Here is a 288,358-nt window from a genome sequence, read left to right as displayed (position 1 = left end):
GCCAAGACAACTGAATTCAAGAAGACTCCATTGTATCTGTGAGCTAAATATTGGAAATCACAAAGCCACTGCAATTGCCACTAAATCTTGATACCCAGAAAGCTGAAAAACCGACACTGGAGGTTGTGCTGCAGAAAAAATTCTCTGCTTTTTATAATGCATTTACCAGTAGAAAGCAGCCAGAGGGTAAGATGGCCTTTGCCTCATTTCCTCTCTCCAGATTTCATTTGGGTAACTGGCAGAACCAAATTAGCAGACCCAACTTAGCCCCCAGAACTCTAGCAGGAAGGAGCCTAAGAAATAGTAAGTTTTAGCTTCCCAGCCTTGGAAGTATAGAAATGAATACTAGAAAGGTGAAATGGAAATTGAGCAAGCCAATTAATAGTATCTGTGGCAGAGACTGCTGTGTTTTCATCAAACCTATTTCATTTTCTTCTCGGACATACAATTAAATTTCCCATTCTCCCATGATGTTAGTAGTGCCACGTGATAGACTCTAGCAAGTATACAGAAGTGATATGCTACTCACAGGCCTGGCTCCTGAAACTTGCCATGTGATCATGTTCTCTGTCCTCTCCCAGCTGCTGGCTGCATGTTGGTGAACCTTGGGAGTCATGCATTAAAGATGGTGGGGCCTCTGTTAGCTTAGTCTCTGCTTGACTGAAGGGAGCAGAGTTCCCTCTCGCCACCCCACCCCCCTACATTGGACAGTAGAGTGGGAACTGAACTTTATGTGTGTATTGTGTTAAGCCACTGAGATCTGGAGATTGTTTTTATACAACTAGCACTACTATTATGACTAAAACCACAAATGGGACCTTGAAGTAGGTTGCTCCTAAAACAAAAACCTAAAATAGATGCCACTGGCTTAGCATACCAGTTGTGGGAAGAAAGGAAACTAATGCCAGAGGCAGAAAAGGCGGCAATCCATGCTATGCAGCAGTAAAACATTTGGCAAAAATTCTCGCTTATAGTAACTTAATAGACAGGCCATATGTTTACTAATGTCAGCTCCAAGAGAAGCAGTTGGAAAGAACCAAACTGTTAGTGTGTATTGGCTACTACTAGCTGGCCAGTATAGGCAGTGTACAAAGAGAAATGAAAGAAAATAAGAAAATTACATAAATTTGGAGTCTTAAAGTAGACTACTACTTCTAGATCCCAAATAGAAGGAAATAAGATTGGGCAAACTCTGAGAAACCAAGGTCTGCTAGGCCACTGCCTTAGGGCAAAGATCACATTAAAGTTGTGGCCTTCCCACTCGATCCTAACAGAATCAAGGTGGCTGCCAATAGGTAGGCTGTCTCTTGGGAAAGGCATGGGAAAAAAGACATAAAGAAGATGAAGAGCTATGTCAGGAAAGTATTTGGGATGTTGTTTGTGGCACAGGATGTCTAGAAAGAAGTCATTGAGAAGCCTGTTAAGTTTCTGAGGAAATTTTATTTCCAAAGAAAACATAAGTCTGGGACAAAGAATAGTCAGGGCATAAAACAACCACCACCCTTGGGCTCTCAGCTTTCCATGAGAAGGAAGCTGACTCCAAAACCTACATATCCCATAGATAGCTTACTCCCTATCACCCACTACTGATATCACCACAGAGGATAATGGCAATGAAGAGAATTCCCAAAGAGTGGAGCCAGGGATCACAGAAAAATGGGCAGAATAACTTCTGCCATAGAACAGAAACAGTCCAAGTAAATTTCCTGATGCTTCTTGGTCAAGGAAACTTCACAATGCCTACCAGACTGCTCTAGACAAGTGATGGCTTTGTGTCTTTGATCTTTCCCCTTTCCAAATGAGACACTGCAGTTCTTTGTCTCTGCTTACCATTGTATATTTGGTGATGGGAAAGGAGCAGGAGGTAGAAAGCTCTTCTTTTTAGTTTATAAATTACTCAACCAGAAAGAACCACATCTATACCAGATGGACATGTGTCCCAGGGCTTTTAGCTGAACACAACAACTGGGAATAATCTCCAGGGGAGTTTGGTGGGGGAGTATACTCTATTTATGAGAGGAAGAATAAAATAATAATTTATTGACCAAAAGGGCAAGCTGTGGTAGAGACTGGCCATATGTTTTCCAAAATCATTTCTTTTCCCTCCTAGGCACTTGAACTACATTTCTCAGCCTCTCCTACAATTAAGGACCATGTGATTGAGTTCTGGCCAATTAGATGTGGGAAAGGTTGATGTATGATACTTCCAGACCTGGTCCCAAAAACATCCCACACAATCCCCTATGCTCTCTTTTGCTCCTCATCTGCTAGCTAGATGTCAACACATAAGGTCCCTAAATAACTGCATGGTGCAGAAACCCTCAGCTGACCACACTGAACAGTTTGTGAGCAACTAATAAATCTCTTACTATATTAATTTAACATGAAAAATTATACAAGAGAAAATGGCCAGCTAAATACTTATTTAAGATTCCAGATCTATAAATGTCTTATTTCAGCTATTAGATGATTGCAGGTCAGCCTATTTGAAAAATACATTTTCATTTTCTAACAGTTGCATTTCTGACACAAATATACCCACTTATATTAGAATAATGGATGTCATATCTAAATGTGCCTAAGGGTTAGACCAGAAAGGGATGCCAAGTGAAGTGGTTAAAGCCTTAAAACTATTTTCAGGTATGTTCCTAGGTTTAATCTTGATATTTGGATCTGTGGCTCCACCCAAATCTCATATGGAATTGTAATCCCCAATGTTGGAGGTGGGGCCTGGTGGGAGGTGATTGGATCATGGAGGTGGATCCATCATGAATGGTTTAGCACCATCACCTTGGTGTTGCGGTCATGATAGTGAGTTCTCACAATAGCTGGTTGTTTGAAAGTGTGTAGCACCTTCCCCTTCTCTCTCTCTTCCTCGTTTTCTGGCCATGTGAAGTGCTGGCTCTCCCTTCACCTTCTGCCATGACTAAGTTCCCTGAGGCTTCCCCAGAAGCTGATGCCACCGTGCTTCCTGTACAGCCTGTGAAACCATGAATCAGTTAAACCTCTTTTCTTTATAAATTACTCAGTCTCAGGTATTTCTTTATAGCAGTGTGAGAACAGACTAATAAACATCCTGAGTCAACATTATAAATGGTCTGTCACTCAAGGTCCAGCCAGGAAAACAGAAACCACCCTGGGTATTCAGGGGACAGGGAATGTGATGTAGGAAGAAGCAGACAAGCTAATTAGATGACAGCAACCCAGACATTAGCAACAGCAGGAAGCTGTTGGTCTGGCAAGGCAAGGGGTAAAGGTGATATAATCAGAGCCCAGGAGTTAGGAAGGCAGAGTCAGAGCAGACATGTCCTGTAGGTGCTAGAGACTCCAGAAGAGGGGCAGCAGCTGTTGGAGATGCTGTCCAAAGCAGTGAGGGAAGGAGAGAAAAACTTTGCTGTTCTCTCACCAATGCTATTCTCTCACTGGCTAACACCAACTGGAAGACAGCTGGCACTGGACCTTGAGAAACACAGCCTGCAAGAGTCAGCTCTCCTTCCTTACAGAGCAGGGTACAACAAGGACGGGCAAAGGGTCTGAGCACACATCAGCTTAGGACCAGCAGAAACTGGTAAAGACAGTAAGACATTCTATTAAGTAATATCAAAGCTCAAGTATTAGAGCAACTTAAAAGAGTATTACAATCAAAAGTGGGGTATTTTACATTTTTCTTGCATTTTAGAAGTCCTGTTCTAGTTTGGAGATTTAAGTTATCACTTTTTTTCATTTTTATTCTAGGCCATGGAAGAGCCAGCATGTGGGGAAACTTCTTTATTCTGCTATCCAAATAGAAAATCTATACAGCAGTAGCTCCTTTGTCCCTTAACCTTAGTAAGCAAATTTGATTAAGCATTTGAACGCTATAGAGGTGCAAGGTGGGAGAAATTCTGCCTCTCCTACTTGGCAGCTCTATGATATTGGGCAAGCCATTCACACCACGCTTATATTCCTTATATCCAAAATGGATGTAATAATACCTTCTTACTTATCTCACTGGGTTATTAGAATGATCATAGTGTTTAGTTGGTTGGTTGTTTCAAGGAGGTAATAATGTATGTGAAAATAATTGGCATATGGAAAAGCATTAAATAATAGTGCTGAAACATTATACATATTAACATGCCTTTAAATCTGTCTCCCTACCATTCCATCATTTATTTTTGGGGTCAGTTTTACTGAGGTATAATTAATATATTAATATAAGTGTACAGCTTAATGAGTTTTGACAAATGTATACAGATATATGACTACTACCACAATCATGATATAGAATATATCAATGGCCCCCCAAATTTCCTCATGCCCCTTTGCATTTTTATACTTTAAAAGTCAATATATACCCGAGTAATTAAAACATACCTTCCCAAAAACTTGTGCATAAATATTCTTAGTAGCATTATGTATGATAGCCCCAAAGTGGAAACAACCCAAGTAGCCATCAACTGATAAATGGATAAATAAAATATATATTCATGCAGTGGAATATAATTTAGCCACGAAAGGAATGAAGTACCAATGTCTGCTACAACATGGATGAACCTTGAAAACACTATGTTAAGTAAAAGAAGCCAGTCACAAAAGACCACACATTGTATGACTCCATTTTTATGAAAGGTCTAGAATAGGCAAATCTATAGAGACAGAAAGTAGTGTTTGCCCCACACTGGGGGCTAGGGAATAATGATGAATGACTGCTGATGGATGTGGAATTTCTTTTGGGGGCAATGAAAATATTCTAAGATTGATTGTGGTGATGGTTGCAAAACTCTGTGAATATAATAAAAAACCATTGAGTTAATACCATTTAAATGTGTGAATTGTATGTTACATGGATTATATCTCCATTAAGCTGTTAATTTAAAAAGTTAAATAATTAAAGAAAATCTAAAACAAAGGCAAAATTTCAAACACAATATTTCATTGTAATTTTGCTATACTAGTTTTCTCTTCAAAGTTATAAGATATAGTCATGAAGATTTTTATCTACAATCTTCATATCCTAAGAATCAAATTATTTTGATTATTTTTTGTCCCTTCCTCACCTCATCTTTGAATATATTCACTTGGTTTGTAGTCATAATGGTGCAAACATGATTAGGGTGCTTTCATCAGTTAACATTAGATCATGAACATTTTCCCATAGTGTTATGAAGCCTTTATAATAATCTTTTTAGAGATCATATGACATTCCCTCTAACTTACCACTTTCCTCCATCTGCTCAGTCACCCAAGCCAGAAACCTGAGTTATGCCTGTTTCTCCTGCCACTGATTTAGTTCAGAACAACATACTCTCTCACCTAGATTACTGCAAATGTTTCCTTACTGGTGCCCTTGCTTTTTGGTGGTCAAACAGCATGCAGCAGCTACACATCATATAGTAGCCAGGCCTAAAACATGTTTCTTCAATGACTCCCAACCAACTACCCATTAGAGGCCAAACCGCTTCTAATGGTTCACACAGTCCTTTGGATATGGGCTCTTGCCTACACTTTCAGTCTCATCACTGTCCTCCGCATTCCCTCCCCAGTGCATATTTCTTGTGTTCCCTGAAAAGCACACAGTGTAGTGTATTCTCTGCTCTCCCACTCCTCCTTCTGCTATTTAGTTGGCAAACTCTTACTCACCCTTTAACATTTGGTGTAAACATCACCTCCTATGGGAAGCATCTCCTCTCCTCCACAGAAAAAGGGAGGTGCTCCCACATCCACACTCCTAGATACCTTTGTACATGTCTCCATTTTGTTCTGTACTTCCCATGCATGCTCCATGCTTATCTTTCTCACCAGAGTAGAAATTATGGTCTATTCAACTTGTTATTTCCAGCACTTCAGCATGTGGCACATAGTAGGTCCCAGCAAATGTTATTTCAATAATTTAATAACTACCACTAATTCAGCATTGTTTTCCAGCCACTGTTCACATGCTTTTCACAGATTATCTCACTTAGTCTTCTAAACAATCCCATAAGGTAGATACTGTTATCATCACTATTTTAAAGACGAGGAAACTGAGGCACAGGTTAGGTAACTTGCCCCAAATCATCGCACAGCTAGGAAGTGACTGGCACAACCAGGATGTGAACTCATGCAGTGTGATTCTAACTCTGGAGTTCATGTTCATAATCACTACCCTACATAAAAAAACTTGAATGTATAACCCATTATCTTATTGCCTAATACATAAGCTACTTGTACTCTCTCTCTCTCTTTCTCTCTCTCTCTCCTCCCAACCACCCCACCTTTCTTCTTTTGATTTTTTTTGAATTTGGCTTAAGATAAATTCCCAGGAGTAGAGCTTAAAGATGTATTTACAAGATGAGGACATTTTTCTGGATCTTCATAGGTCCAATGAGAACTTTACTTAACAAAATGTAGTGCATGCCAAAGAAGTGAAAGTTTCAAGGCCATCACCCATCCCAGGCTGATATGGTATGATCGGGCAAGTTGGATCAAGAACTCTGAAGACAGCTGCAGAACTATTGCAAGAAGATACAGACTGCTGTGAACTAGGCTTGGCCAGCAGTTGGCCTAGCTTCACAATATAGCTTTTAATCTAATTTTAGGATGAAAGAATGGAAAGCCCTTCTATGTTGCTGCTTCTTAAAAATGCCCAAATATTAATTTAGTGGCTAAACTGCAGCACTAGTTTTCACAGTAACATTTTTTATGCCATAAAATGGGTTAATCTAAACAGTATGACTATACATTTTTGAAGCCTGCCACCATGTAATTCTGGCTATCCTGAAATTGCTATGCTACGAGGAAGCCCAGGCTACCTGAGCAGAGATACCATGTGGAGAGAATGATGACCAGTTAGCCTAAGCTGCCCAGCCATTTCAACCTAGATGCCAGGCATGGAAATCATGAAGCCACCTTGTACATTTCAGCTTCAGTAGCTATGATGTGAAGAAAACTGAAACCTAACTGATTGCCAGAATTAAGGCCTCAGTATTTGCCTTAGGTCATTCAGAGTGCGGTAACAAAATACCATAGATTGGGTGGCTTAAAAGCTCACAGTTCCAGAGGCTGAAAGTCGAAGATCAGGTTGCCAGCATAATCAGGTTTTGATGAGAGCCCTCTTCTTTCTAAGCTGCAGATTGCTGACTTCTCCCTGTGTCCTCACATGGTGGAAGGAGCAGGATCTCTCTGGGGTTTCTTTTATAAGGACACTAATCCTATTCACAAGGGCTCCACCCTTATGACCTAATCACCTCCCAAATGCTCCATATCCTAATACCATTACGTTGGGGGTTAGGATTTCAACATGAGAATTTTGGGGGGCACATTCAAACCATAGCAGATATGTGGTCCCAGTTAAACCATTCCAACCATTTATATCCTTCTGAGCCATCTCAGTCATCCCAGTCATCATAGAACAGACATGAGCTATTCCTTCTGAGCCCTGTTTGAATTCCAGACCCATAAAGTAGGGAGTGTAATAAATGTTGTTTAATGCCACTAAAAAATAAAATAAGTTCTTCTCCTACCCTAGCAACATAATTTGTTACTATGTTACAAAACAGTTGCTCACCAGTGGCATTGACTTTGATCCAGTCACGTGTATGACCTCTCCAGAGCCGCAGCAAGGATGGCAGCTGAAGGCTTATCCTGGCAGAGTTTTCTTCAGCTGCTTCAACCCAGAGGACCACGAGTGATCTATGAAAGCTGGTGTTTCTCCAATTGCCAGAGGGTGCTCTAGCCATTCAGGATATTTGCCTGATACCCCCAACTACCAGCCTGTCTGGGATGGTGATGAGAGCTCTGGCTCTAATAGTAGCTTAATCTGGGTTCAAATCCCAGCTCTACCACCTAATTAGTTGCATGATTCCAGGCAGCTTAGTGAACTTGGGGTACCTGAATTTCGTCATCTTTAAAATGAGGATAACAACATCTAACATTGTAAGTTTGTAATTAGGATTAAATGAGCCTTACTTAGCATTTTAAAATAATGATAGAATGCCTGTAGTCCCAGCCACTTGACATACTGAGGCAGGAGGATCTCTTGGGCCCAGGAGTTCGAGGCTGCAATGGCACCACTGCACCCCAGTGTGAGCAACAGAGTGAGACCCTGTCTCTATAAAAAAATAAAAATAATGATAGCTAATGTTTACTGAGTATCTCATGAATGACTTTATATTCCTTATCACTATCATCAATACAATATTATGCTGATGGTTTCCAAATGTATACTGACTGTTCAGGCCTCTCATTATCTCCAGTTTCACATAATTAATTGTCTAATTGACACAGTCACTGGGATATCCAATTGACACTTGATGGTTACCTTTTCTATTTTGTTGCTAAAACCTGAAAACAAGAAATCATCCTTGACTTTTCTGTTTTCTTAATCTTCCACGTTCATTTAATAATTTGTTAATTTTACTTCCAAAATAGATTTCAAAACTGTTCACTTCTGTCCATGTCCCATCATCTCTCCTCTGAATAGCTGCCTCCTCTCTGGTCTCTCTATGCTTTCCCTTTAGCCCCTGCCCCAGTCCATTCTCTATGGAGCAGCCAGAGTTATTTTTCTAAACATAAATAAATCACTTCCTGTCATCTGTCTACTTCATAACTGTCAGCAGTTTCTTGTAATGCTTTGGAAAAAATCCAAACTGCTTACCATGGACCACAATGTCCCAAGCCTTCAAGCCTCTGCCTATGCCTTAACCTGATCTCACCGCACTCATCTTCCTCATGATGCTCCAGTCACATGGGCCTTCTGCACGTTCCCAATTCCTTCCTATCCCTTTTGACTGTGGTGTCATCTAGCTTGCTCTTCACCTCAATAGCTCCTTTTCATATTTTGGATCTTAGCTGTATCAGGTATGAACAGCCTTACCTGCAAATAAACCCCATCTAAGAGTGGCTTAAACACAGGAAAGTTTGTCTGTCTCATAAAATTTCCAGAAGTAGGCATCCTAGGGCTGGCACAGAAGCTCCATGAGACCATAGGGACTTAGCTTCTTCCCACCTTTCAGTTCTATCATCCTTCAGGTATTGACCTCATGTCGTAGTCTGTTTTCTGCTGGTATAACAGACTACCACAGGCTGGGTAATTTATAAAATAAGGAAATTTATTTCTCACAGTTCCAGAGGCTAGGAATTCCAAGAGCATACACCAGCATCTGGTGAGGGCCTTTGTGCTGTGTCATAACATGGCAGAAGGGCAAATGAGCACATGAGACAGAGCACAAGGGATGGACTCCCTTTTATGACAACCCTCTGTCATAACTAAGCTACTCCCATGATAATATTAAGCCATTCATGAGAGCAGTAGGCCCCATCTCCCAACACTGTTGCATTGGGGATTAAGCTTTCAACACATAAACTTTTAGGGGATGCAGTCAACTCATATAGCCTCATATGCCTGACTTCATACTTGCTGCCTTATGATCACAAGACGGCTACTGCCCTGTTAAAGCAGAAGGGGGAGAGCAGAGGGATAAAACCCACTTTTTATTTAACTTTGTATTATGCAGGATTTCAAATATTAAAAAATAGAATAGTATAGAGAGCCCCCCATGGATACACCACACAACTACAATAATTATCAACTTGTGGCCAATCTTGCTTTATCTATTATCCACCCCCACTTGACTCTCCCTCTCTTCTCATTATTATGAAGGAAGATCTAGACATTCTATCATTGTTTTCCAAAGTGTTTCACTACCTATTCTAAAAGATAAAGCTTTCCCTTTTTCAACATACTATTATCACACAAAAAATAGCAATTCCTGGCTGGGCGCAGTGGCTCATGCCTGTAATCCCAGGTGGGAGGCCAAGGTGGGTGGATCACCTGAGGTCAGGAGTTCGAGACCAGCCTGGCCAACGTGGTGAAACCACGTCTCTACTAAACATACAAAAATTACCCAGACATGGTGGTGCACACCCATAGTCCCAGCTACTTGGGAGGCTGAGGCAGGAGAATCGCTTCAACCCAGGAGGTGGAGGTTGCAGTGAGCTAAGTGCTACTGCACTCCAGCCTAGGTGACAGAGTGAGACTCCATCTCAAAAAAAAAAAAAAAAAAGCAATTTCTTAATATCATATTTCCAATTATTCCACAATAATTCAAATTTCTAATTATTCAATAAAAGCAATATTTTTTTACAGTTTAAAGTATCCAAATACTTGCAAATAAGTTACTTGCAGTGGACATGTCCTTGAAGTCCCTTTTAATCCATAGGATCCCCCTTCATTTCTTTTCTTCTTATTTTTTGAAGAAAGTAGGTCATTTGTCCTGTAGAGTTTCCCACAATCTGGATTTTTCTGATTGCATCCCTATGGTGTCCTCTGTATATCTTGTAAGTTAATAGTTGGATCTACAAGTTTGATTAGATTCAGATGTTTTATTGTTGCTTTTTTCTTCTTGGCAAGACTTCGTAGGAGGTATTATGTTCTGCTATCCAGAGGTGCCTAATGAGTGGTTATCTCTCTTTTTGTGACATTAACAGCTTTTGATGATTAATGTCTAAATCCATTAATTCCTTATGTTATAAAATGATAATGTTTTAAGTCTATCATTCCTTCTTCATTTGTTAGCTGGAATACTCTTATAAAGAGAAACTTTCCCATTCTATTTTTAAGTTACCCAATAGGTACAAACAATAAAGGAAAGATTAATGCTTCATACTTTCCCTTAGTTTACCAGTTTTCTTTGAGACAGAGTTTCGCCCTTGTTGCTCAGGCTAGAATGCAATGGTGCGATCTTGGCTCACCACAACCTCTGCCTCCTGGGTTCAAGCAATTCTCCTGCCTCAGCCTCTTGAGTACCAGGGATTACAGGCAGGTATCACCATGCCCAGCTAATTTTGTATTTTTAGTGGAGATGGAGTTTCTCCATGTTGGTCAGGCTGGTCCCAAACTCCCGACCTCAGGTGATCCACCCAACTCAGCCTCTCAAAGTGCTGGGATTACAGGCATGAGCCACCGCGCCCAGCCGCCAGTTTTCAAAATAGTGAATTGATTCACTAGCATCCTCCAGTGGTAACCAATCAGACTTTTAAAAAATTATCTTAGTGAACTCATTGATTTAAACATATTTGATGTGTTTTAATGCACTGCAGTTATTAGCCTTATTGATATTCAAATAGTCCAATTTTGGCCATTGGGAGTGTCCTGAAGTTGATTTATCAGTTCCTTTTCTATGAGAAAACCCAAAACTTTCCGGAAACATCACTTGGACAGTTTCTTCTCTTATCTCACTGGCCTGAGTTGTATCAAATGGCCACCCTGAGCTGGAAGATGGCAATGGATGGAGTTTGGATCATTCATACTCTCCTCAAAGAAGTTTTCTCCTGATGCTCCACCTAAAGAATGCACCCCCTATTATTCTGCAGAATGATATCCTGTTTATTTCTTTTATACTACTAATCATAAACTGTAGTTACTGTATTTGTTCATTTGTTAAGGGTCTGACTCTTTTACTGTGTTGTAAGCTTCATGTTTTCCCTAGTGCAACATTCGCAGGTGCTCATAAAATTTACTTAATAAATATATGTTGAATTAATAAAAGAAATAAGGTAGAGACCATTTTATTCGTATTGTGTCCACTCTCCAATACAGTATCCATTATTTACATGTTGCTATTTAAATTTAAATGTAAATTAAAATAAAAAATTAAAAATCCAGTTCATTACTCTCATTAGCTATATTTCAAGTACTTGAAAGCTATGTGTGGCTAGTGACTATCACATTGCACAGTGTAGATACAATGCATTTCCCCCATCACAGAATACTATTGGATAATGCTGGAGAGAAGAAACTGGCTACTAGATAAATCAACTTAATCAAGGTCATAGTTACTAAGATTACACAGCTACTAAGAGGAGCTGGATTCAAACCTATGTCTGAGTGACTTCAGAAATAGAACTCATAACACCATAACATAGTTATCACTGTTATTACTTGATTAGTCCTGCTTCCAATTTCAGTCTCTCTAGAGGAATTTATAGGGGGATTCAAGCCTCACTACCGCATAGGTTAACTGACTATCTCAGTTTGCCTGGGTTGAGGAAGTTCCCAGGATGCAGAAAAGTCTCAGCAAACCATGCTACCTAATTATCAAAATCTTTATTGAGGTTTGTGGCAGGTAAATAGATGGGTTCACTCAACTCCATTTCGACCACTTTCAATATGCCCTATTGCATGCTAGAAGTGAGAAAGTTGAAGTCTTTTCCCAGATTTCCTTACAGCTTCGGTCCTGTACATGGGCTAGCTCTGCCAAGCAGATGCACTTGGGCAACATCTGGAAGGCCTGATTGAGGAGGAGGCTGCACTTCTGCTGCTTTGTCTGGAAGGCAGTACAGTGGCAGCAGAGGTCTCAGTGTCCTGTCCTTAATATCATGGACTTGGAGAGGCAGAATATGGGGCATGCGTTTTGCGTGTATAGATTTGACCGGAGATGGTCAGTCCTGAAGCCAGCAACAAGAGCAGTGACTCCCTGATTTCTTGTTTTATGATTGTAACAGAAGTAGCTACTCCCTTAGCAAGATGATTCTGTTGTGGAAAGAATACCACCCAAGAGAGTCATTACTGGGAGCCAAGCCAGTAATGGCTGTTTTTAGCTTTTCCAGCGATTTTACTCACCCAATTTCCCATATTAATTCATTTTATGCTAAGACAAGTTAAAGTGGTGAGATATAGTGATATAATAAGAAATGTGTATTTGGTTTCTTCTCCCAGTTCCTGACACAGAGCTCCTAATCCTTTGGAATTTCCCGAGTGATAGGAGTGTCTTTTGTTCTAATGGAGTGAGTCTTGGTGGACTCCTGGATGGAGACTGGTCACCAGAAAGACTAAGCCATAATTAGAAACTTTGAACTTTCCAACTCACCCTCCATCCTTTGGGGAAAGCTGGAGATTGGGTTAATTGATCATGTCTACCTGATGAAGCCTCCATACAAATCCCTGAACTAGGGGGTTTGGCGAGCTTCCAGGTTGCTGAACATGTGGAGATGTCTAGACGGTAGCAAACCTGAAGAGATCATAGGAGCTTTGCTTTCCTTCCCAAATACTTCGCCCAGTGTATCTCTTCATCTGGCTGTTCATCTGTATTCTTTATAATGTCCTTTAAAATGACTGGTAAGTATAAATAAATTGCTTTCCTGAGTTCTGAAAGCCATCCTAGCAATCAGACCGGACGAATTTGTAGCTGGTTGGCCAGAAGTACAAGTCACAACCTGGGACTTGTGATTGGCATTTGAAGTGGGGCACAATCTTGTGGGCCTGAGCCCTTAACCTGTCGGATCTGATGTTATCTCCAGGTAGCCAGTGTAAGAACTGAATTGTAGGACACCCAGTTGGTGTCCACTGGAGAACTGCTTGGTGTGTGGGGAAAAGTCCCCACATATATTAGTCACAGGATTGTTCTATGTTGTGTTGTGTATGAGAGGAGAAGGAGGAAGTTTGTTTTTTCCCTTACAAGTGGGTTTTTATTATTATATGCAGCTGATGATCCCTTACTATTCAGAGGAGATTTCATCTGGGAAACAAGACAGCTATAAGAAACCTGAATGAAATCTGAATGTCTAGCATACTAGGCCTCTAATACAAGATTCTCCTTATCACTGCTATCATTCTTTAAGAACTGTGCATACATCCTATTCACCAGAATCCTGAAAATACTTGAAATTTGATTTCAGAAAGTTGACTGTATGTGTATACACACACAAACACACACAAATACTCCTCGACTTGCAGTGGGGTCACGTCCCAATAAACCCATCATAAGTTGAAAATATCGTAAGTGAAAAACACATTTGCCACCTAACCTACCGAACATCATAGCTTAGCCTAGTCTACCTTACATGTGCTCAGAACACTTACATGAGCCTATAGTTGGGCAAAATCATCTAACACAAAGCCTATTTTGTACTAAAGTGTTGAATATCCCATGTAATTTATAGAACATTGTACTAAAAGTAAAAAACAATGGTTGTATGAGTACTTGGAATACAGTTTCTACTGAATGCTTACCACTTTTTCAGCATTGTAAAGTTGAAAAATTATAAGTTGAATTATTGGAAGTTAGGAACTATCTATACAAAACTGAAACCATTATATTAATAGTTAGAAAAAAATTTTTAAGGGCAAAAAGTCTCTTTCAGAAACAAAAATAAGATAATAGGTTGAAGAATATCAATGAGAAATAAAGGAACACAGTAATTTTTATGAAAGGTAATGCTATGCAGGCAATGGAATATTATACCAGGCATTTGCAACCATGGTGTAAAGTCTGCAGGTAAAGGGAGATACACTGAGAGGTACTACAGCTGAGTTGTGGAATGTATAGGTGTAAAGGGGAAAAAACCCTGATTTTCTCTCTACTCTCATACTCACCACACAGAACACTTTTGTGACCAGATGTGTGGGAGTTTTCCCCACATACCAAGCAATTCTCCAGTAGATACCAACTGAGTGTCCTACATTTCTATGTAGAGATAGTGTCAGATTCCAAAGGTTGAAGACTCAGTCCCATAGGACTACTCCCACTTCAGATAGCCATTGCAAGTCAAGTCCTAAGTTGTGACTTGTGCTTCTGAATAAGCAGCTGTATTAGTCTGTTCTTACATTGCTATAAAGACATACCTGAGACTGGGTAATTTCTAAAGAAAAGAGGTTTAGTTGGCTCACAGTTCTGTGGGCTATACAAGCTTTCTGGGGAAGCTTCAGGAAACTTACAATCAGGCAGAGCGTGAAGGGGAACCAGGCACATATTTACGTGGCTGGAAAAAAGGCGAGTGCTACATATTTTTAAACAAGCAGCACCAGGGGGATGGTGCTAAACCCATAGATCAAATTACCTCCCACCAAGTCTGTCCTCCAACACTGAGGATTACAATTCAACATGAGATTTGGGTGGGGGCACAAAGCCAAACCATATCATTCCACCCCTGCCCCTCCCAAATCTCATGTCCTTCTCACATTTCAAAACACAATTATGCCTTCCCAATAGACACTCGAAATCTTAACTCATTCCAGCATTATCTCAAAAGTCCAAGTCCAAAGTCTCATCTGAGATAAGGCAAGTCCCTCCTGCCTATGAGCCTGTAAAATCAAAAACAAGTTAGTTATTTCCAAGATACAATGGCAGTACAGGCATTGGGTAAATGTTCCCATTCCAAAAAGGAGAAATTGGCCAAAACAAGGGAGCTACAGGCTCCACGCAAGTCCAGAATCCTGCAGGGTAGTCATTAAATCTCAAAGCTCCAAAATAATCTCCTTTGACTCCATGTCTCACATCCAGGACACACTGATGCATGGGATGGGCTCCCAAGGCCTTGGGCAGCTCTGTCCCTTTGGCTTTGCAGGGTACAGCCCTTGTGGCTGCTTTCACAGACTGGCAATGAGTGCCTGTGCCTTTTCAAGGTGCACGGTGCAAGCTGTTGGTGGATCTACCATTCTGGGGTCTGGAGGATGGTGGCCCTCTTCTCACAGCTCCACTAGGCAGTGCCCCAGTGGGAACTCTATATGGGGACTCCAACCCCACATCTCCCCTCTGCACTGCCCTAGTCGAGGTTCTCCATGAGGGCTCCACCTCTGCACCAGACTTCTACTTCTTGGACATCCAGGCATTTCCAAACATCCTCTGAAATCTAGGCAGAGGTTTCCAGGCATCAATTCTTGCCCTCTGTGCTTAATAACACATAGAAGACACCAAGACTTGCAGCTTGCACCCTTTGGAGCAGTGGCCTGAGCTGTGCCTTGGCCTCTTTTAGCCATGGCTGGAGCTGGAGCAGCCGTGATGGAGGATACCATGTACCGAGGCTGCAAAGAGCACTGGGACCCTGGGCCTGGCCCACGAAACCACTCTTCCTTACTAGGCCTCCAGGCCTGTGGTGGAAGGGGCTGCCTTGAAGGTCTCTGAAATGCCATGGAGGCATTATCCCCTTTGTCTTGGCTATTAACATTCAGTTCCTCTTTACTTATGCAAATTTCTGCAGCTGGCTTGAATTCCTCCCCAGAAAATGGGTTTTTTTTTCCTACCACATGATCAGGCTGCAAATTTTCCAAAATTTGCATGACTATAAGCATATGCTGTTAGAAGCAGCCAGGCCACATGTTAAACACATTGCTGTTTAGAAATTTCTTCCGCCAGATAACCTAAATCATCTCTCTCAAGTTCAAAGTTCCACAGATCTCTAGGGCAGGGCACAATACCTCCAACCTCTTTGTTAATGTGTAACAAAATGACCTTTGCTCCAAATAAGTTCCCAATAAATTCCTCATCTCCATCTGAGACCATCTCAGCCTGGACTTCACTGTCCATATCACTATCAACATTTTGGTAACAACTTAACAAGTCTCTAGCGAGTTCCAAAACTTCCCTCATCTTCCTGTCTTCTTCTGAGCACTCCAAACTCTTCCAACCTCTGCCTGCTACCCAGTTCCAAAGTTGCTTCCACATTTTCAGGTATCTTTATACCAATTCCCCTCTTCTCTGGTATCAATTTTCTGTATTAGTTCATTCTCACATTGCTATAAAGACATACTGGAGACTGAGTAATTTATTTTAAAAAGAGGCTTAATCAGCTCATGGTTCTGAGGCTTCTGCTTCTAGGGAGGCCTCAGGAAATTTACAACCATGGCAAAAAGTGAAGGGGAAGCAGGCATAGCTTCACATGGCTGTCAGGTTGCAGGGGAGGTGCTACATACTTTTAAACAAGCAGCACTAGGGGGATGATCCTAAACCATTAGAAACCGACCCCATGATCCAACCACCTCTCATCAGGCCCCTCCACCAACACTGGGGATTACAATTTGACATGAGATTTGGGTGAGGACACAAAGCCAAACCACATTACCAGCTATATATTAAGGTTCCCATGATTCCTCACCTTGGGTTCAGTAATTTGCTAGGAGAGCTCACAGAACTGAGAAATACTTTACTTACATTTACCAGTTGATTACAAAGGATATTATAAAGGATATAGATGAACAACCTGATGAAGAGATATCTTGATACAGTTAGGATATTTGTCCCTGTCATCTTGAATTGTAATCCCCAATGCTGGAGATGGGGCCTGATGGGAGGTGTTTGTATCCTGGGGGCGGATCCCTCACGGTTTGGTGCTGTCTTCATGACAGTGAGTTCTCGTGAGATCTGGTCATTTAAAAGTTTGTAGCACCTCCCTCCAACTCACTCTCTCCTGCTTGCTCCTGCTGTTGCCATATGATGTGCCTGAGCCCCCTTCACCTTCTGCCATGATTGAAAGCTTCCTCAGGCCTCCCCAGATACCGAGCAGATGCCAGCACCATGCTTCCTGTAAAGCCTGCAGAACCATGAACCAATTAAAACTCTTTCCTTTATAAATTACCCAGTCTCAAGTGTTTCCTTATAGCAATGCAAGAATGAACTAATATATACATAGAGCAAGGCATGGATGGGCGACTACCCTCCCAGCACCTTTATGTGTTCAGCAACCTGGGAGTTCATTAAATTGCATTATTCAAGAGTTCTAGAGAGTTTAATCTCTAGCCCCCACCCCTTTCCTGGAGGTTGGTGGGTGAGGCTGAAATTTCCAAGCCTCTAATTCTCTAATCACTTGATTTTTCTGATGTCTGGCCCTATCCTGAGTCTATCACAGGGGGCCCACCACAAGTCAACTTATTAGCATAAAGTTGGTATGATAAAAAGAGACCATTATGAATAACAAAACACTCCTTTTTTTTCCCACTCCGGGAAATTTTGAGTGTTTTAGGATCTCTGACAGGAATTGGGACAAAGACCAAATATATTTTGTTTTATACCACAGTAAGTTCTGGAGCCATCCAGACCTGTGTTCAAATGTCAGTGACACTATTATCCACTGTGTAAACTTGGATAAGCTAATGAGCCTCTATAAGCTCCAGTTCCCTCATCTGGAACATGAGGATAATAATAGTACCCAATTCACATGGCTATTGTGATAATTATTAAAAAAATGATATTTATAGTGTGCTTAGTACAGTATATGGCACATGAGGATTTAATACATGTTAGATAATATGACTATTATAATTTTGCTAAACTCAGCTCCATTCCTGAAATTATGTCCAATACTTGGGTCATTCTGATTACAGCCTATCAAATTTCTAGGCAGCCATGCACTATCCCCCTCCATATCATAATTAGTAGGTGCTCAAAAAATATTAGTGCCTAACAGGAAGTTTATTCACCTGGGGTGCGTTTCACTCCTGCACACACAGTTATTACTGGTAGTGGCAGCTGCTGATGCTATATTTTCCCCTCTTTGTTGACCAAAATTAAAACGAAAAAAAAATAGACAACAAGAGTATCTTGGGTATGTGTTTGAAGAAAGTACTCCATCACGAGAGAGAAAGAATCGTAAAGAGAAAGAGATTACTCTCATGTGGTCAATTTGAGAAAGCACAAGAACTGGGCTTGGCTTCAGCTTGCCCCCAGTAGAGCATTCTTTCATACATTCCCACTGACCACAAAACCCACACCACTACCTCGCTGATGCTATACCTACTAACTCCAAGGCTTTAGTCACACAAAGAGCATAGCCATTCTTCTTTGCTGTCATAATGTTTAACCATGTCTTTTACCTACAGAATTTCAGAAACTGGCTTTGGGGGATCCAAAATCAAACCAAGGTTGCAGAGTGTCCTACCTGGGAAGGAATGCTGAAAAACTGATTTAAACCCTCTTTGCTGCTGCCAGATAACCAGTTGGCCCATTACTCAAGAAAACCATGGCAACGCGCTATGCTACATACCCTACCCCTCACATGCTTTGTCCAGCCCAGCCTGCATATCTTACCCCTATTGTCAATTCCAGCACTTTGTCTCATAAAAAATCCCTACCGGCTCTTTTTCAGAGTCACCAGAAAGTCCTTGTGCCTCTGCTGTCTCCCTTGCACTCAAGCACAAACACCAGATAAAAGCCTTGTCTGAGAAATCTGCCTGGCTCCATGTTAATTTTTATTACATGGGGAGCCTCTGGTCTGTAACAAATTATTGTGAAAGACTGATGATTAGACAAACTGGCCTAAACCTTCTCCAATGGTCTGTTCCAGTGAATAATTTTCCTTACACTTGATTTGCCCTATTGGGGGAATAGGTTCAATTCATTCAATCAACAAGTATTTATGAATTACTTATCATATTTATGATATGAGATACACTGTGAATACCTCTTCTACATCTACTCCAACCTTAGTTAACTTCTATTCATTATTCAGAACTCAGTTTAAATACCACTTCCTCTGATAAAACTTATATCTAGGCCAGGTCAGCCTGGTATGTACTCTCATGGCACTAGGGGGTCTTATATTTTATGCATTTTGAAGTATGCACTAATGTCTTTGCTTTTTTGGTGAGTGTGTGCTTAAGGCCTGTCTTTTCTGTAATACAGATGAGGACAGGGACTTTGCTTTTGCTCAAGATTGTAACTCTGGTACTTATCTTGGTACTTAAGTGAGAGGCTCTGATGAATGAGTTATCAGAATCTCACTATAACACTACTCACCAAAGTACTTTCTGTTTGTGGTAACCTCTGACTGCCTGGGGCACCTACAGAAAGTGTAGTGATGAAAATCTGTACCTGAAGGTAGTCTCTTATATGAGGTATCCCCATGGTGAATCTCTGAGGAAGTTATAAACACCAATAACAAAAAAGCAGAAATGAAAAAATAAAAAAAGAAGTTCATCCTGGGTCAATATTATTGTGTAGTCAACATTCTAATAATTCTTCTAAAACTATGTCTTGATGTGTGCCCTTTTTCCATGCTCACACCATAGCTAATGTGGTTAAGCAGATAAAGACTTAGGCATGTTTGACTTTATTTTCACTTTAGCAAATAATTAGAATTTCTACCGTGAAAACATGCAATGACGTCGTGGTAGAGAGGTTTTATCAATGTGTCTTCAGAAAGTAACAATAAATTACAAGTCTGATGTAAAGTTATTGAAAACTAGGTTACAAACCCACATTGCAGACTTCCTTCTTTAATCAAGAGGAAACTATAAACCAAAAATAAAATTCTAAGCCCCTCAGCTGACTGAACGGACCCCCCTTGGCCAAAGGGATTCAAAAAAACACCTGAAAAACTAGTTCAGGCCATGATGGGAAAGAGGGGGTGAAACATGCCTCATTATACCCTCCTTCCTTTTGAGTTTAGACACAACTGACCAGCACTGACATTAAAACACGAATCTTAAGCCTGTCAAGACAGAATCTTTGTAGCAGTAAGATAACAGATTTCAATCTGACTCTGGTAAAACATCACATGACAGCCAGTGGGCCCTGAAGGAAATCAAATTATTTTAGCTCAAATTATATTGCTTGACATATTTTGAAATGGCCCTGCCAAGCTGTCACTTGTGGGGGAAAAAATTATGTTCTGTAAAGATTCCCTTATTAGGTCTTTTCCAGAAAGTCTGACAATTTTTAAGGTCCAATAAAAGACATTCACATCTGTTCTCGCTGAAGCCTGGAGGCTTCATATACATGATAAGAACCTTGGCTTCCACAAAGCACCCCCTTACCTTAATTTAAGCTGACATCAACTCTTGGGGCAGAGCTTAACTCTGTCAACAAACTGCCAACCAGGAAATCTTTGAATCCACTTACGACCTGGAAGCTCCTGCTTCTAGATGTTCCACCTCTCTGGGCCAAACCAATGTATACCTTGCATGTATTGATTTATGTCTTTGCCTGTAACTTCTGACTCCCTAAAATGTATAAAATGAAGCTGTACCCCAACCACCTTGGGTATATGTTCTCAGGGCCTCCTGAGGCTGCGCCATGGGCAATGGTCCTTAACTTTGGCAAAATAATCCTCTAAAATTGAGACTTGTCTCAAATACTTTTTGGTTTACAAAACCTTTCCCAGAATACCCCAGGCCTTCCCTCATATTTCATTGGCCAGACAGTTCCTAAGTCAATCGCAAACTTAGACCAATCAAAACTGCTCTCCTGAGACTGGGCCCACTTCCCCAGGGAGTTTTACTGTCCGTGGTCAACAAAAACCGGGACCTCTGAGCCAGGAACTAGGAACCTACTTTGAAGACAACCCCCACTGTCTGCTCCTGTTCTACTCTGCAGCCTCAGCTTCTTCACCTCTACAATGGGGGGAAATTGCATCCTTCATTGACTCCACACACACTTTTTCAGCTCCCATTTTGTGTCCAGTACTGTGTTGAGTCCTGGGGATTCAAAGATTCCCTTCTTCTTGTTTGGGTAGCTGAGACCTATCAGAAGTGCTTCAGGGGCCAGGTATTTAAATTTATACATCTAAGTGTATAAATTTATCCTACTTGCTTTCTAATTCAAACTTTTAATTTAAAACACACACACAGCTGATCAAAATGAACACATTTTGGCTGGGGGGAGTGGAGAGATTTGGTTTCTTGTTTGCAGGTCCTTCAGGATCTCCCTGCCAAAAAAATTGCAATGAAACGTGTTAAGTGTAGCATTAGACTGAGATAGGCAAAGAGTGATATGGCTTACACCAGAGAGGCACCCAACCCAGCCTGGGAGTGATGCAGCTCAGGATGGAATGGGGATCTGCTTAGATCTGCATGTTGAAACCACATCCCCAGCTGCACAACCTGGAAACATAGAAATCAGCCCAGCCACACCTCTCCCTTACCCTCCCATTGACCAAGTCCTATAGATTCTATCCTTAAATAATTCTTGAATCCACCCAGTGCTCTTATTCCAACTGCTGTGTCCTTTACTCAGTCCCTTATCACTTCTTACCTGTTTTTTTCCAGTAGTCTTCTTGGTCTCCCTGACTAGGGATCTCCTTCCCCAATCTCCTTTCTGAGGCTGCTGCTGAGGATCCTCCCACAGTGAAAATCTAGTAGTTCTTATGCTGCCTAAAACTCTTCAATAGTTTCCCATGGCCCTCAGTTAAAAGTCCAAACTCGTTCCTATGGGATAGAAAGCCATTTGAGATTTGGATCCCATTCAATTGAAACCACCTTTGCAAGAAATATAACAGTGAGAAAATTATGACAGTGAAAGAGACCTGATCTAACTAACCACCATCTTGCCTTTACCCTCCAAACTGCCTTTAATCATTCCTGAGCTTGAGCCAAGCTAACTTTGGGAGACGTTTAGTTTATAGTTTAAATGATAGTAGCCCTTCCCCAAAACTAAATCATCTTTATAGGTTAGGCAGATAAGAGGAGCCTGAATTCTGCTAAAGTGTAGACATAAATTATTACTAGTCATTATTCCAGAAGTCACAAGATTTACAACTTTCACAAATACTCCTGCAGATAACATTACTATTGTGGAACCTAAGATTGGCCTTTTGAGATGTCTTTTCAGGGTTTTGCATTTTTGACAACCAGTGGCTCCACCTGGACCTGCCAACCCGTCCTATGGCTCCTCCCAGAGGCAGACTCAGCACATATGCAGGAGGACCATTTTCCACACTCCTATGATTGCATCCCCAGCCAATCAGCAGCACTCCATTCCCTGGACTGCCAAACTATCCTTGAAAAACCACAGCCTCTGAATTTTCAGGGTGACTGATTTGAGTAATAAAACCCCAGTCTCCTGTTCAGCTGGCTCTGCATGAATTAACTCTTTCTCTTTTGCAATTCCCCTGTCTTGATAAATCGGCTGTATCTGGGCAGCAGGTAAAATGAGCCTGTTGGTTGGTTACATAAACTTTTCAGCCATTACTGCTCACCTTCTCCCTTCTCAGGCTGCTCTTCAGCCTTGTGGAACTCCTGGCAGTTTCCCAAAAATGCCAGGTTGTTTCAAATGCACCCACAGAGTCTTGGCTCCTTCAGTTCTGAGTAGATTCTTTTAAACCTTCCCTCCCTATTCACCTGAAGAAAGGCCAATATTATTCAAAATTCAGTTTAAGGGTCATTTCCTCCCTGAACCCTGTTTTAGCTTCCACCTCAGCACCACTCCCCCATAATCCCCCACCCCTGACTCTGTCATTGCTCACTCTCTGGGGTCTCCTGGAGTTACCTCCCGCAGCATAGACGGCATACTTTGCTTCCTTCATTGTTTCTCCAAGCCATGATGATCATCTGCATCAAATCCCCTGTTTTTGAAAAAGTTATTTTTTAATTTTAAAAATATTTATTATCATCTTCGTTATCATCATCATCACCTATTGATGAATCAGTCTATGGAACTGGACCCAAAATCTGTGCTTTCAAAATATCCTGGGTTGCAAGTTACACTGCATGTTCATTTTTTGCAAAATACCTCGAGCTTTATAAGATATGCATACTTTTCTGTATGTATGTTAGTTTTAATACAAAGTTAAAAAGAAAAAATTCCCTAGGTTATTCTTACATAACACTGATGCTGGAGAATCACTGACTTTTCTCTCTCTACTGAATTGTAAGCCCTTTGAGGGCAGTGAAGCCATCTATTTTGTCTTTGTATTCCCAGCATGCTTTAGTGCCTACAACATAGTACACACAATAAATGATTACTAAATAAATGAATAAGACCCAAGGGAGTGCACTGGTTTGTGGGTTCCCTTCTCCCTCACTCTCTTCCAAACATTTGTTGCATGCCCCTCCTGGAGCACATGACAGCTCACACCTCAAAGTTACACCTCCTACACACACCCCTGAATAAACCTGTGAGATGCCACCTGGCTTCTTCCCTACCATACGCTGGGTGTAACTGATCCAAGCACCCAGCCTGACAAGGGTAGGAGAAAGGAAGCAGGTGGAGGACGTTCTGTCCCAGTACCAGTACTTTTGCCCTGCCTGGGTCTGAGCCACCTGGCTCAGGCCTTCCTCAGCAGGCCTGGGAATCAAGCTGGAAAAAATATGACCTTGGAGATATTGCAATGCTAAAGCTTCTATTTGCATCTCTGATGTAAGTTGCTTCCTAAGCCACTCAGCTCAATTATGTGGGAATTTGAAAATGATACATTTGAATATTTAGGAGTGGCTGGTGATTTTTTGCAAATTTACAGTAGAAAGTGAGGGGGACTCTGTGTGAAATGTCCTCTAAGTCAGGGGTGTCCAATCTTTTGGCTTCCATGAGCCACACTGGAAGAGGAAGAACTGTCTCGGGCCACACATAAAATACACTAACACTAATGATAGCTAATGAGCTAAAAAAAAAAAAAGTCGCAAAAATAAATCTCATGTTTATGAATTTGTGTTGGGCCGTATTCAAAGCCGTCCTGAGCCGCATGCAGGCTGTGGGCCACGGGCTAGACAAGCTTGATATAAGTCATTTATCCAGTCACAAATAATTACCAAGTGCCTTCTAGGGATAGAGTGATGAACAAGTCATCTGCCTTAAAGATGCTTACAGTGAAGTGGGGTAAGATGGGCAATCAAATAATAACAATGTCATTTTCTAGCACGTACAATGTGCTGAACACTTTACATATGTTAACCTTAAATAATGAGATTTAGAGAATATGATTAAGTATGAAGTTTGAGTGCAAAGCTTGAGGATAGCCACCTGGAAACACTAACTCCAAATGAGCGGGATCAGTGCTCCAAAGTGGAGAAGTTAAGATTTCACTTATACTGGTAGAGATGGAGAAGTTCCAGCAGAATTACATTTTCCATACAAGACCAATGCATATGCCACAGCGATTTGATTGGTTGCAGACTGCTGCATTCCAAGGAAGATTATTACTCTGTGAGGAGAGGCAGTGATCCAAGGGATTAGTATCTCTGGCCCTGCTCGGTCTTCCTAATTATTTACAAGGAAAAAAGGCAAGCCCAGGCATGGTGGCTCATTCCTATAATTCCAATACTTTGGGAGGCCAAGGTGGGAGGATCACTTGAGCCCAGGAGTTGGAGGCTACAGTAAGCTATGACTGTGCCACTGCACTCCAGCCTGGGTGAAGGAGTGAGACCCTGTCACAAAAAAAAAAAAAAAAGAAAAAAAAAGCGGAAGTTGTAGCTACATAGCCACATTTCTCTCAAGTCTCACAATAAAGTTCCAATAGCTTGAAGTTGGAATTAATTTTACACATGTGTTATGCATTTCATCAGTCTAACAACTCAGTGATGTCCTATTATTCTCAAGTTACAAATGAGGGAACAGATGCATGGTATAGTTACAAACTGATAAGGAGTCATAAACAGAGTACAAGGAGTAGGAAGAGGGTATGGCAGGGAGACCTAATGTAGCCCTAAGGGTCAGGGAACATTTCTCTAAATATGAGAAGTTAAAGAGGAGATCTAAAGTTGGAGTCTAGTAGACAAAAGAGGTCTTAGAGAAGAGACTTGCAGGCAATGGAAACAGCAGAATGTTGTTTAAGGAATTGAAGGCAGCACAGGGAGCCCCTGATGAGGCAGGAGAGGTAGGGAGGGACCAGATCACCTGGGTTTTTTTCTCTGTCTTTAAATAGCTTAAGGTTAGGGAAGCCAAGAGAGTTGAGATTTAGGGTTTAGTCCCACCTTTGCTCTTAATAACCTCTGCCATCTGTCTGCAGCTCAGTTTCCTGATACGAAAAAAGTGTGCAAGAGTGGATAGACCAGAGTGCTCCAGTGGCCCCCATGGTTCTCAAGCTCTGATTCTAGGTAAGGCTCTGCTGGAAGGAATTGCCAGATGCAAGCCCTAGATGCTGCTGAATGCACTGAAGCCCAGGGGCCCAGCAACCCAGTAGCCAGCCAGCACCTGCCAGACTCTGACTCCTCTGTAGATTAACTGCAAATCATGGAGAATATCACAAAATAAATCACACAATAAATATGGCTGTAAGCATGGTTTGTTCCCCTCTGTCGAAACAAAGGGTGAACTGCTAATCATAACAGCGTAATAAGGAAAACTAGCTTTCTGAGCATTTACTGTGTGCCAGGATTGTACCAGGTACTTTTAGTAGATTTTCTCGCAACAGCCCCATTATGGATAGGAAAGTGAGGCCTCAAGAGATTGCATAACTTTGGGAAGGTATTCACCACCCAAATTAGTCCTGCATACTGAGCATGGACAGTCCCGTTTCCTATTGCCAGAAGTGTTACCTTGAGCAATAACGTTATCTGGGTTTGCTCAGTGGCTGAGTTGGAATTTGAACCCAGTGCTAACTCCAAAGCTCATAGTGCTGGTCACCACGTGATGCCGCCTTCCCTTCTTAGAAGAGGCAACTCCTTACTCTATAAATAACATGACATTGTCTTTTGAAGTCCTTTCTGGGTGAGGAAAGTGCTTTTTATAGCATGGAATTGCTCCTGTTTACTTGGTCTCTTTCAGCACCGATTAATCCTGCCTACAGTTTTGTCCTTCACTGTCCTTACACTGTATTCCTAGGTTTCCTCCCTGCAAAAGACAACTCCATGAGACCACATGGTGTTTGAGTGTGTGTGTGTGCCAGCAAAGAAATTTCACTCCCCTCCCTCCCCAAGTCTGCCAACTTTTCTATAAATAATTGTTCTCCTCCCTCCCCTCAGGCCTCTAAGTAGTTTGGTCACTTAACCAAACGCACAGGCACACACGCGCGCGCGCGTAAGCACACACTCACAAAGCGGGGAGGGTAACGTGAATGACCTTGCAAAGGTATCTTGCTCATTGGGGACAGGATTACCAAACCTGAAACCTCTGCAAATATTTGTCTTCCTCCCGTATTCCTCCTGAAGCGGTTCGCTCCTTTCGCTGTCTCTGCCAGACCCATCTCGTTTTCACTCCGCCATACAAAGCCCAACCCGCCCATCTCCTCTGCAAGCCCAGAGAACTTGATTCCCCATGTTGAAACTCGTCGGTGGCGGTGGCGGGCAGGACTGGGCATGCTCAGTGGCGGGGACCAGTCTGGGAGGCGAGGAAGCCGCGTTTGAAGTCGCGCGGCCTGGGTATCGGGGGAAGGCGGGCGGCGGGAGCCCCGGCTGGGGGTGCGCGGGGATCCCCGATTCCGCGCCCGGGGCTGGCGTGCTCCAGGCCGGCGCCGTGGGGCCGGCGCGCAGGGGGCAGGGCGCGGAGGAGGTGGGGGAGTCGGCAGGAGGAGGGGAGGAGCGCCGGGTTCGCCATCCCCAGGCGCCGGCTCTGCGGCTGCTGAATCGGAAGCCGCAGGGAGGATCCGGGGAAATAAAGACGCCGGAGAATGACCTCCGGCGAGGCCGCCTGACCCGGGGCCTGCGCGCAGCCCCGCCAGCCCCCGGCATGGGCGACCGCGGCGGGCAGCAGGAGCGCTCGGCCCCGCACTCTCCAGGGGCCCTCGTGGGCACCAGCGCAGCCGCTGTGAACGGGCTGCTGCACAACGGCTTCCATCCGCCCCCAGTCCAGCCGCCGCTCGTCTGCAGCCGGGGTCCCGTGGGCGGCAGCGACGCGGCGCCCCAGCGCCTCCCGCTCCTCCCGGAGCTCCAGCCGCAGCCACTGCTCCCTCAGCATGACTCCCCGGCCAAGAAATGCCGGCTGCGGAGGAGGATGGACTCGGGGAGAAAGAACAGGCCGCGTAAGTCCCGCTGGGAGGGGAGCGCGGGCGCAAGGCAGACGCAGCGTGCGGGGCCCGGGACTGGGAGCGGCTGGGGCAGGCACCGCAGCACGCCCCGTGCGCCCCCGCGTCTGCGGTCGAGGGACTGCACAGAATGGGTTCCCGGGACTGATTCTTTTCCCAGGAAACATCAAGCACTACAGGTCTTTGCCTGAGCCTGCCCTTTGCTCGCTTCTATCAGTAGAACGAGGATTGGACACGAAGCTTGAGCGGGTCCCTAGGTCAAGGATATATAATAAGCGAACGCTCTGTCCGCCCTTCTAATTGGTGGCTGGGAAAATGCATGTGTGTGAACATTTGCTGGGGTCCAGGAGTGAGGATAAAGTGGGCGGCACCCCGAGGGTGCTCTCTCCTTTCTCACCCCTCTCGCTTCTCTGAGCGCGTCCTACTGCGGTTGCCTGCCCTTTGAATCACAGAATAGCCGGCAGCGTCTCGGGTCTATTGGAGAGCGCAAGTCTGGAGGCGTGGAGTTTAACTACCCCCCAAAATCACAGCCTATTAGACGCTGTTTCTTCACAGCCAATGAGAGGGTTTTTGGGGAGGGACACACCCACTGATACCATGTGGGCCGGAACTATGTGGACCAATGAGGATTGGAGGTGGATTTTTTTTTTCAACGAGGGGGCAGGTTGAGTTGAGGGTTTGTAATTGTAATGTACACCGGAGAAAGCCGAAGTGCATTATTTCACAATCTAAAGCTTGTATATATAATGGTAGTTTGTAAAATGTACCTTCCCCACAGGACGTTGTGGGATGTAAATGTGTAGGTCGAGTTTACAGCTGGTTTTTCTTAGCTGAACCTCATTCAACTGGTTACTTCTTTGTGGGTGTCTTTAATGAAGCTTATAAATGGCAAAAAGCAAAGTAAGTACAGTAAATGCTAATAAATGACTGCATTTGAACACTTAACATTTGCATGGAGGTTATGCTGTTCGATATAGGGAAATTGTTAAGTAGGTTTTGGATTTCTGTAAAAGTTTAATGTTTGGCAAATAACACCTTCACTTTTCCCTGTTTCTATGTCTTTTTGACTCAGCTTTTCTATATTGGATTAAGGTTTCTAAGACCTTGGAAAGCACTTTGACATGACTGTGGATGACTCTGGTACTTGTATTTTGTGGATTTGAAATGTTAAGTTTGTAGGTTAAGATTTTGTGTGGAACTTTAAAGCCAAACAGCAGATTTGGCTACGGTTGTAAGGTGTAAGGTTGTAATCTAGCACCTGAATTTTTATTTGCCTTTGTTTTTGATACTTGTTAGAAAATGACTTTCATTAGTATTAATATTTCAAAAGTCAGGACTTAATATTGATTAGCTGTGATTTATAAACCTGTTTCACTTATTTTGAAGCTACACTTCAGTTATTTCTCTGATCTACATTGACAGATTGTACTAGAGTTTGCAATGAAAATAGCTAAAATATAATGAAAGGGAGCTTCTAGCTTAATCTTCTATGTTTAATTGAGGATATAACACCTCTTGAAATAACTTCTAAGGAATTGAAAATACACCCTCTAAGAATATCTTGAAGACAGAGAAAAACTAACCTGAGCCTTAACTTGTGCTTGCAAACCCACAGAAAATATTTTAAAATACAAGAAAGTGTAACTATCTGCCTGTGTGCTTTGTGTCAGAAATTAAAGTGGTTTATATTTCTTACAAAATAAAAATCCTAGTTGTTTTAAGTTTCATGACCACGATTGTTACTTATAATTTTTAAAAAATGGTTCGTCAAAATTGGATTTACATTATTTACCATGTTTTCTTCTCTCAGATTTGAACAACCATTTCTGAAATAAATTTTACATGTTCCTAGGAGTCACATCTGGCCTTTTCACTACCAAAATTTCTTAGTTAAAAATGGCTTAACTTAATATCTTTGTGCCTTGCCTATTGACATTCACATATCTTTATAAAAAGAATATTGTCCAATCAGTTGATATTTAGTTACTCTAGGAGGAATTAGGTACTCTAAGAGGAACATTTAGGTACTCTGTGAGTATTTACATACTCTAAGCTTATTCCTGTTTGCTGATGACTGACAGATTTTACAGGAACAATTTTTGCAAAGAGTAGTTGTGTGCTTTAAATGCAAACTTTAGTGTGTGCCGGTGGCGAAGCATCAACCTAGACAAGTAATTATTTCCTCCTGGTCAGTTACAACAATTTGGCCTCTGTCCCAACAAGATGTGTGTTAAGATAGCCAGTGTTAACACTTGTAAATGCAACTGGAATGCATGTGTGGATAGGTGTGTTTCTATTTTGTAGTATTGTAGGTAAAGGACAATACACATTAAAATACTTCATGTTTGAAAATGATGGATGGAATAAAACAGATCAGTATTTTTAGATTATTCAACAAATTTTAATCTGACCTCTCAGTGCCGAGACTATTCACCGTCCTGCAATCTAAAAGTCAGACCAGTGGCAGGTTAATTTTGCTAAACCAGGGAAGGAGAAATGTTGTCCACTCTTCTCATCTAAAGTGCCATCACCTCACTCTACTTTTTCTTGGAAGGCTTTTCTTAGACTATCTACTTAATATCAGGTTTCCTTAGGTACTTTACCCACCTCTGCTACTTAGCAGCAGTGTGATCTTAACCAAGTTACCAGGTCACATCTTGAACTGCTGGAGCTAGGCTAGGTGATCTCCAAGTGCTGTTTCCTGTACCTTCAGAATTCTATGACACTTCAGAGCTGACAGTTCTTCCTACTAGATGACGCTAGTTATCTGCTCTGCCACTGACTTAACATTTAATTATGAACGGACTTATTTGCCTTGTGCTGATTTTTTTTTAATTTATTTAATTTAATTAATTAATTTATTTATTTTTTTGAGACGGATTCTCGCTCTGTCGCCCAGGCTGGAGTGCAGTGGCACGATCTTGGCTCACTGCAAGCTCCGCCTCTCGGCTTCACGCCATTCTCCTGCCTCAGCCTCCCAAGTAGCTGGGACTATAGGCATCCACCACCACGCCCAGGTAATTTTTTGTATTTTTAGTAGAGACAGGGTTTCACCGTGTTAGCCAAGATGGGCTCCATCTCCTGACCTTGTGATCTGCCCACTTCGGCCTCCCAAAGTGCTGGGATTACAGACGTGAGCCACCGCACCTGGCCCCCTTGTGCTGATTTTATCACGTGTGTTATATGTGTTACTTGTCTCCCCAATTAAATTGAATGTCTGATTATAGACGATACATTTTTTTCTCATATGCCTTGCACCTTGGGTACAAGAATATATGACTCATGTCACAGAAAAAAGGGTACAAGTAACCCCATCACCACCTCATTAAGGAAGCCATCTCCACCTCCACAACAGACTTTGATAAAAGTCCTTCAGTGGAGTTTCTTTGAGGTATATCAGTAGGGAGATTCCTTTGGTCTGCTCCTTGGCATGCTGATTCTTTGAAGGACTCTTAAGTAGCACCTCATAGGGTCACCTCATTTAACAAATATTTTGAAACTAATGATAGTTCTGAGGTGCTGTGAATGCTAATGTGTTGTAAATGGTGTGCTCATTCAACGGCTTGAATCCCAGCTGGATGATCTTAGCCAGTTACTTTACCTGTATGTTTCAGTTTCATATCAATAAAACGGAGATAATCTTACTACCTTGTGGGGTTGATATGAGGATTAAATGAGATAATATATATAAAGAATCCTGTTTGGCACATAGCACTTATTCATAAATGGCAGCTGTCATCATCACTGTCACACTAAACTTTGTCCACCATTAATCCATAGGACAAGGCAATTGAGCTGGCACATACAACCTCAGGCTGACTTTCTTCATTTTAGAAAAATACAAGCCAGATGCAGTGGTTCATCCCTATAATCCCAGTACTTTGAGAGGCCAAGGGAGGAGGATCTCTTAAGCCCAGAGGTTCAAGACCAGACTGGACAACATAGGGAGACCCCATCTCTACAAAAACTAAAAGTAAAAAAGTTTAGCTGAGCATGATGGTATGTGCCTGTGGTAGCAGCCACCCAGGAGGCTGAGGCAGGAGGCTTGCTTGAGCTCCCAAGGTAGAGGCTGCAGTGAGCCATGATTGTGCCACTGCACTCCAGCCTGGGACACAGAGCAAGACCCTGTCTCTAAACAAATAAACAAACAAATACAGGCTTAGAATAAGAAAGACCAAAGAGTTGTATTTGATCAGCTATAGTACTACTCCTATCCCACAATTCTTTTTTTCTTTTCCTTTTTTTCCTTCCTTTCTCTTTTTTTTTTTTTTTTTTTTGGCCTTTTTTCCCCCTGAATATAGCTAAAAATATTGGATAGCACAAAAAATGTAGGAAGAAAGCAGGAAAAAGTACTTGTGATCCCACCACTTAGAGAAAACAACTGTTTAAAATGTGCCATATTCTAATGCTAATTTTGGATCATACTAAGATAAGATGATAACTTTTTTATTAAAAATTTTAGTATAAGCATTTTCTTATGGCATCTAAACATCATCCTTCATGGTTGTATTATATTTCCGATATTCCATTATATAGATATTCCAAAATTTATTTAACCTATCTCTTGCAGCTTTAGGCTACACACAGGGTCTTTATATCACAAAGCACATACACACAAACACAAACTTTGAATCACTAATTCAAACATTGTAGTCTTGATTAGAACTTGGAGTATTTTGCTGTATTAGAAAGCAGAAGTATGGCAGCAACAACTTTTTACATAACTCTTTTTCCCTAAAGTTATTTTCAATAATACTGGTGAATATATACTTTTTAGAGGAGGAACAGAAATGACACAAAGAGGTATATAGATGTTGTCTGGAAAACCTGGATATTTTAGACACCAAGGACACTGTTTTAGAAAAGCCATAACACTAGTGGAGAGAGGAGAAGAATGCAAAGGAAATAATTGAGTCACTGAACACTACACTGCAGAAAGGCAAACATGTGAGTATCATCTGAAGGGCTCAAGGACATGTGCTACCTTATGTGTGGCAACAGGCAGGAATAATGAGTAGATGCATGCAGTCAGCCTTCTGGTTGGAGGTTCTGACTTCTCAGATCATCCAGATAGCAGAAAATGAGTGAGAGTTCATTATGCACGTAGCATACTGGTGGGTACAGACTGAAAAACCCCAAATCTGTTACCAGTTTTAGCCATCATTGTGAAAGTATAAGGCTTTAATTTCCTAAATATTGGGATGTTTAGCTTTGGCACTTGGACTTTACATTACCCTTGAATCGGGCTAATTAGAAAAACCAGTATAAAAAAGATAAATAAGGAAAATTGTCTGGTTGTATCTCCATAGAGTATGGATGCATACAGTATTTTTAACAATTAATTTTAACTGATCAATACTTCTAGATGGATAAGAGACATTGCAAGTTCAAAAACAAAACACTAAAAGGGAAAGCAGGAGCACACTCTAGTATTGCTACCTTCTAGAGTGTGGTCAAATTCCCAAGTTTGTCAATTAGCTATGAATTGTACAATACACATTTGAATTGATGATTAATAATTTAAGGCCCAAGTGTCCAGTGTCCAACTGGTTAAGGATCAGGATTCTATTAAACATACAAACACTGCTTTTCCTCCAAAAGACCAGTAAGTGAATTTCAACATTAATATAATACAAGGCATATTTTATTTGGCATGGTGACCAAAGACAGAAACAGTGTTGTTGATTCTTGATATGTGAAACATTTAACAAGTGACTAAAACAAAACCTTTCATGGTTTTGGAGACAGAATAAGTAGGGGAAACAAAGGAGTATTGGTTTTAACTGACAGGCTGTTTTGTGTGTGTGTTTTAATATTTTGTGTGTGTATATGTTAAGTATGAACTAATTATCATGAAAATTAATCAGGACTTGACTTCTAATATATTTAATTACATATGCTTTAGGTTTAATAGGTAAGCCAGTATTCATCTTGGGACCTTGGGATGACAAGTATTTAGTGTATCCACTGTGGCATACAGAATTTCTAAGTAGACCTTTTCTCTAGATAGTGCAGCTGTCAAGCTTGGTATCTCTTTACTTAATTTATGACACCTTTTAAATGCCTAGAGTTGTTGGGTAATTGTGTGTGTGTGTGTGTGTATTCTCTCCTTGGGAGTATATTTGAGAGTAATAGATGATTCAAAGGGGCAAAGAAGTATTATTTAAAGAGAATTATATCAAAATAATGACCTGAACCTCTAACAGATTTCTCTGTTGTTAGGAAAGAAGGTGGAAAAAGTCATGACAGTAGCTTCAATTTACCCAGTAATGAAAGTAGCTATCATTGAGTGACATCTCTGTGTCCATTGTTCTGTATGTGCTTTTACAAAAGCATGCAGTTCCCACTCCTACTCTCTATTTTAAAGATGGGCAAAGAGAGGCTCAAAGAAGTAAAGCAACCTGTCCAAAGACCTGTTATCAGTGAATGACAGGGCCAAAATTGTAACCCAAGTCTGTCTTCCTTGCCAACTGGCTTTGTTTTCTATCACAATAAGCCTATTATTTATGTTGAGAAAAGGAAGTGTGTTCTGTAAAACTTTTGGAAAAGATAGGTGCATGTAATCTGTACACCTTTGGCAAAATGCTCATCCATGTGTCTGTGGAGGTAACAGTAGCCAACATTGAGGAGCACTTACTATGTGCTAGGCACTAAGTTAGACACATGGATTCTCTCATCAAATACTCCCAGCAGCCTGTGAGATAGGTGCTGTCATTCTCTTCCTTTTACAAATGAGGAAACTGAGGGCTCAGGACTAAGGGTAAAACTATTTGAGTTAAGATTTTGACTCTGCTGGGCAGGGCCCTAGTGGGTTCCATGAAGCAAGTGTGGGTAGGGTTCTGTGGTGTAAAGAGCTTTGTTGCTACCAGGCCTGGATTCAGGTCCTCATTTCCTACTTACTAGCAATGAAGCCTTAGGTGAGATTCTTAACTTCCTCAAGGCTCACTGTTTAATAGAGATAATAGTGGCCATCTTATCAGTTGTAGTAAGAACCAAATGTGGAAAATGTTTATCAAGTATAGTACCATGCCTGGACCCTAGTACATGTGTAGTAAAAGATATCTTACTATTTACCATGGTTTGAATGTTTCCCCCAGAACCCATGTGTTGGAAATGTAATCTCTAATGCAACAGTGTTAGAAGGTGGGGCTTAATGGGGGATGTTTAGGTCATGAGGGCTCCACCCTCATGTATGGGTTAATGCCAGTTGTAAAAGGACTTGAGGCTGCAAGTTCAATCTCTTGCCCTTTCTCAAGCATGCTCTTTTGCCTTTCTGCCATGGGATGATGCAGCAAGAAGGCCCTCACCAGATGCAGTCCCTCGATCTTGGACTTCTCAGCCTCCAGAACTGTAAGCCAAATAAATTTCTGTTCATTATTAATTACCCAGTCACAGGTATTCTATTATAGCAACACAAACTGGACAAAGACAGAAAACTGGTACTGAGAAATGGGGCTGTTGCTATAACAAATACCTGAAAATGTGAAAGCGGTTTTGGAACTGGTTAACAGGTAGAGGCTGGAAGAATGTGGGGAAGCAGGTTATGAAAAGCCTATGTTGCTATGAACAGAGCTTTAAATGTGGTTCTGGTGAAGGCTGAGAAGAAGAGGAGAGCTGTAGTAAAAGTCTAAATCTGCTTAGAGATTACTTATGTGATGGTGATGAGAATGTTGGTAGAAATAAGAACAATAAAGGCAATTCTGATGAGATCTCAGGTGGAAAAGAGGAATAAGGTATTGGAAACTAGAGTAAAGACCAGCCTTGTTATGAAGTGGCAAGGAATTTGGCTGAATTGTGTCTATACCCTAGGCTTTATGGAAGGCAGAATGCAAGAGCAATAAACTACGATATTTGATGGAAGAAATTTCTAAGCAAAATATTAACTGCATACAGGAAAATAAGAGAGAAATGACTTAAAGATAAAATTTATAATTAAAAAGGAAACAGAATTTAGGGATTTGAAGGATTCTCATCCTGGCCATGTGGTAGAGAATGAAAGAACATTTTCAGGAGAGAAGACCAAGGGTGTGGGCAAGCAACCAGTTGATAAGGAGATCAGTAGGGATAGAAGGAATCCAGAGGCTGTTCATTAGGACAATGGAAGAATGACTCTGAAGGCATTTTGGAAATTACAGGTGCTGTCCCTCCCATCACAGGCACAGGGTGCCATGACCTCGGAGAAGGAAATACAGTCATGCCCCACATATAGACCTTTTCACCAAGGAAGGAGCACATATACAAAGGTAGTCCTATAAGATTATAACGGAACTGAAAAATTCTTATTGCCCAGTGGTATCATAACCATTGAACATCATAACTCAATGTGTTGCTCTTCTCTTTTTGATGATGATGGTATAAACCTACTGGCTGCTAGTCATATAAAAATATAGCACATACAATTATGTATAATATATAATACCTTCTAGTGGGACAAGATGTGGGCGTGGAAGACAGTGATATTGATGACCCTGACTTTGTGTAGACCTAGGTTAATGTAGACGTAGGTTAATGTGTGTGTTTGTGTCTTTGTTTTTAACACATAAGTTTAAAAAGTGAAAAAAAAAATTAAAAAATTTTAAAAATAGAAAAAAGCTTGTAGAATGAGAATATAAAGAAAATATTTTTGTACAACTATACAATGTGTTTGTGTTTTAAGCCAAGTGTTATCACAAGAGTCAAAAAATTTTAAAAATTAGAAAGTTTATGAAGTAAAAATGTTATAGTAAGCTAAGTATAATTGATTACTGAAGAAATAAATTTCTTTTTATAAATTTAGAGTAGCCTAAGTGAACAATGTTTGTAAAGTCTACAGTGTGTACAGTGATGTCCTAGGCCTTCACATTTACTCACCACTCACTCACCCAGAGCAACTGTTAGTCCTGGAAGCTCTTGTATGTGCCCTATACAGGTATGCCACGTTTTGTCTTTTAGACTGTATTTTTACTGTACCTTTTCTATGTTTAGGTATGTTTAGATACACAAATACTAAGTGTTGTTACACTTGCCTGTAGTACTAAGCACAGTAACATGCTGTACAGGTTTACAGCTTAGGAACAATAGAGTTTACCATATAGCCTAGGTCTGTAGTAGGCTATACCATCTATGGTTGTGTAAGTACACTCTATGCTGTTTGCACAACGACAAAATTGCCTAATGACACTTCTTTTCTCTGAAAATATCCCTGTCATTAAGTGACGTATGACTGTATATCAAAAGAGAGAACTGGTGTGCCCTCTGGATCTTGGAGTTCACTTCTCAGGGCTGCCTGAAGTCTCTGCTCTCCACATTTCAGTACAGTGCTTCTTGCTCACCCCACCTGTGGCTCATGGGTGCTCAGGTGGGCTGGGTGCGGTGGCTCACGCCTGTAATCCCAGCACTTTGGGAGGCCGAGGCTGGTGGATCACAAGGTCAGGAGATCGAGACCATCCTGGCTAACACAGTGGAACCCCGTCTCTACTAAAAACACAAAAAAATTAGCCGGACGTGGTGGCGGGCGCCTGTAATCCCAGCTACTCGGGAGGCTAAGGCAGGAGAATGGCATGAACCCAAGAGGCGGAGCTTGCAGTGAGCCAAGATCGCACCACTGCACTCTAGCCTGGGCGACAGACAGAGACTCCGTCTCAAAAAAAAAAAAAAAAAAAGGGTTCTCTGGTGTGGCTCAGGCCACAGCTTTGGAATGTGCAAGCAGCAAATCTTGGTGGCATCCATGTGGTGTTAAGTCTACAGACATGCGGAGTACACGACTTATGGAGGCAGGCCGGGTGCAGTGGCTCACGCCTGTAATCCCAGCACTTTGGGAGGCCAAGGCAGGTGGATCACGAGGTCAGGAGATCGAGACCATCCTGGCTAACACGGTGAAACACCGTCTCTACTAAAAATACAAAAAATTAGCCGGGCGTGGTGGCATGCCCTGTAGTCCCAGCTACTCGGGAGGCTAAGGCAGCAGAATTGCTTGAACCCACGAGGTGGAGGTTGTAGTGAGCCAAGATTGCACCACTGCACTCCAGCCTGGGTGACAGAGTACGACTCCATCTCAAAAAATAATAATAATAATAATAACTGTGGAGGCATGGCTTTCTCCAGCTAGATTCCAAAGGATGTCATAGACAGCCTCATGGCCCAGGCAGACACGTGTTGCAAGGGTGGACCCACCCAGAGAGCCCTTACTAGGGCAGTGTGCAGCATAACTCTGGGGCAGGAGCGACCGCAGAGAGTCTCCTAGAGCAATGCCTAGTAAAGCCTAAGGAGTGGGCTCATACCAACACCCCAGAACTCTAGACCTACCAGCATGAAATACCAGCCAGGAGAGCCACAGGCACCTGACACCAACCTGTGAGAGCTGCTGCATGGGTAGCACCAAGCAAAGCTGTAGGGGTAGGCCTGCCTACCTGAGGCCTTGGGGGCCCAACTGCTGCTCCATTGTTCCCAGATGGTAGGATGTGGAGTCAAGGAAGATTACTCTGGAGCCTTAAGATTTAGTGTTGTTTGCCCTATTGGGTTTTGGATTGACTTAAGACTATCCCTTTCTTCTTGCCTATTTGTGTCTTTTGGAATGGAAATGTCTATCCTGTGCCTATTCCACCATTGTATTTTGGAAGTAAGTAACTTGTTTGATTTCACAGGCTTACAGCTAGAGGGAAGTGTGCCTCAAGATGAATCCTGCCTTGAATCTCATCCGTATCTGATTCAGATGAGACTCTGTACATTGAACTTCTGAGATGATGCTGGAAAGTTATGACTTTTGTGGCTATTGCATGAAATGAATGTGTCTTTTATGTGAGAAGAACATGAATTTGGGGAGCCAGGGTGGAATGCTGTGCTTTAAATGTGTCCCCTAGAAAGCATATATTGAAAATCCCCAGTGTAACAGTGTTGGGAGATGAGGCCTAATGGGAGGCATTTAGGTCATGAGGGCACCATCCCCATGAATGATTAATGCCATTATAAAAGGGTTTGAGGCTGCGAGTTCACTCTCTTGCTCTCTTGTGCACGCATGCTCTTTTGCCCTTTTACGCTTCTATCATGGGATGATGCAGCAGGAAGGTCCTTGCCATATCCAGCCCCCCAATCTTGGCCTTACTAGCCTCTAGAATTGTGAGCCAGATAAATTTCTGTTCATTACAAATTACCCGGTCTCAAGTGTTCTGTTATAGCAGCACAAAATGGACTAAGACACTATTAATACCAGTCTTATTTATATTAATAGAGGACATTTTATCTCTCTCTCTATATATATATATTTGCTAAATGATCAACCATGTAGACATTTAATATTAATATCATTGCTGTTATTTAATTACAGAGGCTTCCAAGACTCTGAAATACCAGGATTTCCACAAACTCATCTTGCCCTGACTGGGAATCTTTCGGAGATTGGATTTCAGAGTATTCCCCAACCTGATCGGATATCACCTCCTCAATGGAAGCTTCCCTAATACCCTCTGATGTTTCTAGAAGCAGGACACATGGCTTGTGTCATAAGTCTTGACCTGATTATCATAGATTGCCTCACCAAGTTTAGCATACCCTGTCTGAGAGTGATGCTGGCAAATTAGTGAATAAGAGGACTGTGGAATTTGTTTGATTGCTAATCTTGTGTCAGGACATGGTTATTTTTAAAAAAGGAAGTGTCCTCTTTTGATCTTAACTGTTTGATATCTCAGTCCTTGAGTGAGGCAGTTATATGCAAAGGAGATGAGAAGGATGAGAAAAGTGAGTACTTTTCCTTTATAAAAGCCACATGAATTGAACAAGACTTCAGAATTCAGAAGAGCTACATCAAGTTCTTGGGTCATTTTTTTAACCCATTCTCCAAGAATTGAAAAAATGTCCTTGCAAATATGTGCAAGACTCTGGAATCTTCCTCTGGCAGATGATGAATGAGATTAATATTTCCAGGTGCTTGCCTTCAGCACCAGCACATGCACATTCTAGTACTCTTGGCCTTGATCTTACACTGAATCTGAGGCTGCAAGGACTTTAGATAGAGGCTCAGGACAGACTGGACCTGTATGAACCTCTGTGAGTTGTAGCTAGCCTGGGCAGCCGGTTACTTGGATCCCTCTGGGGCTTCTGGACAAACAAGTCTTTTATACCCAAGGTAGATGGTCAGGGGCGACCAGAGATAGGAATAGATTCGTTGACTTCAAGCTTAACATGAGTTAGCAGTATGGTGAGGCTTCCAGCAAAATGTAAGCACTCAATAAATGTTAGCTATCATTATTGTGGTGGTGTTAGATGTTCTTCCTTATACTAACTCAAAATCTGTCTCGCTGTAACTTCTACCCCATGGTCCTTGACAATTCAGTATATCTAATTCATCTTCTACATAACAGCTCATGAGGTATTTAAAGATAGCTGTGTTATCTTGACTCTTTTTTTGGGTTCTCCTCTTTGAAGAACCAAGACCAATACTCTTGCCTGCCAGATTCTACCCACGTGACCCAGTGCAGGTTGTATTGGGTTGCTGACAAGTGTTTAAGCAAGATTGGAGGATGACTTTTTGGGGTAGTCATAAAGCAGATCAAGTAAGTATTGACCTGGGTGGCCTTGAACTCTGAGATTTAATGATTCCCATTAAACCTACAGGGACTAACCAGTTTTTAATTTCTTTGGGCTAGGCACTGTGCTAGACTCTGCATGTGATATTTGGTTTCATGTGACTTTAAGCTAGAGTGTAACCTGAAGCCAGCTGTGTGGCTTGATTTCTTCACTCAGATGCTGTAATAGCTCCAGAAATCACTAAACCCTGTGTATGAGTCAGTACCTGAACATTAGTGGAACCTGTTTACTATTCATACTCTCCCAACTACCTATGTTTGATTTAAAAAAAAAATTAAAGGGCTGTTAATGTTTTTAGGGTGTTCCATACTAGGAAGTTAGTGTACATTTGACTAAGGAGATAATCAGATCTTGTTACCTTTCATGGAAGGTCTTATCCTTTTTTGTGGAAGGTTTTTACTTTGAGAAAGGGTCCCAAAGTGATTTATTCTTTGGGGTGACCACGTAATATTTCATTAACACTTTTGAAGAGTGGTAGGGGTACCATTAATTATGCTAGGACCACAGATATAAACTGGGATTATCCTAGCAAACCAGGCATCTCAGCGTTGTGCTAAAGCCAGCTTATACAGGCTATGGGTGTTGTTTATACACATGACTTCCGAACTCTGCGTTTCAATATCCTTATGCTGATAACTTGAAACTGGCCATCATGGATATATATATACACCATGGAAACTGGCAAACACTGAAAATCAGGGCTTTATTTTCAGAGAACCAGTTGTTAAACATTTACCAGTATGCAATGACTGGGACCCAGTTCACAGAAGAAGCTCAGAGAAAAGTCCCAGCGGGTATCAGTAATACCAATTGAATTATTGATGCATTTGAGGTAGAGAAGGGGAGTAAAGGTCAACATGTCCTTTGCTAAGTAGGACAATGTCTGAAGATGAGAAGTTTGATGAGGGAGGCTTATTCTCAGGAAAGAAAGTATTCTACAAATACTTCAGGGGTCACTATGGTTGGTATGAGAGTAGAATTTCTTTGGAATCACATCATTATTTTCCTCCCTTCCTCCCTCCTAAATTCCTACTGTAAATGTAGTTGGGCTTAGCGCTGGATTACCCAGCAGGTAGACCAAGCAGGTGTTAACAATTCCATCAGTGCTAGCAGAAGAAAATAATACATGTGCTTTTGTGTGTATGGATATGTAGACATGCATGCACTTAAGTATTAATCATGGGAAAATTATAAATTTGGACTTATTTCATAATTCATTATTGTTTTTGTTTTTTAATGACTTCAGTTATTTTGAGTTATTTGTTCATTGTGGATTGGGGAACACCAATTTTTTTTTTCTTAAATAGATATAAACCTGGCCCCAGTTGAGGCTTGTACCTTTCTAGGGTGATTTATAATTTATTTATTGCTGCTGAAATGTCAGGGTGGAGTTGCCAGAATGTTTTCATTACATGTTTATGGTTAGGGTAAGTAGACTGAGGTTTGTCCCAGCTAAAGGGAAAATAGTTTGATATATTTGGTTCCATAAGCAGGATCTGTGTGGCAAAAAAGGGACTTCCCCAATTCAGACTCATGTGGTTTTTATTCCAAAAGTCACTGTGCTCCACTCGTCCTCTTATTGTCCTGAGTGAGCATTTTGGAAAGTGTTGGGATTTTAACAACCTTTTCTGTGTTTTAAACATTATACAAAACTAGAGAATATAGCATAATGAACTGCCAAGTACTTATCACTCAGCTTCTATAATTATCAAATCATGTCCAATTTTATAATATTGAAGCAGACCTCAGAAATCATATGTTTAGTATTAAATGTTTTTGTCTTTATTTCCAAAAGAAAAGAACCCTTTTTTCAAAAAAAAAAGCACACACACACAATCTGTTATTTGCTTTAAAAGTTAGCAGTGTATTATATCCAGTTGAGACTATTGTGTTTTATGATGCACAATTAGATAAATTCAGCTATCTAACCACAATTAAAATTGTTACATCTCATTTGTAGGTGGATAATTGAAAACCTGATTTGTGTTGCCCCTGGAGAATCCTTTCATTTGCCCATACCTGTTATTGCTTGTTTATGATTAATTTTTTACCATTTCTTCATGGTCTGAGATTTGAAACCTCATTCTTAGAATGAAATACTCCTGTGCCAAAAAGCTGCTTTGGAATCACCCAGTATCACTGGACTAAGAGTGATTAGTATCTCCTACATAATTTTTGTCTCGAAATGTAGATTAAGAACTAAAGAACAGTATTAAAAGAATTCCACCCCTCTCCTTTCCTCTGAAGCCATTTGGATGGTGCCAGTGGGAGCAGGCAAGCTAGCTCTCCTGAAGACAATTAGGATGTAGGACCGGCCTCAGGCCTAGGAATCTGGAGTTGCTGGATTCAGGATTGAACCAAGGGTTTAAAGAAGGGGTATTGCTAAAATTTGCAGTTTCAGGCAATCTTTAGACCTAGGACTCTGTATTTTAATTTAGCCACAAGAGGAAAGAAAAAGATCCTGAATCACTATCACTCAATTTATTAACATTCCTGGGATCAAACTAGTTAAACATCAGTGAATTTGTCTGTGTAAACTGCCAGAACTGGTTTACTTTTGTCAGCTTTATGAAAATGTGCTTCAGATTCATTTTATACATCGTTGCCTTCTTTGACAAGGGAGTCTCATTTAACATATTCTAATAATTTAGAGACATCATTAATATCAACTTTTATACTGGGTTGTAATACAGGAAAGTCTTAGGTAATGGTGTACGAGCATTTGGGTTTGTTCATTCATGGATATGTGTTGTGCAACAGCTATATACAGCATGTAAAAAAAAAAAAATTTTTGTTTAGAGATGCAGTTTTGCTGTGTTCCTCAGGCTAATCTCCAACTCTTGGGCTCAAGCAAACCTCCTGCCTCAGCTTCCTGACTAGTTGAGACTACAGGGATGTGCCAGCCTATCCAGCTTGGGTGTAACTTTTAGCGGGTCCAAGTGTTTAATTCAAAAATCTTAAATTTTTTTTTAACTATTTAAAAGCTATAATTTAAAAAGCACATTAGAGGCCGGGCGCAGCGGCTCACGCCTGTAATCCCAGCACTTTGGAAGGCCAAGGAGGGAGGATCACGAGGTCAGGAGATCGAGACCATCCTGGCTAACACAGTGAAACTCAGTCTCTACTAAAAATACAAAAAATTAGCCAGGCGAGGTGACGGGCGCCTGTAGTCCCAGCTACTCGGGAGGCTGAGGCAGGAGAAAGGTGTGAACCCGGGAGGCAGAGCTTGCAGTACACCAAGATCGCGCCACTGCACTCCAGCCTGGGTGACAGAGCGAGACTCCATCTCAAAAAAAAAAAAAAAAACCAGCACGTTAGAGATCACCTAATGTTTGAGGGAGTTCTCTGAGCCTCGATTTTGTAATCTGTAAAATGGGAATAATAATAGTGCTAACTTCATTGGGTTATGAGAACTGAATTAAATAATGCATGGAAAGCTGCTAGCACAGTGCCTGGCACATAGTATGTCCTAAATGTTAATTGATATAATGTTGCTGCTGCTGCTGCTGGATTAACTCATTTTTCACAGTCATTGGAATAAACTTCTTCTGCATTCTTATAAATAAACTATTTATTGGCAAGTTTGTAGCTCTGAAGTCTTAAAGTTTGGCCGGTATATATCTGTCCACATCAGATTGCATAAGCTAATATACCACTTCGGCACACGTGTACCAGACTCAATTAAATTTTAGTCAAGGCTTAGACATATTTTCTTGGCAAACCCTCTCACCCTGGCTTAGGTCAGTTACATAACAAGTAAATGGGTAACCTGTCAAGTCCTGGTAGTGCTGTCTTAAGAGTTTTAGCACTAATTAAAAGGTTTGGATGTTTTTTGTTTGATTTTTGTATGTGTTGCAAGCAAAGTGAGGAGTTGTTAGATATTTTTAGTATTCAGCAAGAAGCTGAAACATTTTCAGTAAATCTTTTCAAACTACTGAATCAGTTTTGATTCAAGAAATCCCTGAGTTTGCAAGGGAAGCTGTTCAAAAGAACAGTTATGATTTGCAGCTGCTCTCTCTGAATCAAACTTTTCTTCAAATTGTGTAATCCAAATAAAGTACAGAAATAAATGGGTGAAGTTCATGAAACTGCAGCTATCATCTGTAAGGGACAGTTTCCAGCCTTTATGTTGAACAAGCATCACTGTTCTCATTAATTAACTTTACATTAGATGTGATGTGATTTGTAAAATCAGACAGTGCAAATAAGACGTCACTTTTATCTCTTTCATATCTGGGATTCAGAATTAAGATGGAACTTTTAAAAGTTCCAACGCTAAAGAATTTGAAAAAATCTCACTCTTCATGGTATGGAAGAACACTATGCCCCCAAACTAAATGATCCCAGGCGAATAAAATATTTTGGATGTTCATATTTACATTTTATAAAGTTTTAATCCCTTTTCTCAGTCAGATATTATATCTAGCTGTGCCTTTGATAAAAATTATTATAGTAAAAAAAAATTCACTTGTAACTACAATGCCTGTCACTTCTATCTACAATGCCTATAACCTCAGGGGATGCCAGTGATAACCCCGAAGGCAGCTGAGCACTGGAAGGAAGCAAACACTTCTGAGCAATCTAAATCAGTGTTTGGAAGTAGATAAAGTCAGAGGTGCTCATGCATCTTACACTTGAGAGTACTTCCTGTGATCTCCCTCAGAATTGATGTACTCTTCTTTTTTAATTTTATTTTTTAAATTGACAAATAATAACTGTACATGCAGTTTTAACAGACTTGCTTTCCTGGTTTCTCTGCATTCAGACACAGCAGGTTCTGGATAGATATATTGCAGTAACACTGACAGCAGTGAGAAATTAACAGCTTTAGCCCAAAAGCAAGACATAGAAAACTATAATAGAGACAAAAGAAGATTCAAACCATAGCAGCCTGGGAAGCGCGAGTTTACATGATTCCTGAGGACATCAATGTACAGTGAGCACAATAATTGATTCTTGTTTGACCATGAATCATCAAGAAGACCTCAAATTTCATTCAGTCTGTTTTGTTTAAGAATATGGAGAAGTGGGTTGTGCATTTTAGAAAGATTATCTTCAAGAACTGGTATAATTGGCATTTATGTTTTAAAAATGTATCTTGAAATGAGAAAATTAAGATATAATTCACATACACCATATATTTCATCCATTTAGAGTATGCAATTCTATGGTTTTTAGTGTATTCATAGAGTTGTACAACTATCACAATTAACTTTAGAATATTTTATCCCCTCCCAGAAAATTATTAGCAATCACTCCTCTTTTTCCCCAACAATCCCCAACCCTAGGCAACTAATCTATTTTCTGTCTCTAGAGTTTTGCTTATTCTGGACGTTTCAAATGAATGAAATCATATCATACGTGATCTTTTCTGATTGGCGGCTTTACTTAGCATAGTATTTTCAGGATTCATCCATGTTGTAGTATATATCAGTATTTTGTCCCTTTTTGTTGCCAGATAATATTTTATTGGGTGGATTTATCACATTATTTATCCATGTTCATCAGTTGATTAACATTTGGGTTGTTTCTGCTTTTTGGCTATTGTGAATAATGCAGCTATAAACATTCATGTAAGGTTTTTGTGTGGACATGAGTTTTCACTTCTCTTGGGTATATACACCTAGTACTAGAATTGCTAGATCATATAGTAACTCTTTGTTTAACCTCTTGCAGAACTGCCAGTTTTCCAAAGTGACTGTACTATTTAGCATTTCCACTAGTGGTGTGAGGTTTCCTATTTCTCCACTTCCTCATAATACTTGTTTTCAATTTTTTAAAACTTATAACCATCTTAGTGGATTTTAAGTCGTATCTCTTTGTGGTTTTGATGTGCATTTCCCTAATAGCCAATGATGTTGAGCATCTTTTCATTTACCTGTTGTGGGCCAGAGCTCTTATATCCTCCAGCACTAATATCTTATTATTTTAAACCTTGTGTAAGTTTTAGTCTCATATCTAGTGAAATTATAAGTTTCTTTGATGGCTAGGGAATGTCAGACTTGACTTTGTGATAGTTACTATGCTTAGGAGGGTGCCCTACATACAGCTACCATTAGTAAATATTAAAGGATTGTTTTAATTAAGTCATGTCTGATTTTAGGACAATGTGGATTTCACTCACAGCAGAGTTTTCACTCCTTCCCAGACTGCTCTTAATTAATGACCAGTTTTTGTGTACTAGAATTTAAGTGCCAAGGGGGCTGGCTCATTGCCGCATCCTGACTCTGTTTAGCAGAGTGCCTCACACTGTCTAGGAACAAAATAAATACCTGTTCAATCAGTGAATGAATAAGCCTATACGATTTTCCCTCAGTATCCATTGTATTGGTTCCAGGACCCCCATGGGTACCAAAATCCTCAGATGCCCAAGTCCCCTGTATAAAATGGCATAGTATTTACATGTAATCTATGCATATCATCCCATATACTTTAAATCATCTCTAGATGATTTAATACCTAATACAATGCCTACACATCACTTTATTCACATGGATTCTTTATAGCACCAGCACGTGGCAAATTTAAGTTTTTGCTTTTAGGAACTTCGTGGAATTTTTTTTTTTTTTCAAGTATTTTCAGTCTGCAGTTGGTTGAATCCGTGATTGGAGCCACAGATATGAAGGAGTGACTGTAGTTGGTCTCAGATTATTTAAAGCAAGTGTTTATTTCAGCTTGCGTTGCCATGTGAGCAGTTGGCATACCTTTCCTTAGTCCTCTGCCCCCCAGCTCAACTTCAAAGATTTGCCAGACTTTCATAGTTAAGAAATAAATGAACAAGGCCCATTTCTGGTAGACCTGTTGTTCTGCCTGGTTATGCCACCCAGCAATGCTGTTCTCCTTGAAGCCTCTTTAATTAACCACGCTCTGATTAAATTGTCAATAGTATCCCTAGAGTATGCAAGCATGCTCTGGTGACTTGTCAAGACAGAAAGCTAAACCTCTTGGTGGTTTAAATGGGGATTTGTTTAAGCAGGTAATAAGATTACCATCTTGAGCCTTAGTGCTGGGCATTAGAAGGTTGAAGGAGCCATTCCTGGGTGGATGCTGTGCTCACCTCTGGTTGCTGAAATGATAACATTGGAGACAGCCACACAGATGCATGGTGGTCATGTCCCTTGGCACACCTGCATGGTCAAAACCGTGGACTCTTCTTTTTTGTCCAGGGACTACTTCTGATGAAGAAAGTGGCATAATTAAAGCTGAGGACCTCACGCCTGTAATCCCAGCACTTTGGGAGGCTGAGGCGGGTGGATCACGAGGTCAGGAGATCGAGACCATCCTGGCTAACACGGTGAAACCCCGTCTTTACTAAAAATACAAAATATTAGCCGGGCGTGGTGGTGGGTTCCTGTAGTCCCAGCTACTCGGGAGGCTGAGGCAGGAGAATGGCATGAACCCGGGAGGCGGAGCTTGCAGCGAGCCGAGATCGCGCCACTGCACTCCAGCCTGGGCGACAGAGCAAGACTCCGTCTCAAAAAAAAAAAAAAAAAAAAGCTGAGGACCACACAGAAAGTTAATACTTACACTCATCTTCTATTGCCTCTAGATTGGGCAGAACTGGCAGCTTCTTGGTGAGAAATAGGAGTGATGACCATAGCTGTCTGTAAGTGTATTTTCCTCCCACCTCCTCTGGACAGCATGAGAACTTAACTGTGGAGTGGGAAACAAACTTCATCTGCCTACCATTTCCTCTCCTTAATCCCTGAAGCGGAAATACACAGCTTGACTGTAGGCATGAAGGGGAGAAGATGAGCTCACTGGTCCCTGGAGTGACACTCATCTTTCTCTCTGATTTTCTTGTAAGGGTGACATGGAGTGGTTTCAGGACCTTGGGAAAGAAACCACTCTCACTGAGCTACTCAGGGACTTAAGGAAGAGACTGAAGGAAAAAAATTTTTTATTAACCTCATGGATTTGACAGTTTTGGGTCTCCTCATCTCTAGCTTCATCTTATTCCTGCTTCCTCCTGGCACAGATTCAAGCTAAGAATACACTTCATGGTGCTACCAGAATAACATGGCTTCCTTTGCCCCTGCAAGAGCTTTTTTTTTTCTTTTATCTTAACCTACAAAATAAAATAAAAGCAACAGAGCTTTCATGTTGGTGTTTCTATTTGTTGTTCTAATTTCACATGGTTGTCTGTGTCAAGGTCAGCCACGTGGGTTGCAAATCAAAGAATGTCTGTCTGTGTGACCTAAATACATGAGTACTGTTGCTAGAGCTAACCTCTTTATGGAGGAATGCATGCTTACTTTTAAGATGGCAGTCAGGGGGAGAGAGGAGCCCATCTAGGGAATTTAATTATATGTGGAATGTTTCTAAACCACAGCCATGGGGTTTAGTCATGGCTGGATAATACCTAGTATTTCTAAAGCTGTATTTAAAATTTGAAAATCACCTATGGCACTCATGTTATAAATTCCCAATAAATAATTTCATTAACAAGCAATTAAATGTGTCTGGGAGTGGGAACACCTGCCAGTTGGTGGCTGTGCATTGCCCTCAGCTGTCTGCCTCAGAGTTCTGCTCTCAGTTTCAAGCAAGAGCCACTCCTACAAACTCCAGTTTCTCACTTTTAAAACATAGTCCAAGCTGTCCGCGGTGGCTCACGCCTGTAATTCCAGCACTTTGGGAGGCTGAGGAGGAGAATCACTTGAGCCCAGGAGTTCAAGGCCTGCCTGGGCAACATGGCTAAACGCCGTCTCTACCAAAAAATGTAAAAATTAGCCAGAAGTGGTAGTGCACACTTGTAGTCCTAGCTACTGAGGACACTGAGGTTGGAGGATCACTTGAGCCTGGGAAGTTGAGGCTGCAGTGAGCTGTGATGACACCACTACACTCCATCCTGGGCAACAGAGTGAGACCCCATCTCAAAAAAACAAAGAAATGTAGTCCAGCTACTTATGGTATTCATTTTGATTCAACTAGAATAGTAGTTCTGAACTTGACTAGTGAGAATTACAGGGACCCCTTGTTGAAAACATTTTCTGGGACGTGACTCCTATCGCACTGAATCAGAATCTCTAGGTGATGTCCTGGGAGTCTGTATTTTTAACAAGTGCCTTAGGTGATTTTTATGATTAGGCAAATTTGAGAAACCATGTGGTTAAATGTGGCCAGTCATTTAAAAAAATAAATATGACTAAAACTTTGACTTTAAAATTTAGTTGCACTAAATAGTAAAATTTAAGTTGCTTTATAGAAATGTGATTGTAAACAAGTCACAGAGACCAGGTTCAAACTGCAAATGCAAAGTGGATGGTGGTATGGTACCATGTCAGTTTTAACCTGAAGATGGGTGTGGAGCAAAATGTAGAGGATACCTTTTATGGGCCTAGGTACTTTTGCCTTCATGGGCCCCCTTCGTCCATAAAAAATAAATAAAAGTTATATTTTATTATTGTTGGTGTAAAGATGAATGTATTAATATTATATAGTAAATTATATTTTCCTTAACCTAAAAGTTCATATATTTTCTTCTGATTTTAAAATAAATTAAGCTATTTTTATGGGTGCCTAAAAGTATGGCAGGTCCTAGCCACTGTGCCTCTTGCGCCTAACAGATGGGTTAACCCTGAGCAGCAGAGGTGATGAAATTCAGACTTGAGTCTCTATGTGACTCCGGTGATAATACTTCTACATGCCTCGGAAGTTCTGAAAGGAATTCTTGCTGTTCTCTTTTTCCCTCTCAAATATTAGAATATGATCAGCCTGTGTCTGGGCGAGAGGAGAAAGCTGATAGGAATCTGGGGCTGTGCCAGTGGAAGAAAGATTATTGTCACACGAGGTTGTGACAGTACACTTTCCCACAGCGATTCCATCCCACAAACATACGTGTGTCCTCTTCAGCGTATTTTCAGTTGCTAAGTTTAACATACAGTTTTTGCCCTGGCCGTGGTGCAGGTGGGTGAATCAGCCTCTTCCCACCCTGAGGGAACCCTCGTGGCATCAAGCATCTAACAGGCTGAACAACTTTGCTTTTGGGAGTTGGGCTTACCCCTGCCATTCTTGATGGCTTGCGTTCAGTGGATGTTGATAATTGGTTTGATATGGGCAGCTTGTTGCATGAGAAGAGAAGGAACTGTTGTTGAGTTAGGGAATGAAGGCATATTATTTTCTATGGGCAGGACCACAGATCTGCTATCTGTTCACTGAAGCAAAGTTAAAATAATTTCGTTTTCTTTTGCATCATTACAGAGAAGTTTTTAAGAATTTAAAAATAGCTCTGATTATGAAGTTCAAGTGCGTTGATTATTTAAAAAAAAAAAAAATGGTCCAGGCATGGTGGCTCATGCCTGTAATGAGCGTTAACCCAGGAGGCGGAGCTTGCAGTGAGCCGAGATTATGCCACTGCACTCCAGCCTGGGTGACAGAGCCAGATTCCATCTCAAAAAAAAAAAAAAATAGAAAAGTGTCAGAAAAGCCAGAGGAAGAAAAAAAACATCACCCCAATCCGTGATCCAGCTATTAACATTTTGGCCTAAACTTTCTAGTCTTTTTGTGTGTGTGTGTGTCCAAATAGCCATTTAATTTTTAGACAAAATTATAACTGCATGAAATGTACCATTTAATCCCTGCCCTTTTCACCTAATGATAGATAATGAACATTTGTCTCACATCATTAAATGATGTCCTACAAAGTGATTTTAATGGTGGTGTGCTATCCTTTGTGTTAATGAATAATTATTTGATTATTTGTTTAATTAGCCCTCTGTTGTTGGACAATAAATTAGTTTTCTTATTATAAATACAACTTCAATATTTTAAGGTTTTTTTTTTTTTTTTTCTGGAATGGAATCTCGCTCTGTCACCCAGGCTGGAGTGCAGTGGCGTGACCTCACCTCACTGCAAGCTCCGCCTCCTGGGTTCACGCCATTCTCCTGCTTCAGCCTCCTGAGTAGCTGGGATTACAGGCACCGGCCACCACGCCCGGCAAATGTTTTTTGTATTTTTAGTAGAGACGGGGTTTCACCGTGTTGGCCAGGCTGATCTCGATCTCCTGACCTCGTGATCCGCCCGCCTCGGCCTCCTAAAGTGCTGGGATTACAGGCATGAGCAACCACGTCTGGCCTATTTTAAGTATTTTTTACAGCTAAATTTTTGGATGCACACGTAATTTCTTTTAGGGTAAAATAGAACCAACATATCAAAGGGTATAGGAATCTGGAGCTTTTTAATATATATTTCCAAATAAACCCATAGAAAGATTATACCAGTTTACATTCCCAGTGGTAGTATATGAGCTTGTACCCTTGCCAACACTGCGTAATTACCTTATAACTAAAATTCAAACTAAGGAAATCGGGTATGCATTAATTTGAAAGAACCCATGACTCAAATTTCTTTTCATAGAGTATTTAATGTTCAACAGATTGCTCTGTGTGCGATAATTATGGGTTTCTTTACAGTATTAGGGAAACGCTTTTATTAAATTTTATATTCACTACTTTCTTCAAGGTCCTTAAATAGTTATTAGGTTTTCAACTGTGTTTCATGCTATTAAAAGTATGGTTTTGGAGGTCTTTGCGTATGTATATTTAGGATGATAGAATATGAGAACTAGACAGAACTTTAGTGATAAGTTAATCTACCTCCATTTAAAGACTAGTAAATGGGCCAGATGCAGCGGCTCATGCCTGTAATCCCAGCACTTTGGGAGGCCAAGGCAGGTGGATCACTTGAGGTCAGGAGTTCAAGACTAGTCTGACCAACATGGCAAAATCCCGTCTCTACTAAAACTACAAAAATTAGCAAGGCGTGGTGACACACCCCTGTAATCCCAGCTACTCAGGAGACTGAGACAGGAGAATTGCTTGAATACAGGAGGTTGAGGTTGCAGTGAGCCGAGATCGCGCCACTGCACTCCAGCCTGGGCAGCAGAGTGAGGCTCCATCCCCCCAAAAGTAAAAATAAAGACAAGTAAATGGCTCAAGTAAGAAACTTACCCACACAAATTCTGACTGTTGGGACATTCTTGGTTGTAAGCAACAGACACCTCACCTCAGACCAGCCTACTAAAATGGGGATTTATTTGTTCATGAAACTGAAAATGGGCTCAGATACTTATTGTGACTAACCTTGGACAATTCCTTGATCTTTCTGAGTCTTGGTTTTCTTATCTGTAAACAGGATGTTGGACTCGACCTAAGGTTCCTTCCACCTCTTAACATTAAATGTTTCTGTGAATATATTATCAAATAATTTTGTTATACTATCAACCAAATTTGTACATTGTGAAAGGAAGTTTAGTCCTCAGAGGTAGGAAATTTTTAAAAAGATAATTCATTACACAATTGGATTTAACAAGGATTTTTTTTTTTTTTTTAATTGAGACAGAGTTTGTGCTCTTATTGCCCAGGCTGGAGTGCAATGGCACAATCTCAGCTCAGTGCAACCTCTGCCTCCCGGGTTCAAGCAGTTCTCCTGCCTCAGCCTCCTGTGTAGCTAGGATTACAGGCATGTGCCACCACACCAGGCTAATTTTGTATTTTTAGTAGAGACAGGGTTTCTCAGTGTTGGTCAGGTTGGTCTCGAACTCCTGACCTCAGATGATCCACCCATCTCAGCCTCCCAAAGTGCTGGGATTACAGGCGTGAGCCACTGCACCTGGCCTTAACAAGGAATTTTTTAAAACTTGTGGATGTCCTTAGGCAACTTGAACATAATTAATATTCATTTGGTGTAAAATATCTTTGAAGTGTATCAGGGGAACCAGTCCCAATATTTCAACGTAAGTTCTTTTCTATTTTCCCTAAGTGTTGGCTGGTCTGAGAAATAAAGAGAAAGAGTACAAAGAGAGAAATTTTACAGCTGGGCCTCCAGCGGTGACATCACATATTGGCAGGTTCTATGATGCCCCCTGAGCCACAAAACCAGCAAGTTTTTATTAGGGATTTCAAAAGGGGAGGTGGGTATGAACAGGGAGTAATTCACAAAGATCACATGCTTGAAAGGGCAATAAAAGATCACAAGGGCACATCAGTAATTAGAATTACTGATGAGGTTCCATGTCCCACTGGGCAAGCATTGTCATTGGTAAACATCTTAACAGGAAACAGGGTTCAAGAGTGGACAACTGGTCTGACTAGAATTCGCCAGGCTGGAATTTCCTAATCCTAGCAAGCCTGAGGGCACTGCAGGAGACCAGGGTGTATTTCATCCCTTATCTTCAACCACATAAGGCAGACACTCCCAGAGCGGCCATTTTAGAGACCTCCCCCTGGGAATGCATTCCTTTCTCAGGGTTTTTCCTTGCTGGGAAAAGAATTCAGTGATATTTCTCCTATTCGCTTTCTGCAAGAAGAGAAATATGCCTCTGTTCTGCCCAGCCCTGCAGGCAGTTAGACATTATGGTTATCTCCCTTGTTCCCTGAAAATCACTGTTATCCTGTTCCTTTTTAGGATGTCCAGATTTCATATTGTTCAAACACACATGTTTTACAAACAATTTGTGCAGTTAACGCAATCAACACTGGGTCCTGAGGGGATATACATCCTCAGTTTACAAAGATGACGGGATTAAGAGATTAAAGACGCATAGGAAATTATAAGAGTATTGATTGGGGAAGTGATAAATGTCCATGAAATCTTCACAATTTATGTTCAGAGACTGCAGGAAAGACAGGCGTAAGAAATTATAAAAGTATTAATTTGGGGAACTAATAAATGTCCATGAAATCTTCACAATTTATGTTCTTCTGCCACAGTTTCAGCCGGTCCCTCCATTCAGGATCCCTGACTTTCCACAACAGAAGTGCTTTAAAGCTTTTTTTCTGTTGATCACATGATCCTTAAACATCTTCCCCCCTGCTGCTTTGCTTAACAAATCTTTACAAATATTGGAAAAAGAAATTTCAGTCCTGCTGCCCCCTATTCACAGTAATTACACCTAACTCCAACTTGGTAGAACCTTGAGAGAATTGTTACTCTCCATGGCAGCAGCTGGCTGCTGAATCAGATCCATGCCCACAGAAGCTCATCTAGAGCCCTTGGGTGCCTGATTTACATTCAGGAAGACATTGGCATTAGGGAATCTCACCAGGAATACTCGCCAGGAACACTTGTGCCTCACCAGGAACACTTCTTAAAGTTCTGCAGCTGGTTATAGAGAAACTCAGATTTTACATTTAGTTTATACTGTGAAATCAAGAGGAGGTTGATTTTCTCATGCCACACTCCCTTAGCTTTTTAAAATTGTTTCCTCGATTGATAGAAAATCTTTTCATTTTTTTTCACCTCATGTCTTTGCTCATTTAGGCTATTTGGAGTTCACCGTATACCCTTGATAGTGACTGCAGGAAGCATAAGTGACCCCCAGAGACTATTCTAGAATTCTGAAAAAGCCTTCAAGAAATAGGCTTTGTTTAAAACATCAACTGCCAATAAAGTTTTAAAATGTTTTTGCTACAATATTTGAAATGCAGATTTATTTCAGTTTTAACTACTACCAGATAGACAATCTTGGTTTGTATTTTAAGAAATTTTTAGACAGAAATAAATATAACAGGACCTATATACCTCTTTAACACTCAGCTACCACATGTTTGTCTGTGATCACGACAGTTCCTATATATAGTTCTGCCGAAGAGGGAATTTTTCCAGCTTTAAAAACAGCAAAAGATTTTGATTTAGGGGTATATTAGTCAGTATAGGCAAGGTTATTCTGCAGTAACAAATAACCCTCAAATCTCTGTGGCTTAAAACAGCAGAAGTTTATTTCTTACAGCACAAGTTCATTGAAAGGTGGCTGGAAGCTCCATTCTGACTCATCTTTACTTTGAGACCCAGATGATAGAACAATTGTCTTAAATTTTGCTGGTTAAGGTAACAGAAAGAATCTGGAAGGGTCTCACACTAGCTAAGTATTCTCACACTAGGCAAGTATTCTTGCCTGAAAGTGACGTACACCATTTCCATTCACAACTTACCAGCTAGGTTAGGAACATTGCCCAGCTCAAGTATAAAATGGCCAAGAGTTGCATTCTGACCCCATGGGCCTGGAAGAAAGAGACCAGAAATATTTGGCTAGCTGCACTAGTGACACAGCTTGCTCTTCTGGTTACTGGATATTTGTCTCACTTTTCCTCTTACAGGCAAAATACATTCATTCCTTCCCCAAAGGAGACTGCCCCAAAGTCTCACCCAGCACAGTATCTGGATGATGCCTAATTTAGGCTGTTACTCAGGGGATGATATAAAGTCATTTCTACATCAACTCTGGATGTAGTTCCTCTTGATCTAGAGACTTCTGAACTAAAAGTGGCAAGTTATCTGCTCTTCACCACCCCCCCCCCACCCACATTGTATATTAGTATATAACGGTGAAACAAAGATTGGAAAACTTAATCTATACTCCCATTCAGAAAGGGGGTGAATGGGAGATACCCAGCAGTCACTGGTGCTCAGTCATTCTAAAATGGTGAAGCAATTCTGAAATCCCTCTGGGCCCCCTGCCTTGTAGGTGGAGAAGGGTCCTTTAGGGTCCTGATTCTTCTCCCTGGAAGAGCCTTCCCAGTCCATTGTTCTCTTCAGCCCTTGGCTCCACCCCTTGAGAGGTATCTTTTATTTCCTAGTAGACTCTCTGATTGTATCTAAAGTGAACACTGAAGAATATGCCTGTGTTGGAGCCTGAACAGCCTTCTCGGCTGCTTCCTGACTTTAGAGAGTTGAGGGCTCCAGAGGTTTTTTGGGTCTTGAACAGTTTTCCCAGCTGTTTTAGGTGTGAGATTGCAGTTTCTTTGGCAGTACAATTATTTTTCAAAAGAAAATTGGTTTCTCATCTATTTTATTCCAATTTATTTCCATATACCAAGAATTAAGCCCTCAATTCCTTGTAGGCATTCTTGTATTTGCTTATTCCTTTGTATTTTTGCTTCCATGCCTTTATTTATTAATGGCTTTGTTGAGACAGCTACAAGTTTAGCATGTTTTCCCTTAAGCTATTCTAACTGAAAGATTTAACCAAGAAGCCACAATGTCAACTGTATCTTTATTGGAGACATCTTAACCCTTTCAGAGTGTTAACAGTGGGTGTGGTAGCCATTCTATCTGTTGGGAAGGAGAAGCGGCTGCTTTTTCCAGCCATACAAGTGCAACTTAATGGACTCTATTCCCTTTTCTTTCATCTATAAACCAGAGAAAGCTCATCTCTCTCTTTTTTCATTACACCTTTTAAAATGCAGTCAATAGTAATCAGTACATGCTACTAACATTAGACTTTCAAAGTCTTTCACTAGATCTACTCATTCTTTAGGTGTATTATCTGCCTTCCAAGTTATCATACATGATCATTTTACCAAATGCTGTGCCAGTCTCCAGAATCCATTTCTTCACTCCCTGCTGCCTGGCTTCTAAGCCACTGCCACATTTTGTTGTTGTGCAGCAGCACTTCACTTTATCAGTTGGAATAGGCCAGGTTCTTTTGCAGTAACAAACAACATCCAAATCTCAATGGTTGAAAAGAACAAAGGTTTCTTTTGTGCTTATGCTCTATGTTCATTGTGGGTTAGCTGTGTCCTCACTTTAGGACCTAGGCTGACAGATCAGCCACTATCCGGAATGCTTCCCATCACCGTAGCAGAGGGAAAGCTCTGGAGGGTCTCATGCCTGTAATTAAATGCTGTGTCCTGGAAGTAATATATCTATCACCTTTTTCAACCCTAAAGTTTTCCTTCAACATTGTTTTTGAGTTCCTATCCAGTAAGATACTCTTTTTTTGAGATGGAGTCTTGCTGTGTCGCCCAGGCTGGAGTGCAGTGGAGTGATCTCGGCTCACTGCAACCTCCTCCTCCTGAGTTCAAGCAATTCTCCTTCCTCAGCCTCCCAAGTAGCTGGAACTACAGGTGCCCACCAGCATGCCTGGCCAATTTTTGTATTTTTAGTAGAGATAGGGTTTCACTATGATGGCCAGGCTGGTCTCGAACTCCTGACTTCAAAATACGCCTGCCTCGGCCTCCCAAAGTGCTGGGATTACAGGCGTGAACCACCGCGCCTGTCCTTTTTTTTTAAGAGGTAGATTTTCGCTTTGCTGCCCAGGCCAGAGTGCAGCAACTATTCACAGGCATAGTCGTAGTACACTACAACCTTGAACTCCTGGGTTCAAGAGATTCTCCTGCCTCAGCTGCTTCAGAATCTGGGACTACAGGCAAACAGCTCTAAAATGCCTTTTGAGGCATATAAATATAATTGATTCTCATAACTGTGTAGTATTCTATCATATAAGTCTGTCATATTTTATTTACATATGGATGAACATCTAGATTGTTACCATTTTTTATTATTACAAATCACTGCAGTGAACATTTTTGTGTATGTCTCCTCATGCAATGTACAGAAATTTATCTAGGAATTCCTTTATTCTTTAAAACATGTTGCTCAAAGATGGATGTACAGCCATTTTATCTGTAGCACTTGGTTTTATGAACATCAGTTTCACCAGAGTGAAAACCATTTTGAATGAGTGGGTCAGTTTATTTGTTTGCAAAAGTCTTCCTGTGAAGTTTGAGCCTGGTTTCCTGCTGTACGTTGTTGATGAATACTCTAGAAATATTTTAAAATGACATCTGGTTTAAGGAGGAGTAAGGGGTGAATACAGACTTCCTGTACCTAAAACCAACATCACTCCTCTTGGCAAACACAGAATAAGCTCTTATTAGTAGTTCAACTGAATTGATCAAAGCATCTGGGTATCCTGGAGTAAAGAAAACATGAGTCATGGATCATAGCTGCACTAGGATGTTCTTCCTTCCCCTTCTCTTCTGTCTCCATCCACAGCTTGTGCATGGGAAGCTTAGGTTTAGGCAGATCTTGATATCAGGAAGATGAATAAAATTGTACATTTAATATAAGACAGTGTCCTGAAAAAGCAATAAATGTGACTAGAAGAGCATTAGATTTTTCCTGAAGGTAAGAAAAAAACATAGGTAAAGAAAAGCCAATTTCTTTTGCCACTTAAACTAATACTGTAGTTCCTTTGAGAAGCTGAGGTGGGTAGATCACTTGAGTCCAGGAGTTCGAGACCAGCTTGGGCAACGTGGTGAAACCCCAGAGATAAGATAATTCGTATCTCTCTTACCTTAACCCAAACTAATGATATAACATTTAGCTGAAATTTCAAAACTTTATACTTTTTCCAATTGTTCTGTTGAGTTGCCAAGAAAAACTTTGAAATGGCTTCAGAATGAGCAGGAGATGAAGCAGGAGGAAGGAACCAGGGTTCTGAATAACATAAAATCTTCAGGTGTCACCTACAGTATTTTTAAAAGTGAGATCTCTTTTCAGTTACCTGCATTTACCAACATCCAGCTACATAAAAGGTTATGTGCAGGCTCTTCCTTCCAGAAGTCTTATAGCAGCTGTACCTGGGTGAATTCTGCATTTCTGGTACAGAACTAGATTGTTTTCTGGGGTTTACATAGCTTGTTTGGTTCTTGTTGTGCCGAAGTATCTCCTATTTTCCATTATTATGTAATTCTTATTTTTGTATTATCTTCTTGTACTGAAAGCTCTAAGTGCAGAATTTTCTCCATCTCTTTTCCTGGATCTCTAGCCACCACCTATACAACCTGCTCATTCTGCCACTTCTGTAAATATTAACAACTGGGGGCCTTCTATGCTTTTCTACAGGCTCATATAATCATGAACATATTAGAAATTGTGCTTCCTACCTTTCTTCTCTTCTCCCTTCCTTCCTTCTTCCTTCCTTCCTCCCTTCCTCTCCCTAAACCAAATAGGCTTAAAAAGTTATTTACACTTCTAGGCATTTCTTGCTTTTCGTATTAACAGAAGATTAGGGAAATATTTCTAGCCTGCTGGAATAGATTTCACTCTTTTTTTTTTTTTTTTTTTTGAGATGGGGGGATCTCACTCTGTCACCCAGGCTGGAGTGCAGTGGTGCAATCTCGGCTCGCTGCCTCCCTGGATCATGTGATCCTCCCACCTCAGCCTCTCAAGTAGCTGGGACTACAGGCGTGCAGCACCATGCCTGGCTAATTTTTGTGTTTTGGTAGAGATGGGGTTTCGTCATGTTGCCTAGGCTGGTCTCAAACTCCTGGACTCAAGCAATCTGCCTGCCTCAGCCTCCCAAAGTGCTAGGATTACAGGTGTGAGCCACCATAACTGGCCTCACTCTCTTTTTAATAGCTGCCTACTATTCTACAGTTTGGAAGTCATACATTTTATTGAACAGTTTTCCTGTTAAAGGGCACTCATCTTGTTTCCAATTTGCCTTGGTTTTGTTTTTGTTTTTTGATTTGAGCATGGTAAAAGATGCTGCAGTGAACATTCTTATGCCTATCCTGGAATACTTGTGCTTTTTTTATGGCCCAGGAAAGGGCTTTGCTGAGTTAAAAATGCATGTGTATTTTCAATTGTAATAGATATTGTCAAAATATTTCCAAAATATTTCCCAGCAATGTTCCAAAATACCCTTCCCCCATCCTATCCAGTGTAGGCATCTTCCCCGCTCTGATGAGAATGGATTGCAACTGCAGCACTGGTTGCATAGCCCAGGCACTTGTTAACATGCCATAGTATATTTCCAGGGAGTTTAAAACTCGACCAAAAAAGACTCTGGTCAGACTTTATGATTGGGGTTACTTGCAGTTTTTCTTTTGTGTTTCTTAAGGAATTCATGGAAAGTTGATAGTAGGGAAGAAATTCGAGATCATTTTAATGCAACCCATTCCTTTTACAGATAAGGAAATTAAAATCCAAAGAGGTAGAAGGAGTTACAGTGAGCTACTTACTCTCTGCTGCTTCAGGGAAGCAGATGTTCCAAATCCCAATCTGGGGCTTTACCTATTACAACATGCTGCTCCTACACTGTGGCCCATGCTGACTGAGTTTTAGAGAATAAACCAACAGACTTCGTCTGTGAGCTGAATCAACAAATGGGGATGACCAGTTTCCAGTTTTTTCATCTCCTGCTAGGACAAGCAAGTTTCCCAACCTACGCTGGTTGTGGAATTTGCTTTGTAAACGTCTGCAAAGAAAACAAGACATTTGTTAACTTGGTCTTGTCAGTGAAATTTGCTGCTCTTAATCTTTTGAGGGCCTGGAATTTTATTTCTATAATGCTAGAGTTCCTGCTCAACAAGTGAGAAGCAGCTATCTTGGGTCATAACCAAAATAACAATAGTGAGGCAGAGGAAAGAAGATTTTGTTTACAGAAATGGTTTCCTGCTAGGCACTCCTCCCTCAGCCCTCCTGAATTGAAAGCTAAGTACTAGTAGGGGTGCCTAGAAAAAAGACCTTCTGCAGGGCCCACTGATGTTTCTGGCAGTGTGGACAATTTGACAAGGGTTCATATTGATGTTCTCTAGGGCTGAAATAAAAGAAACTTGGAAGGAAGCCATTTTTGCACCCTGAGTCTTTAAATTCAGTTTTAATATTACAGTTTCGGGTTTTGCCAATGGATTCTGTGAGGGAAATACAAAGGAAGACTCTAACCTTTGGGTTCCCATTTGGGTTTGCTCTGTGTTCATTGCAGAGCATTTGACAGCATGGCATTAAATTTCCAGGCTGTCTCTAAATAAAGTTGGACTGTTTAGGTAGCTCACCTCTGCTCTTGTCAGCTCTTAACAATAAAGAGCTTATATAACAATAAAAATCATCATGATGGAGATTCATTTTGTCATAGGTAAGTATCACAAGCACATTAAGTATACTTTCACCTAGAGGCATGCCTTTGTGTTTCAGACCTGGCCATGGTTCCTCTGGTTTAGTAGTTTCCAAGCCTGCAGATTGCAACCACTAGGGAACTTCTAAAAGATATTCATGTCTGGATGCCATGCCTGAATTAAACAGAATATGTGTGAGAGGAGGCCAGAAATTGAATATTAAAAGCTTCTCAGCTGATTCTAAAAGGCAGCCGGATCGAGAACTTGTGAGCAGGCTATTTGGAATAGGGAGGATGTCTCTGTTTAATGCAGAAAGAAATTAGATATAATGCGAGTTGTTCTTTTTAGAATTTCATGTCTGCTCATCATCTCTCATAGTCTACTTCCTCTCTCTTTCCCCTTTCTATACACTGTATAGATTAAAACAGTGGAATCACATCCTCTAAAGTCAGTTCATAAAGCAAAAATGGAATCATTGAAATGCGCCCTAGGTTAGAGACCGACATACCATCTCTTGGTACACCCAGCATGGTCAGTTTTTCCTCTAGGATTGAAGTAGATCCGTTTCTTTGGTGAAGATTCTGACAAAAATAGTTAGCAATTGGGATCCAGGATGTATGTGAAAATATATATATATCTATCTTTAAATATTAGAATAACACTCAGCTTGGTGAGATACTTGAGCCCTAGGAAGCACACAGGAATTGAGACTGCCTTAGGGAACTGCAGAATCCTATTTCTCATCTCACTCAATTCTGAGTGGAGTGCAGCGGTGTGTGAGCAGAGCCTTGGGCACTCTTTCGATTGTAAAATTTTCTCTGTCTGTGCCTCCTTTTAGGCACATATAGTTGAATTCAAATAAATTGAATGTTAAATGCACTTGTAGATATGACACCACTGCTTTTGCTTATTTAATATTCAAAAACCGAACACTTCTTTGCACGCATAGCATTCAGCAGCACTCTTTCTTTCTGTCCTTTAGCATTCCCATGGTTTGGCATGGACATCGGTGGAACGCTGGTTAAATTGGTGTATTTCGAACCGAAGGATATTACAGCTGAAGAGGAGCAAGAGGAAGTGGAGAACCTGAAGAGCATCCGGAAGTATTTGACTTCTAACACTGCTTATGGGAAAACTGGGATCCGAGACGTCCATCTGGAACTGAAAAACCTGACCATGTGTGGACGCAAAGGGAACCTGCACTTCATCCGCTTTCCCAGCTGTGCTATGCACAGGTTCATTCAGATGGGCAGCGAGAAGAACTTCTCTAGCCTTCACACCACCCTCTGTGCCACGGGAGGCGGGGCTTTCAAATTCGAAGAGGACTTTAGAATGGTAGGTCGGGTTTGTCTTTGTCAAAACATCAAAACCTCTCACGTGTCCATAATCATGGCCACTCATACCGAAGAACCATACGACTAGCCTTGGGACTCTGGAAAACTTATGTCACCTCTCTGTGCCTCAGTTTTCTCACCTATACGAGAATAAAAACAGCTTCTACCTCATAGGGTTGTTACATGTAGGATTAAATGAGATAATATGTACCTGGCACTTAGTAAGTGCTCAATATAGTTATCATCATCATTTTAATTACAATTATTGCTGGGTAATATGCTAAAGACAAGATGCTAAAATCCCTTCTGAAGTATTTCAGTTAAAATTGACCACAGACTTTTACTATATAATCGTGATGCCAACTTTATGCATATATAAACAGAGACCCATGGGAAGGCTTCTATGAATCCTACCAAAAATGATTACTTCTATCTACCCATTTGCTCTCAAGTGCCTTTTTTCAGCATATGAATGCCATTCAGAAGTTTTGCTCACAAACAAAAATGAGATCTGTAATATTACTTATCAGTGAATTCCTTCATTAATGAATACCATTTAGGGAGTATAATTTTATATAGTAAGGATAATGCTGTATCCTGACTGGCAGTACATATAAACTGTACGTTGCTCATTTAGATTTAACAAATGAAGCTAAATGGAAGATATGGATAAGTAACATGCCATCCAACATTTCTCTTTTTTTTAGCATTCCCTTAACATCTGTGCATTCCAATTTCTTCATTTTCTACAGTCAGTATAATAATCTCCGTACTGTGTAGTCTTCATTTTATAAAGTGAGAAGAAAGTGAAACAATAGATGTAGATATATCTTGGAAAGGAAGGGAAGCTAGATAAACAAAAGTGATTGAACATGGAAGAAGGAAGGGTTGGGAGATTTTAGGATTAGTTTTACTAGAAAGTTGAACATATAGTGAGGTAAGTCATAAAATACATATTCTCAAAGCCTGTAGTACAAATTACTGCCATTTTGTGCAGAACTAATGTAATCCAGTCTTGCTATAAAGTCTGTCATTAATGAATACATTAATGAATCAGTGCACATTCATGGTATTTAAGAAAGCTATAAATGCAAATTTTACTTGTGCCATCAAAAGTAACCCCATTTACCTCATTGATTGTAGTAAGTTTCTGTAAGAGCCGGCAACAGAGTCCTAGAATAGTATCCTAAGTGAGACTAATTATCTTCAGTTTTTGGATTTTTTTTCTTCTATGTCCCCTCCTATTACCCAGCAGTAGAGTTTGACTTGCCACTTACTTAAATGACCCGTGGAATCCTTTTCTCACCAAAGAGGCTCATGATCAAAGAGTTTTAAAACTGAGACGTTTGAGATCCATGGGCTTGAGAACTAAGTTTCAGTCCATAATGGAAAAACCATTGAAGCTGAACTCCAGTCCTGTTTCTACATTTCATCAGCTGGGTGACTAGGCAAGACCTGTCCCCCCTCTGGGCCTCATTTTGTCATCTGCAAAGAGGTGGGAGTAAGACTTCAGAACTGAAGGTGACCTCTGGAGGTGAGAAAGTATAGCATTCTTGTGCTACATAGATAAGAAACTAAAGCTGCCAGAGAGATCAAAAGCTTCTAGCAGTGTCACCTAGGTAAGAGCTGGGACTTGGACTCAATTCTGATTCAGAAGGAAATGCTGATCCACTCTCATTGCTCTGAGCTCCTCAGGTCCCTCAAGGACGCCCTATCTGTCCATTTCCACTGGAGAGCCTGAAGTGAACCAAGGTGACCCAGAGGATTTATGCAACCTCTGTCAATGCCTCCATCTCTCCCCTGGGGTAATGTATACCCTGGGAGAAAGTTACTCAATATGTGTTGGCCATGAGCAGGTGTATTTCTCAAGGTTCTAAGTTGAGAAAAGTCACATCTCATTACAACCAAGGTAAAGAAGCCTTTCCTCCTTTGGACAGGCTTTTGAAGCCTAATGAATAGACTGGAGTAGGGAGCAAGTATGTAACATTTGCTAAATAGCCTGGCCAGGTTGGGCATCCATCTGTGCAAGAAGAGTCTATGGACTGCCTTCTGTGTCCAGGCTGACTCTCAGCCCAAGTGAAGACAGAATTGAAACAGATAGATCTTTTCCTATAGCCCATTTGATGTTATGTTAGTGATGTGCCTGAGTCTTTCCAAAGTTATGAGGATGAATAGGTGTTATCCTCCTTCCTAAGCATTCATTCACTCACTCAGGCACTTTCAGTGCACCAAGTACTGTTATGAACAAAATAAATCCCCTGCTCACCATGAGCTTGTATTCTAGTGGGGGAAGACAATCAATAATCAATTTAAAAAGTGAATATAGAGTCAGGCGAAAGTGGCTCACGCCTGTAATCCCATCACTTCGGAAGGTCGAGGCGGGTGGATTGCTTGAGGCCAGGAGTTTGAACCAGCCCTTGCCAACATGGTGTAACCCTGTCTCTACTAAAAATACAAAAATAAGCCAGGCGAGGTGGCGCACGCCTGTAATCCCAGCTACTCAGGAGGCTGAGGCACGAGAATCTCTTGAACCCAGGAGATCAAGTTTACAGTGAGCCGAGATCGCGCCATTGCACTCCAGCCTGGGTGACAGAGTAAGACTCTGTCTCAAAAAAGAAAGTGAATATAGAATATATCAAATGGTGATAATTACTATGAATGGAGGGAAAAAACCAGGGCAAAGAAGATAGGGAGTGCTGGCAGGGTCTTTGTGTGACTAGGTAATGTTGGAGCAGACACCTGAAGAAGACAGCAAATCATGCAAAGAAAGAGTTGTTACACAGATGGAGCAGTGAGTGCTAAGGCCCTTAGTGTCTTAATAATCCAAGCTCTCCTCATTTCTAGAATAGAAAATCGAAGATGCTAACTTAATTGTAAAGGATCAATATATACTATTGTACATATTAAAACAGTTTGACAAATCATACAGAAGTACATCTACATACCTATAAAGTCCTGTTATTATTGTATAAAATCACTGTTTTTGGTATAACACAACTTTGCAGATAGGAGTTTGAAAAATCCATCTGTGTGATTTATTTGAGTGATTAGGGCTAGGTAAAAGATGTTCAACAGACCCCGAATAGTAAGCAATTGTTATATTTGAATAGTATTTTAAAAAAACATATAGTATATGTACTTGAATCCTTAGATAATGTAACTATTCTTCATTCCCTTTAAAATGTACAAGAAAGAACTATAAACCACGACACAATCATTAAATTAGATCTGTATAGAATACTCTCAGTTGAACAGATCTGCACTTTGTTCCTCCTTTTTCTTTCCTTCTTTTTTTCTTCCCACCATCCCTCCCCTCCTTCTTTCCTTTCTTGTTTTCTTTTTTGACATTTTAGGATTGGCTGGACGCGGTGGCTCACGCCTGTAATCCCAGCACTTTGGGAGGCCGAGGTGGGTGGATCACGAGGTCAGGAGATCGAGACCATCCTGGCTAACACGGTGAAACCCCGTCTCTACTAAAAATACAAAAAATCAGTCGGGCGTGGTCGCAGGCGCCTGTAGTCCCAGCTACCTGGGAGGCTGAGGCAGGAGAATGGCGTGAACCCGGGAGGCGGAGCTTGCAGTAAGCTGAGATGGCGACACTGCACTCCAGCCGGGGCGACAGGGCCAGACTCCATCTCAAAAAAAAAAAAAAAAAATTAGGATCATTGTCATAACCAAATTTTTGACTGGCAAAGATTAGCCTTCAAAATCAATGAGTTATCAAAATGGAACACAGAAGAAAAACTTAGCCTAACTTCAAATAGGCTAAGATGTTGATAAGCCAATGAGGAATTCCCACCATTTAAAAAGTGGCTTTCAAGATGGAGAACTCTGCATGGCTGTGCACCAAGGCTCTGTAGGTTTCAGTGAATTTTGTGTTTGTTCCCAGTGTCTATATTCTGTGGGTTTTGTTTTAAATAACCAAGCAGAATATTTTATGTACAGATTCTAGTATTTTTATTCCCAACCACACTTCCTAACTTCAACAACCGTATTCTCAAGAATGCAAGGTATTTTTAACATCAGAAAATTTATTTTTAAAAAGTCATTAATTCTGCCCATATAGCTTTTCATTACAATACAGGCATACCTTGTTGTATTGCATTTTTTACAGATTGAAGGTTTGTGTTAACCCTGCATTGAGCAAGTCTATTGGCACCACTTTTCCAATGGCTTGTATGCACATTTGTCTGTGTCACATGTAGGTAATTCTTGCTGTATTTCCAACTTTTTAATTATTATTGTATCTGTTATGGTCATCTGTGATCAGTGATGTCACTATTGTAATTGTTTTGGGGCACCCACCACATTATGCCCATATAAGATGGCAGACTTCATTGATAAATGTTGTGTGTTCTGACTGCTCCATTGACAGGCTGTCCCCCCATCTCTCTCCCTACCTCAGGCCTCCCTATTCCCTGAGACACAGCAATATTGAAATTAGGCCAATTAATAGTACTACTGTTGGCCTAATTGGCCTCTAAATATTCAAGTCAAAGGAAGAGTCCCATGTCCCACACTTTAAATCAAAAGCTAGAAATCATTACGCTTAGTGAGAAAGGCATGCTGAAAACCGAGACAGACCAAAACCTAGGCCTCTTGTGCCATGCAGTTAGCCAAGTTGTGAATGCAAAGAAAAAGTTCTTGAAGGAAATTAAAAGTGCTACTCCGGTGAACACACAAATAATAAGAGAGAAAAACAGATTTATGGCTGATACAGACTTTTAGTCATCTGGATTAAAGATCAAACCAGCCACAACATTCCCTTAAGCCAAAGTCTAATCCAGAGCAAGGCCCTAACTCTTCAATTCTCTAGAGTCTGAGAGAGGTGAGGAAGCTGCAGAAGAAAAGTTGAAAGGTAGGCGGGGTCCTGTGGCTCATGCCTGTAATCCCATCACTTTGGGAGGCTAAGGTGGGTGGATCGCTTGAACCCAGTAGTTCAAGACCAGCCTGGGCAACATGGTGAACCCCTGTCTCTACACAAAATACAAAAATTAGCCAGATGTGGTGGTGCACCCCTATAGTCCCAGCGACTCAGGAGGCTGAGATGGGGGGATTGCTTGAGCCCAGGAGGCAGAGGTTGCAGTGAGCTATGATTGTGCCACTGCACTCCAGCCTGGGTGACAGAGTGATACCCTGTCTCAAAAAAACATGAAAAGAAAAGTGGGAAGGTAGCAGAGGTTGTTGGTTTGTGAGGTTTAAGGAAAGAAGCCATGTCCATAACATTAAAGTGCAAGATAAAGTACTAAGTGCAATGTAGAAGCTGCAGCAAGCTAATCAGGAAATATAGTTAAAGTCACTAATGAAGGTGATGCATTAAACAACAGATTTCCAGTATAGATGAAATAGCCTTATATTGTTTTGGAAGAAGAGGCCACCTAAGACTTTCATAGTACAGAACAGACGTCAATGCCTGGCTTCAAAGCTTCAAGGGACAGGGTAACTGTCTTGTTAAGGGCTAATGCAGCTGGTGACTTGAAGTTGAAGCCGATGCTCATTGACCATTCTGAAAATCGTGTGGCCCTTAAGAATTATGCTAAATCTACTCCACCTGTGCTTTACAAATGTAACAATGAGGCATGAATGATAGTACCTCTGTTTATAGCATGGTTTACTAAATATTTAAGCCCACTATTTATACCTACTGCTCAGAAAAAAAAAATATTTTCAAACTTTTACTGCTCATTGACAACACAACTAGTCACCCAAGAGTTCTAATGGAGATGTAAAAGGAGATTAATGTTTTCATGCCTATTAATACAATATCCATTTTTCAGCCCATAAATCAAGGAATAATTACAAGGTTCAAGTTGTATTATTTAAGGAATACTTTTTTTTTTCAAGAAATATTTTTCATAGGCTATAGCTGCCATAGAGTACAATTCCTTTGATGGATCTGGGTAAAATCAATTAGAAACCTCTGGAAAAGATTCACTATTCTAGATGCCATTAAGAACATTTGAGATTCAAGTTTGGGGAGTAAAATAGCATTAGGAGGAGTTTGGAAGAAGTGAATTTCAGCCTCATGGACAGAATTCAAGATGTCAGTGAAGAAAGTAACCGCAGATATGGTAGAACTAGCCGGAGAACTAGAATCAGAAGTGGATCCTGAAGATATGACTGAATAGCTACAATCTCATGATAAAACTTAAATGAATGAGGAGTTACCTCTTATGAATGGGCAAAGAAAATGGTTTCCTGAGATGGAATCTCCTTCTGGTGAAGATGCTGTGAACGTTGTTGAAATGACAACAAAGGATTTAGAATATTACATAAACTTAGTTGATAAAGCAGTGGCAGGGTTTGAGAGGATGGACTCCAATTTTGAAAGAAGTTCTATGGTGGGTAAAATGCTATGAAACAGCATTCCATGCTATGGAGAAATCTTTTGTGAAAAGAAGAGTCAACCAATGCGGCAAACTTCATTTTTGTCTTATTTTAAGAACTTTTCCACAGCCACCCCAACCCTCAGCAAACCCTACTTTGATTAGTCAGCAGCTCTCAATATTGAGGGAAGACCCTCCACCAGCAGAAAGATTACTAATCTGAAGGCTCAGATGATTCGCATTTTTTAGCAATAAATATATTTTAAAATTCAGTTGTGTCCTTAATATTTTTTTTTTTAGACATAATGCTAGGCTGGGCTTGGTGGCTCACACCTGTAATCCCAGCACTTTAGGAGGCCGAGGCAGGCAAATCACAAGGTCAGGAGATCGAGACCATCCTGGCTAACACGGTGAAACCCCGTCTCTACTAAAAAATACAAAAAAATAGCCGGGTGTGGTGGTGGGCGCCTGTAGTCCCAGCTACTCGGAAGGCTGAGGCAGGAGAATGGCGTGAACCTGGGAGACGGAGCTTGCAGCGAGCCGAGATCCTGCCACTGCACTCCAGTCTGGGAGACAAAGCGAGACTCTGTCTCAAAAAAGACATAATGCTATTGCACACTCGATAGACTGCAGTATAGTGTAAACAACTTTTTTTTTTTTTTTGAGACGGAGTTTCACTCTGTGCCCAGGCTGGAGTGCAGTGGCACGATCTCGGCTCACTGCAACACCTGCCTCCTGGGTTCAGGCGATTCTCCTACCCCAGCCTCCCAAGTAGCTGGAATTACAGACACATCGTGACCACGCCTGGCTAATTTTTGTATTTTAGTAGAAACAAGGGTCTCACCATGTTGGCCAGGCTGGTCTCAAACTCCTGACCTCAAGTGATCTGCCTGCCAAGGCCTCCCAGAGTGCTGGGATTACAGGCATAAGCCACCGCCCCGGCAGTGTAAACAACTTTTATATGCACTAAGAAACCAAAAAACTCATGTGACTTGCTTTATTGCGATATTCACTTTGCTGAGGTGGTCTGGAACTCAACCTGCAACATCTTGGAAGTATGCATGTAGACACTTGTGAATTTTGTCCAGTCCAAAGCTAACATTGATTAGAAGTCGGAAGTAACTCTTTTAGTTACTTTAAAAGTAAAAAAATTACCTACCCTTTGAACAAATAGGATATAACAACAGTTTAATTCAGTTGACATTAAATTTAGGGCAACAGAAAGAGTTTTCTGATTGCTTTTATCACTTTTTTTCAATGTGTGAGGACTTAAGAATTGGCTTTTCTTATGCCAGAAATCTCCAAGGGACCAGTCTTAAAAAGCGTATAATGCTGGAAAAGCATCAGGAGCGGGTAGGACACCTATGAATCTGTGGAATGTCTAAACCTAAGACCATCATTTAGGAACACCTGTTACCTTGGTCCCTATTATTAATCTGAGGACTGGTTTGTGATATTGCAGGAGCATAAGATTTGGTAGACACAATCATTCTCAATTTGTTTCCGGCTTGAGACTTTTGACCACTCATAGATGGCCCCTTTCGTCATTTGATGGAGGGAGGAAAAAGCTATCTGGGGTTGGGGCCCAGCAACCTGCATTTTAACCAACCCTCCAGGTAATTCTGATGCACTTAAACTTTGAGAACCCCACTGTACCCCTACTTACTTAAGTAACTTTGGTACTAGAAATAACATTGCCAGTTTTTCAGAGTTGTAGTTTGAAAATTTTCTCTACTTTACCTCTTCCCCTACTTGTTAGTCTTGGGAACACGAGTAGGTAACTTAACCCACTGACCCACAGTGATGCATTTTATCTGCAAAATAGGTAATAGTAATAGCTTCCTTGCTTAAAGTCCCACAGGCAGGATCTATACAGTCTTTGATTGGCTTCCATTATTTACACAGAGTTTGAGTCTTAGGGCCAGCTTTGTTTTGTTGTTTTTAAGTTTGAGGAGTGGCTTAAATTTAACCTAATAATTTAGGAATTGGCAGAACTGATACTCTCCAAAAGTGCTAAGGAGAGTTACAAGCAGAGGGATGCTAGAGCCAGCACCTACTGGGTTAAAAGAGTCCATGTATGCATCTCTTCCCAATTATGTGTTTATTGACATCACAATGGTAGCTTGAAATTGGTCATGGTCGGGGGTGATTATACCATGGAAATTAGTAAATGCTATAAACTAGGGCTTTTAGTTTCAGAGAGCTGGTTGTTAAACATTTACTAGCATATCTTAGTTACAAAGTATGTTCAAATGACCTGAAGCTTCATTTGCATATTTGCTGGATCTAATAGTTCAGATTTGTGATCATTTAAGGCCCATTATAGGATCAGCATTAGGATATATATAGATAAAATTGGTAGTATGGGAGTCAGATTCAGCCCACAGACATGTTTTGTGGGCCTGCAATGTATTTTTTTAATGTTAAATTAGCTGTCAGCACTTAAAAATTGGAAGATTTAACATAAAAATTTGGATTTCTGGCTCTTGAAAAATAGGGTCATCTGGTAACACTGGGCCCCCAACATCACATGGCAACAGTGGGCAGCAGGTGAATTTTAAATATGTGCAGGTTGACTTGTTTGCTACAGTCCTTATCATTCTGTGACTCTACATCTAGTCAAGGCCTTTGCTGCTTTGTTTTCTTACAGTCTCCTTTAGGCATTTGAGTCTATGGCCCTTGATGTAAAGAAAACTAAGCCCTGAGAAAGAGTGTTTCTCACTAGCTGAAATCTCAACATGCTGTTTTAAGCTTTCCACAAAGTTAATTCAGTTGGACTAATGGACTGCAAAGTCTGATAATTAATTCCCAACTCGCCCTGAATTTCAGATGGCCTATTTGAAAATCCAAGTAGCAGTATGTCTCACTGCCTGCACTTGGGACCCTGTCATTTTTCCCAGATGAAGACTTTTGAGGGAGGTCTCTATAGGGCTCAGTGAAAGTGACACATATCTTTTTTTCCCTGTCTGGGAATGCATGACCTCAAGCTTCAGAGATATCCACCCCTCAGTGAAATGTGTAGAAGAGATGTTTGCTGCTAGCACTTTGTTAGAAAATAATTTTTAGGGAAAAGGTGAAATAATGATGTTTCTTTTCAGGTCAAAGTAGTATGTACGTAGATTATTTGCCTTGGCAGGTTTTTCTTTTTTCCTAGTATAGTTTCAGGAGGTCCAGCAGGATAGATTTTGTGTTTGTTATGTTGGCTCTGGAATTGGCTGTCAATATTGTTGATGAACCTCTGATTAATTTTTAAGCAGTTAACCTATACTTCCAAGACTGGCTGATGAAATTGCTACTTTTCAGTTTGGGGTGATCCAAGAGATAACTCCCTGTTCCACGTAATAAATGTTTATTAAGCAATTATTATGTGTAGGCCTAGAGCATGGTGCTAAGGGGCAGCCAGAGACCTAGAAAACAAGCCAGAATGTGACCTGTGCTATAAGTGCAATGGAAGGCTGTGGAATCGGGGAGAACAGAGGAAATAGCGTTTACACTGCTATGCCCTGCTGTAGTCTTTCAGGTCTCCAGATAGTTTTATACCTGTAATTTTGCTTCTTAAAACATGTATAATTACATACATCTCATTCAAAAGTTTCACTTGGTAAAAAAAGAAATGTTTAGAATCATTTATGAGGTAGATTTACTTAGCACCATGGGTCATTTAGAATGTTTATTTCAAGAATAATCAAGAATACATCCACTATCTGGTTGGTAACCTATTCTAACTATTTCTGTTCTTCAGGTGTACAATCAGAGGATTTTGTTAAATAAGAAATTCAAATGAGTAACATGAAGTCAAAAATTTTGTTTTCGCTCTTTTTTTGTTTTGTTTGTTTAGACAGAATCTCAATCTGTTGTCCAGGCTGGAGTGCAGTGACACGATCATGGCTCACTGCAGCCTTGACTTCCCAAGCCTGAGTGATCCTCCCACCTCAGCCTCCCAAGCAGCTAGGACCAGCAGCATGTACCCCACGCCAGGCTTTTTTTTTTTTTTTTTTTTTTTTTTTTTTTTAAGAGATGGGTCTCCCTATATTGCCCAGGTTGGTCTCAAAATCCGTGGCTCAAGTGATCCTCTCACCTCGGCGCCCCAAAATGCTGGAATTACAGGTGTGAACTACCACACCCCAGCCCATTTTAGCTCTTAATTTTTATAATGAAGATAATATCTTTTTGACAAAATATCTAAGTCTAGTACTTGTGTAGGCTGTTTCCAGACTCCAGAAGCAGTACCCATTATGACAATGAAGACACGAGAAGTACAGCAAGTCATTAAGAGATATTTGCTAGTTGTGTCACTTAGGGAAAGTTATTTAAGTTCTGTGAATCTTAACCATAGAATAAGGTTGATGGTACCAACTTTTAGGGTTTTAGGGAGAATTAAATAATCTGGTACAAGGGTTTAGCATGTAGTAAACAGTAAATAGTTGCTATTATATTTTTAAAGAGATTTTTAAAAAATTTATATTGGGTCTTTTAAATTATCTTCATTTGTTCAGTTTCATGTTGGTGATTGTTAGGTTTTTTTCTTTCTTTGGTCCATGGAAAATGATGTTTCCAGATCTCTGGGCCAGTAGTAATATATTTGAGGATCATAAATTAAACTTTTGAGAAGGCAAAATGTCTACCAGACCCTAAGTCTAGCCCTCAGCCCGGTCATTCCCCTTTACCCTTTTGCCCCTGTACATTTTTATCTCACAGGAACATAATAGGGCACTTGGGGACCACCCCAGACATTAATAAAAGAGCCAACATTTTTTGAACGCTTTGCCTTTGCCAAGGCTTATGTAAACACTTTACCTATATTTTTAGGTAATCTTCATAGCAATGGTGTGCAATGAATGTTATTATTATCTTCCCCATTTTACACATGAGGGCACTGAGGTTTGAGAAATCATTCAGTTAAGTAAATTTTAGAGCTAGAATTCAAAGCCAGATCTAACTACAGAGCCCAAGCCTGGAAAAAAGGGAGTAGGGCTTTGTGGGCTCAAAGGTGATTCACCCCAGTTCCCAGTCCCTCAGGACTTCATGCTCTACCAAGGAAGTATAGCATTTTTGTTGCTTTCTGAATATTCTTAGTCTGCTCACCCTGTGCAAGCACCTCTGTCTTGGCAGCATTCCCTATTAGATTCCTGTCACTGCTATAACAAATAAACTTAATGGTTCAAACAACAGAAATTTATTCGCTTGTAGTTCTTAATGCCAAAGGTTCAAATTCAAAGCATTGGCAGGACCATACTTCCTTCAGTGGCTCTTGGAGAGATGCTATTCTTTGCCTCTTCCAGCTTCTGGTGGCTGTCAGCATTCATTGGCCTGTTGAGCAGCACTCCAGTCTCTGCCTTTGTCTTCACATGGCCTTCTCCTTTGCATCTTTTAAATCTCTCCTATGTGTCTGTATGCTTGCCATTGGACTTAGGGCCCACACCAATAATCCAGGATGGTCACTTCTTCTCAAGATACTTAATTAGATCTGCAAAGACCCTTTTTCCAAATAAAGTCACATTCACAGGTGCTGAGAATTAGGACATAGTGCCATCTTTCAGGGACCACCATTCAACCCACGACACACGGTGATGGGTGCATTTCAAGCAACCAGGCAAGCTCTTGTCCTTTAGCATGCACTGTGGGCAGGTATGACATCTAGCCAAGGCTACTTTTCCAGTGCAGTGACTGATTATCTGCAAGATTTTACAACTTGTTTTAAGGGTGTCTCCATGCTTTTCATGTGAATAACCCCATCTTAAATAGAAATAAAACCTCTGGGGCTTCCCCTTAGGTGGTCGCCTATCTCACAAGGTTTTATTTTGTTGTTTGTTTTGTTTTAGATTGCTGACCTGCAGCTGCATAAACTGGATGAACTGGACTGTCTGATTCAGGGCCTGCTTTATGTCGACTCTGTTGGCTTCAACGGCAAGCCAGAATGTTACTATTTTGAAAATCCCACAAATCCTGAATTGTGTCAAAAAAAGCCGTACTGCCTTGATAACCCATACCCTATGTTGCTGGTTAACATGGGCTCAGGTGTCAGCATTCTAGCTGTGTACTCCAAGGACAACTATAAAAGAGTTACAGGGACCAGGTAAACATGTTTCCGCTTGTGCTTGAACCCAGACCTCTTTCTTGATGACCAGTTTATAGTAAAAGGTTATTTATATTGAATACATTTTTAAAAGAAATATCTTGGCCTCCTTGGGCAACCAAAAAGAATTTATTGAATGGTGTGTTAAAGTGGTATGTGGGTGATAATAAAACACAGTCCTTGCCTTGATAGAAACTTTGGTCAGGTTGAGGGAAGAAGGATCGCACACGCCAGAAATTTGCCAAGAAGGAGGTATACATTAAGTGCCAAATGATTGGCAGGGTCAGTAGAATTCAGATGGAAGGATACTTGGGATGGTCAGAGATGACTTCAGAAGAAACCTTCTTTTGGACCCTCATTGATGCCTAGCTCGGAGTGACTTGCTTGAAATAATATACCATTCCAAACAGCAAACCAAACTATGTCTACAAAGAATGTTTTTTTACCTCAGCCAAATGCTCCACCTGAAAACTGGAATAGTCAGCACACCTCCTAGGGAATTTTGGAGTGGAGTAGACAGGGAAACAGCCCTATGGCCACAGTGGGGCAGAAGGCCTTGTTTTTCAGTGCACACACCCCAAGGCCCAAGTAAGAGCCAAGGGGCTCAGCTTCCTGTTAACGGGTATTCAACATGGGAAAAACATCTAGGGTCACATCTCTCTAAGACATCGCAGTATAAACAAAACTAAATAGGTTTTCCTTAATTCTAGGAGGAGGATTTGATGTGAAGCATTTCTCCAGCATGTGGAACCATAGAACCCATTTTTAGAGGAACAACTTAGGAGATTGGTGCCATGTAGAATGTGCTTTGGGACTTGATGTTGAAACCAGTGTTTTTGATAGATGCAGATATCATGTCACTTCTCTGGGTCTCAGTATCCTCATTTCTGCCATGAAGGGGGTTGTTTCTTAGATCGCTTCTACAGACTTTTCCAGTACTGAAATTCTGCAGGACTACTCACCCGTTAGGAGGAGAACATTACTTTTGCAGTACATTTCCATGACTTGTGATAAATGAGTGGTTCCCCACTGAAGAGGGGAAGGTTTAACAGTGTCCCCCAGGACATGTTTGACATCCTTTTTTCTTTGGTTGTTACAACTGGCATCTAGTGGGTAGAGGTCAGGGGTGCTGCTAAAATCCTATAGTACATAAGGCAACAAAAAATTATCGAGCCCCAAATATCAGTAATGCTGCTGTTGAGAAACCCTGGCATGCATATACACACACAAACACACACACACATTCTAACTGAAATCTACTTGTGTCCAGAGTATAGGCTTTGTTTTGTAAGTTAATTGCTACCAAGTATACATTTTCTCATTGAGAATATAGAAGTTTGCTTGCTCACACAAGAAACAAAACTGACTCTGTGACCTCATGAGGACTGTCAGGAATATCAGAGACATGAATATTTCAGCTGAGTTGGTTTTACGTTAGAGAGTGATTTGATAAACATAATTTTTAAGCAACTACAGACCTCCTCCCAGAAGGAGTAATTGAATTGGTAAAGCTAGTCCCAAGGTAACAGCAAGCTATACATTGTTCACAATTAGAGATATTTACAGTTTTATTAACACTTAACAATTTAATGAATTACATCACAGGTACACTTTCTTAAACTTGGAGGCTCCACGGATCTGGGTCATCTTGAATAGCTGCGAAGAAGCAAACTGTGGTGTTTGGCTTTTATTATGTGTGTAATAATGTCTATAAATATTGATGAATACCCATTAATGTCCAGTATTCTCCAGTCATCAACAAATTCTGTCTGGATGTTCAAGCTTCCCTATAAACTCTCTCTTCAATCAGTAGTTTTGGAAAGGTGCTACCGAAGCCTGCAGGTTAATGGAGAACCCTTTCAGGGACTACCATGAGAGGGGAGGGGAATGAAACATCAAGTCTGTGGGGCTGTGATCCTGATCCAGAGTTGTTTTGCCAAAGGTTTCTTTTAATTCAAGTTAGTAAACCTCTGACATAAACGATTACAGTTAGCAGTGAAGTTAGTATCTATGGTTAGTATGAGTGTGTAAAACACATTTTGGGAACCACTGTTTTAGCAAATGGCTTAGCTTCAAGTTTTGCTACTCCTATTGTGAACTGACAGCGGTCACTCCAGGTTTTTTCTTATTGTATTATACCTGATTTTCCCATTAAACATTAAAGATGTTTATTTTTAAGAAGCTACACAGGATGTCAGTTTCCTTTTAAACGTGATTTCAAATGGTTTATTTCAGTGTTATATATAATTTTGTTGCATCCCAGATTGGGTAGCAACATTTTTTTCCTAGTGACACAACTCCAATTATAGAAGTCAGTGGAAGAAATAGTACTTCATAGCTGACAGTAGAATGTGTAGTCCGTTAAAAGAGGAATGCAGATAATTTTGAAACTTTGGTAAAAGTAGCAGTCCATCTCATCTCATTATTTTGGAATCTGTTTTAAGGGCATGAGCACTTACTTGAAGGTTTCTTCTGCTGTTTCCTAAAATCCCCCACTATGATGTTGTTTGTTTTGTTTTACTTTTAAATGATGATAATATTCTACAGCTTTTTCTTGCATTATTTTTGTCTCTGATATACTGAGTTTTTACTGTATGCCTACTGAAACAAACAGATGCATCTGATTGTGAGCAAGGAAATCACTTGATTAAATAATGGTTAGCAGGTTGAGGATATTAATAAAGTGCTGGGAGACATTTGGCTCTTCTGCAGCCATGCATTCTTTCCTCCTATCTGCAGTGCACTCACTGTGCAAATGCATGCTCGCTTTACCTCATTTGCTCCAATTCTTTATATGGAGTCATCTGTCATTTTCCAGTCATACAAGGCACTTGCCCTTTTTCATTTATACCAACACATCAGCCAATGGGTTACCTTCTTTCTAAGTCAGCCAGTGTCTTCAGTTGCCTACCTTTGGAGTGGGTTGTTGAATGCCTCGATTAATACAAATCCTTAATGTCCAAAGAAAGATTATTCGTGGGGATGACAGATATTTAGAAGCTAGAAATGGGAGCAAAGACATCTTTCTAAAAATACACAGGGAGAAAACAAAACAAATCCAAATAGCACACAAACCAAAACATGTTCCCACAGTAGTTTTGTAGGTAGGCTGAAACCAGCAATGTAGAATGACATACTTCATTAAATGTAAATAAAGATTAACTTTCTTAGAGGAAATCCGAAGTTTGTACTGTGACTAAGTTGTGAAGGTAATAATGTACATGGACCTCTTCCTTTACTCATGGAACTGCATCTGCAGTTTGGGTAGCTGCTACTGGTGGTAACTAGCTACATAATTTTCCATGAAAACCCATAATTTCAATCATATATATGTGTATATATATGTATATTAGGAAACGAAGTTATATATATATATACATATATACATATATATACATATATACACACACACACACATATATATATATATATATATTTTTTTTTTTTTTTGTTAGACGGAGTCCGGCTCTGTCACCCAGGCTGGAGTGCAGTGGTGCAATCTCGGTTCACTACAGCCTCCACCAGGGTACAAGTAATCCCCCCACCTCAGCCTCCTGAGTAGCTGGGATTACAGGCATGTGCCACCACGCCTGGCTAATTTTTGTATTTTTGGTAGAGCCAGGGTTTCACCACGTTGGCCAGGCTGATCTCAAACTCCTGACCTCAGGTGATCCACCCACCTTGGCCTGCAACAGTGCTGGGATTACAGGCATAAGCCACCACGCCTGGCCTCAATCAAGTATACTTTTATACAAATGACAATTTAAGAATATTACACATAGTTTCGCTATTTCATTTTATTTTATTATTTTTTGAGATGGAGTCTCACTGTGTCTGTCTCCCAGGCTGGAGTACAATGGCACAATCCCGGCTCACTGCAACCTCCACCTCCTGGGTTCAAGCAATTCTCCTTCCTCAGTTTCCTAAGTAGCCTGGATTACAGGTGTGAGCCACCACACCTGGCTAATTTTTGTATTTTTAATAGAGACAGAGTTTCACCTTGTTGGCCAGGCTGCTCTCAAACTCCTGACCTCAAGTAATTCACTCGTCTCAGCCTCCCAAAGTGCTGGGATTACAGGCATGAGCCACCACACCCGGTCAGTTTCGTTTTAGATGCATCTTCAAGAACTATGTACCTATCTATAGTTTTGTACCTTCTTGTTAACAGTTATTGACATTATTAAACATAACCTTAATCCCAAATTGATTTTATTCTTAGAAGTAAAAGCCAGTGCTCAAACACAAATTGAATTTCCAAAGCTAGTAGCTCTTTGGGGCTTCAGAACAGATGGATGTGAGCAGCTCTTCTTCATTTACTCTTCTACATGGTAAAGAAATAGGAAAACCTATGTCCATTAGCTTTAGGAATCAATACTCCTTTTCATGCTGGGAGTTCACTGGCGATACTTTACTCTGAATCTGCTTTTCTTTCCATTAGGTAACTTTGATATTAATACACAATTGAGTTCATTCTTGGCTACTGTAATTACTTTCTAATTTTGTGTAGGCTGTTTTAGAGGAACTTTCCCCCTCAACAAGTCAAAGCTTTTTAAATGTAGTTCAACCATTGGAACCACTTTATGACCTTTGTTACTGTTTTTTACCATTGAGTGGTAAGTAATATATTAAAAACCTTCTGGAGAGTCTACTAGAAAAAGATTCAGTATCAGATCAATGGTTCCCTTCTAGAAATATTCAAGGAAGCTAAATGAGATTATCTCTGCTAGAGAAGCAAGGTCAGGTAAAACACAGCTTTTAAGACTGGCCACTCCTGGCGCAATGCTGGGTCAGTTTTGTCATCAGAGGGTTTGGCTTCATAGCTTTGAACTATGCTTTATGTACACACAAATTCTTTTTCTAGGTATTTATATTCAGCTGCATATGGTTTTTTAATAGGAGTTATTTCTTGGTTATTTGCTGCTTTCAGACCACCCAAATAGAAGAGATCATGATTTGGCCCCATTTCATAGGTGGGAAGGCTGAACAAAGCACTCAGGTTAGTGGCTAGTTGAAGGTCTCACAACAGAAATCAGTGAGAGTCTTTCTTTGGTTTTATTCTCAAATTTAGGGGCAAATTTTCCTTGATGTTTATTTTTAGAGTCTGCCCTCTTTTCATATCCAGTCTACCCTAAAGCTCTGTTGCACCCTAGCACTTTAATTCAAGTGCCCCTTTGTTCATCTGCTTTTATTCAAAACCCATATTAATAGTCTTGACGTAGTTGGGGACTTGGATGGGCATATCTTAAAGTAAAATTTAAAAATAAACCTTATTATTCCTTCAGTCTTGGAGGTGGAACATTCCTAGGCCTATGTTGCTTGCTGACTGGTTGTGAGACCTTTGAAGAAGCTCTGGAAATGGCAGCTAAAGGCGACAGCACCAATGTTGATAAACTGGTGAAGGACATTTACGGAGGAGACTATGAACGATTTGGCCTTCAAGGATCTGCTGTAGCATCAAGGTAGAGATTAAGTAGCTAGGAGCAGTAGTGATTAAACACAAGGCAGCCTCTCCGCCCTGGCCATTCACTAAGTTATGTTTTAAAATGTCAATCCACCAGCCTGGTGCAGATACCTGTTGTATCAGAGCTCAGACTTGATCTCCTGCCCTTGATGAAGCACTGAGATGTTTAGCTCTTGATGCTTGTTCTTAAAATAAGGCAACTTTGAAAGAAGGTTCTAGAAAACTGCAATAGTTTCACCTGTTCCATTCTTGTCCAGATATCTAGAGGCATTAATTTTTTCCCCCATCAATGGACATGCTATTCTGTCCCTATTGACAAAAGGGCAGTCAGCCATGCATACTATAATCCTGTCTGCTTATAAACCTTAGTAGCAAAATTGGATCACTTGAGTTTGAACAGTTACTCGTAGAGCCTTCCACAATACTTTGGTGGAAGGATGGGCCCTGCCTGAGGACGATTTTGAACACTCTCACTAATATTTCCAACATAGCTTTGGCAACATGATGAGTAAAGAAAAGCGAGATTCCATCAGCAAGGAAGACCTCGCCCGGGCCACATTGGTCACCATCACCAACAACATTGGCTCCATTGCTCGGATGTGTGCCTTGAATGAGGTAAGGCCTTACTCAACCCGGTGAAAGCTGTGTGTCATTCATACACATCATCTTGGCAGTGCAACACCTGTTGACTCTTACACAACTACATATCCTTAGGAAAGCTTCCCTTTACTATAGTCACACTTTACAGAACAGGAGGGGTGTGCGTTGGGGGAGGGGGAGGAATATATGCTTTCTTTTTAAGAAGGCACTGGATGATAATGAATGATAAACCATTCACCTGTGGAAACATGATACAATTACAACCCATGTCATAGTCTCTCTAACCATCATTATTGCCATGTGTCCACTGAAATGTGAGGAAAAGGTCTGAGCATCCTTGCACATAACTGCAGGTAAAATGCTCGACTTGCAATATTCGATATTCTCTCTGCTTTCAGCTTCTTTACAGTGTTGCCTTGTGGCATGGAGTTCAAGCAGCATTGTACAGGGCTATCAAAGCACAGAGAGCTTGCTACAGCCAAGGCCAGCCAGAGCCCCAGGCACAAAAAGGGGTGGAGCTGGTGACATACAAAGTTGTATTAACATGTTTTGAAGCATTGCAAGATTCATTTGGAAAAAATTGAACCTTTTCTGAAATACAAGGTGTGTAAAGTAGAACTCTTCACACTGAGGTATATTAGAAAGACAAGAAAGAGGAGTTGAGGCATGGAACAGGTCATAGGTCATATTAAACAGCTTTTAATAGAGAGGTGACATACATACAGAAGAAGGCTCAAATTATAAGCTTACAGTTTAATTTACACACACAAGCACCCCTGTGTAGCCATCACTCAGATCAAGAAATAGAACATTATAGGTACTCAGAAAGCCCCTTGAGCCCTCTCTCAGTTGAATAGTTGAATGTTAGTGTATGAGGCAGTCTTTATGATACATGGGTGTTAGCCCTGCCTTTGAGTTCTGGGTTGACAAAAAACATACTCTCCTTGCATAACACTGAACAGAGTATGTTACTGGCCTGCAGATCAGCGACATACCTTTTTGGAAGCCCTCAGTTCAGACGGAGTCTAAATGGGAGGCTGATACTCAGAGAAAAGAGCATTCCAGAGATGTTTTTTCAAAGTCCACTTGAGTCATGGGACACAATGTAACAGTTTATTTCTTGACGTTAACCTTTAAAGGGAATTTTTCCAAGTAACGAAACAAGCCCCAAGACCAATATGTGTGTAGTTGGCTGTACTCATGGGCTCTCAAAGGTCAGCTGGTAACACCCCTTGACCACAGAGCAATAGATGCCCTTTCCCCTACTTTCCGCAGAGCTAGCTTCTTGTGCTTTGGCTGGAGTGAGCCAACAGGTCAGCAGGTCTTTTCACAGGCGTCAGAATCCCTTTGGGAGAGAGCAACTGACTTTACTTTTCACTTTTGATTTCAATTTCAATATTATTGATCGCTGGAATAGAGCGAGTGCCAATTTGAAAATGTAGCCATGTTATACACTGGTTTGAGCAACTATTTTATATGTTTCTGTGGGGCTGAGTGAGTGAAGGGAATTACCAGTTGCCTTGGGGCCAAGGCTGTACCAGAGAGTGTCCAGTCAGTGCAGACTCCCAGTGGCCGCACCAGTGACTGGCAGTGTTGCATTTCCCCGTGAGAGCAGCCACCAAGTCCCTCAGTCCTTGCTTTGCTCTCTGGAGTCACTCATTTGAGAACCTTTGATTGCAGCCATTTCATTGAGGGACACCACATTTACCAAATCTGAAACATTTTTGCCATGATTCTTGAGATGCTGTGAAATGCTTCCCCATCAGTTTTAAATTTTCTGATTCAAATTTTTGGATAGATAATACAAACACATAATACAGACTTCTAAGACATTAGAAGGATACACAAGGAAGTGAGTCACCATTTCCACTTCTGTCTCTCAGTGTTAACCTCAATAGAGGCTGCCATTGTTTTTAGGGTTTTTTTGTTTGTTTTTATTGTATGTATTACAATATATTTTTGTTTATATTGTATGTAATGTAGGATACATTTATCTTTCCAAAGGTAGCAAACTCTATATAACATTCTTTTTACAAAATAATAGCTTTATTGAAATATAATTATATGCTATACAGTTCACCCTCCATATACTATTCCACATCTTGCTTTATCAGCTTTTTATTAAGAAAATTCACAAACATATGTAAAGGAGAGAGAACAGTATAAAGAACCTCCATATATCCATCAGTGCAGATTCTGCAATCATTAAGGCTTCACAACACATGCTTTCTCTATATTTTCTTCTTCCTCCTCCCTCTGGTCCTCTCTCCTTCTTCCCTCTTTTTTGCTAAAATACTAGAAAACAAATCCCAGATATTACATCAATCTACCCTATATATTTTAATAAGCATCTCTAAAAATACTGCCTTTTGCTTTTTGATGTAATAACGCATCTTGAAATTGATCATATCAATATATTTTAAATTGTTTCATTTTTAATGACCATATAGCATTTTAACATATAGATATGCTGTTATTGATTTGTTCAATTTCCTAATGATATTTAGGTTTTTCCAGTCTTTTACTATTATTTAAAAATTCAGTGTATTTGTATACGGTATACACACATATATGTATACACATGTATATTATTTTGCCTACATGTGAGTATATCAATAGGATAAATTCCTAGAAGGGAACTTGCTGAGTCATAGGATATGTTGATTGTAATATTAACAGATGTAAAGTTCCCTCCATAAAGGTGGTTCTAATTTATATTCCCACCAAGCAGGGTTATAAGGGTACAAGTTTCTCCACAGAGTTATCAAACTTTTTTATTTTTTTCAATGTAATAGGTTAAAAATTATACCTTCTTTTGGGATTAACTATTAATATTATTTACTCATTACTCTATTGGGTTGTTGGCCTTTTTTTCTTATTGATTTATGGAACTCTTTATTGATTAAGTAACAAATCCATTTTATGTGAAATGTACTGATAATATTTTCCATTTATTGCTTCCCGTTTGGATTTGTTTGTGGTGATGTTTTTCCCCGAATAAATTTAACTTTTTAAAGTAAATGTAGCAATTATTTTGAAATGATTTCCTTTATTATGCATTTTCTACTTCAACTTTTTTTTTCCAATTCTTCCATATTTTTCCCTATCTCTTTTTCTTTTCTTTCTTTCTCTTTTTTTTTTTCTTTTTTAACATCTTTGACCCACCTGGAATTTATTTGAAACATGGAATGCTCTTCCAGTTTTAATGCCACTTCTACTCCTTCTGACTTTCTATTAGGGTAATGCAGGACTGGGCTTTGAGCAAATCCTCCCTTGGACTCCCTTGTTTTGGGAGAAAGGGCAAAACTCCTCAATTTAATTAAATTTCTTTTTAGTCTGAGTTTCTTAGAGTGTTCCTTGCCACCTCTTAGTTTGGGTGATTTGTGGCTTTTTTTTTTTTTTAATGAAAATTTATTAAAACTACCTCCACTCCTCCACCCACGGAAAATTTTCAGTGGCTAATGGGTTAATGAACATTCATTGTTAAAACTTGAGGCAGTTAAAAGGTGATGTTCCCAGACCCTGATTACTCTTGATAGACTAAGCAGAAAATAATACCAGCTTCAAAGACTCTCTTGCCTTTGATATGAGTGACCATAGCAACTGGCTCTGAGTGAGTGAGTGAGTGGTGAGCAGCCTCTGCATGGTAGACAGGTTGAGCTCCGGTTTGAGCTTAAGAAATATCTGGGGGAGTGGGAAGTATAATGAGTGCACTGGAGCTGGAAGCTTACAGGATTTGAAGCATGTCTGCATGAACAGGATAGGAGAGGAATGCTCATAAGTGTATGTTCAGAATGCAAAGCCACATCTGTGATGACAAAAATAGAGTATTTTTTGTTACCATATTTTAACTCATGTATTGGCCAAACAGGATATTCCACTACATATCCTGAGGGCAGAGACTGAGTATTCTTCTTTGTATTTCTAGTGTCCAGCACAGAACAAATTGAGTATTATTCATTAGACAAATAAAGCATACCATAGCCATTTTATTTGTGAGTTGGTTATAAGAGTATTTTATACCTAGAAGTTGGGGGATTGAGGTATTACACATGAAAATTTAGCTGAACTTGAACTCCAGTTAAAATTGTATATATATGTGTGTTTTGGGAGCTTAATTTCATGTCAGACGTAAGACAGTCTAACATAACACCTGCAAATAAGTCCAATATCAGTTTCTGCCTTGCCCAACAAAAATCTCAGCCTCTTGTTCTTGTGGAATGCACTATAAGGTTGGTTTAACTTCATTTTGGCGATGTTGAAATAATTCCACCAAAAAAACAAGGAAAATTCACTCTTCAAGGTTCTGTATAGAGACATACAGAACATTGGGTCTTTGCCAAATGCTATTTTTATGCCATGATTCAATTGTTTTCTTTAATATTTTTTCCAGAATATAGACAGAGTTGTGTTTGTTGGAAATTTTCTCAGAATCAATATGGTCTCCATGAAGCTGCTGGCATATGCCATGGATTTTTGGTCCAAAGGACAACTAAAAGCTCTGTTTTTGGAACATGAGGTAGGTTGAGCTTGCATAGACTTACTGTCATATGTGGAGTATATTTTGGTTTGGCTAACATATCAGCAGGTCTCTTAGCTTTTTAAATTGGTCAAGTAGAAAAGTTGCCATTTACACTTTGCATTTACACAAAGGATAAGAAAAAAGCATATATAAAATGGAAGCGTTCTTATCCAACAACCAGGACTGGTAGTTGGTTAATTTAATTTTTTAAAAAGTCACTGAAAATGTAAATTAGGACAGTCATTATAGAAAACTGCATGGAAGTTTCAAAAAAACTAAAAGTAGAATTACCATATGATCCAGCAGTTCCACCTCTGAGTATTTACCCAAAAGATTTAAAATCAGTATGTCGAAGAGATGTCTGCACTCCCATGTTTATTGCAGCACTACTCACAATAAATAGGTTATGGAATAATCCTAAGTGTCTATCAGCAGATGAATGGATTTTTTTTTGATGTGGTACATATACACAATGGAATACTATTCAGCACTTAAAAAGAAATTCTGTAATTTGCAACAACATGGATGGAATTGGAAAACAGAATGCTAAGATAATCCAGGCACAGAAAGACAAATACTACATATTCTCATTTATTTGTGGAATCTAAAACAATCAAACTCATAGAAGCAGAGAGTAGAATGGTGGTTACAGAGGCTGGGGGGTAGGGGAAATAGGAACATACATTTCAAACTTGTAAATTTCAAATGTTCTCACCAAAGAAATCTAAGTATTTGAAGTTATATACATGTTAATTAGCTTGCTTTAATTATTTCACATTGTATTCGTAAATCATAACCTCACTTTGTACCCCATAAATATATACGATTATAAGTTGTCAATTTATAGTAACATTTTTTAAAAGTTTTAAAGTTAGATAAAATGAGTAATCATTAATAAAAGCTTTCTTCAACCATTTTATTATACCTTAAAATGTGTAAATGTGCACTTACTTACCAATCTTTTGATGTGAGACCAACGCCTATTTTTGAGCATGGTTTCTGCCGATTGGAGTCCTGTAGTTATCTTTCTTTCATAATCTACAATATTATGCACCTCCTTTGATTTCCAGTTTGTTTCCTTAAAGTGGATTAAGAAGTTAAAGATACTTATGAAGCAAGTTGGTTGCAGAATTCTTACAGGTTTTTTTCTCTCTCTTTCACGTTGTGGCATCCACCTAAGTAGACAGCAATTATTTCTGACTACCTTTTTCAATATTTCTCAAGAATTTAACTGAATTTTCATAGAACTGACCACCAATTTGTGCTCTTTTTATTGATTTAGGTAGTATATAGTTAAACTAGATTATTACATTACAATCAACCTGTCATAAACAAATTTAAGGATAAACACAGCTGACTCTTGGCAAGTAAGCAATTCAGCTGGTAAGAACAGAAGTGCTTGGGCTACTAAGAGTAGCTTATTGGCCTTGAGAGGTCAGTGTACCTGACCATTAGTGAACCTCTTTACAAAGGAAATGGAGAGTGTCAGTAAATTCAAAGTCCCTTATTGGAGTTTCTTTTTTTTTTTTGAGACAGAGTCTCCCTCTGTCGCCCAGGCTGGAGTGCAGTGGTGCAATCTCGGCTCACTGCTACCTCCGCCTCCCAGGTTCAAGCAATTCTCGAGCCTCAGCCTCCCAAGTAGCTGGGATTACAGATGTGCGCCACCACACCCGGCTAATTTTCATATTTTTAGTAGAGGGTTTCACCATGTTGGCCAGGATGGTCTCAAACTCCCGACCTCAGGTAATCCACCCGCCTCAGCCTCCCAAAGTGCTGGGATTACAGGTGTGAGCCACCCCGGCCCCCTTACTTGGAGTTTCTACCATAATATAAACCAAAAAGTGGGGGCCCTTCTCTCTTCCACCTCCTCTGTCACCTCCTTTAAAATCAATGCTGCAGTGCTGTAATGAGCTATCACTGGAGGTATCTAATCTCTTGTATACACTGCAGCAGAAAAACATTGAGAGAGCTGGTATTGTCAATTTCAATTGTAATGAATAACTACTGTGCCATTTTTTTCTCATCTTCAAACTGAGCTATTTATTTAAGAAGTTACCAATGCATTTAGAGTTATTTAGAACTCTCTATGCCTGTATTTTGTTTTATTAAAGCATATGAAACAGGTACTTAAATACTAAATAGTTAAGCCCTGATAATAGAAATTCATACTAAAGAAAGCTCTTGTTTTTAAAGCAGGCTTTCGGCATTGAGTGAGGGGGAATGAGGTCCCAGAACCTCCACTCCCTACCCCTCACAGCCAGAATATCTGATTATTTATGGAGTTTCCATGTAAGGTTTTGTTTGAAAAAGAAAAAACCATCTCAGCCTTTAAAAAAAATAATGAAAAAGGAAAAAGAAAACTCCTATTCTATTCCAGATAGAGTTGCCATTTTTAGCAATAAAAAATACAGGGTGCCCAGTTATTTTATCTGCCATTTATCTGTGTCTTATCTGGTAACCATAAGTCCAGATCTTCTTGGCCTAATGCAGACAACAAAGCCTGGAAACTGTCAGGGATAAAAAGTCTTCTATAACATCAGGTGGGAAGTTAGGTGGTAACATAGGAAATAAAATCCAACATTTTGGGGAAACTCACTTCTGTAGGTAAAAATGTAGTCACCTATATCACCCTGTACAATCCTAAGCCTCTGTGGACTCTGGCTTTGGTTTGTTACCCTATATCATAACTCAGTCTCTATGGCCAGTGAAAATGGAGTATTCTTGTAACCCCCATAATGTGTTCCTCAGAAAATTCTCTACATTCTTAAATTCACTCTGGCTTACGCGGGCCTTACTAGAGAATCCTATGGAGAGACAACTTTTGAGAAGCGCTGGTATGGTGGCTTTCTGGTCACCTGCCCTGGCCTTAGGAGTCCTCACTTAATTTCTCATTCATTCAACTAATGTTACTGAACATCTCTTAAGAGAAGTCATCTAGCCAGGTAGTTAAGAACACTGCGTTTTACTGACTGTGAGATCTTAGACAATGACTCTATCTCTCCATTTCTGTTTTAGCATTTGTAAAATGGGGCAATTATCATATTTGTCTCATAGAGTTATTGTGATGGGTAAATGAGTAAATCCATGTAAAGTGCTTAGAACAACTTCTAGCATTAGTGGGGCCTCAATAAATGTGAGCTGACAGCAGCAGCAGCAGCAAAGATCCATCCACATCCTGCCACACTCACACCTACTGCTGCAGTTATAACTATTGAGTTCAGCAAGTGCCAGAAGAATGTAGCCTCCTGCCTTTTGGAAACAGATTGCTGTGGACTGATTATTTGTGCCCTGACCAACTTCAAATGTCTATGTTGAAATCCTAATCTACAAGGTGATGGTATTGGGAGATGGCCTTTGGGAGGTGATTAAGTCATGAGGGCTGAGCCTTCATGAATGGAATTAGCATCCTTATAAAAAGGTCTAAGAGAGCTCCCTTGCCCCTTCCACCACGTAATCCAGCCATGTGAGATTACAATGTGAAGACAGCTATCTATGAGGAATGGGTCCTCACCAGACACCTTGATTTTAGACTTCCCAGCCTCTAGAAATGTGAGAAACAAATTTCTATTGTTTATAAGCCACCCAGTCTAGGGTACTTTGTTATATATAGCAGCCTGAACAAACTAACGCATAGTTCTCTAAAAATTTATATTTTTTAGTTCCTTTCATTTTCATAGACGTATGGTCTTTTATTTTACAGATGGGCAAAGTGAGGCTTGGACTAATTTAAGTGCTTTTGCAAGAGCTACTGAGGGAAGTTTAGGGTTTTCTCCCATGAAATATAGCTTTAAAGTCAGACAGATTTGGTGTTGAGCCCTGGTACAAGACCTGTGACCCTGCAAGGATAATTTACTTTATTACCTTCCATTTCTCGTATGTGAAATAATAATCACAGTTTTGACATGATAAAGATAAAGATGAAATAGTTATAATACTAACAACCCCGGCACATACTTAGCACACATGTGCCAGACATAGTTCTAAGCACTTACATATTGAATGTATTTAATATATATAAGTAGGTGTCCAATAAATTATAGTTGTTATTATTCTGCCATGTTTTGTGACACACAATTTAGGTTTTAAATTTCTCTTTTATCTACATTAGTGGCATTCCTAGAATTATTAAAAACGATAGGTATTTGGCTAAGGTTCAGAGATCATCGTTTTTGTATTGTTTTCATAGGGTTATTTTGGAGCCGTTGGGGCACTGTTGGAACTGTTCAAAATGACTGATGACAAGTAGAGACGAGCAGTGGAGGAAACAGCCTCCCAAAAGGACAGAGAACTAAAAAATTGCTGCTGGAGAAGGTGAAAGTCGCTTTGGGACGGAAGCCAAGCCATTATGGCAGATGAACCTGCTGGATTTGTAAATAATTTAAAATCCTTCCAGATGATCTTTTACTCTTAGGTTTTGAGCTAATGATTCAAAACGGGGGAATATAAAAGGTTTTTTTTCTGTATACTGTATTTTTTTAAAAAAATGGTGCAGCGTGGCCAAACCTACCAATTGTTTGCATTAACTTTGAAAAGTTGTTTGATGTTTAAGAAAGACCTGGTATGTAAGCGCTGTTCATTTTTCTTCTGGGGTTTACTGATCAGTGTGGTGATTTTAACTTCATTTAGTAATTACTCTAGGAGATTTTACCTTGACTCATATTTTTCATGACGTTTCATGATTTGCTGTTGGTTTCAAATGAAACTACAAATCTGGCATGTTTTACTGTGAACACTTTTGTTATTTGTTTTGTACGCTTTTTTGTCTTGTTTTTCTGTTTTAGTTTTCTTATGAAAAAAGAGAGTCCTTCCCTCTGTTTCTGTCCTCAGATGATCTCCCTCCCCCTACCTGTAACCTTTCTTTGACATAACTGTTCATATCAATGAAGGTGCTGACCAGCTCAATACAAAGTTAAGCACAAGATCTAAAGCTCTTGGAAATGCCCGTGAAGAGAAGACTGAATGTGTTAATGAATTTAATGAGTCTGGCAAAAGTTGCAAATTATACGCAAGTTTGTCTTATCGCTTATAAATGTAGTGTTTCATTGGATTTATTTTATGCTAGGTTATATTAAGTTGAAATAGTCTGTGATGAAATGTCCTCATCCATGCATAGAATATGAATGGCAGCAAATCTTTGTGCAAGAAGTTTGAAACTTATTGGGAAAAGCCTCCCAGTAGATTAATTGTTCATATCAGGAGATTTAGGGTAAGTCATGGGTTGAGGTGTCAGATAGTAATATCTATTTGTTTTGTACATGTATATATCTAGGAACTTTGTAACAACACATCTTCAATAATGTTAAAGTTTTTTTCATTTTAAATATTTTAAACTAAAAACTACTTCAATCTCAGTTTCTAAAATTCAAAATAATTTATACTGATCTATATATTTTTTCTTTTTGAAAGATTTCATTAAGACTGATGGGTAACTTTCAAATGAGGGTCATGTACAAATATTGGGATGCATGAGATCCCATGATCTTGTGTATTGAGCTTATTGTTGAAAGGGATTTTTGAAGGACAGAACAATTACTCCATGATGAATCTTCCTTGCTCTGCCTTCTGAGCACTGTCTTTAATTTCCATATCTTCAAGTCTTGAAGAAGTTGATGTTAATTGAAGAATTCACTTGTCTGGTTGAAATAAAGCCTGTTTCTGTTGTGATGTTTTTAGTGTATATGTTATTTTCATTTCTTAATTCTCATGTTTATAGTATCTGCTTTGTACCATGAAATGACTGTGTGTTGTGTTTTTGCTACTGTACATTTCAAAATTGGAGGCTTTCCCATGAGTGTGGTATGGTCCAAAACACTGTCTTCAGGTGAAGCTGTAGCCCTCTGCATAGATTTTTAAAATAGAGCTTTATTGTTTCTATACAAGTGACTCCTTAATGCCAACTATCACTGCTATATTTGGTAATTCCAAAGGAGTTTCAAAATTTGGTCATCACAAATACATTTTATCAACTTCTATCTGACTTTAAAAAAAATTCAGGCAGCTAAAGTGTTCTTGAAAAGGATAAGTTAAAAATTTACATATTATTTATAATTAGTGCCTTTTGATGGCCTCTTCTATTCCTATTCTCATCTGTCAGGTAACAGCAGACCTTGATTCTGCAGACCATGGTTCTACAAAGGAAATCAGGGCAAGTTAGTGTGACTGTATTTTTTTAATTATCTGAAATCACTTGATCTCTCATTACAAACATTTAAAATATTGGTGTAGCAGAGAAAATACATTATTCCATTATACAAATATCAGTTAAATGTTGACTACATATAGCCAGCCTGTTTTTTACAAAAGAGATGTTGTAGCCTGAGGATTTTCACATTCACTTGAATTACAGAAACTTTTCTTAGAGTCAACATCACAAAGAAACTGGGAAGACTAAAGAATTTTGACCTTGTACAATATGAAGTAAGAGCATGGCTTTTTATTGTGAGGCAGCTTCAGTCTGGGTCCAGCTTAGTCAGTTACCAGTTCAAAGATATGCTAAGCCTCTTTCTAATCCATAGTTTCCTCACCTATAAAATGGGACAAATAATAGTTTTACATACATATTTAAAGAGCTCGGCCCAGGGGTTGACACAAAGTAAATGCTTCATTAATATTAGCTACAATGAAAAAATAAATTATTTAAACTAATTTATTAAATCAGTAATTCTTAACCTTCTGGATTGTGGGAAACCCATGTTAATATGGAGATGTTTCACCAATCTCCATATGCTAATACATATCCACAGCTCCTTGTCCACACTTCCAAAATCCCATACTTAGGAAATCTATCTTGACAGCTCACTTGGCAGCAAAAGCTGACTTGAGCATTATTTCTCACATGTAGTAGGGCTCTTCACATGTTTTGTTGCAAAGCTCTTCATGGGTTAGATAACAGGATACTGACTCTGACAGGGGTGTTAAGTAATAAAGGATTCTGAATTGGCTGGGTGTGGTGGCTCACGCCTGTAATCCCAGCACTTTGGGAGGCCAAGGCAGGCGGATCACGAGGTCAGGAGATCGAGACCATCCTGGCTAACACGGTGAAACCCTGTCTCTACTGAAAATACAAAAAGCCAGGCGTGGTGGTGGGCACCTGTAGTCCCAGCTACTTGGGAGGCTGAGGCAGGAGAATGGCGTGAACCTGGGAGGCAGAGCTTGCAGTGAGCCGAGATCGCACCAATGCACTCCAGCCTGGGAGACCGAGCGAGACTCTGTCTCAAAAAAATAAAATAAATAAATAAGTGATTCTGAATTTTGAAACACATCTGATCCCGAGTTTTAGATAAAGGGATTGTGGAAATATAGTTGTGTTCTTCACCTTATGCAGTATACATGGATTCAGAGTCTCTTTGTTGGGAACAATTGTTATAGGTAATGTATACTTGACGTCATTCAGTCATAGAAGGAATATTAAGAAGTTTCTTTGTGCCAGGAAGGAACTGGAGACTAAGATCCATAGGACACAACCCCTGCAGAGAAAGACAGCAAAATCTCAAGGCAACATCAGTTATCAAGTGCCACAAGTGCCATTCAATCATTCATTCATTCACATTCACAGCAGTAAACAGAACAAAGATCCACCATCACAGAGCTTATATTTTAGAAGGGAAGACAGATACATTACTAAATATATAATGTTAGATCAGTACTACAAAGAAAAAGTAAGCTAGTGTAAAGGCTAAAGAAGGGGTAGTTCTATTCAGAAAAATGAGAAGGGGAGGAATTTCTCGGGGCGGTCAAAGACAGCCTCTCCTAGGAAGTGACCTTTGAGCAGAGAGTTGAATGGAGGTGAGAACACATTGTGTAGATGTCTGAGAAAATATTTTTCACTCCTGGCAAATGAAAATAGGGATTTGAGGAACTGCAAAGAGGCCAGTGTCTGGAGTTAATAATAGAAAGTGGTGGCAGATGCAGCGTTGGGAGTAACCTTGAGCCAGGTCCTATAAGAAATCTGTGAGGGTAGTGGCCTCTACCCAGAAGAGAGGTTGGTCATTTGTCCTCCAGAAGGTGCTAGAGAAGGTTTCGTGAAGTCTTAACCAAAGAATAGGAACCACTAAGTGGAGAGGAAGGGAGGGCTCTCCAAGCAGGGGGAGCTGGGTGAGCAGAAGCGCTGAGGGAAGAAACCACTTGGCTTATTCAGGGACTGGAAGCTCTTTGTTACAGCTGGAGCCTGGTTCATGAGAGAGAAACCAGGTAGTGAGAAAGAGGAAGCTGGCCCAACTGTGGAAGGACTTGTCTTCCATGCTAACATTGTGGACTTTTCCATAGTCACTGTGGAGCCATCAAAGAGTTTCAAGGAAAGTGAAACTAGAAATAATCAGGTTTCAAAGTGGTAAAGCAAAATGCCCTGTTGAAGCAAATGAGTAAACAAGTTATGTGCTTTTGAATACCTAACATTATTCCATTTTTTTCCCTATTGTGCCAGACCTCATGCAGTAGCTGCAGAGTGAACTATGCTTTTGCTCTAAGTAGGATGGTTATAAAAATTCTTGAGAACTTTCTCAGAGGACACAGGCTACTAATAGCTACAACCCCACTATGAGTCTATTCAGTGAGCAAGAAGGTTTCAATACTGGGAGTATCATAAACTATCACTCACAAGAATTGTTAGAAAGCAATTTTCCTCCCAGTGATCAGAAGATGACCCCACATTTGTGAAGAAGATTTCATTAGTGTACATTGTTTATTAGGTCTACCAGCTGCCCATTCTTTTGCTCATCTGCTTAATTTTTAATAAATATCAATGATCTGAGAGGCATTGGGTAGCACTGAGGATGCATTCCAATGTGAACAAGACTTCAGGAGCTCTGCTTTCATTAGGCTTACAATTGGTTAATGGAGATAAACTAGGAGCGTATAAACCAATAAATAAACAAGAAAATATCAGGGAGTGATAATTGCTATTAAGGAAAGAAACGGTGATAGGATAGAGAGGGAGGAGAGAGACTTCTTCAGTCAGATGATCATAAAATGCAAATATGATTAAGTCATGGCCTCAACTTTTAAGGAATGATGGGCTCACCTTGCTTTCATTCTTGCCACATCCTCAATGAAAATGAAAGATGTTTTTCGGAAACTGATAGCTAATTTTCTTTTTCTTAGAATATTTAATTTAGGTAATATGTATTTAAAATAAAGTTATCACATAAAATAATATATTGATTTAGTAATGCACCTTTTTCCCCCTGCTCATTTAATGAAACAATATTATTTGAACTGTTTACTTGAATCTTTATTGTTAATGATTTTGTCATGACCAGAGTCATTTAATAGTTTCCACAGCACAAGTTTGAAATTTAATACTTTTTCAATCTGTGATGTGTTGACCACTGGGTTTTTAAAAAACCCAGCCACAAACACCTACTCCCATGATGAGCTCAATTATTTCACATTCCAAAAGGTGTCTCTTCAGTGTAACCGTTTATGTCGAGCCTTTTAAAGTCAACTTCAAAAGGCTAGTTTACAAGTATTCGTCACTTGCAATACAAAAATAAAAAGGAATTTTGTATAAAAGTCTTTGCCTCTTTTTTAAAATACTCTATCAAGTAAATCAACATTCCAAACTAGAATTAATTGAGGTGATTTCAGCTAATGTTTTCACTAAACAGTTTTCAACCAGTCCATAAGAAGAGTTCATCTTTTTAAATGTAAGTATTTTTTTAAAAAATTCAACATTTTACATGCATATAGTTTTAAAAGTCAAACACTTGCACAAGACTATGGAAAACAGCAGCACACAAGCTTTCTTTGTCCTTATTTTATTTTACCATTGTGAACATGGTGGTTTCCCAAGGGTGATGGAGATAAAAATTGTTGAGTATTTGCATATCTAAAAGTTTTTAGAAAAATTTTTATTCTATTCTCATGCCTAGTTGATAGTTTGGCAGACTACAGAATTTTATGTTAGATACCATTTTTCTTCAGAATTCTGAAGGCATGGTTCTATTATTTTGGCAATAATAGAGAAATAGGAACCTTCATACATTCGTGTTGGGATTTCAAAATAATACACTCACTTTGGGAAACAGTCTGTCAGTTCTTCAAAAAGTTAAATATAGAATTACCATATGATCTAGCAATTCCACTCTCAGATATGTATATACCCAAAGGAAATGGAGATATACATGCACATATGACTTGTTCAAGCATGTTAGTAATGTTACTCATAATAACTAAAAAATTAAAATTTCCCTAACGTCTATCAATAGATGAATGTATAAATAAAATGTGTACTTCTATACAATGAAATAATATTTGGCCATAAAAAGGAATTACAACACAAATGAACCTTGAAAGTATTATGCTAAGTGAAAGAAACTCGTCACAGAAGACTATGTATTGTATGATTCCGTTTATATGGGATCTCCAAAATAGCCAAGTCTATAGAGACAGAAAGTAGATTAGTGGTCTCCTAGGGCTGAGAATTTGGTAGAAATGAGGAGTACTGCTAATATGTATGAGGTTTCTTTTTTGGTGATGAAAATATACTAAAATTGATTGTAACGATGGTTGCATAATTCAGCTAAAAGTCATTGAATTGTACACTTTGAATGGATTAATTGAATGGTGTGTGAATTACAGGCATATGTTGTTTTATTGTGTTTTGCTGATCCTGTGTTTTCTACAAATTGAAGGTTGTGACAACTCTGCCTTGAGCAAATGTATTGATACTGTTTTCCCAGCTTGTGCTCATTTCATGTCTCTTTGTCACATTTTGATAATTCTTACAATATTTCAAACTTTTTCTTTATTATTATAATTGTTATGGTGATTTGTGATCAGTGATCTTTGATCAGTGATTGTTTTCTGGTGCCACAAATGTAAGACACTGAACTTAATCGGTATGTGTTGTGTTTTGACTGTTCCACTAATCTGCACTTCTCCTATCTCTCTCCCTCTCCTCAGGCCTCCCTATTCCCTCAGACACAATAATGATGAAATTAGCCCACTTACAAACCCTACAATGACCTCTAAGTGTCCAAGTGAAAGGAAAAAAATCACACATCTCTAACTTACTGGAAACTAGAAATGATTAAGCTTAGTGAGGAAGGCATGTTGAAAGCTGAAATAGGCTAAAATCTAGGCCTCTTGTGCCAGTTAGCTAAGTTGTGAATACAAGAAAAAGTTCCAGAAAGAAATTAAAAGTAAACTCCAGTGAACACACAAATCATAAGAAAGCAAAACAGCCTTATGCCTGATATAAAGTTTTATGTCTGGATAAAAGATCAAACCAGGTACAACATTCCCTTAAGCCAAAGCCTAATCCAAAGCCAAGTTCTAATTCTCTTCAGTTCTTTGAAGTCTGACAGAGGTGAGAAAGTGGCAGTAGAAAAGTTGGAAGCTAGCAGAGGTTGGTTCATGAAGTTTAAGAGCAGAAGTTGTCTCCATAACATAAAAGTACAAGGTGAAGCAGTAAGTTATCCAGAAAATGTAGCAAAGATCATTGATGAAGGTGGTTACACTAAACAACAGATTCTCAGTGTAGACAAAACAGCCTTCTATTAGAAGAAAAGACCACCTCGGACTTTTCTAACTGGACATGAGAAGTCAATGTGTAGTTTCAAAACTTCAAAAGACAGGCCGACTGTCTTGTTAGAGGCTTATGCAGCCAGTGACTTGAAGGTGAAGCCAATGCTTATTAACCATTCTGAAAATGCTAGGGCTCTTAAGACTTACACTAAGTCTCCTCTGCCTGTGCTCTATAAATGGAACAACAAAGCTTGGATAACAGCACATCTATTTATAGCATGATTTCCTGAATATTTTAAGCTCATTGTTGAGACCTGCTTCTCAGAAAAAAGATTCCTTTCAAAAGATTTCTTTCATTGACAATGCACCTAGTCACTCAGGAACTCTGATGTAAATGTACAAGGAGATTAATGTTTTCCTACTTGCTAATCCAATATCCATTCTACACCCCACAGATCAAGGAGTAATTTCAATGTTCAAGTTTTATTATTTAAGAAATACATTTTGTAAGGCTATGGCTGCCATAGATAGTGATTCCTCTTATGGATCTAGGCAAAATAAGTTGAAAACTATCTGGAAATGTTTTACTATTCTAGATGCCATTAAGAATATATGTGATTCATGGATGGAGGTCAAAATACCAACATTAACTGGAGTTTGGAAGAAGTGGATTCCAACCCTCATGGATGAATTTGAGGGGTTCAAGACTTCAGTGGAGAAAGTCACTGAAGATGAGATAGAAATAGCAAGAGAACTAGAATTAGAAGTGGAACCTGAAGAGATGACTGAATTTCTGCAGTCTCATGATAGAACTTGAAAGGATGAGGAGTTGCTTCTCATGGATGAGCAAAGAAAGTGGTTTCTCGAGACGGAATGTACCCCTGGTGAAGACACTGTAAACATTGTTGAAATGACAACAAAGGATTTAGAATATTGCATAAATTCAGATGACAAAGCATCGGCAGGGTTGGAGAGGACTGACCTCAATTTTGAAAGTCCTGTTGTGGATAAAATGCCATCAAATGACATCACATGCTGCAGATAAATCTTTTGTGAAAGAAAGAGTCAACAAATGTGGCAAACTTCATTTTTGTCTTATTTTAAGAAATTGCCACAACCTTCAGCAACCACCACCTTGATCAGTCAGCAGCCAAACACATCGAGATAAGACCCTCTACCAGCAAATAATTAGTACTAGCTAAAGGCTCAGATGATTATTAGCATTTTTTGGCAGTAAAGTATTTTTGAAATTAAGGTATCTACATTTTTTAACGCAATGCTATTGCAAACTAAACAGACTATAGTATATTCTAAACATAACATGTACATCTGCTGGGAAACAAATTCATGTGACTTGATTGCCTTGGTCTGAAAACAAAGTTGTAATTTCTTCAAGGTATGCCTATATATTAATGAAATATATAAAAAGCAATGTAAATTAGAAGACGGAAAAGAACCATTGGAATATAGCACAAAACTGAAATTATATATGTTAATTGGATGTTTTTTTTGACCTGTGTGGTATTATTTTCAATTTTGTAAAATATTCCACTTGTTGCTTTTGCTTTTCCACTAGTTTTTTTCCTTGTACATTTCTTAAATTATGATGTTTCTAGAATCAACCACTGAGCACATTTAGTCAAATGTGTGTGGCCCACGGTTGGTGTGGTTAATACTAAGGGCACTGTGACATAAATTCAAATAGCCTCAATACCATTTGCCTAATTTGTTTTAACAAATGGATTTTCTTTTTAAATTTTTTGCAGTTACAGCTTAAGGAGAGTTTTAAATTTTCTCTTAAGCTATAGGCAACCAGAAAGAATTAGACAGTTTTTGTATTAGATTGCTCTTCTCTTTTCTCTTCCACTTCATTTTGTTCATGAAATTTGCTGTTGCTATTTTAGCAAAGTTCAACATCTAAAGAATTTATGCCATTTGGCTGCCATGACACAGATATAAATTATGTTTGTTTTACCACATTCCATAGTGAGGTAGGTGGTGTATGTCTTCTCATATATCTTGAAAAGGTATGTAAAATTTAATTTTAAAGACAACTTAAACTTTAAAATAATTATTTTTCATTAACTACTCAAGCTTATTTATCCTGACATATGAAATATTTTTCATAATATATTCTTAAACTTTTCTAGCATTTATATTCTCTGTTCATATTTGGATGTGTACGTGTTTTTGGCATACTGGAGAAGAGATAATTAATCCTGCAAGTTGTGGATCCAGAGTTTGTATTAAAATTATTATTTAGGAAGAGTATATTTTTAAGCTTAATATTTGAACAGTTTGTCAAATGTCACTTTATTTTAAATATATGCCAAAAGTATTTTTGAAGTAAGCTCCATAAGTGGGTTGAAATTTGGTAAATTAAACATTATTGTGAATTTTAAACATTTTTAGGCATTCTCCTTTGAGATTTGATTACTATTTATATTGGCTTTATACATTTTAAAATGAGCGGTCACTTTTCTGTCTGTCTGTTCATGTGCCAACATCAACATTGAATTTATCAAGCAGTTATTTATGCAATGTTTAGACAGGCAAAATGAAATGGAGAAGTGGGGCAATTATCTGTAGATCCCACCCACACAACTTTCAGCAACTTAGAGAAAATGGTGTGGTTGTCCAGAACAATTGTGTTTTGTTGGCTCTGCCCTGAACATTTAGTCAATTACACAACTCTTCGTGTCCTTTAGCCTGTGTTTCTACAGTCCCTGTTTGACCTCAGCTGCTCATGGTAGTCTTCTGTGGTCCTTACTTAACTATGAAGATTATCTCAGCAAAATCAAGCTGTGAGGGTCTCTGTCCATGGAATATTAAGGACCTTTTCATCTATGGTGTAATCCATTTTAATGGCCATAGAGAGATTTTATGAAGATATAGCCACACTTACAAATTAACTGCCCGGCGCGGTGGCTCACGCCTGTAATCCCAGCACTTTGGGAGGTTGAGGCGGGCGGATCACGAGGTCAGGAGAGCGTAGACCATCCTGGCTAACACGGTGAAACCCCGTCTCTAACTAAAAATACAAAAAAATTAGCCAGGCGTGGTGGCGGGTGCCTGTAGTCCCAGCTACTCAGGAGGCTGAGACAGGAGAATGGCGTGAACCCGGGAGCAGTGAGCTGAGATCGCACCACTGCACTACAGCCTGGGTGACAGAGCAAGACTCCGTCTCAAAAAAAAAAAAAAAAAAAGAAAAGAAAAAGAAATTAGAAATTAACACTTTAAAAAGGGTATATAGCGTTAGGATTTGAAGTTTTAAAATAAAACACCATGGCATGCATAGTTTTTGGAAGCCAAACAAATTCTAAATACACTGGTATTCAAACTTTTAAGATGTAGAGATTTAGTAATTCATTCGTATTAATTATTGAATAATTGCTACTTATGTTTTAGTGTCAGTTTTTATTCATTGATGCAGTCCTGCAGAAGAGACTTTGGAAGCATTAACTGTGTCTTGTATTTCAACTCAGGAGAAGTTCATTTTAATCACTAAGGAGTAAGTTGCAAAATAGGTTCAAGGCCACTCCCAAAATAAACCTACCATGTTTGAGAAGTGAAAATTACACTTTTTGCTATTATTCTAATTTTTAAACTTCTAAATAAATGTTGAACAACTATTTGGAGAATATCAGTAAAAAAGGTGCCAAATTATTAACCTGCATTGAACTATCACAAGTTCTGACCTGGCACTGGATGGAGAGGTAGGGCTTGGACCAGAAGTGACCTTTAATATCCTTCTCAACCCAGAGCTTCTGTGAGTCTGAGAACTGGGCCTGGACCCTGGCCTTTACAAAGCTACCATGTGGGGTCCGGGCGCGGTGGCTCATGCCTGTCATCCCAGCACTTTGGGAGGCTGAGGTGGGTGGATCACGAGGTCAGGAGATCCAGACCATGCTGGCTAACACGGTGAAACCCCCTCTCTACTGAAAATACAAAAAAATTAGCTGGGCGTGGTGGCAGGCGCCTATAGTCCCAGCTGCTTGCAAGGCTGAGGCAGGAGAATGGCTTGAGGCCGGAAGGCAGAGCTTGCAGTGAGCCAAGATTGTGCCACTGCCCTCCAGCCTGGGCGACAGAGTGAGACTCTGTCTCAAAAACAAACAAACAAAACAAAACAAAAGCTACCATGTGGGAATAAAAGATGTTTCCAGGAAAGAGAGTCCACAACAATAATGACAGCTCTGATGGATTAAGCCTTTCATATGCTTGGCACTCCATGTACCTAATCTCCATTAATCCACTCAGATGATGAATAACGTGGGGATTCTTATCTTCATTTTACTGGAGAAAAGACTGAAGCTTGAAGAGGCAAAGGAACATGCCAAGAACATGCCATGAACAAATCGTCAAGAATGCTGAAGTGGCTTTCTGGGAAAAATCAAGGCTTTTTTGGGGCTAAATGATCCAGAGATTTGCTTCCATTTTCTAAAAGGGATTGTGTATAGAGGCAATGTCTGAATGTGTATCTATCACCTTTATCAGTCATATTATTGAAATTTCTGCATACCCAGGCTTAAAATTTCACACTGGCTGGTCTGAAGTTCTAGCTCAAGTGCCTTCCTCCTACTGCTATTCAGTTAGTTAATATTCTTCGGCCAGGTGCGGTGGCTCACAGCACTTTGGGAGGCCGATACGGGCAGATCACCTGAGGTGAGGAGTTCAAGACCAGCCTGGCCAATATGGGTGAAACCTCGTCTTTGCTAAAAATACAAAAAATTAGCCAGGTGTGGTGGCTCACACCTGTAATCCCAACTACTCAGGAGGCTGAGGCAGGAGAATCACTTGAACCTGGAAGGCAGAGGTTGCAGTGAGCCGAGACTGTGGCACTACGCTCCAGCCTGGATGACAGCGTAAGACTCCATCTCAAAAAAACAAAACAAAATAAAAGAAAATTCTTCCACCTGCCCATTTCTTTTCTTTCCTTCATCATACTTCCACTACACTTTACCTCTATGCAAACATTGATGCTAGACTTGTACATATGGGAGTACTTATACAACAAACAAAACCTTATTGCTAAACTTCTGTGTGGATAAAATAATACATATTCCATCTTGTCTAGGAAGAAGCACTTGAGTCTATTATGAAGACTCATGCAAAATTATTATTGTTATTGTTTTTAGAGATGGGCTGGAGTGTAGTGGTGCAATCATAGCTCACTGCAGCCTAGAATGCCTGGGCTCAAGTGATCCTCCCACTTCAGCCTCCTGGGTAGCTGGGCCTACAGGTGCATACCACCAGGCCTGGCTAATTGTTTTTATTTTTTTAGAGACAGGGACTCATTATATTGCCCAGGCAGGTCTTAGGGCATCCTCTTGTCTCAGCCTCCAAAATGATCTTTGAAAAATAGAATTATTATTGATTTCTATATAAATGTTCTCTATTATAATTTGAAATAAATACTTTCTGTTTTATTTAATAACTTGAATTTCTTAGCTCTAATTATACTTTTGAATATTAGTATCTCTCATTAAACCAGTTCATTTCGATGTGACTTTTTTCTTATTTTTCAATTATTACATGTTAAGAGAAGGATATATAGAAATTATGGTATTTGGCTTTTAGTAAGTATTTCTCGTCAGATTAAAAATTTTTAAGGGTAGGCCAAGCACAGTGGCTCAGGCCTGTAATCCCACCACTTTGGGAGGCTGAGGCGGGCAGATCACCTGAGGTCAGGAGTGGCCAACAGGGTGAAACCCCATCTCTACTAAAAATACAAAAATTAGCCGGGTGTGGTGGTGTGCATCTGTAATCCCAGCGCTCGGGAGGCTGAGGCAGGAGAATCACCTGAACCCGGGAGGTGGAGGTTGAAGTGAGCCAAGATTGTGCCATTGCACAATGCACACTGCACACTCCAGCCTGGGTGACAGAGTGAGAGTCCATCTAAAAAAAAAAAAAAACATAAGGGTAATATAATTTTTGGTTTCAAAAAGTAAACCTGCTTTCAAGAACTAATTAATATTTTAAATGACCTATCACTTCGGCCTCATTATAACTTATATTATGAGAAACTTGTCTCCTAAATCCATTGCCATCCTTAAAGGTTATTTTAAGAAAAGTTGGGTTATTTTTATTCCTGCTCAATTTTTTTAATCCCTGGAAATTGCGTAAGTAAAGGCAGCTTTCCTTTTAAAATAGAATCCTATGTTCTTAATAATTTAGCCCAACATGATTGCTTAACCCTAGCGTCTCAGATTCAAGTGGCGTTTATTCAGGGAGATGCTTCTAATACAGAATGTCTTAAAGGGTAGCTTAGGCCCACCTGCCTTAGAATAACCTGGAGAGTTTGTTTAAAATGCCTCTTTGGGAGCCTTTCCCCTGACTCACTGAATCCATCTCTTATAGTGGGGCCCCAAAAGCATTTTTAAATAAACCTCCCCACATAATCCTTAAACAGTTACAATTTGTCTAGGTAGAAACACTTGAGTCTATTGTGAAGACCCATGCCTGTCTTAAAGGATTTATCACTACCAGCATTAAAAAGTATATCCACACTTAAAATAACCCTTCCTGATTCTTTGGCAGGCCATGCCCAATTGGCAGAAACCAGCACTATGTGCTGATCAACTACTGACTAAACCAGTCCAACTGCTGTCTCTAGGTTCAAAATGACTGCACCTCCTAAGTGTCATTCAACCGTGTGTGCAGCATGATAACTAAAGCCCCTTAAGACAATAGAGGCAAATGTGTCCCTCGCATTATGTTGAAACTGATTTTGCCAGCACACTTTTGTAGTCTAGTTTTCAGTTTCTGTTGTCTAGTTTTCAGTTTCTGTTCTGCTCCCACATTTTTCTAATATCCTGTACTTTCTTTGGCATGAGGAAGGCAATATGCTGAGTTTAGTTTGCAGCAGAGAAAGAATCTCGTAATGGGGCAATTTCTCTGAGATTGTCTGGAGTTCATCTCAGGGGAGCCACTTTTCTCCTTCCAAGTATAGAAGTGACACAGGACATCTTCATAACATCAGCCTAAATTTACTGCTGCTATTATCTCCGGTTGCTGAAATAAACATTTTGCATTAAATTTTTTTTTCTAGAGATAAGATCTTGCTATGTTGCCCAGACTGGCTTTGAACTCCTGGGGCTCAAGCAATCCTCCTACTTCAGCCTCCCAAGTAGCTGGGACTACAAGCACATACTACGGGCTGAATTTTCGAAGTGCCCAGCAACAACAGTAGACTTTTTTTTTTTTTTTTTTTTTTTTAAGAGACAAATCTCACTCTGTTGCCCAGGCTGGATGGAGTGCAGTAGTGTAATCACAGCTTACTGCAGCCTCAAACTCCTGGGCTCAAGCAGTCCTCCTGCTTCAGCCTCCTAAGTCGCAGGGACTCAGACACACGCCACCACACCTGACTGAATTTTTTTATTTTTATTTTTTGTAGAGATGAGGATATCACTATATTGCCCAGTCTCCAACTCCTGGCCTCAAGGAATCCTTCTGCCCTGGCCTCCCAAAATGATGGGATTACAGGCATGAGCCACTCCACCTGGCCCACAGTGGAAATTTTAAGGACAATTTGAAAAGAAAATGTTTCCATTTCTTCCAAATAGACGATTATATTGAATGCTGAATGGCAGAGGCAGTGTTGTATAATTATTTTGGCTATGAGGAACCAGCAATCGTTATCTTGCAATCATGTAACTCTTTTTCATCTAGGAATCTCCAAATTATCTCCAACAACAACAGGAACAAAAATCTGCGACCAAAACACACAGTTTCAAAGTGATCCCCAACCTTTTTGGCACCATGGACCAGTTTCGTGGAAGACAATTATTCCATGGATGGGGTGGATGGTGGGGGAAGATGGCTTCAGGATGAAACTGTCCCACCTCAGTTCATCATGCATTAGAGAGTCTCATAAGGAGCGTGCAACCTAGATCCCTCACATGTGCAGTTCACAGTAGGGTTTGTGCTCCTATAAGAACGTAATGCCACTGCTGATCTGACAGGAGGCAGAGCTCAGGCGGTAATACTCACTTGCCTGCTGCTCACCTTCTGCTGTGGGGCCCAGTTCCTAATAGGCCACAGACTGTTACTGGTCCACAGCCCAGGGGTTGGGGACCTCTGTTCTAATAGGTAGAAAACATGTTTATAAAGGACTCCATGACAGAAATTAAGCTGAACCCTTGTTTGTTAATCTCCATCCAATGAAAGGCCTACTAAATTCAACAGGTATGTATTCAACAGCTCTCATGAGCCTAGCTTTGTGTTGATTCCCCACATCTATCTCTGCGTTGGGAAAATCCAAGGCCCTCTCATTATCTTAAGAAATATTTTTACATTTCTCCAAAATTTCAAAATAAAAGTAATAGAAAAACCATTATTTCTTTTTTAAAATTAGTAGTGCTCGCCATGAATTGAATTGAAAATAGGAGAGGGGTTATTTTGAATTCTTCAGGTTCTGAAATGTCAAAATTTCCAGATGACTAAAAAATCACCTATTCATCTAGATATTTAGGCTTCTTTATAAAGCTCTATAAATGTGCAAATATCTAGATGAATATCAGGATATATCTATATCCTGAAACCATATTACTTTGGAGAACCTGTACCATATTATATGAAAGATTATTAAATATATCTTCTTCAACTTACACCATGTAATTGCTAAAATTTTTCTCCCTATTTTCATTTTATTTATCCAGAACTAGAGACATGTTTTTTCCCTACTAAATGAGATGATAATGAAGTGGAAATATAAATTTTTCAAGTCCACTTTTTGGTTTTGCTCTGTATACACTATATTATTCTGAAAGTATAAGGTTTTGAAAGCTTAAGCTTTATAAATCATTTCACCAGAAAGATACATACATATGTCTATGTCTACATCGCTGTTTTGTGGACTCAGCTGCAACGTGTGTTCATAGGTTGCTGTTTCTACCATATCCATCCAAATAATATGTGGATATCCACATAATATCCACATATTATAATTAGAACTCTATTGAAAGTAAGCTTTTATTAATTATAGTATTTCCTGCAATTATGACCTCTTAACACTTCTTTGTTATACTTAAATGAAGAGCCAACATGGGGCACCCAAAAATCCTTCGATGATTTTGACATTTGAGCCAATCACATCACTTGAGCTAGGATTCAGAGTTCTTTTAAGTCACGGCTGGCTCTTCTAATGGCTAGCTACTCATATGATCCACAGAACAGAGGTATTTGTTAAGAATTTGGGGTGCATATTCTGCTTTCAGAAAGTCAGCACTGCTTGGTGATTATCTTTTTTTGTTTCCTCCATGCCCCATTACTTTATTTTCAATAATTGTTGCTTTCCTGAAGATAATGATATGGGATAGGGTAGAAGACGAGATTTCTTCTCTCAAAAGTGGAAGTTGATATTTTAATTAACAAAAGGGTGGGATTACAAACAACATTCTAATCATATGACCACACCACATTTTTTTTTTAAATCAAGTCAAGGTTATGATCGTGATTCATAACACACATTGACTAAAAAAAGTCAGTTGGCATAATTAAGAAGGGGAAACTTTTCTGTTTTTAGTAAAGAAACAAAATAGTCCTATAACTGACCTTTACATTTCATTCTACTTTAAAAAGTCTTTCTAGCCTTTTGGAAAATCTTCGTACTTCTGTTACATATCAAATTTAAAACTATATGCGTTAAAAATGTGCTATTAATAAAACCTCATCTTGGCAGCTGGTTCAAATATTTATTTAAGAATATGTAGCTATTGTAGCACTTGTAATTTAAAACAGATGGCAGGAGCACACTGTCACTGTGTATTAATGACTAAAGTAGTCTATTTGAATTTTCTTAAAATGTTGCTGATTTGAAGTTTGAGGGGACTTAAATATAATTTATTCTCTTTTGCTTGGTCTTTAGTGGAGCACACAGAAAGCTTGGGATGCTAATTCAGAATTAATGCTCCAAAGACATGTACAGTTATTTAGGAGAGGGAGCGTAAGCTGCCAAATATCTAACCCCAGGCTGGAGGTCAGATGTTAGGATTCTGCTTCCTGACATTCTCTTCCAGCTTCCCACCCTCTTTCAGCTATTCTGTCCTCTCAGTGGGATGTTTATGTTATTTTCTCACTCTTTAGAGACAGTATTGGTACATATTCCCATACTAAGACAATTCATTTTCCTCGTTAAAAAAAGATCAGAAGAATAGGGAAATATTTACAGGCAATATGCATGTTGCCAGTATTTCTCTCCTCAACTTCAGCTATTAAAAACCAAAAAACGTGTGTCTTAGTGGAAACTCAATGACTCTAGGATTAAGTACAGGGCCTGGCACATAGTAGGTACTCAGTAAATCTTGAACAAATGATGTTTCCATCAGTTAGACTTTCCTTAGCTTACTAAGGAAAGGTAAAAAAAAATTTACCCTGGTAAATTTTTTGCTCACTTATTTATTCATCCATTCACCCAACAGATATTTCTTGAGAGCCTATTAAGCACTTGCTACAATACAAAGGGCTTGACAAATATTTCACCTAGATACATGCTTTCTATCTACAAGATTGTATTTACTACAAAAATAAACGTTGTTGAATTTTTCAAGCAGTTATTTCCGTTTGGCAATCAGTAGTTTTCTCACAACACAGGATACTTATTTTGCTAATGAGACCAAGAACCATCCAGATGGCTTCTGTCAAGTGGTAAGTTAAGCCTGCTTAAATTTTTGGTCTGTGATATGGCCTTTAAAGAGCATAGAAGATACTTGAGGGACTTGTGAAAATGCAGACCCCTTGACCCTACCTGCAGAGATTCCAATTAATTTGTCGAGAGAGAAGCCAGGTCGTCAGTATGTTTTTTTATTTTTGTTATTTATTTATTTTTAATCTCCTCAAGTGATTGTAATATGCAATCAGGGTTAAGAACCACTGGATTAATGGGCAGGAAAGAATGCTAAAGGTAAGTGCACATAAAATTTTGGCATGCATAAACATTAATTGAGAGTTTCTGCCTGCAGGGCACTGTGCAAGATGAAGAAAACTTGTAAAAGGTTTTTGGAGCAGAAGGATGATGTGACCCAACCATGTTTCTTTATATTTATGTTTTTTGCCAATGTAAACGTTGTAAAATAACGCAATATCCTTGAAACATATCAGTAATAAGATGTCAAAGGAGAGTTCCACTTTACTCATTCTACTCTCCATCTTCCCTGAAGTAAGCGCTGATGTCAGTGTAACAAATATGTTTCCAAATTTTTTCTATTCACTTGCAGTTATAGGTATTCATGGCAATATGTAATACTTTATAAAATGGTTATGGATACATACTTACTTATTGGAAATATATAATATACATAGGATATACAATATACATAGGATTAATGCACATGAATTTCAAGATAAGGTTATGAGAGGACAAAGTGTTAGGAGGTGAATACAAAGTGGTTTTCTATGCCAAGAAATTAAGATGGGCTTAGGTATATGTGTTCTTTATGTTAATTATATTTCTTTAAATGCATGGAATTTAACACATCTATGCTTTTATTTTATGTTTATATATTTTTTGAAATATTGTTTATTTAAAACAGCTTTATATTTAGAAAAGAAATGTGAAGATAGTAGAGTTCCTTAAAAGCTGCACCAGTTCCTCCGACCATCTTACGTTAGCATGGTATATTTGTTGCAATTAATGAAAAAATATTAATACATTATTATTAACTAAAGTTAATTCTTTATTCAAATTTCAATAGGTTTTACCTAATGTCCTCTTTCTGTTCCAAAATCTCATCCAGGAAACCATAGTACATTTAATTATCGTGTCTTCTTAGACACCTCTTGGCTGTGACAGTTTCTCAGACTTTTCTTGTTTTTGATGACTTTGACAGTTTTGAGAAGTACTGGGCAAGCATTTAGTAGAATGTCCCTCAGTTGGGATTTGTCTAATGTTTTCTCATGATTAAGTTAGACTTATGAATTTTATGGAGGAAGACCACAGAAGTGACATTCTTGTCACTTGTCAAGTGTACAAACTATCAAGCTGACTTATCACTAATGATGTTGACCTTGTCAACCTGGCAGAGTTAGTATTTATCAAGTTTCTCCAAAGTAAAGTTTCTATTTTTTCTCCTCTTTCCATACTGTGTTCTTTGGAGGGAAGTCACTACGCACAGCTTACACTTAAGGAGTAGGGAGTTAGGCGCCGCCTTGCACAATTATTTTGAATTCTTCTGCATGGAAAGACTCCACAGATTACCCCTAGCTCTCAAAGCAACATGGTGGGAATTCACTTGCAGGGATTTGCCTAGTGCCCTCGAGGTGGGTGCTGCCTCTCAGGATATTGGTGCCTGGATCTCACTGCTAGAACAGGGATCAGAAAGATGCACACTGTTGTGTTTGTTGGGCTTGATGCCTCGGCATTTAAATTTAAGCTGAGATTCTCCACACGGTGTGTTGTTTACCATTAAGCTCCAGATCAGAAACCACTTCTCCTGGAATCTTTCCTGCGTGACCACCCTTCCTGAACCCCGTCTGTGAGGTGTTGTCGTCCATCTCCAGTTGACCAGAATAATTTTTTATCTCCTCTGTGCCACTTACCACATTCTACCTTCTAGTACTATTATTTAAATGTACAACTTTTCACCATTCAGTTATATATTTTACAAACAGAAACTGACTTTCACAGCTTCATCTTTTTTTGGTAGTGCCTAGAACATTGCTTTAGTTAATATATGGCAGGACAAATATGGTTTATTATATGTTTTGTGTAAATATGAATATTACAAAGTAATGTGCCTATAGATTTATTGTACTTAAAGCAAACAATTCAGTGGCATCTAGTACATTCACAATCTCGTACAACATCTAGAACATTTAAAGCATCTACCTTCAAAACTTTTTTGTCACCCAAAAGAAAACATGCCCTTTAGCATTGACTCCACATTTCCCCCTTCACACAGCCCCTGGCAAGCACCAATCTGCTTTCTGTCATGGTGGATTTATCTATTCTGGATATTTCACGTAAATGGAATCATATGTTATGTAACTTTTTGTGTCTGGCCTCTTTTGCTTATAACAATGTTTTTAAGGTTCATTCACATTGAGCAGGTGTCCGTGTTGCCTTTCTTTTTATGTCTGAATAATTGTTGTATAATTTTGTCATTTATTGCAGGTATATTACATCTGCCCTGATTTTACCGCTAGATGGCATTACTTTCCTGGGAATTTCCTGGTCGTTGCCCATAGTGGTTAGTGAAATTAACCAAACTAAACTATGAAATTATATCAGTTCAATTTAAAAATTTAAAATTTAAATTTTAAATTTAAAAATGTAAAAATTGCCCAATTTAAACATTGGGCAGTTTTTAAAGTTGCCCAATAAATTAGCATCTGTAGGCATTCTTTGACAGATAAAACCAAAGAGGTGGTATTCATAGTGAGGTTTACAAATAATTCAAATGATGTAAATTTCTCAAAATATAAGCAAAACAGATTTCTTTGCATTGTGTAGGAAGTACTGGGACCTTGAAAGCAAGATGGTGGAGACATGGGGACACCTGGATTAAATGTTATAACGCACACAAAGTTGTCAGTTCAGTACCTGGCTTGCAGCACTTTTGGGCTAATTAGGTAAAGACCAGGCAGGTGCAGCCCTGTAGGCTGGCAGTTTGGCAAGCTGAGTGGGGATTAGATGTGTGTCCACACATACACTCCTGGGTGGCAAACTTGCCAAATGAACAACCTGCGGAACGATTTCTGGAGGCCCTGGAGCTAGCTGTTGTCATTAAGAGATAGCATGACACAGTAGTCAAACTGTCTTCTGGATTACAAACTGATACCTAGTAACACAGTAATCTTTCTGGACCTTGGTTCCTCACTTGTGAAATGAGATAATGTTAATGTTCACCTCACTGGGTCGTTATACAAACTAAATGGTGACTGCAAGGAAAATAAATAGAACAATACATGGCAAATGTATATATTCCATAAAATGTTAAGTATTATTAATATTACTCAGATAGACAAGTTCTCAATAACAGACAAGGTAAAATTGCACATTCCAACCCTTTGATGGTCTTAAGGCATAGGATTTAGGGTGGGAGACCGTGAAGGAAAGATTGTCCTCTGCTCAAAGCTCCCTAATAGGAATGCTGTAACCAAGTGGTCTTGCAGAGAATCATGAGTAGTTAAAACCTTTCGAGAACTGTCCAAATTTAGGGATGTGTGGAATTCTTTCTTCTAACTCTGTGCTCTTATTCACTATCTTCGTTCTGATGTTAAATAAAACATTTTTGGTGATCTTATGAACTGTTAAAATGAAAATAAATCTTGGAACTCCACAATCACTTAGCCAAAGGAAAAAGTCAAGCTGGTAACTGTGTCAGGCAAAACTGCCTCCCATTTTATTCCTAAATAAGATAGCTTCAAAGATTTTTAAAAAGCTACACACCTCCCTCACAATTGGCCCACTGGGAAATTCCTTGTGGGCCCCCATTTATCCTAAAATGGTTCTGTTGAATGTTACCCTGACAATGTAAATTGATAGCTTATCTTCCCAGGTGTGAAGGCTAGAACACACAAGCTTATCTTCACAAAGGTTAGAACTGTAAGTCCTCTGCTCACCTGAGACAAATGACAAATGCATATCTGATTGTTTTCTCTGGTGTAAAAATGCAGTTTCACTGAGCTAGAAAAAGGCATAAGTGACTATTCCTCTGCCCTTCTTTCACATGTAAATTGTGTATTTGGCGAAAGGCCGATCAAAGACTCAAAATAATAAAACCATTTGTTTTTTACCTACCCGTGCCTTTTAAAAAATGTCTTCCTCTTTCCCCTTGAAATACTGAAGCCCTCAAAATCATCTTTGGAGAAAGGCACAAACCTGCTTCCAGGGCACGCATCCTTAACCTTGGCAAAATAATTTTTCTAAATTGATTGAGACCTGTCTCTGACACTTTCTGGTTTACAGAAATAATGGGAAATGTCTATATATCTTTGTTCTCCATCCAGCCTAGCCAGCTGATTTGTTAAGATTACTAGTTTATGCTGAAGTCTGAAGTCAGATGAGGTAGTTTTCTAAATCTTTTTCTCTAAGAGGATTACTTACTTGTCCTTTCCAAATACTGAAATCCTGAAGCATACTCTCCTGCCGCTTGAAGTTGCTGTCACCTGCACATTGTTATCACGAATATTTCTGTTCCCAGAATGGTAAGGAATACAAGCAAGCATGAGAGCTCTTGGATTGCATTCTGCAAGATTTAACTACCAGACTTCTTCATAATGAACTTAAAAAACAATTAATAGATTTTTTTTTTAAAGAGCATTTTAGGTCCACAGTAAAACTGAGTGCAAAGTACAAAGAGTCTTGCATATTCCTTCTCCCAAGAGCCTCCTCCACCGTCAGGATTCCCCACCAGAGTAGTACATTTGTTGCAATTGATGAGCCTACATTGACACATCATTATCACCCAAAGTCCACCCACCCACATTAGAGTTCCTTTTTGGCGTTGTACGTTCTACAGGTTTGGACAAATATGTAATGGCATGTATCTGTCATTAGAGCATCATACAGAACAGTTTCCTTGCCCTAAAAATGCCCTGTGCTTCACCTATTTATCCCTCCCTCCCCTTAAGCCCTGGTAACCACTAATCTTTTTCCTCTCTCTGTAGTTTCACCTTTTCCAAAATATCATGTAGTTGGAATCACACAGTATGTAGTCTTTTCCAATTGACTTTTTTTTTTTTTTTTTTTGAGTTGGAGTCTCGCTCTCTTGCCAGGCTGGAGTGCAGTGGCGCGATCTCGGCTGACTGCAACCTACGCCTCCCGGTTTCAAACAATTCTCTTGCCTCAGCCTCCCGAGTAGCTGGGACTACAGGCACACACCACCATGCCCAGCTAAGTTTTGTATTTTTAGTAGAGAGGGGGTTTCACCATGTTGGCCAGGATGGTCTTGATCTCTTGACCTCATGATCCGCCCACCAAGGCCTCCCCCGATTGACTTCTTTTGCTTAGTAATGTGCATCAAGTTTCCTCCATGTCTTTTCATGACTTGACAATTTATTTATTCTTAGTGTTGAATAATATTTCATTGTCTTGATGTACCACAATTTATCCAGTCACCTATTGAAGGACATCTTGGTTGCTTCCAGATTTGGGCAATTATGAGTAAAGCTGCTATAAACATCCATGTGCAGGATTTTGTGTGGACATAAATTTTCGATTAATTTGAGTAAATACCAGGGGGTGCAATTGCTGGATTATATGGTAAGAGAATGTTTAGTTTTGTAAGAAACTGACAAGCTATCTTCCAAAGTGTCTGTACCATTTTGCGCTTTGCAATGAATGAGAGCTATTACTTCACATTTGTCAGTATTTGGTGCTGTTAGAGTTTTGGATTTTAGCTATTCTAATAGGCATGTAGTGGTATCTCATTGTTTTAATATGCAGTTCCCTAACAACATATGATATCAAGCATCTTTTCAATGGCTTATTTGCTATCGGTATATCATTTTTGGTGAGGTGTCTGTTCAGATCTTCTGCTTATTTTTTAACTAGGTTCATTTTCTTGTTATAAGTTTTATCATGAACTTTTTATTTTTATACTTTTTTATTTTTAAAGATGGGGTCTCGCTATATTGCCCAGGCTGGCCTCAAATTCCCGGGCCCAAGTGATCATCTTTCCTCCGCCTCTCAAGTAGCTGGGACCACAGGTGTGCACCACGACTCCCGGCTCATCATGAATTTTTTTTTTAATTGTGGAGACTTTAGTAAATGTGGACAAGCACAGAAAAAAAAAAAATTCTATAACTCAGAAATAACCGAAACATTTTGTTTTATACCCTTTGGATCTATTTTCAGTGTACATGTATGTAAATATTGTTCTATGTCATGTATTAAAAAATTGGGACAGCATTCAACAATACAGAAGCCCTACAGTGGTTTATAAGTGTTTTCCCAATTAGTAACATTTGTATAGGTCCATGTCTTCTTTGCCACCATTTCACTCAGTTCTAGATGCTTCCCATATGTATTCCTTTGTTTCAAATTATGCCAAACTCTTCACTGTGGCTGAATGATTGAGTTGGCCTTCAATCGTTCTTCCTTGAAAATCCATAATGAAGTCAAGCAATGTAAATACAGTGTGAAAAGGTTTTCTCTAAATCTCTAACAGATTTTTATCAAATAATTTTTTTAAGTGTACCATAAGCTGTTCCTCATTTATATTTTTCTGACTTACAACTTGGTGTAGTTTGGGATTTAGAGAGACTAAATTAAAATTCTGGGTCTAGGTGGTGACATATGCTATTTAACCTGTCCAATTTTATTTTTCTTACATTTAAAGATGGGAATAATAACATCTAATTTGTAGGGTTGTTGGAAGATATTGAATAGTAACCAACAACAGCCTAATTCAGTTCATTGCCTGGCATCTAGAGACCCTTCAGGATTGCTAGTAGGTATCATGTGCAAGTATGCTAAGGGGGCACTAAAATCTGACCTGGCGTTTTTATGAGTGATTGCCAATGCTATTTATTCATTCAGTAAACATTTCCTAATTATCTATTGTGTCTATATAAGTGTTTAAGTACTATGGATACCGAGACAGAAAGAAAAAGCTTTCTTGTCCTCAAGAGGCTTGCTGTCTGGTGGGCAAGGTACAGAAGTAAAGCACCAGCTACAATGCAACGCAATGGACACTAGGATAGGGTTGTGCATAGGGTGACAAGGTGCTACGAGGGCATGCTTGTCTAATCAGGATGGGGGGCAGTTTTCCAGAGAAGGCCATAATTAAGCTTGACTTGAAGTATAAAAGGAGTCCACTTAGGTAGACAGAGATGGCATGGAAGGGTGAAGAACACAATCTATTTGGAGAACTGTAAAAGGTTCTATATGTAGGTATTACAGGAGTTATTAAGAAATTATTTTAGGCAGCTAGAGAGGGTAAAAGAGTCTTCGGAAAGTCTTTTTCGTTTAATAAAAAAGTGGCCCCCCAAATATTTATTATCTAACAGAAAGCGGCCTGAAAAACCAGACCTGCAAGTATTGATATGCAAATGCAGATGGTTAAGAGCCAGGTCCAGCCAATATGGCGGTTCCTGCTACTTTTTCTTTGTTGCCACGTGTACAGGTGTCATGGCGACCAGCCAGGTAGCCACATTTGCATAACAAAAGGCTAGGGTGGGAGGGCCAGTTTTTTTGGGGGGCTACCTGAATGACACACGTGGTTAAACCAATCCCCTCTGCCCTATGCTAATTAGACACCACCGCCTCCAGCCTCCCAATATAAACCACTGCTTTCTGCTGCACGGGGGTTTTCGGTTCGGAGCCCTCCTCCCTCTGTACCGGGAGCTATTCTCTTCTTTCTTGCCTATTAAACTTTCTACCCCTTAATCCACTCCACGTGTGTCCATGTCGCCAATTTTCACCACACGAGACCAAGGACACCGCAACTGAGTGGTGTAATAGGGAGTAACATTGCCTTGGGCAGCTGTAGGAGACAAATCCAAGAGATAGTTTCAGCAGAAATCATTATCTGGGTTAGCTGTTGCCCTTGCTCTAATTCCACTTCATTTTTTGAGTAGAATTTGAACTTCTGCCCTGGTTCATCTGTTCCAGTCGCATCAGCCTCCTTGTGTTTCCTCAAGTATACCAAGCACACTCCAAACTCAGGGTGCCTTCATTTTGCCCCTTTCTCCTTTTCCGTGCTTTCCCTCCAGATGACCACAGCCACACTCCCCTTCCTTCTTCAGGTTGCTGCGTGAATGCCACGACCCGGACCACACACTATTTTTTTTTTTTTTTTTTTGAGACAGAGTCTCGTTCTGTCGCCCAGGCTGGAGTGCAGTGGAACAATCTCAGCTCACTGCAACCTCTGCCTCCAAAATTCAAGGGATTCTCCTGCCCAGCCTCCTGAGTAGCTGGGATTACAGGCGCCCGCCACCACGCCCAGCTAATTTTTGGATTTTTCGTAGAGATGAGGTTTCACCATGTTGCCCAGACTGGTTTCGAACTCCTGACCTCAAGTGATCCGCTTGCCTCAGCCTCCCAATGTGCTGGGATTACAGGCATGAGCCACTGTGCCCAGCCGTGGACCACATTCTTTTTTTTTTTTTTTTTTTTGAGGTGGAGTCATGCTCTGTCACCCAGGCTGGAGTGCAGTTGGTATGATCTCAGCTCACTGCAACCTCCACCTCCCTAGTTCAAGCGAGTCTCCTGCCTCAGCCTCCCGAGTAGATGGGACTACAGGCATGTGCCACCACACCCAGCTAATTTTTGTATTTTTAGTAGAGATGGGGTTTCACCATGTTGTCCAGGCTGGTCTCGAACTCCTGTCCTCAGGTAATCTGCCTGCCTTGGCCTCCCGAAGCACTGGGGTTACAGAGGTGAGCCACTGCGCCCAGCCCCGGACCACACTCTTAATCACACTGCCTCGTCCCTCTCCCAGTCCCTGCTGTGTTTCCCCATAGCACTTATCTCCAACTGACACATAGTGTATTTCACTCCTTATTTACTTGTTGTCTGTCTCTGCCATTGCATACTCTTGATGGGAACAGGGCCTAACATACAGTGGGCAACTCATATAGACCTATTTTTAAATGAGTATATCACATCATTGCTGTTAATTTGAATTTATTATGAAACATTTTGTTGAATGATAGTTTCATTCATATTTAACTTCTACCTTTTTGTTGTTGTTGTAAGAGCTAAAAACATTCAGAGTTCATACCTAACTAACCTTCTTATACATGCTTAAGCAGCAAGCATTATGATCAAAATAATTTAAGTTGACCCTAGGAGGTGATGATAGCGAAATCTAAAATAAATTCTTTATTTTTTATTCACACATTCCTCATATTTAAGAAACACTGCTATAGTATTGTAGGTTGTTATTTTTGGGAAAACCCATTCAGCCTTTTTTTTCTATTCTCTCACTCACAACATCAACACAGAAGACGTCTGTGACCAAATATGTGTGAGTTCTTTCCCACACACCAAGAAGCAATCATTTCTGCAGTGGACATCAGCTGGGTATCTTCCAATTCAGTTCTGACAGTATCCACCTAGAGATAATATCAGATCCCACAGGTTGAGGGCTCAATCCCCAAGACCATCCCCTCCTCCCACCAGTTGAAAGTTCCAGCCTCCAGAACTTCTGACCAGTCAGCTTCAAGTTGGGGTTTCTATGAAACCCCTCGTTGAGTTAAGTTAATTTGCTAGAGTGGCTCACAAAACGTAGGAAAAGACTTACTTACATTTGCAGGTTTAGTATAAAGGATATGAAGGATACAGATGAAGAGATGCGTAAGGCAAGGTATGGGAGAAGAGAGGCAGCCTTGATAAACAACCAGTCAGGAACTGCTATTTGTTCAGCTCCCTGGAAGCTCTCCAAACCCTGTCCTCTTGGGTCTTTATGGAGACCTCATTGGATAGGCATGACTGAAAATGGACAACCTGTTAAAATGCGATTGGACAAAGGGTATGATCTAATACTAACGGATTCAGTGGGGTAACCCAGAAGGGACTGTCTGTTCAGATTGTTCTTGGTCTCTCTGTGCATCATGCCTTCCTTCATGGGATGGGGCAGGAACCCTTCTGAAATGGAGGTGTTCTGACCTATGATCAGACAAGGTAGGTCAGAAACCAGCTCCAGAAACCAGGAAAAAGTTCCTGCCTTGGGGAGAGAAAGAAATAGGTGAAAGGAAGGCAGAAAAGGTAAGAGAGAAAAAAAGAAATTCTGTTTTCTAAGGCCTACTTCTGAAGCCTAAAGCACCCTAACCTTGTAACAAGGGCTATGGGAGTCATGAGCTAGGAACCATGGATGACCTAGATAGACAGAGAGAGAGATAGAGAGAGAGATTGATAGATAGAGATAGAGATATGTATAATAATATTGCAGTCATTTTCTTCCCCCCTTTTTGTTTCAGTTAGTAAAGTGGTTAGGAGTGGTTGAGTCACACAGTTCCCTCACCTACTAGCTGTGTGATCTTCTGCAAATTATTTATCAATGGAGTACCCACCCATAGCTTTTGAGAGCATGAATTGAAAGCGAGGAAGCATAAAAAGTGCTTAGCACAGTGCCTGCGTAGAAAGCTATCAATACATTGATCTACGTGATGCTGACCATCTTGGGAGGCCAGAGATAAAGCTGAATAATTTTCAAAGCACTAAATTTTTTCCTCCAAGTTACTGCAGCTTGAAATTCTGTGTTTGATAATTTAACTGATGGCTGTTTTATCTCCTGAGATCACAGGAGCCCTGCGTGTTTTGCTCGTTGTTGCCTCACTAGCCCATACCAGAGTGCTGGGTGCACTGTAAGCGGTGACCGCATCACAGGTCATCAGCATGTAGAGGTAATGTAAGTTCCAATAGTAAACACAAGGGGGTAGTGTTCTCCCACCTATCCTCACCCTGGTTCAATTCAGAAACTTGATTTTCTGGAAGTGCATTATTTAAACGTAGTCTTAGGAAAGCAGGCTCAGTCTTACTCTTTCTTCTTCACTACTGCATGGAATATATATATATATATATATGTATATATGTGTGTATGTACGTATATATGTGTATATATACGTATATACACATATGGGTGTGTATATACGTATATATACACATAATATATATGGGTATATATACATATATACACATAATATATATGGGTATATATACGTATATGTGTATATATACATATATGTATATATACATATATATTATCCTTTCTGTAGAAATAAACATGAAACCCAAAAGCCTAACTGTGTTTGTACCCAGCACGTGTTAATAGAAAGTTTAAATAACAAAATATTTAAACCAATGCAACTTAAGCTCATTATCCCTGTCTATCGGGTAACATAAGACAAAATTATATTGTAGGGAACTGTGCCTGCGTGCCTGTAGTGCCTGCTACTCAACAGGTTGAGTAGCAGGAGGATTGCTTGAGCCCAAGAGTTTGAGTTCAGCCTCAGCAATATAGCAAGATCCACTATCTTGAAAAAAAAAGAAGACATTGTGTCCTCTTAAATACTAATTTGCTTTGTTAATCATGATGGACCCTTTCCAAAGATGATTGCTAATCCTGAAGACTTCATTCTACAAATATTTACTGAATGCCTTCTAGGTGCTAGGGGTTTATCTGGGTGCTAGAAATTTAAGTGAGGAAGACAGACAAGGGTTAGGTATGGACAACCAGTGTTTCTACTGGGGGATATTCTGCCAGGACGGGGGTAGGAAAATAACTGCTTGCGGAGCCTCAACACCCTTGGAATATTATCTTAGAAATGTTTAGCTTTATGAAGATGAAAGGGGATTTAGACATTATCTAGTGGAAATTCAGATGGCTAGAGGGGCCAGATAGCTAACATAAATAAATAAAGTAGGCCAGCTGGGGCCTGCTATTAAGCAAAGAGCAGGTATCCAATGTAAAGGTTGCTCCCATCTCATCAGCTCAGTCTACAGTTTTCTTCTTTCTCTCTCTCTAACAACCAAAAGTAAGACCGTTTCCCCACAACACACACATACATATGTCATCTAAAAGTCAACAAACAGAAAGAGCAGCTCTGGGAAAGGTTGATTCAGAGGTGGCAAAGCAAACACTTTGTCCTCCATCTCCCCACAACCTCAAATATTTTAAAAAACAAATCTGCTCAACCCAACTTGTGAAAAATATGAAACAACACAAGATAATAACATGATCAACAACTAAAGTGATGATGTAGATGAGGTCTCCTGTCCTGTTTCCTCAAAGGGTTTTCTCGGCCATTAAAAGAGCTTCCCTCTCTAGATCTGGTTCCTTTAAATCTCCTGGTAGATTTCACCAGAAGCAGGGTCTTCAGGTGCTATCAGAAGGGAATTGAGGTGGGTTAGTTATGCCTTCCTGGCTTCTCATTTGTGAATGTGAGAAGAATGTGCAACTGAGGCAGGCACTCTCTGAGGCCAGATTTTTCTAGGGAAGTGGGGTGTTGATTTTTCAAGAGAAGCCAGAAATCTGGAGTTTTTTGAGAACTTTCCCATTTTCTTTCTTTCTTTTTTTTTGAGATGGAGTCTCGCTCTGTTGCCCAGGCTGGAGTGCAGTGGCATGATCTTGACTCACTGCAATCTCTGCCTCCCAGGTTCAAGCGATTCTCTGCCTCCGCCTCCCGAGTAGCTGGGATTACAGGCGCCTGCCACCATGCCTGGCTAATTTTTTTGTATTTTTAGTAGAGACAGGGTTTCACTGTGTTGGCCAGGCTGGTCTTGAACTCCTGACCTCCTGATCCACCCGTCCTGGACTCCCAAAGTGCTGAGATTACAGGCGTGAGCCACCGCACCTGGCCAATTTTTGATAATTTTCGAAGTGCTGTGAGGGCCAATCCAAGCTCATCTGAGAATTAAATTTGTCCCATTGTCAAGCAGTTCACTCCCTAACCTAATGCAATCCCCTAATTTTACAGATGAGGTAATGACTCAGAGCAGTTAACAACTTGTCCAATATTGTCACAAAGTCTGCATTCTTTTCATTGAGTCATCAAGTAGCTACAAAATGTGGAGAAAATGCCTGCGAACTATTAAGACAACTACTGTCAACTTTAAACAATTTAGTATTGAAATGAGTCATGCTACTTGGCAATATTTGTGCTGAGATGATTTAATAGCCTGTGATTTATATGAACAATGATTGTAGTACCTAATGTGCAAAATGTTGATTGTCACAGAAGGGCTAATGAGAAGACAAAAAATGTACCACTCTGTAATGGATTACAAGATGGTGCTATCAAAGGTGAATAAGTAACTATAGACACAACAGTCTACTGGAAAACAGCTGCAGGGTAACATCACAAGAAATTCTGGGCAAGTCAGACATTCTGTTATTTCCCAAATCTAATAAAAGATATGCATATGGATTTTACTATTAAATTAAGAAAAATGGTTCAACATCATAGAAAACATAATAGGCATGTGGGTGTGGTGAAGGAGTAGAGACGGGGTTTCACCATATTGCCCAGGCTGGTCTCAAACTCCTGACCTTGTGATCCACCCACCTCGGCCTCCCAAAGTGGACCGAGGGACGGAGGTACATTCAAGAGAATGCAGCTGGGGCTTCTTCAATGCATTTCAATGGTCATTTTTTGGAACTTGGGAATAAAAACATTTTGGTAGCATTTAAGAAAGTACAATTTCTTTGATTGTTCATTACACGTGGCGAATTCCGGTGTAAAACTGACATTCCGAGAGGAAAGCCAAGTGCGGATGTCACCATCTGGTTTTGCTAAGTCTTAGTTCGCATCTCACTTACTCCCTCCAGATTCTGTTAGGGCAGGGCCGATTATCCATTTTGTTCATTATTATACTCCCAGCTTACTTCCTGGCACTCGGAAGGCTCTCAATAACTGTTTAGTTGAGTTGAATTGGCTTAGCCGGAATTGAAGAGCCAGAAGCAATTGAAAGGGACCTTAGAGCTAATTCTCATCATCCACATGCACTCACACCCCTCCTAGTACCATACGTTTCCCCCTCTCACACATCCACCTCAATTCATGGAGAAATGCAATGTGCTGTTGTGCCATAATCGGCAAGCAGCCAAATCTAATTCAGTGCTACCACCCTAGATTCTCTCCAGATGATGCCTAACTCCAAAATAGATTGTCATAATGTTCTTGGCCAGAAGCCTATAATTTTTAAATGAGATTACATGGGATTCATTTAAGTTTTAATATAACCATAATAAGTATTAATAACACATGCTTTATAATCTGTTTTGTATTTCTTGTGACATCTTTGTACTTACAAATCAACATTAATAAATCTCTCTTTGGGTGGGCGCGAGTGGCTCACGCCTGTGATCCCAGGACTTTGGGAAGCCAAGGTGGGCAGATCACAAGGTCAGGAGTTCGAGACCAGTCTGGCCAATATGGTGAAACCTTGTCTCTACTAAAAATACAAAAAATAGCCAGGTGTAGTGGCACGCACCTGTAGGCCTAGCTACTCAGCAGGCTGAGGCAGGAGAATCACTTGAACCTGGAAAGTGAAGGTTGCAGTGAGCTGAGATCACACCACTGCGCTCCAGCCTGGGCGACAGAGCAAGACTCTGTCTCAAAAAATTAAAAATAAATAAATAAATAGATCTCTCTTCAAAAAGGCAAAACAACCTTTTAGCTTTTGTATTAGTTTGTTTTCATGCTGCTGATAAAGACATACCTGAGACTGAGAAGAAAAAGAAGTTTAATTGGACTTACAGTTCCACATGGCTGATGATGCCTCAGAATCATGGCAGGAGGCAAAAGGCACTTCTTACATGCTGGCAGCCAGAGAAAATGAAGAAGATGCAAAAGCAGAAACCCCTGATAAAACCATCAGATCTCTTAAGACTTATTCACTACCATGAGAACAGTATGGGGGAAAACACCCCCAGGATTCAAATGATCTTCCACTGGGTCCTCCCACAACACATGGGAATTATGGGAGTATAATTCAAGATGAGATTTGGGTGGGGACACAGAGCCAAACCATATCAGCTTTATAGAAGTTTCCCAACAACAGTGTGCTCCGTCGGCACTGGGTTGGAAGAACAATGAACTTGGGACTTTTAATTAATTTATTTATTTAGAGACAGAGTCTCACTCTGTTGCCCAGGCTGGAGTGCAGTAGTGTGATCTCAGCTCACTGCAACCTCCCCCTCCCAAGTTCAAGCAATTCTTATGCCCATGCTTCAGCCTCCCAAGTAGCTGGGACTACAAACACACACCACCCTACCTAGCTAATTTTTAGTATTTTTAGTAAAGGTAGGGTTTCACCATGTTGGCCAGGCTGGTCTAGAACTCCTGACCTCAAGTGATCTGCCTGCCTTGGCCTCCCAAAGTGTTAGGATTACAGGTGTGAGCCACCACGCCAGGCTGAACTTGGGGATTTTTGATCACTGGTCACCAATATAACTCTGGAACAGAGTTTAATTCCAGAATACACACCCTCACTCCATCCAAAATGGACCTTTTAACTTGATTACATCATGGACTTCCACACCTTGAAAACTTTGGATCCTTTTATTCATTCCTCCAATAATTGAATTCCTAATATATGCCAGGTACCTTACAAGGTGCTGGAGATACAATGGTAAACATGATGGACATCTTCTTGGTTTCACTAAGCTTTTAGTTTAGCGACACACAAAATCAATGCAAACAGCAACAACAACAAAAAAATGCAATTAGCATGAGACCCCTGGGGGAGGTGACATTTAAGCTGAGAACTTTGTGAAAATAGTGAAGAGCTTTCTAGGCAGGAGGAAAGACAAGCACAAAGCCTTCTGCATCCCTGGCTTGGTGCCCAGAGAAAAGCCAACATAGCTAAGTATAGCGAGATATGGGAGTGTGGCACGAGATGATGTAGAGAAAGGCAGGGGTGGGGCCATGACACATATGGGCCATGGTCAGAGGAGTTTAGATTTTGTTTTAGTGCTTTGGGAACTACTGACAAGTTTTAAGCTGCAAAGCAATATGGTCTAATTTTGATGTTGTTGTTGTTTGTTTGTTTTGAGACGGAGTCTTGCTGTATAGCCCAGGCTGGAGTGCAGTGGCACGATCTCAGCTCACTGCAACCTCCGCCTCCCGGATTCAAGTGATTCTCCTGTCTCAGCCTCCCAAGTAGCTGGGATTACAGGCACCTGCCACCACACCCATCTAATTTTTGTATTTTTAGTAGAGACGGGGTTTCACCATGTTGGCCAGGCTGGTCACGAACACCTGACCTCTTGATCTCCCCGCCTCGGCCCCACAAAGTGCTGAGATTACAGGTGTGAGCCACCGTGCTAATTTGTTTTAAGAAAAACATTCTTGATGTTTTATGGAGAATAGATGAGAAGAGGCTAAGAGCAGAGGGAAAGAGATCAGTTAGGAGACTTGCAGGAGTGGGAGAGAGGAGATGGCAAGATGGATTAGGATGTTGTCACAGTGCAGATGGAAAAAAAGGGGTGGATTTTGATGAGATAATTGACAGGACTTGTTGATGGATTGATGTGGGAGGTAAGTGATGACTCCTAGATTTTTGGCTTGACGAATGGAATGAATGAAAGTCCAATATAATAAAACCATAAAGTAGAGTTCTCTGCTTAAAGAGGGAGAAAGGAAAGAGGGAAGGCTGGGTCTGAGGCACTTGACTCCCTTCCAGCTACCCTGGGTCTTCCTAGACATCTTAGGTCATGGCTCTCAAATTTTAGGATGCTGAGCCACTTGCAAAGCTTGTTACAATGCTGGCTGCTGAATATAATGTTCCTGGAGCAGAGCATGTGGGGCAGATGTAGACCAGAATGGCTAATAAAGGTGTGTCTGGTGACTAAAGAACTGTAGACACACTGCTTTCAGCTAACCTTCGAATTAGGCGGAAACACCCTAAACCAATTGGCAAGCAGTTAGCTGACAGAGTATGGCTTCTTTTTATAAACTTAAAAAAAAAACCCAAAACACTAAGCTGGCTTTTTCTTTTCACTTTATGCTTCTCCATTCTTCACACGCTACTGAAAAAACAAAAACAAAAACAAAAACTGATGCCTATTATTTATATTGCTAGAAACTCTAAGTACTTCTCCCTGTTGTTAGGATGAATTGTAATTTCTTAATAATCTTACTACAGCATCATCTATAACCACAAAAGCTAATTAATATGAATGTGTAAATGTGTCTCTGCTGAAGGAAGCAGCACGATAGTGCACTGTACATATAATTGGTATAGCACTTGAGATGTACACTTACTGCAAAGAAACTGAAACTGGATTTAGCCATTGTTCCTTTGTCTGGATGCCTTATGTGTATTGGTTTTATCCTGATCAAATATTCCTTCAATTTGCACTTTTTGAATTTATCAAAATGAATAAAGATGAAGCAGAAACTTGCTAATTAATTCATTAAGAAGATCAACACAGAGAGTCAGAAAGGGTAAATCAACCCCAAACAAAGCTGGCTATGCCTGTTTTTCAAATAAGTTTAATCTGTCTTCTCTGGTGTTTCTGTTGTTAGCAGGTGACAGTCCAGCAGAACCATCCATCTCGTTCAATGATTTGCAAAAGCTGCCTGATCCTGCTGCGAGCAGGTCCTGCTCATTATCACTCATTCCTCTCTTGAAAGACAGCGTTTCCCCTCTGCTGGTGTACATCCCTCTCCACTCTCTAAATTGCATATCACACTTATGCAATTCCTGTGGCACTTGCTACATCCTGCTTAGCAATCAGTTAGTGTGTCTTTTTTTTGAGACAGAGTCTCGCTCTGTCACCCAGGTTGGAGTGCAGAGGTGCAATCTCAGCTCATTGCAACCTCTGCCTCCTGGATTCAAGCGATTCTCCTGCCTCAGCCTCCCTAGTAGCTGGGATTACAGATGCCTGGCACTGCACCCGGCTAATTTTTGTATTTTTAGTAGAGATGGGGTTTCACCATGTTGGCCAGGCTGGTCTTGAACTCCTGACCTCCAGTGATCCACCCTCCTCAGCCTCCCAAAGTCTGGGATTACAGGCATGAGCCACTCTGCCCAGTCGCGACTGCGTTTTTTTAATTTCTCCTACTAGACATTGCAGGCATTCCCCAAGGTCTAGTCCTCGGCCTGCTGCTCTGGCTTCATCCAACCTCTTTTGCACAGAACATTTTCAAAGCATACCTCTAACCTTGACTTTTCCGCTTGGCTTCTGACCTGAATTTTCAACAGCTTGCTGGGTACTTCACTTCCAGCTCAAGATCCACGTGTTCAATATTGAACAGTTCACATGCTGCTACCTTTTCTTTCTCTGTTAATGATCACCATCCTCCTGGCTGGAGACACACAGACTTCTCATGTCTCTTTCACTTCATATCTAATCAGTCACTTTGTCCTATTGATTTTCTCCATTCTCATCAAAATGACTTATTTACCCACTGACAAATACACCTTGCACTTTTCCACTGCAAGTATTAGTACCTGCCGTTTGATTTAACAAGACTGCCTTCCTTCCTGCTTTTTGAAATTTTCCAAGAAGGTGTTCCAGCCCTACCTATAACGTCAGGCTCCACCTTGCCAGCTTCTCTCTCAAGGAGTCCACTTTTTTTTTTTTTTTGCCCAGGCTGGAGTGCAGTGGCATGATCTAGGCTCACTGCAACCTCTGCCTCCTGGGTTAAAGCGATTCTCCTGCCTCAGCCTCCTGAGTACCTGGGATTACAGGCACATGGCACAATGCCTGGCTAATTTTTGTATTTTTTGTAGAGATGGGGTTTTGCCAGGCTGGTCTTGAACTTCTGACCTCAGGTGATCTGCCCACCTCAGCCTCCCAAAATGCTGGGATTACAGGCATGAGCCACTGTGCCTGGCCTCCACCTCTTCTCTGAATTCTTCTAGCAAGGGTTGACGTCCTTTATCAAAATAATCATGTACCCTTTTCTTTTGAAACAAAATGATCACATACCTTTTCTTATTATAAGGTTGTAGTAAAGGTGTTTTTGAAATATTTGTCATTTGCATGGCTACTTATAGTTCCAACTAGATTGTAAATTCTGTGAAGACAGGAACCATGTCTTAAAACACCAATATACTATGCACAGGGCCTATACAGACTAGATACTCAGGAATTCTGGTTGATTTACTTGTACTGGATTTAGCTAGTATAGAGATGATAGAGAGCCATGCACTGTAGTTCAGTTTGCAATTTAGTCATTCATTAAATTGGCTCATTAAACACAAATAATTTCTTTTCGAATATATTGCTAATAAAATGTTTTTTTCTCCAGAATAATTGAAAAGATTGTAATAGTATGATAAAAACTATAAAAAAGACTTCTGATAATGTGTTTGCAAAAACTTTTTTCCCTTATACTCTTATAAGGCATATTCAAGGTCTGTAGGCAGCATGAATTTTTTTTAAATTCTTTCTTCTAAAAAAAATGGGGATACATGTGCAGAACGTACAGGTTTGTTACATAGATATATGTGTGCCATGGTGGTTTGCTGTGCCTATTGACTGGTCCTCTAAGTTCCCTCCCCTTACCTCCCAACCACCCAACAGGCTCTGGTGTGTGTTGTTCCCCTCCCTGTGTCCATGTGTTTTCACTGTTCAACTTCCACTTATGAGGGAGAACATGCGGTGTTTGGTTTGTTCTTGTGTTAGTTTGCTGAGGATGATGGTTTCCAGCTTTATCCATGTCCCTGCAAAAAACATTATCTCATTCCTTTTCATGGCTGCATAGTATCCCATGGTGTATATGTACCACATTTTCTTTATCCAGTCTATCGTTGATGGGCATTTGGGTTGACTTCATGTCTTTGCTATTGTAAATAGTGCTGCAATAAACATATGTGTGCATGTGTCTTTATAATATAATGATTAATATTCCTTTGGGTATATACCCAGTAATGGGATTGCTGGGTCAAATGATATTTCTGGTTCTAGATCCTTGAGGAATCGCCATACTATCTTCCACAGTGGTTGAACTAATTTACATTCCCACCAACAGTGTAAAAGTGTTCCTATTTCTCCACAGCCTCGCCAGCATCTATTGTTTCCTGACTTTTTAATAATCACCATTCTGACTGGCATGAAATGGTATCTAATTGTGGTTTTGATTTGCATTTCTCTGATGATCAGTGATGTTGAGCTTTTTTCATATGTTTATTGGCCACATAAATGTCTTCTTTTGAGAAGTGTCTGTCCATATCCTTTGCCCACTTTTTGATGGGGTTGTTTTTTTTATTGTAAACTTAATTTCCTTGTAGATGCTGGATATTAGACCTTTGTCAGATGGGTAGATTGCAAAAATTTTCTCCCATTCTGTGGGTTGCCTGTTCCCTCTGATGATATTTCTTTTGCTGTGCAGAAGCTCTTTAGTTTAATTAGATCCCATTTGTCTATTTTGGCTTTTGTTACTATTGCTTTTGGCATTTTTGTCATGAAGTCTTTGCCCATTCCTGTGTCCTGAATGGTACTGCCTAGGTTTTCTTCTAGAGTTTTTATGGTTTTGGGTTTTACAGTTAAGTCTTTAATCCATCTTGGGTTAATTTTTGTATAAGGTGTAAGGAAGGGGTCCAGTTTCAGTTTTCTGCGTATGGCTAGCCAGTTTTCCCAGCACCATTTACTACTGAATAGGAGATCCTTTCCCCTTTGCTTGTTTTTGTCAGGTTTGTTGAAGATCAGATGGTTGTAGATGTGTGGTGTTATTTCTGAGGTCTCTGTTCTGCTCCATTGGTCTGTATGTCTGTTTTGGTACCAGTACCATGCTGTTTTGGTTACTGTAGCCTTGTAGTATAGTTTGAAGTCAGGTAGTATGACTTTGTTCTTTTTGCTTAGGATTGTCTTGGCTATATGAGGTCTTCTTTGATTCCATATGAAATTCAAAATAGTTTTACCTAATTCTGTGAAGAATGTCAATGGTAGTTTGATGGGAATAGCATTGAATCTATAAATTACTTTTGGCAGTATGGCCATTTTCACAATATTGATTCTTCCTATCCATGAGGATGGAATGTTTTTCCATTTGTTTGGGTCCTCTCTTATTTTCCTGAGTAGTGGTTTGTAGCTCTCCTTGAAGAGGTCTTTCACATTAGCTATATTCCTAGGTATTTTATTCTCTTTGTAGCAATTGTGAATGGGAGTTCATGATTTGACTCTCTGCTTGTCTATTGTTGGTGTAAAGAAATGCTTGTGATTTTTGCACATTGATTTTGTATCCTGAGACTTTGCTGAAGTTGCTTATCAGTTTAAGGAGTTTGTAGTGTGAATTTATATTAGTTATTTCTTTATTAAATAATGCTGCATGACAATCATCATACCTCAGTGGCTATGACAATAAACATTTTTGTTTGTGCATGAGTGTGTAGGTTACCTGGGTGGTTCTGCTGATCTGAGCTGGTCTCAGTAGGCTCACTTGTGCACCTACAGCCTGCTGTGGGGATAGCTTTGCTGATCTTGGCTGGGCTCAACTAGTGTGACTCAGGTTGGCCCCAAATGTCCTCTCATCCAGCAGGCCATCTGAGGCTTGTTCTCATAGCAGTGCAGGATTAGAGAGAGAGCCAGATGGAGGTATAACCCCTTAAGGTCTAGACTCAGAATTGGCCCACTATCATTTCTCTTCCCTATTGGCTAAAGCAATCACAGATGATGCCTGACTTAAGGAGTATGGAGATAGGCCTGATTCTTTGTGGAATGAGCTACAAAGTCATATTGCAAAGGATATGAAAACAGGGGTGGTAGAGAAAACCCCAGCTATTTTTACAATCAATCTACCCTAGAGTTAGACAGACCTGGTTTCATAAACAGGCACTGTTTACTACTTGCCCGATATTGGGCAATTCACTTAACCACTCTGAGCCATTTTTTCTCAATTGGAAACAGGTATTATGAGAACTGAATGAAATAATACATACACAGGGCCTGGTATATCATAGGAACTAAAAAATTTCAATAAATTTCCTCACAACCTTCTCTCCAAAGAATTGCTCTTAATATTATGAAAATTAAATAATTGTATTTAAATTTAATTTGGAGAAACAGAATATTAAAACTGAATACATACTTCAGAAAATAATGAGATAAAAGTTTGAACAGTCATTTGAAAAGATTTTGAATAAATTAACTGGAAAACTAAGTTCAACATTATTAAAACCAGTAGATCCAACTGATCCAATGGGATCCAAACAGGGTGGGTCATAAAGTCTGTGGATCAGACCATGGTGAATGTATCACCTCCTTTTCTTCATACTCCACATCTGGTTGGGAGACACCACCAGTAACTCTTCTCTTTTGTCTGTTCTCCACTTAAACATATATTTCTACTCCAATTATATTCTCAGAAGAAGCCTTAGATGGTCAGAGAACCACCAAACTGCACAGCAACACTCAGCTAGAGAAACTTGATTTCAGGGATAAAGTTTTGGGTTAGGTGTGGGGCCATAATGGTTCTGCCCATGGCTGCTGGCTTTGTTCATAGTAGATGCTTCAGAAATACCAACTGAAGGAGTCTCCCAGTGGAAGAGCAACAGAGGTAAACAACAAAGGTGTTATACAATGAACATTTACTCATTCTACAAAGCTTAAGTTTCTACTCTGTGGACATAGGGGGAATGGTAAATGAGACAGAGAGAGTTACTGCCATCAAATAGCTTACACTCTATGCATTCAAGGGAGGAGTATTTGTATTTTCTGCTAACATATATTGGGCAGTTACTATGCTTCAGCTATTGTGCTAAGCACTGTATCCATTTATCCATTTTTTTTTTAACAAGGTCTTGCTGTGTTGCCCAGGCTGGAGTGCAGTGATACAATCATGGTTCATTGCAGCTTTGACCTTCTGGGCTCAAGCGGTCCTCCCACCTCAGCCTCCCAAGTAGCTGGGTCCACAGGCATGTGCCACCATGCCTGGCTAAGTTTTTAATTTTTTTTTGGTAGAGACAGGTTTTCACCATATTGCCTAGGCTGATCTCAAACTCTTGGGCTGAAGCAATCCTCCTGTCTTGACCTGCCAAAGTGCTGGTTTTACAGGTATGAGCCATTGCACCCAGCCAGCTAAGCACTTTATAAGTACAAATCACAATTAGCCTCCACAACACCTATGAAGTATTATTATTATGTTCATTTTATAAATGAGGAAAATGAAATTCTGAGTTATTATATAACTTGCCCCAAATCACCCAGCTAGCAAGAGGGGGAGCTAAGCCTTGAATTCAAATCTGTCTGATGTATAAACTTGGGTTCTTAATGACTATCACTAGAGTTGGATGGGAAGGCTTTGTGAATAAATTGGGACGTTTGTTTTATTTTTAAGTTTTAAATTATTTATTTTATTATGACAATTTGAAACAGAAAAAAGTCAAAAAGATTATCCAGTGAACACCTATATGTTTTTACCTAGATTCTAGATTTAACATTTTACTAAATTTGCTTTATCATATAACTATCCATCTGTCCATCCTTCTCTCTAACCATTAAGCATCTTTTGTAAATGTCTTTCAAGGGAAGTTACAGATATCACTAGAAGTTGGGATTTGAATTGGACCTTCAATGATGCTGTTAGATCTCCGTAGGCAGAAGACAGAAAGGAAGGGGCAGCCCAGACATGGGAAAGAGTACGGGTGAAAGAACAGGGGTAGGAATGTGCATGGTGACTTCACAGAACAAGAATAAGGATGTGACAGAGGGTGCCCATTACTGTTGAGAAACATGATAATGAAGGGTGGATAGGAGGCTGTTGGAAGAGGACTTCGGCCAACCAACAGGCAAATGAGTCCCATTTCGATGAAGTAAATATGGGGAATAGGAATGGCCAGAGTTTCCAGTAGAAAGAATATAAGGCACAGTGTCAAGAAATTAGCTGTATAGTTGGGCAGAGAGAGAGGCTAAAGTAATGGAAGTATAGTGGTTCTAATGAGCCATGCATGATGGAAGATGAGTCTGGAGAGCAGTGACAATAGATAGGGAGATAAAACTATTAAGAAAATATAACAGGCCAGAGACCGTGGCTCACACCTGTAATCCCAGAACTTTGGGAGGCCAAGGTGGGCGGGTCTCTTGAGGCCAGGTGTTCAAGACCAGCCTGGCCAACATGGTGAAACCCTATCTCTACTAAAAAATACAAAGATTAGCTAGACGTAGTGGTGCGTGCCTGTAGTCCCAGTTACTCAGGAGGCTGAGGCACAAGAATCACTTGAGTCCAGGAGATGGCAGTTACCATGAGTCGAGATCACACCACTGCACTCCAGCCTGTGGGACAGAGCGTGACTCTATCTCAAAAAAAAAAAAAAGAAAAAAAAAAAGAAAATATAACAGAAGAAATTTGCTTTATTGATGTTTAAATTCAAAAATAATACTTGTTAGCATATAATAATAATTCATAACAATATGATCTAAATTGAATGTTTTTGTAAAAATAGTCTTCTACCTGTGATCTTCAGAGAATACCTCACCTTCACAGAGCTTCATGAATGAGTAGACATCCACATTCTTCAAACAGTGACCTGGGTCAGGCTGTGCCAGCCACTCTCGTATTTGTCATCTCATGTAATCCTCAAAGCACCTGGAGAGAAAGGCACTATCGCCCCTGGGATATCACAGGAACTAAAAAATATCAATAAATTTCCTCACAACCCTCCCTCCAAAGAATTGCTCTTAATATTATGAAAATTAAATAATATTAGAAAACTTATCAAACACATATTTCAGAAAAAAATGACATAAAAGTTTGCACAACCTAACCTAGTGGAGATATTTGGCAATATCTGAAAAAAATTTTGATTGTCACAACTAGGGCATTTCTATTGGCATCTAATGGGCAAACACAAAAGATGCTGCTAAATGTTCTATAATGCACAGGGCAGCCCCACAACAAAGAATTGTCAGGCCTAAAGTATCAGGTAGCACAGACCTTGAGGGTCTAACCTAATTAGCACAGAAACTGGGATATGTAGCTGCTCAACCCTTTATTTGTTATTTTCTATTTTTAGAGACTGGGTCTAGTTCTGTCGCCCAAGCTGGAGTGCCTTTGACACAATAACAGCCTCGAACTCTTGTGCTCAAGAGATCCTCCTACCTCAGCCTCCCAAGTAGCTGGGGTTACAGGTGCTCACCACCATGTCTAGCTAATTTTTAAAATTTTTTTGTAGAGACGGGGTCTCAGTATGTTGCCTAGGTCTAGAACTCCTGGCCTCAAGTGATCCTCTGGTCTTAGCCTCCCAAAATGTTGGATTACAGGCATGAGCCACCATACCCAGCCTCAATCCATGTTTTTTGAATAGTACTGGTGATTTTATTTTATAGATGAGAAATCTGAGGCTCGTGAGGTGGGATGTTAAGAAATTTGCAGCTGGGCGCAGTGTCTCACGCCTGTAATCCCAGCACTTTGGGAGGCCGAGGTGGGCGGATCACGAGGTCAGGAGATCGAGACCATCCTGGCTAACACAGTGAAACCTCGTCTCTACTAAAAATACAAAAAAAATTAGCCTGGCGTGGTGGTGGGCACCTGTAGTCCCAGCTACTCGGGAGGCTGAGGCAGGAGAATGTCATGAACCCAGGAGGCAGAGCTTAAATTGAGCCGACATTGTACAACTGTACTCCAGCCTGGGCAATAGAGTGAGACTCCGTGTCCAAAAAAAAAAGGGGGAAAAAAAAAAAGAAATTTGCTTAGTTTGTCTTGGTAAGAAGTGGTAGAAATGAGATTTTTTACTTCGGTTTTCTGATTTCAAATTCAATGCCTTTCGGTTATACCATGACTCCAGAAAGATAAATGGGTTAAAATGATGACATAGCTTTGAGTCACAGTAAATGAGAGAATGTTAGCACCAGAGACTAAGTGACATCGGAGAAGAGAGTTGTTGGGATCTAAGAGCAGATTGTAGTGATGACTTGAGTTCTGATATTTTAAAATCTCCAAGTGATGGTGTAGGGAGAATGCAAGTGAAAATATTCACTGGCTCTCTGGCAACAAGAATTGGAGTTCAGAGGGAGGTCAGAACTGGAAAGGCACTGCCGTTGACAGCAGGTGTTAGCTACAGTCATGAGGCTGGGATGGAGATATACATTAGGAAAGGACAGTGGAAATAGGGGCTAAAGTCTAAGAAAATGCTCATAGAAAAGAGTGGACTGGTGAAAGAGGAACCAAAAAAGATGATAAAGAAAGTGGACTCTAGGCTGGGCATGGTAGCTCACGGCTGTAGTCCCAGCACTTTGGGAGGCCAAGGCAGGAGGATCGCTTAAGCCCACAAGTTTGAGACCAGCCTGGGCAACATGGCAAAACTCTGTCTCTACAAAAAATACAAAAACTAGCCGGGCGTGGTGGTGGGCGGCTGTAGTCCTAGCTACTCGGGAGGCTGAGGTGGGAGGATCACTTGAACCTAGGTAATCAAGGCTGCAGTGAACTGTGATGATGCCACTGCGCTCCAACCTGGGTGACAGAGTGAGGCTCTGTCTCAGAAGCAACAAAAGAAGAAAGAAAGAAAGAAAGAAAAAGAGGAAAAGAAAGAAGGAAAGAAAGAAAAAAGGAAGAGAGAGCCAGAGAAAAGAAAGGAAGGAAGGAAGGAAGGGTGAGAGAAAAGAAAGAAAGAAAGAAGAAAGAGAGAAAGAAAGAAGGAATGAAAGAAAGAAAAAGAAAGAAAGAAAAGAAAGAAAGAAAAAAGAAAGAAAGAAAAGAAAGAAGGAAAGAAAAATTTGTTTCTTGGTGTCTAAGGAAGAATTTCACTATTTCCTTGTCCATGTATTGCCCTAATCTGACTACGTAAAATACTTGCATCTTATTTATGCTGTTTGTAGTTAGTACTAAAATCTTAATTAGTCATGAGAACAAAATTTCAAATTCTATTTAGGCAAAAGCCTTAAGGTTTCATCCTCAACCCCCAACCTTCTAGTAGCTTCTATTTGGACCTGGACACCCCATATATTACTTATCTGTAGCCAATGTTCCCTTTTTTTCTCTACTGAGTCCACACATTCTTGTTTGACCAAATAACAGGAACAAACAATTCTTTTCATAATGGATGTACCCTAAGGTGTCAGGCTTCTCAGAATCCTAACTGAAAATTAATTCCACTGAACCATGGTGCAATAGGATTTTAGTTAACACACGTGTTATTTATTGGCTACAAATGGTAGGGATTTGACAAAATATTCTGTGCCTCCAGGCCAGAAAAGTACAAATAGTACTCAATTCTGAGTAGAGAAGAAGAGGAAGGGAGAGAGTTAGAACACAACTATTAATGCATGTGGAGGTACCAGATCAGCTGACCACATCAGCGAAAGGTTACTTAACTAATAATGATGTACCATTAATGCCATGTCCCTGTTAAAGAAAAAAAATATTCAATGACACCTGTTACAGCATGGTAAGGAAGACTATTCAGGACGATTGAGACAGATACAGGGACCACTACAATGAAGACTTGCAGTAGGGTAGAGAGATGGGGCTCCACTCTGAATACAGCAGAGGAAAATGGGAATTTAAAGCCAAGAAACAGGATATGGGACTCTAGTTAAATCGACCTAACAGGATTCTTACTAAAGACAGACCAAGGTGATTAGATATCACCTGGAGGACAGTGGAGGATGAGGAACCCTTGGGTGACCGGCTGTCAACGGGAAGGGAGGTTATTGCCAAACTGATTTTGCTGGGTTCTTTGATAAACTGGAATTTGCAAGGAAATACACACATGGTCTTAGGAGAAAGTTCAGGAGCCTGATTAAAGTTTGGCCAAGGAAAAAATCTTTGTCATTCCCCAATATTTTTAAGGTAAAAGAGTATTATTACTAATAAGGATTAATATTTTTTACACATTTATAATATGCAAGGCATTGAATTAAATACATTCTATAGATTAACTCATTTTGATTATCACAAGGACTCGATGTAGGTTTAATTTTCATTCTATTACTTGCTTTTAGACAGATGAGGTTCTGACTATGACTTGGAAAACCTGGGTATCTGGGCTCATTTCTTTACCAAAATCCTGGCCTCTAAGCGTCACTGTTCAGTAGAACTTTCTGTGATGAAGAAAACGTTTTGAGTGCTATCCAGTATAGTAGACATTAGCCACATCTTGGAATGAAGCACTTGAAAGGTGATTAGTGCAACAGACTAGTAGTAAAAAAGAAAAAAGCAAAACACACACAAGAAACCTCAATTTTAATTATGATTATAATTAACTAAAATGTAAATAGCCACATTTTATAGCCGTGTTGGGACTGTGCAAACATAGCACATTTCCATCACTGCAGAGAATTCTGTTGGACAGTGCTATTTGGAAGAAATATTGCTCCTTCCCTTTCCTTCTAGGTTGGATTCTAGGGTTCCTTTGCTTTGCTTTTCTTCTGCACAGTGATAGCAGTCCAACTTTCTCCACCCCCAATCCTCCAGCCTCAGTGAAATGAGATTGCTTTGCTTTGTGCATCTCCCTTTCTCCACTTCCACACTGCCTGTCAGCAGCTATGTCAGGTCTTGAGCGTGGAACCCCAAAGGGGTAGGCACACAGAAGCGACCTGTCTACATCCTGCACTGCCTATACGCATTGCACTCACCATCACCATCATCAACCCACAATTACTGAACTCCTAAAGGATGAAAATCATCCTGCCAGAGATAGAATCAGACACACAAAATCTGAACTTCTTCTAATGAAACAACATCAGTGACACAGCGTTGAATAGAATAAGCACAGTATTAGCTTTGGTCTTTGCTAGAGCCCCTGTAAGTGGTGACTTAGATGAAAGGAAGCCTTGTGCAGTGTCCTAGTCTCCAAAACTTTAAAAACTGTTGTCCTACATTATTTAAATGGAAAATGAGACTTATTTGCCACCCAAAGCAATGTTTAACTGAAAGAAGCATTTTTCTGAAACTCAAAGGTATTCAAGCCTTTAACCTAAAGACCTTCACAGCTGAGAGTTCAGGGCTCATGGCAGCCTCTACATTTATAGGTTCATTTTCAATGCTAATGAATTCTTTTACAAACTGTATTTGTTCCTTCTTTTGTGTGTTTTAAACATTTATTCACTAATCATCACTTAAATCTAACCTAGGGTTTTTTGCAAGTGAAAATAGGACTTAAATTCAGATTTATAGTTAAAGGGCAGGAAACTGAGAGGAGGGGGATGACTAAAAATAGCCAGAGGGTAAAGTGACAAAGGACTTTACTAGACCTTGCACAGTGGCTCAAGCCTGTAATCTCAGTGCTTGGGGAGGCTGAGGCAGGAGGATCCCTTGAGCCTAGGAGTTCGAGACTGCAATGAGCTATGATAGCACCACAGCACTCTAGCCTTAGCGACATAGTGAAACCCCTTCTTTAAAAAACAAACAAAATGAGACTCCTTCTCTAAAAAAAACAAACATACCTACAGTGCTGCGTGGCAAATGCTTCCTACTGTTCATCAGTAACTCTTTGTCGGGCAGATCACGAGGTCAGGAGTTCGAGATCAGCCTGGCCAACATGGTGAAATCCCGTCTCTATTAAAGATACAAAAAATTAGCTGGGCGTGGTGGCACGCGCCCGTAATCCCAGCTACTGAGGAAGCAGAGGCAGGAGAATCGTTTGAACTAGGGAGGCGGAGGTTGCAGTGAGCCAAGATTGCACCATTGCACTCCAGCCTGGGCGACAGAGTAAGACTCCTTCTCAAAAGTAATAATAACGATAATAATAATTCCAAAAAGTCTAATTCATTTTGAAATTTTGACATACAGCGAAATCATCAGGGAATCTCGCAAAAAATGCAGATTCTGATCCGCGGTTGGGCCTGAGATTCCGCATTTTTAACAAGCACCCAGGTGATGACCTCGCTGTTGCTCTAAGGGCCACTCTTGGAGAAGTGAGGACGTAGGCTCCAAGATATTGGAACCAGACCTTGTCAGTTCAGAGGCCTTGCTTCTGACAAGGAGAGGACTTTACAGAAAGTTCGCGTGGAACCTGTGCTACGTGGGATATGTCCTGGCAGCTCCCTTTTCAGGCTTTGAGTCAACGTTTGGGGAATTGTATTATGTACCGGGCGCCTACACCTCACTCATTTTATCCTCGCAGCAATAACATGAAGTGGGCGCTATTATCCTTTGTTTTACAGGGAAAAGTGAGGCTCAGAGAGTTAAATTGCCCAAGGTTATGAGATTTTCAGATGTGTTGAACCCAGGTCCTTTTGACTCCAAGAGATAACGCTTTTCACTAGCATTCTGGAGCTTCAGTTTCCTGTGCTGTGAAATGGGAAGGATTGGCTAGCAGGGTCCGGATCCCTGCCAGACACACCTAAAGGAGGCCTTGTATTTTTTCTCGAGATCTTGCTCTTTGACCGTGCGGGGAAAAGTTCTTTTTGGGAACACCGAGCTCCCCTCGGCTTGCCGAGGTCAGGGGTCAGGGCTCTTCCCGGGGAGGGTCCGGCAGTCCTAGAGCGGTTTGGCTGGGGACACAGAAAGCCGGTGCATTACATAACCGCAAGACGTCCCTCCTCCGCTGCGCCCCTCGCCCCTAGCCAAGCCGCAGTACTTAGAGCGGATCCCCGCGCTAAATCCTCTTCGCCCGCCAGGCAGAGTCCCCGGCGGAGCTGGCGGGGCTGAATGAGCCAGTGCATTTCGAAGGCCGAGCACTGGGATTTTCCGCGCTACGCTTCCCTCCCCCGGCGCTGCCAGCTGGGCCCCCGGCCCCAGCCTCGCCGGCGCCTCCGCCCAGTCCGCTCCCCGCCCCACCGAAGCGCGGATCGCGCAGCCTGGGGCCCGGGAAGGGGCCACTGCGCAGGGACGCAGCTCGGCGGGTGCGCCCCGGGGGCATGTCCGCGCGCTACCGCCAGGGCTGCAGTGGTCCCGGCGAGGTGAGGAGGCGGCGGTGCCGGGCTGCGGGCGGGTGTGGCAGGAGGGCGGGCGGGGCATGGGGGTGGTCTGCGCGCTCTGGGCGGGCTGCAGAGCGCTGGAGCGCTGGAGCGCTGGGCTGTCCTGGGCTCATTCTCGCCGGCGGTCCCCGCTCCCGGATCCCCAGCGCCCGTGCCAAGAAGCTTCCTCGGCTCCCCCTCTTCCCTCTCCCTGACTCGGTTGTGCAGAGGGAGCGGTGGCTCAGGTGACACGGGCATCCCTCAAGGAAGGGCGGCGGGACGGCGGGGCGCTGGCGCTGTCCTTGGAGCTGGAGGAGGACGGGGACCTTCCATTCTCCGCTGCCCTAGCGCCCATCCCGCGCCGGGAGCCTGGGAGCCTAACTTGGGTGCGTCGGCGCGCAGCTTGGGTTGGGAGGGAGACACGTGCTCACTTGCCCTGTCTGGGTTGGGTCTGCGCTGCGGCCGAGTTTTTGGGCAGGTGGCTGGAGAACGAGCGGCTTTGATCTCCATCTCTTGTGGTTTTCAAATGCAGACTTCTCGGTGGAATAGAGACCATCTTTCTTCTGGATTTTATGTTTATAGTACATTTTTAAAATCTCTCCCCGTCCCCTACCTCGGACAATAATATTTATTTCCCGTGTGTGCTATATTAAAAACACACCGGCTTTCAGTGGATTGAACTCAATTTCTCAGTTGCTTCTTGTCCACAAATAAACCAGTGATACCTGTATTGTGGACTCGGAAAAGCGTTCGTAACAAAATTTTGAAGCACAATTTCAGTAAGTCCTGGGGCTATTTGGTTAGTCTTCCGTTTTCACACATCAGCATTCTAAACCTCTTATGCTATTTATTTATTATTTTATAAGGTCTCGCTCTGTCGCCCAGGCTGGAGTGCAGTGGCGCGATCTCAGCTCATTGCAACCTCCGCCTCCTCGGCTCCAACGATTCTCCCTCCCCAGCCTCTGGAGTAGCTGGGACTAAAGGTGCGCGCCACCACGCCCGGCTATTTTTTGTATTTTTTTTTTGCAGATACAGGGTTTCGACATATTGCCTGGTTTGCTCTCGAGCTCCTGGGCTCAAGCGATCTGCCCGCTTTAGCCTCCCAAAGTGATGGGATTACAGGCGTGCGCCACCGTGCCTGGCCATAATTTTAAAAAATGTCTAGTCAGGTGAGTCCTGCCAGGAAACTGGTTAAACACTCTCCTTTTGAAGAGCCTCTAATTAGTTCATCCTACCTGATTCTTTGCTCAGAGCTAGGCACTCCCGCGGCGCCACCAGCTTAGCCCAGGGGGAAAATCTTCCGGCCTTTCAAATTCAGAAACACATTCGCTGCACAGGTGTAAGCTCACTAACAGTTAAAATCATCAGCTAGCTGCCCTTGCATAGTTTGTCGCTCCCCCTCCATAAATGTCGTGCCAAACTATGGCTAATGCTGTTTGACATCCCCCACCCCCTGCGCCCCCAAGGTGACCGGATGTTTGCTGAAGAAATGAAGGATGTGAAAGAGTAGTGGTAGTAATTAGGTGAACTGGATTTAGTCACTTATAATTACAGGGTTTAGAGAAACTTTGAAACTGAAAGGCTTTGGAGACCATCTACTAAATTCAAATCCTTCACCTTACAGCCCAGGAAGCTCAGATCCAGGTTGGCAAGGATTGGCTGAATTCATACTGTTAACTGGTGATGGAATCAACACTAGAATCCATATCTTCTCATTCCCACCTAACTCAGTTTTCCAAGGCATATTGCCTCTAGGCATTTTGAGCAAAAATAATATGACTAGCATCACCTAATCATATCATTTTCCTGTTCTTATTTTTTGTGTTTTTTTTTTTAACTGATGGGATTCTGAAATAGATGAGAGATTGATTTAATCAAATTGCTTTTGTGGCACAGTTTTTAAAGATGCAAACCTTTAATTTTAAGTAATATTTTAAATTATTTTTATATTATGGATATGCAGATACTTCTCAGGTGAATGCCCAGAAGAAGAAAATTAGTCCAAATAGATGGGAGTAAGTCTACCCCCATCTTTCCTTGGAGTCTTTTCTGATTCTCAGAACCCTGTATGGTAATGATCGATCAGAAGTAAAAACAGGAATTAGAGTGTTGAAGTGGTTTATATGAGGACTGTTTGTTTATTGTGATTAATACTATGACCAAAACAAAGCTAAGAAAGGAGTTTCAAACTGACTTATTTAACATTGCATTGCACTGCATATTTTTCAATTTAGTTCAATTAGCAGATATTTATTGAGTGCCTGCTGTATGCCTAGTGCTGTTCTGGGCATTTGGGATGTGTCAATGAACAAAACAAAGAACTTTGATCCTATAGAGCTCAAGTTGCAATTTATTCACTAGAATTTTTCCAGGATTTCTTAGGCAGGTACAAGAGAATTTCAGTTTTACCTAAGCAGGAAAATAAACATAAGTGATCCAAACTATCTTCCTTCCAGTCCTACAATTCTGAGAATCTTATAATCATGGGGGGGGGGGGGAAGACAACAACAACAACAAAAAAACAAATTCAGGTGAAGTTACTCTTAATTTTTTGAGCTGACATTTTACTGTAAGTGAATTGCAGTTTCCACATTTGGTTATTTAATATATGTTCATTTGGAGTCAATGAAATTACATTTCCTTTATTGCAGGGAGATCACCGTGGTGACTAAACTTGAAGCACGGGATGATTTGTTTTCTTAAGAGTGTTAGTGGTACCATGTTAGTATTGGAGACTAATTAAATTAGTTTATAAGATATCGCTTTTTATTTATTTATGAAGATGGTGTTCTGTTGTGATTTTGTCTCACTTTACATTTTGTCCCCCACTTTCCTCCACATTCATAGACTATCAGACATTCCAGTTTTAAGCATTTTCTAATTCTCTCAATTGCTTTTTCTTCAAAACAGCATGGTTTGCAAGCTCAGGCATGTTTATTGTTTTTAACAAAGGCTTATCAAAATGAACTTGGCAGTTTTTCAGTCGTATACAGCCAAAGAAAAGTATTCAGTGCCGCTTTTGGGGTTGTTTATGCATTCCTCACCTAACCAGTTGCTTTGCTTTTAAAAATAGCCAATTTGGAAGCTATTTTCTTATGAGTACCTTTCCAGTGTACATAAAAAGTCACCCATTGAAATGATATAATAATTTAATTGATGAAAACTAAATACACAGTTGAAGAGGTTGGGGGATTTTGAACAGAAAGATTTTCCATCTGATAATACTTTTAATGTGCTCTACATCAAAGGACATCAGAAAGTGTCATTATCTAACAATGTCCTGTTTGAAGGTGGTGTCTGTTGAACATTTGGAGAAGAGTCACAATTTCTGATGCATGCTAGGCACCTGGAATAGCTGATTTTTTTTTCTTTATTCACCCACCACTGTGCCCCATCAGATACATATCTTTCCTTCATTTACCGCACACTGACAAGGAGGGTTAATTGCTGTAGCCAGGTAAGATGTTGCATGAAATTGCTTAATTATTTAATTCCTGTGCTCATTCATTTATTAATTTAATGAATATTTATTGAACTTCTACTCCTTATTAAATGATTTGTGTAAGGATTTGTGTGAAGATTGTGTTTTGAGCATCTCTTTTCTGGTGCTGATGACAGCAGGACGTATAAAGACACAGAATATGCCTCTGATGCAGCTTACATCCTGGTATGGAAGAGAGGACATTGTATGGCTAGCTATCATACCAATTCAAACTACCATAAGAGATGCATAAGTACTTTGGGGATTAAAAGGAAGAAGAGAGAGCAGGCAGGCACTGTGAAGATTTGAGAGTTAGGGAAGACTTTGTAGAGGAGGGCACATTGGAGTTGCTTCTTGAAAGATGGTAAAGCATGGTAAAGCTTTTATAGAGGCAGAGGATATACCTGTCTTTATGGGAGCACATCCTTGCCTCTTTTTGAAGACACGTAGAAAACTTCCTCTTGGGAACCAGTTGAGGCTGTGTTGGGTCGTATAATAGACACTTATCACCTCTCTGCCCCACATGCATCTGACTCTGTTCTGCTTAATGAAATACTGCCTAACGCTGAAACAACTCATTGGATTAACCAGTGCTCTCCTTCTCCTCTGAACCACATCGTGGTGGTTGCTCAGACACAGAGACTGCTGTGGGAAATAGCTATCATCTTAATAAATTTGTAAACTTGGCTGTTACTATGTCAGGTGCATGCTTACAGTAGTGTTTGGTTACAGTCCAGTTTATGCCAGTTGTACTTTGCTATTGTATTTTTGTTTTTTCTTTGAGACAGAGCCTTGCTCTGTCACCCAGGCTGGAGTGCAGTGGTGCTATTTCGACTCACTGCAACATCCGCCTCCCTGGTTCAAGTAATTTTCCCACCCCAGCCTCCTGAGTAGCTGGGATTACAGGCATCCACCACCATGCCTGGCTAATTTTTGTACTTTTTTTTTTTTTTTTTAGTAGAGACAGGGTATCGCCATGTTGGCCAGGCTGGTCTCGAACTCCTGACCTCAGGTGATCCACCTGCCTTGGCCTCCTAAAGTGCTAGGATGCTATTGTAATTTTGTGATTTAATGAAATATTGCCTAAACTGATGTAATGTGAATGCTAAACAAAGAATGGTATTTCTGTGAAAACTAAGTTGATCGCTATATGGGCCCATAAAAGTAAGTAATGTTAAAAAAAATATATCAACACATGTTGCAACATGGATGAACCTTGAAAACATTATGCTAAGTGAAAGAAGCCAGATACAATGACCACATGTTGTATGATTTATATGAAATGTCCATAATAGGCAAATGCATATCAACAAAAAGTGGATTAGTGATTGCCAGGCAAGTGGGGTAGGGGAAATAGAGAGTGACTGATGATGGATGCAAGGTTTCTTTTTGGGGTGACGGCTATGTTCTGGAATTAGATAATGGGGTGGTGGTTGCACAACATTGTAAATATATAAAAACCACCAGCTGGGCGCCGTGGCTCACACCTGTAATCCCAGCACTTTGGGAGGCCGAGGCGGGCGAATCACGAGGTCAGGGGATGGAGACCATCCTGGCTAAAACGGTGAAACCCCGTCTCTACTAAAGTACAAAAAATTAGCCAGGCGTGGTGGTGGGCGCCTGTAGTCCCAGCTACTCGGGAGTCTGAGGCAGGAGAATGGCATGAACCCGGGAGGCGGAGCTTGCAGTGAGCCAAGATCCCGCCACTGCACTCCAGCCTGGGCAACAGAGCGAGACTCCGTCTCAGAAAAAAAAGAAAAAAAACCCACCAAATTGTACACTTTAAAAGTATTAAAATAGTGAAGTTTATGTGAATTTTATCTCAATTTATAAAAAGACTATAAAGCTTTTTAAAAAGCAACATGAACAAGCAAATTACAAAAGGAAGAGGGATGAGTACTTAGGTGTGGCATAGTGATAAGAGATTTGAAGAGTACAATAAAAATTTCTAGAATGATTTTGCATTCAGGTTTTTTCACAAGCTCCAATAAGGTCCTGATCCTCTTTAAGAAATAGAAGCAGGAAATCTGGATGTGGATTAACCAAGAAAAATAACATAGAACTCCAATCATGACCCAATATCCAAAGATTAGTGAATGAATTTTTTGTTTATGAAAGGAATTGAAACAAAATGTTCAAAATATGTTGTATCAACTTTTTGACTCTGCTTTTCCTGACTTCTGATTACTTTACTGCTGAGAGCTTCTAATGTTTCCATTTCTGAGGGTACCCTGTATATTTTGAAAATAACTCATTTCTGTATCTAGAGAGAAATTCCATGTTTACGAGCCTCTTATAGATATAGCATTAGTCACTTAAGACTGTAAAGGAGGCCGGGTGCGGTGGCTCATGCCTGTAATTCCAGCACTTTGGGAGGCCGAGGCGGGTGGATCACCTGAGGTCAGGAGTTCGAGACTATCGTGGCTAACATGGCGAAACCCCGTCTCTACTAAAAATACAAAAATTAGCTGGGCGTGGTGGCACATGCCTGTAATCCCAGCTACTAGGGAGGCTGAGGCAGGAGGATGGCTTGAACCTGGGAGGCGTAGGTTGCAGTGGGCCAAGATCGTGCCACTGCACTCCAGCCTGGGCAACAGAGCGAGACTCTGTCTCAAAAAAAAAAAAAAAAAAAAAGACTGTAAAGGAAATTGGGACTCAGTTTCCAAACTTCCGAATCACCATAAAAATCAGCAACTGTTTCCCCCAACACCATCTTCTGGCTCAGTGGTTCATATATGTAAACAGTAGCTACGTAAAGTGTTAACTATACCAATACTTAAAAATTATCACCCAAATCATTTGTAGATTATGTTTTTTTCAAAATATTCCTAAGCGCAATTAATCATTTTGTGGTTTATTTGACATATTATAAATTAGGGCCATAATTACTTATTTTGGGATCAACTGGTATTATTTTTGTAATTCTACTTTGCTTGATGGAATACTTTCCATGGGAGTGAGTTCATATTTATCTACTGAAACCAGATGTATTTCTTGAAACAGCAATTTCAGCTCTCTGAACCTGTAACTTCAAAGCAACCACATTCATAGCCCGTGAAGGAACCACCAAAAAAATAAAAACTCACGACAAAGTTAAATCTCGTAAGGGAGAACAGAGTGCTGCTTCTTCAGGCAGTGATAGTTCAACCAGACAACTATCAAAAACCAGCCTTAACCATCATTATTAGATAGTTATGAATAGGGGTAGCCCAAACTCACAGGCATAAATGATATAAAAAAAAAATGGTCTGTTCAGGTTGACACCTGACAACCTAGTATCCATAAATCAGTTGATTGAAGACTCTGTATCAATGGTTCTCAACCCCACCTACACATTAGAATCACCTGAGGAAGGAAAAAAACTGGTACCAATGTCCTACTCTGAAAAACTCTGATTCCGTAGGTCTGAGATACAGGGCTAGGGTATTGATAGTTTTTAAATCTCTCTGGTGAATCTCATGTACAGCCAGGGTTGAGAAATTATGGAGATATATAATAATAATTTTATGCTTCTTTAGAAAAAAATTTTATTGAAACATAAAATTTCATGTTGTGGTATCTTTTAACATATAATGGAAATTTTTTGTGTGTGCATTTTCTCTATAGAGGGCCCGTTCATTATATGGACAGCTTTTCCCAATGGTTGAATGAATGTTCAGTAATTTTTTTTCTTCTCTGTGGAATTCACTAGGCTTATGTTTATAAGATGTCAAAACAACCAAATCAACCCAATTGGTATAATTACTGTCAACCAATGAATTAATTAACCAACTATTTTCAAGTTTTTGATGATTGTGGTACCATATGGGTATTTTTGTTTAGGACAATAATTTGGCCTTTTACTCTACAACGATAATCTGTTTCCTCTAAAATACTCACAGATGTGTCCTTTATTATGTGTTTCTTTAAGTTGATTGAGTTGTCAACCTTAATACTCAAACTTTCTCTGAAAACTTTCTCTTTTTATTCAATTGTATCAAATTAAATAAAAAGGGTTTTCTTGGGACAGGGTCTCACTTTGTCACCCAGGCTGGAGTGCAGTGGCCTTATCAGGGCCCACTGCAGCCTCGACCTCCCAGGCTCAAGCAATCCTCCCATCTCAACCTCCCAAGTTGCTAGGACTACAGGCATGAGCCACCATGCCTGGCCAGACTTTTATATAAGAAAGATATTATATAGGACTCTTATGTAAGAAAGATAGGAGTTTAAACCTTGCCCTATGTGACTTCAACAAAGTATGATTAATTTTAGAGTTTTCCTTGTCATTAGGATTTATTGTTTTTGAGAAAATGTGGTGAGGTGACTGATATAGATTCTGAAGATTTATCTAGTGGACTACTTCTACTTAGAATTCACCTTTTTTCTTTTTATCTTTTCTCTCTCTCTTTTTTTTTTTAAAGAGATGGGGTCTCACTGTCACCCAGGCTGGAGTGCAGTGGTGTGATGATGGCTCATTGCAGCCTTGAACTACTAGGCTCAGGCAGTCCTCCTGCTTCAGCCTCCAAAGTAGCTGGAACTACAGGTGGGCACCACCATGCCCAGATAATTAATTTTTTTTTTTTTTGGTAGAAATGGAAATGGAGTCTTACTATGTTTTTCCAGGCTGGACTTAAACTCCTGAGCTCAAGCAATCCTCTCTCCTCAGCCTCCCAAAGTGCTGAGATTATAGATGTAAGCTACCATGCCAGCCCCTTATTTTTTTAGTTTTATTATTATTTTTTTGAGGTGGAGTCTCACTCTTTCACCCAGACTGCAGTCCAGTGGCACGATCTTGGCTCACTGCAACCTCTGCCTCCTGGGTTCAAGCGATTCTCCTGCCTCAGCCTCCTGAGTAGCTGGGATTACAGGCACCTGCCACCACACCCGGCTAATTTTTGTATTTTTATTTTATTTTTATTTTTATTATTTTTTTGTTCTTTTTTATTTATTTATTTATTTATTATTATTATACTTTAGGTTTTAGGGTACATGTGTGCAATGGGCAGGTTAGTTACATATGTATACATGTGCCATGCTGGTGCACTGCACCCACTAACTCGTCATCTAGCATTAGATATATCTCCCAATGCTATCCCTCCCCCCTCCCCCCACCCCACAACAGTCCCCAGAGTGTGATGTTCCCCTTCCTGTGTCCATGTGTTCTCATTGTTCAGTTCCCACCTATGAGTGAGAATATGCGGTGTTTGGTTTTTTGTTCTTGCGATAGTTTACTGAGAATGATGATTTCCAATTTCATCCATGTCCCTACAAAGGACATGAACTCATCATTTTTTATGGCTGCATAGTATTCCATGGTGTATATGTGCCACATTTTCTTAATCCAGTCTATCATTGTTGGACATTTGGGTTGGTTCCAAGTCTTTGCTATTGTGAATAATGCCGCAATAAACATACGTGTGCATGTGTCTTTATAGCAGCATGATTTATAGTCCTTTGGGTATATACCTAGTAATGGGATGGCTGGGTCAAATGGAATTTCTAGTTCTAGATCCCTGAGGAATCGCCACACTGACTTCCACAAGGGTTGAACTAGTTTACAGTCCCACCAACAGTGTAAAAGTGTTCCTGTTTCTCCACATCCTCTCCAGCACCTGTTGTTTCCTGACTTTTTAATGGTTGCCATTCTAACTGGTGTGAGATGGTATCTCATTGTGGTTTTGATTTGCATTTCTCTGATGGCCGGTGATGATGAGCATTTTTTCATGTGTTTTTTGGCTGCATAAATGTCTTCTTTTGAGAAGTGTCTGTTCATGTCCTTTGCCCACTTTTTGATGGGGTTGTTTGTTTTTTTCTTGTAAATTTGTTTGAGTTCTTTGTAGATTCTGGATATTAGCCCTTTGTCAGATGAGTAGGTTGCAAAAATTTTCTCCCATTTTGTAGGTTGCCTGTTCACTCTGATGGTAGTTTCTTTTGCTGTGCAGAAGCTCTTTAGTTTAATTAGATCCCATTTGTCAATTTTGGCTTTTGTTGCCATTGCTTTTGGTGTTTTAGACATGAAGTCCTTGCCCATGCCTATGTCCTGAATGGTAATGCCTAGGTTTTCTTCTAGGGTTTTTATGGTTTTAGGTCTAACGTTTAAGTCTTTAATCCATCTTGAATTGATTTTTGTATAAGGTATAAGGACGGGATCCAGTTTCAGCTTTCTACATATGGCTAGCCAGTTTTCCCAGCACCATTTATTAAATAGGGAATCCTTTCCCCATTTCTTGTTTTTCTCAGGTTTGTCAAAGATCAGATAGTTGTAGATATGCGGCGTTATTTCTGAGGGCTCTGTTCTGTTCCATTGATCTATATCTCTGTTTTGGTACCAGTACCTTGCTGTTTTGGTTACTGTAGCCTTGTAGTATAGTTTGAAGTCAGGTAGTGTGATGCCTCCAGCTTTGTTCTTTTGGCTTAGGATTGACTTGGCGATGCGGGCTCTTTTTTGGTTCCATATGAACTTTGAAGTAGTTTTTTCCAATTCTGTGAAGAAAGTCATTGGTAGCTTGATGGGGATGGCATTGAATCTGTAAATTACCTTGGGCAGTATGGCCATTTTCACGATATTGATTCTTCCTACCCATGAGCATGGAATGTTCTTCCATTTCTTTGTATCCTCTTTTATTTCCTTGAGCAGTGGTTCGTAGTTCTCCTTGAAGAGGTCCTTCACATCCCTTGTAAGTTGGATTCCTAGGTATTTTATTCTCTTTGAAGCAATTGTGAATGGGAGTTCACTCATGATTTGGCTCTCTGTTTGTCTATTGTTGGTGTATAAGAATGCTTGTGATTTTTGTACATTGATTTTGTATCCTGAGACTTTGCTGAAGTTGCTTATCAGCTTAAGGAGATTTTGGGCTGAGACAATGGGGTTTTCTAGATATACAATCATGTCATCTGCAAATAGGGACAATCTGACTTCCTCTTTTCCTAATTAAATACCCTTGATTTCCTTCTCTTGCCTAATTGCCCTGGCCAGAACTTCCAACACTGTGTTGAACAGGAGTGGTGAGAGAGGGCATCCCTGTCTTGTGCCAGTTTTCAGAGGGAATGCTTCCAGTTTTTGCCCATTCAGTATGATATTGGCTGTGGGTTTGGCATAGATAGCTCTTATTATTTTGAGATACGTCCCATCAATACCTAATTTATTGAGAGTTTTTAGCATGAAGGGCTGTTGAATTTTGTCAAAGGCCTTTTCTGCATCTATTGAGATAATCATGTGGTTTTTGTCTTTGGTTCTGTTTATATGCTGGATTACATTTATTGATTTGCGTATATTGAACCAGCCTTGCATCCCAGGGATGAAGCCCACTTGATCATGGTGGATAAGCTTTTTGATGTGCTGCTGGATTCTGTTTGCCAGTATTTTATTGAGGATTTTTGCATCAATGTTCATCAAGGATATTGGTCTAAAATTCTCTTTTTTGGTTGTGTCTCTGCCCGGCTTTGGTATCAGGATGATGCTGGCCTCATAAAATGAGTTAGGGAGGATTCCCTCTTTTTCTATTGATTGGAATAGTTTCAGAAGGAATGGTACCAGTTCCTCCTTGTACCTCTGATAGAATTCGGCTGTGAATCCATCTGGTCCTGGACTTTTTTTGGTTGGTAAGCTATTGATTATTGCCACAATTTCAGATCCTGTTATTGGTCTATTCAGAGATTCAACTTCTTCCTGGTTTAGTCTTGGGAGGGTGTATGTGTTCAGGAATTTATCCATTTCTTCTTGATTTTCTAGTTTATTTGCGTAGAGGTGTTTGTAGTATTCTCAGATGGTAGTTTGTATTTCTGTGGGATCGGTGGTGATATCCCCTTTATCATTTTTTATTGCCTCTATTTGATTCTTCTCTCTTTTTTTCTTTATTAGTCTTGCTAGTGGTCTATCAATTTTGTTGATCCTTTCAAAAAACCAGCTCTTGGATTCATTCATTTTTTGAAGGGTTTTTTTGTGTCTCTATTTCCTTCAGTTCTGCTCTGATTTTAGTTATTTCTTACCTTCTGCTAGCTTTTGAATGTGTTTGCTCTTGCTTTTCTAGTTCTTTTAATTGTGATGTTAGGGTGTCAGTTTTGGATCTTTCCTGCTTTCTCTTGTGGGCATTTAGTGCTATAAATTTCCCTCTACACACTGCTTTGAATGCGTCCCAGAGATTCTGGTATGTTGTGTCTTGGTTCTCGTTGGTTTCAAAGAACATCTTTATTTCTGCCTGCATTTCGTTATGTACCCAGTAGTCATTCAGGAGCAGGTTATTCAGTTTCCATGTAGTTGAGCGGTTTTGAGTGAGATTCTTAATCCTGAGTTCTAGCTTGATTGCACTGTGATCTGAGAGATAGTTTGTTATAATTTCTTTTCTTTTACATTTACTGAGGAGAGCTTTACTTCCAAGTATGTGGTCAATTTTGGAATAGGTGTGGTGTGGTGCTGAAAAAAATGTATATTCTGTTGATTTTGGGTGGAGAGTTCTGTAGATTTCTATTAGGTCCGCTTGGTGCAGAGCTGAGTTCAATTCCTGGGTATCCTTGTTGACTTTCTGTCTCGTTGATCTGTCTAATGTTGACAGTGGGGTGTTAAAGTCTCCCATTATTAATGTGTGGGAGTCTAAGTCTCTTTGTAGGTCACTCAGGACTTGCTTTATGAATCTGGGTGCTCCTGTATTGGGTTCATATATATTTAGGATAGTTAGCTCTTCTTGTTGAATTGATCCCTTTACCATTATGTAATGGCCTTCTTTGTCTCTTTTGATCTTTGTTGGTTTAAAGTCTGTTTTATCAGAGACTAGGATTGCAACCCCTGCCTTTTTTTGTTTTCCATTTGCTTGGTAGATCTTCCTCCATCCTTTTATTTTGAGCCTATGTGTGTCTCTGCACATGAGATGGGTTTCCTGAATACAGCACACTGATGGGTCTTGACTCCTTATCCAATTTGCCAGTCTGTGTCTTTTAATTGGAGCATTTAGTCCATTTACATTTAAAGGTAATATTGTTATGTATGAATTTGATCCTGTCATTATGATGTTAGCTGGTTATTTTGCTCGTTAGTTGATGCAGTCTCTTCCTAGTCTTGATGGTCTTTACATTTTGGCATGATTTTGCAGCGGCTGGCACCGGTTGTGCCTTTCCATGTTTAGTGCTTCCTTCAGGAGCTCTTTTAGGGCAGCCCTGGTGGTGACAAAATCTCTCAGCATTTGCTTGTCTGTAAAGTATTTTATTTCTCCTTCACTTATGAAGCTTAGTTTGGCTGGATATGAAATTCTGGGTTGAAAATTCTTTCCTTTAAGAATGTTGAATATTGGCCCCCACTCTCTTCTGGCTTGTAGAGTTTCTGCTGAGAGATCTGCTGTTAGTCTGATGGGCTTCCCTTTGAGGGTAACCTGACCTTTCTGTCTGGCTGCCCTTGACATTTTTTCCTTCATTTCAACTTTGGTGAATCTGACAATTATGTGTCTTGGAGTTGCTCTTCTTGAGGATTATCTTTGTGGCGTTGTCTGTATTTCCTGAATCTGAATGTTGGCCTGCCTTGCTAGATTGGGGAAGTTCTCCTGGATAATATCCTGCAGAGTGTTTTCCAACTTGGTTCCATTCTTCCCGTCACTTTCAGGTACACCAATCAGACGTAGATTTGGTCTTTTCACATAGTCCCATATTTCTTGGAGGCTTTGCTTGTTTCTTTTTATTCTTTTTTCTCTAAACTTCCCTTTTCGCTTCATTTCATTCATTTCATCTTCCATCGCTGATACCCTTTCTTCCAGTTGATCGCATCGGCTCCTGAGGCTTCTGCATTCTTCACGTAGTTCTTGAGCCTTGGTTTTCAGCTCCATCAGCTCATTTAAGCACTTCTCTGTATTGGTTATTCTAGTTATACATTCTTCTAAATTTTTTTTCAAAGTTTTCAACTTCTTTGCCTTTGGTTTGAATATCCTCCCGTAGCTCAGAGTAATTTGATCGTCTGAAGCCTTCTTCTCTCAGCTCGTCAAAGTCATTCTCCATCCAGCTTTGATCCATTGCTGGTGAGGAACTGCGTTCCTTTGGAGGAGGAGAGGTACTCTGCTTTTTAGAGTTTCCAGTTTTTCTGCTCTGTTTTTTCCCCATCTTTGTGGTTTTATCTACTTTTGGTCTTTGATGATAGTGATGTACAGATGGGTTTTTGGTGTGGATGTCCTTTCTGTTTGTTAGTTTTCCTTCTAACAGACAGGACCCTCAGCTGCAGGTCTGTTCAAGTACCTGGCCCGCCGTGTGAGGTGTCAGTCTGCCCCTGCTGGGGGGTGCCTCCCAGTTAGGCTGCTCGGGGGTCAGGGGTCAGGGACCCACTTGAGGAGGCAGTCAGCCCATTCTCAGATCTCCAGCTGCGTGCTGGGAGAACCACTGCTCTCTTCAAAGCTGTCAGACAGGGACATTTAAGTCTGCAGAGGTTACTGCTGTCTTTTTGTTTGTCTGTGCCCTGCTCCCAGAGGTGGAGCCTACAGAGGCAGGCAGGTCTTCTTGAGCTGTGGTGGGCTCCACCCAGTTCGAGCTTCCCAGCTGCTTTGTTTACCTAAGCAAGCCTGGGCAATGGCGGGCGCTCCTCCCCCAGCCTCGCTGCCTCCTTGCGGTTTGATCTCAGACTGCTGTGCTAGCAATCAGCGAGACTCCGTGGGCGTAGGACCCTCTGAGCCAGGTGCGGGATACAATCTCCTGGTGCACCGTTTTTTAAGCCCATCGGAAAAGCGCAGTTTTCGGGCTGGAGTGACCCGATTTTCCAGGTGCCGTCTGTCACCCCTTTCTTTGACTAGGAAAGGGAACTCCCTGACCGCTTGCGCTTCCCGAGTGAGGCAATGCCTCGCCCTTCTTCGGCTCGCGCACGGTGCATGCACCCACTGACCTGCGCCCACTGTCTGGCACTCCCTAGTGAGATGAACCCGGTACCTCAGATGGAAATGCAGAAATCACCCGTCTTCTGCGTCGCTCACGCTGGGAGCTGTAGACCGGAGCTGTTCCTATTCGGCCATCTTGGCTCCTCCCAATTTTTGTATTTTTAGTAGAGATGGAGTTTCACCATGTTGGTCAGGCTGGTCTCAAACTTCTGACCTCAAGTGATCTGCCCACCTCGGCCTCCCAAAGTGCTGGGATTACAGGCATGAGCCACCACGCCCTACTCAGCGCCTTATTTTTTAAATTTGTTCTTATTTGGTTTTAATGTTCATGGAGATTCTCACCCACTGTTACCAGTTGGCTTCCCCAAATTACGCTTTAACTGTTGATTTTGTAATAAAAATAAATAAATTTTTATCCACGAATAAAAATCTTAATGGATTTTGGCCAGTAGCTTTTAAACTGTATTTTGCAGATTCCTGGGAGTATCAGGGAGCATCTCTGGAGCTGTGTTACAGGGCATGAGGGCAATGGGTGGCAGACCGATGTCCAGCTTCCAGCTTTGGGCTCCTTTCTGGTGGCCCCTTGTGCTATCTGAGCAGGTGTCCTGTTCTTGATTTCACATATTTGGTTTCCAAGTAAGATTTTATTTGAACAAAGGATTTCTTGGCCAAAACAAGTCTGTAAGTGATTGGGCCACATGTTTCTAAGTTTCTGCTTCCTGTTTCTTGCCAAATTTGTTTTATATTCTGGCAGCTCCTAATTGTTTCACGCTACTACTGTGGATCTGTGTTGAAAAGCCTGGGAAATCTTTGGTCTTATTAACTTTATAACTTTGATGCCTGTGGGGGGAGATAACCAAGTAAGCAGTTAGATATTTAGGGCAAGAACTATAGCTTGGGAGTTATCAGTATAGGGACTCAGTTCAAGTTATATGTCTCCCCGGGAGAGTGTTTCTAGAGAGGGGTGAGATGGGTCAAAGATCAAATTCTGGGGAATAGCTATGCTGGGCTAAGTGCCTTTCTCTGTATTCACGTTAACCAAATGCACATTTTGGTTAATGAAGTTTGCATTTCATATTTTAATTTTATAACTCCCCCATGTACAGTTGTACATAACTGCCAAAAGAGTTGATGCATGGGTATATACGTGTAGGGGTGGGGGGTAGCATGATGGGGTCAGAGGACAGGGCTTGGAAGCCAGCCAAGGATGCTTATCCTTTCTTTGAAAACCCTGCATCATGCACAAATCACTGGGGCCCCTTCTACATGCTGGTTGAAGTGCACAATGAGAGGACAAACTTGGGTGGTTACCTTGTGGATTTGGCAATTCAGACAGCCGTTGTGGCATTTTTTGACATAAAATTATTTGTTAAGAAATATCATGGTTTCTTACCTTAAAAAAATCCAGACATTTCCCCATATCTTAGTTCTCCCTTGTGGAACTTGAATAGTGACTGTTAGGTTTTCGGTGTGATCCCATGGAGGTTTAGGTCAAATCCCCATTCCACATGGGTGTGTAGCTAATTGTGTTTTATTGACACAGACTCCACCCTCAATGCCAGCCGGCTCTTTGGTAAATTTAGTCACGAGGAACACCTGGCAACAGCTATTAACTTAATTAAAAAATTCAAAAACACTCTTAGAAAAAGGCAGAGTACCTAGATAAAGAACAAATAAACACTCATAAATAAGATACTTGTTAAAATTATTTTACTGGGTAATTGAAGTGTTCCAGTGATTAAGGGACTCGTCATTTTATCAAAATTAAGCCCCACACATTTTTCCCTTCCTTTCTTACTTGCTGAGATTGACTTCTTTCATTATCTTCCATATTCAAAAAAAGATAAAATTTAGACAACCATATATTCTGATTTTATTACAGATGAAGGTCTAACTAAAATTTCAAGTATTGCTCAGTAACTGATGGACCCAAATTGGTATCTCAGCATGTTCCTGGCATATTCTGCTTTCTTTGTCAATTCTTGCATGATAGTATACCTAATTGACTGCTAATGCAGGCTCTGTTAAGGTGAAATTTCAGTTTAGCTTTTTTTTTTTTTTTTTTTTTTTTTGATATGGTGTCTTGTTCTGTCATCCAGGCTGGAGTGCAGTGGCACGATCTCGGCCCACGGCAACCTCCGCCTCCCAGGTTCAAACAATTCTCCTGCCTCAGCCTCCTGAGTAGCTGGGACTACAGGCGCACGGCGCCACGCCCGGGGATTTTTTTTTTTTTGTATTTTAATGGAGACAGGGTTTCACCATGTTGCCCAGGCTGGTTGCAAACTCCTGAGTTCAGGCAATCCACCTGCCTCAGCCTCCCAAAGTGCTGGGATTACAGGTATGAGCCACTGCGCCCGGCCTCAGTTTAGTTTTTAACAGCTTTAAGCAGAATCTGTAGAAGAGACATTTGATTTAGATGAAATAGAATTAATTACCTTTAAAGTCTCTAACAAAAAATATTGTGATTAAACAATGCTAAAAATAACTTCATGAGTTTACCTCTTCCCAGGCAAACATGCACTGAGGCCCTGCCATGTGTTAGACAGGGTTCTTCCTCAAAGGCTTGTCTTTTTCTGGGGAAGATACTTCCCAGGAGATGGAAAGCCTTTGAGGAAGGGCCTCTGTACACACAAGTGTGTGTACAAAGTATCACAGCATTGGAATGAGTCCCATAAGTGATCATCTGCTATGAGCATGCAGAGCCAAAGGCACTTAACGTTGCCGAGGTTGGTCAAACCATTAAATAATTGTAGAAATTTGCAGGTTGAACCTTCTAGGCAGTAGGAGCAACAGGTGCAAAAGCACTGAGGTGGGAATTGCCTTGGAATTGAAAGCACTGCTCATCTTCGGATGGTGTGGCATGGCTGACAGGTAGGGAATATGTGTGGCCAGGGGGCTGGAGAAGGCTAGAGGAGCAGGCAGGAGCGAGAGCATCAGGGTCTGGTACATCGCACCACCAAAGGGGTTTTGATTTTTCTTTGGCAGTTTTTGAACAAGGGAGTGGGTGGGAGTGGGGATTTGGTGATAAAATTAGCTTGTGTTTCAAACAGATAACTCCGAATGGGGTTTGAAGAAAGGCCCCAGAGGGTCTGTTAAAATGGTGCAGATGGGAAATAAGATTAATGCCTTATGGTAAGACTTTTATTTATTATTTTTATATTCCTGGTGCTTGGTGCCCTATAAGGCATGTGGTAGAAATGTGTGGTAGAAAGTTTGATATTCTGGGCAAGAAATTCAAAATTGTATCATCGGCTAAGAAGCTCAGTTGAAATCACTTGTCTGCATGTCTTTTCCTGAGGAGAAGGGAAAGAGTGAGGTATGAAACAGGTTGAAGAACTTGGGGGAAGAACTAGGCTGTGCTCACGCGATACCCAGGGCATCTCTCAGTCACTGCACCTTTTGTTTTATTCTCTAATTATCTAGCTGTGTTTTGGTCTTTTTCACTGGTCCAACAAGAAGGCAAGGACTATATATTCTTTACAGCATCACTGCCATTGCACAACTTTGGATGGGGTCATTTATATGCCTGTGTAGTGTGTCTGCACTGTGAATAGTGCCTGGAGTAGTGCTTCAGCTTAACTGGTCCCAGCAGCTGTCATGGTACCTGACATATGGTAAGAGTTTAATATGCTTGTTGAATGAATGAATGAATGAATGAATGATGACACAACATATAATGAGTGGTCAGAGGAAGAGAATCTAGCAAAAGAAACTAAGAAGCAGGGGGTCGGTAGGGAAGAAAGATAAATAGTAGAGACTCCTATCATGGAAACTCAGGGAAAAACAAGTTTTAGTCATGATAGAGAGGTCAACAGTGCCACATTCTACAGAGATTGGCCAATTAAGAATGCCAGAGTAAACACTGGCAATTAGGAGTCATTGGTGATAATGTCAAAAACAGCCTGAGTGGTGTGTGGAGGACACAGGAGGCAAATTCCCTTCCATTGAGGTGGGAATGGGAAGAGAAGCGAGGAGATTGTCAGTATAGACAGGACCTTAGAGGGTTGGTTTGTGAAGGGAGGATTCTAATCGGTGAGAGCCAGAAAGGGTGGTAAGGCTGAAGGGGAGTTTTCTTCCCTGCTTTTTCCTTCTCTTCCCTTCCTTTCTCCCTCACATTCTCCCTTCCTGCTTTCAAGAAAAGAGACACATGAGTAAATTTATAGGCTAAGGAGAACCCAGTGAAAAGGTCTAGGTTCAAAATACAGAAAAAGTAATAAGGGATACTAGCTGGCAAGACTAAACATAGAGTGACAAGTCTTTCTTTGAAACAGGAAGAAAAAAGATAAGGATGCATGTGGATATGAATAAATTGGAGAAATAGGAAATGGAGGAAAATAATAAACTGAAAGAAAGGAAAGGAAATGGAGGAAAATCCCATCTAAGGTCTCAATTCTGTCTACAAAATAATAACTAACGTGTTTTGGGCACTTTCTGTATCGCTAGCATTGTTAAAATACCTTACATAGATAACTCACTAAATTCTTTCCACAACCTTGTGAAGATGGAATTGTCTTAATTTATAATTAAGGTAACTAAAGTACAGAGAGGTTAAGTCACTTGTCTGAGGTTATACAGTGACTAAGATGCAGAACCAGGATGCAAAGCTGTGTACCATCATGCTGTACTGCTGAAAATGAGGGGCACATGGAGTACTTAAGACTTCAAATAACCAGTGTGTGTAAGGAACAAGTGCAATATATTTTTGCTGAGTCACACCAAGCACTTAGTTTCTGTTGGAATTCATAATTATGTTTTGCCATTAATCTCCAGGATTGAGAGATTTCCTCTAGTAAAACTTGATTTACCAGTTATAGGAGTGGAAATGTTTGGGTGTTCAGATTGATGCAGAATTGGGGGTTAGTAGTTTGAAACAGAGGTGCTTCTAGCAAGAGAGCAATTGAAGTGATGGATCATGAGGTCTAGAAGCCAAGAAGAGGGAAAAGAGAGCAGGACCAGCTAATGGAATGGGGAAAAGCGGAGCAGCAAGGGACCCAAGGGCTCAAGGGGGTTGAAAACCAGGTGCAATAATAGTTAGGGTGTTGGAGATGTTTGGAGGATAGAAAGTTGGGATTCAAGAAGGATACTTAATTCTCAATACAACTCTAGATTTCAGAAGTGAGGGCTGGCTTCACCTTGTGATGATAGGTAGATAGTGTGGCTTTGGGAGTACATGGCTGAAATGGATTGGAGGTGAATGCTATGGGACATGAGGTGGTCAAACTTGAGGCTGAGAATGGCAAAGCTGCTGGATAGTTGTTAACTGGGCCCTGTCTCTCACTGGAAGATGGTTCCTGGTAGTCCTAAGGACGGTCTGGACTTCAGGAGGACACAACCCAAGTATGGGCAGTAATATGGAAAGATACCAAAGGATAGCTGGTTTCCGGCATACAATAAAGACCACTTGATGATCTCAGTAGAACATTGTCAAAGGACAGTTGCATAGCTTACATTTTGCATGGCAGTTTTTGAAAAATAACTTGAAGTATGAATTGGCAAAACAACACACATCACAGGTAACTTTGGATGCTTCAGCCAAATTACAATTGGAAGAAAAGACTACATGCCCTGATGAAACCTCCTCCTCTTCTTCCTCCTCCTCCCTCTTTCCTTTTTCCTGGTAATGTGCAGTGTGACACTCTCTGGACAGAGAGAGGCAGCTGAAGATCATCAGGCTTCCAGATGTGGAGCTTTGTTATGACATGTGGGGGTGAGGGTCATGGGAGAGGGGCCGGAAGCTTCAGTGGGACTCAGTGTGGTGTCCTCTGCTTCTGTAGTTAGCCATGTGATGGGAAACCAGCAATATGTGTTTCCTTTGTACAGCTGTACATATCATTGTTTCTTTTTCTCCTCTGCCCATGTAGGATTCTAGGAAATCAAAGTTAGATCTGATGTAAACTTAGAAAGCCCCACATATGAAGATATGGAGCTATTGCTCCATGATAGAATATGTGTACTAGGTCTGATCCATAAGTGCCATGAGTAGAAAATGTAGTTGGTAGGATGTTTTGGGGTGTAAGGAACAGAAACTTCGACTTGGACTGGCTTTGTTGGGACTGGGATCAGTTACAATGGGATCAGCTACAATGTCCATGACAGAGACAAGGCATTATTGTCAGATTCAGACAGCCTTACTAAGGGGAAGGAGCCTTGGCTGGCAATCAAGTCCCCAACTTCAGCATTTGATAGCAGCATGAACTTGGGCAGATTATCACCTTCCATGAGCCTCAGTTTTCTCTTACAAGACCATTGCAGGGATTGAAAGCACTTTACATAAACTCTAAGTAGCTATACAAATGTGACTTACTCATTTAACAGTAAAAATAATGACAACAACAAGAATACTTCCATTTACTGAGCATGTACATGTTCCAGGCACTGGCTGGAGGCTTATCTGCATTCTCTTTATTACCCACTAAATACATAACAAGCAATGATCATATCCAGGCACTCTAGTAAGTACTTTATTTCCAATCTCAGTTAAGCTGAGATCTGAAACATTAAGGCTCAAGGGCAGGGGCAGAGAATAGGTATGGGTTCAGTTTCACCCAGGGGTTCCATTTTTTTTTTTTTTGGCCTATGTGACCCAGTAATGGCAGCTGACATGGGGTCTTGGACGGTTCTTCTTCTATCTGCCAGGGATTGTCATTTGCTAACTAGTTCAGGGCTCACTGCACGGGTGATTTCCAAAACACAAGTGTACGTGTGCTTTTAAAACACTTGATGCTTTTGTTTCTACTCTTCTTTTATTTTCTGAAATATAAGCTTTTTGCATTTTTAAGCTTTTGAAATAGTTGAGGGATTTACAAATGCTTATTGAGTTCTAGTATATGTATTGGCTAATTTGAACCTCACGAAGAAGTCAAGCTTGAATTTGTATTGTATTGAGGCTTAGTGACCATGGGACCTGTCAGTAAGGTTTGAAGTTAGAAGGTAGGGGACATAATTTTTTGATATTGCAAATTGCCTTGCTTTGAGCATTGTGTGAGATGAACTTTTTCCATATTTTTGGTTTATATTGTTATGATAGTTTTCCTGAAGCAGCCTTGGTAGGTGTGTCAAAGGGTTTGAACTTCTTTTTATATAGATTGCCCAGTTGTTTTGTGGAAGCTTTTTGGATGGTGACAATGATATACTTGTCGTGCTATTTGAGAAATATGCGTTTTTCTTTTTGTATGATTTTTTTTTTTTTCAGATGGAGTCTTGCTCTTGTCACCGAGACTGGAGTGTAGTGGCGTGATCTCGGCTCACTGCAACCTCCACCTCCCAGGTTCAAGCAATTCTCTTGCCTCAGCCTCTCGAGTAGCTGGGATTACAGGCGCCTGCCACCACATCCAACTAATTTTTGTATTTTTAGTAGAGACAGGGTTTCACCATGTTGGCCAGGCTGGTCTCGAACTCCTGACCTTGTGATCCGCCCGCCTCAGCCTCCCAAAGTGCTGGGATTACAGGCATGAGCCACCGCGCCCAGCCATTGTATGATGTTTTATATGTCTGGGATTATAAAACATTTCCAGAAAATCTGAGTCATTCTGTTGACATGTAACATTCTTTTCCTTGGACCCCCCACCCCCTGCAATGACAATTAAAATGATGTTTCCATGGTTCAGCCTGTACTAGATCTTGAGGAAATCCAGCCTACATCAATTCCTGCCTATTAGTTCAAGTCTCGGGGGGAAACTAAACTTGTGCATCTGAACTCATCCTCGCCCTGGTGTGAGTTCCCTCTCAAGAGGCTTCCTGATCCTGTGTGCACATACACTCCCTGAGGGCCTATATTACAGACACATCTGTTTTTTATTCATAGTTCCGGTTCTCACGCTGGGATCCCTGCTATACTCTCAAACAATTTATGAGTAAATTGATGGGGAAAAAGAAGTGGAAGATACCAGTTTTTGCTGATATGGTATTTTCTTTTCTTCTCTCAACTTTTGTTTTAGGTGTAGGGGATACATGTGCAGGTTTGTTCCATGAGTAAATTGTGTGTTGGTGGGGTTTGGTGTACAAATGATTTCTTCACCCAGCAGTGAGGATAGTACCCGATGCGTAGTTTTTTGACTCTCACCTTTCTCCCACCACGCCCCTTCAAGTAGGCCCCAGTGTCTTTTGTTCCCATTTTTGTGGCACAGTATCAATATGGGATATGTGTTTTGGAGTTGTAGTGAAAGTGACAAGACATTCATTCATATAACTGAATGTCCCATATAATTATTTCAACAATTCCTAAAATACTTCTCCCCAACTGTTCCTGCCTGCCCTAAGATATACTAATGCTGAAGCTATGTAGCAACCACCACTATTCTTAAATAGATTTTTAAAATATCATAGTTGTGATCATAGTGTATATTTAGTATATAATACATATTGAGTGTTTATATTTTGTTTTCTGCCTGTACATTTCCCCAGGTAATTTTAAACACCTAATGGGTTAGATATGATAATAGGAAAAAGCAAAAAGTGGGACCACCCCTGCCACATAAGGGTCCACCGGCAGTGACCAAAACTGTGGCCAGGATTGTCGGGTAGGTGGAAAGAGAGTGCTCTTTGGGGGCTGGGCCTCAGAGTAACCCTATGAGTAGGTAGAAGATGGAGGCCCAGGAGGTCACTTGTTCCAGGTCACACAGCAAGTCAATGGAAAGCCTAGATTTCAATCCTAATCTTCCTAAATCCAACTTGCATGCTCTTTGCTTTTCTTTGTTTCGTTTTCCAGATTTGAATTTTTTAAATCACCTCAAAAATAATCCAGGCTCTAGAGAAGGGAATAAAGGAGATACTGCTCCCTCCACTGCCTCTCATATCTTAGGCTTGCACTGTGAACAGTTTGGTGTGCTCCCAGGCCACCTTCCTTGCATGTACAAATTGCCTAAGGAAACCAGCTATGCCTGTCACCAGCCAGACAGAACAGCTGCTGGGGGCAGGGCATGACTTGTCTTCTCCAGGACCTACCTCGGTGAGGCTTGTGGCATGCTGGGTTCTGGGGACCAGGACACACTGAAGTTTAACAGCAACAGAGAGAAGCCAGAGTGCCCCTGGCAGCCAACCTTTTGGGAAAGGAGAGCTATTTGTGCTCCCTGGCTTTCTGCCTGCACTATTCTGACTTCCCAAGCAGAGAACAGAGCTCCTTACCAGTGGAGGGCTTCATGGAGGCCCAGGGACTGCCTCTTGTTTATCTCTGTTTTTCCTGTGCCTGCATTTATTGGTGCCCAGCTACTGTTGCATGAAAGGAATGAAGATGCCCTAACCCTAGTTCTGCTGATAAATCATTTGAGTGACTTTGAGCGAGTCACTTCAAGATTAGAAGCCTAGTCTGTTTTCCCCAAGTCTAAGGTGCCCTTTTTTGCCTCCTTATTTTAATGTTTCTGAACTAAGATGTGATTGGCATCTTAGGTGTATATATTTAATATAGTAGTGTTTCTTATTTTTCCTTTTTCTTGAAAAGTTGTAATAGCGGGATAACTCACAATTTATGTTATTCTAGGCCTGTGGGAATATGGCAATCATTTTCTTGAAGGATTGTTGAGATAGTGGCTACCTCCTGTGAACTGTGAAGTTTTATATAAATATCAAGAATCAGAAAACTGCCCAGCTGTGTTGTTACTGCCCAACCGCCCCTGTTTCCTTATTTCTCAGAGATGCCCAGACAGGAACTTCTTGATTTAAAAAGTAATGACATTCCTCTATTCAATAAAGTTGGAGCCAGGTGCAATGGCTCATACTTGAAACCCCAGGGGTTTGGGAGGCCAAGGCAGGAGAATTCCTTGAGGCTAGGAGTTGAGACTAGCCTGGGCAACATAGTGAGGCCCCAGTCTCTACCAAAAAAAAAAAATTAATTACCTGGGCAAGTGGCATGCGGGTATAGTCCCACCTACTTGGGAGGCTGAGGCAGGAGGATTGCCTGAGCCCAGGAGAGGTGACAGTGAGCTATGACTGTGCTACTGCATTCCAGCCTGGGTGTCAGAGTGAGACCCTGTCTCTAAAAAAAAAGAAAAGATGGTATTCTAGGTACATTTCTATTCTGTCCCATCGTCCTGACCCCCATGGAACTCAATAAACTATTTTATTTTTATTTTTTATTTTTTTGAGATGGAGTTTCACCTTGTCACCCACGCTGGAGTACAGTGGCACAATTATAGCTCACTGCAGCCTTGAACTCCTGGGCTCAAGGGATCCTCCTGCCTTATCCTCCTAAGTAGGTGGGATTACAGGCACATGCCACTGCACCTGGCTAGTTTTTAAAATTTTTTGTAGAGATGAAGTCTTGCTATGTTGCCCAGGCTAATCTCAAACTCCTGGCCTCAAGTGATCCTCCTGCCTTAGCCTCCCAAAGTGCTGGGATTACGGGTATGAGCCATCATGCCTGGTACTGTTTTTATTTCAAGTGAAACAAACAAACAAGCAAACATGGCTTTTAAACATTTGAACTTTTCTTAAATTAGACCTTACCAAGAATCATTTGCTTACCATGGATTTAGTGGATTCCTGGCCCTTACTGGAAATATTATTAGGGCCACAAAACTCTTAAACAGAATGTTAGTCCAAAAAAGAAGTGTTGTGACTCAAACTGAAAATGAGGAAGCCATTGAATGCTTACAATCTTCCAGGTAACATCAGGGGATCAAAAACAATTACTCAGACACTCTATTCCTGTCCAGAGAGAGTTAAGTTTGGAGGGAGCAAAGGTTGCAAAGCCTAGGAACTGAGCTAAAATTTCGCTTTCCAGCTTAATTCAGCCAATTTGCCCTAATACCAAGTCTGAAGGAGTTTACAATCTAGTAGGAAACAATTTACCTTGCCAGTTAAAACATGGTGCTAACCAAATCACCGGTGGAAACAAGATCACAGAGAGAGTATTTACATTCCTAAAAGAAATCTCATCAGTTATTTAGAGTTTCTATTTTCAAGTTAATGGTCTGTCACAGCATTTAAACCAGAGGTTGCAAAGACAGACGTTTTGGGGGCCTCCAGTGTGAAGTAGCTGAGCGGTGACATCATCGGGAGGGGCTGGACCATAGCCAAATCAGAGAGGACACGTCAGGGCTCATTCTCTCACCATTCGACAGATACTTAAGTTCCGCTCTTGGTGATAGGGACACATCAGTGAACAAATTCAACAAAAAATTCCTGCCTCTTGGAGTGTACATTCTAATCTGCTGCTGTCTTGGAAAACAAATAACTAATAAGAGTAAATGAGTCAGACACACCGGTGTGTTCCTGTGAGTAAATTGTATGGACTTAGATTTTGTTCGCTTTTAGGCCCTTTTCACACAGCTAAGATTCTGCATACATAAGATTTACTACATAATATTAGTAGAGTTAGTTTGTTTTTGGCGTTCTGCTTGGTCTGATGATATAACTTGCCAAATGACCATATTTATAAGATATTATTGGCTCTGCAAGGCAGTACCTGGTTTATTTAATTCTAGTTTTGCTATTTAATTGAAAATGAAAGCTCATTGTGAAAAATCCCATTTCTTTCTCCTGTTACGGTACTGATTGTGATGACTTTCTGTGGTTAATTCATGATGACTTAGTGATTTACCACGGCCACAGTCATGAATTCCAGGCTCCGGGCTGGAGAGTGCAGGGGGTGCTCTTGCAAGCCTGGTTTTCTTTGGGCAACACAAGCAGGGCTTTCTGCACTGTGACTCTGATGAGGTCACTATAATAACAAGCCTGGGAGCTTGGACCTGGGAAACCATATGCCTTTTCTTGAGCTTCTTGTGGGAAAACGGGGATAAGAAGCATCTGGAACTGCATTTATCTTCAGTTTCAACAAGTGGAACTTCTGCTGTGCCTGTAAAGTGAGGCAAAATGGGTCGTTGTTGAGAGAAAAAAAGCAGGTGGCTGGAGGGGAATAGAGCCCTCCGACACTGACTTCAATATCCTGGGTGGCTGTGTTTTAGCAAATGAATGAATACCGAGGATATGAATGTCTGTAGTGTGGATTCCTATTTCAGGAGGCTCTTTGCATGTGAACCTAGGAGCGCATTAATTCTGCTAAACAAGGGTGTTAACATTCCCTGTGTGGGGGATTTTCCATTGGAGAGATTTGAGAGTCCTGACAGGCTGTACATATTATAGAAGTGGTCTTGCAAAATCCATGTGTCTTCATGTAATCACATCATCCATTGAAATTTCTCCCCGGCACCTAACAGGCCCCTTTTCTTTTCTTTTCTTTTCTTTTGTTTCTTTTTTTTGAGATGAAGTCTTGCTCTGTTGCCAAGGCTAAAGTGCAGTGGTGCAGTCTCGGCTCACTGTGACCTCTGCCTCCTGGGTTCAAGCAATTCTCCTGCCTCAGCCTCCCAAGTAGCTGGGATTATAGGTGCATGCCACCATGACTGGCAAATTTTTTGTGTTTTTAGTAGAGACGAGGTTTCACCATGTTGGCCAGGCTGGTCTCGAACTCCTGACCTCAGGTGATCCGCCTGCCTTGGCCTCCCAAAGTGCTGGGATTACAGGCATGAGCCATGGCACCCGGCCCGCCCCTTTTCATCTCTGCAAAGTACAGTGGGCATTATTGTGGATTGATGGTTCGTGTCAACCCAGATTTATGTTTAAGCCCTATTAACATTGAGGAAACATTGTCAGCCCCAATGTGATGGTATTTGGAAGTGGGGCCTTTGAGAAGTGATTAGGTTTAGATAAGGTCACAAGGATGGAATCCTCATGATGAAATTAGTGTCCTGATGAGAAGAGGAAGAGAGAAAAATCTGTCTCTCCCCATACATGCTCTGAGAAGGGCCATGTAAGCAAGCACACAGCCAGAGGGCCATTGTCCACAGGCCAGGAAGAGTGCCTTCACCAGAACCCAAGCATGCTGGCACTCTGTTCTCAGACATCCAACCTCCAGAACTGTAAGAACAATAAATGTCTGTTGCTTAAGCCACCAGCCTATGGTATTTTGTTATAGCGGCCTGAGCTAAGACACACACAGTCCTCTGATAGTATCATTTCTTTCTTCTTTGACTTCAGTGACACCAAGCTCTCCTGGACTTCTCTTTATCTTTCTGGCCACACTTTCTCAATTTCCTTGCAACCGCCTCTTTTCCTAACCCTTCCTAATCTCTTTTTTCTTCCACCTACCTGCAAGGCACCTTGCTACTCTTATGGTCTGTAGACCAGCGAAGGCGTCACTTGTGAGCTTGTCAGAAATATGATTTTCAGATTCCACCCAAATCTGCCGAATCTGAATCTGCCATTTAACAGGTGGTACCTAGGAAAATCTGAGAAGCCCTGCTCTTTAGGATTTCAGTTACCAGCTGAATGATCTGACCTCCAAGTATACATCTGGACACTAGATCTCTCTCCTAGGCTCTTGACCAGTTCATCTAACAGGTCCACTTAGAGGTCCCACAGGGATATCACACTTTTATCCATCCAGAATCTGACTTCTTTTTTCCCAAATATGCCCCTCCTTCTTTGAGCAATCAACAAAATATAGGACCTTTCCAGAAAGTTTTACTTAAGAATGCCCATTTAACCACATACTCCTGGATTAAATGGTTTCTTTGGGGTCAGGGCTAATTGTCAGCTGGTGGGCACTGGTCTGACTAGTCCCTTGTTCTACTGGTCTCTGATTTCTCAGTGTTATCAGTCTCTTGCTAAATATTTTGATTTTTACCCATTGAGTCACATTTGATTAGTAACAAGTCTAACTTTTTATCCTCTGTGATGTTTCAAGGTATACATTTTATAAATATATTAAGTATTAATCATTATATTTGTTAATTCATTACAGATGCAAGTGGTAAATAAATATTTTTAATGGTGAGGAAATGTGATATTCCCTAATTTTAGTGTCAGATTTTCAAAATATTTGTGAATGACCACAGTAAGTCCAAAGGAAGAACCATCAGGAATGCAGTGTGATCTGATATGTCACATGATTGAATCACACATCTTTCTGGGAGACAGAAATCAGAGACAAGGTAACTGTCCAACAATAGGGGATTGGTGAAGTCAGTTACAGTGCATTCAAACAATCAAATACTTTGCAACCATTAAAATGATCAGACAGAGTACATTTATTAACATAAGTATACATCCATGGTATCATTATGTGAAAAGAGCAATATAGATTAAATGATCACAGTTTTGTTTTTTTTTAATTATGGTTAAGTGTACATAACATAAAATTTACCATTTTAACCATTATTAAGGGTACAATTCTGTGTCATTAAGTACTCAGTAGGAAAAACAAACTGTTTTCGTGTCTAGTCTATTCTCAATACTTGAGAAAACTTTGACATCAAAGGTATGGGGTTTTCCACACTGAGTAGTCCTCCAGTTCTCTACAGATATCACCTAGTTGTCCCGCAATTTAACTCAGTTCTGAAACTATCTACCTGGAGATAGCAGATCCCACAGATTAAGGACTCCATCCCATAAGACAGCCCCCACTTCAGATGCCAATTCCACGTCCTGGTTGGCACCCATACTTTGACCCAACCTGCTATAAATCAGAGGTTCCAACCCCCTCTTGGGTTCGATCATTTGCTAGAATGGCTCACAGAACTCAGGAAACCAATCTACTTACTAGATTAGCAGTTTATTACAAAGGATATATTGAAAGATACAAATGAACAGCCAGATGAAGAGATACATAGGGCAAGGTCCGGGAGATTCCCAAGCTTCTCTCTTACTGGACCTTTGGCTTGTGGATGCATTCTTGTTCACCAGCTTAGAGGCTCTCTGAACACTGTCCTTTTGGGTTTTAATGGAGCTATAATTGCATAGGAAATAATCATTAGCCATTGGTGGTTAAGTCAATCTTCAGGCCCTATTCCTTCCCCTGACGTCAAGGGTGGCTTGGGTTGGGGCAGAAAGTTCCAACCCTCTAATCACAAGTTTGGCTTCTCTGCAACCATCCCCCAACCTGAGGCTGCCCAGGAGCCCGCAGACACTAGTCATCTCATTAGTGTGCAAAAAGAAACATCACTTACAAGGCTCGAAGTTTTCTTAAAATTCCTTATGGTGGGGAGTGCAGAGACCAAATATTTCTCACTATGTCAGAAGTATGTTCACCATTCACATTGTTGTGCATTAATCACCACCATCCATCTTCAGAACTTTTTCATCTTCCCAGACTGAAACTCTGTGCCCATTAAATACTAACTCCCCTTTCTGCTCTCCCTCAGGCCCTGGCAACCACCATTCTACTTTTTGTGTCTATGAGTTTGACTACCCTAAGGACCTCACATAAGTGGAATCATACAATGTTTGTACTTTTGTGACTAGCTTTTTTTGCTTAGCATAATGTCTTCAGGCTTCATTTATTGTGTAGTATATATCAGAATGTCCTTCCTTTATAAGGCTGCATAATCCATTATGTACCACATTTTGTCTATCCATTCATCTATTAATGAACATTTGGGTTGCTTCCGCTTTGGGGCTATTGTGAATAATGTGTCTATGAACATGGGTGTACAAACATTTGTTTGAGTCCTGGCTTTTAATTTCTTTTGGGTATATATCTGAAAGTGGAACTGCTGGATTGTATGGTAATTCTGTTTTTTATTGTTGTTTGTTTTTAAATTTTATTTATTTATTATTATTATTATACTTTAAGTTCTGGGGTACATGTGCACAACATGCAGGTTTGTTACAGAGTTATACATGTGCCATGTTGGTTTGCTGCACCCATCAACTCGTCATTTACATTAGGTATTTCTCCTAATGCTATCCCTCCCCCAGCCCCTCCACCCTCTGACAGGCCCTGGTGTGTGATGTTCACCTCCCTGTGTCCATGTGTTCTCATTGCTCAACTCCCACTTATGAGTGAGAACATGCAGTGTTTGGTTTTTTCTTCTTGTGTTACTTTGCTGAGAATGATGGGTTTCCAGTTTCATCCATGTCCCTGCAAAGGACATGAACTCATCCTTTTTTAATGGCTGCATAGTATTCCATGGTGTATATGTGCCACATTTTCTTTATTCAGTCTATCATTGATTGGCATTTGGGTTGGTTCCAAGACTTTGCTATTGTGAATAGTGCTGCAATACACATACATGTGCATGTGCCTTTATAGTAGAATGATTTATAATCCTTTGGGTATGTACCCAGTAATGGGATTGCTGGATCAAATGGTATTTCTAGTTCTAGATCCTTGAGGAGTCACCACACTGTCTTCCACAATGGTTGAACTAATTTACACTCCCATCAGCAGTGTAAAAGCGTTCCTATTTCTCTACATCCTCTCCAGCATCTGTTGTTTCCTGACTTTTTAATGATGGCCATTCTAACTGGCGTGAGATGGTATCTCATTGAGGTTTTGATTTGCATTTCTGTAATGACCAGTGATGATGAGTATTTTTTTATAAGTTTGTTGGCTGCATAAATGTCTTCTTTTGAGAAATATCTGTCCATATCCTTGGCCCATTTTGATGGGGTTGTTTGTTTTTTTCTTGTAAATTTGTATAAATTATTTGTAGATTCCGGATATTAGCCCTTTGTCAGATGGATAGATTGCAAAAATTTTCTCCCATTCTGTAGGTTGTCTGTTCACTCTGCTGATAGTTTCTTTTGCTGTGCAGAAGCTCTTTAGTTTAATTAGATCTCTTTTGTCTATTTTGGCTTTTGTTGCCATTGCTTTTGGTGTTTTAGTCATGAAGTCTTTGCCCAGGCCTATGTCTGAATGGTATTGCCTAGGTTTTCTTCTAGGGTTTTTATGGTTTTAAGTCTTACATTTAAATCTTTTATCCATCTTGAGTTAATTTTTGTATAAGGTGTAAGGAATGGATCCAGTTTCAACTTTCCCCATATGGCTAGCCAGTTTTCCCAGCACCATTTAAATAGGGAATCCTTTCCCCCTTGCTTGTTTTTGTCAGGTTTATCAAAGATCAGATGGTTGTAGATGTGCGGTGTTATTTCTGAGGCCTCTGTTCCTTTCCATTTGTCTGTATACCTGTTTTGGTACCAGTACCATGCTGTTTTGGTTACTGTGCCTTGTAGTATGGTTTGAAGTTAGGTAGCATGATGCCTCCAGCTTTGTTCTTTTGGCTTAGGATTGTCTTGGCTATGCAGGCTCTTTTATGGTTCCATATGCAATTTAAAGTAGTTTTTTCAAATTCTGTGAAGAAAGTCAGTGATAGCTTGATGGGGATAGCATTGACTCTATAAATTACTTTGGGCAATATGGCCATTTTCACGATATTGATTCTTCCTATCCATGAGCATGGAATGTTCTTCCATTTGTTTGTGTCTTCTTTTATTTCATTGAGCAATTTGTAGTTCTCCTTGAAGAGGTCCTTCACACCCCTTGCAAGTTGGATTCCTAGGTATTTTATTCTCTTTCTAGCAATTGTGAATGGGAGTTCACTCACAAATTGGCTCTCTGTTTGTTATTGGTGTATAGGAATGCTTGTGATTTTTGCACACTGATTTTGTATCCTGAGACTTTGCTGAAGTTGCTTATCAGCTTAAGGAGATTTGGGGCTGAGATGATAGGGTTTTCTAAATATACAATTATGTCATCTGCAAATGGAGACAATTTGACTTCCTGTTTTCCTAACTGAATACCTTTTATTTCTTTCTCTTGCCTGATTGCCCTGGGCAGAACTTCCAATACTATGTTGTAAAGGAGTGGTGAGAGAGGGCATCCTTGTCTTGTGCCAGTTTTCAAAGGGAATGCTTCCAGTTTTTGCTCATTCAGTATGATATTGGCTGTAGGTTTGTCATAAATAGCTCTTATTATTTTGAGATATGTTCCATCAATACCTAGTTTATTGAAAATTTTTAGCATGAAGGGCTGTTGAATTTTGTCGAAGGCCTTTTTTGCAAATATCGAGATAATGTGGTTTTTGTTGTTGGTTCTGTTTATGTGATGGATTACATTTATTGATTTGCGTATGTTGAACCAGCCTTGCATCCAAGGGATGAAGCCAACGTAATCATGGCGGATAAGCTTTTTGATGTGCCGCTGGATTCGGTTTGCCAGTATTTTATTGAGAATTTTCACATTGAGTTTCATCAGGGATATTGATCTAAAATTCTGTTTTTTTGTTGTGTCTGCTAGGTTTTGGTATCGGGATGATGCTGGCCTCATAAAATGAGTAAGGGAGGATTCCCTCTTTTTCTATTGATTGGAATAATTTCAGAAGGAATGGTACCAGCTCCTCTTTATACCTCTGGTAGAATTCGGCTGTGAATCTGTCTGGTCCTGGACTTTTTTTGGTTGTTAGGCTATTAATTATTGCCTTAATTTCAGAACCTGTTATTGGTCTATTCAGAGATTTGACTTCTTCCTGGTTTAGTCTTGGGAGGGTGTATGTTTCCAGGAATTTGTCCATTTCTTCTAGATTTTCTAGTTTATTTGTGTAGAGGTGTTCATAGTATTCTCTGATGGTAGTTTGTATTTCTGTGTAATGACAATACACAGAAATTGGTGGTGACATCCCCTTTATCATTTTTATTCTGTCTATTTGATTCTTCTCTCTTTTCTTCTTTATTAGTTTGGCTAGCGGTCTATCTATTTATTGATCTTTTCAAAAAACCAGCTCCTGCATTCATTGATTTTTTTGAAGGGTTTTTTGTGTCTCTATCTCTTTCAGTTCTGCTCTGATTTTAGTTATTTCTTGCCTTCTGCTAGCTTTTGAATTTGTTTGCTCTTGCTTCTCTAGTTCTTTTAATTGTGATGTTAGGGTGTCGATTTTAGATCTTTCCTGCTTTCTCTTGTGGGCATTTAGTGCTATAAATTTCGTTCTACACACTGCTTTAAATGTGTCCCAGAGACTCTGGTATGTTGTGTCTTTTTTCTCATTGGTTTCAAAGAACATCTTTATTTCTGCCTTCATTTCGTTATTTACCCAGTAGTCATTCAGGAGCAGGTTGTTCAGTTTCCATGTAGTTGTGCAGTTTTGAGTGAGTTTCTTAATCCTGAGTTCTAATTTGATTGCACTGTGGTCTGAGAGACAGTTTATTGTGATTTCTGTTCTTTTACATTTGCTGAGGAGTGTTTTACTTCCAACTATGTAGTCAATTTTGGAATAAGTGTGACGTGGTGCTGAGAAGAATGTATATTCTGTTGGTTTGGGGTGGAGAGTTCTGTAGATGTCTATTAAGTCCACTTGGTCCAGAGCTGTGTTCAAGTCCTGGATATCCTTGTTAATTTTCTGTCTCATTGATCTGTCTAATATTGACAGTGGGGTGTTAAAGTCTCCCACTATTGCTGTGTGGGAGTCTAAGTCTTTTTGTAGGTCTCTAAATACTTGCTTTATGAATCTGGGTGCTCCTGTATTGGGTGCATATATATTTAGGATAGTTATCTCTTCTTGTTGATTGATCCCGTTACCATTATGTAATGCCTTCTTTGTTTCTTTTGATCTTTGTTGGTTTAAAATCTATTTTATCAGAGACTAGGATTGCAAACCCTGCTTTTTTTTTGCTTTCCATTTGCTTGGTAGATCTTCCTCCATCGCTTTATTTTGAGCCTATATGTGTCTTTGCACGTGAGATGAGTCTCTTGAATACATCACACTGATGGATCTTGACTCTTTATCCAGTTGCCAGTCTGTGTCTTTTAATTGGGGCATTTAGCCCATTTACATTTGATAAATTTGATCCTGTCATTATGATGCTATCTGGTTAGTTTGCTTGTTAGTTGATGCAGTTTCTTCATAGTGTTGATGGTCTTTACAATTTGGCATGTTTTTGCAGTGGCTGATGCCGGTTGTTCCTTTCCATGTTTAGTGCTTCCTTCAGGAGCTCTTGTAATTATGGCAGGCCTGGTGATGACAAAATCTCTCAGCCTTTGCTTGTCTGTAAAGAATTTTATTTCTTCTTCACTTATGAAGCTTAGTTTGGCTGGATATGAAATTCTGGGTGGAAAATTCTTTTCTTTAAGAATGTTGAATATTGGCCCCCCCCTCCCTTCTGGCTTGTAGTGTTTCTGCTGAGAGATCTGCTGTTAGTCTGATGGGCTTCCCTTTGTGGGTAACCTGACCTTTCTCTCTGGCTGCCTTTGACATTTTTTCCTTCATTTCAACCTTGGTGAATCTGATGATTTTGTGTTTTGGGGTTGCTCTTCTCGAGGAATATCTCTGTGGTATTCTCTGTATTTCCTGAATTTGAATGTTGGCCTGCCTTGCTATGTTGGGGAAGTTCTTCTGGATAATATCCTGAAGAGTGATTTCCAACTTGGTTCCATTCTCCCCGTCACTTTCAGGTACACCAATCAAATGTAGATTTGGTCTTTTCACATAGTCCCATATTTCTTGGAGGGTTTTTTCATTTCTTTTCACTCTTTTTTCTCTAATCTTGTCTTCTTGCTTTATTTCATTAATTTGGTCTTCAATCACTGATATCCTTTCTTCTACTTGATCACTTCGGCTATTGAAGCTTGTGTGTGCTTCATGAAGTTCTTATGCTGCGTTTTTCAGCTCCATCAGGTCATTTGTTTTTCTCTACACTGGTTATTCTAGTTAGCAATTCGTCTAACCTTTTTTCAAGGTTCTTAGCTTTCTTGTGTTGGGTTAGAACATGCTCCTTTAGCTTGGTGGAGTTTGTTATTATCCACCTTCTGAAGCCTACTTCTGTCAATTTGTCAAACTCATTCTCTATACAGTTTTATTCCCTTGCTGGTGAGGAGTTGTGATCCTTTGTAGGAGAAGAAGCTGTCTGGTTTTTGGAATTTTTAGCCTTTCTGTGCTGGTTTCTCCCCATCTTTGTGGTTTTATCTACCTTTGGTCTTTGATGTTGGTGACCTACGGATGGGGTTTTGGTGTGGACGTCCTTTTTGTTGATGTTGATGCTATTCCTTTCTGTCTGTTATTTTCCTTCTAACAGTCAGGCCCCTCAGCTGCAGGTCTTTTGGAGTTTCTTGGAGGTCCTCTCCAGACCTTGTTTGCCTGGGTATCACCAGCAGAGGCTGCAGAACTGCAAATATTGCTGCCTGATCCTTCCTCTGGAAGCTTCGTCCTAGAGGGGCACCTGCCAGATGCCAGCCAGAGCTCTCCTGTATGAGGTATCTGTCGGCCCCTACTGGGAGGTATCTCCCAGTCAGGCTACATGGGGTCAGGGACCCACTTAAGGAGGCAGTCTGTCTGTTATCAGAACTCGAACACTCTGCTGGGAGAACCACTGATCTCTTCAGAGCTGTCAGGCAGGGACGTTTAAGTCTGCTGAAGCTGTGCCCGCAGCTATCCCTTCCCCCAGGTTCTCTGTCCCAGGCAGATGGGGGCTTTATCTATAAGTCCCTGAGTGGGGCTGCTGCCTTTTGTTCAGAGATGCCCTGCCCACAGAGGTAGAATCTAGAGAGACAGTTGGCCTTGCTGAGCTGTGGTGGGCTCCACCCAGTTTGAACTTCCAGGTGGCTTTGTTTACACTGTGAGCATAATACCACCTGCTGAAGCCTCAGCAATGGCAGACGCCCCCCCCTCTGCCAAACTCCAGCATCCCAGGTCGATCTCAGACTGCTGCGCTAGCTGCAAGAATTTCAAGCCAATGGATCTTAGCTTGCTAGGCTCTGTGGGCATGGAACCTGCCGAGCCAGGCACCGAAGGGAATCTCCTGGTCTGCCAGTTGCAAAGACCATGGGAAAAGTGCAGTATCTGGGGAGGAGTGTACTGTTCCTTCTGGTACAGTCTCTCATGGCTTCCCTTGGCTGGGAAAGGGAAATCCCCTGACCTGTTGCGCTTCCTGGGTGAGGCAACACCCCACTCTGCTTCGGCTCACCCTCTGTGGGCTGCACCCACTGTCCAATCAGTCCCAGTGAGATAAACCAGGTACCCCAGTTGGAAATGCAGAAATCACCCATCTTCTGCATCAATCTTGCTGGGAGCTGCAGACCAGAGCTGTTCCTATTCAGCCATCTTGCTGGAATTCTTGTTTTTGTTTTGTTTTGTTTTGTTTTTTTGAGACGGAGTCTCACTCTGTCACCCAGATTGGAGTGCAGGAGTACAGTGGTGTGATCTCAGTTCACTGCAACCTCCGCCTCCCAGGTTCAAGAGATTCTCTTGCCTCAGCCTCCCGAGTAGCTGGGACTACAGATGTTGCCACCACGCCGGGCTAATTTTTTGTATTTTTAGTAGAGATGGGGTTTCACCATATTAGCCAGGATGGTCTCAATCTCCTATTTACATATGTTATAAGTATATAAAGTAATTATTCAAAGTATTTATTCCAAATAAAAGTAGTGCCTATTTGGGTGGCAGATGTGGATGATTTTTATTGTCTTTTTGCTCTATTTTCTCCTTTTTCTGCATCAATGATGTATAACATGTGTAATTAAAAATGCTTGACACTCAGAATCAAGCTGTATCAATTCAGAGGTTGACGGCAACCCCCATTTGCTCTGTCTGCTCAGCCTTTACCTGGGTCTTCATCCTTCTTGCCTTGAGACTTATGCTCCTTGGCACACTCTGTACCCTGGGTCCCTCCGATGATGCTCTAGTGCTCGGGGCTGCATGTTCCTCTGCCCAGTGAAGCAGAACCAGGGCTTGTCGGCAGTGGATTAGACTCTAGAAACATTGTAATCAGGCCCCAGCATGTGTTTTTCTGCTTCTCTCATCCACCTTCCTCCCCCATCTTGGTTTTTAGCATAAAATAAATATCCTTTTTGGGTTTGTTAACTCACCAAGGTTTTGGCTGGTCTTCTTCGTTAATTACAACTAGCCTGGGAGAGTACTTTCTTCCTAGTCTGTAACATTGTATATTCTGTAATTTTCTAAATACTTTTAGGGCTTATAGCGAGTATTTATATGAACATCAAAAGCAATAATGGTTCCGTATGTACCAACTTGGAAAAAGCGGAAAATCTATTCATGGAGCCAATTACTACTTTTATGAAAATAAGGGTTGTCCAGGGTACAATAATATATATATTTTTTCTTTCACTTACTATATTTGATTATGGGCCAGATGAAGGGTGGGTTGGAAAGTATGTTTGTGTTTTAGGGTTAGAGAGCTTGATGAACCAGGGAACAGGTAATAAGCAAAGGCATTAGTTAAGAGCCTCTTTGCAACTAGTTAATGGACTCTTTACATGAGATTGAGTGTTTTAATCAATGATCAGTGACCTTTTCGGGGAGCTTTTTTTGTTTTGTTTTGACAGGATGATTCTGGCTGCTTAGTTTCAGGACCAAGAATTTGAAGCAACGGAAAAGAGACTTTCAGAGCTGTTTGAACTTGAACTATTTTATGTAGATATGGAAAAGAGTGGTAAAATCTGATGACTAATTTTGAGGCCTCATGGAGATGGGAGCTGAAGCTGAGAAAATTGTTTATTGGGGAGGCACAAGAGTAAAATTCCATTTCTTAATTATTTTGTAACTGAACAAGACATTGCTGTTTATTTCCTCTCGACATGTCTTCCTTGTGCTGTTTTCTTGCAGACTTCTCAAATGAGAAGCATTTGATACCCTGGGGTTTTGGCTTGCTCTCAACTTCCTCCTTCACTTCCAGCCTCTGGTGATAGACTTGTCTTCCTCCACAGCCTCTGCTCAGGCCTCCAACTCCTTCCTGTTGCTGTGGCCCCAGCTGGCTACAGTGGCCTCTGTGGCCGAAATTGTATGGGAACAATTGCGGACTCCACCACAAGCATCTTTCTTTCCAGTCTCTTCTCAATCTTATTGTGGACTTGCCTTCTCCAGTGACTCTGAACACACCCACCTTTCTTGACCCACCTGGCCCCATGGTCTTTTCAGGCCACTACTTCTGACTCACTTGTCCACATCTCTTCTTTATTTGGGCACATCTAGAAATTCATATGCTCCATGCCCTTACTGGACTTTGCCTTCTTTCTCTAACCCCATGGTGTGAAATCACTTCATATTTCGTCTACTTCAATCATGCTGTGCATCTGCATGGAAGAGGCAGAGAGCTATTAAGAGAGAGGTCTTGGGCAGGTTAATGGGATTTTACGGGGACCTTTTATAATTCTACGTGGGATTGGAACAGCAACTATGGATTAAAGGGCATTGCATTCATTGTTTGTGGGTTTTCCTATTAAAGTGAGTCACCACCTTTTTAATCTTTTTCAAATAAAACAAGGCCTGTGTTTACATGAGGATGTTAATTAAGGACCCACCACTTTAGTAAGGCATATTTAATGTAAAAGAAAAATAACGTAAAAAAGAAAAGGTAGGAGTCAATTACGTGAGGAATAAGTCACTCTGATGTGTTTATAATTTACTAAGATTTGTTATGCAAAGAGAATATTGCCTTTTTCTCTCTCATCCTTTTGTTTCTAGTGACTTGGGGCTGCTTTTGAGAACATTCACTGGAGAGAGATGAACTAAGTGCTTATCTGTTTTGACAAGGTACTTATTACCAAATAAGAACCCGCTGATCCTGATCATAGGTTGTAGTTTTGATTGTATATAGCGCACATGTTTCCTACAAGCTTGGCTGATCACCATTGCTCATCTTTTCAGCCTTTGATTAAGAGATAGGAGAAAGCAGACTGTTGGCTTCCTTGGACAGATGGAAGCCTAGTTGACATGAAGCTGGGGAATTCCTGATCCTCTGCCAAATTAACATTTATGAATCATGTTGGCCTCAATCTGTGACAACCAATATGATTTGGCAGCTGGAAACTGAAATGCACACTCCTTATGGAAGGGGTGTTGACTTTAGCCGTGTCCGACGCATGTGCAGCCAAGATGACTGATGTTTATTTGCTTCTACAGTCCTCAAGGCTCAAGGCACATGACACAGTTTTGATAGCTGTCCAGTGTGTGGCTCTGAAATGCTGCAAACTCCTGGGCAAGCTGCTGAGTTCTGCTCAGAAGCTTTACCATAAGTAGGTGAATGCATGCAAGATCTAGTTCTCAGTTGTATCAGGAATTTCTGTGGGCATCACTTTTTTGTTTTTTTTTGAGATGGAGTCTCGCACTGTTGCCCGGGCTGCAATGGCGTGATCTTGGCTCACTGCAACGTCTGCCTCCTGGGTTCAAGCAATTCTCCTGCCTCAGCCTCCCAAGTAGCTGGGATTATAGGCTTCCACCACCAAGCCTGGCTAATTTTTTTTATTTTTAGTAGAGACGGGGTTTCACCATGTCGGACAGGCTGGTCTCGAACTCCTGACCTCGTGATCTGCCCACCTTAGCTTCCCAAAGTGCTGGGATTATAGGTGTGAGCCACCGCACCTGGCCGGGCATCACTTTTGCCTGAATTCCAGCATGAAATGGTCATTGTGCTGTATACTACCCTACATCCTCCCTAACTGAGACAGTGACAGTTTTCAATCTGGGCTGTGTCAGCAGCCAACCTAGATAACTTAAAAGCAACACAGTAAGGATCAAATTGTCTTCAATTCATGAGACAATTCATTTTCCAGTTTTGACAGGTATAGGTATTTATTGGGGAATTTTAAAAATATATGTTAGGCATGTTCTAGGTACTGGGAATCCAGCCATGAAATAACATAGGCAAGTGTCCCTCCTGCGTGGAGCTTACTCTTTGGTAGTGAAGACAAATAATAAACAAATGAGCAAATGAGACAACTTCAAATAGTGATAAATATGCTAGGAAGAAAATAAAACAGCCTAATTTATTGTTATTATTATTTTTGAGATGAAGTCTTGCTCTGTCGCCCAGGCTGGAGTGTAGTGGTGTAATCTTGGCTCACTGCAACCTTCATCTCCTGGGTTCGAATGATTCTCATGCCTCAGCCTCCTGAGTAGCTGGGACTACAGGCATGCACTGCCACACTCAGCTAATTTTTGTATTTTTAGTATAGATGGGGTTTTGCCATGTTGACCTTTCCCCACTTTATGTTTTTGTTTGCTTTGTCAAAGATCAGTTGGCTGTAAGTATTTGGGTTTATTTCTGGGTTTTCTATTCTGTTCTGTTGATCTATGTATCTGTTTTTATACTAGTACCATGCTGTTTTGGTAACCATGGCCTTATGGTATAGTTTGAAATTGGGTAATGTGATGCCTCCAGATTTGTTCTTTTTGCTTAGTCTTGCTTTGGCTATGCAGACTCTTTTTTAATTCCATATGAAGCTTAGAATTTTTTTTGCTAATTCTGTGAAGAATATTGGTGGTATTTTGATGGGCATTGCATTGAATTTGTAGATTGCTTTTGGCAGTATGGTCATTTTCACAATATTGATTCCACCCATCCATGAGCATGGGATGTGTTTCCATTTCTTTGTGTCATCTATGATTTCTCTGAGCAGTGTTTTGTAGTTTTCCTTGTAGTGGTCTTTCAACTCCTTGGTTAGGTATATTCCTAAGGTTTTTTTTTGTTTTGTTTTTTGTTTTTGTTTTTTGCAGCTATTGTAAAAGGGGTTGAGTTCTTGATTTGATTATCAGCTTGGTAGCTGTTGGTGTACAGAAGAGCTACTGATTTGTGTACATTAATTTTGTGCCTGGAAACTTTGCTGAGTTCTTTTATCAGTTCTAGGAGCTTTCTGAAGGAGTCTTTAGGGTTTTTGAGGTAAACAATCATATCATTGGCAAACAGTGACAGTTTGACTTCTTCTTCACCGATTTGGATGCACTTTATTTCTTTCTCTTGTCTGATTGCTCTGGCTAGGACTTCCAGTACTATGTTGAAGAGGAGTGGTGAGAGTGGACATCCTTGTTCCAGTTCTCAGCAGGAATGCTTTCAACTTTTCCCCACTTAGTATAATGTTGGCTGTGGGTTTGCCATAGATGGATTTTATTACATTGAGGAATGTCCCTTGTATGCCGATTTTGCTGAGGATTTTAATCATAAAAGGATGCTGGATTTTGTCGAATGCTTTTTTTTTCATCTATTGATATGACCATGTGATTTTTGTTTTTAATTCTATTTATGTGTTGTATCACATTTATTGGCTTGCATATGTTAAACCATCCCTACATTCACATTCCTGCTATGAAAACCACTTGATCATGGTGGATTATCTTTTTGATATGTTGTTGGATTCAGTTAGCTAGTATTTTGTTAAGGCTTTTAGCATCTATATTCATCAGGGATATTAGTCTGTAGTTTTCTTTTTTTGTTATGTCCTTTCCTGGTTTTGGTATTAGGGTGATACTGGCTTCATAGAATGATTTAGGGAGGGTTCCCTATTTCTCTATCTTGTGGAATAGTGTCAATAGGATTGGTACCGATTCTTCTTTGCATGTATGGTAGAATCCTGCTGTGAATCGTTCTGGTCCTGGACTTTTTTTTGTTGGTATTTTTTAAATTACCATTTCAATCTTGCTGCTTGTTATTGGTGGGTTTCTAATTCTTCCTGCTTTAATCTAGGAGGGTTGTATCTTTCCAGGAATTTATCCATCTCTTCTAGGTTTTCTAGTTTATGCCCATAAAGGTATTCATAATAGCCTTGAATGATCTTTTGTATTTCTGTAGTGTCAGTTGTAATATTTCCCGTTTTGTTTCTTTTTTTTTCTTTTTATTATTATTATTATTATTATTATTATTATTATACTTTAGGCTCTATGGTACATGTGCGCAACGTGCAGGTAAGTTACATATGTATACATGTGCCATGCTGGTGCGCTGCACCCACCAACTCATCATCTAGCATTAGGTATATCTCCCAATGCTATCCCTCCCCCCTCCCCCCACCCCACAACAGTCCCCGAAGTGTGATGTTCCCCTTCCTGTGTCCATGTGTTCTCATTGTTCAATTCCCACCTATGAGTGACAATATGCAGTGTTTGGTTTTTTGTTCTTGCGATAGTTTACTGAGAATGATGATTTCCAATTTCATCCATGTCCCTACAAAGGACATGAACTCATCATTTTTTATGGCTGCATAGTATTCCATGGTGTATATGTGCCACATTTTCTTAATCCAGTCTATCATTGTTGGACATTTGGGTTGGTTCCAAGTCTTTGCTATTGTGAATAATGCCGCAATAAACATACGTGTGCATGTGTCTTTATAGCAGCATGATTTATAATCCTTTGGGTATATACCCAGAAATGGGATGGCTGGGTCGAATGGAATTTCTGGTTCTAGATCCCTGAGGAATCACCACACTGACTTCCACAAGGGTTGAACTAGTTTACAGTCCCACCAACAGTGTAAAAGTGTTCCTATTTCTCCACATCCTCTCCAGCACCTGTTGTTTTCTGACTTTTTAATGAATGCCGTTCTAACTGGTGTGAGATGGTATCTCATTGTGGTTTTGATTTGCATTTCTCTGATGGCCAGTGATGGTGAGCATTTTTTCATGTGTTTTTTGGCTGCATAAATGTCTTCTTTTGAGAAGTGTCTGTTCATGTCCTTCGCCCACTTTTTGATGAGGTTGTTTGTTTTTTCTTGTAAATTTGTTTGAGTTCATTGTAGATTCTGGATATTAGCCCTTTGTCAGATGAGTAGGTTGCGAAAATTTTCTCCCATTTTGTAGGTTGCCTGTTCACTCTGATGGTAGTTTCCTTTGCTGTGCAGAAGCTCTTTAGTTTAATTAGATCCCATTTGTCAATTTTGGCTTTTGTTGCCATTGCTTTTGGTGTTTTAGACATGAAGTCCTTGCCCATGCCTATGTCCTGAATGGTAATGCCTAGGTTTTCTTCTAGGGTTTTTATGGTTTTAGGTCTAACATTTAAGTCTTTAATCCATCTTGAATTGATTTTTGTATAAGGTGTAAGGAAGGGATCCAGTTTCAGCTTTCTGCATATGGCTAGCCAGTTTTCCCAGCACCATTTATTAAATAGGGAATCCTTTCCCCATTTCTTGTTTTTGTCAGGTTTGTCAAAGATCAGATAGTTGTAGATATGTGGCATTATTTCTGACGGCTCTGTTCTGTTTCATTGATCTATGTCTCTGTTTTGGTACCAATACCATGCTGTTTTGGTTACTGTAGCCTTGTAGTATAGTTTGAAGTCAGGTAGCGTGATGCCTCCAGCTTTGTTCTTTTGGCTTAGGATTGACTTGGTGATGCGGGCTCTTTTTTGGTTCCATATGAACTTTAAAGTAGTTTTTTCCAATTCTGTGAAGAAAGTCATTGGTAACTTGATGGGGATGGCATTGAATCTGTAAATTACCTTGGGAAGGATGGCCATTTTCATGATATTGATTCTTCCTACCCATGAGCATGGAATGTTCTTCCATTTGTTTGTATCCTCTTTTATTTCCTTGAGCAGTGGTTTGTAGTTCTCCTTGAAGAGGTCCTTCACATCCCTTGTAAGTTGGATTCCTAGGTATTTTATTCTCTTTGAAGCAATTGTGAATGGGAGTTCACTCATGATTTGGCTCTCTGTTTGTCTGTTATTGATGTATAAGAATGCTTGTGATTTTTGTACATTGATTTTGTATCCTGAGACTTTGCTGAAGTTGCTTATCAGCTTAAGGAGATTTTGGGCTGAGACAATGGGGTTTTCTAGATATACTATCATGTCATCTGCAAACACGGACAATTTGACTTCCTCTTTTCCTAATTGAATACCCTTGATTTCCTTCTCTTGCCTAATTGCCCTGGCCAGAACTTCCAACACTATGTTGAATAGAAGTGGTGAGAGAAGGCATCCCTGTCTTGTACCAGTTTTCAAAGGGAATGCTTCCAGTTTTTGCCCATTCAGTATGATATTGGCTGTGGGTTTGTCATAAATAGCTCTTATTATTTTGAGATACGTCCCATCAATACCTAATTTATTGAGAGTTTTTAGCATGAAGCGTTGTTGAATTTTGTCAAAGGCCTTTTCTGCATCTATTGAGATAATCATGTGGTTTTTGTCTTTGGTTCTGTTTATATGCTGGATTACATTTATTGATTTGCATATATTGAACCAGCCTTGCATCCCAGGGATGAAGCCCACTTGATCATGGTGGATAAGCTTTTTGATGTGCTGCTGGATTCTGTTTGCCAGTATTTTATTGAGGATTTTTGCATCAATGTTCATCAAGGATGTTGGTCTAAAATTCTCTTTTTTGGTTGTGTCTCTGCCAGGCTTTGGTATCAGGATGATGCTGGCCTCATAAAATGAGTTAGGGAGGATTCCCTCTTTTTCTATTGATTGGAATAGTTTCAGAAGGAATGGTACCAACTCCTCCTTGTACCTCTGGTAGAATTCGGCTGTGAACCCATCTGGTTCTGGACTTTTTTTGGTTGGTAAGCTATTGATTATTGCCACAATTTCAGATCCTGTTATTGGTCTATTCAGAGATTCAGTTTCTTCCTGGTTTAGTCTTGGGAGGGTGTATGTGTTCAGGAATTTATCCATTTCTTCTAGATTTTCTAGTTTATTTGCGTAGAGGTGTTTGTAATATTCTCTGATGGTAGTTTGTATTTCTGTGGGATTGGTGGTGATATCCCCTTCATCATTTTTTATTGCATCTATTTGATTCTTCTCTCTTTTTTTCTTTATTAATCTTGCTAGCGGTCTATCAATTTTGTTGATCCTTTCAAAAAACCAGCTCCTGGATTCATTGATTTTTTGAAGGGTTTTTTGTGTCTCTATTCCCTTCAGTTCTGCTCTGATTTTAGTTATTTCTTGCCTTCTGCTAGCTTTTGAATGTGTTTGCTCTTGCTTTTCTAGTTCTTTTAATTGTGATGTTAGGGTGTCAATTTTGGATCTTTCCTGCTTTCTCTTGTGGGCATTTAGTGCTATAAATTTCCCTCTACACACTGCTTTGAATGCGTCCCAGAGATTCTGGTATGTTGTGTCTTGGTTCTCGTTGGTTTCAAAGAACATCTTTATTTCTGCCTTCATTTCGTTATGTACCCAGTAGTCATTCAGGAGCAGGTTGTTCAGTTTCCACGTAGTTGAGCGGTTTTGAGTGAGATTCTTAATCCTGAGTTCTAGCTTGATTGCACTGTGATCTGAGAGATAGTTTGTTATAATTTCTGTTCTTTTACATTTATTGAGGAGAGCTTTACTTCCAAGTATATGGTCAATTTTGGAATAGGTGTGGTGTGGTGCTGAAAAAAATGTATATTCTGTTGATTTGGGGTGGAGAGTTCTGTAGATGTCTATTAGGTCCGCTTGGTGCAGAGCTGAGTTCAATTCCTGGGTATCCTTGTTGACTTTCTGTCTCATTGATCTGTCTAATGTTGACAGTGGGGTGTTAAAGTCTCCCATTATTAATGTGTGGGAGTCTAAGTCTCTTTGTAGGTCACTCAGGACTTGCTTTATGAATCTGGGTGCTCCTGTATTGGGTTCATATATATTTAGGATAGTTAGCTCTTCTTGTTGAATTAATCCCTTTACCATTATGTAATGGCCTTCTTTGTCTCTTTTGATCTTTGTTGGTTTAAAGTCTGTTTTATCAGAGACTAGGATTGCAACCCCTGCCTTTTTTTGTTTTCCATTTGCTTGGTAGATCTTCCTCCATCCTTTTATTTTGAGCCTATGTGTGTCTCTGCACGTAAGATGGGTTTCCTGAATACAGCACACTGATGGGTCTTGAGTCTTTATCCAATTTGCCAGTCTGTGTCTTTTAATTGGAGCATTTAGTCCATTTACATTTAAAGTTAATATTGTTATGTGTGAATCTGATCCTGTCATTATGATGTTAGCTGGTTATTTTGCTCGTTAGTTGATGCAGTCTCTTCCTAGTCTCGATGGTCTTTACATTTCGGTATGATTTTGCAGTGGCTGGTACAGGTTGTGCCTTTCCATGTTTAGCGCTTCCTTCAGGAGCTCTTTTAGGGCAGGCCTGGTGGTGACAAAATCTCTCAGCATTTGCTTGTCTGTAAAGTATTTTATTTCTCCTTCACTTATGAAGCTTAGTTTGGCTGGATATGAAATTCTGGCTTGAAAATTCTTTTCTTTAAGAATGTTGAATATTGGCCCCCACTCTCTTCTGGTTTGTAGGGTTTCTGCCGAGAGATCCGCTGTTAGTCTGATGGGCTTCCCTTTGATGGTAACCCGACCTTTCTCTCTGGCTGCCCTTGACATTTTTTCCTTCATTTCAACTTTGGTGAATCTGACAATTATGTGTCTTGGAGTTGCTCTTCTCGAGGAGTATCTTTGTGGCATTCTCTGTATTTCCTGAATCTGAATGTTGGCCTGCCTTGCTAGATTGGGGAAGTTCTCCTGGATAATATCCTGCAGAGTGTTTTCCAACTTGTTTCCATTCTCCCCATCACTTTCAGGTACACCAATCAGACGTAGATTTGGTCTTTTCACATAGTCCCACATTTCTTGGAGGCTTTGCTCATTTCTTTTTATCCTTTTTTCTCTTCATTCATTTCATCTTCCATCGCTGATACCCTTTCTTCCGTCTGATCGCATCGGCTCCTGAGGCTTCTGCATTCTTCACGTAGTTCTCAAGCTTGGTTTTCAGCTCCATCAGCTCCTTTAAGCACTTCTCTGTATTGGTTATTCTAGTTATACATTCTTCTAAATTTTTTTCAAAGTTTTCAACTTCTTTGTCTTTGGTTTGAATATCCTCCCGTAGCTCGGAGTAATTTGATCGTCTGAAGCCTTCTTCTCTCAGCTCTTCAAAGTCATTCTCCGTCCAGCTTTGTTCAGTTGCTGGTGAGGAACTGCGTTCCTTTGGAGGAGGAGAGGTACTCTGCTTTTTAGAGTTTCCAGTTTTTCTGCTCTGTTTTTTCCCCATCTTTGTGGTTTTATCTACTTTTGGTCTTTGATGATGGTGATGTACAAATGGGTTTTTGGTGTGGATGTGCTTTCTGTTAGTTTTCCTTCTAACAGACAGGACCCTCAGCTGCAGGTCTGTTCGAGTACCTGGCCGGCCGTGTGAGGTGTCAGTCTGCCCCTGCTGGGGGGTGCCTCCCAGTTAGGCTGCTCGGGGTCAGGGGTCAGGGACCCACTTGAGGAGGCAGTCAGCCCGTTCTCAGATCTCCAGTTGCGTGCTGGGAGAACCACTGCTCTCCTCAAAGCTGTCAGACAGGGACATTTAAGTCTGCAGAGGTTACTGCTGTCTTTTTGTTTGTCTGTGCCCTGCCCCCAGAGGTGGAGCCTACAGAGGCAGGCAGGTCTTCTTGAGCTGTGGTGGGCTCCACCCAGTTCAAGCTTCCAGGCTGCTTTGTTTACCTAAGCGAGCCTGGGCAATGGCGGGCGCCCCTCCCCCAGCCTTGCTGTGGACTTGCTGTTTGATCTCAGACTGCTGTGCTAGCAATCAGCGAGACTCCGTGGGCGTAGGACCCTCTGAGCCAGGTGCGGGCTATACTCTCCTGGGGCACCGTTTTCTAAGCCCGTCGGAAAAGCACAGTATTCGGGTGGGAGTGGCCCGATTTTCCAGGTGCCGTCTGTCACCCCTTTCTTTGACTAGGAAAGGGAACTCCCTGACCCCTTGTGCTTCCCGAGTGAGGCAATGCCTCGCCCCTGCTTCAGCTGGCGCACGGTGCACTCACCCACTGACCTGCGCCCACTGTCTGGCACTCCCTAGTGAGATGAACACGGTACCTTAGATGGAAATGCAGAAATCACCCATCTTCTGCGTCGCTCGCGCTGGGAGCTGTAGACAGGAGCTGTTCCTATTCGGCCATCTTGGCTCCTCCCCCGCCCGTTTTGTTTCTTATCGAGCTTATTTGGATTTTCTCTCTTCTTTTCTTGGTTAATCTTAGCAATGGTCTATCAATTTCATTTATCTTTTCAGAGAACCATCTTTTTGTTTTATTTATCTTTCGTATTTTTGTGTTTCAATTTCATTTAGTTCTGCTCTGATCTTGGTTATTTCCTTTCTTCTGCTGGGTTTGGGTTTGGTTTGTTCTTGTTTCTCTATTTCCTTGAGGTGTGACCTTAGATTGTCTGTTTGTGCTCTTTTAGACTTTTTGATGTAGGCATTTAGGGCTATGAACTTTCCTCTTAGCACTGACTTTGCTGTATCCCAGAGGTTTTGATATGTTGTGTCACTATTGTCATTCAGTTCAAATAACTTTTTAATTTCTATCTTGATTTCATTTTGACCCGATGATCATTCAGGGGCAGATTATTTAACTTCCTTGTATTTGCAGGATCTGGGCTCACCACAACCTCTGCCTCCCAGATTCAAGTGATTCTCCTGCCTCAGCCTCTTGAGTAGCTGGGATTACAGGCACACGCCACGACACCCAGCTAATTTTGTATTTTTAGTAGAGACGAGGTTTCTCCATGTTGGTCAGGCTGGTCTTGAACTCCTGACCTCAGGTGATCCGCCCATCTCGGCCTGCTGAAGGGCCAGGATTACAGGCATGAGCCACCGTGCCTGGCTTGATTGTTTTTAATAAATAAAAATATCTATTTCATTGGTACCGTTTTTTTGATTTCCTTAAATTGGGCTTTGCCTTTCTCTGGTGCCTCTCTGATTAGCTTACTAACTAACCTTCTGAATTATTTTCCAGGTAAATCGGGGATTTCTTCTTGGTTTGGATCCATTGCTGGAAAGCTAGTGTGATTTTTTGGGGGATGTTAAAGAGCCTTGTTCTGTCATATTACCAGAGTTGGTTTTCTGGTTCCTTCTCATTTGGGTAGGCTCTGTCAGAGGGAAGATCTAAGGCTGAAGGCTGTTCAGATTCTTTTGCCCCATGGGGTGTTCCGTTGATGTAGTACTCTCCCCTCTTCCTGTAGATGTGGCTTCCTGAGAGCCAAGCTGTAGTGATTGTTATCTCTCTTTTGGATTTAGCCACCCAGCAAGTCTGCCAGGCTCCGGGCTGGTACAGGGGGTTGTCTGCACAGAGGCCTATGATGTGGAGTGTCTGTGGGTCTCAGACATGGATACCAGCACAGTATTTGGGGTGTCTCCCAGGTCCTGCAGGAGCAATCCACCTCCTTCAGAGGGTCTGTGGGTCCTCTCGGGTTTCCTGATTTATTCCTGCAGTCATTCTGGAACAAAAATTCATAATGTGAGTCTCCTCAAGCTGTTCTGTCTGCCCGAGTCAGAGCTGCAAAAACTCTCTGATCATGACTGCCCTTTCCATTTCTTAACATTTTAAAATATAATATTCCAGGTGTTTTGTAAATATTTTACATACTTGATAAAAATGAGGTCAACCATTTGTTGTTTTTCAACTTCATATGTTCATATAATTTTTGGAACACATTCCCTTGCCAGTATCTATATTTCAGCCAATTGTGCATAAACAGAGAATCATTGTTAATGTAATTAATCTCAATCAATTGAACTAGAAATGTTTCTTTCTCCTCTCTTCTCTTCTCTTTCAACACAGTCTCTTTTTGTTAACCAGGCTGGAGTGCAGTAGCATGATCGGGGCTCACTACAGCCTTGACCTTCTGGGCTCAAGCCATCTTCCCACCTCACCCCCACCCCCTACCACCCTTACCCTACCCACCTCCGAGTAGCTGGGACTACAGTCACGCACCACTACACTTGGCTAGATTTTTGTATTTTTAGTAGAGTTTGGGTTTCGCCATGTTGCCCAGGCTGGTCTTGAACTTGTGGGCTCCGCCTACCTTGGCCTTCCAAAGTGTTGGGATTACAGGTATGAGCCACCGTGCCTGGCCCCTACTATCTTTATTTTTACTAGTTATAAAGATAAGAATTGTTTCTTGTTAAGTTTTCAAAGAGTACAGACGTAGATAAAATAATTATACCTACTTCTAACTTTATCTCATGTAGTTTGTGTGCCCTTATGATTTAGGATATTGGAGGTATAATTACATAGTAACTTACATACATAAAATATAGCTCTGAGACCTCAGTAGGAAATGTTGGTTTATATCTTATTAGAAAGAATCCTCTTTAATGAAGATCGACTTGACCTTAATGAAATCATCTTGGGTTTTTTTTTCCTCTTTCTGATCTCTACCCCTATTAATTCTTTAATCAGTAACTGCACAGAGGATAGCAATAGGATGATGAGGATGTATGCTAGATTGGAAGTCAGGAGACTTGAGTTTAATTCTGTTCTGCCTCTCACCTGCTATGTAGGTTTAGAGAGATTTGAGTTCCAGAGGCCCTAATACAGTGCTCTTTCCCCCATACCATGTAGAATTCTTCCTCTGTGCTTTCCAGTTATCCTTTTGTACCACTGCTTTTATTTTTCATTTGAAAAGACCTGGTCTTTGAGTTCTCAGCAATTTGGTCCAAAAAATATATAATCACAGTAGTTCAGTTTTTAAAATATATACATTTTTGTTTGTATAAATAGTATACGTTAACCTCTGAATTTCTTTGTTTCTACCTATATTTTTTAAGAATAAATAAAAACCAAAAGAAACTTGCTTTTTAAATCAATCTGATGTGTTTGTAGCGATATCTCATGTGTGTGTATGTGTTTAATTAATAGACTTTATTTCTTAGAGCAGTTTTAAGTTTACAAACAGAAAGTACAAAGTTCCCGTATACTCTGTGTCTGCCCCCATACCGCACTCTCTGGTTTTCCTGTCATTAACATCTTGCCTTGGTGTTGTACACATATTACAACTGATGAACGAATAATGATACATTATTATTAACTAAAGCCTATAATTTACATTCAGGTTCACACTTTTCTCATTGTGTTTTAAAACTGTATTTCTCTGATTAAAAATGAGCATCTTTTCAGGTATTCATTGGCCATTGGGTTTCCTTTTGTGTGGATTGCCTGTCAAAGTCCTTTTTCTATTGGAGTGTCTTTTTAATAGGAGTTCCTTTTATATTCTTGATCAAGGAGTCCTTTGTTGGTTATACATGTTGCAGATATAGTCTTCCCCTCTCTGTCTTGCTTTTTTATTGTCTTAATAACGTCTTTTGAAATTATTAGTTTTAATGTAGTCAAATGTGAAAGTGTTCTTCTCCTTTATAATTGGAGCTCTTTGAACCCTGTTTTAGAATTCTTTCCATACCTCCAAATCATGAGGATATTAGCTCCTTAAAGCTTAATTATTTTGCCTTTCATATGCAGTTGTATAATACACCTGAAATCAACTTTTGTGAATGGTACAAGATTGAGGGCTCTGGGTTTTTTCAGTAATTTCTTTGGACGCTCAAATGTGGAAAATGTTTTTATAGCATTTCTTTCATCATTTATTTCCCCTTGTTTTCTTAGTTTCTGGGACTCCTATTAATTGAATATTAACTCTTCTGAACTAATTCACTAGTTTTCCTGTTCCTTCTAATATTCTACATCTTTGTGTTCTTGTTTACTTTATGGGATAGTTCTTCTTCTGATCCTTCCATTAAATTTTCAATTTCCACAATTATATTTTAATTCCAAGCATTCTTTTTTAGTTTCCAAATGTTTCTTTCTTTATAGCCTCCTCTTCTTGTTTTATTTATGCATGATGTTTTCTTGACCTCTCTGAAGATATTTACTGTAGTTTTTTTCTTTGAATTTTTCTTTCATGTCCTTGTATGTCCTTTCATGCCCTGAATTGTCCATGTTTCCTCTGAATTTATTTCTTTCCCTTCCTAAAGCCCCCATCCCACTTCTTAATTGTTAAAATAATTATTAGTTATATTAATAATTTCCTAATTATTTGGTAATTTCTTAACTATTTGATGATCTTTGGTTGTTCATTTATTTCCGAATGAGACATTAAGAAGCTGATTAGAAGGAAGGATTTGTGGATTGGCCAGTTGCATGTAGAATGAGCAGCTCTTGTTCAACTTACAAATTTTTGGCTTTACAGTGGTGCCAAAGAAATGCACATTTAGTAGAAACTGTTTTTCACATTTTGATTTTTGATCTTTTTTTGAGCTGGTGATATGTAGTAAGACAACTTTCTCATGATGCTGGTCAGAGGCAGCAAGCCACAGCTCTGTCAGCCCCGCAATCATGATGGTAAACAACTGGTACTGTAGTCTACAGTGTACTGTATTCAATACATTATGAGATATTCCACACTTAATTATAAAATAGGGTCTGTGTTAAATGAGTTTGCCCAACTATAGGCTAATTTAAATTTCCAAGCACATTTAAAGTAGGCTAGGCTAAGCTAGGATGGTCAGTGGGTTAGATGTATTAAATGCATTTTAATTTGGGATATTTTCAGTTTTTGATGGATGTATCAAGATTTAACCCCATCATAAGTCAAGGAGCATCTGTAGTTTCTGAGTAACACTCCCAAGGGTTAATACCTTTTCTCTAAGCTTGGTTAGTTTCTCCAAAGATAGTTGTCAGTGTTTTGCCTGGAAGCTAGAAACCTGGTTCCTAGTGTGATGTTTGTTTGTTTGTTTGTTTTTCAAGAGTCAGAGTCTTGCTCTGTGGCCCAGGCTGGAATGCAGTGGCAGATCTCGGCTCACTGCAACCTCTGCCTCCCAGGTTCAAGCAATTCTCCTGTTTCAGCTTCCCAAGTAGCTGGGACTACAGGCGCACACCACCACGCCCAGGTAATTTTTGTATTTTTTAGTAGAGACGGGGTTTCACTATATGTTGGCCAGGCTGATCTCAAACTCCTGACCTCAAGTGATCTGCCCACCTCGACCTCCCAAAGTGCTGGGATTACAGGGGCATGAGCCACTATGCCCGGCCAGTTCCTAGTGTTTTTAGAGTAATATAGGGCCAGAGTTGTGGGACAGGGCATTTCACCATTCATTATGATATTCATTTAATCCTCTTGTTTTTGTGTGGTGCTCTGCCTTCCCTCGCTACTTCTGCTGTATCTGCTATCTCCAAGAACAGTATGTAGCATTTCCACAGACTAAATACCAGTTTTCTTCCAGGGAGGGAAAGGCTAATTGTCTGAGGGGTGGGAACTTCTACAAACTTTCCATCAGTCCTATTTTTAGCTTCATTCCCACACTTGCTGTCTTTAGAAATCTTCTGTTCCTTCATTCCTGAGTCTTTCTGGGGTTCTGCAGTTTGGCTTCCTTCTTACTGTCTCCCTTCCATGTTGGATTAGGTTTCAGTGTTCTCTCTTTTGCTAAATCAGATCCCATCTGTTCATTCACTTTCCGGCTTCCAAAATGTGGTTGACATCTTTTGTTTGTTATTATGTTCTCTCCTGTTCTCTTTATCCTTGTGGTTTATTTCCTTTGATTCCTTTACTACCAGCAATGTTTTAGGAGGAGGGATAAACATGAGTGCTCAATCTGCTGTATAAAATTGGAAGCTGAATGTACCACAACTTACCCAACTGATTCCCTGCTAATGGAAACGTATTCCAATGTTTTGTGGTTACAAATAATGCTAATGCATTCTTATACGAGCATATTTGAGCATTTGGGGAGTGTTAACTCTATGACAGATTCCTAAATGTAGACGCATTGGGTCAGAAGTTGAGTACGTTTGAAACTTACTGCCAAATGTCACTCCAAAACAATTGAACCGGTTAATACTGCTGTCAACAGTATGTATGAAATAGAGCACATTTTTATTCATGAACTAGCTACGTGTCCTTTTTGATGCTGGACCAATGGGTTTCTTTGCTTGATTTAAAACATTTCCTCTATTTAATAATCTTGGCTGACACTTTCATGTTAGATAATTGAAAAACTCAATACTAAACATTACTGTATTATAGTTCTTCAAGAAGAAATATAGTGCAGGGGATTAAATTAGTTTACCAACAGGAATGGGGCCAATATGATTACTTCAATTTTCTTTATTTCTAATATGTTATTGTGGCTCACAATCCCTCAATTTCACAGGCTTCTAGAACTTTTAACATTAGAGGAACTGATGATTGATTTTTTTTGTTGTTGTTTTTACTTTTAATGAGTAAGATATGTAATTGTTAATATGTGAACAGATGAGGAAACACAAATGACCCATTAACATTGTGATATAGTTATAAAGGGTATCCTTTGGCCTTTCTAAAAAAAATGATCACCTGTTATAATACAGATGTACATTTTTCTTTTAAAAATGTTTAAATTAACTTTCTTTTTTTTTTCAATTTTAAAAATTTTTTTTATTTCAATAGTTTTATGGGGTACAGGTGGTTTTGGTTACATGGATAAGTCCTTCAATGGTGATTTCTGTGATTTTGATGCACCCATCACCATTACCCAAGCAGTATATACACTGTACCTAATATGTAGTCTTTTTTTAATCTTTTTTTCTTTTTATTATTATTATTATTATTATTATTATTATACTTTAGGCTCTATGGTACATGTGCACAACGTGCAGGTAAGTTACATATGTATACATGTGCCATGCTGGTACGCTGCACCCACCAACTCGTCATCTAGCATTAGGTATATCTCCCAATGCTATCCCTCCCCCCTCCCCCCACCCCACAACAGTCCCCGAAGTGTGATGTTCCCCTTCCTGTGTCCATGTGTTCTCATTGTTCATTTCCCACCTATGAGTGAGAATATGCGGTGTTTGGTTTTTTGTTCTTGCGATAGTTTACTGAGAATGATGATTTCCAATTTCATCCATGTCCCTACAAAGGACGTGAACTCATCATTTTTTATAGCTGCATAGTATTCCATGGTGTATATGTGCCACATTTTCTTAATCCAGTCTATCATTGTTGGACATTTGGGTTGGTTCCAAGTCTTTGCTATTGTGAATAATGCCGCAATAAACATACGTGTGCATGTGTCTTTATAGCAGCATGATTTATAGTCCTTTGGGTATATACCCAGTAATGGGATGGCTGGGTCAAATGGAATTTCTAGTTCTAGATCCCTGAGGAATCGCCACACTGACTTCCACAAGGGTTGAACTAGTTTACAGTCCCACCAACAGTGTAAAAGTGTTCCTATTTCTCCACATCCTCTCCAGCACCTGTTGTTTCCTGACTTTTTAATGATTGCCATTCTAACTGGTGTGAGATGGTATCTCATTGTGGTTTTGATTTGCCTTTCTCTGATGGCCAGTGATGGTGAGCATTTTTTCATGTGTTTTTTGGCTGCACAAATGTCTTCTTTTGAGAAGTGTCTGTTCATGTCCTTCGCCCACTTTTTGATGGGGTTGTTTGTTTTTTTCTTGTAAATTTGTTTGAGTTCATTGTAGATTCTGGATATTAGCCCTTTGTCAGATGAGCAGGTTGCAAAAATTTTCTCCCATTTTGTAGGTTGCCTGTTCACTCTGATGGTAGTTTCCTTTGCTGTGCAGAAGCTCTTTAGTTTAATTAGATCCCATTTGTCAATTTTGGCTTTTGTTGCCATTGCTTTTGGTGTTTTAGACATGAAGTCCTTGCCCATGCCTATGTCCTGAATGGTATTGCCTAGGTTTTCTTCTAGGGTTTTTATGGTTTTAGGTCTAACATTTAAGTCTTTAATCCATCTTGAATTGATTTTTGTATAAGGTGTAAGGAAGGGATCCAGTTTCAGCTTTCTACATATGGCTAGCCAGTTTTCCCAGCACCATTTATTAAATAGGGAATCCTTTCCCCATTGCTTGTTTTTCTCAGGTTTGTCAAAGATCAGATAGTTGTAGATATGTGGCATTATTTCTGAGGGCTCTGTTCTGTTCCATTGATCTATATCTCTGTTTTGGTACCAGTACCATGCTGTTTTGGTTACTGTAGCCTTGTAGTATAGTTTGAAGTCAGGTAGCATGATGCCTCCAGCTTTGTTCTTTTGGCTTAGGATTGACTTGGCGATGCGGGCTCTTTTTTGGTTCCATATGAACTTTAAAGTAGTTTTTTCCAATTCTGTGAAGAAAGTCATTGGTAACTTGATGGGGATGGCATTGAATCTGTAAATTACCTTGGGAAGGATGGCCATTTTCATGATATTGATTCTTCCTACCCATGAGCATGGAATGTTCTTCCATTTGTTTGTATCCTCTTTTATTTCCTTGAGCAGTGGTTTGTAGTTCTCCTTGAAGAGGTCCTTCACATCCCTTGTAAGTTGGATTCCTAGGTATTTTATTCTCTTTGAAGCAATTGTGAATGGGAGTTCACTCATGATTTGGCTCTCTGTTTGTCTGCTATTGATGTATAAGAATGCTTGTGATTTTTGCACATTGATTTTGTATCCTGAGACTTTGCTGAAGTTGCTTATCAGCTTAAGGAGATTTTGGGCTGAGACAATGGGGTTTTCTAGATATACTATCATGTCATCTGCAAACAGGGACAATTTGACTTCCTCTTTTCCTAATTGAATACCCTTGATTTCCTTCTCTTGCCTAATTGCTCTGGCCAGAACTTCCAACACTATGTTGAATAGAAGTGGTGAGAGAGGGCATCCCTGTCTTGTGCCAGTTTTCAAAGGGAATGCTTCCAGTTTTTGCCCATTCAGTATGATATTGGCTGTGGGTTTGTCATAAATAGCTCTTATTATTTTGAGATACGTCCCATCAATACCTAATTTATTGAGAGTTTTTAGCATGAAGCGTTGTTGAATTTTGTCAAAGGCCTTTTCTGCATCTATTGAGATAATCATGTGGTTTTTGACTTTGGTTCTGTTTATATGCTGGATTACATTTATTGATTTGCGTATATTGAACCAGCCTTGCATCCCAGGGATGAAGCCCACTTGATCATGGTGGATAAGCTTTTTGATGTGCTGCTGGATTCTGTTTGCCAGTATTTTATTGAGGATTTTTGCATCAATGTTCATCAAGGATATTGGTCTAAAATTCTCTTTTTTTGTTGTGTCCCTGCCAGGCTTTGGTATCAGGATGATGCTGGCCTCATAAAATGAGTTAGGGAGGATTCCCTCTTTTTCTATTGATTGGAATAGTTTCAGAAGGAATGGTACCAGTTCCTCCTTGTACCTCTGGTAGAATTCGGCTGTGAACCCATCTGGTTCTGGACTTTTTTTGGTTGGTAAGCTATTGATTATTGCCACAATTTCAGCTCCTGTTATTGGTCTATTCAGAGATTCAACTTCTTCCTGGTTTAGTCTTGGGAGGGTGTATGTGTTCAGGAATTTATCCATTTCTTCTAGATTTTCTAGTTTATTTGCGTAGAGGTGTTTGTAATATTCTCTGATGGTAGTTTGTATTTCTGTGGGATCGGTGGTGATATCCCCTTTATCATTTTTTATTGCATCTATTTGATTCTTTTCTCTTTTTTTCTTTATTAATCTTGCTAGCAGTCTATCAATTTTGTTGATCCTTTCAAAAAACCAGCTCCTGGATTCATTGATTTTTTGAAGGGTTTTTTTTGTCTCTATTCCCTTCAGTTCTGCTCTGATTTTAGTTATTTCTTGCCTTCTGCTAGCTTTTGAATGTGTTTGCTCTTGCTTTTCTAGTTCTTTTAATTGTGATGTTAGGGTGTCAATTTTGGATCTTTCCTGCTTTCTCTTGTGGGCATTTAGTGCTATAAATTTCCCTCTACACACTGCTTTGAATGCATCCCAGAGATTCTGGTATGTTGTGTCTTGGTTCTCGTTGGTTTCAAAGAACATCTTTATTTCTGCCTTCATTTCGTTATGTACCCAGTAGTCATTCAGGAGCAGGTTGTTTAGTTTCCACGTAGTTGAGCGGTTTTGAGTGAGATTCTTAATCCTGAGTTCTAGCTTGATTGCACTGTGATCTGAGAGATAGTTTGTTATAATTTCTGTTCTTTTACATTTATTGAGGAGAGCTTTACTTCCACGTATATGGTCAATTTTGGAATAGGTGTGGTGTGGTGCTGAAAAAAATGTATATTCTGTTGATTTGGGGTGCAGAGTTCTGTAGATGTCTATTAGGTCAGTTTGGTGCAGAGCTGAGTTCAATTCCTGGGTATCCTTGTTGACTTTCTGTCTCGTTGATCTGTCTAATGTTGACAGTGGGGTGTTAAAGTCTCCCATTATTAATGTGTGGGAGTCTAAGTCTCTTTGTAGGTCACTCAGGACTTGCTTTATGAATCTGGGTGCTCCTGTATTGGGTGCATATATATTTAGGATAGTTAGCTCTTCTTGTTGAATTAATCCCTTTACCATTATGTAATGGCCTTCTTTGTCTCTTTTGATCTTTGTTGGTTTAAAGTCTGTTTTATCAGAGACTAGAATTGCAATCCCTGCCTTTTTTTGTTTTCCATTTGCTTGGTAGATCTTCCTCCATCCTTTTATTTTGAGCCTATGTGTGTCTCTGCATGTGAGATGGGTTTCCTGAATACAGCACACTGATGGGTCTTGAGTCTTTATCCAATTTGCCAGTCTGTGTCTTTTAATTGGAGCATTTAGTCCATTTACATTTAAAGTTAATATTGTTATGTGTGAATCTGATCCTGTCATTATGATGTTAGCTGGTTATTTTGCTCGTTAGTTGATGCAGTCTCTTCCTAGTCTCAATGGTCTTTACATTTCAGTATGATTTTGCAGTGGCTGGTACCGGTTGTGCCTTTCCATGTTTAGTGCTTCCTTCAGGAGCTCTTTTAGGGCAGGCCTGGTGGTGACAAAATCTGTCAGCATTTGCTTGTCTGTAAAGTATTTTATTTCTCCTTCACTTATGAAGCTTAGTTTGGCAGGATATGAAATTCTGGGTTGAAAATTCTTTTCTTTAAGAATGCTGAATATTGGCCCCCACTCTCTTCTGGCTTGTAGGGTTTCTGCCGAGAGATCCGCTGTTAGTCTGATGGGCTTCCCTTTGATGGTAACCCGACCTTTCTCTCTGGCTGCCCTTGACATTTTTTCTTTCATTTCAACTTTGGTGAATCTGACAATTATGTGTCTTGGAGTTGCTCTTCTCGAGGAGTATCTTTGTGGCGTTCTCTGTATTTCCTGAATCTGAATGTTGGCCTGCCTTGCTAGATTGGGGAAGTTCTCCTGGATAATATCCTGCAGAGTGTTTTCCAACTTGGTTCCATTCTCCCCGTCACTTTCAGGTACACCAATCAGACGTAGATTTGGTCTTTTCACATAGTCCCACATTTCTTGGAGGCTTTGCTCGTTTCTTTTTATTCTTTTTTCTCTAAACTTCCCTTCTCGCTTCATTTCATTCATTTCATCTTCCAGGGCTGATACCCTTTCTTCCAGTTGATCGCATCGGCTCCTGAGGCTTCTGCATTCTTCACGTAGTTCTCAAGCCTTGGTTTTCAGCTCCATCAGCTCCTTTAAGCACTTCTCTGTATTGGTTATTCTAGTTATACATTCTTCTAAATTTTTTTCAAAGTTTTCAACTTCTTTGCCTTTGGTTTGAATATCCTCCCGTAGCTCAGAGTAATTTGATCGTCTGAAGCCTTCTTCTCTCAGCTCGTCAAAGTCATTCTCCATCCAGCTTTGTTCCGTTGCTGGTGAGGAACTGCGTTCCTTTGGAGGAGGAGAGGTACTCTGCTTTTTAGAGTTTCCAGTTTTTCTGCTCTGTTTTTTCCCCATCTTTGTGGTTTTATCTACGTTTGGTCTTTGATGATGGTGATGTACAGATGGGTTTTTGGTGTGGATGTGCTTTCTGTTAGTTTTCCTTCTAACAGACAGGACCGTCAGCTGCAGGTCTGTTGGAGTACCTGGCCGGCCGTGTGAGGTGTCAGTCTGCCCCTGCTGGGGGGTGCCTCCCAGTTAGGCTGCTTGGGGGTCAGGGGTCAGGGACCCACTTGAGGAGGCAGTCAGCCCGTTCTCAGATCTCCAGCTGCGTGCTGGGAGAACCACTGCTCTCCTCACAGCTGTCAGACAGGGACATTTAAGTCTGCAGAGGTTACTGCTGTCTTTTTGTTTGTCTGTGCCCTGCCCCCAGAGGTGGAGCCTACAGAGGCAGGCAGGCCTCCTTGAGCTGTGGTGGGCTCCACCCAGTTCAAGCTTCCAGGCTGCTTTGTTTACCTAAGCGAGCCTGGGCAATGGCGGGCGCCCCTCCCCCAGCCTCGCTGCCGACTTGCTGTTTGATCTCAGACTGCTGTGCTAGCAATCAGCGAGACTCCGTGGGCGTAGGACCCTCTGAGCCAGGTGCGGGCTATACTCTCCTGGGGCACCGTTTCCTAAGCGCGTCGGAAAAGCACAGTATTCGGGTGGGAGTGGCCCGATTTTCCAGGTGCCGTCTGTCACCCCTGGAAAGGGAGCTCCCTGACCCCCTTGTGCTTCCCGAGTGAGGCAATGCCTCGCCCCTGCTTCGGCTGGTGCACGGTGCACTCACCCACTGACCTGCGCCCACTGTCTGGCACTCCCTAGTGAGATGAACACGGTACCTCAGATGGAAATGCAGAAATCACCCGTCTTCTGCGTCGCTCACGCTGGGAGCTGTAGACCAGAGCTGTTCCTATTCGGCCATCTTGGCTCCTCCCCCCTGATTTTTTTTTTTTTATAGTTTGCTTTGACAAAATTACTTTGGTAGGAACCTTTCATTTATCTGCTTAATGATACACACTCATTCTTTTTATCACCATACTTCTGACACGGCTCCTGGCCCATTTGCTTATTTAGGTATTTGGGCAAAAAGAGATAAAAATGCATGTGTTTAGGCCTGTAAAACACTGGTAGTATAACTATATGGAAAGGGGAGCCAATCCGAGGAAGGGAGAGGAGCTGTGGACTGGGAGTTTGACAGCTCTCTTAGCTTACATTATGGCTCAGCCGCATATTTCTATGTGATCTTGGACAATCATATAAGCCCTGACCATATTTATAAGACAAGAATAACAGTGACTTTAAAAATTAGGACTTTAGGGTGCAAGTGACAGACACTAAACTCAGGGTGACAAAAAGTAAAAAGCATATTCATTTGGGAGGCCAAAGTGGGTGGATTACCTGAGGTCAGGAGTTCGAGACCACCCTGACCAACATGGAGAAACCTCGTCTCTACTAATAATACAAAAATCAGCCAGGCATAGTGGCACATGCCTGTAATCCCAGCTACTTGGGAGGCAGAGGCATGAGAATCGCTAACACCCAGGGGGTGGAGGTTGCAGTGAGCTGAGATCGGGCCATTGCACTCCAGCCTGGGCAACAAGAGTGAAACTCCATCTCAAAAAAAAAAAAGAAAAGAAAGAAAAAAAGTGAATTCATTTATTTACTTAACAGAGAACTTAAAAGGTGGTATTTAGATATAGCTGAGTTCAAATGTTTAAACAATTTCAGTAACACTTATTTCTTGAACTCTTTCCTAGGCTGGCTTAGTAAAGACAAAAATGGCCACCTGCAGCTCACTGTTGGCATGCTGTGACTTGGGAATCCCATAAAAAGAAGCCACATCTTCCTTGTTGTTCTAGCGAATGTCTTATTTGCTGACTCTTATTGGTCTAGCCTGGTTCATAAGTCTCTGAATGAGTCATGTCTCTGATTGGCCAGGTCTCCCCAGGAGGAGATAGGTTCAAGGCGCTTGAACTGACAATGGTAATACTGAGGTGTTGTTTCCTAAAGGAAAGGGCATAGATGTTGGGCAGACAAAGGCAGGAGATAACTATTAACCTTCTCTACCTTCCATACTAGATTGGTCTGAGACTTAGAAAGAGTAATATTTATGAATATAAACTCCGTGGTGCTATACAACAAATGTAGATTGTCTTTTTTATCTTATGAATACTTAATTATGTCTTAGTTCAGACTTGCCCAAATAAATTACTTATAGCTATTTTTTTTTTCAGACAGTTTCGCTCTTGTTGCCCAGGCTGGAGTGCAATGGTGCCATGTCGGCACCGTTGCACTCTTGTGTTTTTAGTAGAGACTAAAAATACTCTTGTATTTTAAGTAGAGACGTGGTTTCTCCACGTTTATCAGGCTGGTCTCGAACTCCCGACCTCAGGTGCCTCAGGTGATCCGCCCGCCTTGGCCTCCCAAAGTGTTGGGATTACAGGCGTAAGCCACCACGCCCAGCCACTTATAGCTATTTTTTTTACAAGTCCTTTTAAGCATAGGTGAGTTGTCCCCATTCTTGTTCCTAAAAAACTGCTCTTATCTCGGGCAATGTATAAAAGGGAAGATCAATAATAACCTTTAGTGGATAATTATATACATTTATCATCATCCTTGTAGTGTCATATTTAAAATGCTTTGGCCAATGAAGTAATAATCATGGCAGATTATTTTATCTTGATATCTGTTGGTTGTGATCAATTGACACATGCACAGCTTTAAAATATTGAAATGGATCTTTTGTTTGTAAGTATGACATCAAAAACAAATGAAGCCAGTGGGAGAACACTGATATCATGTCAGCCTCAAAGGTGACATCTTCTGAATATTTCCTCCTTGTCATAACTTAGATATTATCCATGAATTGATCTGAACTTTTCCGTAATCTATTTATACTTAAGTTGGTTTTGCCTCTGGAGATGACTTGCATACTTTTTTTTATAGCTCCTGTCTATATGTTTTTCTCCTTTTTGTGTATATGGTATGGTGAACAAGCATCATTTGCAGAGTATAGTAAAACTGCAGCTTTATTTTTCGACTCCTACTTTCCCTTTAAAATTTGTTCAGTGGGAACAGCCTTTCCCCATCCCTGGATGAACACGTGGACAGGTCCCATGGCTTTCTGCTCATTGTTAGGTAACAGACCATCCTCTGGGTCATTTTAAGTCACAAACACAGTCTCAATTTAGAAATTAAAATATCTAATTCACACACATGATAAAAACTTAGAATTTAATTTAATGTCAATTCTTACCTCCTCCCCCAGGCAGGGCCACTATAAAATTGTCTGTTTGTAGTGGGAGAAGGAGGCATGATTCTTTCCTCTTTTCAGCTTAATGTTTCTTCTTTCCCAGCTTTCTGGAATTAATTTTTTTAAAAAAACTCCTCTAGGGTCTGGCTCAGTGGGAGAAGAGATTAGGAAAATAGGGCACAATCTTATTTGGTATGCACACTTGTTAACTTTTTATGTAGTAGGTGATTTTATGTTTTGTTTTCTTTTTTGTTTTTATTTTTATTTTTTTTATGGAGGCTCCCTGCTTGTCCTTCTAGGCACACACCTGTGAGGCATGTAGTATATCTCTTTTGCCTGGTTGCAACTCAGCTCCTGGTTCTCTTGTGGTTATGGACCCTTACTGTTAGAAAACCATCCCCTTTGCCAGCAGGCCCTCTTGGGCAGGATTATAATGGCTCCAGGCAGCTCTTTCCCCAGAAAGCTCTGTAACTGGCTCATGAGAAACTCACGCATCTTTTGCCTCATGGAGAGTGCGGGTGGTAGTATAGTTGCTATTCATGGGAGAAGTCATGTAATAAAATAAGAAATATGTATTTGGCTGCCTAAAACTCTTGGAATTTCGTAAGTGTTAATATGAGTGATAGGGGCATCTTTTGTTATAGTATTTGGTTTTCGTCTCCAGTTCTTGAAATAGCTTTGGAGTGAGAGAACTGTCTTTTGTTATTCATAACAAGCTAACTTCATCCAACCTAGGCTTTTGTTAATGAGATTATTTTTGAAAAGGCCCTAAAGATGGGAGACTGGTTGTCCCATGACTAAAGGGTTGGACTTTCAGCAACTGCTCCCACTACCTCCAGGAGTAAAGAGGGGCCGAAGGTTGAGTTTATCTGAAATGGTCAATGATTTAGCCAATCATGCTTACTTAATGAAGCTGCCATAAAAACCCTAACTGAAGGGATTCAGAGAGCTTTTGGGTTGGTGAACACATGGAGTTGCTAGGAGGGTGGGATGCATAGAAGCTCTGCATTCCTGATCCCAGCCCCCCATACCTTGCCCTATGCATCTCTTGCATTTGATTGTTCCTGAGCTGTATCCTTTATAATATACCAGTAAACATAAGTAAAGATTTTTCCCTGAGTTCTGTGAGTAATTAAAGCAAAGTATTGAGGGGGTTGTGGGAACCTTTGATTTATAGCTGGTCCATCAGAAGTTAGAAGGGAGGCCCAGACTTGTGACTGGTATCTGAAGTGGGGGCAGTCTTGTGAGACCGAGCCCCTTAACTTGTGGGATCTGACACTAACTCAGGCAGATAGCATGAGAGTTGAGTTGAGTTGTTAGACATGGAGTTGGTATCGGAGGATTTGAAAATCACAGAATACTGTTTTACATATAAACCGACATGACCTCCTCCAGGAGTTGTCAGCGAGTTCTGAGATTTGATTGCAAGTCCAGGTTCACCGTTATCTGCTCATCATGATTTTGCAATCTTCAAGCCCGTCCATCTTTGACTCATTTCTTTGCCTACTGAAGAAAAGCCCTACTTTTACATTCCTCTTCATATAAAGACCCTTCATATCTTGAGTCACTATAGTTATCTATCTTTGACTCTTCAGAAATTGTTATAGTTTTTTTGATTTTCAAGTGAACAGAGTTTATGTAGCATTATGGATGCTAATGTTTTGCACAGGAGAAATACATTGTTTAGTTTGTTCCTATTTCCCCTTGATGATGACTAGTGACTATAATGACTTTTTTGATCCTCAAAGGACGTTAGACATATCTTTAGGAACCAGTCAGCATTAATTTTTACACCTTTTTAAATCATATTTGAAATAACAGACCTTATTATGTGTTTACAGGTATAAACCCACGTAATAAAATATTGACTCAAAAATATAGTATAAAATATATTCCAAATGATATTATCCCCTTAAAAGTATTCACCTTAGGTTTTTAAGGTCAAGCTGTCATAGTTCACAATTTTTAAGATCTCATTTAAAAAATTACTTTAAGGACTGGCACGGTGGCTCATGCCTATAATCCCAGCACTTTGGGAGGCAAAGGTAGGTGGATTGCTTGAGTACAGGAGTTGAACACCAGCCTGGGTAACATGGAGAGAACCCGTCTCTACAAAATGCACAAAAAAAGTTAGCTGGGTACAGTGGCACGAGTCTGTATTCCCAGGTAATCGGGAGGTTGAGGTGGAAGGATCCTTGAGCCCGGGAGAAGGAGGTTGCAGTGAGCCTAGATCTTGCCACTGCACTCCAGCCTGGGCAACAGAGTGAGACCCTGTCTCAAAAATAAATAAAATAAAATAAAATAACTTTAAATCTTTAGTATATGAAGAATAATCCTCAGCAGTGGCCAATCTCCAAGAAGGTGAATATGATTTTTGGAAACATAAAAAAGCCATTGTGAACCAAGCCTAATGTGTGTTATTCACGACCAAATTGGGCAGTAATGTTGGGGTCAAAATAGCGTTAATATGTCTATGAAATGGTGAGCTTGGTTTTCTTATTTAAATGATTGGGCCGTGAAAACAATACCAATAGTAATTTCAAAGATTTTTCCCAATGGTTATGTGTTATAATATACCCACATTTCTAGAGATGATTACTTAAAAGTAAAATGTGCAAGTACAAAAAATATGATCACCCTTTCTTTCATCATGAAAGAACTCTCCCTGAAGCTGCACACTGGCTAGCTCTGATAAAGCCACTCCCCAGTCACTTTCCTGATATGTCAGTTTTCTTTTTGACTCTTGTCACACTACATCCTGGACTTATCCTGATATTATGCAGAATAATCCTAACCAGATCTCAATATCTCTGTGCTTAGCATCTGTCTAGTTTACAGTGAGCTCTCTGCATCCTATGCTGTATCCTTCTTCCTAACATCTTTTACAACGTTAGGGGTTGGTCCTTCGGGAATCCCCCAAACTGCTCAGAGAGGAGCCATCTACAGATTTCTAAGGCATCATTTGGTGGGAAACTGTTACTATTGTCAGTTAGTTGTTGCTGCTGCTGCTTTTATCCTAGGCATAGGCATTGGAGTGACCCAATATATTAAAGCTAACTTATTTGAGGTTCACTGAACCTCTCCCATAGTCTATCAATTAGAGTGTGAGGCAGTTTGTTTCTTAAGTCCTTATTAGCACTCCTATAGGCATGGAATTAATTCAGGAAGGAAAATGAAATTCTGCTGTGCAAGGTGTGGTACCATGCTGCTGAGTTCCACCAACAAAGAGCTGGCACCCACATCCTCTTCCAAATGACCATAATGCATGTGACTTTCTTAGCACTGACCACAAATCAGTGCTGAAAAAATAGTAGCTGCTATTCATTGTTTAAAAGATTCATCAAAACACCTTTCTTATGATTAAGGGATTTTTTTGATGGATCTTTTAAAAAAATTTCTGTAGACTCAGGGAATACATGTGCAGGTTTCTTATATGGATATATTGAGTAATGTTAAGGTTTGGGCTTCTAGTGTGTCCCATCCTTGTTGCTGCAGAAACATGATTTCACTCTTTTTTCTGGCTGTGTAGTATTCCATGGTTTTATATATGTGTATATATATAAATAATATGTATTTATATACATACACATATATATTTAATATATATTAATATGGTATAATAAATGTTATATATATATATATATACACACACACCATATTTTCTTTATCCAATCATCTGTTGATGGACACCTGGATTGATTCTGTGACTTTACTATTGTGAATAGTGCTGCAACAAACATACAAGTGCAGGTGTCTTTTTGACAGAGAAATAACAATTTCTTTTTTTTTTTTTTTTGAGACAGAATCGCTCTGTTGCCCAGGCTGGAGTGCAGTGTTGTGATCTCAGCTCACAGCAAACTCTGCCTCCCAGGTTCAAGCCATTCTCATGCCTAAGCCTCCTGAGTAGCTGGGACTACAGGCGTGCACCACCACGCCCAGCTAATTTTTTTTTTTTTTTTTTTTTTTGCATTTTTAGTAAAGGTGGGGTTTCTCCATGTTGGCCAGGCTGGTCTTGAACTCCTGACCTCAGGTGATCCACCAACCTCGGACTTCCAAAGTGTTGGGATTACAGGTGTGAGCCACCATACTTGGCCAACAATTTCTTTTCCTTTGGGTAAATACCCAGTAGTGTGATTGGTGGGTTGAATGGTAGTTCTCTTTTTAGTTCTTTGAGAAATCTCCATACTGTTTTCCACAGAGGTTTTATTAACTTACATTCCCACCGACAATGTATAAGAGTTCCTTTTTCTCCACATCCTTGCCAACATCTGTTGTTTTTTGACTTTTTAGTAATAGCCATTCTGATAGGTGTGAGATGGTATACTATGATGATGTTAATCTTCAGAATTAAAAATTTGAGTTCTCTTTTTGCCACACCATTCTGGGCATTTCCTTTAAACACCCAATTAATGAGTTAGATGTGATTTCCCCTTAGAGAAGGCTTGTTGCCTTGCCTCAGGATGGTTGTGTTCATTCAGAGGAATCTGACCCTTTGTATGGAATCTGCAGAGCCCACAGCTTTCTTCTCAGTCAGCCATAGAAGGGATTGCTGGGGATCGTCCTTTTGAAGCACTGCCTATTGGAAGTGAAAGGGTGTATGTTTCGTCCCATACTTCCAGATTTTCTCCTGGAGTGTCTTTTGACTTCACTGGTTGATTTGGTACCAGCCCACACACATCTGTCTCTGAACACTATATCTGTTGCTTTTTGATCTAGAACCTTTGATTTACTACGCAGAAAATCAACTTTTTCCTCAAAGAGTCACAGTTATCTTTATTGGAAAACAAAGGAGAGAAAAATAAAAATAAGGTATACAGGACGCCCCTTTTTCTGTGGTATTCATTTCCTAGTCTCTATTTCTATACTTATTTCTTTTTTTCTCTTCTTTTCTTTCTTTCTTTTTTCTTTTCTTTTCTTTCTTTCTTTTTTTTTTTTTTTTTTTGAGACAAGGTTTCACTCTGTCACCTAGGCTGGAGTACAGTGGCTTGATAATAGCTCACTGTAATTTTGAATTCCTGGATTCAAGGGATCTTCCGACCTCAGTCTCCTGAGTAGCTGGGACTACAGGCACACGCCACTGTGTCTGACTAACTTTTTTTTATATTTCGTAGAGAAGGTTCTATCACGTCACAGTCACATAGTTTACTTAAATATTTGACTCTCTAAATTTAATGATATTTTTATGAATTCTAAATCTCCTGACTGACTGATGGAGCAGGGAGGCCAATTCTCAGTCTTTGTGGTCTTTTTCTTTCTTTTTTTAGATAAGAAAATAAGTGAGCCATATGGGGCTTTTACGTACAACCTAGATCATCCTCAGTACCAGGCAGTGAGCTCACTGCCTTCCAACCCTGCAAAACACAGGTCATCTTCCCCAGAGTATAGAATAGAGAACTGAGGAGCTTATTGATTAAAAACTATTTTGACTGCCATAAATGCCAGTGATTTCTGCCTCTTTTGTTATTTTACATCTTCAGAAAATGCTGCTTGTTGAACGTACCTAATCATGGATTTTACTGATAGGGCAAATTTCCCACTCTGTCGTGATGGCTTACCAAGGAAGTTTATATTCCCAAAGGTACTTTTCTTATATGCATGAATTTTTATAAGGATGAATGAGGCTTAGTACAGTCACAGATATGCGAGTCTTTATTACAATTGTATGTCCTGATGCATCTTTCAAAACTGTTACCTCTTAAATTAATTTCTTTAACTTCCCCAGTGTGCACCTACTGATCTACGCAGGCTGCTCTCCTTTCTGCACACAAACACACTATGCTTATTGGGGCTTCTTTGCCCTGACTCATTTCTTCTTTCACCTGCATTGTTCTTCCCCTTTCCCTGGGCGTTTCTCCAAATGCCCTCTCAGTCTCTGTGTTTAATACACTCTTCCCCCAGCCTGAATCCCTCTTCCTGCCATCCTGAGTTGTTCTCCCCCAAGCCTATCTCAGATATCTTTGGTTGCAGGTAGCATAAACTCATTAAACTGCTGTTATGAAATGGAGAACTTTTGTGGAATGGTAAGTGGACATGAAGAACATTGGCCATAAAGGACCTCAGGGCACCTGGAGCAGGATGAGCCGTTAGATGTCATAAGCAGCTGAGTTCAGGACCTGGGGAGCCATTGGAGCCAATGCAACTCATTTCTCCATCTCACCCTTTTGTTGAAGCCACATAGTTTCTTGCTCTAAGTCTATATCAGACTTTTTCAACCTTGTCACTGTTGACATTTTGGGGCAGATAATTGCTTTTGTTTTTCAGGAAGTCCTGTGGACTGTTTAGCAGCATCCCTGGCCTCTGTCCCCTAGATGCCAGTAGCACACCCTGATTGTGACAACCAAATATGCCTCTATAGACATTGCCAAATGTCCTCTGGGGAGCCAAATTGGCCATTGTTAAGAAAGACCTATCTATAGGAAACTGCTTCCTTGTTCCCCTGGTTCTCGGCTGCTCTGTATACAGGCAGAAGGTGGCTCCTCAGCCTTGTTGTGCTGCACCTCCCAGCTCCAGCCTGACTCAGTTGCCTACTCCAAAGATATAGAATCTCAGAATTTGATTCGGCCTTTGGATTGGTTCCTTGGGATGATATGTAGACTCCCGGTACAATCGGCAGGGCCAGGGAGGTGCAGAACAGGTAGCACAAACATGGCTGTCACTCACCTGCCCCAGATCATGCTGGGGAGTGGAATTTCCCTTGTATCTGAGTGCATACTCCATTAAGTACCTAGTATTTCCAATTTACATAGGAAAAATTCTAAAAATATTTTAAGGAAGCAATGCCTTCTTAGATTATATTGCACATAGATAAAACATATGCAACTTGTAGAGATGGGGCAGTGCAGTGGTTAAGAGCACAGGCTTTGGAGCTACACTGTCTAGGTTCACATTCATCATACTACATGCCAGCTGTGGCTTGGACAGACTATTGGATCTCTCTTTGCCTCATTTCCTCATTTCCTGGCAGTAATAATAATAATTATCACTTGTGTATTACTCACTGGATATGCTAGGTACTGTTTAAGTGTGTTAAATTAATTTACTACATACCCACAACTGTGAGTTGAAACTCTTTTCAGAAATCCTTAGGACCAGATTTTTTTGTTACGGTATGGAGAGCACATATTTATAACCCTCTAGCAGGATCTGAGGGAGTACCTGGTAATCAATCATAAGATATTCTATAATAGAACATAAGAATATTCTACTAAAAGAGATATATAAGTAGTTTAGGTCTTGTCATCAAATGATTACACTGCCAATATCTGGGAAAATTGTGAGTTTGTTCTCAGAACTTTTTGGAATTGTACATTTGTATATTTATCTTCATTTTACAGATGGGGAAAACTGAAGTTCAAAAAGACTTAGCAACTTTTTTCTTTTGAGACAGTGTCTTGCTATGTTGCCCGGGCTGGTCCCAAACTCCTGGCCTTAAGAGAGCCACCCATGTCAGCTTCCTGAGTAGGCGGCTGGGATTACACTCATGTGCCACCACACCTGGGTTCTGAGACTTAGTAACATGACCAAGTTTACACAACTAGAAATACAGAAGCTGAGATTTGAACTCAGGCATTTGGATGCCAAAAGACTATGCACTTGACCACAGCGTTATAATACTTCATGTATCAGAGGGTTTTTGTGAGAATTAAATGAGTAAACGTGTAAAAAGCACTAAGAACAGGCATAATACACAGTGAATGCTATATCAGGATTTTCTTCTTCTGTTTTTTTTTTTTTTTTTAGAGGCAGCGTCTCGCTAGGTTGCCAAGGCTGGAGTGCAGTGGCTGTTCACAGGCACGATGATTATAATGCACTACAGCCTCAAAGTCATGGACTTAAGCTATCCTCCTGCCTTAGCCTATTAAGTAGGTGGAACTACAGGCATGTGCCACTGTACCCAGACAATTTTCTTCATTTTAGAGGGTTATTGTAATTTATTATTATAATGGTTGGCAGGGCAGTGATATATTCAATTTGATAAGGCAGTGCTTCCCAACCTCTCTTGGGGAGGCAGACCTCAAAAATCATCATCTTTCTAAACCACATTGGAGTAAACCATGATGCTGTTACTGGCCCTGGCGACGCTGGGGCATGGCCACCAGAAGCTCTGCCCAGCTGCCTCATGAGCTGAGGGTCCTGTTATGTTCTCAATGTTTGTGTTCCCACCAAATTCATATGTTGAAGCCCTAACCCTCAATGTGATGTATCTGGAGATGGGCCCTCAAAGGAAGTAATTAAGGTTGAAGGAGGCCCATAAGGGTAGGCCATGATAGGACTAGTGTCCTTAGAAGAGACGCCAGAGAACTCACACCCCCTCTCCTCCAGCACATGCACATGCACTCAAGAAAGGCCACGTGAGCACTTTGCAAAAAAAAAGGTGGCCATCTTCAAGCCAGGAAGGGAGCTGTCCCTAGAAACTGAATTTGCTGACACCTTAATCAGACTTCTAGCTTCCAGAACTGAGAAAGTAAATTTCCGTTTTAGCCATCCACTGTCTGGTATTTTGTTATAGCAGCTGGAGTAGACTAATACAGATTCATGTCACACCTGGAGCCCGGCTCAGCAACTAGGAAGCTCTGGATTAAGAAGGCATATTGGTGTGTTTCCTTCTACACAGCATGATTTTACTCTGCTAAATTTTGTGGGTTTTTTTCTTCTTTTTTCTTCGTCTATTCTATTGGACATTTTTTTTTTTTAGACAGGGTCTCACTCTTGTCACCCAGGCTGTAGTTCAGTGGTGTGATCTCGTCTTATTGCAACCTCTACCTCACAGGCTCAAGGATCCTCCCACCTCAGCTTCCCAAGTAGCTGGGACTACAGGCCCACACCACTGTGCCTGGGTAATTTTTTTTGTATTTTTTGTAGAGACAGGGTCTCGCTATGTTGCCCAGGCTGTTCTCAAACTCCTTGGTTCAAGCAATTTGCCCACCTCAGCCTCCCCAAGTGCTGGGATTATAGGCGTGAGCCATCACACCCCGCAACTATTACACTCTTAACTATGACTTCTCATCCTTGGTTATACATTGACCATGATACTGTTTTCCGCCACACTGTGACTAAAATTTGTTATTGATGGATCTAAAACCCATAACCTCAAACTTGTTAGTGTAGAGTACATTGTAAAAATACATTGACTACACTGGCCTTTGGAATGCTTCTAAGAATATATGTTAACTTTGTACCATAGTCTGTAGCTATACTTTAGCCCTTTTTTTCTTTTCTTTTTTTTTTTTTTTTTTGCTGTGTTCTTGAGAAATGATAATCCAAAGTAAACTGAATTTGTACTATTTGACACTCTGTTCTAAGTGAGGAGTATGGATTTAAGACACAAATCATTAAGTACAGACTAAATTGTACTTTTCAATCTTTTAGATGATTAATTATTTTTCAGAAATTCAAAAAATTTATTTTCTCTGTTTGGGCTATTTCATTCAAAGATTCTAAAACTATTCAGCATAACTCAAGCCTTTACTTATTTTTATCCTGAAAATATTAACTTGTTTTTCTCCTAGCTTCCGGTGAAGACAATTTTATCATTGTCAGCATTCTCTCAAGAAGTTTATGAAAGAAAAAGAGAATGATTTCCTCATGCGAGCCTGAAATGCCATGAGAAAGAACATTGCATTCTCATTCTGTCTAGTGCAGTTGTCCTAAAGTGGACTTTTTCATTCCATGTTATTTACTCATCAAATGTTGCATCACTTTGTAAAAGGAAAACAATTTTTGAAAATTATAGTGAAGAACCATGCTGGAATACATTTTTTTTTGTTTTACACACACACACACACACACACACACATACTCTCTCTCTCTCTCTCTCACACACACAAGAAAAAAAAAAACAAAGTGTCAGTTAGATAGTAGCCAACCTTAAAAAAATAGTCATACAGTTTATCTATCCATCAATAGATTCTTGTTTTTGGCTTCTTGGGCAGATAAAAAGTGAGGGGGAAACTTTTAATCCATGTATGAAAGAGTAGTCCCAAAAGCAAAACTGGTGTTAGTGGAATGATAAAATCTTAATAAGTTTAAATAAAGAGAGCAAACCTAAACATATATATACATGACAAATAGATATGTATGTTTGTCATATATATATAGACAAATGTCAACTATGCCAAGTATATAGACAAGCAGATGTGAACTGATGTTAAATGGAAAAAAAATAAAATGTGCACACTTAGTTGCCACTATGTAGAAGTGGTTTTATTACTTTGTATAAAAAGAGCATGAGTATTCCAGGAAATTCAGAAAATACGGGAAGAGCTCATTCATTGTCTCAGTTTCCTCACAGAGCTATTTTCTATTTTGGTGCATTCATTTCTTATTTTGTCCTTATGCATATGTATTTCTACAGTTGTACTCATAGCACATACATTTTGTGTTCTGATTTAGAGTTAATATCCCAACATAGATGGGCATTTTTGTGTGCTGATACAGTCCTCAGAGCTGTCATTTATAGAGGCTTTTAATAGTTCGGGGATTGGACATAGCATTTGTGTACAACTTAGGAAAAATCATTAAAAAGGAAAGAACGTAGACACAGATATTTAGTATACAGAGATTTGTCTGTAAAGAATTTCGGCGGAAGTTCAAAATAAAGAATCAACTAAATACTGCAAAGAAGTGAAAATTAGTTTAAATGTTCAAGAAACATGGCATTTCTTGGATTTATAGTTCTCCCTCTTATTTTCATTTTGCCAGTCTCCCTCACTCCATTTAACTCTTTTGTGTTGTCTGCATAGCATAAGGGAAAATTGACTTGGAAAGATGAAGACACTGGGTCTGTTTTCCTTTTGATACTCCAAGAAAAGAAATATGTGTACTTTTAGTGATGATTAAGATATATATTTACTAATTTTCTAATCATGTCACTATTTGATCTAGTAACTGGTATATGTAATAACTTAGTTAAACATTTTTTTGTACCTACTGTATGCTCCTGTATAGCTACTGTAGTGAACAGTCTCTTACTTTTTAGTTTGGAAAATTATTGAAAGAAATCAATGAAGATGAAAAATGTATTTGCTGGTATTATATAGAAAGAAATTAGTATTTGTTAATATGTGAATATTTAATAGGTATCAGATGCTTTTACATGTATTTTGCCACTTAACCCTCATTAAAGCCCCCTTTAAAAGGAAATAGTCACTGCAATGTACACAGCGGTACAGATTCAGAAAGCTAAGTTGCATGTCAAAATCACAGAGCTAGTAATTATCAGAGTAGAGTTTCCAAGCCAGATATGTCTGACCTCATGCCAAGGGCACTGTTCCATGTGCTTCAAAATGTAATGTGGTATTCATATTTGCAGCAGTTTTAATGGCCTCAAAGAGTAGTATTATAACTGAGGGTGGAGTGGGATGGCAAAAAAAAAACCCTGGAATTATTGAGAGAGGGGTGTCCTGTCAGAGGAATGTGGGTTTCTTTTTTATTTTTAAAAATCTTTTTCTGAGCCATGTTGTGTTACTATTTACAGCTGCATCATGACCTAAAGGGCCTCTTATAAGCCTCCTTCTCAGATAAATTCTCTTTCAGAACATTTTTCACACCAGTTTCAGAAGACATGTAAATGCCTCTATGTAAAGTCTTTGGATAGAGAATGGTGATAGAACTCCTTTTGCAGTTTATGAAGTTCTACTTGATGCAACTATTATTCTCCAACACTATCATGATGTATAAATCATAATAATCATAGGATATTGAAATTTTAAGTTTTTTATCCCTTATGTAAGGCTCATGGAGGCAGTCTATAATAACAATAGTAGTAATAGCTAACATTTATTTGAATGCTTACTGTGGACGGGACCTATACTTTGTGATATAATATAGGTTACCTCATTTCATTTTCTCAACAACTCCGTGGGGTAGGAATTGGAATTTGAAAGGACCAATACAAAACATTCATATTTTCCCTAAGTTCTAAGCCAATTTAGAGGTAGAAACAGGAATTAAACAGATGAAGATCAAAATGCCACCCTAAAGGCTAATAATACTGATAGTTAGGGAATGAGGCTTAGGACAACTAGCCAAGTAGGGTTGCAATACTTTGCTCATGAAAAAGAGCCAAGTTGTAGTCACCGGCAGCTCTTAAACAACCACAGGCCTCCTTGCAAGAGCATCTTCCCCTATTTTACTTATAGCACAGAATTGCTGAGGAAGATGAGCTTCTCTACAAATAGGCAGATCCCACATGAAAAAAAAAAAAAAAAGAAAGAGTGTGAGGTGAGTGTAGGCAACGATTTCTCCCAAGGAAACAGATAAGCAACCCCTCTTATGGAGAAAAGTGAGGAGAAGGGGAAGAGCCAGGAGTGTTAACTCTACTGGAGTCTCCACCCCACAGGATCATGGAAAAGGAGGTCTTTGTCCCCAGCTGTAGGTACTAAACAAGGGGCTATCCTGCAGATAAGGAATGAGGCACTGAGACACTAAGTGACAGTTCACTATTAGCAAGTGGCAGAGAAGTCTAAATAAGGTCAGTCCATAAGTAAGAGGTAGAGTCAGGGCTGAACAAGCCAGGCTAGGACGGGCTCAGGCTCAGTTCAGGAACAAGGCAATGGAAAATAAAGATGGGAGGGCAGATGTGAGAGGGATTACAAAAAATAAGTAATAAGAGTTGGATTCACTTGTAATGAGAACTGGGGTGGAGTCAAATGACTCAAAGCTTTTAGCATTTCTAGTTGGAAACGATGAGAGCATTAAGAAAACAGTGTTTCCAGGAGTGAATAGCCAGTGTTTTTGGACATGAGAGTTTGAGGTACCCTGCAGACTATTGGAAATTTGAGTCTGTAACTTGGGAGAAAGATCGGAAGCAGAGATGCAGATTTCATAGTTGTCCATTTAAATAAAGGTGATAGGTGGCTGAAACTAAGGGAGTGCTTAAGTCTGAGCAGTGAAAGAGGAAGTTGGTTTCACAGATGAGTTTCATCTTTGAAATACACTAAAAGATTTGACTTGGTAAACATCAGCAACTTGATCTAGTTTAAAGGCAAAGCCCAGCATGAGCTCAGGACTTGACCTCAGGACTTGACCTCACCTTTTTACCATAGCCCTAGAATGCTGCAAGGCAAGCTTACGGGTCACAGTGGTATGCAACACAGTTTCTGTTTCCCCCTGCAGGTTCACTGTTCATCCCACTTCCACCCTGTTCTTTGACCTGGGAGGCTGAAAACATTTATGGACTGCATCAATTGGGCTCCCATTGGGTTCAATTACCTCTGAGACTTGGAATGCAGGAGTAGGTGTGGCTGATGTGTTTACCTCCTTGGCTCTTTCACTGTCAGATCCTGTGGACTGACTACTTCCCTTCAACAGGGACTTTCTACATCAACTCTCCAAGATTCTAGTAACTACTCTCTCCCTCTGCCCCCTTAAGTCTAGAGGCGGTAATAGTTTCCCACTGTTACTAGGCCCAAGGCACTCCACTTCCTTTATTAAGTTCTACTTGATGTAACTGTTATTCTCCAACACTATCATGATATAGTGTTGTTAGATATTATTAACACTGCTTATACCTTTATAAACAATGTCTTTATTGAAGTCTTCCCTTCCCAGTTCCTTAAATAATATACCCAGTAAACCAGAAAGAACTCATGTTCTCCAAGGCACAAGTCCTACTCTTAATAAACAGAGGGACTTCATCGGGGTGGGGGCGGGGGCGAGGCAGAGGCTGGTCTCAGAACTGGGAGGGAACAATAGACTTAGTACAGAGACTGTAAATCCATATGTACATGTAATATTGTTGGTGGACAGAATATCTTACACAGTTACACAATTCTTCAAATGTGTAAGTGCCTTAGTGATTCATAAGAAAATTTATTTGAAAATTCATCAAATTTATTTTACCTATTGTCTTTATACAGATTCTTAACCAACAAATGGCTTATGGCTTATATTAAGAATATAACTATTGCTGAGTTTGGCTAAGGACATCTTTTTTTTTTTTTTTTTTTTGAGACAGAGTTTTGCTCTTGTTGCCCAGGCTCGAGTGCAATGGCACAGTCTCGGCTCACTGCAACCTCCTCCTCCTGGCTTCAAGTGATTCTTCTGCCTCAGCCTCCCGAGTAGCTGGGATTACAGGCATGCACCACCACGCCCAGCTAATTTTGTATTTTTAGTAGAGATGGGGTTCCTCCATGTTGGTCAGGCTGGTCTTGAACTCTTGACCTCAAGTGATCCACCCATCTCGGCCTCCCAAAGTGCTGGGATCACAGGCGTGAGCCACTGCTCCTGGACTGGATATGTTTTTAAATGTACAGACTGTACTCACATGCAAAGAATCTGGGAATTACTTCCAAGGACTTTGTTAAAAGTTCATCAAACTTTCTTCGGTTCCAAACTAGAGGGAGGTGGAATGAACTGGTTTAACAATAACTATTTCTATCAGGATAGGAACAAAAACGACCATCCGTATCTTGAAAGAATTTTTGTAAAATCATTTCTAACTCATTTCACAGCAGAAATTCAAGCCTCCGTCTTACAAAAAAAGAGTACACCACATTCTCAGTCTTGGCAACACCTTGTCCTTTGTGTGACCTGCTGTGGCTCAAGCAGTGAGCAGAGTCTACAGAACACAAAAATAAACATCTCTACAGGCCTGTGGAATTTGATGGCCGGCGTGATGTGGGACAGACTGTGGGCCGAGTGCCAGGCCCTGTAGGTGAGCCCTCCTGCGGCTCACTCTGCAAAAGCAAAAAGAAGGGGCAAACCTGCCAGTGAATTTCTGTTTCCATCTTTGGCCTGGTCTGGGGTCAGGGCCTAGGCATGCCCCTGTGTGCCCAGTGAGATGTATTCAGTTAGGGTTCTATGACCCCAGTACTGGGAAGGCTGGTTATGGTGGATAAAAAGATCAAAGAAAGGGTTTCTTGTTCCCATTCCTCAAGCTCCGTGTACCATTTCCCCATGTAATTTGAGAAATTATCCTGAACTAGAGAACTGGGAAGTTTGTTCTCTAACTGCTTATTGAGTCCCTGTTATCGCTCAGGCATGATCCTAGGCACTGGAGATACAGTGGGGAGTGGGAGCCTCCAGGGTCCCTGCTCTTAGGGAATCTCACACCTGAGTGCAGAACTATGCTCTTCTGCCTGCACTCTTACAAACACCAGTTCTCCATAGTACTCCATGACATGAGGGGTTAATTTCTAGCTGACTGAAATAATGGACTCATTGCCCCTCCCATTTCAACAGCATGGCGGATGGCAGTGATTACAGAGTGAAGGAATACTGTGGTATGGAGAGCAGCACTGTTCTCAATAATAGGCTCTCTGATGACGAACAAAAAGACTCTGTGAAATGCATCCCAAACTCCCAGGTTCTTCTTTACAGCCAAGATGCCTCCGATATAATCTGACTTAATAATGCCATACTCTGTAAGAGTACAAAATTAGAATAAAAGAGTTCTACAAGGCACTGAGTTAGACACAAAAATTTATTCATGGAACTACACAAGTATTGAGCACCGACTTTATGCCAGACACTACACCCAACTTTATGCCAGACACTACACCCAACTTTATACCAGAACCCTATTACTGCAGAAAATGTAGTTGGGGGCAAGCTCCTGGTTATGAATTGCACATTCAACAACTCAGAAGTAAGCATTTTTCTGATGTTGCCTAGAATCAGTGGCTCTGTGGATTAGGAGCTGAAAGGGTGGGAAAGAATTTTTGCTTTCTACTGTCTGCCTCGTATGTGAATCACGAGTTGTACCTTTTTCTTCCTTTCTGTAGACCAAATACCATATAAATCACTCTGCTGTTTATTCTAAGTCTTATGTAAAGTGTTCCTGTCCTCAAAGCATCACACACAATGTAGAGGCTTTGGCAGTTTCTTTAGCAAAGGTCAGTGTTTCAGTTTAGTGCCCAAAGGTCTCTGACAAACATCCAAAAATTTCTGGTTGAAGTCAGTAATTATTTACTCCCGTTACCAGGATCTGTTTGAGGACTAAGCAGAGAGAAGCAGAAAGGAAAAATAAGCACATCAAAAAAAGCAGTCTTAGTCTCTCTTAACCTAGAACATTATATATGTATTGTCTCATGGCACATGTGTAATGTCAGTAAACAATAAAAATAAATAAATCAATTTACAGTTGAAGGCATCTCCAGGATCCAGAGGCTCTAAGTGGATGAAAACAATTGGGTGCTTGGGCCAGAGACTGTGCAAGCCTAAGCAGAGAGAGAGGGGTTTCTTAACTTCCATCCCACGTTCAGTCCCTTTGGAACTCGAGTTTGCCCCTAGGATAGAAGTCTGTAAGGCTACCAGCTGGAACCCTTTGCTACACTGCTGTAAAGGCTGTGCAGAAAAAAATGTTGGAATTCTCTCATACTTGGAAAATTGCCCTTTAATACACATGGTTTCCTCTCTGTTTCCTAGCCATAGGCCAGGATGTTAACTGGGGTGGGGTAGAGGCAGACATTTAATTCTTGTTAAGAGGGAGTAATAAAATGTGAAGTGATAGGGAGCCAATCTATCGTTTTCTGAATATCCGCAAGAGGCTCACATTTAGCAACAACATTTAGCAAACACATTTCAGGCACTGTTTAGTTGCTGGGGACACAACATCCAACATGACAGTTATGGCTTCTACCAAGACGCAGCTTAAAGGCCAAGGAGAGGCAATGGTTTGCAGTGAATAAGAGCACAAGCTTTGAAATCAGACCTGAGGTAGAATCTTGGATAGAACATTCCTTATTTTGTCTGTAAAATGGAGATTATAATACCTACCTCACAGGGTCAAGATGAAGATAACATGGAATAACATATATGTAGCAGTGAATTCAGAGCCTGGTGGATTCAGTGCCCCTGAATAGTAATAATCATTGTTACTGTTACTACTTTGTGGCTTATTCTGCGTTCCAAGAGTCAGACACTTGAGCTCTGAGTGCTGGCTGGTACCTCCGTGACATGAATGCCACACTCTGGTGTGCACTGTTTAGAGAGAAGCTGGTTGTGTTAAATACTCTTCGTTTTCTAGTTATAATGGTTGATTTTCTTGCTTTGTGAAGATTAGACCTCTCTGATGAAGATAAAGTGCTTTCCGTGTTTCTTTCAGCTGAATGGCCATTTAAAAACTAGCAACAGTTATTTACACTTTTATTTCTTATGACTTGAGGGGGTTCTCCCTGTTGAAGGCAGAACTTATTTCATTCATTTATTAGGCATTGAGTAAGCTCTTATTCTGAACCAGGCAGTGTGTTTGGGTGCGTGTGTGTGCATGCATGTATTTTGTTTGGGTTTGGGTAAGGTGAGGGGAATTGGGGGAAGATACAAAGGTGACTTGCTCTGGGAGTTAAACAGTCTAGTGGGAGACAGAGAGACAGGTAAATAGATAACAAGAATGTATTTGATAAATGCCAGGAAAGGCGTGCACAGAAATCTCCAAAAACCTGGAAGAGGGAGATGCCTGTTTTAAGGCATAGAAGCAGTGGAATCAGGAGTGATAGGTAAGTCAGGTGGGGAAGTGTGGAAGAAAGGAATTTGAAGGTAAAAGGAATAGCATGTGAAAAGATATAAAGCCTGAGTTTTTCAGTGAGTTGAAAGAAATTTATAGTATTATAGGATAGGTGGGTGTGGTAGTGATGGGCTAGGAGTGAGGCTGATATTTGGCTAAGGAGATGGTCATATTTGTGGGCTGAACGTGGCTTCTGCTGAGGACTTCAAGGACCAGCCAATCCTCAGGCAAACAGATTATGCCTGAGGACACTGAGTTTCCATGATTAGAAATATTACTTGTGTGTTTCCCTCTTGCTTCTCTACAGAGACAGGAGTGAGTGTGTAGATCAAAGAGCTTCAAATGCGACACATTAAGGGTTACAAAGGTACCCTAAAAGAGTACCTCCCCACTGCAGAGGTAATAGTAGAGTTCATTTAGAAATCTTCTCTAGTGAGTTGCGGTAGGGTTGAAACTTACTCGTAAAACAATATAGACATGAAAAAAATTACAACTTGTTTGTTGCTATAATAAATTTAAACTTCTTCATAAGTCTCCATTTTAAATGAAGGCAAGAGTGGGGAGTTTATTTTGCTGCTTTTGTCCTCTCTAAAAAACCTTTGCCTATTCCCAAGTTATAAAGACTTTTTCCACTCTGTTTTCTTCCATAAGTTGTATAGTTTTCTTTTACATTTACATCTTATATCTATAGGTTTGGTATATGGAGTGACAATAAGAGTCAAGATTCATTTTTCCCCATATGAATAAATGTGTAGGTCTGTATCTGAACTCTCTATTCTGTTCCACTAATATAATGTGCCAATATCACACTGTTTTGATTACTCTGGTTTTAGAACAAGTCTTGAAATCAGTTAGTGTAAGTCTTCAACCTTTGTTCTTTCTTTTAAAAATATTTTGGCTTTTCTAGGTCATTTGCAGTTCCATATAAATTTTAGAATCAGCTTGTCAGTTTCTATTAAAAAAAAAAAAAAGACTGCTGAGGCCAGGTGTAGTGACTTATGCCTGTAATCCCAGCACTTTGGGAGGCCAAGGCAGGAGAATCACTTGAGCCCAAAAGTTTGAGACCAGCCTAAGAAACATAGTGAAACGTCATCTCTACAAAAAATACAAAAATTGGTTAGGTGTGGTGGTATGTGCCTGTAGTCCCAGCTATTTGGGAGGCCGAGGTGGGAGAATCACTTGAGCCCAGGAGGTCAAACCTGCAGTGAGCCGTGGTAGCGCCACTGCACTCTGGCCCAGGTGACAGAGTGAGACCCTGTCCCAAGAAAATAATAAAAAAGAAAAAAATTTAAAAGAAAAAATACCGGCCAGGCACGGTGGCTCACACCTGTAATCCTAGCACTCTGGGAGGCCAAGGCAGGTGGATCCCTTGAGGTCAGGAGTTCGAGACCAGCCTGGCCAACATGGTGAAATCCCATCTCTATTAAAAATATAAAAATTAGCCGGACGTGGTTGTAGGCACCTGGATTCCCAGCTACTCAAGAGGCTGAGGCAGGAGAATCGCTTGAACCTAGGAGGTGGAGGTTACAGTGAGCCGAGATCACCCCACTGCACTCCAGCCTGGGTAACAGAGCAAGACTCCATCTCAAAAAAAAAAAAAAAAAAAAAGAAAGAAAGAAAAGAGAAGAAAGAAAAAAGAAAGAAATAATGCTGCTGGAATTTTGTTTGGGATTTCACTGAAACTATCAACTAACTTGAGTAGATATGACATCTTCCAAGTCTTCCAATCTATGAACAGGATATCTCTCTTTCTCTCTTTTTTAGGCCTTTGTAAATTTTTCTTAGTGCTGTTTTGTAGTTTTAATGTAAAAATAATGCACATGTTGTGTTGAATCTATTTCTTGGCATTTCATATTTTTTGAAGCTACTGTGGAGTGGTATTTAAAACTTTTTAATTTCTAATTACTCACTAATATAGAGAAATGCAATCAACTACAAAAGAAAAAATAATAAATTTCAATTCATCAAAATTAATGGCTTCTGCTCTTCAAAATACACCACTAATTAATGAATAGGTAAGCCACAGAGTGGGAGAAAATATTTCTAACACATATATCCACAAATAACTTGTATCTAGAATATATAAAGTATACCTGTATCCCAATAATAAAAGACAGACCACCTAGTAAAATATAGGCATAATACTTGAATAGACACCTCACAAAAAAGATATATGAATAGTTAATAATTATATGAAAACTGGTTAATATAATTAGTCATTGGGGAAGTACAAATTAAAACTACAATGAGATACCATCTGATATCACTAGAATGACTGAAATTAATCACACCATAAATACCAAGTATTGCCGAAGTTGTGAAGCAATTGGAACTCTAATTTAGTACGGGAAATATCACACGACCACCTTTAAAAACAAGTTTGGCACCTCCTTCTAAAGTTAAAATATACATTTACCCTATGATTGAGCAATTTCTTTCCTAGGGGTTTACTCAAGAGAATGAAAACATATGACCACAGAAAGACTTGTACACTCATGTTCATAGAAGTTTTATTCATAATGTAAAACTGGAAACAACTGTAACAATTATCAACAAATGAATGAATAAACTCATTGTAGTATATCCATAACACATACTAATATTCAACAATAAAAAGAATCAACTGCAGATACACACAACAAACTGAATGATTTCAAAACATTATCTTGAGTGAAAGGGGCCAGAAGCAAAATAATCCATATTGTTTGATTCTATTTTATGAAATTCTTGACAGAATTCTATCTTGACAGAAAGCAATCTATATTGACAACTAATCTATATTGACAGAAAGCAAATCAGTGGTATTCTGGTGCCAGGGTTGGTGAAGATTGACTGCAAGGGAGCATGAGGGCATGTTTTGGGATGATAAAAATGTTCTTTGTCTTGATTGTGGTGGTTGTAATTACATGAGTGATACATTTGTCAAAACTCTGAAATGTAGGCTTAAAATGGGCATGCTTTATTGTATGTAAGTTATACCTCAATTTAAAAATGTTTAACAGTCTTTGCAAATGTAGTATTTTTCATCTAAGATCAGCTTTCTTTGGATATGATTCAGCCAAATCTGAGGTTACTCTGATTAATAGGGTTGTTTCTCTCCTCTCTTGTGTTTATTCCTCCTTCTTCATGAGTGTGTCTGGTCTAGGCGAGAGCTCATGTGTCCTTGTGGTAGTGGTGGGGGAGGTGGTTAGCATACAGGCCCTCTGGTTGTTTTCTAAGTTCTCACTGGCCCATGCAGAGGTTTTCCTAGTATTGGTTACTGGGCATCCTGCTGGCCTACTGAATGTGCATAGAAAGTGAAACTCATCTTGGTGCTCTCTAGGTGATGGCTTCTGTCCTCGTTGTGTACTTTGCTGCTGGGAACTTATGGTTTGTATTCTCCATATGGCCAGGGCCTGGAGGAATTCCCCACCTTTCTTGTTGTAGTTCTTAAGGGTCAACTGTGATTTCCATTTGGCTCAGCACTTTTGCCATGGACTCCCTCTTCCCTTCGCCATGGCCCTGGCTCTCATCTCACCTATCTTCCATGTCTCCATTGAGAACATGGGAGAATCCCCCCATCACTTCTGTGCCACCTAGGAGGTGAAGGACAGTCAGTGGGCACTCTGTTTCTCTCTACTTAGACAGAGGGGACCAGTGAAGTTGTGTCTTCCCATAGTTATACATGGGATACATAGCACAGGCCTCCTTATTGGCACTTCCCCCTGAGCTACCTAGGTTAAAGGGAAACTGTCTCTTCACCATACCACATACCTGTCGTTGGTCAAGACTTAGCGAGTGGGAAACATAGTCCCTAAGAAACCTGGGCAGCTCATCACCCTTCCTTTAAAATCCGTTTCCCTTTCCTCTCAGGGTAGGCTTCTACTTTCCCTTTCTGTGTAGTGGGAATGTCCCCTATAACACAATCCCATGATTCCTTGCCTGGGGATGCATTTATTCTGGATGGAGCTTATGTCTCATTCCCTACAGCAACAGGCTTCTTGACTTAGTCTTAATGACATAAGGGAACATTTAAAGGAACCTGGCTTACCAGGGGCAATACATCACAAGATTTTTAAAAAAATATTACCTGTAGTATAGGAATATTTTAGAAATGCCTAAAAAAAGGAGACTGGCAAATTTCATGACTCTTAAGCAATGACAAAGAGGAATTGTCTCTACCTTGAAAGAGTTATTAAGTAAACAAAGAGTAAAGTTAATTAGAGTTTACTGAGAGTGCTTACCTGTACCAGTTAACTTACATATTAGGGAAGATGTAGTTAGTAGTCATCTGGTTCAGAAGACGGATATCAGTAATTCAACATCCTGATTTTATTATGAGGAAATAGCAGCAGAAAGGAAGTGATTCATACAGGGTCACTGGGACTCAGTCCAAATGCCCACCTTGGTATTTTTCCGTCACACTCTATCTCTTTTCTGGCTACAGACAAATTTATAAGGTACGAGTACAGCTAAAGGTGAAGGAAATAGATGGAGTCAAAGGAAGGAAAGAACAAGGGAAAGCCAATGTTGGGGGCCTCCCAAAACAAGTGGTTCTAGGAATACTCTTCCCTTTGTTCTAGTTGCTTTCTGACTATAAGAAATTTGTAGGTTTTCCAGTGATAAAAGAAATATCTTCAGAAAACTTTACTGTGGGCAACATAAAAGAGTTGCCCCACAAATGAAGTGCTTTACTGCAAGGTTACTGAATGTTAACAAGAATTTTTTGCAAATGATTTTTTTTTAAAGTAAAGAGGATAAAGTGAGATTGAGAATATATCCCAACTTACACTGTAAACAGTAATCTTAGAAGAACGTCATCATGTAGTAATTCTTTCATCTCAGAAAATTTTTCTGAAGCTAGAATGGGATGCAGAATACTGTTCCATTTGATGAGTAGAATTCATCAGTCATTGATGTCAAAATAATATGAATTGGAGGCTGATTAGTAAAATGAAGAGTTGTAAGATGGTAAATGCTTCCTTTGCTTATAGTTTTAGGCTGGGGTTCAGTGGCGTGATCTCAGCTCACTGCAACCTCTGTCTTCTGGGTTCAAGTGAGTCTCATGCCTCAGCCCCCCAAATAGCTGGGATTATGGCATGCACCACTACACTCAGCTAATTTTTGTATTTTTTATAGAAATGGGGTTTCACCATGTTGGCCAGGCTGGTCTCAAACTCCTGACCTCAAGTGATCCTCCCACCTTGGCCTCCCAAAGTGCTGGGATCACAGGTGTGAGCCACTGTGCCCAGCTGCAATACTATTAACTTAATAAAAGTCCTGCCCATTATATTTGTCTATTGTCAGGTGGGTTAATTATTTACAAGAATGCTCAGGTTAATGTTGTGGGAGAATTGCAGACTGCTTCAAAGTCTCCAGGAAACAAGGTTTGCCATGTCTAACCTGCACATTTCTTCTGAATATGTATAAATCTATTAAATGACCTGTTTTGAAAGAAACTCACATGCGTTGTTTTGTGAACAGCCATATACCCTTGTGATAACCTTGTCGGCTTCTCCCCCCTTCCTTTTGTCGTGGTCACTCACATGAATGGTACTTAAGCGTTAGCATTGCTTGGACATCTTGTTGACAGAAACGCCAATAACAATTTTGAAATCTCAGAGAAGATGGACAAGTGCATCATCCAAAGTCAGCCAAAGCTACTTGCCTCCATTTACGCTCACATGCAGTGTTGTCAGGGTAGTCCTTTCACTTCTCTGAGCTTCAGTTTCACCATTGAGAAAGAGAGAAAGATAGCATTTATCTCTGAGGATGGTGAGGATCGAGTGCGCTTATTCATGAGAAATTGTTACTAATAGTATTGCATACAAATGCTTGCAGAGAGGCTCTTTCTCCCCACCCTGGTGTCCCATGAGGATGTTCCTTGTCCTGTGGTTTTACCCAGGTTGACTCTGTGACTTACAACAGAACTTTGTTCATCGTGCTATCACCACAGCCATCTTGGGATGATTCTTTAAATTTTTTATTTGGATTTATACAATTGCATTTTTGGGCTATCGTCTCAAATCAGTTCTTAACTTATTACATGTGGAAATGCCAAACAGAGGATGCTCACCTAAAACAAATGAAAAGGGAATCGTGAGTTTAGCAGCAGCAAAGTCAAAATTAATGATGCTTAATATTTTTGTAAAGAAACAGAACATTTTATTTTGCCAGGGGCTTGTTGCCTACAGTGTGTCCTCTACTGAATAATCACCTCATTTTCAATGTGCCATATCAATAAATGATAGTTATTTTTAGTCCTTGAAAAACCATACAAAAGAGACTTTTGTGCTCACCGAAGGAACAGACCTGAAATCTCTATTTAAGAAAATTACATGTAAAATGATATTTAACACAGTTTTGGAAATGAATAATAACTTAATCATAGCAGCTCAATTATATTCCTTTTTACATATTCTTCCTACTTTTTGTGACAATTACAAGCATACAACTTTTACATAAGCTTTACATAGCTTCCCTCACAAAGTATATGAGGGTCTTTTTTTGGCTTTAATATTGCATCATAATAGTTTTCCATATAACAATATTATCTTCCTGTTTATAATTGTAATGAATTGCATACTCTTCTATTTGTTGAACATGTCATAATTCTCCAAACACTTCCTGGTTGTTAAACATTTAGGTTGTTTCTGTTTTATATATTATTGTTAATGCAGCTATTATTTTTTGCCCATGGTGGCTTCTCTTACATTGTTTTCTTAGGATAACCTCCCAGAAATAGAATCGCTATTGAAAGAATGTGGATACCTTTCTAATTCATGATCCATTACATTATGTTGCTTTTTAAAACGGCTGTTGCACAGCTCTGGCTGTTTCAGTATTCTTTCATAGCATAGGGCGGCACTAACTAAGGATGGTCCTTATACCAGATGTTTATGGGTAGGTGGATTTATAGTCTTACACTGGAAAACAACTTAACCTTGGGGATTATTTAAATGGAAAAGCCTAAGAAGAAGCTAGGACTATACCAAGGCAGGAGTTTCTAAGTTGTGCCTTTTTTTACTGGTACAACTGGTTGTATCACATCATAACACTTGGCAGTTAATTGTGTCCAATTGGTGAGTTATTCCATTGTGTGTGTTTATCACAGGTGTAGGTAGACTCTTGAATGCTGGTTCTATTGGAATTGAGAGAAAGAGAGGGTGCTAGGCATAAAACGTACCATAAACATGACTCACGTGGCTGTTTAAAAAGCTTTGATTTATGTTAGCACAGTATGGGCAGAAGTTGAAAATCTTACTGCCCCAGGGGCCTGGCAGGTGAAGCACACAGGAACTGCACACAAATGTGTGCAGGACAGGGTGTCAGGGATAGGGTAAAGCGGAAGTGCAGGACTTGTCTGAAAGGGGACACTGCTGCTTGGCTCCATCTTATGGCTGCCACAAGGGAATGCAGCCCAGCATCTTTTTAGAGCTTGCAATTTTTCAGAAGAATTTGGAAATTTGGATAGTATCTGATATTTACAAGTGCCAACTAATGTGAACGTTTACAAAACACTGTAGGGGTAATAAAAGTGTCCTGAAGCTTGATTTGCTCGTTGCTGCCGGTTTGTGGGTGCTCTCATTTGACTATAACTATGATTCTGTGAAATAGGCAGAAGGTAATTTTTTGTACAAACAAGGAAGCTGAGGCTTAGAAGTTATTGTTCAACAGTTCGTGAAGTGTGCCTGTCCCACTAGGATGTGAGCCTCATGAAAGCAGGGCTATTGTCTCTTTTCTGCAATGCTCATAGCCCAGCTCCTAGAATAGTTTCTAGTGCATATTGGACACTCAATAAATATCTGTTGAATTAATGAGTGATGAACAAATGAAAAGAGGTTAAATCACATGGCAAATAATATATACATTTTTGTGCCAGATATTCCTCATGTTTTTTCTCACTTTGATATGTACAACATTTTGTGAAAGTAAAATTATTACCTCCATTTTACGGATCAGTAAACTGAGGCTCAGAGACATAAAGTAATTTACTTGAATTCATATAACTCTTAAGATGCAGAGTCAGAACCCAGATCTTCCATCTGGGTCTTGGCTCATTAACTTTGTCCTCAAACTAGCTTCCTTCATGGTTAAGAGGTGGCTGCTATAGATCCAAGTATCACATCCAGAATCTACAGGAAGAAGAGGGGCTTGTTTCTTCCTCATGTCTTTTCTTAAGAACAGGGAAATGTTTCCCAGAGGACTTCTCTCCATAGCTCATTGGCTAGATACTTCCCGTTCTGTGCCTCACCACTCACTGACATGGGAACAGGAGACCAATCCAAACCCATTCCCTAAACCAAGGGACTGGGCCCAGATGGCCACTGGAGAGAGCAGATAGAGTTGAATCCTAACAAAGCCAGGGTTATGATGGAATAGAGGAAGGGATGGACTACCAGCTCTGTCTTCTCCAGCAGGCTGTGTGTGAAAGTAAAAATAAGGTATGGTAGATCTTTTAAAATAAGAGTTTTTCCTTGAGCGTTTCATTTTGGGGAAGAAAGTAGATGACTGTTAAAGCTACGTATTCATGGCACAAAGTTATATTTTGGAAAAACTTATTCTGAAGCTCCAGAGTGTTAAAGACACCTTTAGAGGGTTGGTTTTGCTCTGAAATTTCACAGCTGGTCAAGTCAGTGACCTACAAGAATGTTTCAGGGAAATACCAATGGCACCATTTAAAGAACTGCATTTATAGCTATGTCAGGCTGCAATTCACATCATCCTACTGGTGTGTCATCAGCAAGAATTATGTGTATAATTAGACAAAAATGTTTATGAATTTATACCAAGGAATAAGGAAATGTAGTAGAAGCAGTGCAGGGCATTGGTTAGGAAGACTGGCCTTGCAATCAGATCAAGGTTCATAGCCCATTTCTGCTGCTTCATTATCTAAAGATATCTTTAATCTTGTAAGGATTAAATGAGATGCTATCTGTAGTGATGCTTGCTAGCAGCTTGGCCTACGGCAAGTGCTTTGTAAATAGCAGCTCTATATCACTGTTATTTTCACTTAGCCCCAACACCAGTATTTTGGCTATTACTCAATCCCCAGGCCAGTGTTTAGGAATATTATCATTTCCAGTAATAACTTTCATTTTTTTCTTTATCAATAGGTTTAGTATTTATGCCAGTATTGGTCTCCCAATACTTTTCATAGATTTATAATTTCAGTTGTCCACGTAATCACCTTTGTCAGTCTCCCCAAAGTCACAGGATGGTTAACAGCATGAAGATGAAGACCTGAGGCTTCAAAAGGAGCAAACCTAAGTGATGTATGTGGGAATCATTCTTGTTGCCTTGGCCTCACTACCCCTGCTCTGTATGCACTCTCTGAAGTCACAAGCCACCAATTTGTTCCAGTGGCTTCAAAGATGCACACTTACAAATTTCTGTTGTGAGCCATTTTCTTGAGAAAGTTGTGGTCTTAAAGTAAATGTTTTTTATTAGACAATTTGTTTTGCCCATAATTTACCAGGTGGTACATAGTCTTTGTTCATCAAATAATCCACACATTGTCATAGTTGAAATGACATTTCATTTAATTAATGTTACTATTTCATCCAGTGATCACGATAAAATTATAAAAGCAACTGGGTAATTTGCTCAATTCTGTAGCAAAAGTAGATGTTGAAACTCTTATTTTTCCTCTCAAAAAATTCGTCCCTGACTGTAATTAAGAAGCCTGTTTGACAAGCCATGGAATGCCTTAAGAAGCACCTTATCTCACAGTTTCTGTGGGGCCAGAATCCAGAAATAGCTTAGCTGGGTCCTTGGCTAAGGGTATCACAAAGCTGCAGTCAGGGTGTCAGTGAGACTGTCCTTAACTGGAGGCTCAATTTAGGGGAAAATCTGCTTCCAGGCTCACTTGGGATGTTTGCGAAAAAGCAAAAAACAAAAGACCCTGAGATCTTCATGTTTCTTGCTGTCTGTTGGAGGCTGCCCTCGGCATCTACAGGCTGCCCATGGTTCCCTGCCAAATGGCTTTCTCCTAGGTGTGCAGCATGGCAGTTTGCTTCTTCAAGGACAGTGGGAGAGTGAGAGTGGCTAGCAGGCCTGAGCCATATATAACATGACATAATTACGAGAGTCAGGTTCCGTCACAGGTGCCATATTCTGTTGGGTAGAAGCAAGTCACAGGTCCCTCCCATGCTCAAGGGAAGGGATTACGTAAAGATATGAACAACCAGAGTCAGGACCATAGGGGTACCTTAGAGCCTGCCCACCACAGGGAGCTTTGTGTATTGTGACCACTACTGAATCCTTAGTGCCCTAAAACGGTGCCTGACACATGTTAGGGATTCAATGAATATTTACAGTTGAATGAATGAATGAATGCAGATATTACTTCTTTGAAGTATGTATTGCTAATGTTTTTCCCCAAGCCTGTGGCTTACTTTTGGTTTTGTTTATTAATTACGTGTTTTAATACAGAAATGATAAATTTTAATTTAGACAAATTAATAAAATTTTTTTATCTTGGTTTGTTTTATTACTTTACATCTCAGGGAGTTTTCCTATCTAGAGAACAGATAAATATTTGCCTATATTTTCACTTAGGTTTTTAACTACTTCTTTATTTTTTTATGTTTATTGATTTATCTGGAAGGTCAACAGCTAAATGGAGAGTTGAACAGAATGTGGTGAATAATACTTTTTTTCTTCACTGATCTTTTTTTACCTTATTTGGATTGTATTAAATATTATATACTAGCTTCTGGGCTCTCTACTTTGTCTCATTTATTTGTCATTCTATTCTTACTTCAATTACACACTTAAAAAATTATAGCATTTTTAAAAATGCTAAGAAGTTGCTGTCAGACTAATTCCGTATAATAATTAGGCTATGTTATAAGCTGTTGTAACAGAGAGACTCCAAAATACAGAGACACAAATAAAATGGAAGCTTATTTATCTTTTGTGTAACAGTGTAGAGATGTGCAGAGTCCAGAGTAGGAGGGCAAGTCTCCCCAGAGTCATCTGGGGACCCAGGCTTCTTCTGTCTCATAGCTCTGCCAGTCCCTGGACTGATGTCCTGGTCTGTGTGGTTGAAGTGGTTTCATGGCCACATCCATCTTCCAGTCTGTTGGAAGAGGGTGCTGGAAGTCCTCGAAAAGTACCTTTGCCTTTGAGTTGATGAACCAGAAGTGGCACACATGACTTCTGCTCACATCCCTTTCATGGAGACTACACTTTATTGCCACAACTACCTTCAAGAGAGGCTAGGGAAAAATGGTATCAAATAGAGTAGACATGCATTTGACTACAATTTGAGAGGTTCTATTATATTTTTAAAAAAGAAAGCATGTACCAAGGACAACAAATAGTCTGCCCCAGTCTAGTATTCATAGTTACAAATACTCATATTTAATAGGAAAGTAATAATCATGTTTTACAAGTGAAGAAAAATCAACCTTTGGACATAGCAATAAGATATAAATATGTCCTGATTTTTGGTTTTAGATGGCGAGTAACCCATGTGCCAGGTAGCGTTCTATGCCAACCTTGAATGCCAACAGGAAGTCACTGGACAGCAAACTCTTCCAAGATCATAACTTGGCTGTTGGAGCAACCTGGAAAAGAAGAAAAAAGAAAAACCATGGCAAAAGTAAATAGAGCTCGGTCTACCTCCCCTCCAGATGGAGGCTGGGGCTGGATGATTGTGGCTGGCTGTTTCCTTGTTACCATCTGCACTCGGGCAGTCACAAGGTAGGTAGGATTTTCTTCTTGATTTATTAAGATGACCTGGCCTGTCTTTTCTTTTAAATCTGCTTCATTCTGTTTCTGAACCCATCATTGTGAAGATATGTGTGTGTGCATGTGGTGTGTGTGTATTTCCGTTGACTCTTCAGGTATCATTTCCTTTGCAAAGTATGTGATTCTCTGACACTTATGAGTCCCAGATAGTGGTCTTTTCATGTGGTGTGTGTGTATTTCCGTTTACTGCACAGGTATCGTTTACTTTGCAAAGTATGTGATTCTCTGACACTTATGAGTCCCAGATAGTGGTCTTTTCTATCATATCTGATATTTAAACCTGGAGTCTTAGGACATTTGTAGGCCAATGCTGTGACTATTCCAGCCATTCATTTTCATAAGCAGCTCCAGAAGATGTGGAAGGATGTAACATCTATTTCTTTTCACTCTTCATCTTCCACTCTTCAGTAATATGAAATACTTAAAACTCATCACTTGTGAAATAGCATGGGAAATGTCCTACAGTATTTTCATAATGAAATCACTTTTCTGGGGATTTTAAAGGATTGGTAAATGCACACCTGAGAAGGTAAGTTAGCTTAAGCTGGCATAGCTCCAGGGGAGGATAAGATCATTTCTACAAGGTGTTTCTCCAGAATTTTTAACTCTGTCATCTTAATGATAAATCTAAATTAAGATAGATCTTATTCATTAAAGTTTTACAAAGCTAATAGGATGTGTGATCTATAATTCATAAATCAAGAAAAACACTATGGGCAAACTGATGGCAAGAGATCATAATCATAATGGTGTGATGTGGCTTTAAGTCTAGGGATGAGGGAAAGGGGTACCAGGTGACAAGAGTATGATTATGAAGTTTACATTGGATGTGTGAATGAATCACACAGAGTTAATCTTACACAAGGTTAGGGTCTATATTCATCCCAGAAAGGATAAAACTTGCAAGGCCAAAATAATCCTGGAAAATTCCTTGGCTCCCTAGGGCTCATTAAGCCCCTGGAAGCTTAAAACCTATAATTTAAATTATTTTGCTTTATTTTGCATTTTGGCTGTTGTGGTGATGACTTCTAGGTTGAAGGAGAGCACAAATATAGATACAGGGATTCTCTCATTCTTGCCTGCTCTCTTCTCCCTCTTACTTTTCTCCAAAGTCAGTGTTGAATATGCCTAAGTTAGATGCGTGTACATTAGGACTCATCCATCTCACTTATATTTGGAGCAAATATGCATTTGAAATCTACATATGTTAGCTCTTTCCTCTACAGGTGCTTTCATTCAAATAGAAATCTTTATTTCTCTCCTCTGGCAGCAGACCCTTACAAGAAAGTAATTTGGACTAATTATTTGATGGCATCATCAATACAGGCATCAATGTCCCTCCCATAACAAAGATACAATGCAGGATACAATAAGATGTTTATCTTTGCTACAGTAAGGGTTGGTTGGTTGTGTGTCACAATAAACTACAGATTTGTTCAAAATAATATAATTGATGCTGAGTGATTTTACACTGTTGGTGGGAATGTAAATTAGTCCAACCATTGTGGAAGACAGTGTGGTGATTCCTCCCTGACCTAGAACCAGAAATACTATGAAGTGTGATTTTTTTTTTTTTTTTTTTTTTTGAGACAGTGTTTCCCTCTGTTGCCCAGGCTGGAGTGCAATGGTGCGATCTCCACTCACTGTACCCTCCGCCTCCCAGATTCAAGCGATTCTCTGGCCTCAGCCTCTGGAGTAGCTAGGATTACAGGGATACAAAATTTTGTACTGGGATACAAAAATTACGCCTGGCTAATTTTTGTATTTTTAGTAGAGACGGGGTTTCACCATGTTGGTCAGGCTGGTCTCGAATTCTTGACCTCAGGTGATCCACCCGCCTCAGCCTCCCAAAATCTGGGATTATAGGCATGAGCCACTGCGCCCCGCCAAAGCATGATTCTTAAGAAGACCTCTGTAAGAGGAATTGGGAGACAATTATCCCTTTTGCATTGTGACTTCTCATCACTGATATGACAGCTCCCTGGACATTAAGAAGTCTAGATTATGAGTCTATAATATGAGTCTGTAAGACTTATCTATACTATGAGTCTTGTGTTCTGGGTTTGAGGAAGTCGTGGAGTTAAAAGGAATCCCTATCCTTGGTCCTTCATATAGAAGTTTCCATCATTCCCATGATGAGGGAGTTCTGGAAGTAGGCACAATGCTTTAGAAGGAGGGATCATGCTGGAATCTTAGGGGTAGTTGAGTCTTCATGATGAAGTTGTACTTCTGTGGAGTTGCCCATAGTGCTTTTAGATGAGATACTAAGATAAGTCTCCCAATCACATTGTCTCATGTGAGCCTTGTGATTTATTCACCCTCTATTTAATAGATTAGGACACTGATGCTCAGAAAGATTGACTTGTCTACATTTATTTTATTTTATTTTGAGACAGAGTTTCACTCTTATTCCCCAGGCTGGAGTGCAGTGGCGTGATCTCCTCTCACTGCAACCTCCGCCTTGCGGGTTCAAGTGATTCTCCTGTCTCAGCCTCCTGAGTAGCTGGGATTACAGGTGCGTGCCACCACACCCAGTTAATTTTTTATATTTTTAGTAGAGATGGGGTTTCCCCATGTTGGCCGGGATGGTCTCAAACTCCTGACCTCAGGTGATCTGCCGCCTCGGCCTCCCAAAGTGCTCGGATTACAGGGGTGAGCCACCATGCCCGGCCTACATTTCTTTTTGTCTAGTAGGACAGAGCTGGACTAGAATTCTAGTTTGTTTCTTTGTTTGTTGGTTTATTTCTCACTGTACATACATTCATAATCCATTGACTCTTGAAACACACACACACACACACAAACATACACACACATAAACACAGAAACCACTATGCTCTTTCCAATACATAACTAAATAGCTTCCTAAACTATTCTCATACATACACCACACTTCTACCTGCCCCTGCATACACACTACACACACACAAACATACACATACACACACAAATGTGCAAACTCTACAGCTTATCCTTTAGAACAATTATGTATTACAAGACATGGGTTTTTTTTTTGTTTTTTTTTTTTAAACTGCCTTGGTTATGGGAGTCATTGTCTTAACATGGGCAACTTCTTAATATCCAGCGAGCTATCATATCAGTGATGCGAAGTCATAGTACCAAGGGAATAAATGTCTCCAAATTACTCTTACAGAGGCCCTCTTAAGAATCACACTTCAGACTAAGGAACCTAGGAACTAAGGAATTAATTATCTTTTCTTCTCATAAAATGTATATCTTAGTGCAAAATTCTTCCATAGGAAAAATTGCAGTGGAACAGGTATTCCTGAGCGCTCTTCAACTTTTCTCCTTACTTTCCACAGTGTTTTACTTTAGTGTAAACTTCCTAGGCTTGCCCCTCCTCTGACATACCACAGACAAATAGGAAAAAGTTAAACACATCTTACTTGCACAATTTTTTTCCAGCCAGATCAAAAGTTAACTCAGGAGCCTAAAGTGGTTTGTTAACTCACCCCACATTGCAATTTATAGGAAGGGGATAATCCATCCTGATTTACCATCGCCCCATGATTCTTTCTATTCTTTGAAATTCATGATTGGATGTATTTTAAGAACTTCAAAACTGTTTAAAAGTGTCAGGAGTAATCACTAATAATGCCTCTTTACCACCTTGTTCCCAACCAAATCCTAATTAAGTAAAGCTCTTCAGTATGTGAACAGTAAAGGCAATTTATTCTATCTGCTTAATATGAAGCTGTATCTAAGTATGAATTTGATGATGAAGAATCGAAAGGCAAAATCAGTTCACTCCAGAAATACCTTCCGGTGGTAGAATGCCTGTCACTTGAGTCATTTCCGTAATTATAGTTGGTGCGCTTATGCCAAATCTTTCAATTGGATAACTAAGGGAGCTTAACTCTTAAGTCCTCTGTATACCAAAAAAGAAGTAAGTAAATAGCTCCAAAGTGCCTAATACTGTTATTTTTCAGACAGGTAAATAGACCCAAAGGTCAAATTCTCATACTTCTGTCTGTGGAAGAACCATGAAGAGAATGAAACTCATAGATGCCCAATTTTGTGTTATCACTTGACCAGTCTAACATGTTTGCTGAAAACCCCTGCCTCGTTTGGCCAGAGGTATATGGGCTAATGCATATTGGATTCAATTGGCGATGATACTGGAGGAGATTCTACATAACAGCTGCTTATATTTGGCAGCACTATAAACAATTTTATCTTTATCAACAGTAAATGGATGCTGGTTCTTTAAAGAAGAAAAAATTTGCTAATCCCTCTGTCTGAAAAAGAACATCTATGGTATGCTCCTATCTACAAATAAATAAACCTCCCAGGCAGAACCCAGGTCATCCACACATGCTAACATCTTTCATTATTGATCCTCAGGCACACAATGGATGTTCTACAGAGTTTTCCAGGCCCTTCTCCATCTTTAGGATAACTCAGGACACCACAATCACAATCAGACTTGGGGTAAATATGTTTATACTGCTGCTGTCAGTTTCCACTAAACAAATTACAACAGCATTACAGTCTGAATATTTTTGAAAAAGTCATAGGGGGAGACATCTTTGTTCCAAAAAGAAATAGTAGCTAAAGCAGGATGGAATAAAGGGTGCTTAGTTCAGAAAATTCTGGCTAATTCAGTGTTCTATGTAAAATTAAGTACATGTGTTCTCTGCCTACAAAAAAAATGTAGTAACTGGTTGTATATAAAAATATTCAATAAAGATTAAAAAAAAAGAATCACACTTCATGGTATTTCTGGTTCTAGGTCTTTGAGGAATCACTGCATTGTCTTCTACAATGGTTGAACTAATCTATATTCCTGTGAATAGTGTAAAAGTGTTGCTATCTCTCTGCAGCCCTGCTAGCATCTGTTGTTTCTTGACTTTTTAATAATCACCATTCTGACTGGTATGAGATTGTATCTCATTGTGGTTTTGATTTGCATTTTTCTAATGATCAGTGATGTTGAGCTTTTTTCATATGTTTGTTGGCTGCATAAATGTCTTCTTTTCAGAAGCATCTGTTCATGTCCTTTGCCCACTTTTTAATGGGGTTGTTTGTTTTTTCTTGTAAGTTTGTTTAAGTTCCTTGTAGATTCTGGATATTAGACCTTTGTCAGATGGATAGGTTGCAAAAATTTTCTCCCATTCTGTAGGTTGTCTGTTCACTCTGATGATAGTTTCTTTTGCTGTGCAGAAGCTCTTTAGTTTAATTAGATCCTATTTGTCAATTTTTGCATAGAAATACCATTTGACCCAGCAATCCCATTACGGGGTATATACCCAAAGGAATATAAATCATTCTATTATAATATAAAGATATATGCACATGTATGTTCAGTGCTGTCCTATTCACAATAGCAAAGGCATGGAATCAACCCAAATGCTCATCAGTGATCGACTGGATAAAGAAAATGTGGTACATATATACCACTATGTATATGCTATGCAGCCATAAAAAGGAATAAGATCATGTCCTTTACAGGGACATGAATGGAGCTGGAAGTCATTATCCTCAGGAAGCTAACACAGGAACAGAAAACCAAACACTCTGTGTTCTCAATCATAAGTGGAAGCTGAACAATGAGAACACATGGACACAGGGAGGCGAACAACACACACTGGGGCCTGTCGGGGTGGGGGAGTGGGAAGAGGGAGAGCATCAGGAAAAATAGCTAATGCATGCTGGGCTTAATACTTAGGTGATGGGTTGATAGGTGCAGCAAACCTCCCTGGCACACATTTATCTATGTAACAAACCTGCACATCCTGCACAGGTAACCCAGAACTTAAAGTAAAATAAAATAAAATTTTAAAAAATGAAAAAAAAATCATACTTCACGTGTAATTGCAGGCTATTCTGTTCATAAATTGGCCACTTGAGTTGGGTTGATACTTAAAAAGCAATGTTCGATTTAAATGTCCAAAACCCTGTCCTCCTCCAGGTCTGAGATCTATTTTTCTCTACGTCTACTAGGTCCAAATTAACTTAGCTGCAATATATGTCTAGAATCCTATGGGATTGTAGAGTTCTTTTGAACTCTCTTAACAATAGTTGAATTCTTATAATAATTGCTAACTTAAGCTGAGCACTTACATTGTGCATGTTGGCATTCTTCAAGCATTTTTTATGGATTAAATCATTTAATCCTCATAACACACAGCAGTTGAAGAACATGTCCAAGGTCCCATGGTTAGTAAGTGGCAGGACTTTTAGCCACTAGGCTGCAATGCCCAGTAGATCAATTCTAGTATGCCAGATGTTGTCAGCACTCACTTTATAGGAGACAGAGCAAAATTTTACAGCAAAGTGGCAAGATTGAGACAGCAATCATACTGGCCTCTGAGAGAAGGTATTTTTGAGAATGTCATTTCGTAACAGATGACACTTGGTGATACTTTGTTTCCACATTCTTATGAACAGAGCCTACGAACACTGAAAGTTGTTAGGAGTTGTTTGCTACTGCAGCATAATCCAGCCCATTCTGACTGATGCAGTCATGTTTACCAAAATGCTTATTTTAGAGATGAAGAAACTGAGGCCCTGAGGGATTAAGAAGCTTTATCAAAAACCTCAGTTACCTAGGGTGAGAACCAGGGATCAGGACCCTGCTTCACTGTAAAATATTCCAAAGAACAACCAAAATAATAAAAATAATTTCTGGAGTGAGATGCACACATGCTCCCAATAAAATTTCATTTATTTATGATTGTGCCTGTGTTCAGAGGCATACATCATGAAACTACTACTCAAAAAGTTCTGTGGTGCTTTTCCCCTTTGAGAACAGATAAATGATACAATATTCTTCCCATATTTCATGAAAGTCACAATCATTCAGAAGCCTGTATGTGGTTATTAGAACGTTTGCCTTTGTTAAGCCTGCTTACATGTTTAGACAAGAATTTCAGGTATTAATTTTGATTTCTGTATATCTAAAGTTTGATTCATATGACTGATTAAGTCATCTAAGAAAACCAGCAAGCAGAAATCAAAGTAACCTTTAAAAAAAGTGACAAGGGACAGACATGGTTACACTGCTAAGTTCCCTAAAACAATTTAGTGAAAAAAAGAGATTATTATTTATAATTTGAAAATATCATCATCTGGGGGCCCTTTTCTCTTAGACATCATGTGATCCTCTTACATCTCCAGCTTCTGCAACTCCCTCTTGTGGATTTGTTTTCTCAGCTTGCAACACTCATTTTCTTCACATCCCTACTTTACCTCACCTAGCCACATGTTTCTATATAGCTACCATCCAGTCTTCCTCCTTCTTCCCTTTCTCATTCATAGTTCTTGAAGTTGCTACTCAATCATTTTCACTTCCTTGTCTTCTAGTCACTTCCTCTACCAACTTTAATCCTTCCTCCTTTCCTTCCTTCCTGGCTTGCTTCCCTTGAAAAGTGTTTTATGAACACCAAGTATATGACAGGTACTATACTAGATATTTGGGATTCATTGTGAGATAAGACAGACATGGTCTTTGCTGTCACAGGGTAACAGTCTAGTGAAGAGTATAAACAAATGCGAAGGGAATTGCCACACAGTGTGATAAATGTCCAGCATGTAGTTGAAACACATAAGAGTGGAATCAAGAGAGACTTGAGTGGTCAGGGAAACCTTCCTGGAGGAAGGTTATCTTGAGACTAAAGAATGTGGGAGGTTGGGAGAGCATGCTGGAAAAGAAAAAAAAAGTTAAGGCTCAAAGATATATAGAAAAAAGCATAGGTGATGTGTTGAAAGAGGCAGGCGGAAGTTCAGTATTGCTGAAGTGAAGAACCCAACAGGTGCGCAGAAAAGAGGCACACTAAGAAGGGCTAGCTCATGCAATCTCCTAAGTCAGGTTAAAAAGTATGAAGCATTAGGATCTGATTTGTGTTCTAGAACATTTAGTGTAGAGTGTACTGAAGGTAGCCCGGTGTGAATTCAGGAAGATTAGGAGGGTTTTGGCTGCAGTACCAGAGAAAGGTGCTGGTGTGAATGATGAATGGTAAGGGGGATAGAGATATTAATATGTTGAGGAATTTGAGGGATATATATGAGATAGTGACTTATGCCTATAATCCCAGCACTTTGTGGGGCTGAGACAAGAGGATTACTTGTGCCCAGGAGTTGCAGACCAGCCTGGGTAACATAGGAAGACCTTGTCTCTAGCTGGGCATGGTGGCACACTCCTGTGGTTCCAGCTATTGGAGAGGCTGAGGTAGGGGGTTGGCGAATCGCTTGAGCCCGGGAGGTCAAGGCTGCAGTGATCACACCACTGCACATACACTGCACTCCAGCCTGGGCAACACAGCTGAGACACAGGAAGGAAGGGAGAGAGGGAGGGAGGCAGGCAATAAAAGTAAAAAGGTTAAAGAGAGAGAGAGAGAGAGAGAATAAGTAGAACTTGGCAATTGAGTAGGTCAGTGGTTCTCAGGCAGACTGATTTTGGTCTCCAGGGTGCATTTAGCAATGTTTGGAGACATTTTGGGTAGAAGCCAGGGATGCTGCTAAACATCCTACAATGTGCAAGAAAGCCCCCACAACAAATAATTATCTGGCCCAAAATGTCAATAGTGCTTCCACTGAGAAGCCCTGGGGTAAGGATAACTAGACTACAGTCATGTGTTGCTTAATGATGGGGATGTGTTCTGAGAAATATATCATTAAGCAATTTCATTGTCATGTGAACATCATACAGTGTACTCACACAAGCCTAGAAAGTAGCGCGTACTGCACATCTAGGCTGTATCATATAACCTATTGCTCCTAAGCTACAAACCAGTACAGGATGTTACTGTATACTGAATACTGTAGACAATTGTAACACAATGGTAAGTGCTTGTGTATATAAACATAGAAAAGGTACAGTAAAAATATGATATTATAATCTTATGAAGTCACCATTGTATATGTAGTCTATTGTTGATCAAAATGTCATAATGTGGTACATGTCTGCATTTTATAATGAGGGTAAATCCAATAAATCATTATTCACTTAAATTGAAATCCCAGTGGTTAGGAGAAAGTAATAAACTTTTTAGTATTAGACTAGCAATTTTTAGAATGTTAAGAAACATCATAAGGTTTTTGTTATTGTTTGCACTGAATTAAAGCTAGTTTGACTGTTGCAGTTAATCAATGCCAGGCAGTGTATGTTACCATTCTCTCTGTCATTGGGTGTGACTGTTTAGTACTCCAAGTTCTGATACAATTATTAATCTAGCATCAGATCTGCTGCAGCATGTCTGGTTTCTTAAACCACTGGATAGAGAAGGACCACTTTTTATACCCCTTCGACAGAGAATTACATATAGCATTCAGTGTGGCATACAAGAATGGGACTGCGGTGAACACAGAGATGTTGGCCTTAGCTGCAGGGTGTACAGTCAGCAGATCCTGCAGCTGTCAGTTCTTAGGTCCTCCTCACCTGCAGAAAGCTGCATCTCCTAAGAGCAGACCTTTGAGCGTAGAGGGGGCACCCACCGCCAATGGCTGATTGAGGATGTGCATCAGGGCTGAATCATTTCATCTGGGATTGACTGAGAATTTGTTAGGTCTGCATTGCAGTTCGACCTCTCTGCCTAATCCTGCATCCTTCCCTTTCCTTCTACAAGTGTTGATCCTTACTGTATGCCCCGCATGCCAAACTTCATCCCACCTTCTGCTGGGACTTAGAATTTAGCTCACCACACTGTTCCATTTTTCCTTTCCTACCACAAGGATCAACAACCAAATTATAGGGCCCAGTGCAAAATGAAAATACTGGGCCCCTTGCTCAAAAAGCAGGGGAAAATGCGGTTAAATATACTAAAATAGAAAGCTTTTTCCTTTCTTCAGTGGTCTCTAAATTTTTCATGATGTTTAAATTTGCTATTTAATGTTATTCTAAGTAAAGAAAATTAGAGTGTGAAATAATTAGAATGAACTGACCACACATCTTTATGTTATGCAATGTCAGCTTTAAATGCAAATATGAGTCTTGAACTCATATGTGGAATCACTGAAGTCATACAACTCTTATTTTATAGCTCATACATACATACGTATTTCATTTCCCATCAGAACTGTAGAAACCCTGCACAAAACTAACTCAACTGTTTTTATTTGACTTCCTGAAACTTGCACATCCTATCGACATTCTCCTACCTTCAGCTTATTGATGAGTAAGGAAGGACTGAAAGGGAATGGAAATATGGGTTGGCTCATCTTTCCGTTTCCTTCTATGCCATCACCCTCAACATTAGTGGTTTGTTAATACAAGGAAGTGATACGAATGAAAAAGGATATGATAGAAATCCTTGGTCCTTTGTGATTCTTATAACACCACTGCCTTCTTTCTGCATTTGAAGCAGGTTTTGGTTCAAAAGGAAAGCATAGCCTCTTGGGGCTGGTAGACACTTCATTCCCTATCCCCAGGCCTGCTAAGCTATAGATGTAACACACTTACCTCATACTGGCTTTGAGTCCTAACTGAACTCTCTCCAATCGTGGGCCTAGCAGAACACTGTGCTTGTGGGACATCTCTAACACTATGTGTGAAGGGTGCATCACAGAACTGCAGAAACACATATTGCATGTATCTCCTCTGCTCACATGAAGTCTCCATTGCTCCATTGCACTGCACTTATGAAACACAAATTCAAATGTAAAATTATTAAGCTTGTAATCCCAGCACTTTGGGAGGCCGAGGTGGGCGGATCACCTGAGGTCAGGAGTTCGAGACCAGCCTGACTAATATGATGAAACCCTGTCTCTACTAAAAATACAAAAATTAGCCGGGCGTGGTGGCGGGCGCCTGTAATCCCAGCTACTTGGGAGGCTGAGACAGGATAATTGCTTGAACCTGGGAGGCGGAGGTTGCAGTGACCCAAGATCGCCTCATTGCACTCCAGCCTGGACAACAGGAGTGAAACTCTGTTTCAAAAAAAAAAAAAAAGTTCAGTCAGTGACAGCCAAGCATTAAATCAAGTTTCGTGCTTCTAAGTGCCAGGCTCTATGTGACTGTGTAGGCTCCACTCCCATGAAGCTGGCCCTGCCTAACATGGCAGTCTTGTTTATACCTGGTTCTCTCCCTTCTTCTTCAAGCTCTTCACCACCTACTTTCACACCCAGCAGCAACTGGGGAGGAGAGGGAGAGTGAACATAACAGGTTACTATGGATTGTTAAAGCACAATTAATTGGAACTTAGCTCCAAAGAGATTAATAACCTCTTATCTCATCCCCAAGCCACAGGCCTAATTTCTTCCCCTGTTATCTCTGGGCTATCAAAGCTTCCTGCCTGAATGAGGATGCCGTGCTAATCCACATAAGGCTCTTCCAAGTTGCACAGTGATGCAAACTATGCTTCTGGTTCACATGTCTTTCTCTAAGTAATTAACTATTTTTCAATATAAATATTTCTTTCCCTTTCTCTGCACATACACACATACACACACATATATACACATTTCTGGTTACATAAGAAATCATGTTTATTGTAAAGTAATTGAAAATGCTCTATAAAGATTAAAATAATTATTTCTAATCTCACCGTTTACATATAATGATTAGGTACCTTTTAGTGTATAAGCTTTCAGGAAATTTTCTTTTTTTATTATACTTTAAGTTCTAGGGTACATGTGCACAACATGCAGGTTTGTTACATATGTATGTATACATGTGCCATGTTGGTTTGCTACACCTATTAACTCATCATTTACATTAGATATTTCTCCTAATGCTATCCCTCCGCCATCCCCTGACCCCACGGCAGGCCCCAGTGTGTGATGTTCCCTGCCCTGTGTCCAAGTGTTCTCATTGTTCAAGTTCCACTTATGAGTGAGAACATGCAGTGTTTGGTTTTCTGTCCTTGCGATAGTTTGCTCAGAATGGATTCCAGCTTCATCCATGTCCCGACAAATGACATGAACTCATCCTTTTTTATGGCTGCATAGTATTCCATGGTGTATATGTGCCAAATTTTCTTAATCCAGTCTATCATTGATGGACATTTGGCTTGGTTCCAAGTCTTTCCTATTGTGAATAGTGCCACATTAAACATACATGTGCATGTGTCTTTATAGTAGCATCATTTATAATCCTTTGGGTATACACCCAGTAACAGGATCACTGGGTCAAATGGTATTTCTAGTTCAAGATCCTTGAGGAATCACCACACTGTCTTCAATACTTGAACTAGTTTACACTCCCACCAACAGTGTAAAAGCATTCCTATTTCTCCACATCCCCTCCAGCACCTGTTGTTTCCTGACTTTTTAATGATGGCCATTCTAACTGGTGTGAGATGGTATCTCATTGTGGTTTTGATTTGCATTTCTCTGATGGCCAGTGATGATGAGCATTTTTTCAAGTGTCTGTTGGCTGCATAAATGTCTTCTTTTGAGAAGTGCCTGTTCATATCCTTTGCCACCTTTTTGATGGGGTTGTTTGATTTTTTTCTTGTAAATTTGTTTAAGTTCTTTGTAGATTCTGGATATTAGCCCTTTGTCAGATGAGTGGATTGCAAAAATTTTCTCGCATTCTGCAGGTTGCCTGTTCACTCTGATGGTAGTTTCTTTTGCTGTGCAGAAGCTCTTTAATTTAATTAGATCCCATTTGTCTATTTTGGCGTTTGTTGCCATTGCTTTTGGTGTTTTAGTCATGAAGTCCTTGCCCATGCCTATGTCCTGAATGGTATTGCCTAGGTTTTCTTCTAGGATTTTTATGGTTTTAGGTCTAACATTTAAGTCTTTAATCTATCTTGAATTAATTTTTGTATAAGGTATAAGGAAGGGATCCAGTTTCAGCTTTCTACAGCTTTCTACTGGCTAGCCAGTTTTCCCAGTACCATTTATTAAATAGAGAATCCTTTCTCCATTTGTTATTTTTGTCAGGTTTGTTAAAGATCAGATGGTTGTAGATGTGTGGTGTCATTTCTGAGGCCTCTGTTCTGTTCCACTTGTCAATATCTCTGTTTTGGTACCAGTACCATGCTGTTTTGGTTACTGTAGCCTTGTAGTACAGTTTGAAGTCAGGTAGCGTGATGCCTCCAGCTTTGTTCTTTTGGGTTAGGATTGTCTTGGCAATGCAGGCAGTTTTTTGGTTCCATATGAACTTTAAAGTAGTTTTTTCCAATTCTGTGAAGAAAGTCATTGGTAGCTTGATGGAAATAGCATTGAATCTATAAATTACTTTGGGCAGTGTGGCCATTTTCAAGATATTGATTCTTTCTATCCATGAGCATGGAATGTTCTTCCATTTGTTTGTGTCCTCTTTTATTTCATTGAGCAGTGGTTTATAGTTTTCCCTGAAGAGGTCCTTCGCATCCCTTGTAAGTTGGATTCCTAGGTATTTTACTCTCTTTGTAGCAATTGTGAATGGGAGTTCACTCATGATTTGGCTCTCTGTTTGTCTGTTATTAGTGTATAGGAATGCTTGTGATTTTTGCACATTGATTTTGTATCCTGAGACTTTGCTGAAGTTGCTTATCAGCTTAAGGAGCTTTTGGGCTGAGATGATGGGGGGTTTTCTAAATACACAATCATGTCATCTGCAAATAGGGACAGTTTGACTTCCTCTTTTCCTAATTGAATAACGTTTATTTCTTTCTCTTGCCTGATTGCCCTGGCGAGAACTTCCAACACTATGTTGAATAGGAGTGGTGAGAGAGGGCATCCCTGTCTTGTGCCAGTTTTCAAAGGGAATGCTTCCAGTTTTTGCCCATTCAGAATATTGGCTGTGGGTTTATCATAAATAGCTCTTATTATTTTGAGATACGTTCCATCAATACCTAGTTTATTGAGAGTTTTTAGCATGAAGGGTTGTTGAATTTTGTCAAAGGCCTTTTCTGCATCTATTGAGATAATCATGTGGTTTTTGTCTTGGGTTCTGTTTATGTAGTAGATTATATTTATTGATTTGTGTATGTAGAACCAGCCTTGCATCCCAGAGATGAAGCCAACTTGATCTTGGTGGATAAGTTTTTTGATGGATTCAGTTTGCCAGTATTTTATTGAGGATTTTTGCATCAATGTTCATCAGGGATATTGGTCTAAAATTCCCGTTTTGTGTGTGTGTGTTTCTGCCAGACTTTGATATCAGAATGATGCTCAGCTCATAAAATGAGTTAGGAGGGATTCCCTGTTATCTCCTGATTGGAATAGTTTCAGAAGGAATGGTACCAGCTCCTCTTTGCACCTCTGATAGAATTCGGCTGTGAATCCGTCTGGTCCTGGACTTTTTTTGGTTGGTAGGCTATTAATTATTGCCTCAATTTCAGAGCCTGTTACTGATCTATTCAGGGATTCAACTTCATCCTGGTTTAGTCTGGGGAGTATGTGTCCAAGAATTTATCCATTTCTTCTAGATTTTCTAGTTTATTTGCGTAGAGGTGTTTATAGTATTCTCTGATGGTAGTTTGTGTTTCTGTGGGATTGGTGGTGATTCCCCCTTTGTCATTTTTTTATCGCATCTATTTGATTCTTCTCTCTTTTCTTCTTTATTAGTCTTGCTAGCAGTCTATCTATTTGTTGCCCTTTTCAAAAAACCAGCTCCTGAATTCATTGATTTTTTGGAAGGGGTTTTCTTGTCTCTGTCTCCTTCAGTTCTGCTCTGATTTTAGTTATTTCTTGCCTTCTGCTAGCTTTTGAATTTTTTTGCTCTTGCGTCTCTAGTTCTTTTAATTGTGATGTTATGGTGTCGATTTTAAATCTCTCCTGCTTTCTCTTATGGGCATTTAGTAGTATAAATTTCCCTCTACACACTGCTTTAAATGTGTCTCAGAGATTCTGGTATGTTCTGTCTTTGTTCTCATTGGTTTCAAAGAACATCTTTATTTCTGCCTTCATTTCGTTATTTACCCAGTAGTCATTCAGGAGCAGGTTGTTCAGTTTCCATGTAGTTGAGTGGTTTTGAGTGAGTTTCTTAATCCTGAGTTCTAATTTGATTGCACTGTGGTCTGAGAGACAGTTTATTATGATTTCTGTTCTTTTACATTTGCTAAGGAGTGGTTTACTTCCAACTATGTGGTGAATTTTGGAATAAGTGTGATGTGGTGCTGAGAAGAATGTATATTCTGTTGATTTGGGCTGGAGAGTTCTTTAGATGTCTATTAGGTCTGCTTGGTACAGAGCTGAGTTCAAGTCCTGAGTATCCTTGTTAACCTTCTGTCTCGTTGATCTGTCTCATATTGACAGTGGGGCGTTAGTCTCCCATTAATATTGTGTGGGAGTCTAAGTCTCTTTGTATGTCTCTAAGTCCTTGCTTTATGAATCTGGGTGCTCCTGTATTGAGTGCATATATATTTAGGATAGTTAGCTCTTCTTGTTGAATTGATCCCTTTACCATTATGTAATGGCCTTCTTTGTCTCTTTTGATCTTTGTTGGTTTTAAGTCTGTTTTATCAGAGACTAGGATTGCAACCCCTGCTTTTTTTTGCTTTCCATTTGCTTGGTAGATCTTCCTCCATCCCTTTATTTTGAGCCTATGTGTGTCTCGCACATGAGATGGGTTTCCTGAATACAGCACACTGATGGCTCTTGACTCTTTATCCAATTGGCTAGTCTGTGTCTTTTAATTGGGGCATTTAGCCCATTTACATTTAAGGTTAATATTGTTATATGTGAATTTGATCCTGTCATTACAATGTTAGCTGGTTATTTTGCCCATTAGTTGATGCAGTTTCTTCCTAGCATCGATGGTCTTTACAATTTGGCATGTTTTTGCCAAATTGTACCGATTGTTCCTTTCCCATGTTTAGTGCTTCCTTCAGGAGCTCTTGTAAGGTAAGCTTGGTGGTGACAAAATCTCTCAGCATTTGCTTGTCTGTGAAAGATTTTATTTCTCCTTCACTTATGAAGCTTAGTTTGGCAGGATATGAAATTCTGGGTTGAAAATTATTTTCTTTAAGAATGTTGAATATTGGCCCCCACTCTCTTCTGGCTTGCAGGGTTTCTGCCAAGAGATCTGCTGTTAGTCTGCTGGGCTTCCCTTTGTGGGTAACCCGACCTTTCTTTCTGGCTGCCCTTAACATTTTTTCCTTCATTTCAACCTTGGTGAATCTGACAATTATGTGTCTTGGGGTTGCTCTTCTCGAGGAGTATCTTTGTGGCATTCTCTGTATTTCCTGAATTTGAATGTTGGCCTGCCTCACTAGATTGGGGAAGTTCTCCTGGATAATATCCTGAAGAGTGTTTTCCAGCTTGGTTCCATTCTCCCTGTCAGTTTGAGGGACACCAATCAAATGTAGATTTGGTCTTTTCACATAGTCCCATATTTCTTGGAGGCTTCGTTCGTTTCTTTTTACTCCTTTTTCTCTAAACTTCTCTTCTCGTTTCATTTCATTAATTTGATCTTCAATCACTGATACCCTTTCTTCCACTTGATCAAATTGGCTACTGAAGCTTTTGTATGCATCACGTAGTTCTCATACCGTGGTTTTCAGCTCCATCAGGTCATTTAAGGTCTTCTCTATGCTGTTTATTGTAATTAGCCATTCGTCTAATCGTTTTTCAAGGTTTTTAGCTTCCTTGCGATGGGTTCGAGCATCCTCCTTTAGCTCGGAGAAGTTTGTTATTACCGACCTTCTGAAGCCTACTTCTGTCAACTCGTCAAAGTCATTCTCCATCCAGCTTTGTTCTGTTGCCGGCAAGGAGCTGTGATCCTTTGGAGGAGAAGTGGTGCTCTGGTTTTTAGAATTTTCAGCTTTTCTGCTCTGGTTTCTCCTCATCTTTGTGGTTTTATCTACCTTTGGTCAAATGTTAGTGACCTACAGATGGGGTTTTGGTGTGGATGTCCTTTTTGTTGATGTTGATGCTGTTCCTTTCTGTTTGTTAGTTTTCCTTCTAACAGTCAGGTCCCTCAGCTGTAGGTCTGTTGGAGTTTGCTGGAGGTCCACTCCAGACCCTGTTTGCCTGGTATCACCAGCAGAGGCTGCAGAACAGCAAATATTGCAGAACAGCAAATATTGCTGCCTGATCCTTCCTCTGGAAGCTTTGTCTGAGAGGGGCACCGGGCTGTATGAGGTGTCACTTGGCCCCTACTGGGAGGTGTCTCCCAGTTAGGCTACATGGAGGTCAGGGACCCACTTGAGGAGGCAGTCTGTCCATTCTCAGAGCTCAAACACTGTGATGGGAGAACCACTGCTCTCTTCAGAGCTGTCAGACAGGGACATGTAAGTCTGCAGAAGTTTCTGCTCCCTTTTGTTCAGCTATGCCTTGCCCCCGAGTTGGAGTCTGGTTGAGCTGTGGTGGGCTCCACCCAGTTTGAGCTTCCTGGCCACTTTGTTTACCTACTCAAGCCTCATTAATGGCAGATGCCCCTCCCCCAGCCAGACTGCCGCCTCACAGTTTGATCTCGGACTGCTGCGCTAGCAGTGAGCAAGGCTCCGTGGGCGTAGGACCTGTTGAGCTAAGCACAGGATGTAATCTCCCGGTGTGTCGTTTGCTAAGACCATTGGAAAAGCACAGTATTTAGGTGGCAGTGTCCCAATTTTCCCAGTACAGTATCTCACAGATTCCCTTGGCTAGGAAAGGGAAATCCCCTGACCCCTTGCGCTTCCTGGGTGAGGCAATGCCCCACCCTGCTTTGGCTCACCCTCCATGGGCTGCACCCACTGTCCAACGAGTCCCAGTTAGATGAACCAGGTACCTCAGTTGGAAATGCAGAAATCACCCGTCTTCTGCATCAATCACACTGGGAGCTGCAGACCAGAGCTGTTCCTATTTGGCCATCCAGGAAATTTTCTATTTATATAAACTGTTTATACAAAAATAAGTTCTTACTATATGAACTGTTTGGTAACTAACTTATTTTTTACTTAACATTAAATTGCAAATTTATTTCCAAATCAATATATACAGATCAACATCATCATTTTTAAGACTTACTATTTTATTTTATTGATATGCCATAATTTATTTAGCCAGTCCTTTATTGATGAACAGTTACATTGGTTATGATATTTGGCTATTCTCCAGAATATATCCTCTTATATGTCTATTATTATTATATCCCTCAGAATATATCCTTTTATATACATATATATATAATTTTATAGACTAGTTCTCCAGAATATATCCTTTTATCTATCTATCTATCATCAATATCACCTGATTATTTCCTTTATATAAATCCTAGAGGTGACATTGCTGGTGATATATAATTCTTTATTGTCAAATCTTAATTTGTATAATAACCTCTCAGAAGAAGTTAGCAAAATACAAAAATAAATAAGAATCCAAGTTCCTGACCTGCTTTTGTTTCCATAAAACCTTCCTTAGAGCAGTGGTTTTCACATCTACTTGGCTTTAGTAGCCCCTGTGGTGGTTGAACACTTGTTCTTCTTGTTATCCAGCATGGCCCAAATGGTCAGCTTCCGATTTCCCACTTATTATGGTCTAGCAATTAAAACCCTTGGAGACAGGAGCAGCTAATTGAACCAAACATTTTAAGTTCTGGCTCAAATGTATGCTCATTCATTTTTTGTATAAAATGCCTGCATTGTATTTTTCAGATGTATCTCAATTTTTTTTGTGGAGTTCCAGACATACTTCACTCAGGATTATGCGCAAACGGCATGGATCCATTCCATTGTAGATTGTGTGACCATGCTCTGTGGTGAGTATCACTTACTAGGATAGGGAATTACTGGCCACTCTTGAACTGTATATGACAATGACGTTCCACTGACTTTGATTACTAGTTTTGCTAAGTAGAAGGGCTACATTAAAAACTATCTAGGACTATATAATATAAAGAAAAGATCAATCCTATCTTCAGCCAAAGCCAACCAGACTTGCTCTTGTAATTAATGGTCTTGGCTGATGTCAGGTAGAACAGTTAGATAATACACTCAAAAGAACACATAAGATTTGGTTCTTCCATATAGAGATAGGATGCTGAGCATTCTAGAACCTGTCCTGATTTTGGAAGCAATTTACAGTATATGCTGGCTTCTCTCTTCCAAATGGTATGGCCTTCTCATTCTCCAGTTATGTAAATAGTTATTGATAGTACCATGAGCCATTTTTATATAGTCATAAGTGCCAACAGTGTTGTATCACATCTCAAGTCTTGGATTGCATTCTGTTCCTTCCCCGAGGGCTTGACATTTGGCTCATGGGTTTCATCTTTTTTATGTATAAATCTTCATGCTTAGAGAAGTATTGGGGAAGGATAGGATTATGTCATCATGAGATAAACATATTCATTATGGGTGTAATTTCATTCAGGAAACTCCGGAAGTGTTATATAAGGTATGTAGGGTGTTCTAGAAATGTATAGAATTAACATTCCATCTGTGTAGTAGAGGACAACAAACCTGGCATTTGTTTAAAATAAATTTCAAACTCAAATTATGAAATTGATGCCTTAGAGAGTTTCTAAGATTAAATCAAATTGTTTGCAGTTTAGACCCACTTAATCCGTTCATTTCAATGAGTTCTGAGTATTTTAGGAAATTTTCATCTCTTCAAGCCATGTCTTAGTGGCAAAAGGGAAATAATACCTGTATTCAGTAACTCATAATAACCATTTTATTCCATTCTAGATACTGATTCATATTTCTTTTTGGAAAAAAAATGCATATACTCATGAATCAGTTAAATTGTACTGAAATATATAATATTTGTTTGGTTGGGAGGAAGTTGAGAGCAGTTCTAAGACTAAAAGCAGGTTTCATGAGAAGGCTAAATCAACTCAACTCTTTCAACTAGTAAGAAGGTCTTAAGGGATCAAAAAATCATATATTTGAGTTATAGAGCTTGTCTTTTTTTTTAAAACCACTTGATTTTCAGGGTCACATTATTAGTCACAGCGTTTGCATCAGCACACCAAAGAAGCCATGTTTGTTTTCTCAGAGGATAAAGGTGACTAATTTCCCTCATTTCTATCTTTTGGAGGATATTCATAATCCCCCAAATAGGAGGAAATGACCTTAGGTAACCAATATGGTCACAATGACTGTGTGAAGCTTTGAGTAGGGTTATGTCAGAAGCAATGTATTTAAATTCTATGCAAGACCAAGAGGCCTGTTGTACACAATTACCATATACCTACCTGCTCACCTTGTAACATAATATTAGAACATTAAAGTTCAGAGTATGGATGAGAGTCTGCAGAATCACATGTGGGACACCCACTGGGAACAGATCTGCTCTGTGATGAACAGAGAAGGTAACAGTTGAACTGACCCCTAATTTCAGTCTGATCGATACAAAAATGATCATACTCTTCAGACACCTAGAAAATCAGGTCTTCTGATCTTGCTACTAAGAGTTACTGATGTCAGCATGAATTTTTCCTTAGAAGGAAATTCACATGCCTTCCTCACCCATCACTCCTTCCATTAGTCTGAGAGACCCAAAGAGTAAAGGCATGAAATAACCTCACACTCGGGGTGTTAGGTGCTCTTGTTGGTGACCTTGGGCCATGCCACATACCCCTGAACTTCAGTTCCATTTTGGTCTCTGGTTTTACTTAATATTCTATGAGCCTTGAGGTCAACGTAATTCTGATACACTGGTAAGCCACAAATTGAGTGAGACCAACTAGAATGTCACCATGGGCATGAAGCATTTTTCTTAGATTTTCTGGGCTTTGATAGCTCAACCACAGGGTGTGCTGAAGCATGAAAACTGGGCCAGATTGTGGAATTTGTCTATGATCTCTCTCCCTGGTCTTTTACTGCATAACACTGCTGGTCACATGGTGTTATCCACTTTCTTTCTCCAGCAATTAACTGTCACCATTATTGCTAATGGTATATGATCAACATTATAGTAAGCATCCCTGTGCAAATGACATGTAATTTAGAGAAAGTTGATCCACTGTGTAAAAAACACCCTACCGTCCTGCCATTATGACTATAATAGAATGAAGAGGATTGAGCCCTGAAATGCAGGTCAGGAGACTTGAGTTCTATTCCAACCCTGCTGCTTATTGTCTGTGGGACCATGGACAATCACTTCCTTTCTCTGGGCCTCAGTTTCCAAAGCTGCAGAATTAATAGGGTGGGCTCAATGCTTTAAAGGTTCTCTGCTCTGTCAATGCCACATCACAGCCTTTCACAGTGCCCTCAAGGCCTTTCTGTTGAACCTATTTCTTATTGTTTTTGAAGCTCCACTTGGGAGTGTTGTCAGTAACCATTTATCCTGTCAAGTGGGAATCATGCTGGGTGGCTTGCTTGCATCTACCGGACTCATCCTGAGCTCATTTGCCACGAGTCTGAAGCATCTCTACCTCACTCTGGGAGTTCTTACAGGTAAGGGCACTTTGTACCACCTGTCTCACCCCACTCCATCCAGGGATTTCCAAGCACATCAACAGAGAAGTAATTCATAAAATATTCATTTTGTTAGATGCATAATTTAGTTGACCCAGCTTGCGTCTACCTAGCTAGCAGTTAAACAGAGCTGGAAATGAGATTACATTACCCTAATGAAAATGCATCTCCACTGTAATTCAGCCAGATGATACAAGCAACTGCAGCTTTCTCTTTGGAATTAGTGTATGGCTGAGATTCTGTACTCAGAAGAAACAAGATATTACCCAGGGCAACATGAATTTTCAGCAATGGTCATTCTTTCAACCATTGCCAAGACATTAAAATACTATTGACGATCAATCTGAGTTGCTCATGCTTTATAATGAATATTGCTGTCCAATAAATGGGAGTTTCTAATTTTAAAAAAGCCCTTTATTGTGAGTATTCTTATATTACACATTCTTTCTCAATGCTTTGGAAGTATCACTTTAGCAAATCATAATAAATCCCATGGGAAAAAAGCAACATTTACATTCAATAAATCACACTTACAGAGACTGCATAGGATTGTGGGACTGCAATAGGAGTTTGCCCATCACTCAGAGGGGTGTGGAGAGTAGTGCCAACTCCTGTCTGGGCATTGTGCCATTGGTGTGGCGTGAATAAGGTCAATAAAGGACGTAACCTCATAGTGAGGCTATAAATTTGGCTGTGTTAGCTAAAGAAGATACATCCACCCCTAGTAACCCAAAGAGCCTGACTGCTGCTATGGTGACCAATGGATCCCAGTTTACCAGGCACTGTCCTGGTTTTAACACTGAAAGTCCCACATCCAGAAACCCCTTAGTCCAGGCAACTCTGGGTTGCTGGCTACCCTGCACTGCAGATGGAAGCAGGAGCTTCTGAAGGTGGTTCTCTTTTTGCTTCTCTGACATTCTAGTTGCCATAAAATCCAGGCTCAAAGCCCCTCAGATCTTCTTTACTTAAAAAGTAATAGAAGTTGATCTTTTTTTTTTTTTTTTTTTTTTTTGAGACAGGGTCTATCTGGCTCTGTCCTCAGGCTGGAGTGCAGTGGCGCAATCTCAGCTGCAACCTCTGTCTCCTGGCCTGAAGCCATCCTCCCCCTTCAGCCCCCTGAGTAGCTGAGACTACAGGCACATGCCACCATACCTGGTTAATTTTTGTATTTTTTTTGCAGAGATGGGGTTTTGCCATATTGGCCAGGCTAGTCTCAAACTCCTGAGCTCAAGTGATCTGCCTGCCTCAGCATCCCAAAGTGCTGGGATTACAGGCATGAGCCACTGCACCCAGCCCAAAAGCTGAAGGTTTCTAAAAAGCTTTCTAGAGTGTCAACATTTGTCTGCTGACCTTAAGAGATATTTTCACATATATGAAAATATACATTGCTATGTTCACATATAAAATTGGCATGATGTTTCCCAACTATGTAAAATTACCTTGGAATTTTCTTAGTTGTATATGCTATTTGAATCCAAATTCCAGAGTGGTGCAGATTATCAGTGTTGTGTCTTCATAGGCAGTGAAGAGTTTAGGGAATTGTCTGGATAATTTAAGTTAAAAAATGGAGGAAGTGATAAGTTTCTTTGGTTGGCATTATCCAGATTTTCTAGTGAATTCCAATTTAGTTTGTGTAATGATTTTTATGTTCTTCATTTAATTTTGTTTATGAAGTCATATTTCCTTAAGGGTGTTCTCCCTAAGAAGAAAGTCATATATATTCTACATTTTCCAAATTGTGAATGACTGGTGAGGGGAGACTCATTTTAAGCTTGGTGTAAAAAGCAGCTCTAAAAGGGTTTAATGAAAGGTCAGATTCTCTTTAATATAAATCATTGTATTCTGAGATATTGTTGGCTGTTTATGGTACATCAGCACTCATAGAGTTCTCTTTATCCTCAGGTCTTGGATTTGCTCTTTGTTACTCTCCAGCTATTGCCATGGTTGGCAAGTACTTCAGCAGACGGAAAGCCCTTGCTTATGGTATCGCCATGTCAGGAAGTGGCATTGGCACCTTCATCCTGGCTCCTGTGGTTCAGCTCCTTATTGAACAGTTTTCCTGGCGGGGAGCCTTACTCATTCTTGGGGGCTTTGTCTTGAATCTCTGTGTATGTGGTGCCTTGATGAGGCCAATTACTCTTAAAGAGGACCACACAACTCCAGAGCAGAACCATGTCTGTAGAACTCAGAAAGAAGACATTAAGCGGGTGTCTCCCTATTCATCTTTGACCAAAGAATGGGCACAGACTTGCCTCTGTTGCTGTTTGCAGCAAGAGTACAGTTTTTTACTTATGTCAGACTTTGTTGTGTTAGCCATCTCCGTTCTGTTTATGGCTTATGGCTGCAGCCCTCTCTTTGTGTACTTGGTGCCTTATGCTTTGAGTGTTGGAGTGAGTCATCAGCAAGCTGCTTTTCTTATGTCCATACTTGGAGTGATTGACATTATTGGCAATATCACATTTGGATGGCTGACCGACAGAAGGTAAAATTCATGAAACCACAATTGGTTCCCCACCAGGGGACTTTAAGCCTTGAGTTTCTCCTCAGCCCCTTACCCTGTGGAGTACCTAGGTCTGAATAATGTTAACAAGTCTGCAGTATCTGAAGGCATCTCCCTTGCTGGTACTTCTGGATCAGAGGTTGGCAAAATTTTCTGTAAAGGAACAGATAGTAAACATTTTTGGTTTTGTAGGCCAAGTGTTCTTCATCATGACTACCCAACTCTGCTATTATAGTACAAAACAGCCACAGACAATATGTAAACAAAAGAGAGTGGCTATGTTCCAATAAGACTTTATGCACACTGAAATGTGAATTTCTCTTATAATTTTCATGTGTCACAAAATATTGTTCTTTTGATTTTTTCCAACCATTTTTAAACGGAAAAACCATTCTTAATGCACAGGTAGTACAAAAAGATGTCATGGGTCAGATGTGTCTAAATTGCAGAAGCCTAGGGTAACTACAAGTTCTGGTGGTAGATTTAATTCCATCCCAAGACAAGTCAGTCCTCAAGCAAGACAACTTTTGGCTGGGTGTGGTGGTGCTAGTTTCTTTTGAACCACTCCTGACTGGCAATGGAAAAAGGAGCAGAATTCAGTTTAGGCAGGAGGGCCAGGTGCAATGATAACACATTATCTGTAGCCACATATTCATGTTTGACAATGCAAATTGCAAGTAATTTCCTTGTAATTGTAGGCTTAGAAACCAAAGTTATAAGAAATCTACCAAGTAATTTCTTCAGCAAATGCTCATCTGTTTGGACTTAAGAGTGCAGGCTACTCATATTCTCCTAAATGATGAACCATTCACACTTGAGATGTGACCTGCAGGGCTAATACCATCATGTAGCTTCTCACAAATTATGTTTTTGGTAATTAATCAGGATCCAACTGCCATTCTCCAGTGTTATGAATATGATATTTAGTATTAATTCCACATTTTTAATGGTTAAAGAAGAAGCAGAAGAGCAAAGAGTACCTATTTTCACAATCAAATAACTCAGCAAGAAGCAGCCAGGTGTAGGTCTAATGGAGGCATCTCTACTCTGAGGCATACTAGACCTAAGTTCTTGCACTGGCTCTGCTCCTTATTAACCCTGTGACCTACAGAAAGTCACCTAACCCTCAGATCCACAATGATCTCTATCTGTAAAATGAGCCAGTGCAATATTTGCCTGTTGACCTTATACTATTTTGTGAGGTTCAAATGAGGCTGTGAGTAGAAAACTGTTTGTAAAGCATAAGCTGTTGGAGCTGACATTATACAGATCCTTTGAAATTATTGGTATCATAGATGGGTTTGGAGTTATCAGGAAAATTAATGGGAATAACACTTGGGAAATCTTGAAATATATTAGACTTCGTCCTAGTCCAAGACCTCCATCATCTCTGGCAAATCATTTTAATGTCTTTGTATTACAGTTTCCCCTTTGTGTAACCACTTGGGTTATTGAGTATTTATGATCTATGACATGCCAGATACCAATGGATAACATATCTAAAAGCATCTAATAAGGTAGACTGCTAGGAAAATTACCCTTCTGATCCTTTACATCAAGCTTGTCCAACCTGTGGCGCATGGGCTGCCTGTGGCCTGGGACGGCTTTGAATGTGGTCCAACACAAATTTGTAAACTTTCTTACAACATTTTGAGATTCTTTCTTTTCTTTCTTTCTTTCTTTTTCTTTCTTTCTCTCTCTCTCTCTCTCCCTTTATTTCTTTCTCCTTCCTTCCTTCCTTCCTTCCTCCTTTCCTTTCCTTTCCTTTCTTTTTTTTCATCAGCTATCATTAGTGTTAGTTTATTTTATGTGTGGCCCAACACAATTCTTCTTCTTCCAATGTGGCCCAGGGAAGCCAAAAGATTTATTTCTATTTTATTTCACGACTACTTTCAGAGTAACCCTGTGAGATAAGTAACCTTTCCATTTTATAGCTAAAGAAATTGAGTTAGGCAGGCAGTGGGTGGCAGGACTAGTTTTAATATTCTACCTTTCTAATTTTGAAGCATATATTCTTTCTACCACACCATGCTTCCTGGAGAGATGAATTCTTGCATTTGCAAAAAAGAAAGATAGGAAGACAGCATACATAACACACAATGGGAAAGCCATCTCTGTAAATAACTGCAATGCCTACTGCTGCATAGCCGTGGCTCTAAAGCTCTTTTACAGAATGTGTACATCCTGCACTTATTCTTGTTCTTCAAATCTACAGGTGTCTGAAGAATTACCAGTATGTTTGCTACCTCTTTGCTGTGGGAATGGATGGGCTCTGCTATCTCTGCCTCCCAATGCTTCAAAGTCTCCCTCTGCTCGTGCCTTTCTCTTGTACCTTTGGCTACTTTGATGGTGCCTACGTGACTTTGATCCCAGTAGTGACCACAGAGATAGTGGGGACCACCTCTTTGTCATCAGCGCTTGGTGTGGTATACTTCCTTCACGCAGTGCCATACTTGGTGAGCCCACCCATCGCAGGTAAGTTTCCAGAGAGAAACCCCAACCACCTTTTCTCTTTGGCATATTGATGTGAAAACAGCAAACCCACATGCAGTCAATGAGAAGGATTGTCAAGAGAGTTGGGGAAGAGTGAAAGAGAAAAGGGTTGTAAGAGCCCCCAAAACCATCATGGTCCCACCTACATCCTTGTTTTATAATCTTCTTCCAACCAAGTAAGAACCTTAGCCTACCTGGAAAGAGTAAGTCCCAAATTAGGGTCTTGATACCTTTCCATATTAATGATGGGGGCAGGGGGATGGAGCAGTTGTTCAGCCTTATAAATAAGTAGGGTGCATTCAGAGGGAAGTCTCAGGGGAGAACAGGATTCCAACAGGGGGCAGTGGGTGATGAGGCTGAAATTATAAATGCCAGTGTCATAGTGGAGTGTTTTGGGTGCCAGACAGAGGAACTGGGCTCTATTCTTCAGAGACTATGGATAGTATTAACGTTTTTATGTAAAAGGATAATATGGTAAAGTATATATGTTAGAAAATGTGATCTAGCAATTGATCTAGTAACTTAGGAGAGAGGTAGCTAAGATTCTAACAGTTTAGGAGGCAGCTGATAAACACCTGAGCTAAGGCTGCTGCAGCAGAAATAAAGATGAGCTCTGGGGGCAAGGAGAAAGTTTTCAAAACAAAATTCAGCAGAACTTAGCATACAGACGTGAATGAGAGAAAGAAGTCAAGGATGACTTAGAAAATAATGTCGTGGTTGAGAAAATAAGGAAATTCGAGAAAGTGGCTTTGCCTGAAAAATAATGGATATGGTTTTTAGATATGTTGAGATTTCTGAAATATACAGGTAAAAATGCTCAATAGAGCTGTTTAAAGATGAAATATGAGCTTTAATGGATGGCCTCATTTATATATAGATTTGGGAATCATCATATAAAGCACCTAGAATGTTTTATAAACTCTAAAATGCTATAGAGTGAAGCATGATTAAACAAATAATTTGACAAATATTTATTGTATGCATTAAACAAGTAATTCAACAACTATATATTGCATGTGTAACTAGCATTGTGTTTATCATGTGGAGAGACAGGAGTAAACAGGTCAAAAGCTGTTTCTCCTTCCTAAAGCATGTGGTCTACACCACCTGCATCAGAGTCTCCTAGGGACCTTGTTAAAAATGCAGATTCCTTGACACTCCCACCTGTGATCTGAATGTTGAGGATGAGTTCCAGAAATCTGCATTTTCAACCAGCTTTGTTGTGATGCTCATGCACGGTAAATATTGAGAATTACTGTTCCATATTATTATCTGCCTAAATTAAAACTGAGGGAGTGAACAAGGTCTCTGAAGACAGGCAAAAGAGAAATAACCCAAAACTTTGCCTAGAAAGAAGGCAGGAATTTTTTTGAGGAAGGCAGGGTTTCTGCTATTAGCTATTATTGTGAATAGACAGTTTCAGGCTATTTCCAAATCCAGCAATTGGGGTGGAATAAAAACAGCAAACTAGGGGAAATTGTGGCCGCTTGAGTGGTGCAGATGACAAAATCCTGTTCAGTTTGAACTCCATGATACAGATCTTTATGTTTAATGCTCCATTTTTGAAAACTACCCCCAAAATGTTCCCACATCCTCCTTTCATAGCTTATTTTAGTGCTCACCAACCTTTAGAAACAGTGTCATTCTATCAAAGGTCACAGGACACAAATGAAATTGGGATTCAGTTCGTGGCCTTCATTGGCAAATCAGACATGATACTCATTACTGGGAATTCGAGGATTAATTCTTATTGTATCATTTTCTTATTTATTTACCTTTCAAATGACAACTCTGTACTCAGTCTTTTTTGTTTGGTGCTAGAGAAATGCACAAGTAAATCAAACAATAACTAAAATATTTGAGAGCAGTTTAAATTCAGGAAATTTTGTGGGGCTTATAACAACTTCTACATGCTATTTTTGACGAATGGATCTGAAGTGGGTAAGAGAAAAAATCATATACTTCTCTGGTGGGTTTTCTTGGCAGATAAGGAAAGTTTGAAGGAATTTAAAAAACCTTTGTTAATTATAAAATAATTTCCTGACGAAGTATAATGTTACTCCACTGGTTTTCTGTCATTGTGGCCCCATTTTGCATATCATATGCCCGGTTTTCCTCAAAATTTAGAGCTGAGATAGATATTGAGATTAATTTCTTGCAACAAGAGATAAAGAAAAAAAAAAGCTAGTTTGCATTTGCAACTTCTAAAATAGCCGAAAGTTCTGATTTTCAAACTGGATAGAGTACAATGACTGAATCCAGTTGAAAATGTAATACTGCTTTGAAGCATGTCATGTTACTCAAAATAGTGTATAGGTGCTGTGAATACTACTGGCATTTTGTACAAATATGTTCTCTTAACACCCTAGGTAAATTATTCCAACTTTAATAATTTAAATGATGCTATTTTTATCTTTTTACCAGATTTCATGGGGTTAATAATAACTAATATTTACATTGTGACTACTAAGTACATGATGCTCTTCCAAGCACTTTACAGAACAACGATCAATTCACTCTAGAAGTTTTCCTGGAAAACAGAATGTATTTTTCAGTTGCTGCACAATATTTTTAGGTGACCTCTTTTTGTCTCAAAGTTACAATTGGTGGTGCTATCGATCTATTACTATCCTTACAAATTATTAGAATTTGAGAGTGGGTAAGCAATTGAATTTTCAACTCAACAATATAATTTTGCTGTTGTTCGTTACAGGATGGCTGGTAGATACCACCGGCAGCTACGCTGCAGCATTCCTCCTCTGTGGATTTTCAATGATATTTAGTTCTGTGTTGCTTGGCTTTGCTAGACTTATAAAGAGAATGAGAAAAACCCAGTTGCAGTTCATTGCCAAAGAATCTGATCCTAAGCTGCAGCTATGGACCAATGGATCAGTGGCTTATTCTGTGGCAAGAGAATTAGATCAGAAACATGGGGAGCCTGTGGCTACAGCAGTGCCTGGCTACAGCCTCACATGACCAAAGGCCTTGAGCCCCAGAATCTTCAGGTTTGAGAGAGGTGGGGCCACCAGATTCTTCATGTTTCTGAAACTTTTTATTTTGGCAGAAGTATTGCCTTCCAAGGAAATTATTATTATTGTTTTGTTAACATATTAATATTTATAAGGGAAAATAGCACATAATAAAGAAAGCTGGACTAGCCCAGAGGCTTCTCATTTGGGATTTGTACTCATAACTGAACTCATATCGTTTGGTCAATGGGCATAGCTCTGTGAGAAATGTAAGGACACAGCTGATATAATTAGCTGTAATTAGGGATAATTTCAAAGCATAACCAAAGCAGATGACACTGGGCAGCAGCTTTGTTCCAGTCTCAGCCTCTTCATGTTCCCTCCTCAGAAAGAAAATGGAAACATTAACGTGTAGCTTTGCTTACCTTGTTCTGGTTAGAGAAGGGAGGTCAGCTTGGGTGTGGTGGTGAAGAGTGAAGATGCCATACCTTTTTCATGGTGGAGTTTCTCATTAGGGTTTTACTTGGGATTGTTAAAGAATACTTGAGATTCTTCAAAAAGTGGTGATTAATATAGAAAGAAACTCTTATTTTTTTTTCTCTTAGTCTTCCAGCCAGCCCTTGCCTCTGCCCAAGGGTAGACACCACTATGAGTATCCAAATAATCATGGAATGCCATGGTTGGAATAGATCTTAAAGGGCGTCTGGTAAGATCCATTTGAAATTTCCACTGGAAACCGAAAGCTCTTTTCCTAAGACCGGGTTCCAGGCTCTCACCTTTGTTACAATCACATATAATACTTACTCTGAATTTAGCAGAACACACTTAATCACAAGGACAACCTCTCAATCTTACCTGAAATGTTAACACTACCAAAACTTCCCATTTTTTACCTTCAGAGAAAAAGCTCTTAGACTGCAGACGCATTCCTGTTAGGTTGGAAAAATGTTGGCAGTATTCCAAATGGGCAGGAACTGAATTCTTGAATCAGCAGGTCTCTGGTGAGAGTTTTCTTTGCAGATCAGACATTTAGTTTTATCATTACCCAAAAGAGGATTGGAGGGGGTCAGTTGTCTGAAAAATATTATCCTAGAGATATTCTAAAGGTGAGATTCCTTTCTCCCTGTGTTAATTCTTGTTCCACTGTCCACTGCTCTTCATCTCTTTATGGATAATAATTAGAAATCTCCTCACTGGATCAGAAGTTGATTTATTCTTAAATACTCCACTTTTCTATGGTTTGGGATAATTTTCGAGTCTTCAGATTGAAGAGGGAAGGCATGGAGGGAAGAAAAAGTCCAGATCCCCCAGCTTGTTTCCAACCATTTTAAGTCCAAAGAATTATAATCCTGAATCTCACATCGTGTCACACCTGTAATAGGGGCAAATTATGCAATCAATTTTAATTACCAGGAGTTTAAAATCCAAATGTCAAGGAACTGTTTTGACCCTGAAGGCTATTTAATCCACTGACCCCTACAAGGCCTCACAAGTGCTGGGGAAAAAAAACAGCAATGAGGAAGATCCTGAGTTAATGTGTATGCTCAGCAAGAGAGCTTGCCTATACCTTGATTATTTCATAAAATCACGTTAATACATTGCTTTCAGAATGAAATACTGACATGATTTGATAGGAGAAAATGGTAATATTTCATAGTTGTTTTCCAAAGAGAAATTTAAATGTTATCTGTTATCTCCTTACTTAGTTTAAGAATTTAGTTTTGAACCGCATTGACTTTGTCATTTGCAATTTTAAAAATATTTGGGGCTGGGCATAGTGGCTCACACCTGTAATCCCAGCACTTTGGGAGGCTAAGGCGGGCGGATCATGAGGTCAGGAGATCAAGACCATTCTGGCTAACATTGTGAAACTCCGTCTCTACTAAAAATGCAAAAAATTAGCCGGGCGTGGTGGCAGGCGCCTGTAGTCCCAGCTACTCGGGAGGCTGAGGCCGAAGAATCGCTTGAACCCAGGAGGCGGAGGTTGCAGTGAGCCAAAATCATGCCACTGCACTCCAGCCTGGGTGACAGAGCAAGACTCCATCTCAAAAAAAAAGAAAAAAAAATTTGGAAGGTATCCATAAAATGTCAAAGTTAAAATGAAGTTATATCTGTTTGGAATAGCACTTTGCCATTTTTTTAATTTTCAAGCCTAAAGATGTTTAAAAATATGAATAGTTACAAATATTCTTATACATATTTTTATCATAATCACAACAAAATTTTGTTTATGTGGTTCTGCAATATAATTTCTGTGAAGTATTATAAGTATTTATGAAAAATGAGCATAGTGATCACAACTTTTAAAGATTTTGTGTAAAAACATTTGGGAAATTTGACTTTATACATGCATAGATTTGCATTTTACTTTCCCTTTTGAGGCAGTATTTTTAGAAAATCAGTAAGAAAAATGTACATCTTAAGGTCTACTATTTTACATTTCTACACAGAATTTTAGTGTTAATGTTCCATGTGTCTATACTGTTTATTTCAAAACTGAGAAATTCATGAGAATGATGTATTTTGTGGAATCAAGAACAAAATTATAGTGGGATAATTTTACATCTTAAATATTTCTTTCTACTACTGTAAGCTCTACTTTGGAATTATCTGAGTAGAAAATCAGAAGACATTATCTAACTTTGTAGATACACTGTATGATTGGGCTCTTTGTTCAGATTGTAATTTCATTAATAGATGAAATATTTATGCTAATATTTTCTTATTTCAAAAGCAAAATAAAATGAGTTTATTGTCCTGTGTTTGGAAAGACATTTTTCCCTTGGACAAGAGGTTTGGATTGGATGGTGAGTGGGCCTGTCTGGATCATGCTAACATGTGGTCAGCATTTTAAGATGTGTTAAATAATCAAATGATTTACAAAAACCAGAAGTCTTTATTGAGTTCTTCCAATGTGTGAGCTATTATGCCAGGCACTTCCTATGCATTGTCTAATTTAATCCCCATAGTGACCTCTATTATTATCGTTTTGTAGATGTGGAAACTGAGGCACCAGTTCCCACAGCTCAGTATCCACTGCACTCCTCTAGTGTGAAATCCTGTAAAACTGGGATGCTGCTGATGCTGAAGCCCTGTGTCCTTCCCCTGTGCCTGCTTGGATCATCTTATGTGGGTTGAAGAAGCTGTTGGGAAACCGACGCTCCCTTGGACAGATAAAATCCTTTGGATTATGCTTCAATCTTCTAATCAATATTGAAGGAAGATTCTAGATTGGAGATTTCCAAGAGTTTCCCCAAGAGGATCTATCAAGACCACTACTTTCAGGCTCAGTGGTTTAATTTGCTGTCGATTGATCCAGGCTTCTTTTGGGGAGCATTTAGGGTTGAGGGGGTAAATTGGGGAGCAATACTTTGTCCCAAAAGTGAGCTAGTTCCACTGTCTGCTTTCCACATTACCAAAGTCAGACTTTCTCAGTTAAGAGTTGAGTTCTTTTTGAAGTGCCTTCACCACTGCCAGTGATAATGAAAATGGTAATGTCTATTTGGCACTCCCCTTCCTGGTCCCAGTAGGTCTAATTCCGAAATTGTTTACTGAAATGAAATAGTACAAATTCAGGGTGGATATCTGAGTTTCTTTTCTCACACTTGAAAGTTTGAGTAAAAAAAAAAAAAAGTTTTGTTTTTTTTTTTAACTCCATCAAACAATAGATTTCTATACCTGTTGCCAGCACAGCTACCAATGACAGATGACTGAGGTTTTGACCCATAGCACAGAAAACTATTTGGTTGGGGAGTGGGAAGATATAAATAATGATAAAAGGACTGACATTTAAGACAAAACATTATGGTACTTTTCAAACATATACAAAAGTAGAATGAATAGTGTAAAAAACTTGATGTACCTATCCCGCCACATCTACAATTATCTACCCATTATCTTCTCCCTTGAGAAGCAATTTGAAATATATTAACATGTGGGCAGCTCATGTTTCCTTCAGCTGCCAGGGAATACCTGAACTTGGCAAGAATAATTTGTTCCTGCTAACGGGGACATGTGTGGTTAGTATCACCTATTAATGAGGCACATCATTACTTACAAAGCTGATTTGGGCCCCTTTCTTAATATGGGCTTTGAGTGTCTCAATTGAAGATTAAAATTTTCTCCTTTTCTCCCTAGCCCCTAAGGATCTATCTACTAGAGGCCCAGGGCTATATTAAATAAGTTAAAAGATTCTTTTTTTTTTTTTTCTCTGCTGACCCAAGAGAGTCAAACCAATGAAAAGGGATTTTGAGGTTTAGATGAGAGTGATCATTATTACTCTCATTATTGCTCTTAATTGTTTAAGGGTCAGAGGTCTTTTTGAGGGATCTGGGACCTAAGATTGGTCTAGAATTAAGTAAAAAGCAGTTTATTTTTGAGGTTTGAGTTGGCACTAAAAGGCTTCAGAATTAGCATTTCAAATGCAGCCCTTTTCAAATTTTTCAAATAGGTTTCTTTTGTGATGACAAGTTAGGCCTTTTCCCACTGACCAGTGTAATGATGGAAGAGTTCAAGGACCTTGTCCTAGGAAAGATGAAGACCTATGTTCATTCTTGGATAGCTTATTTTTGCAACTGGGGGCAGAGCAAGGTGTGGGTATAGGTCAAGGTAGGGAAGAGTTCGGGAGTGGGAGAAAGGTTGGGGGGCAGCTTCTGTGTGGTTACCTGAGGTTCCGCCCACGTGCAGGTGGATGAATACAGATTTCTGACCCTAAGTTTCTAAAGCTCAAACAGGGAAGAGCAAAGCCTTTTTCAGAATCACAGAACTGACAGGGCTGGTGTGAGCATTCAGCGACCACACTGGACCTACGAGGTCACACAGGGTGTAGTTCCTGACGTTAGGCTACATATGCCATCTTCTACTACACTCTAGTGCCCAGTTTTTCTATCAGTTCCTCCAAGTCCAAGCCTCCCCTTTATACCCCTGACCTTGGGGCATTTTGCATATGTTGATCCCTGTGATCACCCTCTTTTGATATTTTGGGTCTCAGTTTAAATGTCACTGCCCTAGAGAGTCCATCTTTAACCACTGCCCTTATCTAAATTATACATCCCTCCCCCACCACTACCACCTACATTATTCATGCTCATAGCATTCTGTTATTTTCCTTCAAAGAACATCTTTTAGTTATGATCATATATATTGATGTGTGTTTTTATTTTTAAATTTCGTCTGCTCCACAAAACCACAGGTTTTCTGAGGATAGGGATCATACTGACTCATTCACTATTTAGAGCAGTGCCTGACCCAGAGTAGGCATTCAATGAATACTTGGTGAATGAATAAATGAGTGTAAAGAACAAATAAATGAAAAAACTGCTAAGGAGAGTTGTAACATTAGCGAGGGTGGGGCGGATTGAAGGGTTGGGGTGCAGGTTTGTTTGGGTGCAAATTGCTCTTGTACCCAGAACAGACAGGATACATTTGATGTTCCCAATTTGGTGTGTCAAAATAGAACACCTTGTTAGAAGTGTCACATAAACAGTAGAAGCTCTGGAGCATTGACCATTATGGAGCAGGTTTTGGAAAGGGAATAAAAGCAGCAAAGAAAAGAGTTGATCAAAAGATATTAAATAACAAACTTTGGATTGAGGCCTGAATGTAAAAAATGATACTACTGTGTTCAACCCAGACAGGCTTAATTAAATAGCTGTTGTGCACAAATGAATGGAAACCCCAGGGAAGAGGAACTGTTCACACAAGGGTGCCCTGGAACATTGGGAAAAGGTGGATTGCACATGCCCCAAACCTGAAAAGACGGGGTTTCAGTTACAGGCACCACACAAACTGCTTTTACACAAAATATTTATGCCAGGGTTTTGCTTCGTGCAGGAGATGTTTCTGACTGAAATCTTTGTCCTGACCAGACCGATGGCTGCCCCAAACTCATAGGGCATTATTGAAAATTAGACAGTATGCTGGCAGACGTTTTTAAGAGATGGTGAAAGGAGTTAATCAAGCAACTATTTATCAAGCACCTCTTTCGAATCTGGAACCATGTTATATATGGTGGAGAATTAAAAATACACATAGGACCCCCTCCATGATCTCAAATTTACTACCTAATTGGTAAATGGAAACCAACTCAGGTTAGAACAACACCAAGAAGTTATTAAATATTGACCTGAGGCTAAGGGCATGTGTAGTACTTTGAGGGTTAGGAGAGGAAGGGTTCATTATGGGCTGAAGAAATTTGATTCTGGGGAATCTGAAGACAGGATTGAAGAGATTGGAATCAGCCCTTACTTTTTTCAGGGCAAGAGGCTGGGAGTGAGGGAAAGAGATGTGAGGCAGCTGCTTTGTGTGGCTCCTTGAGGTTCCAGCAGGCATCTCAGGCCAGTGCAGAACCAAGCACACATGGACATAAATGTTCCGATGACGGGTCCATAAAGGTGTCTTGGACTTTTGGGGATTGCAGTTGCCTTCTTCAAGTACAAAGCAGGGATTTTCAGGGCATGGGGTTATAATTCAATATTCATCTCTCAACTGTAAAGAGTGTCATTCTCTTCTTAAGGATCCAAAGCTTGGATCCTTAAGCACAGAAAAGCGTTTTAAAATTGACATGTTATGCAGCACTGCCATCTGCTGGAATTAGCAAGAACACTTCCCAGGAGTAGGGGATCTCCAATTGTTCAACTCCCCAAGGCCTACCTTAAAGGCACAAACATTAAAGTTTGTTATTGTTTCCTCCTCTTCCAACTCCCCCTTGCTCATTACTCATCCCACATTTATCCTGTTCCTCTTGTTCCTCTTGCAAGTATAAATACGGGGATAAAGATGCTGTGTTGCAGTTTTCAGCTTTTGGTTATCTATATCAGTTCTGTAACACAGAGTATCAAAGTTAATATGAAAGATGATTTTGACTGGCTTGACTAGGGATAGCCATTGGTAAAACATAACGTAAAAAAAATTTGTAGTCCTCTGCCTTTCTCAGGAACCCAGATTGTCAGCCTTCCATTCTTGTTCCCACTGTGACCCTTACTAATGTGTTAATTTATTTGATGTGAGTTGATAAAGGAGTTAAAGTGTGAGACACAGAATCTCAAAGTTATACCAGAAGCCAAATGCTAGAAAATGTTGAAACCAAATGATATAGAAGAATGGATTCCATGTCAATTTGAAAACATCAAATATTGGATTAGACCACACAGCAAATATGACAAAGTTAGTGATTAAATTTACTTTAAATGTGTAGTGCATGTGAAATTATGTGGGGATTCTATTTATTTATAACTGAAATTGCTTTCAAAGGAGAGTGGATCATGTTAAAATGAAAGTTCTTATGTAGAACTAAGCAACTCAGTGAATTTGGTTATGCATAGTTGGGTTTGTGACTGAGTATGAGGATAAGAGTTAGAACTGAATTGCTCTGTTTAAGAAAAATGGAAGAACGGTTTTGAAGGGAGAAGAGACACAGAGAAAGAGGCAAATCACAGAAAGAGGCAGGAATATCAATAAATGGTTGGGGATCTTTCCTTCTTTTCTTCTTTCTTTGCTCCCTCCATTCCTCTTTTTTGTTTCCTGTCTCCCCTCTCCCAATATCCCTCCCTTTCCCTTCTCTCCCTTTTTCTTTTGAAAAACAGAGATATTACCTAATATTAACTTTAAAGTTGTAGATTCTTCTGTCTCCTGAGATCCTCTCAATAAAGGGTTTTTATATAGAAATGACCTGTAAGTGATTTTAGTTTTGGTGTTTGTTTCGGTGTTTATATTTGTTGTTGTTTGTTGGCTTTGGTGAGATTTGCTGGAGTTGGTGTGGTATGGAAAGGAAAAGCATGTGAAGAGAGATGAAGTTACTCTTGAACAAAATTAATATTTAGTAGAATTAGGGACTCACAGCCACATTCCAAAGTCCATGGCCTGGAGGCTCAAGGCAAACTCAGGGGATGTTAAAGCGCAGGTGACCCCAGCCCTAGTTGTTCCATGTGTTCCAGCGCCCTCCACCCCTCCCCATCCCCTCCCCTCCCCTTCCCTTTCCTTTTTAAATTGACAAATAAAAATCATGTATATTTATCATGTACAAAATGATGTTTTAAAATATGTATACATTGTGGAATGGCCAAATCAAACTATCTCCTTGCCTTCTTATTTTGCTCTCCACACTGGGTGAGGGTGTGATGCTGGTTGGTGTGTGCACAAGGGATATATCCTTCCTTCCAAGGACAAAGGACTGGGTACGTGTTCTGGCTTCTAATTGTTTACTGGTTCTTCAGTCTTCCAAAATACGTGGCTTCCTTTTTTTGAGGAATTTATTCCAAATCTTTGAATTCCAAAATCCAATTCTGGAAACAAACCCTCGCTTAGATGGAGTCCATCAGTTTCTTAGGTCATTCTCCCTGGGGTTTCAGAACAGCTTTTAATCCCAGCATCAAGAGGCAGCTAATGTGCACAAATAGTTCCCTTTCCTAGTTTCTTCCAGGGAATTTCGGGGTTCTGTGTACAATAGTGTCTGGTGACCTATGATTGTAGAATGTGTGGGCTTGGTGTGATCCTCTAGAATCTCTCTCCTCTGGTCTGTAAAGATTTGGTCCTATCTTCCCATATCCTTCATTCCAAATTTTAAGACTATTTAGAAAGTATTATATGGTAGTTAAGTGCTAGATTCTAGAACCAGACACCCAGAGTTTGAATCCTTTTCCCACCTCTTATTAGGTATGCGACCTTGGGCTTGCTTAATGTGCCTAAATCCTAATTACTCATATGTGAAAGGAAAGAATAAAAATGCCTATTTTAGGGGGGTTTGTAAGGATTTTACAAGATTACTACATGCCCTGCACTTAGAACAGCACCCAGCAGATATTGTGTACTATGTAAGAGTTAGCTATGATTATCATTGCATCACCAGAGTCAAGAACACTAGTGTTCTATGTTAAGTGTTCAATCCAAGTGGCCTCAATCTATGCTTGCCCTTCAGAGTTTGTTGTCTGTGAGGCACCTGTGTGCTCCCATTGAGGCATGGTTTTCCCAAAGCTTATTTATGACACCTTCATTATTTCTTTAGTTACTCAGCTAGGTGCCATCATGAAAGGAGGTATTGAGAAATCCAGTTCATCACTTACAGAGGAACCCCTCAGATTAGACAGTTTTGGGAATATACACATGGCATTTCTAGTACATTTCTAGTAATTAGATACTGTTTTATTTCTCACTTAAAATGAAATACAAAATGTTGAATGAACAAATTAAACTTAGTAAATATGAAGTTTCTGAAGAAGGGGGTAGTTGTGGTTGGGGTGGGATCCAGTGTGTGTGGCTTGATCTCAGGAAAAGAGAAAGCTAAAGAAGAAGAAACCACATCCCAGTGAGGCAAGGAACTTTGGCTCAGAAGAGAATTAGAGAGGAATGCAGAGGCTGGAGTCCTGGGAGAAAAGGGGATGTATAAGCGGAAAGAGAGGGGATGTATGAGCAGAAAGCTAAGTGATAAACTTGTTTTAAATTAAATATACGCTTGCTATGTTGTTCTGAAGGGATAGAAAGAGGAAGAAAGTCAGTTTTGTGAGAAGGGGCTATCCCAATCTGTGATGGTATATTTTATAACGTTATTTTTTGATCTATTTAATATAGACTTTATCTATTGATTTTCTGCTATGTTGTTAGGATTTAATTAACTGAATTTAAAGAACTCATCTCACAACTCAATTTTTACTTAATTTGTTTTATAAGTTATAATAACATATTTAATTCTTACTCCATCAAACCTTAACTGTATCTTTTGAGTCTCTATTCTTCTGCTATGGTTTGAATGTTTTTGTCTCCTCCAAATTCATGGATTGGAAGCTTAATCTCCAATGCAACAGTATTGAGAGGTGAGGCCTAAGGAGAGATGTTCCTGAAGGCTCTGCCCACATGACTAGACTAATGCTCTTATCAAAAGGGCTTGCAGGAGTGAGGTCTTGCTCTCTTCTGCTCTTCTGCCATGTGAGGAATAGAGTTCCTCCCTTCCAGAGGATGGAACATTCAAGGTGACATCTTGGAAGCAGAGACCAGGCCCTCACCAGACACCAAACCTGCCAGCTCCTTGATCTTGAACTTCCAGTCTCCAGAACTGTGAGAAATAAATTTCTGCTTGTTAAAATTACTCAGTCTCGGTATTCTATTATAGCAGCACAACAGAAACTAAGACAATTTCCCTTACCTCTCTTCCCCATTCTCTTTTCCAAATCAAATATTATAACTTTGGAAAGATTTATTTATTTATTTATTTATTTATTTGACAGAGTCTCACTCTATCGCCCAGGTTGGAGGAGTGCAATGATGTGATCTTGGCTCACTGCAACCTCTGCCTCTTGGGTTCAAGTGATTCATGTGCCTCAGCCTCCCAAGTAGCTGGGATTACAGCTATGTGCCACCATGCCTAGCTAATTTTTGTAATTTTAGTAGAGATGGGGTTTTGCCACGTCGGCCAGACTGGTCTCGAACTCCTGGCCTCAAGCAATCTGTCTGCCTTAGCCTCACAAAGTGCTGGGATTACAGGCATGCGTCACCACATCCAGCCATGTTTTGTTCTTTAATCATAATTACTGATCCAGAAAGTTGAAGAACAATAAATGACATTTATATTATGTAAACATTATTTACCTACCGCCAATTAGAGTCCTCTAATTAAATTTCTTTCACTAGATGTGTCAGTTTGATCCAAGATGGGATGTTGAACATGCAAGAAATGTATTGGAAACACCTCTGAGAAAAAACGGGAAGAGAGCAGACAGAGGCTGGGAGAGCCATCCAACTGTGATGCAGGTCTGACCCCTTATGTAGGAGAGACAGAAGGAATAAAAGTTGGGTAAAAACATCTTAGATTACAGTATTGTTTTAAGGAACATTTGGCAAGGCTGGTGGGGAGTCCTTGAGTTTAAATTGCTCATCAGAGGGGTACTGCATCTCTCAGGAGAGGACATGACTTAGTATCCTTGCCACTCAGTGTAAATGTAGTGATAGATTTCAATGTGTAGAGATGGGACCTTCAGACAATTATAATCCCTGTAGCTAGACATCTGAGAGGTGCTTCTCATTGCTACCACATTAGGGTTACAATGTTATTACACTTGAACTACTCAAAGGAGACTGTTCTAATTGTCAAGGCCAAATGGATTTTCATTTCTTGTAATTCACCAATTATATAAAAACATGCCACATTGTTTTATAGTTCTGTCATGTTCCTTAATCTCAGTAATGAACATATTCCATAAAATGACTATCCTTGGGCCTGCCTGTGTTGTAGGTGATGTCACATAAGCATAGTCACATCATGGCCAGATAAACTCTGTCAATTGAGTTTGACAGACTCCAGCAAATGGAGTTTGTTGCCTCCAACAAATGATTATCAGTAGAAACTGTAAAATGGGCATGAGTGCTACTGAACCAGCAGCCAGGAGAAAGAAATTATGGTCCATAAATTAGTTGTGAAACCTGAAGTCGTATCACCAGTCCTGGTCTCAATCTTCATATCAATAAAGTTGGTTGGAGTAGGGATTTTCTCAAGGTCCTCCTGATTTTAAAGTTCTGTGTTGTCTACATGGTTGTTCCCGAACTGAAGTAATCGGCATCGTTGACTCAATCTAGAAAGGAATAGTGACAGCTTATATTGCTTTTGAAACTCTGGCTGATAGCATGTGATCAACTGGTAAGACTATTTCTGTACCCAGAGAGGACAGCAAATATCTTTAAGAGCTCCATGACTGGGAAGCCAGTTTTTCTGCCAGGTGATTTATCATTTGTTGAAAGGGCTTTTCTCAGCTTTTGTGAGTCAGGGAGCATACCTTTAGTGCTGAATGAAATAGTTTCCAAGAGCACCTTCAAGATTTGGAGAGGCAGCACTTCTTTTCCGGAAGGGTCAAATTACCCTGAAAAGCAATCATAGCCACTTTTCTGGGCATATTTATGAGTTTGTCAAATAGGCAAGAAAATAACTTGGGCCTGGCATCATAGGATTCTTATCAGGCTTGACAGAATGAGTTCATCTAACTAAGTAGGATTTGGACCCATTTCAGAGACTTTGAGTCAGTTGGTAAGGGCAGCTTTCAGAGGTAGGTACAGGACAATATACAATTCAACTCAGGCAGCTTTTATTAGAGTATTATATACCAAGTATATGATGAGGAGTCCAAATGCAAACTGGATATTCAAGGAACTTAGGATTTCCTGGGTTAAGCCTATTAGCCTAATTAATTTTATTCCATTTATACTTACTTTTCACATGTACATCAGTACCTCCCAAACTTTGCTGCACAAGTTCCAACTGGGAAATCTAAAAATCATGATGCCTGGACTGCACCCCATGCCAATTAAGTCATTCTCTATGGGGCGGGACCCAGACATCCATGTTTTGTTTTAACTTTTTAGGTGATTCCAATATGTAGCCAAGTTTGAGGAACAATGTTGTAGACCTTACTACTCAAAATGTAATTAGAACAGCCACAGCATCCTCACCTGGGAGCTTGTTTAAAGTGCAGAAATCTCAGGCCCCTTCTGTGTATGAACACAGCCCTGATTTATAAAAACAAGTTAACTGATGAAGCAAATAATCTTTTCTATGATTAACTGTCTGAGTAACCCCTTAATGTGAGTTTTTTGAATTATGTGGCAAGTGATAGAAGTTATGTACTTTCAGGTGGGAGAAATGGCCTGCTTTGCTAGAATATCCTAAAATATCTGAAAGGGACAAATGTGTCTACTGATAGGTCAGGACTTCAGTGCTGACTTTCTGAAATTCTTGAGTAAAGATCATTCCCTTCCTTGTTCTTCCTTAATAGATCAAACAAAATAATAATAAAAAAAAACAGAATTAAGTAAAACAAAAGATTTTTAAAAATTAATACATGAGATACACTGCAGTATATATGTATGTCTGATTACGTATAGTAAAAAGATCTGGAAGGATACATATCAAATTATAAGTTATAAGTTATAAGTTTACCTTGAGGGTGTGGAAGGAACTGTGATAGGGTGAGGGGACTGCTCTCATTTTTAAATTCACATACTTTTGTAATTTTTTTTTTGAAATTTACAGTGAGAATTCATTATTTTTATAACAATCAAACCATAATAGAAATTTTAAAGATGATAAAAAACAAAAAGTAAAACACACACACATACATAATAATTTTAAGAGTTACATTGGAGGAATGGAGAATTAAATCACATGGTACTTTTCCACTAATACTGTGATGGTACATAATTGTGTAGTCTGTAATCAAAGAAACTACATTAGAGAAGCCACATTAAGTAACATCCGAATTAAAAAGTCCCCTGGGATAAGAGCCCTCAAGCAGCGACCCCTCAAGGTGGATATTAAAACTGAAAGCAGCGCTTAACTCTTCCTGGAGTATCTACATGAAAAAAAACAACATTCTGAAAATTTCACATTTAAAAAAAAAGCTTCATAGAAGTCACTTTGAAATGCTAAAATAGCCAAAGGCCAGAAATTGAGGCTATAAAAACTCCATTCAGAACAGATTCAAAACTAGTACACTGAAACCTTGGTAATCTATGGGTGTAGGTTAGGGACATCTTTTTCCATTTCTTTATCATTTCTCCCAATTTCCCAATGGCTGCTTTATATCTCAATAATTTTAATCTAAAAATATTGTAATTTTAGTTGGAAATTCATCTAGATTCATTGCAGATTTGTTTTAGTAAAAAAAAAAAGAGAACAATTTGAGACTCACTATTTTCCATTATTCATTTTTTTCCACAAATTATTTCTAGCTACTTAATAAACATTTGGGGATTGAATCCCTGAAGTTACATATTTAAAATTTGAGGAAATCCTTTTTCTCCTCTTCTAGTTTTTTCATTTTATTGAAGTCACTAAAGATGACAAACTTTTTTATTATAAACTTTTTTCCAACAAAAAAGATATTTTACGTGACTATTAGATTGATAGCTAAATATCCTCCTCAAAGTCAAAACATCTGTAACTAAAAAGTGCTGTCTTTTGCAAGCTACACAATTAAGAGCTTAACTATCAATAATGTAATTTTGTACTCCTGGAAGAGTATTCTTGATCTAGGTATGAAAGGTTTACGTAGGAATATATTTACTATATAATATGAGAAATTTAAAGAGCAGAGATAAAAAGCACAGATCTAATGGCCATACCATTTTTAGAAGTTACAATAGCTAGAATATTGCTATTTCTCAACGGATTATAGTATTTTAATTAAAAAGAAAAAAAGAAAGAAAACCGCACAAGATTCATCATAATGCATATATTTAGTACAATGCTTGGTACACAATAACTATTCAATAAATATTAGCTCTATAATAAACAATGGATTAAAACAATAAAAAAAAAAAAACAGAAGAACCCAAAATGGAGGGAAAAACTTAGAGCTAATTTCCTAGAGTATGTATTTAAATGGAAAGTCGGAGCTCACAGAGAGCAGTAAGGAATTCTGCATTTTCTGGATCTATCTTTTGTGCCTTCTCATAGTACTCAGCAGCTTGCCTCTTTTCTCCTTCCAGCTTGTAAACAAACCCTAGGGCACTTAAACTCTGCACATCTAAAGCATTGTGACAAAGTCTCTTGGTAGCCAATTTCTTCAGAGCACTTGTCAGTTTGGTGCGAAGGGGCGATCTGTCTTTGACCTTTAAGGCTTCTAAATAATGATGGATGGCAGTATTTTCTGATTTACGGTGAAATTCCTGAAAGCGGCCATAGTGGTAATGGATCTGATGTTTGTGATCATCGGTTATGTGCTCCAGACAAAGAGCTTTCCGGAAAATGTCCTCAGCATTGCTATACTGGCCTCCTTCAGCATACATGTTGGCCAGGTCTGTGTAGGCAAATGCAAACATAGAGTCTCGTTCCATGGCTGCTTTGAAATGAAATATAGCAGATGAAATCAGCTCATCAACCTTTAGTTTATCCTTTCCTTTAGGTCTGTTGTGTGTGGCCTTCTTGATTTGGATCATTTGTGCCCTGTAGCAAAGTCCCATCTGGTGATGCAGGAAAGAAGAAGTTGGTGTCACCTCCAAGGCCTTTTTTAAAAGTTCGAGAGCTTTGTTCCAGGAATTTTTTCTCCTATAGAACTTGGCTGCATAACGAAGGACGTAAGGCTGGGATGATATTTGGTCCAGGATTTCTTCAATATACTTTTCCCCTTCAGCTTCTGCATGTACATCTTGAAGCTTCAGTGCCAGAAAAACCTTAATGTAGCTGTTATCTGGGTTCAGGGTAACAGCCTTTCTCAAAGGCCCCAGAGAAAAGCTCTTTACAGACCCTTCTCTATCAGAATCGTCCAGCCGATACACTGTGATAGCATAGCCGATGTTAAATTCTGGATTGTCAGGCTCCACTTCCAGAGCCTTCTCAAAAGCCGCTTTAGCCTTTCGATAATACTTTCCTCCAAATTTCAAGAGTGCCCACCCTTTCTCACAGTCAGTCTCAGGACACTCCAACTTGTAGTTAGAAGGACTGGACAATTTCTTGCAGACATTCCCTATCTTACCTGTATACTTCTGAGCTTCTTCAAGCTGGTCCATGTGATAATACACCCAGGCATAGTTTCCCCAAGTGACCAGGCTTCGTACTTCTTCTTTGTCTGAGTGTTCTTGCTGGATTATTTCTTCTGCTTGTTCCAAGCAGTCAAGGGCGTCTTTATTTTGGCCTTTTAGGTGTTTCACATAGGCCAATAGGTTATAAAGAGCAAGTCTAGATTTTGTGGTAAGAAATTCAAGCTGTTGCCCAATTGTATCTTCCACCTCAAACAGATCAATGTCTTCCTTAAGTAAATTCCATGTAAAATGACATTCTAACTCCAACAGAATGGCCTTCAAGGTGTCCTTAGGAATTTCACTGTCAAAGATAAAATACTTTTTAATTTTTGAAGAAATACAAGAAATAATTTTCTAAACCTTAAATATTGTTCTTTGCATAACAACTAATTTTATCCCTATTTGATCTTACAGTTAAAACATTAGGTTCCCATAACTTTATACTAGAGTTTCTTCTATATACAGTTATATCCTAGAAATATTTCATTTCAATTCTCACTATTTATTGCAAAAACAGTTCTGGAGAGATGACAGAGCTTTCTGTATTACATGTGTCTATTTCCTTGTGGCAATCACTAAGCCGTTGAAAATTAGGAATGAATATATACATATTCAATAATTAATAAGAAAATTTCATTTCTGTATTATGAGTACTGATCCTGACTAGGAAACCTGGTAAAATTGCTCCTTGGTAATTGTTCCTTTCTCTAGTGTAATTGTACCAAAAATATGGGCAAGACATGCCATGTCCTTACAGCCTGCTTAAATCCACAACAACATGGCTTTACCAGCCCCCTGCCTAAAACAAAAACCTGTTTTGAAGGTCTCTACCAGCCCAGCCCAAGGAGGATGAGGAGGGCTGCTCAGGTATTATGGATGTGGTTGTAAGATCTCAAAGGGACATTCAATCAGGTACTGACGTGGTTTGTCCAGGCTCTGGAATTTATGCATAACTGGACACCATGAGAATTTTTACTGTTTAAACTTTGTCTACTTAATTTTGTAACTTTGTCTTTGGGAAGCTGATAAGATAGAAGCTATTGCATCAGAAGAGGTAACATGTATCTTTCGGTAATTCTGTTCTTCTGCTAGGAAGAAGCAGTCTTTCAGTGTCCTTGGGAGACAGTCCCCAATGGGGCTGAGCCCTTTTCCTCCCCATCCTGCATATATACGGTGCACGCCGGGCGTCTTTTTCTGTTTTTTTGTGGTGGTTGTTGCTGTTGTGTTTTGTTTTTTTTGTTGTTGTTGTTATTGTTGTTTTCAAGCCCCTTCCTGATAGCACTGTCCTTTCTTACAAATGTTAGATGTGGCCAGGCGTTGTGGCTCATGCCTGTAATCCCAGCACTTTGGGAGGCTGAGGCGGGCGGATCACGAGGTCAGGAATTCGAGACCAGCCCGGTCAACATGGTGAAACCCCCGTCTCTACTAAAGATACAAAAAATTAGCCAGGCGTGGTGGCACACGCCTGTAATCCCAGCTACATGGGAAGCTGAGGCAGGAGAATCGCTTGAACCCGGGAGGCGGAGGTTGCAGTGAGCCGAGATGGAGCCATTACACTACAGCCTGGGTGACAGGGCGAGACTCCGTCTCAAAAATAAAGTTAGATGTGTGGGTGGCACTTAAACTTTTTTTTTAACTTATAATGGGAATAATTAACATTTATTGTGCAAGTATTATGTGCTAAGCAGTCAACTGATAGGATTTATTACTGTCCTTTTCCACAGTCCCAAGAGATGGACACCATTAATTTTTACAAATAAGGAACAGACTCACAGAGTTTGAGAAACTTTGGGGTCACTCAACTAGTAGCAGTTCAGCCAGGATTTAGAACAAGGGACTATCTGCTTTTAGAGTCCAAGACCTTAATATCTCATTCCTCAACTCATTAAATGCGGAAGGTTCACTAACCACGTGCAGGGCAGGGTGCTAGCCCCTGGGGATACAAAATGATCAAGAAAAGGACGCCATCATACTAAATCAGTAAAGGAGACAGATAAAGAAATCCTCATAAAACAGCAGGATTGGGTGGGACCATAACAATCTGTGCTTGGTACAGAGGTAGCTCCCGGGAAGGGAAGAACTCAGACCCAGAAATCAGAAAGGCAAACTGGCAGTGGCAGGCGAATGTGACGCCTGGAGGGCTGCGGCGAAATCGCGTATGCCACACCGAGGGACTGGCAGCTGGAAAGAGAGGCACGCGACAGGCCTAAGGAGACCCGTGGCACGTAGCAGCGGCCCCCGGAACAGCGCCTGGGGGCTCTGCAGGCGCTGATCAGTTTCCCGGAGGCGGCGGCCGCGGGCCCAGAACGGTCACCGTCGCCGCTGCCGAGAAGAGCCGTCGGGTCGCGATGGGTGGACAGGCCTCCCAAGGGAGCGTCGCCCGGCACATGCCCTGACAGTCCCGACCGCAGACGCCAGGGATGGGGCAGGCTCCCGGGGAGCATCTCCTGTTCCTCCTCCCTGACCGGCCTCCTTAGGCGCTCGGGAGGGACCGGACTCCAGAGAAGCGTGCACTCGGCCACCCTCCCCGACAGGCCCGACTTCAGACGCCGCGCGCCGGGACAGAGCGCCCGGGGAGGGTCCCCAACGCAGATGCCCGGTTGCCGGGCGCTAGGGGCTCGGCCTCTGAAAAGGCCGCAGAACTGCGCTGGAAATGAATAAAAGAAGCCCGGTTTGAAACAAAGGCCGACGCAGGGCTTGGGAGGAGAGGCCGAGGAAAACCCTTACCTCATGATGGCAGCGCTCTGCAGGCCGTCCGGGCGGCGCAGTCCCTCGCGTTCTCTCTCTCCTCAGCACCTGGGACCTCTGGAACCCGCGCGGTGGGCGTGTGCGTGCGCGTGCGCGTGCGCGTGCGCGCCAGGCCTCGGCGGCCCTGGGACTCCGCCGCGGGGCGTGTCTTTGTTAAAGGAGAGACACCATCCCCAGCAAGAACAGGAAACTGGAAATTGAATCAGATGCCGAGCGCTCAGAAACCGAAACTTAAGAAATCGAAACTAAACGTAAGCTTCAGAAACCGAAACTTAAGAGCTCAAGAGCCGCGGCCAGACGTTTGCGGAGTCCAGGGTCTTTCGGAGTTGAATTTGCAGCTGGGCTCCTGCTCTTTGGTCTCGGCTTTTATCTGCCTCTCTGAGTACGCTGAGTTGGCATGCTGCCCGTTTAACTGTTTGTTTGTTTGTTTGAGATAGCGTCTCACTGTGTCACTCAGTCGTGATCTCAAGTGATGCGCCCACCTCTGCCTCCCAAGGTGCTGGGATTATAGGCGGAAACTGAAGTCCTTGCTTCCACTCCAGTCTTTTGATTCAACAAGCAACACTGCAATGCTATACATCTATGCTGTTATTTCTGTTGGGTGTAAACTACAGAAATTTGGAGCTAAAATCTATATACATTTTAAGTTTTGACGGATATTGCCAAATAGCTTTAAAAATCCACTCTTACCCATAATTGTAGGAGACTGCTTCTCTTCCATACCTTCGCCAATGGTGCTTTGTGTAATAAGGACCCAATAAAGACGAGAGTGGTATTGGGGATCTAGGCAAAAAATGTCAAACACCCATACCTTAAACATTTTGTCCCCTTTGAATTCATTCAGCAAATATTGACAAACAACTGTAAGACCCAGACTTTGTTCAAAGTACTGTCAATATAACAATAAAGAAAACAGACACGGGCCTTACCCTGATTGAGTTAATGTCTGTATTCAAAACATCAATATCTTGTCCATAATTCATCTTTTGCATTGATTTTGATTTTTTTTTTTTTTTTTTTTGAGACAGGGTCTCACTCTGTTGCTCAGGTTGGAGTGCAGTGGTGAGATCACAGCTCACTGCAGCCTCAACCTTCAGGGCTCAAGCGATCCTCCCACCTCAGCCTCCTGAGTGGCTGGGACTATATGCGTTCACCACTATGTCGGGCTAATTAATTTATTTTTTGTAGAGGTGGGGTTTTGTCATTTGCCCAGGCTGGTCTCCAACACCTGGGCTCAAATATTTTTCTAAACCTTAAATATTGTTCCGCCCACCGTGGCCTCCCAAAGTGCTGGGATTACAGGCATGAGCCACTATGCTTGGCCTGATTTTGAATTTTTAAAAACATACTGCATTTAAATATTGTCTACCTTGATCACTGAGCTTCTGGCACCCCCACCCCCCAAGACTTAGTGCCTGAAGCGAGTGCCTCATTTAAAGCAATCACTTCTAACAGTTGTACTGTCTTATACAGAAACTGCCGGTCACATGTGGCTATTAAGAACCTGATTTTTAATTTAATATAAATTTTAAAACTGATAATCAAGTTAATAGAAAACTTGCATTTGGAAAAACTTAGGTATACGACTCTGCTTTTTTTAAGTTGCAAGTTTTATGAAATCTAAATACAGAGCAAGTATTTCCAATGATTATCATCAGCAAACTAATGCAGGAACAGAAAACCAAACACTGCATGTTCTCACTTCTAAGTGGGAGCTGAATGATGAGAACACATGGACACAGTGGGGAACAACACACACTGGGGCCTGTTGGAGTTGGGGGTGGTGGGAGGGAGAGCATCAGGAAGTATAGCTAAGCGATGCTGAGCTTAATACTTAGGTGATGGTGTGTCCGGAATTGGTTCCTTCCAGTAGGTTCTTGGTCTTGCTGACTTCAAGAATGAAGCTGTGGACCCTCGCGGTGAGTGCTACAGTTCTTAAAGATGGCGTGTCCGGAGTTTGTTCCTTTCGATGTTCAGATATGTCCGGAGTTTCTTCCTTCTGGTGAGTTCGTGGTCTTGCTGACTTCAGGAGTGCAGCCGCAGACCTTCACAGTGAGTGTTACAGGTCTTAAAGGTGGCGCGTCCGGAGTTGTTTGTTCCTTCCAGTGGGTTCGTGGTCTCACTGACTTCAGGAGTGAAGCCGTAGACCTTCGCGGTGAGTGTTACAGCTCATAAAGGCAGCAGGGACTGAAAGAGTGAGCAGCAGCAAGATTTATTGCAAAGAGCGAAAGAACAAACCTTCCATGGCTTGGAAGGGGACCCAAGCAAGTTGCAGCTGCTGGCTGGGGTGGCCTGCTTTTATTCCCTTATTTGGTGCCACTCACATCCTGCTGATTGGTCCATTTTACAAAGAGCTGATTGGTCCACTTTACAAAGTGCTGATTGGTCCATTTTACAGAGTGCTGATTGGTTCATTTTGACAGAGTGCTGATTGGTGCATTTACAATCCTTTAGCTAGACAGAAGAGTTCTCTAAGTCCCCACCAGACCCAGAAGCCCAGCCAGCTTCACCTCTCAATCCCCCCTCTAAACAGGACATCCTAACTGCTGATGGGAATTTGGCCGATGACCACTCTAGCTACTCTCTGCTGGACAGGGGCGAAGAAGGGGCCCTGCAGTTGTAGTGTCCTCCAGAGGGGAACTCTTTAGGTCAGTGGAAGGGCCAGCAGGTCAGTCCAGGGGTCCTTGGTAGAAGTTGTTAGTTGAACTCATTTGGGGTTCCATTTGTAAGACCATCTGTAGCTTGAGGGCCTCAATTCTAGAGGAAATAAATTTGACAAGAAGGTTAAAAATACAGGGCCCAAAAAAGGCAAGTAACAGCAAGATGGCTGCCACAGGACCTAGAAAGGGGAGAAGCCATGTTGCCCAACTCCAGAGGTTGGTATAAGAGTTTGAAAGGCGTTGTCTGATTTCAGAAGCCTTTTCCTGTAAACACCAGGCGGCATCTCGTGCTATCCCTGACTGGTTAGTGTAAAAACAACACTCTTCCCCTAAGAAGCTGCACTGTCCTTTTTCAGCAGTGAGGAGGTCTAGGCCTTGGCAGTTTTGGAGAGTCACTGCTGCCAAAGAGTCTGTTTGGGATTGTAGAGTAAGAATAGATTTCGTTATTTCATGTGAACTGTCTGAGTAATCCTTTGAGAGTGTGTGGTAGTAGGATAATGCATGTTACACTGTTAACTTTTAGCAAACTTTACGTTAGTTGAAAACCTTGTAAGTTTGGGATTTCAATTATTCTTTGCTATTAATAAGACCTCGTTCAGTCCATATTAACTTAGAATTGGTATAGATGGCTCCTTCCTGATTCTGTAAGTACTTTAAGGTTTGGCTGAGTGCAAACAGCTGGCACATTTGAGCAGACCAATTATTAGGCAATTTTCCTAACTCTGCTTCTACAAGAGTTTCCTTATTATTTACTGAATACCCGTTGTGTTTTTTTTTTTTCCTTAATTGTCCAGGAGGAACCATTTATCCGTCCTGTCCTGAAGGGAGTTCCTCCTAGATCTGGTCGGACCTTTGTGTGGTAATTAATTAAGATTTAGATCCCCTGTTAGGAAACCTGCTGGGTAAGGATTTTTGATAGGAAGGCTACTGGTTGTCAGTGGCCTCAGTGCTTTTGGGCTATGCCCTTGTTTACACTGACAGCAAGGTGGTATGGGAGTGTTATAGGGTTACTGAGAAGACCTTCAATTATCAATTATAGGTTTTAAATTTACCCTGGCTTTTAAAGGAATAGGGTACACTGTTTTTTCTTTACTACTTCTATCTCTCTTTCTCTTTGACTTCTTCATCTCTCTCTTCCTCTCTCTGTCTCTCTCTCTCTGACTTTCTGTCTCTTTCTCGCTTTCCTTTCTGCTGGTGTTTCCCTGCCTCTGCCAGTGGCTTATGCTGCTGTTCTCCCCTCTCCTTCACCTTTTGATGGCTTCGGCAGTGTAAGACTGCCACCTCCTTGGGTTTTTGCACTGCGTGCAATAACTCCATGGTTTCTGTGTGTTATTTAATGGGGGTTCCCCAAGAGGTTAGGAACTCCCTTTCTTTCCATATTGCAGCATGGGCATGTAGGATTAGATAAGCATAGTTGCTCTCTGTATACACATTTATTGTTTTTCCCTTTCCCAGTTCTAAGGCTCGGGTAACTGCCACTAGTTCTCCTAACTGGGTGCTGGTCCCTGGGGGAAGAGGCTTACTTTCAAGTATGGTTACATCGCTAAATATGGCATAACCTGTCCTTTGTATCCCATTCTCCACAAATGAACTTCCATCGGTTTATAGGTTAAGGTCAGGATTAGCTAAGGGGACTTCTAAGAGATCATCTCAGGCAGCATAAGTCTGGACTAATTTGTTGGCAATCATGCTCAATTGGTTCCCCATCCTCTGGGAGAAAAGTGGCAGCGTTGAGGGCCATGCACATAGGTATTTGAAGCACCGGTCCCTCAAGGAGTAGCGCCTGGTATCTAAGTAGGCGGTTGTCTGATAGCCATAAACTTCCTTTGGCACCTAGTATGCCATTTACATCATGAGTATCCAGACAGTGAGACCCTTTCCTTGTATTATTTTGATAGCCTCTAACACTAAGATGGCCACCGCCACAACTACCCTTAAATAGTGAGGCCAGCCTTTTGCTACTATATCAATTTCCTTACTTAGGTATGCCACTGGTTGTGGGGTTGTCCCACGAGTCTGAGTAAGGACCCCACGAGCTATTTCTGCTATCTCTGTGATGTTTAAAGAAAAGTTTCATCCTTTGGGAAGGCTTAAGGCTAGAGCTTGAGTTTGTTTCTTCCAATGCCCAGACTTCAGGGTTGATTCCCCTCTCAAGTAGGGGACAACAAATGGGTAACTTATTCCTCATATTCATGTAGATAATAGCTCCAGCTTTGGCTATATATCTCTCCCTAATAAGGGTGTGGGACTTTCAGGCATAACAAGAAAGATATGTGAAAAGAGCAAAGTCTCCCAGTTACATCTGAGGAGGTGGGAGAAATACCTGGTTACAGGCTGTCCCAGGATTCCTTGGATAGTAATGGAACTTGAGGACAGCTGTCCAGGACAGGAGATTAACACTGAGAAAGCTGCACCAGTGTCCAGGAGGAAGTCAATTTTCTGCCCCTCAATGGTTATACATACCCGGGGCTCAGTGAGGGTGATGACATGAGCTGGCGCTTGCCCCAGGCACCCTCAGTCCTGTTGTTGGATCATCTGGTTGGGGGCTTCTGTCCCAGAGAACCTTTGTCCTCTTGGGCAGTGTGCCTTCCAGTGATTGCTTCGGCATAGTGGACATGGGTGAGGGGGCAGCTTGTTTCTCATAGGACAATCTTTTTTAAAGTGTCCTTGTAAACCACACTGATAACAAGCCCTACCGGGTGATTGGCCTGCTCCATTTTCTGTCCTTTCTGAACCACCAAGGTTTGTTTGTCTGAGGGCCATGACTAAGGCTGCGGCCTTTCTCTGATCTTGCTTTTCCTTTTCGGCCTGTTCCTCTTGGTCCCTATTATAGAACACCGAGGTTGCCAGGTTTAATAATGCCTCCACATTTTGTTCAGGGCCCAGGGCTTGCTTTTGGAGCTTTCTCCTGATATCTGTGGCTGATTGGGTAATAAACTTATATTTTAGAATCAATTGACCCTCTAGTGATTCAGGTGACAGGGGAGCATATTTTCTTAAGGCCTCCCATAACCGCTTGAGGAAGGCAGAAGGATTTTCTTCCTTTCCCTTAGTTATGGTAGACATCATTGAATAATTCATGGGCTTTTTCCTAATTCTCCTTAGTGCTTCTAGAACATAGGTCAACAGACGTTTACGACTCCAGTCCCCATGATCTGAGTTGAGGTCCCAGTGGGGATCCATACTGGGGATGGCTTGCTGACCAGTAGGGAATTTGTCCCTTTCTTGGGCTGTCATTCTATCATTTACCTGACTAAGATACCAGGTATCTCCAAACTCTCAGGCTGCAGCTAAAGCCACATTCTTTTCATTAAAGGCCAGGGTTTGATCTACCACTAGCATGACATCTAAGTGAGATCAAAGGTTTCCCCTAGGCCCTGTAGGACATCTGTGTACCTATCAGGATCATCTGAAAACTTCTCCAGGTCTGCCTTGATCTGCTTTAAATCAGAGAGGGAGCAGGGGACATGTACCCAGGTTGGGCCAAATTCTCCACCCGCTACAGCTTGAAGGGGACATAACCAATAGCTCTGGGGTTTTTGTGGTCCTTTGGAGATTTCTTAGCTTATTTCCTTCTGGGCAGGAAAGATTAGAGGAGGCTTATCATTAATAGGAAGGGGAGCTATAGGAAGGCTAGGATATGGGGATAAGCTGAAAGGTCCTCCTGTGGGATGTAAATTGCAAGCTTTGCATAGTTGTGTATTTTCCTTTAATGAAAAGAAAGCTTGGACATAAGGTATTTCACTCCATTTGCCTTCCCTCTTACAGAAAATGTCAAGCTGCAGGATAGTATTGTAATTTATACTTCCCTCAGGTGGCCATTTTTCCCCATCAGAGAGAGAATATTGGGGCCAGGCCATAGCGCAGAAAAAAAATGAGCCACCTCTTTTTCAGGGTTTGCAGGTCAAATTGGTCCCAATGGCTTAGGATGCATTTCAAGGGTGAGCCTGTTGATACCTGAGTGTTTTCCATCTGAAAGACAAAACCGCACGTGATTTTGGTTTGTTTGTTTCTCCCCCTGCCCAAGAACCTGCAACGGTCCCTGGACCCTGCTGATCAGAATAGTTGCACTCACTGATGCAGGAGCAGAAACACCTCTTGCCCAAGAACCCGCAATGGTCCCTGGACCCTGCTGATTGGAATAGTTGCACTCACCAATGCAGAAGCAGAAACACTAGTTTTCCTCCTAGACCACAAGGAGGACCGAGGAAGGTTGGATTTAGTGGCCCTTACCTACACATTCTCGAAAACCTGCACCCTTGCCTGTCCTCCTAGACCACAAAGAGGACCGAGAAAAATCGGACTTAGTAGCCCTTACCAACGCATTCTCTAAAACCTGTTAGAGTTCTAAGTATTCTCCTGTTGGTATTGGGACCTTACCCATGTCCTATAAAGATGTTATGACATACCCTGAGGGAGGGAAGGGAGCTCCAGAGTTGGAAGAGTAATGCCTTTTGTCTTCGTTTATATGAATAGGAAGGATACAATTTTCTGAGGCTCCCTGTATTCTAGCTTCAGGAATAGCTTTTGTTAGGCCTGCTTGTCTGAGGAGGGATCCTAAAATTCCAGATAGTCCCCCATATGATGGGGCTTTGGGCCCATCAATGTCTTTCTCATTGGTGAGCCTGGGTGCCTAAAGATGGTAACAGAGTCCGGAAGTTTATACTAGAAATCATTCTTATAGGAGAAACTAGAAGAGCACCAGAGACAGGGAGTGGTTTTTAGAAGCGGGACTAGCCTCAGAGAAGAGAGGCAAGAGGAAGTTTGTCTGGCAGGCATTAGGACCCAGGAGGCAAGGGTTAGGGTAGATAGAATAGATGGGCGAGTCTCACTTGGGCGACATGACTTTGAGAGTTCCACTCATGGCCGCAGGGTCAATGAACTTGTTGTCAGGACCCCGGAGCTGAATGGCTTTCCTCCCTGTCAACCCTTGGTTCAGCCTGGAAGTACAGGAATAGTGGAAGCTGGTTCCAGGCAAACCAACGCTCCCAACTCCGAAGAGTTGGGGGTTGTTAGAGAGCCCTTTCCCAGAAAGCCTGACACCCGTGTCTTTAGTCTGGCGCCCGCACTAGTCGCTTTTAACTGGTCGACAGGTGCCCAGTATTTAGCCCCCGAATTCTAAGGAAAAATAAGATGGAATAGCAAGTGAAAGGGGTCCAATGGTACTCACCGCTTGGCAATGGGCGATAGTCCCTTCGTGGTCACCAAAATTTGTCTGGAATTGGTTCCTTCCAGTGAGTTCTTGGTCTCGCTGACTTCAAGAATGAAGCTGCGGACCCTCGCAGTGAGTGTTACAGTTCTTAAAGATGGTGTGTCCAGAGTTTGTTCCTTTCAATGTTCAGATGCATCCAGAGTTTCTTCCTTCTGGTGGGTTCGTGGTCTTGCTGACTTCAGGAGTGAAGCCGCAGACCTTTGCAGTGAGTGTTACAGGTCTTAAAGGTGGCGTGTCCAGAGTTGTTTGTTCCTCCTGGTGGGTTTGTGGTCTCGCTGGCTTTAGGAGTGAAGCCGTAGACCTTCGCGGTGAGTGTTACAGCTCATAAAGGCAGTGCGGACCCAAAGAGTGAGCAGCAGCAAGATTTATTGCAAAGAGCGAAAGAACAAAGCTTCCACAGTGTGGATGGGGACCCGAGCGGGTTGCCGCTGCTGGCTTGGGTGGCCTGCTTTTATTCCCTTACCTGGCCCCACCCACATCCTGCTGATTGGTCCATTTTACAGAGTGTTGATTGGTCTGTTTTACAATCCGTTAGCTAGACAGAAAAGTTCTCCAAGTCCCCACCCAACCCAGAAGCCCAGCCAGCTTCACCTCTCAATGGGATGATCTGTTGGTGATGGGATGATCTGTTCAGCAAACCACCATGGCACACGTTTACCTATGTAACAAACCTGAATATCCTGCACATGTACCCTTGAATTTAAAATAAAAGTTGAATCAAAAAATGTATTTTCAACGAAAATTTAGCATTTAATGTGAGATGTGCCATAATCTGTGTCCTACCTTCTTAAGGACAATGGATGAAATCAGTGTCTACTGGAAGGAGTAAAAATATTAAATAATTGAAGCAAAATGGATTGGAAGCCCAAAATTTGGATATTTTCTTGGGGTGCTCTGTGGTAAGAATAATGCCGCCCCCCCCATCGTATCCATGGCCAAGTCTCCAGAACCTGTGAACATGCTACTTTACATAACAAAAGAGACTTTGCAGATTTTATTAAATCAAGGATTTGGGGATGGGGCAATTATTCTGGATTATGCAGGTGGACCTGATGCATCCTTAGAAAAAAGAGGCAAAAGAGTCAGAGGAGAGAAGGAGATGTGAAGAAGGAAGCAGAGAGAGAGATTTGAGGCTACTACACTGTTGGTTTTTAAAATGGATGAAAGAATTCAGGCAGCCTCTGGAAGCTGGAAAAGGCTATCTGCCTGGAGCCTCTGGAGGAGTGTAGCTGCATCAATACCTTGACTTTGGCTCATTGAAACCCATTTCAGATTTCTGACCTCCAGAACAGTAAGAAAATAAATCTGTGAAATTTTAAGTCACCAAGTTTGTGGTAATTTGTTACAGCCACTAAAAGAAACTAGTATATTCTCCCCTAAAACATATACAAGAATGAAAGATCAATAACATTGCTTCTTTATTTTTTCCTTCTTATAATGTTATTTGTTGTGCCTTGCCTTTCAATAAAATGTGATTATTCATAATCAAAGGTGATTGTTACCCATGATCTCTGATTTAGCAACATTTTCATGTAATATTTCTTGATTTAACTAGATTAATATCAGCAAATGACTTAGTAAGTAGTGCTTCAAATAAAATGGCATAAAACAAGATAAACTCCTTGGAACCCTTTCACATTGAATTAAACTTAAAACATCTTCATGAAGAAAACTAACCTTTAATTGACTCTGTACTGCTATCTGTATCTCTCACTAGATTGTAAACTGCATGAGGTTTGGGAAGAATATGTGCCTGTTTATTACAGTATTTTTGGTTTCTTGCACTGAAAGCTATTTATTGATAGTGTTGACATAAAATCACAAGCTGTATACATTTGGAGAGAACTTTTTTTTTTGAGACGGGGTCTTGTTTTATCACCCAGAATGGAGTGCAGTGGCAAGATCTCAACACTGCAGCCTCGAACTCCGTGGCTCCGGCAATCCACTCACCTCAGCCTCCTGAGTAGCTGGAACTGAAGCTACAGGTGCATCCCACCACACCCAGCTAAGTTTTTGCATTTTTTGTAGAGACGGTTGGTTTTGCCATTGCCCAAGCTGCTCTTGAACTCCTGGGTTCAGGTGATCTGCCTGCCTCATCCCATTGAAGTGCTGAGATTACAGGCGTGAGCCCCTGCAGCCTCCTCTCCCACAACCTGCAGCCTGGGAAGCAGAGCCTACCACAGCAACCAAAAGCAGGCTCTTGGAGGAAGGGAGGGTATTACAGAAGTTTTATGGTTGGTGGGTTGGCTAGACACACATATTTAACAGGTTATGGGGGGCTATGAATATTCATGAGGGGCAGTCACACAATAGTGGTACGTGAACATGTATGTCACATGCATTCTGTGTTCATTTTGTGGTGGAGACTTAACATTAAAATGCAGCAAAATTAGGCTTTCTATGTCAAAAGGTGAAACAAAGGACATAGAGGCACCCTGTGTGCAGCCTCCATGGACTGGCCAGAACCAGTCTGTGGGCAGTGGTCACTTATCAGGAGGGAAGGCTGATCAGTTATCATGTGGAAACCGCCAGAGGGGAGGGAAGTCTGGCCGTGGCGCTAGGTGGAGTGAGCTAGGTGAAGTCAGCCAAGGAGTGAGTCTTCTGTTCTTTGTTTTCCATGGGTTTCTGTTTAACTCAGAGGAAAAAGTCCAATGGCAGTTAGCAAGGGAGGGAATATAATGAGGTGTGAATGATTTCTCATGGTTGGGAAACTTAGTTTTTAAGGTTTCTGGGGTCTCCTTGGCCAAGAGGGTCTGTTCAGTTGGTGGAGGAGCTAAGGATTTTATTTTTATTTCACAATAAAATGAATGAATTAAACATTTAGTGTAAGTCCAATGTTTTATTTCCTACAAAGTTAACTAACATTTTTTATCTACTACATAGCACTCATACAAATGATTTCTCTCTTTCTTACATGCACACACACACATTGTTTCACTAATGTGAATATTTTATCAGATTTGAGTAATTATTCAACTAATTGAACAACTAATATTTTATCAGATTTGAGTAATTATTCAAGAATTACATCATTACAGTGAATTATAATGTTTCTGAAAACAGTAAGCAGAAAAGATGATTAGTAAATGTTAGCATTAAATGAAACGAAATGTGAAAGTGGCGATATCTGGGTGCCTAAGGACCTTGTCTTACAGAGTTCTCAAAGTCAGCAGCCAGTCTCAGGGCCCGCTCATAGTACTCCAGGGCTTCATTCATATTTCCTTCCAATTTGTAGACAAACCCAAGGAGGCTCAAGCTTTCCAGATCTAATGCATTTCTCTGAAGTTTCCTTAAAACCAATTTCTTCAAAGAATTGATACTTTTATCCCTTGCTAATGATGCCTGTTCTATTTTTATAGCTTTTAAATAATGGATAATTGCATTGATGTCAGATTTCTTTTGAAATTCCTGAAACCGACCATAGTGGAAATGTATGTCTTGCATTGTTTCTTCTACCACTGGTTTCATGCATAACATTTTTCGAAAAGTCTCTTCAGCTTTTCTGTGATTGCCTGCTTCTATATACATTCTTGCCAGGTCTAGATGAGCCACTTCAAATGTGGGCTTTTTTTCCACTGCATATTCAAAATGAAATATGGCTGATCTTATCATTTTGTCTAGCTTTTCTCTATTCTGCCCTCTAGGCTGCCCTTTTGTAGCCTCCTTGATTTGGATCATTTGTGACCTGTAGCAAAGCCCTATCTGGTGATGCAGTAAGACAGAAGTGGGTGTTTCCTGCAAGGCCTTTTTTAATAACTCAAGAGCTTTATCCACAGAGCCTTTTCTTCGGTAAAACTTGGCTGCATATCGAAAGACATAGGTCTGTGAGGACATGTTGGCCAGAGCTTCTTCAATGTACTTTTCTCCTTCAGCTTCCTGTCCTTCATCCTGAAGCTTCAGGGCAAGGAGAACCTTAATATATCCATTGTCTGGATTTAAACGGACAGCCTG

General features: G+C 40.3%; 4 protein-coding genes across 10 annotated transcripts in view; 2 read left to right on the top strand and 2 right to left on the bottom strand.

The window, feature by feature from the left end:
* Positions 1 to 26,462: 26,462 nt before the first annotated feature.
* PANK1 (pantothenate kinase 1) lies at positions 26,463 to 90,510 on the top strand. Of its 7 annotated transcripts, none has more exons than XM_063669973.1 (8): positions 26,923 to 27,342; positions 34,638 to 34,695; positions 61,510 to 61,862; positions 74,010 to 74,263; positions 79,546 to 79,722; positions 80,216 to 80,339; positions 84,718 to 84,843; positions 89,033 to 90,510. In XM_063669973.1, the coding sequence occupies exons 1-8, from the start codon at positions 27,277 to 27,279 to the stop codon at positions 89,090 to 89,092; spliced, it is 1,218 nt and encodes a 405-aa protein (XP_063526043.1). In that variant the 5' UTR covers positions 26,923 to 27,276; the 3' UTR covers positions 89,093 to 90,510. The 7 variants fall into 7 exon arrangements, with proteins under 7 accessions (XP_054359359.1, XP_054359360.2, XP_063526043.1 ...); XM_063669974.1 differs by lacking the exon at positions 26,923 to 27,342 and adding an exon at positions 27,366 to 28,245 and having other exon boundaries at positions 34,602 to 34,695; XM_054503386.2 differs by lacking the exon at positions 26,923 to 27,342 and adding an exon at positions 27,367 to 28,245.
* A 46,655-nt stretch (positions 90,511 to 137,165) lies between these two features.
* On the top strand, positions 137,166 to 261,051 carry SLC16A12 (solute carrier family 16 member 12). Its single transcript, XM_054503511.1, has 7 exons — positions 137,166 to 137,486; positions 228,801 to 229,046; positions 247,559 to 247,662; positions 250,163 to 250,306; positions 252,230 to 252,809; positions 255,043 to 255,302; positions 258,034 to 261,051. The coding sequence occupies exons 2-7, from the start codon at positions 228,847 to 228,849 to the stop codon at positions 258,294 to 258,296; spliced, it is 1,551 nt and encodes a 516-aa protein (XP_054359486.1). The 5' UTR covers positions 137,166 to 137,486; positions 228,801 to 228,846; the 3' UTR covers positions 258,297 to 261,051.
* An 11,433-nt stretch (positions 261,052 to 272,484) lies between these two features.
* Positions 272,485 to 276,759, bottom strand: IFIT5 (interferon induced protein with tetratricopeptide repeats 5). The gene is made up of 2 exons (XM_054503510.2): positions 276,515 to 276,759; positions 272,485 to 274,088 (listed from the first exon to the last, which is right to left on the bottom strand). Exons 1-2 carry the CDS (start codon positions 276,517 to 276,519, stop codon positions 272,645 to 272,647), a joined length of 1,449 nt encoding a protein of 482 aa, XP_054359485.1. The 5' UTR covers positions 276,520 to 276,759; the 3' UTR covers positions 272,485 to 272,644.
* A 10,467-nt stretch (positions 276,760 to 287,226) lies between these two features.
* Positions 287,227 to 288,358, bottom strand: part of IFIT1 (interferon induced protein with tetratricopeptide repeats 1) — a 12,165-nt gene continuing 11,033 nt past the window's right edge. The window contains exon 3 of the mRNA XM_054503509.2: positions 287,227 to 288,358. This exon is cut by the window's right edge and continues 616 nt beyond it. Within this exon, the coding sequence (XP_054359484.1) occupies positions 287,543 to 288,358 (816 nt within the window). The 3' untranslated portion in view covers positions 287,227 to 287,542.

This window comes from Pongo pygmaeus, chromosome 8, assembly GCF_028885625.2.
Source record: "Pongo pygmaeus isolate AG05252 chromosome 8, NHGRI_mPonPyg2-v2.0_pri, whole genome shotgun sequence".
Taxonomy (NCBI): domain Eukaryota; kingdom Metazoa; phylum Chordata; class Mammalia; order Primates; family Hominidae; genus Pongo; species Pongo pygmaeus.
The sequence above is the reverse complement of the archived record's forward strand: the minus strand, read 5'-3'. Positions and strand labels throughout refer to the sequence as shown.

What these genes read in the sequence shown, in the direction of transcription:
- PANK1 (XM_054503384.2), top strand. Translation starts at nt 26,640, where the DNA reads ATGTTGAAACTCGTCGGTGGCGGTGGCGGGCAGGACTGGGCATGCTCA. An exon ending in TCGAAGAGGACTTTAGAATG is followed by an intron (nt 61,863 to 74,009) that starts GTAGGTCGGGTT and finishes GTTTTGTTTTAG; the next exon opens with ATTGCTGACCTGCAGCTGCA. An exon ending in CTCTGTTTTTGGAACATGAG is followed by an intron (nt 84,844 to 89,032) that starts GTAGGTTGAGCT and finishes TTGTTTTCATAG; the next exon opens with GGTTATTTTGGAGCCGTTGG.
- SLC16A12 (XM_054503511.1), top strand. Translation starts at nt 228,847, where the DNA reads ATGCCAACAGGAAGTCACTGGACAGCAAACTCTTCCAAGATCATAACT. An exon ending in TGCACTCGGGCAGTCACAAG is followed by an intron (nt 229,047 to 247,558) that starts GTAGGTAGGATT and finishes TGTATTTTTCAG; the next exon opens with ATGTATCTCAATTTTTTTTG. An exon ending in TTGTGTGACCATGCTCTGTG is followed by an intron (nt 247,663 to 250,162) that starts GTGAGTATCACT and finishes TTGTTTTTGAAG; the next exon opens with CTCCACTTGGGAGTGTTGTC.